Source organism: Drosophila ficusphila, unplaced genomic scaffold, assembly GCF_018152265.1.
Source record: "Drosophila ficusphila isolate 14025-0441.05 unplaced genomic scaffold, ASM1815226v1 contig_414, whole genome shotgun sequence".
NCBI classification, from domain to species: Eukaryota; Metazoa; Arthropoda; class Insecta; order Diptera; family Drosophilidae; genus Drosophila; species Drosophila ficusphila.
The window spans coordinates 4,661,534-4,934,719 of NW_025064328.1; the positions used below are offsets into that span (position 1 = coordinate 4,661,534).

The 273,186-nt window shown below is 44.3% G+C and overlaps 29 protein-coding genes and 1 long non-coding RNA gene across 36 annotated transcripts; 16 read left to right on the top strand and 14 right to left on the bottom strand.

Moving 5' to 3' along the window:
- Positions 1 to 220: 220 nt before the first annotated feature.
- LOC108087615 (selenoprotein BthD) lies at positions 221 to 1,030 on the bottom strand. Its single transcript, XM_017185057.2, has one exon. It carries the CDS (start codon positions 953 to 955, stop codon positions 518 to 520), a length of 438 nt encoding a protein of 145 aa, XP_017040546.1. The 5' UTR covers positions 956 to 1,030; the 3' UTR covers positions 221 to 517.
- A 1,667-nt stretch (positions 1,031 to 2,697) lies between these two features.
- Positions 2,698 to 17,792, top strand: LOC108087754 (D-beta-hydroxybutyrate dehydrogenase, mitochondrial). Its single transcript, XM_017185282.2, has 7 exons — positions 2,698 to 2,957; positions 5,038 to 5,283; positions 15,837 to 16,043; positions 16,127 to 16,280; positions 16,380 to 16,636; positions 17,071 to 17,172; positions 17,286 to 17,792. The coding sequence occupies exons 1-7, from the start codon at positions 2,934 to 2,936 to the stop codon at positions 17,460 to 17,462; spliced, it is 1,167 nt and encodes a 388-aa protein (XP_017040771.1). The 5' UTR covers positions 2,698 to 2,933; the 3' UTR covers positions 17,463 to 17,792.
- Positions 17,793 to 19,623: 1,831 nt separating this feature from the next.
- LOC108087610 lies at positions 19,624 to 28,437 on the bottom strand. Of its 2 annotated transcripts, none has more exons than XM_017185049.2 (4): positions 28,331 to 28,437; positions 27,232 to 27,647; positions 20,842 to 21,051; positions 19,624 to 20,735 (listed from the first exon to the last, which is right to left on the bottom strand). In XM_017185049.2, exons 2-4 carry the CDS (start codon positions 27,574 to 27,576, stop codon positions 20,511 to 20,513), a joined length of 780 nt encoding a protein of 259 aa, XP_017040538.1. In that variant the 5' UTR covers positions 27,577 to 27,647; positions 28,331 to 28,437; the 3' UTR covers positions 19,624 to 20,510. The 2 variants fall into 2 exon arrangements, with proteins under 2 accessions (XP_017040538.1, XP_017040537.1); XM_017185048.2 differs by having other exon boundaries at positions 27,232 to 27,650.
- A 1,719-nt stretch (positions 28,438 to 30,156) lies between these two features.
- LOC108087633 lies at positions 30,157 to 30,679 on the bottom strand. The gene has a single exon (XM_017185090.1). The coding sequence runs from the start codon at positions 30,651 to 30,653 to the stop codon at positions 30,387 to 30,389; it is 267 nt and encodes an 88-aa protein (XP_017040579.1). The 5' UTR covers positions 30,654 to 30,679; the 3' UTR covers positions 30,157 to 30,386.
- Positions 30,680 to 33,080: 2,401 nt separating this feature from the next.
- LOC108087744 (DNA fragmentation factor subunit alpha) lies at positions 33,081 to 39,521 on the bottom strand. Its single transcript, XM_017185266.2, has 4 exons — positions 39,245 to 39,521; positions 35,550 to 35,765; positions 34,933 to 35,210; positions 33,081 to 34,628 (listed from the first exon to the last, which is right to left on the bottom strand). The coding sequence occupies exons 1-4, from the start codon at positions 39,287 to 39,289 to the stop codon at positions 34,253 to 34,255; spliced, it is 915 nt and encodes a 304-aa protein (XP_017040755.1). The 5' UTR covers positions 39,290 to 39,521; the 3' UTR covers positions 33,081 to 34,252.
- A 2,048-nt stretch (positions 39,522 to 41,569) lies between these two features.
- On the bottom strand, positions 41,570 to 45,196 carry LOC108087729 (DNA-directed RNA polymerase III subunit RPC2). The gene is made up of 2 exons (XM_017185249.1): positions 44,241 to 45,196; positions 41,570 to 44,187 (listed from the first exon to the last, which is right to left on the bottom strand). The coding sequence occupies exons 1-2, from the start codon at positions 45,121 to 45,123 to the stop codon at positions 41,657 to 41,659; spliced, it is 3,414 nt and encodes a 1,137-aa protein (XP_017040738.1). The 5' UTR covers positions 45,124 to 45,196; the 3' UTR covers positions 41,570 to 41,656.
- A 219-nt stretch (positions 45,197 to 45,415) lies between these two features.
- LOC108087757 (GTP-binding protein 128up) lies at positions 45,416 to 46,943 on the bottom strand. Its single transcript, XM_017185287.2, has 4 exons — positions 46,773 to 46,943; positions 46,545 to 46,665; positions 45,652 to 46,492; positions 45,416 to 45,591 (listed from the first exon to the last, which is right to left on the bottom strand). Exons 1-4 carry the CDS (start codon positions 46,812 to 46,814, stop codon positions 45,489 to 45,491), a joined length of 1,107 nt encoding a protein of 368 aa, XP_017040776.1. The 5' UTR covers positions 46,815 to 46,943; the 3' UTR covers positions 45,416 to 45,488.
- A 219-nt stretch (positions 46,944 to 47,162) lies between these two features.
- LOC108087604 lies at positions 47,163 to 48,033 on the top strand (the record flags this gene model as incomplete). Its single annotated transcript, XM_017185043.1, has 3 exons — positions 47,163 to 47,598; positions 47,695 to 47,823; positions 47,879 to 48,033. Coding segments are annotated over 3 exons (720 nt in total), but the record flags the coding sequence as incomplete, so codon positions are not given.
- Positions 48,003 to 50,249, bottom strand: LOC108087755 (ADP-ribosylation factor-like protein 6-interacting protein 6). Of its 2 annotated transcripts, none has more exons than XM_017185283.2 (3): positions 49,760 to 50,249; positions 48,562 to 48,784; positions 48,003 to 48,498 (listed from the first exon to the last, which is right to left on the bottom strand). In XM_017185283.2, the coding sequence occupies exons 1-3, from the start codon at positions 50,055 to 50,057 to the stop codon at positions 48,396 to 48,398; spliced, it is 624 nt and encodes a 207-aa protein (XP_017040772.1). In that variant the 5' UTR covers positions 50,058 to 50,249; the 3' UTR covers positions 48,003 to 48,395. The 2 variants fall into 2 exon arrangements, with proteins under 2 accessions (XP_017040772.1, XP_017040773.1); XM_017185284.2 differs by lacking the exon at positions 49,760 to 50,249 and adding an exon at positions 49,303 to 49,494.
- A 233-nt stretch (positions 50,250 to 50,482) lies between these two features.
- On the bottom strand, positions 50,483 to 56,131 carry LOC108087720 (sister chromatid cohesion protein PDS5 homolog B). Its single transcript, XM_017185240.2, is given in 15 exon segments — positions 50,483 to 51,266; positions 51,325 to 51,615; positions 51,679 to 51,944; positions 52,003 to 52,082; positions 52,140 to 52,276; positions 52,330 to 53,175; positions 53,240 to 53,333; positions 53,394 to 53,657; positions 53,715 to 54,154; positions 54,156 to 54,457; positions 54,518 to 54,686; positions 54,746 to 54,953; positions 55,020 to 55,405; positions 55,470 to 55,573; positions 55,886 to 56,131. Coding segments are annotated over 14 exon segments (3,657 nt in total). The 5' UTR covers positions 55,551 to 55,573; positions 55,886 to 56,131; the 3' UTR covers positions 50,483 to 51,173.
- A 1,121-nt stretch (positions 56,132 to 57,252) lies between these two features.
- Positions 57,253 to 59,344, top strand: LOC108087756 (metallophosphoesterase 1). Of its 2 annotated transcripts, none has more exons than XM_017185286.2 (5): positions 57,253 to 57,702; positions 57,775 to 57,884; positions 57,943 to 58,205; positions 58,300 to 58,780; positions 58,841 to 59,344. In XM_017185286.2, exons 1-5 carry the CDS (start codon positions 57,677 to 57,679, stop codon positions 59,026 to 59,028), a joined length of 1,068 nt encoding a protein of 355 aa, XP_017040775.1. In that variant the 5' UTR covers positions 57,253 to 57,676; the 3' UTR covers positions 59,029 to 59,344. The 2 variants fall into 2 exon arrangements, with proteins under 2 accessions (XP_017040775.1, XP_017040774.1); XM_017185285.2 differs by having other exon boundaries at positions 57,254 to 57,702; positions 57,769 to 57,884.
- A 270-nt stretch (positions 59,345 to 59,614) lies between these two features.
- Positions 59,615 to 61,888, top strand: LOC108087609 (tyrosine-protein kinase-like otk). The gene is made up of 3 exons (XM_017185047.1): positions 59,615 to 60,112; positions 60,189 to 60,682; positions 60,885 to 61,888. The coding sequence occupies exons 1-3, from the start codon at positions 60,043 to 60,045 to the stop codon at positions 61,617 to 61,619; spliced, it is 1,299 nt and encodes a 432-aa protein (XP_017040536.1). The 5' UTR covers positions 59,615 to 60,042; the 3' UTR covers positions 61,620 to 61,888.
- Positions 61,889 to 65,426: 3,538 nt separating this feature from the next.
- Positions 65,427 to 85,380, top strand: LOC108087727 (tyrosine-protein kinase-like otk). The gene is made up of 7 exons (XM_017185248.2): positions 65,427 to 66,386; positions 70,940 to 71,074; positions 71,152 to 71,313; positions 80,336 to 81,225; positions 82,337 to 83,769; positions 83,929 to 84,265; positions 84,649 to 85,380. Exons 1-7 carry the CDS (start codon positions 66,335 to 66,337, stop codon positions 84,739 to 84,741), a joined length of 3,102 nt encoding a protein of 1,033 aa, XP_017040737.1. The 5' UTR covers positions 65,427 to 66,334; the 3' UTR covers positions 84,742 to 85,380.
- Positions 85,381 to 92,419: 7,039 nt separating this feature from the next.
- On the top strand, positions 92,420 to 94,281 carry LOC108087607 (cytochrome P450 9b2-like). Its single transcript, XM_017185046.2, has 4 exons — positions 92,420 to 92,628; positions 92,686 to 93,193; positions 93,253 to 93,889; positions 93,958 to 94,281. Exons 1-4 carry the CDS (start codon positions 92,423 to 92,425, stop codon positions 94,122 to 94,124), a joined length of 1,518 nt encoding a protein of 505 aa, XP_017040535.1. The 5' UTR covers positions 92,420 to 92,422; the 3' UTR covers positions 94,125 to 94,281.
- Positions 94,282 to 97,739: 3,458 nt separating this feature from the next.
- LOC108087742 (glycerol kinase) lies at positions 97,740 to 100,093 on the bottom strand. Its single transcript, XM_017185264.1, has 4 exons — positions 99,876 to 100,093; positions 99,693 to 99,821; positions 98,271 to 99,636; positions 97,740 to 98,168 (listed from the first exon to the last, which is right to left on the bottom strand). Exons 1-4 carry the CDS (start codon positions 99,951 to 99,953, stop codon positions 97,951 to 97,953), a joined length of 1,791 nt encoding a protein of 596 aa, XP_017040753.1. The 5' UTR covers positions 99,954 to 100,093; the 3' UTR covers positions 97,740 to 97,950.
- A 188-nt stretch (positions 100,094 to 100,281) lies between these two features.
- Positions 100,282 to 102,063, top strand: LOC108087724 (presenilins-associated rhomboid-like protein, mitochondrial). The gene is made up of 6 exons (XM_017185245.2): positions 100,282 to 100,478; positions 100,542 to 100,734; positions 100,796 to 101,090; positions 101,288 to 101,508; positions 101,562 to 101,761; positions 101,817 to 102,063. Exons 1-6 carry the CDS (start codon positions 100,432 to 100,434, stop codon positions 101,905 to 101,907), a joined length of 1,047 nt encoding a protein of 348 aa, XP_017040734.1. The 5' UTR covers positions 100,282 to 100,431; the 3' UTR covers positions 101,908 to 102,063.
- On the bottom strand, positions 102,057 to 102,996 carry LOC108087725 (RNA-binding protein 48). The gene is made up of 3 exons (XM_017185246.2): positions 102,584 to 102,996; positions 102,378 to 102,522; positions 102,057 to 102,317 (listed from the first exon to the last, which is right to left on the bottom strand). The coding sequence occupies exons 1-3, from the start codon at positions 102,674 to 102,676 to the stop codon at positions 102,064 to 102,066; spliced, it is 492 nt and encodes a 163-aa protein (XP_017040735.1). The 5' UTR covers positions 102,677 to 102,996; the 3' UTR covers positions 102,057 to 102,063.
- Positions 102,997 to 103,428: 432 nt separating this feature from the next.
- LOC108087723 (ribonucleoside-diphosphate reductase subunit M2) lies at positions 103,429 to 105,803 on the top strand. The gene is made up of 3 exons (XM_017185244.2): positions 103,429 to 103,648; positions 103,793 to 104,041; positions 104,639 to 105,803. Exons 1-3 carry the CDS (start codon positions 103,598 to 103,600, stop codon positions 105,518 to 105,520), a joined length of 1,182 nt encoding a protein of 393 aa, XP_017040733.1. The 5' UTR covers positions 103,429 to 103,597; the 3' UTR covers positions 105,521 to 105,803.
- A 177-nt stretch (positions 105,804 to 105,980) lies between these two features.
- On the top strand, positions 105,981 to 108,478 carry LOC108087733 (beta-1,3-galactosyltransferase 1). Its single transcript, XM_017185254.1, has 2 exons — positions 105,981 to 106,500; positions 106,568 to 108,478. The coding sequence occupies exons 1-2, from the start codon at positions 106,212 to 106,214 to the stop codon at positions 107,677 to 107,679; spliced, it is 1,401 nt and encodes a 466-aa protein (XP_017040743.1). The 5' UTR covers positions 105,981 to 106,211; the 3' UTR covers positions 107,680 to 108,478.
- Positions 108,479 to 108,508: 30 nt separating this feature from the next.
- Positions 108,509 to 109,977, top strand: LOC108087734 (beta-1,3-galactosyltransferase 1). Its single transcript, XM_017185255.2, has 2 exons — positions 108,509 to 108,737; positions 108,801 to 109,977. The coding sequence occupies exons 1-2, from the start codon at positions 108,509 to 108,511 to the stop codon at positions 109,901 to 109,903; spliced, it is 1,332 nt and encodes a 443-aa protein (XP_017040744.1). The 3' UTR covers positions 109,904 to 109,977.
- Positions 109,978 to 111,589: 1,612 nt separating this feature from the next.
- LOC108087625 (glycerol-3-phosphate dehydrogenase, mitochondrial) lies at positions 111,590 to 116,961 on the top strand. 3 transcript variants are annotated; one of them, XM_017185082.2, is made up of 8 exons: positions 111,590 to 111,677; positions 113,664 to 113,815; positions 113,883 to 114,039; positions 114,104 to 114,213; positions 114,280 to 114,392; positions 114,732 to 115,591; positions 115,799 to 116,502; positions 116,698 to 116,961. In XM_017185082.2, exons 2-8 carry the CDS (start codon positions 113,714 to 113,716, stop codon positions 116,830 to 116,832), a joined length of 2,181 nt encoding a protein of 726 aa, XP_017040571.1. In that variant the 5' UTR covers positions 111,590 to 111,677; positions 113,664 to 113,713; the 3' UTR covers positions 116,833 to 116,961. The 3 variants fall into 3 exon arrangements, with proteins under 3 accessions (XP_017040571.1, XP_017040569.1, XP_017040570.1); XM_017185080.2 differs by lacking the exon at positions 111,590 to 111,677 and adding an exon at positions 112,412 to 112,576; XM_017185081.2 differs by lacking the exon at positions 111,590 to 111,677 and adding an exon at positions 112,598 to 112,814.
- A 29-nt stretch (positions 116,962 to 116,990) lies between these two features.
- Positions 116,991 to 119,995, bottom strand: LOC108087626. The gene is made up of 5 exons (XM_017185083.2): positions 119,585 to 119,995; positions 118,565 to 118,678; positions 117,884 to 118,500; positions 117,614 to 117,824; positions 116,991 to 117,552 (listed from the first exon to the last, which is right to left on the bottom strand). The coding sequence occupies exons 1-5, from the start codon at positions 119,754 to 119,756 to the stop codon at positions 116,996 to 116,998; spliced, it is 1,671 nt and encodes a 556-aa protein (XP_017040572.1). The 5' UTR covers positions 119,757 to 119,995; the 3' UTR covers positions 116,991 to 116,995.
- Positions 119,996 to 122,143: 2,148 nt separating this feature from the next.
- LOC108087631 (protein N-terminal glutamine amidohydrolase) lies at positions 122,144 to 127,935 on the bottom strand. Its single transcript, XM_017185088.1, has 5 exons — positions 126,795 to 127,935; positions 123,637 to 123,790; positions 123,285 to 123,433; positions 123,098 to 123,222; positions 122,144 to 123,039 (listed from the first exon to the last, which is right to left on the bottom strand). The coding sequence occupies exons 1-5, from the start codon at positions 126,851 to 126,853 to the stop codon at positions 122,909 to 122,911; spliced, it is 618 nt and encodes a 205-aa protein (XP_017040577.1). The 5' UTR covers positions 126,854 to 127,935; the 3' UTR covers positions 122,144 to 122,908.
- A 1,186-nt stretch (positions 127,936 to 129,121) lies between these two features.
- Positions 129,122 to 132,556, top strand: LOC108087627 (solute carrier family 2, facilitated glucose transporter member 8). 2 transcript variants are annotated; one of them, XM_017185084.1, is made up of 4 exons: positions 129,122 to 129,314; positions 130,277 to 130,734; positions 130,820 to 131,128; positions 131,430 to 132,556. In XM_017185084.1, the coding sequence occupies exons 2-4, from the start codon at positions 130,287 to 130,289 to the stop codon at positions 132,224 to 132,226; spliced, it is 1,554 nt and encodes a 517-aa protein (XP_017040573.1). In that variant the 5' UTR covers positions 129,122 to 129,314; positions 130,277 to 130,286; the 3' UTR covers positions 132,227 to 132,556. The 2 variants fall into 2 exon arrangements, with proteins under 2 accessions (XP_017040573.1, XP_017040574.1); XM_017185085.2 differs by lacking the exon at positions 129,122 to 129,314 and adding an exon at positions 129,741 to 130,213.
- Positions 132,557 to 141,909: 9,353 nt separating this feature from the next.
- Positions 141,910 to 150,622, top strand: LOC108087630 (paired box pox-neuro protein). The gene is made up of 5 exons (XM_017185087.2): positions 141,910 to 142,296; positions 145,546 to 146,119; positions 146,774 to 146,914; positions 146,982 to 147,061; positions 149,306 to 150,622. The coding sequence occupies exons 2-5, from the start codon at positions 146,107 to 146,109 to the stop codon at positions 150,356 to 150,358; spliced, it is 1,287 nt and encodes a 428-aa protein (XP_017040576.2). The 5' UTR covers positions 141,910 to 142,296; positions 145,546 to 146,106; the 3' UTR covers positions 150,359 to 150,622.
- Positions 150,623 to 156,511: 5,889 nt separating this feature from the next.
- On the top strand, positions 156,512 to 158,884 carry LOC108087629 (duodenase-1). The gene is made up of 7 exons (XM_017185086.2): positions 156,512 to 157,025; positions 157,085 to 157,130; positions 157,188 to 157,351; positions 157,594 to 158,103; positions 158,164 to 158,212; positions 158,271 to 158,398; positions 158,459 to 158,884. Exons 1-7 carry the CDS (start codon positions 156,836 to 156,838, stop codon positions 158,818 to 158,820), a joined length of 1,449 nt encoding a protein of 482 aa, XP_017040575.1. The 5' UTR covers positions 156,512 to 156,835; the 3' UTR covers positions 158,821 to 158,884.
- A 4,060-nt stretch (positions 158,885 to 162,944) lies between these two features.
- On the top strand, positions 162,945 to 218,407 carry LOC108087623 (PDZ and LIM domain protein Zasp). Its single transcript, XM_017185068.2, is given in 17 exon segments — positions 162,945 to 163,155; positions 175,362 to 175,500; positions 196,589 to 196,740; positions 196,812 to 196,968; positions 198,160 to 198,293; positions 198,951 to 199,045; positions 200,746 to 201,142; positions 201,832 to 202,026; positions 203,096 to 203,198; positions 204,883 to 206,028; positions 206,748 to 206,910; positions 211,395 to 212,606; positions 212,609 to 215,676; positions 215,679 to 215,812; positions 217,079 to 217,262; positions 217,326 to 217,565; positions 217,633 to 218,407. Coding segments are annotated over 16 exon segments (7,569 nt in total). The 5' UTR covers positions 162,945 to 163,155; positions 175,362 to 175,389; the 3' UTR covers positions 217,711 to 218,407.
- LOC108087632 lies at positions 183,781 to 186,272 on the bottom strand. The gene is made up of 2 exons (XR_001771183.2): positions 184,550 to 186,272; positions 183,781 to 184,484 (listed from the first exon to the last, which is right to left on the bottom strand). It is a non-coding gene; the product is annotated as an uncharacterized LOC108087632 (long non-coding RNA).
- A 490-nt stretch (positions 218,408 to 218,897) lies between the features above and the next one.
- LOC108087664 lies at positions 218,898 to 255,196 on the bottom strand. Its single transcript, XM_017185153.2, is given in 9 exon segments — positions 218,898 to 220,238; positions 222,536 to 222,628; positions 223,267 to 223,495; positions 225,204 to 225,388; positions 244,880 to 245,270; positions 245,273 to 246,884; positions 249,321 to 249,789; positions 249,791 to 250,204; positions 254,664 to 255,196. Coding segments are annotated over 8 exon segments (3,819 nt in total). The 5' UTR covers positions 250,129 to 250,204; positions 254,664 to 255,196; the 3' UTR covers positions 218,898 to 219,736.
- Positions 255,197 to 269,939: 14,743 nt separating this feature from the next.
- Positions 269,940 to 270,974, top strand: LOC108087603 (clotting factor G beta subunit). The gene is made up of 4 exons (XM_017185042.1): positions 269,940 to 270,165; positions 270,221 to 270,266; positions 270,325 to 270,479; positions 270,535 to 270,974. The coding sequence occupies exons 1-4, from the start codon at positions 269,940 to 269,942 to the stop codon at positions 270,972 to 270,974; spliced, it is 867 nt and encodes a 288-aa protein (XP_017040531.1).
- Positions 270,975 to 273,186: the final 2,212 nt, after the last annotated feature.

Genomic DNA, 273,186 nt, shown 5'->3' on the forward strand with positions numbered 1-273,186 from the left:
TTGGATTATTCTTTTTCGATTGTGTGCATCGGAATTCTGTTCGGGACATTTGTTGTGTCAACACCGAGTGAACGAGATAGTGACACCCACAACATCCCCCGATTCCGTGGCTTTGATTTCTCTGGCAGACAATAGGACGTCGCTAATGTCCCCGGGGTCCACTGAACATACTATATATATACAAACTCATATAGATAATATATATACAAACTGCTGAAACTGCTGATGAGCGAGTATTGTATTTAGTTAATTATTCCGGTCGATTTAAGCGTTTTACTTGTGAAAAGAGCTGTCAAATTGTGATGTTGGGACGTCAGTTGGGGCAAAATAACAATGAGAGCAATATTCCGCGCACAAAAGCCAACGAAGCCAAAGAAGAATCGCACTAATCGCCGAGTGATTTCCGTGGGCGGATGACGTCTTAAAGTCGCTCCAACAGGTCTCTCCGGCTGATTGTTTACTTTTCCCGCCATTGTTATGGTAAATACACTTCTTTGATAATTTCGAGATTGTGCGTTCACATCTCGTCCTTGTCCTCGTCCGCGTCCTCATCGTCGGTCACGCCCACCGCCTTGTCGGGATAGAACTTCTTGAGTATCCTGTTCACATCCGGAACGATCTGTTCGTAGTCCGTCGGGAATTTGTCCCGCCGCGGAGGACCCCGCTCCAATCCCGACCACAAAAGGTGGACGGAGGTGCGGGCATTCTGCGAGAACCCGATCTCAAAAGCTCCATCCCTGGGAACCTGGTGTCCGTACCTGTTCTTCACCAGCTGGAACTTCCGTTCGGGAATCCGCTGCTGCAGGAAGGACACACATTCATCCGCCTTCGTCTGGAAAATGGGACACTCGTAGGTGTGCTCTATGTAGATCATGGACCGCTCCTTGCTGAAGTGCTCCTCGTCGGCCCAGTCCACCTCCTTTTTCTTCTTCGGCGCCTTTGACTTTGGTGGCATTTTCACTTACCTAACTGCCTAATAATTTTTTAAGAATTTTTAAAACAACCAAAATCTCTCATAACCAAAGCCTACTGAGCATTGTTGAATTCATAATTGTTTTGATTGATTGCTTTTGGGGAATTTTATGATTTTCTGGCCAAGTACCGCGAACCATAAATCTTATTTCGTATTTTCAAAGTGCGCAGCACTCTGTCCAGAATATTTTTACTTTCCCTATTTTTAAAATGCATGACAAACCGAGAGAGCCAACAACTTTTGGGGACACGCACACGAAAATAAAACAACCGTGCAACAACTGCTTGGTTGTTAATTTGGCTACATTGACTGACAACGCAGCCGCCTTAAAAAAATAAAAAAAAATGTAAAGAAAATCGAATAGATGCACAAGCAACTGCCTCCATTGGCTCCGGTGGTAAATATTTTTCATTATACTTATATATAGACTGGGGTATACACATATATCTATGTAGCAAAGCTCCAATATAGACGTCAATTTATGGCACTGTCTATATTCATGCAGAAACGGCTACTCAACAAATTCTATGCATAACAATAATATATTGTTGGACACAAACATGCATAAACAATAAAATGAAAACACAAAAAAGTCAAGTATTTAAAGCGAATAAATTATACTAGCGAAGGGATTTAATTTCGACGAACTTGTATCCTATATTTAAAGGAATTTCTAGATGAGCCAGATAATATTATATGTTTGATTAATTTTTGTTTACCTTGTCTTATCTATATATCTTTCTTTAATTAACTCAAGCTAAAACATTTAATTGACCCATTTTAAAACCCAAATAAACGCTCGTTAGCTTAATTTGTATTTTTAATTTGCTTCGTTTAAATTTTTATTTTGGAACGTAAACATCGCTGCATCGCTTTTTTATTTGCTCCTTGCCAGCGAGATTGCAAATGGGCATTCAGTTGGTTTTATTTCGCCATTTCTCGCGGCTAAGGTTGAATGGTTTTTCTTTTTTTTTTTTCTTTTTGCCCAGCTGCCCACACACATGCCACAGCATTTTCCCCAACCGCCTCTCGGTTGCCCATGCTTTATTTATGCAATTTTCCAATTTCCCCGCATCGGCTCACAAATAGCCGAGAAATGAAAGCATACAAAATGCAGCACGAGCTTGGCATTTTAATAAAAAGTCCAAATGCAATTTGCAAATTAACAATAACGGATATGTAAACAACCATACAATGACGTCACAGGGGGACAGCCCCAAAAAACAAAAACAAAAAACCAAAAAATAGAAAATAAAATCCAAAATCAGGGAGCGGGGTTAAAAATGCGGCGTTTGCCTTACATATTTATGCGCATAAACTTTGTATTTAAAGTTCGTACGTTTTAAAGCAATATTCAAATGTGGCAGCAAGTATATTTCACCCACAGAACTCAACAAAAGTATCTATAGTATATATATTCGAGTGCCTGATTTTTGGGGCTTGTGTTGTGGAAAAATAATCATCGATGCTGCGGCGTCAGTTGGGCAGCGCCAAGAGCAACAAATTTAAATATATTTATTTATCTAAATAGCCGAATATGTATCTCGCACACGCATGTCTGCACATACTTCGGATATATTTTTAAAAAATCAAAACGACATTTTCACTGCAGCATTTTGAAATACAACAGACGTTGACGTCGACGTCGACGGCGACTGCGACGTCGCTGTCGGCAGAGATTGGCGAGCGAAGATTTTCGGCGGCGGCACTCGATCGTACCGCTTAGTGTTACGTCGTGTTTCAGAGCGCCCAGGCCACGGGCCCCAAAAACCGTATCGCCAACGGAACAATCAGAATAAATCGAATAAATATAAGCAATAACTGGGAATACTATATATTATACGTATTGATAAATTCCCCCCTTTGGGAAAGTGAGTGTGTGTGATTCGATCGATCGGTAATCCTTTTTGTTCGGAGCCCTTTTCTCTCTGCAGAATAGAAAAGAAAAACAGCATCCGTCATGCAGGTCTTCGATAACAATATGGTAAGTGAAATCTACCCTCCGGCCGAAAGCCATTTGTGTACGGTGTGTTTACCCAAGCCAAATTTATTGTCGCAGCGCTGTGTATACCTAGCCACACTTAGCCCAGTTAGCTTAACCCAGAAATGCCAATACACAAATTCCAGCGCACAGTTTTCCCGGCACAGCCACGCCCATTTTGGCCGCAGCCAAAGGGTCCTCTTTAATGGAGGATACAAAAGAAATAGAAGGGAATGGAAGGAAATAGAAGGGAAGAGGGGAAAGGCGGGAAAGGGGAGGGGAGTGGCAGTCAGGAAGTCATGCAGTGTTCAGAACGGGCCGCCAAATTAATTACAAAAATTCACTTAATGGCCGCGATCCAAGTGGGTCAACGTACGTATGAGCCACTAGAAATTGCATACTTCTCACCAAAGTGCTTCGCAACAGACTTGTCAAAACGCAACTGTCTGCTTGCCATTAAATGCAACTTAAATGATTTCAGCTTCACCTTCAATATAATCTGATTTCCAAAATAGAAAGCTATTATGGAAATTCCAGAGCCGCATTTGCCATAAAAGTGAATTCCTCCCCAGAGCGAAATACATCTTTGCCAGATTTTTTGCAATGCCAGAACTTTCCATTCCATTTGATTCGACCGCATCGTCTAAAAATACATAACCATATCGTTATTAATAATAAAAATAAGCTTGGAGACAAACCAAAGCAAACCGAAGCAGTCCAATAAGTATTCGCCGGATACCGATTTCTTGGCAGCTGAGCGACCCCATAAAGTTCATAAATCGTGGGGCGCAGCCACATAAATACAAGTACGTATTTGAACCGGCAAAACGCATATATATACTATATGGTAGATCGGTTCGGAATTGTCGCAGGCGGACTCTCGGGCATATGTAAGCCTTACAGAATGCGGCATTAGTCACAGAACTTATCGGTGGTGGGCCAACCGAATAAACGAATAAACGAATCCCAAAATCGGTGGCAAGGTCGCCGGATGACGAAAGCAATTCGAAATGACATCGTTGATTTCTGTTTGATACTCCACGCCGCAAAAGGTGGTAAAAATAGATCCGGCGATTTTACAATTTGAGATTGAGGGGAAAGCCAAACGAAATAGTTGAAGAAACCAAAATGGAATTGGTTTATTTCCAGGCCGAATAAATCAATTGGCTTCTGTATTTATGCAGATGCCACCATTTGATTATTTCGCACTGTCGTTGATTTATGGCCATTGGCCAAAAGGGGTGGCGGTTGTGGCAGCCACTTTCCCCCATTCACCCTTTCTTTTTACCCCCCATTTTCCAGCCATTTCCCCGCAGTGGCTTTTCCTCCTTTTCGAGAGTATTGTGCACGTCATGTGTAATTGCTATACGTCAATGTCAATGTGTGGGTTAGGTTCGGTTCTGTTTCTGATAAATGCAAGCATATGTAAGTTCTTGTGGACGCTCCGGATCCTGTGGTTGCAATTGGTTAGCAGCTCTAATGAAATAGCCGATGATGTATTGTTGGCAAATATGTGCCTCTGTCCGTCAGTTTCATTAGCCATTGAGCATTGGCAATATTGGCCAGAGTCCTCATGTGGAAATATTATCGATTTCAAAGAGGAAAAATGCCCAAAATGTCTGAAATGTTCAGCAAACGGAAGTCAATAGTCAAAAATCGAACAGAAATCTATTCCTCAAAAGACTTTAAACAGCCTTCGTTGATTGGCAGTTGAGGAAATCTTTCTGTTAAGTGTTTGGCTAACAAATTACCTAATTAAAAGGGAAAACATTCAGTGAACGAGGTGAAAACTGCGAAGGCAAGCTGGGAGAATATCATATCTCCCTTGAAACAAAAACAATAGCTGTGTGCAACATTTTGCATTTTCGCCTTGTTTATCGATCAAAACACAAAAACAAACAAACGCGCCGCAATTGTTTAAATATTTGCCAAACAAACCAATCTCTTTTTGCTTCGCTGTGTGTGGGGTTGGCTATTTATAGTTCGAAAATGAAATGCTAATTCGGCGAAACGGAATGAATAATTAAAACGAGATATATATGATTTATTGTGACTACTAATTCCCATCTTTTTCCTCCAATAGCGACGTGCCTCACGACGTGCATCCCTGCGGCGCGGTTCGATTTCGGCTTTGCCGCAGAAGTCGCACGAGATTCCCTGGGACATCTTCGAGCGGCTCTTCATGCCCTTCCTCTTCTGCCAGGGGGCGGCCATCGTGACCTCGCAGCTGCTCCACATCCTGGACATCTCCAGCATCTCGACCTTCGCCGTGTTCGTCTGGTTCGCACTGGCCACCGTGGGAGCCGTTCTCTTCTACCACTTCGTCAAGGTGAGTTCCCTACTCCTTTCTCCACATTCCTCTCCACTCCAGACACTCTAATCCTGGGGAACAAACCGCAGAAGGATTCCGGAGTCCGGGTTCCGAGTTCGGTTTCGGTTTCAGAGCCCCCGTGGCTTTGGCTTTAAGACATGTCTGCGGGTCAGGTCCTTCCGCTTTTGGTCGCTCCGAGTGCCAAGCCAAACCAAAACCGCAAGTGACGACGGAGGGTCTCAGATACGCAGATACTTGGATACTCAGATACTAGGCAAAACAAATCAGTGGCACTAAAAATAGTCAGTCGGGCAAACAGTCGGGGAAACATAAAGAGGGGGTTTAGGGGGGTTTAGAGGGTTAAGGGGTTAAGGGAAAGGAAGAGAGTCCTGTGGCAGGCACGTCGTCAACTTATGCTCAACCAGACCGGAGGAAACCCTTGGCTGTGGATTTGGATTTGGCTTCGGCTTCGGATTTGCCTGCCTGCCTGCCAGCCTTTGGTTTGGTGTTTCAGGGCTTACTGCCTGGCAGCCAGCCGGGAAAAGCCGGGAAAATGAAAATGAAAACAAATAAATAAGCAGTTGGGTAAGAGGGGAAAGCCAAGCCAAACCAAAGCAAAACTTGCTGAAAGAAAAGGGTTTGGTAATGAATATAAATTCGCAAGTAGGAAAAATGCCGAGTCCTGATTCACTTGAGACCAACCAAAAATTGCTAAGATACGGCTGTAGAATGGGTGGGCCATCTAGTAAATTGTAAGTCATTTCAATATCCCTTCAAAGTTTCTTCAAATTTAAGGGTTCTCGGAAAGGGCAAGCCATTTAAATTATGACTTTAAAAGAGACTGACACGTCTGCTTAACTTCGTAGATTAACTTTAATAACCTGGTTAAATTTAAGGGATTTTAAGGGAAGAGTTAGCTACAATAAAAAACTATTACTTTGATATTAAATATATTCGGACCTGTTCCAATATATTAAATTTAAATAACTACAACATTAAACTATTACTTTGATGTTATAGATTTCATACCTAATTTGTCTTCCAACTTGTATGCATTAAACAGAGCGAAATGTTTTCCTTGAAACGAACAACTTTTGATAAAGTTCTAATACTTCTGCTAGTAGAACCTAATCCATCTAACACTAATACTTAGACATCCTCTTTATTAAGCCTAATTGCTTGCCTTGATTCAATTCAAACTATTAAAGGCCTAGAGGCTCCATTTCAACATCCGTTTAGTTCGCGCCTTGTTCGACTTGTTCGACTAAACTTCTAAGAAGCTCATACGCAGAAGTCCACCCGAGGGCATGTGTGTCATGATCAGGACAATTTGCCTTTATCTCCTGCCATTGAGTGCGTAAATTGCCACATGGCGTATACGCAACGACTCGAAATCGAAATGGAACAGCTATCTCTCGATTTCACACCATTTGCCGTCGATGCACATTAATGATTGTGGCGCCGACACAGTCAGCAGATAATTCAGATTCGGATTCGGATTCAGATTCAGATTTGCATGCACTTTAATTAGCCATCCTTGGCCGACGAGAGGTGGGCCTCCGAATTGACATTGGCCATTTGCTGCCTGGCAATTACACGAGGACGAGGATGAGAGTCCCGTGCGAGATCCTGTGGCCGCCATCCGTGGCACGTAGCCGTCGTCCTGTTCCCGTTCATATTGCGTCCGGATGGGTTGGCATTGTCCTGGCAATTTCAGGCTGCTTGTGGCGCACTCAATGCGATGTGCAACCCGACATTAAGGTAATAAGCACGACGGCAGGATAATTAACAGCAACACCAGATGCAGTCGGAGTAAATGGTGGGGAAGTCGAGAGGACACCACCACCACCACCACTGCAGTGGTGGCAGGACTCAGCTGTCTCCTTCTACCAAGGTTCTGTCAAGGACAATTGGTGGGAAAAATGTATGTCGATGAGCAAGGAAATAGCAGTTGGTTACCTAATGTAAAAATCGTATAACTTTTAATTACCATTAAAAATATATTACAATTCTTTTTGAAAAACCAAGAACATACTTCTTTTAGTTCTCAATGGAACCTATAAACAATCATAGCTAATTTCTTAAATGCTTTCCCACTTTCCACAGATTATAATTTTAATTACAATTAAAAATATGTTACAATCCTTTTAGAAACCCAAGAACATACTTCTATCAGTTCCTATTGGAACCTATAAACAATCATAGTTAATTTCTTAAAACAAAGCCAAATGCTTTCCCACTTTCCATGGATTATTTATATAACAAGAGCGTCCTTGCCGAAGAAGTTTCGAATCTATTTTTGGCCACGGCAACAGGACTTGAGTTAAGCCATAGAAAATGGCAGCGACACGGAATGTCCTTGCCTTTGATAAGCTTTTTGGCCGGCTTTTGGGCCAGGCCTCAGCTATTAACCCGATTCTTGTTGTCCGCCGTCGTTCGGCATCGGCGTTTCCATTTACATGTGCGGAGTAGATAAAGTTATTGGCAAGATGCGTGGGGATCTATGGACACACTCGGTTATGGCCAACCGTGGCTACTTGTCCTTGCACATCACGTTGTGCATTTCATTTTTATGGCACGACCGTCGAATTAAATTACTCGCACGCACACAATTCCCAGAGATTCGGGGGGTGGGGAATCGCAGGACGAAGGACGAAACACGCAGGACGAGGGGATTGGCAACTGTTGACGCGACAGCACAAATTGGGTGCAATGAAATGTAAATGCGCAGCTAATGAAATGCTCACCGATGCCGCCCATTCCACATGCCACGCCCCCTTTTCCCCCCTGTGGCATAAATCCCTTATTATTCTGTCATCCAAATTGCAGCTGTTCGAGAGGCAACTGCAACTGCATTGCCGACTGCAGACTATTTTGGGTTAGTTTCAACACATACGGGTGTTCCGTTCGCAACGCAAATTACACTCAGCTTAATATGCATAATTAAGTCCACAGCCCGCATTTCCCCCCATCGCTATCACCACCGCCACTCGATTTTCCCCCACCCCCATTTTCGCCCTGGGGAGTCGGGGAAATTTCCTCGGGCGACGAGCAACAGTTTCCCGGAACAAGACACGAGATGTGGCCGATGGAAATGGAAATGGCAGAGGAAAAGGCGATGGCGATGGCAAAGGCGAAGGCAATGGAAGTGGAAATGGGTGCGGGGCTTGTCAGCTGCCAGAAACAGTGTAAATAATTGAATTAATAGCTTCGTGTGAGCCACGCTAATGAGCAGTTGCTCCACACACCAGCCACGCCCACTGCGGTACGCCCCCTTTCTCATTACCCGTTTCGCCGCTTTCGAATGTAACTGAATGTGTAAGATCTTGAACTCTCCGCCGGAAAAATCCCAGCCAGGTGGAGCCAGAGATGATCCACTCGGTTTTCGGTTGCAAAGGAATCGTCGGAGTCATGATCCAGACACTCCTGCGAAAAACTGTTGAAGTTTACCAGGCATTAAGAACACTGAGAGAAAAATAATATGTGCAAAAGGTCCCTTGAAAAGGTGGAATACTCTGCATGTATATTAAAACCTTATTTGCAACCTGAAGCTCAGTAAAAAAAATATTTCCCAGGTTTACAACTTCAATTTACTACAACCTTTGCAAAGAATGCAATAAAGTTGTCTATAAAGACTTTACTACAAATTTCATTATGTGAAAAAAATGCGATGCAAAATATTCTGGAACTATTTCAAAGAACTCTAAAATAATATTTTTATTTTGGGAATTTAAATTATTATTATGCTGTAGGTTTATTTATTCGGAATTTGGTTCTTAGGTAAAGAAAGTCCCTGATTTCTTTAGAAATTTGTTCGTACTTTTTTCTCAGTGTGTTGAGAGCAGCTGGCAGGCGAGTAGTTTCCCGTGCATTCGCTACAATGTCCTGGTTCCCTGTCCTGGTGCACTGTTTATTACCCAGTAAACCATGTACTTAGTTCCCCCGGGCTTTTTGCTCGAAAGCGACGGCTTCCTCAGTTCCCGACTGCAGCACACTTTGTCGCAGTTACAGCTCCATAAAACTTTGGCCGTAGACAAATTTTACGCTGATTTGTGTGTTGTGCACACAGAAAAAAATATCAGAATGAACGAAAGAATGAATTGTTTTGTCAACGGGAGCGACTGCAGTCGCAATTAGGAGATGGCGATGGCGGTGATGATGATGATGATGATGGAGTTTGGATCTGGAAAGTGGGAGCTGGTATTTGGTAGCTGGGATCCCTGTTCCACAGAGGGATATATATAAGGAGAACCCCCTTCCCCTCCCCCAATTTCTCTCTCTTTCTCTCTCTCTCTTTGAACAGCCCATAAAAACTCATTATGTGCGAAGTTTCGTTCGCTTGTTTTTGCCCATTTGAACCGCGCGAGCTGCGTTGTCCTTTGTATCCAGCAGATACCAGATACATATACTCGCGTCCGTTTTCCGTTTCGGTTTTTATGGTGTCGCGCGTGGCCTGTTGATTCACACACGCACACCACGACACACTCTCGCACACACACACACAGGCATAAATACACTGAGGACATTCAGAAATGGCAATGGCGTGCCCGGCCTGACAATGGCTGCGAAACGAAGGACACGCCAGATGGGCAGATGGGTCAGATGGGCAGATGGAACTGTGACATGGGACTTGGAACTCGGGACTCCGGACCCGAGGACTGAGGACTGTTCTACGCGCATTGCGTTTCTTAGAATTGCACGCCATTAAATCGCCTTGACAACTTTCTCCCTCACTCCCCCTCTCTTTTGATGGCCCTCCCCTTTTGGCCATTTTATTCTTCGCTGGCCGTGCTGCGCACTTTAGTTAAATTAAAAACCAATTGCAGACGAGGCAGCCGTGCATCCAGCGCGCATCGCACATCATGCCAAAGGCAGCCAAAGGTCAGAGGTCGCCGAAAGGGAACGGCGAATGGCGGTCGAAGCTGCCGCATGATTGGCAGCCATTTCCCAATAACCTTACTTTATTTACCAGTTCCTAACACATGAAGTTAGGCCAGCATATTCGTTTCCATTAGGCGGAATTTATTACCATCATAATTACCCTGCTGTTTTAATTTACCTATAATGTGTTTTGTATTTTGATGATTTTGTATAATTTCAAGGCCTCACAAATATTTTCCAGCTATGAAATTTGCTTTAACTCTTTTGTTTTGTTGTATAAACTATGAAAGTTAGTGTTACGTTGAAGGAAAAACTTTCAGTTTGTAAAACTTTCAGTGTGTGATTAGGGTTAATAAAACTGGATGCGTTTCGAATATTTTTAGCGTCTGATTAGGGTTTATTACAGCACACGTGTTATCTTCACCTGTTTATACACGATTTCAGCTTTGTGAATGGCCAGAAAACACAATACCCAAGCCCATCCCTCGTGCAATCTCTGCCTCCTCCTGGAGTTCCTGTAGACCAGCCTTGTGTTACACTATATTTTAATTAACATCCATTGCCAGGGGCATCATTTTTCGACCGGATACAATGGGAATTTAAATACAGATAAATTTCCATCCGGGAAATGGAGTGAGAGTGAGGAGGTGGGAGAGGTGGGGGGGTGTGTGTGGCCTAATCCTTCGTTTAAACACCCGCCCAGAGATGTTGGCTAACAGGCTGAGCTGCCATTATGGCTGGCTTGGCACAAAGTCAAAGCTTTGCGTGTTGTCTGTTCCACACACACTCGCACTCAGAACTCAGAGCTCAGGATCCAGGACCTCCACACACACACACACACATACTCACTCACACTCGCAAACAATGGGAGAAACAAGCTGCAAATTGGCCTAGGTCTTCGCTGGTACAACGCGTGGTATGCGCAATGCGAAAAGCCTTTAATGCTGACGTTGTCGTCTGCGGATGGCGTGAAGTTGGTAGAGGTCCTGCCAGCCACACGCCACCAGGACACTCCGTGCGTGCCACAGTATGAGTATGTGTGTGTGTAGGAGTGTGTGTGTGTGTTTGCACAGGAAAGCAAAACACAGAAATGGTTTTTAACTTTCCGGTTAATTAATTTATTACAGCTTAATACGTTCAATGACTTTTGGCGGCCGCCTCTCGCGTTCCGTTTGTCTTGGCTGTCATTTATATTTACCCAGCACCAGCACCTCCCCCTCCCCTACCCCCTTTCTACCACCCCCTATGTTTTTTAGTTAATTTATATTTCTGTGGGAGACCACTCTCCCTTTTGGCCGTGTTTTATTCGCTGTCTATTTTTAGCCACTGATTTAATATGCGTGCATGCGTGTGCGTGTGCGTGCCTCTCTTTGTTTCGCATTTCTTTCTTGCTTTCTCCGCTTTTTCGGCCACATTTCGTCGCCCTGCGCTCACAAAGGATCCCCGCAGGATGGGTGGGCATTCTGGCCAAAAAGCGGCGACACAGCGAGGACAATTTGTATGCGGTTTGTTTGCCATTTTTCACTTAAACTCCCGACTGCTGCCACTCCCGCTCCTGCGATGCTGCACCATTTCGCTTATGTAGATTTATTTGGGGGCCTCTCGAGCGGTCAAGCGTGCCCCGTTTTCTTGAGAGGTTTATGTGTCTGCAAGGACATCGCATCGCAGGACTTCTGGGTGGGGGGAATAAAAATGAGATAGTAAAACCAGACTCAGGCTCCGATAAGCGAGCGTTAGCCCGACAATCGAACGGGTTCAATGGTTTGCCCCAGCAAGGAATTAAATCTGTTTACTCCGATACTCATTTTATTTATGGCGAACACTAATTGCGGACCAGGAAGTACAATAAAAAAAGCTGCTTTATTATTTCACTTCCTGGATATTTATTCAGTTTATGACTGCCCAGTCAAAGTTTTCCAATTACAAGTGAGCAGTGGGCAAGGGAAATGGGAAATGCGAAAGAAATATTAACCAACCGAAAGCAAAGCTAAAAATACACACAAAAAGAGTTAAAGCAGTTGAGGAAGGTATTTTTAATCGGACAACCCAAGGAGGTTTAGTTAAGCCTTTCAAATCCAATTCACATTTTGCCTATAACCTATTGCCATATAACCTTTCTTGATTCGCTTCCGGTCAGCATAATATAGTCACAACACTCACTCAGTTCATTCGGCAACCCACGTTTCCGCATTATCCTCGAAATAGGAAGCGCATTGTATAGCGAGTATAGGAGTATAGCACCCCTGGACAGCCATAAATTTATTCACGCAAATGAGGGCACATGTCGGCAGGTTCATGAGTCTCGGACTCCTCCTTATTGTTGTTTACATTTTACACTCATAACTTTCCAGCTCGCCCACGCAAACACACGTGCCATCCTAGCAAAAAAAAAAACAAGAGAAAGGGAGAGAGGAGAAAGAAAGTGGAGAAAAGCGTTTTCCCAACACTTTCACATTATACGTATTTGATACGGCTGGGAATTCCGCATAATATAGAGTCTATTATCTTTGCGAGCTGCTAACTTGCTGCAGTTTACACATTAACTTCCGCTAAAAGCCCTTTTTTCGCCAGCATAATGCATTATATAAATATTACGCATACGCCGCGGTGTACGCTAGCCGGAGGTAATGAGTCCGCGGCAAGCGGAATCGCGTGCCCCTCGTCCATTTATCAATTTCGTGGTGGCTAAAAGTGCGCGGAAAACGTTTTCGCTCCGTTTTCGGTGGCTTGCAACCGCAGATAGCAGATAGCAGATAGCACCTGCTGCTCAGCTCAGCTCTCTCTTCTATAAATCTTCCACTTTCACTGCCACTGGCCTGCAATTAAAACGCAATAAAGGATGCATTTAAATTGCCAAAGTGCCAGGTGGCGAAGGGAAGGAAGGGGAGTGGGTTAAAGTGCGGTTTGACTACCTCCTTATTGACTTACTCGCTTCCAATGCTCGGCATGCATTTCCGACCCAAGTGCTCAGCTAAACGGAATGTCTGACATGCACCCCACTCCACTGCGTCACTCCACCACTCCAGCACTCCGGCTTGTTTCGCCCCAAAACTTCTGGCCTGCTCTATTTCGGGGTGCATGCAACTTGGGTTCTATTTCGGGATCGCTTTATAAAAACCGCAAGCCATCGGTGTGCTCACGGAGCAGACATGACCGCCCCAGAGAGAGGTGCGATGTCAGGTGGGTTGCTTGCTGGTGGCTGGTGCCTGGTGGCTGGTGGCAAATGGCAGGTGGAAAGTGGCAGGTGGAAAGTGGCAGGTGGCAGGCGGCAACAAGAGGCTTGTGGCAAGAGGCAGGAGGCAGGAGCCATTGCCTCCAAGGGAACGACTGTTTCATGCCTTGCACGTAGTTGCTGCACTGTCGAAATTTCCTCTTTTTTTCTTATTTTGTCGGTCTCGTTGTTTCGCACTTTTGACAAAGCCAGAAAAAAAGAGGTGTTAAGAGACACATCAGAAGTGAAAAAAAGGTTAAAAGTGGGGTGAATGGTCGACAAGCCTGGCAAGTCAACACTTTTTCCGGCAAGCAAAAGAACAAAATCGTTAGAATGGATATTCAGAAATAGAAGTTTGATAGTGTATTCAGGTTTTATAGATTATGATATTGATACTCGATATAAGTTGTAGCAACATTCAGAGAACTTTTACTTATAAATTTGCAAAATGCAAACAAAGGTTCTGAACTACCAATTACTTGTTTTAAATCCAATTTACCAAATAAAAATACTTTTGCTTAACGTATTTACTAGACAATAAATTTAAATATTTATACATTGTATCACATTTAATGAAGAAAGACAGATACACAACTTTTAATTGAAGAAAGCCCTTATTAAAAGGTCAAAAGTAAGGCAAGTAATTAAACAGGCGGTAATTAAATGTTTGACTTGGAAAAGTTATAACCGCTTTGATGACTTAGAAGTCGAGGAATCCAGCTTCAGCAGCTTCCCCGCCTTCCTTCCCCAATAATTGTTCGTTGGAAACCCAATCCCGGTTTGCTCTATCGGATTTCTTGCGAAAAAAGCAAAAAGCAGCCACAATTCCTGGTTTCCCCCAATGCACTTTAATTGACTCTAAACATTTAGTTGCCTGGCTTTTCCCAGCTTTCTTTTTCCAGCAGCTTTTTGCTGCATTTTAATTGCTCAATTCCGTTAAGTCAGTTGCTGTTTTTAGTTCAAAGTTTAAAGTAATTTATGCTGGACCGCAATAAATTGGGGTGGCAACTAAGAAAGCCAAAGGACGAAGGATGCCGCGTGCATTTTTAGCGCAAAACTTGACCCAAAGTTTGCAGCACTACGCACTATATCTAAAGTAGATTCGCGTAAAAACCAGAGGAGCATAACTTGTCGGAAACTTAGACAGGACTTTCCTTCTTTTTGTGTGGGGGAATTGCGAAGTGGGTGGATTTTGGCCACCAAAAGCTACCGAATGCCAGCCCTCCAAAACGAGTGTTTGTGTTTTTATTAACGCCAAACAACGGCCAACAGATTTCGATAAGCCAAACACTTATGGCCACAATAAAATGCCGGCCAGTCTTAATGGGTGTCAACAGCACGGCCAATAATAATACACCCGTCCTGGCTTTTTTCCACAATTTTACGAGCACTTTATAACAGTTTAATAGCCCGAACAATGAGTGGCCACCCGCCTCCCACCGCCCACCGCCCATTTTCGATCCCGATTGACGCAAAACCGAAGCCACCGAGCACTCGACTCGCGACGAAACTATATTGGTTAATGGCCTGGTGGATGTGGCACTACCACTGGCACTACTTCTACTTCTATGTATATCCTGGCCACAGAATCCAGGATAAGAGGCAAAAGTGACTAGGAGCGCGTGTCTAAAGCGGAAGTCTCAGCGAGCACACGTCTTCCTGCTCGCCCACTTCAACTTTCCATCATCATCAGCGTCTCAAGCCGTGATGAACTTAAACAAATATCTGTGACAGACGGCCAAACATCCATCCAAACTCACACACACTCCCCAGCTCGCCATTCCTGCCACAGAAGGCGTTCCACTCTGGACTTTCGCTTTGAAATCGAAAGCGGACGGTTTCGCGGGATGAGAGCCAACTTTAATAGCTGTTGACAAAGTTGCCCAAACGGCAGCCGTGTTTGTGGGTTTGCTATAAGCCCAGTTTGTGACACGACTTTTGAGTGGCCGGACTTGCGGCCCACAGACGGCATTTCGTCATTTTGTCATTTGGTGGGGCCAAAGGTCAAACTTGTGACAGGCCGCCCTCGATTATGTTAACAGAACTTGATACTTAAGGTTACACACAAAAACGACGGGCCGCTAATTGTCGCTGCCATTATTGAACATTAATTGGCCAAAGAGTTGAACAACCCAAAGGCAATCCGTTCACCTTAGTCTTTTTTACACGGTGAAAATCAGTAGAAAGAAATGTTTGATTTCTTTTCAAGTAGGGGAAAATGAAGATTTAACTTTCAAAGAACTTATAAGAAGAAATTATTTAATTTAAATTTAACTTAAGATCTCCATCGAAAAAGTATCTTAAAATAGTAAATGCTCCTATTATAAAAATATTATAAAAACCCCTTTAAGAAAAGTAACTTTAGCAACAAACTGTTCTGTTGTTATCAGTTTAATTATTAGAGCATTTCATATACAACTGTTACAAACCAAAGCCCAACTAATTGCTCCTTTCTTCGATTATTTTTCTCTATATAAAGGTATCCGCTTCGGGCAAGGGCGTGCTAATCACTGGTTGCGAGGCCCCATTGGCCTGGTACTTGGCCAAGAAACTGGACGACCTGGGCTTCACCGTTTACGCCGGATTCAACACGCCCATCGAGGAGTCGGACGAGGCCAAGATTCTCAAGGAGGAGACCTCGGGCCGCATGAAGCTGCTGCATCTGGACATCACATCGGAGAAAACTGTAAGTTTACATGTGGCAGAGAAGTACCAAGCTCTTAGCCAAGTTCACAACCCGCCTTATCCTCGTTTATCCGTTATCCGCAGATTCTGGAAGCTGCCCGCTATGTGTCGCAGCATTTGCCCCATGGCGCTGAAGGGTTGTGGTCCGTGGTGCACTGTGCCCACTGGATCGCATTGGGTGAACTCGAGTGGATTCCATTTGCCGTGCTGCGCAAGAGCTTGGACCTGAACCTTTTGGGTAAGTAAAGGGGGCGCCACTGTGCACAGGACGAGGGATGCAGTACTTTTGTACCTTAAAATACGTTATTAATCTTTCTTTTTGAAATATTGTTTGTAGGATCTGCCCGCCTCACCCAGATATTCCTGCCTTTGGTGCGCCGTGCCCACGGTCGCGTCGTCTTCCTGACCTCCGGACTGAACCGCGTTCCCTCGCCCGTGAGGGGCATCCAGAACGCCACCCAAGCTGCCGTGGATTGCTTCGCCGCCTGTCTGCGCCAGGAGATGCGCTCCCGCGGAGTGGACGTGTCCGTCGTGGCAGCCGGAGAATTCGCCCCCGGCAATGGCTGGCTGAACGAGACCGAGCTGCGTGACCAGGTGAGAACAGAAGCTAATGGCCACGCTGCACTAATATGCAACATTTAATGGTCGGCACTGAGAGAAAATGTGTTTTACGAGATAGATATTTCAACACATAATTTCCAATATTATTAAATACAACTTAAACTAAGAGATATGTTTGTAAGACTTTGAAAACCATTATCTATAATATACTCATATGAAAGTAAAAGGAAAATTCTTAAACAAATTGTTTCCTTTTCTTGCACAACTTTTGTATTATCATAAAACCTGTGGACAGTAAACCAATATCCCTGCTATTTTCTCTCGGTGAAAGAGCCTTGTCATGCTTTTAGTTCTTTACGATAAAGATAACTATTGCCGAGCGACGGGGACTGCTAAGCAGTTTGCAGAGAACTCATTAACCGCCGTGTTTCCACCATCTTCCCTCCTCTCCTCCATGTTTTCCGCAGGCCAAGCAGATGTGGAACCAGCTTTCCTCGGAGCAGAAGAAGACCTACGGCGAGGATTACTACGAGGCGGCGATGACCTCGGTGGAGAAGTATTCGCGACAGGTGAGCATCCCCCTTCCTCCTTTCTCCTTTCTCCTTTCTCCGCCTTTCTCCCTGGAAACGTGTGTCCGTCGGCTAACGAGTGTTTAATCCCCACATCCTTATTTCCTTCGCAGGCTGCCGATATCCAGCCCACGCTGCGTGTCCTCATCGATGCCGTTACCAGGACCTTCCCGATGGCCCGCTACACCCCGGTGACCTCCGCCGAGAAGCTGCAGATCTTCCTCGCCGAGCACCTGGCTCCCTCCCTCTACGAATCGCTCTACGGCGAACAGAAGAAGTTCGTCTACTGACCAACCAACTGAAGCAAACCCACCCACCAGATCCCCTTTAATCCACGGAAACGGCCCGAAATTGTTATTCGGAAATTGTTATTCATTTATGATTTACCCCGAGAAGTCCCTCCTTCCCCCGCAACCTGCTCCTTGGCGCGCTCGAGAAGGACATCCAGAAAAAGGAACTGTAGCCGGGAGCACTGTTCAAGGAGTTCCGCCAGTCGATGAGCATTTACGTCCTTCCCTCGATTATTCTCATAATTTTCTGCGCGCGCCTGCATAATATTATTTTCTTTAGTTGCTAGAACGAATTGTATAACGATGAATAAAATGAAACGGAAACAATAACCATTTAAGTGCGCCACACTCACTGCACTAAGTGAATTATTAGGAGATGCTTTGCATGGGTATTTGCGGTCTTAAAAATACATTGCATTATATAAATTGCACTTGAACAACTTATATGGCTGTAGTCACAACCAAATGGTGCATTAAAAGTTTAAATTGGCTTTTAAAATGTTTCTAAATTGGCATTAGTAGTTTGCCAACCTAAGTTAACTTAATTATATATGGCAGATGTGTAATCAACTGCCTACCAATCAATGAAGAATTTCCTCCTTTACTTTCCTTTCTTTTTGTGCATATTTATCTTTTACTTGTCTTTGGGCTGCATTTTTTGAATCCTGTTAATTGCTTTTGATTGGCATTGGCCGAGTGGAGTGGCCTAGTGCATTTTATGGTGCGATCTGGGAGACATCCGGATGCATAAGCAAGCCATCTAAGCCCCCTCTCAGTGGCAGACTAAGCTTAAGTGCTGTGCCAGGAGCAGGGGAGTCATGGTTAAGTCGAGTGACAGAGCTGCCATAAAAATAAATTCAATAAATTTTTAATGCGTTTGATTCGAAGCAACAATGACATTTCCGCCGCCGACGGAAGCCAAGGACTTTTCGCGACAGGAGCTCAGGTGTTGGGAGATTCCCACTTCGCCCAATGAGCTCTTCAGCTGTTCAGCTGTTCAGTTGTTCAGGTTTTCAGCTGTTCAGTTGTTCAGGTTTTCAGCTGTTCAGTTGTTCAGGTTTTCAGCTGGAAAGGGACACCACCAAGAAGTGCATAACTGGCGCATAAATCTGCCATGGCTGTTAATGTAAGCCGCAACTGGCGGATATGGCCATACTTACCGCCCCAAAGGAGCTGGCACGTTCGAACTTTTTAGGGGCAAAACAACGAAAAAAATAAAGTTGCATGGGAAATGAGTCGGTTAGCTAAAAATACACACACCTGCCACACATATTTTTCCGCCAGCAGCCAAGGGCAGCCAACTCTGACCAATGCCTTCCGCAAATGGCGATGGCTGGCATTCCGAACCGAAACGAAAACCTTTATCTGTCAGCTTTGCCGGTGTTTTTCTCCCGATTCAATATGTACATACCTATAGGTAGGTAATCGTATTATATTCAGCCATGTGCAACACTTCCTGCGCTTTTGTCGCCAGTCCAGAAATTATCCGTATTAAAAATTTGTCGCATTCTCTGTGCGGAATTCCATGTGCGGAAAGCCAAAAGGTCCATCTGAGGCTTCCGATGTGAGCGATTGTTGTGTGGAAACTGGGTTGCCTTTTCCCCATTTCCCCTTCACTCTATCTCATTTCCATTATGCCGCTCGCATTTAAACTTCGATGCCTGGCAGGGATTCCGTAGCATATTTTATGCTCGCCGTCCGGAACTTTCACATGGAAACAAAACTCGGACTGCCCGGCGGGCGATTGGGAAACTATGTTTCACATAGTAAAATCTTTTTTTAGCCTGGCACATTTTCTCCATCCGAGAGCGAGTTGCTAGCCGAGTATGGAAATTGAAATTCAAAATGACTGGGATGTCGGAGAAGTGCTGGTAAGCCAATAATGAACAAACTAAGGCTCTTCACGTGATTAAAAGAGCTGCTTATCATCAAGGAACTTGTACTGATGAATGAAACTGCTCTTAGTACAGCTTTTCGTAGCTTTAACCTTTAAAACCAACAGATTTATAGCACTTTGTGTGTAAATAGCAGGCATCAGTCATCAATTGGCTTGGCATTTTCCCAAGTACACAAATAAAACAAAGTGCTTTTCCCAAAGTTGTTTACCCTTGAAACTGAAATAGTTTGCCGAGTGCAGAAAATCAAAAAAAGGCATACAAACTTAACACATAAAATCGCATTTTATTGTTTCGATAAAAAGTAGTTTTCACACATTTATCCATTTATTTATTTTTGCTTCTGTTTCTGTTTCGTTTTTTTTTTTTAATTTTTGTTTTTAAGTTACAAATTACAATTTCCAATTGATTCCTGTGGACACAACGTAAATGTAAATTGAATTAAATTCAGGCCTTTAAAACCCTTTGAATAGTGCAGCAAATTGTGCTTATTCATTGATGCAGCGTAAATACAAAAAAGAGAGAGGTTTAAAAACCCTTTTTATTAAATGTATGTGCCTAGGGTGAACGTTTATTCGATTGCTAATTGATTTAATTGAGATTCAATTACAGTAAATTTTTGTTGCTCCCTAATAACCCAAACTGTTTTATTTGGTTTTTATTTTCGGTGTGTGACCTTCACAAGGATACGCTATGGAAAATATACTATATCTATATCTATTCGCCTAGATAAGATCTATTCTGCGATTCGTTGATCGTCCGCTGAGTGAGGTGAGGATAAGGTTTTCTAGAACTGGAGAGTCGGCCTTTGAGGCGCTATTCTCCAGCTTTTTGGCTTAAAGAGGCTATTGGTCTAGGAACAATTAGCGGCTGATAATAGACATTCAGGGTGAGAGTTGCTCTACGACAATGTGGGCTCGAAAAATACACAACTTTCAGATCTATAGAGGGTATATACTTTATAGAGATAAAACCCCACGGTACAACCATCCAAATCGGTCGCTTCAGTGTCAAGTGCCGTCATCAAAACGTTTTCCAAAAATACTCCTTCTCGCCATTATACCATTATACCATTATAAACTCGTACAAATACCGTATATACATTTTCAATTCCCACACTCCAATCTCCAATCTTCGTTGAGAAAAGGACTCTTTAGCAGGATAGTTCCGTGGATCGCCTGGCAGCATCGCTCCTTGCCGAGTACTCGTTGTCCTTGGGCTCACGTCCTGTGATATCCGCCAGCGAATTGGGATCCATGTTCGACAGCTTGTCCAAGTCATCATCGTTCATGTAGTTCGTCTGCAATTTGCTAACCAACTTCCGCAATCGCTCCGCATCCAGCGATGTGCGACGCAGATTGGCATTATAGTCGCTGGGCTGCGTGGCAAATGGAAAACGCAAAATGGGAAATCGCAATGAAAGGAGCGCTCATCAAAGCCCAGGATGAAGGGTTAAAGGGTAGAAGGGTGGAAAAACAACTCACATCGCGCCACTGCTCGCCGGGAAAGACGGCAATCAATTCGGCATTTGGCTCCAGAGTGCTGAAGTACTCCTCGTCGTCGATTTCGGTGCCATCGCAATCCAGGTGTATCGCCGGCTGAGCCCGCTCGAATTTCACCGACACCTTCACCCGCAACTCCGACAGCGTTGTGGCCACGACAGCCTTGCGGATGTTCCGCGTGATGTCCTTGATCTGCAATGGAGGCGCCGGATTACTAGCAACTTTACGCCGAATTCAGGCCCTGAATTGACACGCCGGAAATTGCAATGCTGCGATAGAGAAGGCTTAACTAACACACTGCTAGAAAGCAGGGTGTGCTTTAAAGTTAATTAAAAATTTAAGTTATTTGGGAGTGTTTGAATTCTGAAATCATTTACGTAATTATACCCCTGCAGAAGGTATTGTAATTTAAATAAGAAGTTTGCAACGCAGTAATGGAGACACCTCAGACCCCATAAAGTATATAAATTCATGATTAGCACTATAAACTGAATAGAATTTTCCAAAAAATGGGTTTACTGGGTTTAATTTTCATCAGAATTTGAAGTGGCATACAACTAAACGTTTGTATTCCAAATTTCTTACGAACTGCATAATTTCCAAAAAATGGTTTCAGATTTTAAAGTGAATTTTGCTCGAAATTTGTGTTGACTGCAAGGGTATATAAGCTTCGGCTCGCTGATGCTAGATTTCTTTCTAGTTTTTTCACTTATTCATTAGGGGGGAATTCTTTTAAGATATCAGCAAACAAGAATCTTCTTTAACAACAAGTATTTGCCACTTCCTATGTATATTAGCTACCAATTAGTGCTCGATTATATTCAGAGCGCTAATTAAAATGGCAATGCAAGAACTGATAATTTTTGCTGTCGCCCTCTTTCAAAATGAAAATCCAGTAAAAGTTTTAAATGGTTTGCAGAAAGAAAAACCAATACTGCACATTCAGAATCAATAACTTTACCAATTTTATTGTGGCTTTAAGGTGGAATACCTCAATTATTTGTGGTCCGATCCGAAATAAAAATATGCAATACAATTTTTCCTTTTAATAAAAGTTTATGTAAAAATGTAGTACCACCCCACAACTATTTTCCCTACTTTCAAGGCCAATAATTTCCTCATTGGCCAAAGAATTTGCAGTGTTTCCAGCAAGCTTCTCCTAAATGTTATTACCTTCTTTGGCTTTCTCCTTTCAAGAATTCGCGGCTTGGTTTCAGATTTTATAAGAGCGTTGAGAAAGTTAAGTTAATTTGAGTGGTCTGCTGTGAAGATTTTACAGTAAAAGTAAAACAAAAGAACACATTTACCTTGAATTCGATATAAATGCAATCATTGAGCTTGTTGTTTCTAAAGTTATATTTTTTTTCAAACAACGATGTACATGATAAAGCCAACACCGGAATGTTTACCCAGCAAAAATGTTTGCCGTAGTCAATGCTTTAGCCACACATCTAGTCCATTAAGCTATAACAACACTGCGAAACACAAAAGCCCGGAACATTTATTTGCTTTAATTTGCAGGAGAGCCGCAAGGCGTTGTCAATAAAAACAATATGAAGTTAACGAAGCGCGGCGAGAAAGATAAGGAAAATTCTGGGAAAAAAGACGCAGGTTAATTGTTATGGAGATGTATAGAATTCGAGGGTAAGGTGAAAGTGCCAGCAGCAACAACTAATCAATTTATCATTTGCCATAACAATAAGGCCAACACGAACAAAGGGAAGGTCAAGGCACACACAACTCGGCACAGGCATCCGATTATATTTTTCTACCTTTCTACTACCTTTCTGCTCCTCTGACTGGGCCTCTTTTCGGGCCTAAAAGATTGCTACTAAAATATTTAAAGCATAATGCTGTCGATTCCAAACAGTCGGCCGAGGCCAAGTATGGATGGTTGGATGGATGACTGGATGGATGGATGGATGGCTGGTCAAGCGAAAGGTGAAGGAAGAAAGGAAAACAACGTGAAAATGGTCGAGTGAAAAGGGGGAAGGGAGAGCACGGTCAAAAAGTTGCCAACGCCTCCATTGTGTTTCACTTGGCATTACGTATACGCCCCGCGTTCGTTTGGGAATATTCTGATAAATTGCCAAGGGGTGCGACTCTCGTTTTGACAGATCTTCAGGTGTCGCCGGTTGACAGCCGACTGTCAAGCGGTTTGTGGCCATTTAATCGCAGCCTTCACGCTCGCCAAATCATCTGACACAAAAGAGTCCCTTCCTTCCTTTTCGCTTTTTATAGCCCATCAATCAATCCCCCGACCAGCAGTCTGCTAAACCAATTATGCGATGCTTAGGGAATCCATCAAATGGCCGAAACACCATTACCATTTCACGTCTGGAGAAAGTCTGGCTGGCCAGTCAGCTACAACAATGAAAATTTATCATGCATTTAATGCGAATTTCAATGGCCATTAATGCCGAGTGGCTTGCTGCTTTTCTGCTCGAAAGTTGCCATTTTGGCATTTCGGCATTCTCTGTGTTGCCACGCACTAACTACATTCAATCAGCTCTCCTGCCACGAAGTCTGGGCCATATGCCAATGCCCTGTGGCTTTGTTTGCTCTACGGCACTCTTTCGCTTTCGCCTTTGTTGGCCCATCCAGTTGCTGCTGCCAGAAAGTCATTATAACTTGGCTTTCTTAACCGACCGACTGCTTTCCCCCGTAAAGAATGTAGATTCTCACATCGCTTTTGCGAGTGGCCGCCGTTGAACTCTGACTTTTCGGCCAATCCCTTCAATTGGCTGCCATGGCTGTGAATTAAAGTGGCTTCTCCTGATGCACTTAGTGTCTCGGCCTGATTTGCGGTTCACTTTCGGCCGAGTTGAAGTCCCTGGTTTTCAGAAGCAGACAAATATTTACCCCGCTGCGGTTGCGCCAACGGCGATTTGCCCTCGCATTTTTGTTTGTCTGCGTCCAGCGTCAATATTTTCCCTGTAAATTCATCGTTTGCATAGCAGGAGCTGCGGCAGCAGAAGCAGAAGCTGCGGCAGTAGAGGCAACATCATTAGAGGAGGCGACAAACAAGCCAGGAGCGTGACAAGGACAATGCGCAGGACTCGCAGTGCAGCCATGAATTCATCATGAGACAGCTGAGATGGCTGTTCGCTCGGGAAGCGGTCGTTCAAATAGCACTTAGGACCGGTCAGGATATGCAAATTACGCCAGGATGCTAGCAATTATAGAATACCAAACCAATTCGAGTCCTTCCATTGGGGGGAAAGCCCGAAAGCGGAGCTTGGCTCGGTAATGGAAGCCGCAGCAATTTCGATTGGCCCAAGGTTGCTGGACCCCCAAATTGCTTTGATCTGCCTGCGGTGTCCATTGTCCAGCTCGTTTTCCCTGCCTTCCAGCTCCCAGCTCCCCTTTCCCACTCCACTGCATTTATCGGAGACGCTGGAGCACTAATTTCCCCTGATTGTCATCATAATGTCATGGCAACACATTGTTTTGGGCAGTGAAAGAAATTAGATGAGGATATTGGGTTAGCAGAAAAGGAAATGTTTGTACTTATAAGTTAGTAGCCTCTACCTATATTTTTTAAAATAAAATTTAAGTAAATGTATGAAATACAAAATAAAGAAATTTAGAAAGAAATTGTTAATTACTTTTAGTATATTTTACATACTTTCTTTCAAAGAAACAATTCCTCATAAATAAATTAAGCGAATTCAATTCATATTCTTTAGTATATTTTATATATTTTCTTTCAAAGAAATAAATCCTCATAAATAATCCTCATTAATAACTTAACTTAACTTAAGCGAATTCAATTCTTATTCCAATTCAAACGGTTTTCAACTGACTTCGACTCAACCTATTTCGCTCAGTGTGCTGCTTTGTCCTGCGGAAATCATTAGCATCGCTCATTCATTGGAAGTCTGCGACCCATGATGAGTTGGCGACTGCTTTTAAAATTGTCGACGCATTCCACACTTACACGTCCTTATTAGCTTACTTATTGCAGGGGAGGGGGGTGCAGAGGAGTGTTGTTGAGCGGCACGCTTGCCTGGACATGAATAATGCTCGTTTATTTGGCTTGATGCGCAACGTAGCGTATACGCAATGTCTCAGTCTCAGTGGGCGAAATGTTTCTCCGAAATGTTTGCTCTTCACTTCTCCTTGTTTGTTTGTTTGTTTTGTTTGTTTTGCTGGTACCTTCCGTGCGGCGTGTCTGCTGGTAATTTAATTTCCGTCCCGCACCTTGTCAGCCTTCCTGTTCATCTCTCTCCATTTGGTTGGCTCAGACTTTATTTTGAGCCATTTGCATTCCCCAAAAAAGAGAAGAAAAAATAGAAATACCCATGCGAAGGTGGACGCAATGGCTCTGACATGAAAAGCGCATTTACGTGTTAACCGAACGGACGGAAAGGAGCAGAGTGGATTTCCATCCAATGAGATTTGTTTTACTGCGACTTAATTTCCTGCTAGCACCAGAGATATGCTGGGCTACCACAGAATTCTTTTGGGGCCAAGCAGAATGAATAAGAATTCCAGCAGTGTGACATAAACAAAATTCAGTTAAAAACTGTCTCTTGCATAAATTGTACTTGAAAGTCCTGAATTTCCTTTAAAATCTGTACTAAGATAACTTTTTAAGAAAAGCAAAATAAACAAATTATGGAAATTATGCCAAAGTTGTTATAACCTCTTTTACTTTAAATACCAATTGCTTTCACTTATTTTGCTCAATTAGCGAAAGGGTTATAATCCACTTGGCTGCGAAGTTCACATCAAAGGATTTCCCAAGCAGCACACCAACTTTTTATGAAAGCCTACTTAAAAACCAATCAATTTGCTCTCAAATAAATCTCAAGCCGAATCATGGAGATCTTCTAACCCTGCTGCATAAATCCACTTCGTGTGCCGGCATATTAATAGCTCAAGGATTATCACCTCTCATGTTAATTCCCACTCGCATTCAGTTTGTTGAGCAATTAGTCAATGAGATAAAATCTCCAGGCATTCCAGTGTTTTTAATCACAGGCTTAGCGCAGTCCCTCGAGCACTCGATAGCAAAAGAGGATGGGAGGGCTCTTCATCAGAAGACGGACAAGATGAGGGCTTATTAATTAGCTAAGATGCGCATGAATTACTCATACGTCACGTGGCCCGCAAGCAGCCATCATCGTGAGAGTTCGCTGCCACTGACAAATGACATCGCGTTGCGGCCACGTCGAGCTGCCAATTAATTGCCTTCGCCTGGCGAATTTACAGCCACTTGACGATGGCTCGCTGGGCTTATCCGCCGCTCAGTCGGCCAGATGCCGATCTCTCCTCTTGGCCAGTTTATGTATATTGTTATGGCGGTGGCTTTAATGCCGTTAGCACACAATAAATCGATTAGGGTTGCCGAGGCGCCTCGTTAACGTTATCGCCGTGCACAGATGTGGGCGAGACGGCTTAGATGTGGGCGTGGCAAGTTCAAGGAGGAAGGAAGGGGAAGGGGGAGGGGGGAGAAGAATTGGCTGGCTGGTTGGCTCGCAATGATATACTAGCCACTTTGGCGCCCGCATGCGGATGCTACTATTTTATCCAGCCGAACAGTTTGAACATTTTAATTAAATTTCAATTGTTGAACGGTTACACGGAAAAAAAAGAAAGGGTTGTCACATATGATCGCAAGTGACTGGAGAACTTAATCAAATCAGTAAACGTTTATATTACAATACTAAGTATAAATAATTTGATTTTCAAGAAATAAATTTCCTCCTAATCATAAAATATATAATAAAAGTTTCAAAATATTCTTTGACAATTTCTTTGCGTAACTCGAAAATCTAATAAAACTTGGCTTGGGAAGAACTATTAGTGACCTTTGTCCTTTTTTTCCTGGGCTCTAAATTGGCTTCGGCTACGGCTACGCAATCTTTATAGTCAAATAGTGTTTGGCGCGGAGAAAAATAGGAAATGGAAAGGGCGAGTGAAGGAAACAGCTCTGTTTTCCCGGAATTTTTGTTCCAGCAGCGCGCCAACAACGGATTGAAAATGAAAAGTTGGCCAATGCTTAAAGGGCGAATAAAGCACTGGCAGCAACACTTCAGTGGCAGAGTAGCAGTGGCGATGTCGATGATGCCACTCAACGCCGAAGGCTTTGAAGTGGCCGTTCCACCGTCGGTTGGCTGGAACCCTTCACTTGGCTCCTCCTGACCGTCAAACTTTTTCCACCTCCACTTAATTCTTTTTCCACCCCATCCCGTCCCCCTTTTTTCTTTTTTTCCGTTTTTTTTGTATTACCAACAAGCGTAACAAAAGCGCCGCAGTAATCACTTAACGAAATGCTGGCCGAGTTAACAGAGGGAACAGGTAGCAGGTAGCAGGTAGCGTGGCTAAATGCCACAAAGGATGTGCGAGTGTGCGGAGGATACCCACCTTAAAGGGCTTGCTGTTGTCCAACTGGGCGAAGTCCTCGTCGGCGGTGGTGGGCGATGGAGTGGGCGTGGTGCTGCTGTGCGGCGATAGAGCCAATTCCAAGGTGATGCTATCCGCCGCATCGTCCACGTCCGCATCCAACTCGATGTCCTCGCCATCCGCCTCCATTTCGGCGGTGCGTGTTAGAGTTCGTTGACGCGGCGGTGGAGCCACTATCCTGGTCTCGGGATCACCACCTGCAGGATTTTCACCTCCTAAAGGATTGCTTCCTGCAGATCCTGACACCTCTGTATCCTTTTGCGGCATTTCAGCCTGCTTTGTTTCGTCCGCATTCATTTCTGTCATTTATTGCACTCTCTCGTCTCGAAAGTTTGCACGTCCTGTCTGGACTCCTTGGACTCCTCGTTCTCCTCGTTCTGCTGAAGTTGAAAAGCATGGTCGAGTGATTTATGACAAGCAAAACAAATTCGAACGATAATTGAAATATTCTGTATGCGAGTGTTTTTGAAGCCACTGAAGCAAACATAATAAAACTGGAGGAATTTGTGTTATTGTTATTTCAGATGTGTGTTTGCATTGAACAAAGCGTTCATAGCGAAACTGAAGTTTGGCATTTGCTTTGGCTTTGCTTTAAAAAAGTTTTTCAATTGGCAAAACGACCGCAAAAAGAAATCGCTTTTGACCAAAATGGAGCCAGACAACTTTATTGCTTTGTTCTCAAAGCCAAACATGAACTTTAAACTGTTGTAAAGTTTTTCCTATTTTGTTGGCATTTTTACGTTTAATGATTTTTGATTTTTTGTTTTCTACCACTACTAGAGTTTTTCCATAGTTTTTAGTCTGTAATTTCATTTAAATTTGTGTTGTTTCAGCTGGAAATTAATTTCACTGTTTGAACTTTTTCTCACTTTCTGGTGCTAGCTAATGGTTCTTGTTTCATTTATATTTGTTATTTCATGTACAGTTCGTTAACTAATTGAATTGCTTTTTCACTGTTATTATTGTTTACATCTCTTCAGTAATTAAGACTGTAATTTGTATTTTAATGTAGCACCAAAACCACACATAACTTTAACGCAACCATTTCACTCCTCATTACCTTTCACCTTAATTTTAAAGAATCAAACTCTTTACATTTTTCGAAGATATAGACGCGATTTGGATTAAGATCGCGCGCCGCTGCTCCACAGCAGCCAAGTGCAACAAAAGCCGGCCGAACTTGGAATAAATTGCCAGACGTCTGTGCGTGCTGTATTTAAACAAGTGCGGAGGACTCAGGACTCGTTGAATTTGCCGACAGCTTCGGCCAGCGCAAAAACACACAGTGCAAAGTCAGAAGGTCCTGCAAACACACCAGGCAAAGTCTAACCTTCGTGGAGCTTTGGCCGTGAGAGCAGGATGCCCCAAAAGAGAGAGCATTCTGTTAAGATGCTGTTAGCCAGGCCAAGCTGGGCGTGCCGGGCTTAAACCAAAAAAAGGGTTTGAGGCCGAAAAAAAATAAAGAAATAAAGAAAAAAAACTTTGGTCTGGGATCGGGACTCTATGACCTGTGAAGTGGGAAAAGTTTACTGGAGCAGCTGCAAATAGTTCTACTTAGCCGGAACCACAACAACACCAAAAAACACAAAAAAAACCGAGCAGGACAAACAACATTGTAGATGCAAGGCGTGCTGGCAAATATAAATAAATTTCAGCCTGAACTTTCGGCGTAAGGGCAAAGTTTAAAAATGCAATAAAAATAAAGTTGGCAATTTTGGGGGCCGGGAACTCCGGCGGGCAGCTGAAAAATGTCACTTCGGCATAATGAGACTACTGGCTGCATAATTAAAATGCCGAGCAAACGTCCATGGGCCAAAAGTTTCAACAAAGGTGCATTGCTTTTGAGGGCGAGACAAAAGCCCTAGATTTATTGGCATTTGCATCATCATTTGGGGAGGGTTAAGATTGGGCGACTTTTGCGGAAATTGAATGCTTAAAATGCATGGAAATCCCCGCCTGCATTCTGATCGAATTTGTTTGCTTTTGGGGGACAGAGAACAAACCGCACAAACCGAATTTATAACTGAGCTGGGCTTACAAAGCAGAAATATTGCGCATACGCCATGGGAGCCAAGGTTAATTTGATTGCCGGGTCGCGGAAATCCAGCATTTGACATCGATAAAACTCTGATTGTCACAGCAGTCACGTGATGGACCATTATATATCTTTCGTTAACGCTTTTAAAAGCCTTGCCATTCAATACTACCTGGGATGCATATTTGAGTCGAAAAAGAGTGGCATTTGCGGGCATATTTCGCACGCTCAACTGTTTATTCGCCCTTCTGGGCAATCATTTCCGCCCTCCATTTTCCATTTCCCATTTTCCCATTTACCGCCAGCGGCCGGGGCAAATAATTTATGGGCCGTGGTTCGCTAATTGTGCATTGGAGCGCGGCGCGAACAACTTTTCGCATATGCAGCATCGGGGCAGCAAACCAGCAACGCCATCAATTTAAATGCATAGACGGCTGTTGCAAATTGAAATTTATGCGTCTGGGCGGCAAAGGGAGGAGGCTGGCTGGCAGACTCCCTTCATCATCAGCTGCCACGTTTAATTGCGATGCACGATGCAGGCGGCAGGATGCAGGATGCACGAGGAGGAGGAGGAGGAGGAGGAGCGACCTTCGCAGTCTGGCCAGCAGTTAGATTAATTAACTCACATGTCGTCGCAAAGGTCACGCTCGTCGCATGTGGCGATGATTAATGGTCGCTGATCCTGATCCGCCGGACCTTTCCTACTCCAGTTTGGCCATGGATTTGTGGCCCTCTTTTTTTCGTTGGCAAAAACTCGTCAAAACACACGAGCGATGCGGGTAAATGGCAAATATTTGCGCCTGCTGTCAGCAGTCAAAACGAAATTAAACGGAGAAAAAATTGCATTTCAATGCGGGGCGACAAAAAATGGGAAACATTTTAATTAAATTAAAATAAATGCGATGGGAAATATAATGAAAGAAAAGCCTGCTGGTATGTAACAAGCAATTACATTCCCTTTTAATGGCACACTTAATTATTTTGTATGGCGAATGGGCCTTCATTTCCACCTACAGCCAGTTGGCATTAATTGCTTTAATGGCCAACAAACCTGTGCGTATTTGTGCCCACACTTTATGGCTCAATGAAGCTGGTGGGCCTTAAACATGCAGTACAGTGTACAATCGAATGGCCGCTGGACCTTCCGACATTCTCCTAGTGAATCCAGAAGGAATCCCTTTCCCTGGAGGCAACAGCGAATGCACGGCGAGCTCCAAGGATGCGCCATGTCCTTTTGCAGCTGCCGTAAACTGGTTGTCATCTCCTGCTGATCCTGCGGAAGGTCATTCGCCCAAACGGCCAGCTGCGAGAGCAACTGCATCACGATAAACAAAACAGTTAATTTCATATTTGTGTTTGCCAAACTTGCTCAGATTTTTATTACTGACAGCTGGCTCGTTGGCTACACTCAAACTAAAATAGTACATAAACAAATAAATAACTGCTAAAAGAATGTAATGCTAGAAAACAGAAAGGTTATGTATTTTCCTACCAGTAAGTTAGCATCACTATGTTCTCCCATTAAATATACAATTTTAACTTGAATTATTAATGAACTTTTTCTGTCTTTATTTCAATTTAAATTTTTGTACTCAAATAAAAATGAATATTGAAATTGATTTTGCTTTAATACTCGAATCCCACATAACCAATATTGGACGTAAATTGGATTAATTAATAAACGAAATATTCAATTTAGGTTGGCCTTTCCGCCAAGCTCAAACACATATAAAGCCATTGAATTACAAATTCATATACAAACATATTCCATTTGAATACACCAAAGGCTTCTTCTGTGGCACCCAAATTAAATTACAGTCAATAATTACGAACTGATGGTGATTTCTTCTTTTTTTTGGGTGTAGGAACATACTGCGCATATCCGCCGACGTAATGACTTCCGGGTGGCAAAAGCAAACATCCAAATGGGGCAATCTAAGCACCAGTTTGCGGCTGCCAGCGGCTCTAACTGCACAATTATGGACCGCCCCCTGGCCGCCCACAAAGTCGCTGATTTGCCCCGCCCTCGCTTTATATGGGCGAAAAGTGCCACGGGGCGCATTAGTAATGCCCATTGCGGCATCTATTACACAGTGCCTTGTTTATGTGCAGCACACACCCACCCACCCACACACACACACACACTCACACACACATATGTGCTCAAATAAAAATCAACAGCCAGAGGCGAGTGCTCAGCTTTCCTCCCCTCCCCTCATCTCTGCTCTCCTAAGGACTTCCTGGCCCCTCGGTACCCTATCCTTGACATTTATTTGGCCAAAATGTGTTTGTAAAACAAAAAAAAAAAAAAAGAGGAAAGTGGAAAAAGGCAAGCAGCAGAAATTGTAGAGAATTATGTCCTCGTTGGGGAGAAAAGCGACTCGTTAGTTGAGTCGAGAAAGACTTCATTCGATATGTTGTTTACCCAGCCACGCCCCCCTCACCGTCGCCGCCTTTTTGTCGTGAGACGTTTGACATTTCTGCTTAGTGGATTGAATTAGTATGTGTGGGTGGGTGCTTGTATTTGTGTTCGTGTGTGCATGCAACAAGCTCCTAGGATAAAGCAATAATGATGAGCTAAATAAAGTGGCGAAATCTGATTTGATTTCCACTAAAGCAAATCCACTGTCAATGGGTTGGCAAATCTAGAAAATAGGAAACAAATATGGAAAAATAAAAGATAAATTAAGTTTGATTCATTTGAAATTCTTGCTTAAATCAAAACCAGAGGTTAACTTAAAACTAGAGAAAAGATTTAACACAAAAAGCATGCAAAACTTTTCCGGATACCATAAGTTCTTTCGACATTTCTTTGCCGAAAAGTTTACTAAATAGGCAACCAAAAGCGTTGGCAACCATTACATGTTAAACATTTCCTTGACAACCCAACAAGTAAACAAGTTTGTTTTGATTTCAAATAAAAAGTAACAGGAAGTCTGTAAAATCCCATTTAAATAGAACTTCGATTGGTTTTTGGTTGCGTTCCAACAGCCTCCCATCCACACTTACCCTGTAATGTAAAAGAAAAACCGCAAAAGAAAAGCGAACTCAAGTGCGTGTGACAATTTTCTTATCCAGTCACGCCCACCGCAAAAGCCAGTGAACATCAAAAGCAGTCAAAAGCAGGCGACCGGCGGTTTTAAGTTACAATTTTAATATTTTTGTGCGCTTTCCGCACGATGATTTCTGGCTTTCCCTGGCTTTTCCTTTTTTAACGCCCCCTCAAACAAACGAACACACACAAAAAAGGGCGCAATTCGCCGAGAGGACAAATTAAAAACGCAGCCAAGGAATGAAGGGAGTCAAAAGGTTTTTCCTGCGTTAATAAGGGGAATTAAGTGTGTGGCATGGGGACGTGGGGCAAATTCAATTCATCAAAAGCCAGGGCCACGCCCACAAAAAAAAATGGGAAAAAAGGGGGCGAATACCGAATAGCAGTGCTGTCGTCACGAATTTGGGTCACCCGGGAGCTTTGAACTGTGTTACTAGGCCAGTGCAATCAGCTAGCCAGGACCTGCAAACGTCATAGCGTTGTGACGTCACGAAGGAAGTTGAATTCAGGCGAAGAGAATGGCGTCGAGTAATGCAATTAGACGGCAGGACTCGCTCTCTGCTGCTGCTGCTGCTGCTGCTGGAAGGTTCAGGAAACTCGCTCTTTTGCCAGCGGAAGAGCAGGATGCACTCCTTACGCCCTGTTGCACACGCTTTTGTACATCGCGCATACGCCCCGTTTCGCCAACTAGCCAGCCCAGCCAGCCAGGATAGTTCAATCAACTCTGCTTTAATATTCATTTATTTATTACTTGGTTTGTCGTGTATATAGTTTGCCTCGGGGTTTCTGCCTCTGTTTCTGTTTTCGATTTGTATCTGCTGTATGCGCGTTTCACTATATTTAATAATTGTTTTTTTCGGTTTGCATTTGGTTTTCGGTTTCGCTTTCGTTTTCGCTTTGGTTGGCGTAAACGGCTCTCCTTATTGCTTATTCGAATTGTAGACAGTTACCAACTTTAATTGGGCAATTGCAATTTGCGTTATTGTGTTCCTTTATTGTTTAACTTGCTAACAATGTTTGCTGTCGCTTAAATTCATTTCGGCTATAGATTCGAGGGGTGGGCGGGGGGATTTAGGAGGAAAGTGGGGATCCGTCCCGAACCGCTCAAACCACGAAAAAACCTATTACACATAAATACAGTCAGTCTCAATTGGCCTTTAACGAATGACATTCACAATGGCATTGGTCTAAAAACAATTTTTGATGTGCGTTTCGATTTTACCTACTACATTCTCGTAACTAACACAATTTACACGACAAGCAAATCAACAACAGTTTCCTGGGAGTTTGCATTTATACTCTTATCGTATTTATCCAATATCCAACCAATTCGGGCTCATCATTCGCAGTGGGTTCACTCATCTATTTTCGCCTACGCCTGGGGCTCTACCTCAAGAATAATCCTTAACTCGCTAACCTTTGATTAATATTATATTTATCTAGTACGGCTGTTTGTGGCGTGTGTATAATTGGTTAAATACGTTTCCTCTCTCTGATCTCTGATTTCTGATTTCTAACTTCTGACTTCTGAATGTGATTGCTAAAAGACTCCTCGAATCTGTGGGTGAACTCCTCGCCATCGTGTTTAATTCTAGTACGTGTATTGTTCGTTAACTTTCATTTGCTCTTAGATACTATGAAGCATTCTCCGTGACTTTGTTCATCGCTTGATTTTGTCTCTGTTCCGATTCGCTGATTCGCATCGCCATTTGCCTAATTACATGCTACAAATACGATTTATGTTAACCCAATGTTGCAGGACTGATGTCGTCGGTATATCCTCATGGATCTGATTCTGATTCTCATTTTGATTTTGATTCCTACTCCCTTCCTTCCGGAAATCCTCCTTAGTCCTCCGCCGGCAGACTTCACCTCAGGCTGCCCAGAATGGGCAGTCAGATGTCTCCGTTGGCATTCGGATTCCTGGCCGGATTGCCATTGGCATTGGCGTTCGCCTCGTTGGCCGCAACCTCGGCGGCGGAGGAGCCCAGGGTTCCGTTGGCGGCGGAGGAGCACGTGGAGGTGGCCTCGCCCACCGTGATCGTTATCGTCGTGTTCTGATTGTCGCACTGCACCACCTCGATGGTGCGGGTGTTGCTGGTGGTGGTGGTGCTCATCTGTCCGCTCTCCGCCTCGTTCAGCTGGCGTCCAATCTCCCGGTCGATGGCCTCCGCGTCCTCGGGATAGCGTTCCGAGCAGAAGATGGCGCCGGCCTTAAGCAGCTTCAGCAAGTTCAAGCGATCCTCGGCATTCCGCTTGGCGCAAAGGGGTCTAATATAGAAAAGAGTCAACATTAGTCAAGGGGTTATAATAACATGCATAAAAAGAATTATCTAATCAAAAAAATATTATCTTATAATAATAATATAGTATACGAATTATAACATAAGGCGTTTGATATTTTTGTTATTCAATTAATTGAAAATAAATATTTCACTGATTGTTTAAATAATGTACAAGTGTCGCTGGTATTCTTTAAATTATTTTGAAATTTCTATTAGCTTTTTACCCTTGAAGTTTATGACTTAAATGACTTTCAACTCTTGAAAGAATTTTTGAACCCCTTTTAGCTCACCTTCCCGCATCCTTGAGCTGCTCCATAAACTCCTTGCCCGTGATGTCCACCAGCGAATTGGGATCCATGTTGGAGAGCGAGTCCAGGTCGGCGTCGTTCATCACGGACACGTTGCAGAGGTTGTTCTGCAGCTGACCCACCAGCTGGCGGATGCGGGCCGACTCCGAGTTGTTGGCATCGGTGGTGTCGCCTCCCTCGCCTCCGGCGGCAGGATCCCCGCCGGTTCCGGTTCCTCCGTCGGTGGCATGCGGAGTGGTTATGGTCACGTAATGCGTGGGCTATAAACGGAGTGCAGATAGCATTTAATTTAATCTCTCCGGCTTTGGTTACTTGGTCACGAGGCGCACTCGTGGCACCCCAGGAATAATGCAATTAGTCATTATGGCAGATAAAAGGAGGGACAAATAAAATGAATTATCCAATTAAGTGGTGCTCACTTGGAGAAAGCAGTTACTTTATATAACGAATCAATTAGAAATACTAGTTTTTGAGGGTTTAAGTAAGTTTTAATAAAAGAAATAATGCTTGGGGGTATAGAAATTAAGTTAAACTATCTTTAAGCTACATTAAATCTTTTTCTTAATAAAGTAGGATATTTTTTTTCCAAGTGCACTCACATCTATCCAGTGTTCACCAGGGAAGACGGCCACCAGTTCCGTGTTCTCGTCGAGGGTGCGGAAGTACTCCTCGTCGTCGATCTCCGTGCCATCGGAGTCCAGGTGGATGGTGGGCAGGTGGTCGCACTTCTCGAACTTCTCGGCCACCTTGCTGCGAATCTCCTCCAGACTGGAGGCGCAGACAGCCTTCTTAATGTTGCGTGTTACGTCCTTGACCTGGCCGTAAAAAAAAAAAATAAGCGGAGAAAGGGAATAATAAACCATTACACGTTTACAATTACGGAAACAGGAGCAGTAACAGTTACACACGGCCCCGCTCATCAAATGAATAATAAATTAATGTCAGAGGCGGAACAACTGTGTCCGTATAAAATATTCACATCGTCGGCACCCAAAATAAAAAAGGGAAAAACACTGAGATGGGAAAAGTTATAAATTTACTTCAAGGGGTGAACCCTTTTCCTTGAGCGAGTAACGTGAACCGAATGGGGAAAGGAAAATAGAGGAACTTTCAGGCCCATTTTATTTAAGTTTCCATTATTTCCACTTCATTATTTGACTTATTTTTCAAACAATTTTAATTTACATTGCTTTTCAAGTAATTCAATTAAGCACTCTTTAGAAATTTCTTTAGACAAAGGCGCAGCTACATAAGTTTTGCTAAATAAATAACAAATAAACAAAATTTCAAGGCTGTTTGCTTTCCATTGTCGGAAAAATCTGGTAAATAAATAAATGGAATATTTGCGCTCATGTCATGTCCTGCTGTCAAACGCCCATTTACTCTAATTGAGATTTATGGACGGAATTTTTTATCCAGCAGGAGAGACCTCTCTTTCAACTATTTTATAACCCACGAGCCGACTTTGTGGAAATTTCATATGCGATTTGTGAGCTCACATGTGTGCTCACTTTTGCCTCAAGAACTCAAACGCAGTTTGACATGCACTCATCCGACTGCGTCGCAAATATTTGGCGCTATTCCCCCAGACCCCGATTCCTTGCTATATCCATATACATACCATATATTTTTGTGTGACAAGTTATGCCTGTCAGCATTTTTCGCTGCATGCTCCTGCGCGAATGCCATAAGTGAGTGCCGTTCGCTGTGTGCAAGGACGAAGTCTTTGCCAGGCTCCATTAAACTTGCATGCGATGTTAAACGATGTCTCAGCACCAGAAAAAAAATACTACTACGTAGCAGCTATAACAACTATACTCGCAAAAATGATTTGATATTGCTACGAAAGTAATTACTTTAAAGCTGGTGAGCAAAGAGTGTTTGGAATACTGCAAACTAAATGCCTGGAAAAACTTGCAAATATTGCATGGTATTTCCGTCCATGCTCAGCACTAAGGTTAAACGAAACATAAATTAGACCTGGCCAGAAAGGGGGAGCAGACTCTGCTAAAAGCCAGGAGACGGATGTTAAAAAGAGGAACCGGCACGACTGCATGCCGGCCAGAATTTATAGCCCCGAATTGCCGAGTGCCAAGTGCCATGCAACTCCTCGAGCTCCTTCATAAATAATTGAATGCACCGTGACTAAATGAAATTGTACTCGAGCCTGCAACTCGAACGTTTTATTTCACTCGTTTCCAGCCTCTTCGGACAGCTCAGAGGTCGTTTTTAAATTATCTCATAAATGCTTAAAGCCCGTCAACTTTTGCGCCGCGCCAGCACCAAATATAAATCATATAATATCATGCTGGAAGGAAAAGTTTGCAACAATGAAAACTTCCGCGAACTACTGAAGCATCAGACAAGTGGGAGCATCGAAAACAAAGGTCTAGTTTTTCTTTCGAAACTTGTCAAAAGTTTTAGTTGATCGCATTAGTGGATTTTCCCAAGAAGCATCCTGTCGTTTTTTCAGCCAGCTGCGATTCAATTAGCAGTTCATTTAATTACCCCGAAAAGGATACAAAACTGAAATCTCTTCCGAACAATTTCTGCTCAACTAAAAACAAAACACGGCAGCTTATTAGAGTAGAAAACTTTGCCAACAGAAATTTTTTTAAGTTTTGTTTGCTGACATTACTAGAAATAGGGGTTTAATGCCTTACTTTAATTTGATTTAAGCAGCTTCAAAGGATACGGAAACCTTTTAAATCAAAACTAATTCAAGCTGCTTAGCCATCAGGACCCCAGTGTCCTGTTCCAAACAAACGTGCAACGACCTTAGCCGTCTGCCTCTGCCACCATTCAGAATCAGCCGAAGGATACGTGCCAGGGACTCCGTTCATCTGCAACTTAGACCTCGCAGGATCCACAAGTCGCAGGACTTTTAAATATTTGATGGGCGTAGGCCGCAGATTTCCGAGTCGCTGGGGAAATTAGGCGACAACTTTAAATTGCTTTCCAGCACAGCCCTGGTATTATGTAAATTGTTTATTAAATTATTAACAAAATGCTTGGCGGGCTGTGGATGTGGGCGTGGGCGTGGTCGTGGGCGGGAAGTGGGCGTGTCTGTTGGCTAATTACAGCGACATGTCGGGATGTAAACTTTCTCATTTTTAATGGCATTTTCATGGCTGTCAAGGTATTTGACAGCTTTTAAGCCGATTTGAGTTTGGTGGTTTCTGAATTAATTATTGTAATAAAGCGCAGACATTTTAATGGATTTCTCAGGCATTCGCGAGGATAATTCCAGAAATAATTTACTGAAGTTGTTTTTCGTGTTCCACAGACAACTTCAATGGTTTGCGCAAAAGTGACTCAAATCCTAAATTCCATGACCCATAACATTTCCAATTTTAGTCCGATCATCCTTGGTAAAACTGCACTCAAAATTTTCCATTTTCCGATGGTCTAAATTTTGACCCCTGTTCATGTCAGATTTTTCCAAGTTTTATTGGTTTTCAGCATAGTGACCCAAAACTGGACTTCCAGAACCCATAACTTTGTCAATTTTAATCCGATTCCAAAGTGGCATACCTCCAAAAGTTTGTAATCGCATCCTTGATACAACTGCTTACAAGATTTTTCATTTTCCAATGGTCGAAATTTTGACCCGTGTTCATGTCAGGTTTTAATGTGTTTTCAATGGTTTTCGATAAAATGACTTAAATCCTGACTTTTCCAATTTTAGTCCTATTGAAAAGTGACATTCCTCTAAACGATTGAAATGGTATTGTTTTGGTATCTATTGAGTTGCCAACTGCATGTTCTGTTAGTGTTTTTTTTTTCAACCCTAAGCATGTTTATAAATCTTTAGTATCCTCCCAATCCTTTAAACAGCTTTATTCATGTTTAAGCGGCAGATAAACAAATTAGTCCGGAAACAAAGGCCCAGCAGAAAAGCAAAACAAATGCCAAAGGCAAACAATCCCCAATACTCGTATGAAATATGAAGAAAAACCAAAACTTGTAAAATAAAGGCAGGAAATTCAAAAGCAGAAAACATAAATATAAAAAATTAAAACAAAGTTCATGTTTTTGCACATCACTCTCTTCACAGGGAGCTTTTCTCTCTTAGAACCATTCTCTTTTCATTCGCTCAGAGCTCAACTTGAAGTTCAACCCAGTTTCCAAAAAAAAAAAAAACAAAAAAAAAACGAACGCAAGCACGCGGCCAACAACAACAAAAGCTTCAACAACAACGCCCAAAAAGGGCATGGCAGGAAAATAATGCATGCTTTAAATCTCATTGTTTGTCTGTGGCCTCTATGCCATTTTAATTACAATGTAAACTCACTTTGAAAGGCTTTTTAGAGTCGCCTGAATTCGCTGCACTCTCCATGGCTCTTTGTTTGTTTCAACTAAATAATTAATTCACTCTAGCTATGCACTTAATCTGCAGACTCAACTGCTCAACATTAATGACTTTTTAGGATTATTTTCCCTTTTGCTTGGTAATTACACTGTCTCACTTGCACTTAAAATTTAAACAAACAAACTTGAAATTCCTGCACTTGAGATGGGCACCAAATGTATTTCCTTGGCTCCGCAGCGGAGCTTTCGATGCGGAGAGCGCCGGTTTTGAAATGAGCGTGAGCTGCCGTGGAGCATTTGCTTTTATATGCACCCCCAACATTCTCAACCTCCCCTCTTTCAAGACTGTAAGCCACACTGTTATCCTAACAGTTAAGTGTGGAATGTTCTCTTACCTGATAAATTCAAGTTATTTATGACTTATGTCCAGCAGAATCTATACATTATGTATTTACATTTTTTTGAAATGTTTACTTGATACTAAGAATATTGTACTTAATAAGTCTTTCTAACTACGATATATATTCATTGATTTGAAATAATAAATTATAAGCCCTCAGCCAAAACACTTACTAAAGTAATAAAGGACAGCTTATCTCCATAAATAAACATAGAGCTTACAAAAGAGCATATGAACATAAAACTGCACCCCCTTTGCTGACTATGTAGCTAACATTTTCCTGTGGCAAAGGCTCTAGAAAACACCAAGAGTTCGCTAGAACAATACTGGCTGCAAACTTTACTGCCCCTTAATGAAAAAATGTGAAGGCGAGCCTTGCACTAATCCGCATTTCAATCGCAAGGTGCATTAGATTTCAATAGGTCCGTCGGCCAGAGGGAATGATATCCGGTGTTGTCAATCCGGAGTCCCCTTCCCCCGTTGGAAGCCTCCCAAAAGAGCAGTTAGACAACGCTTAACTTTCTGCTCAAGTGGCCAACACCCATTTAAATCTATATACATCTATTGCTATGCACACATCAACGAACCGCCCAGATAAAGAAGAGCAAAAAGCAAACTTTTGACAAATGGCCAAAATACATAAAGGCAAGCCAAAGCCGGAAGGTGGCCCCAGATTGAGTTGAGCTGTGTTTATGCACAGCGAGAAAATTATACTTCCATACCAACTTGTAAATATGCGAAAGGGTTAGGTGATGGATAAAATTTAAAATTATGAGATTTAACTTAACCATCATCTTAGTTATTCCATCCTATCAATCCAACTATTATATATAAAATGTGTCCCCATGAACTTTTTATAAGTTATTATTCTCTGTGTAGAACGGAACTAAATAGCCCCGAATAGAGGTGGCCGTACAAGTAGTGGGGATCGGTGGTGGGGTGCGAGGGGCAACCTTAAATTGTCATCCTTGTGCGCGCCATCGGTTCCTCCGCTGCTCCGCTGCTCTGCTGCTCCTTCTGCTGCTGGCAGCCTGCCCCGTTTGCTGTCATTGCACTGCATACGGCAACTGCGGATCCTGCGGAACAAAGGAGCAGCGGGAGGAGGCACTGGCACTGGTACTGGGGCTGAATGGAGGTGGCTGGGTCTATTTAAAGCTCGGGTCACTCGAAAGGACGCACAAGGACATTGGCTCGTGCGGGTGGCGGATGGCGGATGGCTGTGTGGCAAACAGTTCGCAGGTCACGTGCCTGCACCGCGGTGCATTGACCACGAAGACGTTGACACATCGCTCGCAATCTGGGTTGAGGCTTCACTCGAAGCCAGGTGACAGGTAATTGCCTCACGGGGCAGCAGCCAATAGGCAATACCGAGGAAACCAATAAATCAACGCCTGGCAATATCGTTCACTTGGCTTAACCCGTAGTCTGTTGAAGGAGCAATTAAACATCAAGTTGTTCAATTTTTATAAAAATACATAAATCAGGTTCTGATTTAATTGACAAAAAAAAAGGATTACAAGGGTTCACATCAAACAACAATTTTAATTCTCAACATCTTGCTTGCTTATTAAGCATTTTTTTCCAACACAATCATTGTAAATTAAAGCTAAGCTCCTGCCAAACAAAAAGCAGACAAAACTAATTATCCTTTGCGCCTTAAAAAAGGGATAACAGCACTGATTTAACGCGGCTAAGTCCCCTTTAGTTGCAGCTTAAAAGGTCCTGTAAGCGCACAGAACTCTGCTACATAAAAGCAACGCCTTTTACAGGACCTCGTTAAAATTCAAGAGGACTTTCTTCCGCTGACTTCGTTTGAACCTCTTCACTTTGACATTTGCTGTTTGCTCGCGGCAACCTTTTAAATATCTACGAGTATCCGTCGAATGCGAAGGGCAACATGGTGAAAGGTAAGCTAAATAAACAATTTTAATCGATTTACAGAAAAGAACTACATATTTAAAAATATTTTATTTCTCTTCAATCGAATCAATCTCGTTAATAGTTCTCTAAAATCATCTTGGGCACCACATTCATGCTGGTCAACTCCTGGAAGAGCAGCTTGCAGGCATACGGCATGGATATCTTGGAGACATGAGCCGACGACTGGCAGAAGTGGCACCAGGAGCAGTAGGCCAACCTTCCGCAGGTCCTGCAGACATCCACCTCAAAGGCATCCGACGAGATCATCAGACGCTCCATGATTAACATACTGGCTCCGTAGGAAATGAGGCAATCCCGCTCCATTTCACCCAGACGAAGGCCTCCCTCGCGACTCCTGCCCTGCGTCGGCTGACGGGTGAGCACCGCCTTGGGTCCTCGCGCTCTGGCGTGCATCTTGTCCTGCACCATGTGCTTCAGTTTCTGGTAGTACACGGGTCCCGAGTAGATGTACGCCTCCAAAGGAGTTCCAGTGATGCCCGAGTAGAAAAAGTCCTTGCCCACATAGTTGAATCCATGGCGCTCCAGCTCCGCCTGGATGTCCTCCACTTTGGAGCCCCCGAAAGCAGTTCCGTAGTGAAACTTGCCCTCCAAGAGACCAGCCTTGCCGCCCAGCAGCTCCAGGGTTTTGCCCACCGTCATCCGGGAGGGGAAACCATGGGGGTTCATAATCATATCCGGGCAGATGCCAAAGTCATTGAACGGCATGTCCTCCTGTTCGACAATCAATCCAGTCACACCTTTTTGTCCGTGCCGCGAGCTGAACTTGTCCCCGATCTCGGGAATGCGAGTCTGGCGCAGCAGGATCTTGATGAGAAAGTCCTCTTCCGCATTGGCGGAGACCATAACGCGCTCTATGTAACTGGGCTCGGGTCCTTTGTAGCTGATGGGCACTGCGGTGTACGGAACTTGCGGAGATTGACCCTGCAGGGGGTTCATCGAGGTCACCGCCGGCATCTCCTTGTTGATCATGATCTGCTTGTTCTGAACCTGCTCGCCAGGAGCCACAATGCCATCGGTGTCCAGGACGTCGTGCTTAAAGATCACCTTGTTGGTAAGAGCATCCTTTACGGGTCCCATGATTCTGTCGAAGGTCTGATTCGCATAACGCTTAACTGTGCATTTGGAGTTCTTGTAGACCAGGCAGCGTCCATAGCCGCGATCTATTGAAGCCTTGTTCAGGATAAGGGCATCTTCGATATCGTAACCAGAGTAACTCATCACAGCCACCGTGGCATTCTGACCAGCTGGCAGCTTGTCAAAGTTGGTCAGCTCAATGGTCTTTGACTTCACCATTGGCGCGTGTGGATACACCAGATTGTACATCAGCGAGTCAATGCGGTTCTTCTGGTTGTAGCCAATCATTCCCATGGCCTGCTTACCCATAGCGCACTGATAGGTGTTCCTGGGACTCTGGTTGTGATGCGGATAGGGCACCAAGCCCGCACAAACTCCTAGCAAGGTAAACGGTTCGATTTCGAGGTGGGTGGTGCGCTCCTCAATTTGATCTTCGTTCCAGGCAATAAACGAATCGTTCTCTTCGTTCACATCTAGATACTCGATTAGTCCATCCAAGAGAAAGTCGTCGAACTTGCGAATTCCACGGTTCAGCTCGTCCAGATGATGTTGCTTTACCAGCGGTCGGCGATTCTCCACGATGACGTAGGGGCGGCACAAACGACCACCGTCCGTGTGGATGTAGATGCATCGCTGGGTGTAGGAAGTGTGCACCGAGACATAGCTGCCCATTCGACCCTTCCTGCGCATGTAGCGGAGGTTCCGCACCAGGTGCTTGTGGTTCAGGGTGAGTCCCAGGACATTACCATTGATGAAGACCAGAAAGACGTTCGGATTGTTGATGGGATTGCCGCTCACTTCCCGAATATCCTCGACGCCAGCGTTAAAGGCCACAATCATCACCGGTCGCTCCTCCACCTCGGTGGTAATGTGCGTCATCAAGGCAAGATTTTTGACCAGACCACAAGCTTCACCCTCAGGAGTGTCAGATGGACACAGCATGCCCCACTGACTTGGCTGCAGGGATCGCGGACCGGACACTTTACGAGTCTTCTCAAACTGCGAGTTCACACGCGTCATCATTCCCAGAGCGGATATGTAACTCAGGCGGGACAGCACCTGGGTGACACCAGCTCGTTCCATTTTAAATCGCTTGATGGTCCAGTTTCCAGAACTTATAGCAGATTCCAATCCAGCGGTGATTTGTGCCGCCCTCATGTGCTTAACCACATCGAACTGCGCTGCCTTCACTTTGGGTATGTTCTTGTCCGCTATGGTTTTCAGCTCCCAGTTCATGCGCTTGAACAGATCCTCGAACATCATGGAGAGCAGGGAGCCAGCCAGCTCCAGTCGCTTGTTGCCATAGTAATCTCGATCGTCAAAGAGCGTTTTGTCCAGCTCGGCGGCCATGACACGGCGCACCATCATGGACACGTAGATGGCCTTCATTTGGAAGTTGAAGTTGTCGACGGGCACGTGAGCCAGGATGGTTGTCAAGAGTAGTTCGCGTGCTTCCTCTGAAGGAGTTTTCGTGGTGGCACTCTGAAAGCGTTTCACTACCAACTTGGAGCCTATAAAATAATAGATTAATATAGGATTAACTTAATAGAGTAGCCAAACATACCCATGTACTCCAAAGCTCTTTGCTGAGTGTAGACCTTCAAGTTATACGCATCCAACAAGGATGCACCGAACCTATTTTGCGACTTGGTGTCGATGCCGATTAGTGACTGAATCTCCTGATCAGAAACCACTCCCAGGGCTTTGAAGATCACCACAATGGGTATGTCGTCCGTCATGGAATTGTGCTTTAAGTAGTACTTTCCATGTTTGCTCAAAACCAATGTGCGGGACTTCTTCTCATGCGTGGAGGAGGTCACCTGGCACTGTACCACTCCATTAAAATCCTCTGTAAGCATCTTGTTCCACGACAACTGCTCCTGAATGAGGATGACCTTCTCTTGGCCGCGGACCACAAAGTAGCCACCAGGATCCAGAGGGCACTCGTTGAGTTTTGACAACTCGAATTCAGATTTGCCGGTAAGCGCGCAATTGGAGCAGCGCAACATGAGGGGCATCCTGCCAATGAGCAGGTTGTTCCGCTTGATTCGCTGGGTGCCACGCGTGTACTCGATGTCCACGGTGATGGGAGCGGAGTAGGTGGTGTCCCTCAGGCGACATTCGTGGGGAGTGGTTGCCTTGGTTATATTGAAGCCCTCATCGATGTCAGGTTTGCCCACCCGAACGTCCAGGTACTTCAGATAGAACAGGGGATCGGCTCCACTTGTCACCAACTCGTTGGCCTTCACAATCTTCTTGATGTCAACGTTGATGAAGTGATTGAAGGAGTCGATGTGCTGCTTCACAAGTCCCTTCACTTGCAGAAATGCCGGCACCAGTTTCCACTTCTCCGACAGCGGCTTAATGGGCATTGACCAGTCCTTGCTGTCACCGGGTTCCCAGGCGGTGGCATTCACATTGTGATCCTCCATCTTCAGCTCCACCATTCGGCTTAATTAATATTTAAATTTAATTTAAAACGAAACTAAACAAAACAGCGTGCACTTTGGGCTAGTGCTGGAAAACGTATTTCGAACTTAACAGCACTGTTAATGCAACAGTTAGCCTGATAGTGTTGGCAATTTAGCTTTTTTTGACGTATTAAGCGGGCAAAAATATTACCCCAACTAATAGTTGTAGTCTTCTTTTAGTGGACACTTAGTTACTTTGTTTAAAAATATGTAACAATCCATTTTTTAATCCGCAAATTTAAAAAGAGCAATGAAATTCAAACAGAACTAAAGCACATTCGTTTTTTATTTCCAATAAAAAATGCCATCAAATAATCAAAGTGTTTTCGTTGCCACAGAGTCTAAACCTTCTTCACAATCTGGACGACATCCTCGTCGTTGAGAACATGCTCGATGCCCACTTTCTGGGGTTGATGCTTCACGGATGAACCCCAGACCAGCGCACTAAAAAGAAGTATAAATTTAGAAATCAAACGTAGTTAAAAGAGTAGCATGCCAACGTACTATTTAAACTCCTTTGCGATGGAGCGATGCAACTTGTTGCAAAAGTCCTCAATGCTGGTGCGCTCGTTGTGGAGCACCACGGGTGAATTGTAGTCGGGCAGCTGGCCCTTGGGCTTCGTGTAGATTCGCTGCAGCCGCAGGTATTCCCACATCAGCTCCAGCAGATCGTCAAAGTTCCAGTGGTGGTGCGCCGAAATGGGCACGCAGTGCGGGATCTTGTAGATTACGTCCAGCTCCTCAATGGAGATCTGATCGATCTTATTCAGCAGATAGATGCAGGGTATGTAGATGCGGTTGCCCTCGATCACGTCGATTAGGTCGTCACTAGTGGCATCGTATCTCAGCGTAATGTCGGCATTGTGGATCTTGTACTCCGATAAAATCGTTTTCACCAGATCCGCGTCCAATTCGGATTGCGGAACCATGCAGTTCAGGTTGATGCCGCCCTTGTCCTTCCGCTTGTAGTAGATATTTGGCGGTTTCTTGTTAAGCCGGATGCCAAAGCCCTCCAACTCGTGCTCCAGCAGTTTTTTGTGACCCAGCGGTTTCAGGCAATCCAGCACCATGAAGATTAGGTTACAGGTTCGTGCGACGGCGATCACCTGACGACCACGACCTTTGCCATCCTTGGCGCCCTCAATGATTCCGGGCAAATCGAGCAGCTGGATCTTGGCGCCCTTGTACTTAATGCATCCCGGCACAGTTGTCAACGTTGTGAACTCGTAGGCCGCCACCTCGGAATAAACTCCAGCTAAATTGGACAGTAAAGTGGATTTACCCACGGATGGGAAACCCACAAAGCCCACCCGGGCATCTCCTGTCTTGGCCACCTCAAAGCCAGCTGAAAAAGAGATTTATCAGAGACTTGATGGGAGTAAAATAATAAAACGTACCCTCGCCGGTTCCGCCGCCGCCTCCTTTGGGGGAAATCAGCTCGCGTCGCAGCTTGGCCAGCTTAGCCTTCAGGAGACCCAAATGCGCCGAGGTGGCCTTATTCTTCTGGGTGCGGGCCATCTACAGAATAACCAAGAAATCCGGTGATTTATGGGTATCCAGGGGGGAAATGAAGGGGTAAGACAGGTTAGTTTCCGTAAGATTGGCTGCTGTTCTGGCGACCTCACCTCCGACTCGATGGCCGCGATTTTCTCCAAAATTGTGCTCATGGCTGGCTGGCAGTTAAACGCGGTTCACTTGGCTCAGGACCAGTTATCAACAAATATGCATGTAAAAATAAAAATATAAAACTCTCGCGTGGACAGCAGGAGCGAAAGTGTTGCAAAGGAACGAAGAGCATTCCAGCGTTAACAACACTAAGTTATTTAGTATATTTATGGTATCTCTTTGCATGGATGAATGTTTTGGTACAATTTAAAGTACATAAACTTAAGGGTCACACTGATTGGAACAAAGCCGTTACTTTTCGTATTTGAAGAAAATGTTTTCTAAAGGTAAAATAAAAAAAGAGGACCTCTAACTAAATAATAAGTAAATAAATTATTTTTAATTTAATTTTCGTCCGCCTAGGCAAGCCCCGCACGCCCCTGGTCAACAGCCAGGCCAAGTTTAGGAACCAACTGTCCAGCAATGCCTCGCAGTTAAATTTCAGCTTTCCAACGGCAGCTCAACTTATGCGCAAAAATAGTAGTAGCCAATTGCGGCAAACTAAATTAACAGTCTGTGAGAAGGACAACAAACTAAAGTACGATGGATTTGTCGAGGAAGTGCCCAAAATCCGGCCTAAACACGAATTTGTCTACGTTCCAACTCCACAAACCCTGGACAAATCTATTCGCAACGTTTCAGTCAAAAAGGAAGAACCAAAAGGGTTTCCAAGCTCTCCAATGTCCAAGCCAGGACGAAACCTAATTAGCTTAGTTGGTCGTGTAGACTTCTGTCTTAAGACCCATAAAACGTATCCGGACATTAACGCCTTATGGAATGTTTACGGTGAAGTAGAACTCTTATATCAAACGACTTAAAAATAGTTTTTAAAAATATATAATTAGTTTTAAAAAAGTAAGATTCTAATTTAAAAAATTTCAGGTCAACTGTTGCGCATTATTGTAGGAAAACGAGAAGAGCACACTTTGCTTGTGCGAAACGAAGGTTCAGGACCCATTCTGCAGGGAATTTATTACGACTTCGAAGGGATTTTAAAAACCTTTAGTCCAGGCATGCTGAATATAGCACTAATTACAATTTTAAACCAATATTGATTTATTTGCAGGCTGCTTTGTTCATCTTGTGGGACGTTTCATCGGCGACAATCGGTTGCAAACATTCGCAATCACCCAGGTAACCAATATAAACTGGCAGCAACAATTTATGCGCATTGAAAATGTGACGACATATACTCTGATGCAAAACAATGTGCATAAGTAATTTTTATTTTAGTAAGTTTTCCATATACAGTTCTCTCGCGATTTATAGGCCAGGCTGTAATATTTACTATATTAGGTATGAATATACGAACTTCAGTTTTTGAATCCAAGCCTATAATCAACATCGAAATGTTTCACTTTGTACTTTTGTAGTTACGAAATAATGAATAATTTATAAATTTTGTTAGTAAGCAACTTATGAATGTTGTACTTAGGAACTAAGTTAGCTTCAAAATGCTCCACTGATAATTCTCTCCAGGAGCGTTGTACATTTACAAGGACTACAATAAATACAAATTCAAAATGAGTGGATTAAATCTAATACTGGTGAACTTATTTGACTATGTGGAAGGAATTGGGATTCTACGAGAACAGATCACAGTACATAAAGACAGTGACCAGAAATCCGCAGAAGAGGGCACACAAGTAGCCCAAATGCAGCGAGGCAGCCTTCTCCTCGCGGAAACTACATATTAAAGAAAATCAATGTTAATAGGGCACAATGAAAGGTCAGTTGTCTAGAGCTTACCGCTTCTTGGAACGCGGCGAGAAGGGCGAGGGCGGATTGACGCCGGGCACTGCGCTGTCCAAGTACACGATTCCGTAGGCGAACCCGGCCACCAGAAGGCCACACAGCAGGGGACTCAGCCTGGAGCCCAGCTGGTGACTGGTGGCCCACTCCAAGGTCTCGTTCCAGCGACTCTGCATCTGGTGGCTCAACACCTGAATGGAATCGCCGCTAATGTATGGCACTGCGAAGAGAACACAGAAAAGTCATTAGTATCTCAGTTTGAGTGTCGTTATATTGATTTCCGTGTTATCAGTCTTGGCCCGATAAACACGTCAAAAATAGGGTTTATACATAGGGTGGGTCCAATTTATCAACTACAATTTTAATCTATGAGGAAATCTAAGCATTTCCCCATTAAGTCTATTGGAATGTGCCAATAAGATGCTTAAAATAAATACATATGCAAGATGTATAGTGCGAGTAAAAATAAATGCATTCAGCCCGTTCAATTAAGCAAATAAATACCAAGGCCGATCCTTTATGGATTTCTTTTTATAGATTTTGTGTGCTATTATAATTAATTGAACCAAAAATTTATTCCTTATAATTTGTAAAGAATACAAGGTTTGAAGTTATTGACATCATTAAATCATTTTGTATCCGAGCCACCCTAATGCATAACCTGCAGTAAAAGAACGGCTAGATTGCTGAACCGTCAGAGAAGCAAAATTCGTTATTTTTCTAGCGGTATTGCCTTACTTTTATATGTATTTATGTATGTATTTGTCGCGTGAAGAAAAGCCCACCGCTAAATACCGTTATGCTGAACAAAGACGAACACTTAATCACCGTAGGGCAAACAATTAACTAACTAATCACTCTTTGCTTAAAAGACGAAGCGACTAATCACTCTCAGCCAATTTTAAGGTGAACGCGTATGTATGCAAATGAGAAAACTAAATGCGCAACAAACAGTTTGCCTTCTCTGTATATACGTTTATTTATTTTTTTCCTATTTTGGGGGGCTGTTGCAGGGGGAGCAAACACCGCTATGAGATCACACGAACTTCAACTATTTATAAACGAAAATATATAAACAAAGCGAGTAAAGACGACGTCACCGCCAACAATTGCAACCTTGAATTTCCACCCCCGCACTCAAGGGGGATAAACAAATAAATAGAAATCCGATAAAACCACAGTATAACCCACTTACTGGTTAATATGACGCTTTTGTAGCCAATAATTAGAAATCCAAAGAGAAGGGCCACTTTTTTTAACCGCGGATCAAAGGCGGTCACCACGCCCACTCGCCCCTTTTCTGTGGGTTCAGGAACGCCCACGTAGTGCTGGAGTTTTGGATGCGAAGTCTTTGGCGTAGAGGAATATATCCGTGCGTTCGGCTCCCCAGTATTTAAGCTTCTAACAGCGACTGAAAAAATCCCATTGGTTTTGTTTTTCTGCTGCTGCCGAACCGTGACGTCACATTCATCACCCATTGGTTCCACCTGCATTATGGTGCTTTTGCCGGTGTTTGTTAGCTTCGAATTAGCGTTTATTGTTTGGAAAGCCGCGGGGAACACGATTCACTTTACATTTACAGCGACAATTGTTGATTTAATTCACAAAACTACAATAACAACAACAAATACGTCACACCCCCGAAAAAAAAACCAAAAACAAAAAAATGCAATTGGAACTAGCGATGGACAAAGAATCAAACGTTGCACATTAAACTATCGCTTAGCCTATCGATAGTTCATTGTTGATCGGCGAATTCAGACTTGGTTTAACCCTTACCTTATCAAACGTAACTGTCTTGAACAAGAACTACAAGATACGAAAAAGTTTTTCAGTTCAGATACTTTCTGAAGAGTTTAAGTTGATTAAGGTTTAGCCTTCTGAAAGAGAAACTAAATGGTGATAAAATGCTTCGATCGACATTTAAATAATAATCATATGTTTATTTGTAGTTGAAAAACAGTAATAATAGTTAAATATACAGTTTTTAAAGTTAAATGTGTTTAATTTTCTTGTATCTTTGTTATCTTTTTAATCCAATTCTTACAACATTTGTAGTTTTCTGTTTCAATACATTTACAATGCATTCTTGTCGATTATTATGAATGATGTATTTTATATTAACTAAAATTTAACTGCGATCATAGAAAAGTTAAGTTTAATTTCTTAATAAGGCTCTGTTTACGTTTTCATTTCTTTACTCCGTATTTCAACTAATCCGCGATCCTTTAATTATTCGATACACAATGAGGTCTACAACTAAAGGTAATCAATGCATCTGACAAATTAAAAGATGTTTAACACGTTAAAAATGATAAATAATTACTTTCACAGAAATGTGGGTAACAAATTTGACGACACTGTCCGATTTTTGTTTTTTGGTCTGTCTCACAATTGAATATTTTACAGATCGGTATGCAATAATGAATAACTGAAACTCCGGGTGTTGATGTGTGATCGGCTTGGTGTAGGTATTAGGTAGTGACGGTTTAACAACTATCGTAGTTCCTCCTACGTCTTAAATATTTAGTTAACTTAGGCGCCTAGTCTAATCGTAACTAAACTAACAAGTATGCGCTCGACCCAGCTTCTTACTGCGCCTCCGTATCTTACGATTTGGCTGAGGCGGCTCCCGCGCGCGTTCTTTTGGCCATGGGCTCTGTGGTGTCAGCCGCTCTGATGTTGTCAAACAAATTATTCTCCTGGAAGAAGTAATAAGTATAAGCCTCATATTTATTATATTACGAGTCTTCAACTCACCTGCGGATTCTCATCATCCAGGATCGACGGTTCCGCCGGTCTCTTTGAAGGTGCTGCCGCTCGGGACGTCGTCATTGCCGTTGTGGCTGCTTTGCTCGTGGACTTGACTCCCAGCGTATACACGTCCAGCGGTATATAGACCTCGTTGTTTTGGAAATTCGCAACGGCGGGCTGTTTGTAATACATTTCTGGCAGGGCCAGCGGCATGGAAAATGTACTCGTGTTGGCATCAAATGGACTGAATTTGGAGTCGATAATGTACATGGCGAGATCGCAGAGCGCCCACATTTTCTGATTACCGAAACGAACGAAAGTTTTAGAAAGAGTAAACGAGGCAACGATAAAGAGGCTTACATAGTTATCGCGCTTGTCCGAGCCCTGACTGAACTCTCGGTGCTTTATCAGCTGCAACAGTTGCTTGTAGAAGCTGTGGACAAACGATTCCCGTTTGGCCATCAACGGCTCCAGTACGAAACGCAAGCACTTCTCCATTTTGCGCAGCTGGACGTAGTCCTCGTGGTTCGTGAAGCGAGGATCGTGGACCAGCACGGGAATCGCAAAGGCCAGCATATAGTCAGGTAGAAGGTGCACCGATTGTGACTCCGTTGAGCTGTCGGGAGCTGAAAGACAATCATTAACAAATTAAATTAAAAACAAAAAAAGAATTATAAAATTTACATGTCATAGCCACAGTCTTAAGATATTCCCGACGTCTGTTTACATCCGACTCTGCATAGTGACGCACCAGGTCTTGTAATCTGTTGAAAAACAAGGTAATCATTCTGCGTAGGCCTACCATTGACTAAGCAACTCACTTTCTGTCAGATTCTAGACCAGCCAGCACATAGAATCCCATGAAGTCCAGGGGCAGGCAATTTCTGGGCAGGCTTCTGCTCAATCCCTTGTGTAGTTTTCGAGCAAAGATTTCTCGTACCTCGGGCACCGGATCAACCTGTTGGAAATGCATAGTTGGGATGTCTTTGAATAATAAGTCTCCATACTCACCATCAGCTGGGAGAGTTGCAAGTACTGCTCGGCACTGTATTGATCGCCAACGCCTTTTTGTTCGCACACCTTGAGCATGGCGCATGCAGCGCCCAGTCGCAGCCAGGATTTCTCGGCCCCGCACAGGCGGTTCTGACCGAGGAGATCGCCCCGCTGGTTAACGAACGCGGCCAGCATGCGGAATGTCTTCTGGGCGGCGTGCTCATCGGTGCGGAGACCCAAAAGCCAGCGGGCCATAGCTTTAAGGGCATCCAGCTTGCACAGCGTATCCAGCGGCAGATCCTCCTGGGCACACCACTCGCTCTCCTCGGGAAGATCGCAGTCCCGCTGCGCTGGAACCTCCTGGATGAGTAGCTCCTTGACTATGCGACGCGCAATCATGTTCTTAATGGGCGTGAGAAAGGCCTGCGGCATGTTGTAGGCGATATGTCCCAAGGTCACGATTTTGGTGCGCTGGTGCTCGCAGTTGGGCGTCATTTTCAGACGGAGTGTCTCGATGATTTCGTTGAATATGGGATGCACTGTCTGCGTAGTGGTGGAAGCGCTTCCGGCCCCGCCAGCTGCTCCATCGGTGGCCGCCGACGACTGGCTGTTCACGAAAATACAACGCACCGCGTGCTTCGCCTGTTTGGGAGTTCCGATCAGAGCGAAGTCCTTGCACACCGGAGCAAGCTCGTCGAGAATGCCCGGATTGGGGTCATCGATCAGTGGCTGATAGCGTCCCAGATGGGTGAGGCTCTTCAGAACTAGCGGAGCAACATAATCCTGCTCGTAGCCCAGCAGAGAAATCAAATGACGCAGCGACGTGTCGGTGAAAAAGTGAGCCGAAAAGACGTAGGAGAGCATCTGCAAGGGAATGGGAAAACTCAAACATCGTTCATGTCATGATTTTGCTTATCCAAAAACTCACGCTTAACAGCTTAAGTCCGCGCTCGCCCGCTTCATGACGCGAGATGCCAATCTCCTCGCACATGGGGCTTCCTTCAATGCACTGCTCAATGAGACTGAACAGAAAGACAAGAGGTGTTAATCTGGGATTAGGAAGGCCCTGGCTGGCGGCTTACCCAATAAGCACGCCAATGGATTCTTTGTCCACCATCACGGATGCCACGCGCTCGATTAGCATCTTGACGGTGTTGTAGTACAGATTCGAATGGACGTGGGCGCCCAGCTTTTTTAGCAAGACCCCCATGGTGTCGGCGCACTCCCGGCAGCTAACGTCTCGCTTGAGCACAATGTTGATGCAGCGCAAAAGCTGAGCATCCTTGCGCAGGTTGTTGCTGAACTGGGTGAGGTATTCTGCCGCTTTCAGGGGATCCGGCAGCAATCTGCAACGACACAGTTTTGGTTACCATTTCTTGGGGAAGTTTTCTTACGAAACTCACTTGGTAATGTTGGCCTGCTTGGCACTCAGCTGGCTGAGAACACGCGGCGTAAATTCCTTTGAGTGGTGAAGCTTAATCCAGTCGCTGACTGTGTTGCGGGTTTTCATTTGGTTTTTCTGCAACTCCACGAAGGCCTTGGTGGCGTTGGCATCCAAATCGCCTAACAGGTGGTACAGTTTCTTCATACGCTCCTCGGGAGCCAGTTTGTAGGGAACAAGGCAGGTGATAAGTAGGCGTTCCACAAGGAGGCGGTCTTCTAAGCCCACTTTGTAGTATCCGTGCAGTATCTTGTTTTTGATCCAGTCCACTCTTACTTTGAGCCCGGTACTCAGTTCGTTGGGCTCGCATATCGCTCGTTTGTAGATGTATGCCAGACCGTTCATAGCGTCTCTACGAATCTTGTACTTCTTATCCAGCGTTCGTTCCCGAACGATCTCCAAAAAGTTCGGGCGCTTCGAGCACCATGGTGAAATCGCGCTTGGCAGTCTCCACAATGGCCATCACCACTTCGTGGCGCACAACTTCGTCCGGATCGTGGTTTCTCAGCCGCAACTTCTCGGTGATGTCGGCTTGCAGACTCGGATGATTGAGCAGAAAGTGCATGGACGACTGGACGCACTTGATGCGAACTGGCTCGGTGATGTCGCAAAAGCGACCGAAAAAGATTTTCAATAGGCTCTGGTACTTCTTCGACATCTGCGAGTCCTTTTCGGAGAACATGCGGGCCAGTAGAGTTGTTGCCTCTGCGGGAAAAATACGTTCATCAATATGTGAAAAACAGAAGATAGTGTTGAATTACTGACTCAGCCTTTCAGCATCGTCGGTGGACAGCAGCTTGTTCTCCAGTTGGGGCAGCACAGAGCACAAAAGGTCCGGGTTGATGCGATTAAGCTCATATATGATATCGTAGATTTTGTTTGTAATGGACAGTTTTGTGTTTGGCTTATCCATAACCAAAGCACGGTTGAAGAACTATTGATAAGAGATTGTTTAACAGAAAATTGGAAATCAAAAGTTAAACGAACTATTACCATTTTGATGGTGGACTCCAAAGCATCTCCTGTTTTGGTCAGAAGTTGTTCGGTGAGTTGGCAGGCAAACTTGTTGTTCGATTTGTACGGCTCCACAATGTTAATAAGTATAAGGTCCAGCAATTCCACCGAAAGATTATCGGCTTCTGTGATTAAAGGACTCAGCACGTCCAGAAAAAAGTTAGTAACTTTTGCGCTGTGCTGTTCACTAATGGAATATAATAAAGATTATTTATTAGGATGTCTGTAAAGTCAAATGACTAGTTCAACTCACTTGACAATTTTAAAGATAGTGCTGAACAACTCCTGGAATATCTCCTGGCAGTCCTCCAGTTCAAAACACATATTAAAAGACTTGACAAAGGCCAGATTCTCCAGAAGATAAAAGTACCGTTTGAAGGAGGGATCCCTTGGATCCTTCAGTCCATGCAGTTGCTTGATGAAAAACTTAAATATAGTTTTGATTTGATCTTGCTCTTTGTAGGGCGCCTCTGGCGCATAAACTCGCAGGACATCTGCCACGCAGCAGGCGATCAAGAGTTGGACATCGCGGGAGGAGTGCTGCATGAAAAAGTCATCCAGCAGATGGAGGGCCAAGGGGATGTACTGCTGATAGAGATTGTCGTCCTGGTCCATGGTCTGCAGCACATTAGCGAGGGTCTGTGGGCAGACATAAGGCATTATACATGAAAGGGATTTTATGATGGGGTAGCGAATTACTCACCTTGAGGCGCCTTATAAGCTCATCCGTGCCCAGATCCTCGACCAGCGGTCTACAGCCAGTGGGATACACGATGTCCGCCATCCTCACCAGCTAAGGGAAGTTACCTGCAAGCCAGGATTCAAGGATTCAATGGCAGGTGCAACAACGCCGCGTAATAACAACAAATAAACGCGACCCTCAAAATAACATTGAAAATTCGGAGGGTGGCATCACGCACACACAAGCACGTAGCCCCACAAACACGGACACACGCACACTGGCACCCACGCACACACTCACTGGCAAATATTGTGCAGTGTTTTTTTCTTTTAGCAAACAAATAGCAAAGAGCTCGCGAATTTCTCCGCATGCAATCTGCAGTTACTCAATGTTTTATGCTAATCAACGGCGCAGTTTTCTGGTATTTGCAATCTTACTTTTCACAACGGGCAGGCGGCGGCACAATTTTTGGCAATTTTGCAAGCCGCTGGTTATGATTCTAGTCTTAACGAACGGCTCCTGGAAATCACTGCACTTAGTAAACGACTGTGGTGGGTATATTTATACACATGTTCAACCGTTTGCTTTGTTTGGCGGCGCCGATGTTGTTAAAAACGGAGAAAACTGTGGAGCATTTATGCGGAGTGGCACGCCATTAATCCACGAACGGAGCCTTGCCAGAGTTTGAGCGAAAGTGTGGCCAGTTGTTCCTCCGATTATTTCTCGATTGCAGTGCAGCTGATGCACGTGACCAGTGATGCCAAAATTTTTTCGAAAAAAAAGGACAGATTGAGAAAAAAAAACGGGAAAAATAGAATGAAAATATTATAAAAAGGATAAAAAAAAAAGGACAAAAAGTTTTTTTTACAGTAATTTTATTTTTTATTATTAAAATAATAGTTTTAAGGCATCTTTCATTATTTTTCCTTCGTCATTATTGCTGTCCTCATAAGTAGGCATGGAGCCAATTAATTGGAGAGACTTTTCAGGCAAGTTATAATTATGACAACATAATTTATGACGACGCAATCCAAATCTCAAGAAAGAACACATGTACATACATGTATTTATAAGCGGTAAGCTTTTGAAAATATATGTATGTATATTTACCTGTTTGCCAAAATGGCATTTAATGAATCTACCTCCAAACGGTACCTAATTTTGGTTTTCACCAAGTTTACTTGGCTAAAAACTCTCTACCTCAGCATTGTAATGAAAGCAGACTGAGAGGTCCTCATAGGGGTTGTTGTCTGCAGAATCCCGATACCTCTTCCCTTCTGACCAAAATGTTGAAATATTTTCAATATCTTCCCAATTTATTAGGTGAATATTGGAATATTGTGAAATTATTTTGCTTTTAATCTTAGAATTTATTGAAAATATATTTAAAATAGGCAGAATTTACCCTTTTTGAAAGTAAATAATATTAGATTTTATAAAAGGACAGATTTCCGGATGAAGAATCTAAAAAAGGACAGATTTCAGGTATGCGGATGATTTTCAATTTTTTCCGGATGAAGGGTTAAAAACAGGACAGATCTGTCCGGAAAAAGGACAAATTGGCATCACTGCACGTGACGTGTTGTTGTGGTCAGAGATGAGAGGAAGCCATGTTTTCTATCGAGTTAAGAAAAATATCCGCATTAGTAAGTCAATTTAAATATATTTTGTTTCTTTTCTTCAGGTCTTCTAATCTAAATGATAAAATGGTTTGGTAAAAATGCAGTTGTTAATTGTTTTACAACTATAGCCACGCTGTCATCTCTAGATTGGTTTGTTGTGCTTGGCAAACAGCTGTGGCGTTGCCACATAACCACACTGAATGCAAAAGGGCAAACATTAGATAAAGATAATTGCACAATTATTGGCACCTGCAGCCGGCAAACGCTGTAACGGAATTTCGCGCGTTCAAAAGCCGATGGCGCGCATGGCAAAAACGCCGGAGGAGAAAGATGAAGAGCTGCTGACTTTTCATGTTTTGTTTTCTAATCCAATTAAGCGTGTGCCCTGAATTTGGTGATGACCCGCCGGTTCTGGCCAGTTGACCACCGCCCGTTGCAGCAGCTCCACATTCCCGAAACTATGAGCAGACTTACGTAAATATTGCATGGTCAGTGCATATTTAATTATAGATTATGCGTATACGCAATGTAAAGCACTCGCATTTCTCTGAGGACAACCGAAAGTATTAATTAAGCAATTAAGTCGATGTGGAATATCAAGGAATCATGGCTTCTCTGCGCGTAGTTAATAGGTGAGTCAAAACAGTAACATCAACAGTAAAAGCAATCCATGTAATCCCCTTTGTAACCCTCGAAAGAAACAGACTAGTGTGCCGCGGCTTTGTGGCCCTTACTTTGCTGCTAGTCTTCTTCAATGAGTTCATAGTCTACTATATGGCTCAGTCCAGTTGGCAGCCAATCGATTGCAAGCTAGGTAAGCTGTACCCCAGTTTATGGACATAATATACCCACTAACCTGATTCTCCATTTAGACAATTGCACGCGCCTGCTGCTTATTGCTGATCCCCAGATTCTGGGAAACTCCTACGATCGCTCCTCGCACAGTCCTTTGGCCAGGTACGATTCGGATAGATATCTAGCCAAGACCTTCGAGCGAGCCCTAGCCTTCACGCAGCCCCACATCATCGTCTTTCTGGGCGATCTGCTTGACGAGGGCAACATAGCAACAGCCCAAGAGTATAAGCAATATGTGCAGCGATTTAGGCGCATATACCAGAACAAGAAGTTCAAAAAGGTAAGGGAATCTTTTCAAAGAGCCAAAAATATCAATATTTGTAGGACTTATGTTTAAAACCTGACAGTTTTCCATGATCTCTGCCTTTTTTCAGCGAGTCCATGTGCCGGGAGACAACGACATTGGCGGCGAGAATGGCGACTACATATCCAACTCGAACCAAAGGCGGTTCGAGAATGAATTCATGAGTGAGGACCTCTTCGACTATGACAATCACTTGCGTTTCTTTAAGATCAACCGCATGCTGCTGGACTTTACCAATCCGGATAGGGATAACAATGCCGATCGGCTAAGGATTGGCGTCTCGCACGCTCCTTTGCTGATTGGCGGCGGACCCTTGCTGAGGGCCATTATCAGCGACTTGGACCCACATATCATTTTCTCGGGGCACTGGCACGAATCGAGAATATTTATTTACCCCTCCACCAAGGTGATAAACTTTTATGAGAACGCTGTAAGGCACTTCGATCTGAAGGCCTTGAAGGAGCAGGAGCATAGCTATTTGGAGATAATGGTTCCCACCTCCTCGTACCGCATGGGAAAGTCTAAAATCGGCTTGGGCTATGCGGTTTTAGGTGAGTACTTAGTACGTTAAAAAAGTTTTTGTTAGATCTAACTCTAAATCTGACTTTTAGAAAACTACAACCTAAGCTACACAGTTTTGTGGCAGCCAAATCGCTTCATCCTGCTCTTCACCTACGTCTTCTGGGGACTATTTGTCGTCTGCGGTGCCGTCGTCTTCAAAATGATGACCCGCTGCCCATTCCGCGTGGCCAAAAGGCAGACGCTCTACAATCGCGTCTCGACCATACCTCAATTTTAGACTGCACTCCCAATTCCTCACGGACAATAAGCCCAAGATTCTCTGTAATTGCTCGAATGTACCAGTCAAAATGAGATTGAAATTGTATTTATAAACAAGTAGATCATAATCTGATAGTATTGTTTTGTAAGCTTTACAATTGATTGTACATTACCTAACCTAAAACGAATTTTTAGTTCAAATTAGGAAGTAAAAGTATCCCGTGTCCTCCATATCTATTTTCAAATTGCGCATAACATTTTTGTTGGCTTTTGAATTGTATTTATCTTAGCAATGCAAAATGTGTTGTTCAAATAAAATCAGGATGTAAACCAAAGTTGAATGTTCATTACTGCAAGTTTCTCAACTGCTACCTTTTTCAGCATTGCCCTTTTAAAAGGTAGTAGGTTTGTTTTTAGTAGTAGATCCAGCAGAGACGCTCTTTAGGAACAGTTAACGGACTGGCGGACCCGATGAGACAACCTTATACTTATTCCACCATGGTTTTTAGTAGTAGATCCAGCAGAGTCGCTCTCGTCCATGGTAGAATCAGTGCAAGGTTCATTTAACGTACTGACGGATCCGACAAGACTACCCCATATTTATTCTACCATGGTGCGAACTGTGCGCCGGCTGGCAGCGTTAAATTAGCCCTGTGCGGCGTCAAATGAGTTCTGAAACCGAACGCGGAAGGTTGTGCCCTCAGAAAAGATACAATTTGTGGGTTCCCCGAAATCGAGTCGCTCGAAAGATCCCCGGGCTCTGCGTCTCCGGCAGGATAATAAAGCGTGACGCGTGTGCGTAACATAAAAATAACCATAAAGCAAATGCTCTCCACTCCGGGTGGAATAAATGAAGTGAGGTAAAGTGAAGTGAAGCAAGGGAAAGCCAGAAACAGAAACCGACGAAGGCAAACGGCGGAATTCCTTCAAAAAATCGGCAAATAAACAAGAAGAAAAGAGAAGCACACACCGGTTTTGTGCGAAAGAAGCGAAGGAAGTACGAAGTGAAATCAAAAGAATTCTTCGCTTCGAAATGGGGCTGAACGGAAGACGATTGTTCAGCTGCGGCCTGGGATTCTTCTGCCTGATCTTGTGCTCTTACGGTGAGTTGTTAAATCTTCTGGCTGACTCATCTTTTCTCATTTTCATAACTCCTCCACTCCTCCATCTGAACCACAGCCGCACCCTTATCTTTTGAGGATGTGAGCATCGCAAGTGGTCTCCAATCCGCGATAACCATCAAGGAACAGAGTCCTTTGCAACTGCCCTGCGACTACCAACTGCCGGATGAGTATCTCCAGAAGAACAGCGTCGTTCTGCGCTGGCGGAAGGACAACAAAACGCTCCGCCAAGTGGAGCTGGGCAGGACGAGCGGCACCACCAGCGAGCCCCAGTTGGAAACCATGTTGCGCGAGGATTCGCGAGTGGCTTTGAGCAGGGACAGTGGTTCCCTGCAGTTCACCAGTGTTCTGGCCAGTGATGCCGGCCAGTATCAGTGTCAGCTGGTCATCGAGGGTTCCGTGGCAGCCAGTTCCTCCAATGGAGTGGTCACTGTTATAGAACAACTCAAGTTCATGCCGCAACCCACGTCAAAGAACTTGGAGCTGGGAACTCTCAGTAAAGTTCACTGCAAGGCGCAAGGAACACCAGCTCCACAAGTTAAATGGATGCGGGTTAGTAGTCATTTATAAGAATAATGCTAATCCCTTAATTTAAAAATTCAATAAGAGATTTAATTAAATCCAATACTTGAATACTATGATAATACCAAATTTCAAATCTACAACAAAATAGTTTTAGTGCAAACCAGAACATCCTTTATTTTCCACCGTTATTATAAACCCCTAATTAAATACTTAAATCCTATCCTTCCAGGAAACCCAGCTACCTCTACCTGCGAATGTGACCGACCAGAATGGCACGCTGATCTTCAACCAGGTCAGCAACGAGCAGCGAGGTCAGTACACCTGCATCGCCTCCAACAGCCAGGGTCAAATCAGTGCCACCGTGTCCATCAACGTTGTGGTGGCCCCCAAGTTCAGTGTTCCTCCCGAAGGACCCATTGAGGTGTTGGAAAGCGGGACAGCCGTAATCCACTGCCAGGCAATAGGGGAACCAAAACCCACAATTCGCTGGGACAAGGATCTCACTTACTTGAATGAGAACAATACGGATGCGGATCGCTTTTCGGTGATGGAGAATGGAACGCTGGAGATCCGGAATGTGCGACCGGAGGACGAGGGTCGGTATGGCTGCACCATTGGCAGCAGTGCGGGATTGAAGCGAGAAGATGTACTGCTGGTGGTGAAGTCCAGTAAATCTGCCTCAAACTCGATAATCACCAGGATAATCATAGTGATCATCTGTCTGGCCTTCCTGTACTTTGTGCTGGTGCTGGGCCTGAAGGTCTGGTACCGCTATCGCCGTCACCTGGGCAAGGTCCAGTTGGAGGACGGGCATGCCAATGGACCCACCGATGGCCAGGAGCACGATCACCAGGAGAACGAGCCCTGCCTGACGGAGGCCAACTCCAGCAAGAATCTGAAGAGCAAGCTGAGGGAGAGCACCATCCTGGAGCAGGAGTCGCAGGTGGCCGATGATATTGTGTGAGGAGGAGGAGCAGCACTTGCCCTCCGGACACCCTTGTCTGCCACTTTCCATGATCTCGGTCACGTGCCCCTCGAGTGTTACTCCGTTTTGTTGTTGAGAATCAAAAAGGAACTTGTGAAATCCAACGGAAATCTATTTGTATTTATATTTATCTAGTTTATGTAACTATATGTATTTATGCATGTGTGTGTCTGTGTGTATATATCCCATGTACAGTTATTTTTTAGTAGAATAAATATTTTATGGCTCTCATAGAGCCCCATTTTATAGCGCAATCGTTTCAATCTCCTGTTTTCTATTTTTTCTGTTTTTTTTTTTTTGCGGCAGGGCGGGCTCGTAAAATTCCTACGCTCCACCATCATAAATTCGTAGCCCACTTGGCACTTGGCCGTAAAGCCCATGGAGCCCGGATGAGTGTTCCACAGCTTTTTATGCGCTTTTTATGACGAAGGCAGCTCGCATCGGATGACGAAAAACTCCGCTGCAAAAGAAGGGCAACCCCCGATAAAAAGGTCGTAAAATAGCTCGACATTCTGGCGTTTCTTCGCAGGCAGGGTTGATTTCCTTAAATGAATACAATGAAATTACCTCTGTTTTTTGTTGTGTTATAAAAATGCTTATTAATTTTTTAGATCTGAAAATCAAAAACCCAGGATATAATAGGAGAAAGATCTTAAATATTTAACCTGTCGTAATAGGGAACTTTTTCCTTTCAACTATGATGACTTTAATGGTATGTTGTACTTCTTCCTCCTGCATGTTCATAGTTCATCTGCTGTGGGCATCATCAAGTGAATTCCCCACAATTGCCGACGACAATTTCTTTCCAATTGCCAGCGTCTGCACTTAATCGCTTCATTTCCATTTCCATTTCCATTTCCACTGCCATTTCCACTGGCATATTCAAGCCCGTTCAGGGCTTCAATCGCAATTGCCCGTGCGTTTTATGCATATTTTATGGTTTTTTATAGCGCTCGAATAAACAGTGCACATCAAAGGCGAGGGCAATGGTAATAATATCCAAAGGCAACCACACATGCGCAGGTTACTCCATGCCAGGCACCAGATAAAAAAGTAAGCGGCAAGTGCAATTAAACGACTCCAACCACCCACCCCCCACCACCCCCTTTTCCCTACCCCCCTTCCCCTGCATTTCCACCAACCCATACGAACGGTATGATATGTTATATGGTATGCTATGGATATGGTATCCTATGCAGCACCCCAACCTCTATCTCTCTCTCTCTCTCTCTCATTCTTTCTTTCTATATATATGTATATATACGATTTGCCTTTGATCTGCGGCGGCGACGACGACATCGACATGCATTAAAAACTTGTTGTTGGGGGCCCTTCCGCTGATGTTTTCCCTCTACTTCGATTTTCCCTCGCTTTCCTTTTTTTGGGCACTTTTTCGCCTTATTTGTTTATAGTAAGTGCGCACGGGGCTGCTGGCTTGTGGCTCTGCCCAAAAACACCTTCAAACGCTGTACTATGTATGTTTATTTTGTTTAGTCTACGCAAAGGCCGCGTTACTAAAATTTATTTTAATGCCTTCAAATGTTTGATGTTTGCTAGCGGAGCATTCGGATCTCGATTCTAGCCGGAATCCGTTGCAACTTTGGGATGCTCCATAAAATTATACGATTGTGAGGCGTTGAGTTACGGTAAGCAGTTCGAAATAATAACTTAAACATCTATGAAAAGCGATCTGAATGGATAACTGGAAGTCCCTACAAGATGAAAGGATTTCTGGTTAGTCGGAAAAATCTTACTTTCTGGGGAAGAATATCTGAATGTATTTGACTTCCTTATTTGAGATTTTTGCCTAATTAAGCTATGGAATCCCGACCAAAGAGATATCTGCGCCTTATCCAATTAACATATTACCCTTTTGCAACCCTTTTGAAAAACAAACTTCAATACAATATTATTAACACACCATTTGCAGCTTTGGTTCGTCCGATCGTTTACACCCCAAAATCAAGAGGGCGAAAAAAAAAACAAGAACCAAAAATGAAACAAGGGGCATAATAAAACATAAGCCCTACATTCAGGCAGGGCATGGCATAAATCTCCAACTTTATGACATCAATAACTGTCGTTCGTCCAAAGTCAGCCAGTGAGCATTGGGAAATGGGAAATGTTAAATGGAAAGTAGAAAAGCGCACTGGAGGTCCCAACTTTGGATGGTCCCTTTCCCTTCTGGGCATGGCCAGCATTTGATAACCGCACACACGCATTTCCACGCCGATATAATCACAAAGGGCCGGGTCTGTTAATCAGGGGGCGGGGAACAGGGGATGAGGGGGGAAAAAGGGGGTGGGCACCACCCCTCTCGGTTATATAGTTTATACAAATGGCAACGGCAGTTTACGACTGTTGGGTGTCAGTCAACGCCGGCTAAAGGATCTGCTGCAATTGTTTCTGCGGCTCCTGGGTTGGTTTTCCATTTCATTTTTCCATTGTGCGGGGTTGAAAGGCCTCGTAAAAAAACAAGCGGAAAACTATAAAATGGAAACACACACAGCGCCGCCACTCGCTCATAATCGCACAGTAGCTGTGGACTGTCTTAGATGCACAGAAAGAAATGTGATCTGCTAGATTAGATTTATTTAAATTTTAAAGCATGCACTTAATAGGATAATATAATTATATTTAATAATTATACATATAAGTTAATACCCATACCATTTTTAAGTTATTTTACTTAAAGAAGTAATGAATTAAATATAATGTGTTGTAATTATAATTAAAGTGTGAAACCATACATTTTCCCACCATTTAATTTAAATAAATAATTCATTTTATTTTCCCCTCCTGAATCTTTTAATTGGTTTATTATTCTTTAAGTGTGTAAACTTGGTAGTGTAAGTGTCTTGCAGTTTCCCCAAGCCACGCGGTAATACTGCTCGTAAAAACAGCGAGCCACCAATGGATTTCCTTCCCTTCCCGCTCGACCACCCCATTTTAGCCGATTCTTGGTTTGGTCATTAAGACGCATTATTGTTTGGATTTAAAATCGGGGGAAGCGGCGGATGATGAGACAGCGGGCGGTTTGCATAGTAACTCTCTGTTGATTGCCGGCAACTGATAGCTTTATTTTGCATTACTGAATTATAGTTTCGGGGGGAGTTCATTAATTAAATTTAAGAAGATATTCTGCGTCAGCGAGTTTAAAAATGATTTGATTGTATTAAATTGTTGTTCTTTATAAGTTGATTTAATTCGTAAACAATTTATAAGCTTAACAGAGTTAAGTACACTTTTAAGGGACGTACAATTTATAATTCAAAAGAAAGGCAGCTCATTTGTATTGCATTGTTTAAAATAAATTAATATATTCTCTTCAGGAGACTAAACTACCTAAAAAAGAAAACTATTTAATATGAACATGACTTTTACAACAACTAAATTGATTCAAATTGCTTGGATACATAAACCAATTTAGTCTTTCAAACTTTGGCGCCCACTTTCAGCACGGCAACACTGTTGAGCAGCACAGAATACCTCCAGAGAGAGAGGGCCCATTTGCTCCCAGTACTTCTGGCATGGAGACCACAAAAAGCCGGTTTTCACCATGGTGAAGTAAGTACTTCAGTCCGTTAACGTTCGTATCCACCACCATCGTATTCTTAAGTTTACATGGCAGCGGCAGAGCCTGGTTTGTTGGCCAGAAGGGTGAAGATTCTGAACGTTAGCGGACTTAGCCCGAATGATTTGGCAGCCGAGGAGACAATCTTGTACCTATTCTACCATGGGTTCCCACCAACAACTTCGAACAGCCGGCTTCAGTAAAGACTTCGAGCGCGTGCAGTTCGGTTCGATTTGGTTTGATTCCTTGGACATAAAGCGATAGCCCGCTACGTTCCATTCGATACGTTCTGAGTTTTCCGAGTTTCCCCCGACCAGAAATCACCCACCGAAAGCCGGTTCGGGATGCGCTGCCAAGGATGCAGCTGATGCGGCCAGGCTATTGTATCTTTGGGATACAAATTAAGTTGATTTGTTGCGCTCGCGTTCTCTTGGGTAATTGAACCCCGGGTTCCTTGTGCCGCGGTCTTCGAGCATTTCACCGGGATTGCATTTTGTGTATCTAGATACCTTTGTCGGTATCCGTCGCTTGTCAATCTGCTCGCTGATAAAAAGCAAACGCAGCGCGACCACGAAACATAAACCACCAACAACAACGACAACGACAAAACGACAACGGGAAAATAAAAGTAACAACTGCGAACAGGGCAAGTGGCGTATCTTTTTTGTGTGGCCTATCTCCTCCGCTCGGTGTTCGGTGATAAATGCATTTCATGCGTTCCAACTATGTAAATAGCAATTTAATTTGAGTGTCCACAGTAAACATCGAAAAAAAAAAACCGCCCTGGACTCCGAGGTACTCCCAAGTACCACCCCCGTAAAACCCCCACCCATCGGAAAACCCCCAGTAAGCTGCCCTGGAAAAAGGGCAGTCGTCGTCGGATTCATTGGATTCGTCGTCTGCGGCATCCAAATATTGAATATTTACAAATGCGTTGAGTGCACTTTCGAGTGGCCGGCACTTACAGCGACTCTTCGTTCGGTGAATGTGTGCGAGTGTATTCATCGGATTGCCAGCCCCATAAAACTCCGATCCGATTCCGATCCGATACGCGAGTGTTCATATTTTGGTGTCGCTAATTGAGAGTCGAGGTGTTGAAGTGAGTGCAGGATATACGCAAATGGCTGCCAGGATGATCTCAATTTACTGCCTGGCCATCGCTTTGATGATGGGTAAGTGCTCCTCTATTGGATTATGTGGGTTAAGTGAAGGGTTCTTACTTCTTTTGGGGGGATGACAAAATTGAAACATCGTGGAATCTGGCAAACAAATGAATCTTGTTTGCTCAAGGGGCTTGGAATTCATATTTATTTGCTTGGTTTGATGTCGGCAATTGCAAATTGCTTTTGCAACTGGATCGCTGGCAACTTCAAAGGAATCCCAACATTTGTATTGCGTTGAATATTCGCCATTGCGTCTTAAACGAAAGACCACCCATAACGTGGACTCCATTAACCCCAGGGCTCTCTCAGTCAGAAAGAACTACTCCTATTTCCTTATTCTGCGAGGGCTATTTTGTGTTGCGAAGAAAAACCAAACACCCAACGAGCCTTTGTCTCTGGCAATTGAATTTGAAAGGCAAGCGGAGTGCAAAATGACTCAATTAAAAGTCAGCCAGGAGCAGAACTAATTTGGAATAGGAGAAGCAAACCAGCGGGAGAGGAAGCCGCTTGGAAAATTATGGGACTCAGTGGTAAGGACACGACCGAGTTCAAAATTAAGTCGTTTGGGCAATCATCAACAGTCAGAAGAGAAGAGCAACTAATGTGAGAAGGATACGCAGGGTAAAAAATAAGGGTATCAACTTCATAATAGATTCGAGATGTTTGGTATCATGAATTATGTATTTAACAGATACTAATGTATTCAAATCCATACCATTATTTATTTACAAAATATGTATGGCTCACAAATTAATAGACTAATAATCAGTTATCAGCAACACAATTTAAAGTAGGAAAGCACTTAGGCCTAACAAGATACTTCATCTTGGTAAATGGTTCCTCAATCAGCACGTATTTCTCTCAGTGCCAGCACACACACACTTGAAGTAAACGGACTTCGCTGGCAAGGATCAGGATAACCACTTGAAGTGAGACAAGCGACGCCGAAATTTCGGCTAATCAAATATAGTTTACGGCAGGGATTACGAGTGGGATAAGGATCGAGTGTGTGGAGGGGGGATCTCGGGTCTCAAGAGGGACACGATTATGCAAACGGAGGTCCCTAAATACGCATGTAAGCGAGTATAGTATGTGTGTCTGTCTGTTTGTTTGTGTGTGTGAGACAGGACAGAGTTGAAAACTGCTGACTGTTAAGTAGCACAAAGGCAAACAGCCGCTAACAAAAGCCAGCCGGCAGACGACGAGGGATTCGGGTTGAGGGGATTTGGATTCGCATATTTCAAAATCTGTGCAACGCTACAGAGGTCCATTATTTGTATGGCAAATAATGTGGCTGTCAGTGTGTGTGTGTGTGTGCGAGTTCCTTTTGTGTGGCAGTCATAATTTGTTATTCAAGCATGCAAAATGCTGCATGCAACATGCCAGGCCAGAAGCAAAAGCAAAAGCAAAAGCATCGCATCCCACATTAAGGGCAGCTGTGGCAACTACAAAACTCCCCTTCAACAACCTTTTCCACCCCGCCCCCTGCCCTCTGCCCCTCTGTCCGCCTGTCTGCGTCCTTCGGCAGCCTTAAAGACCTCAAGGCGAAAGTCCTGGGAGGGGAACCCTCCTGGAAATTGTGCGCACCAGTCTTGTATTTGCTTAGAAGCCATGCAATTTCTGTCTGAATTATACCAATTATATTTGATCTCCGCTTAAGAGAAATTTAATTTCCAAAAAACCCAAAAATATTTTACCTTTAAAGAAGTCTCTGGATGAAATTTGAATTATAAAAGAGCTTTATTCATCTCTGTATTTTATTTAAGCCACAAGGAAAATGGTCAAGGGAAACCCAACCGTAGTTAAAAGGAAAAATCCCAGAATAAAGCCAGAGAGTGATTAGCCTTGCTGTAACCTCCAAATTGAATTCCAACTCCATCAGAGAATCCAGCCCATTACGGTCTCTTTTCACCCCTGGAGAAAACCCTAGATCAAACGTTTGACGGGTAATTGTCAGACACATTTCCACTTTTCATTCAGTGCCTGTCTGTCTGTTGACTTGCAGTTTTCCGGCACCGGCACCGGTTTTCCCAGACAAATGCCACACATTCCAGAATGACAGTTCACTTCTTACTCCCCCTGTTTTCCCCCCCTTTCTCCTCCCTCGAACGCAATAACGAAATCAAATCAAAACGCCACCCATGGGGCAAGTTCAAGTGGCTGCCACAGTGGGTTGCCTGATTATTACAACAATATTTCGCATTCATTGTGCTTAATCGACAAATGTTGCCGCACAATTTGTGGCCGTCGAAGTTGGATTTGTATCCGTATCTGCGTGGCACCAGAATCCGAATCGGAATCTGAATCTGAATCTGAATCTCAAGATGCTGATGAGCAGGAGGCCCCAGCAGTTGGTACTCGTAATACTTCTGGCTGCTGACTTGCTGATTTCGGTTATTCGAGCCAAACAAACGAACTAATTATCACACACACACATGCAAACAGGGGGTGAAAGGGAGAAATGGGTGATACACTGAGAAAGTTTTGCTTAAAAATTACAACAAATTTTTTTAAGGAACTCTTTTAATCAATCAACTAGTAGGGGACATATTAACCGGAAATAGTTCAATCTTCAAGTTTAATTTTTAATGGATTTCCGAAAATGTTATGTTATAAATATGTAGGTAATGTTATTAAAATTGTAAAATTACCAAAAGATTTATTGCTTATTTAAATTTTCAGTTACACTCATAATCGTCAATAGTTTCTCCTTAAACCAAATTTACACTTATTAATTAGATCTTAAAAAATATTGCTAATGTGAATTAAAAATTAGAGGGGTTTAATCTTATTTATTTCCTTACCCTTGGCTGATTTATTTCCGCTCAGTGTTTATTTGCAGACAGATCGAGATGGGCAGTTGGGACCGGGACTGCCCGCTGCTCCGTGGCTCTGTCGCTGATGTTTGCAGCATCAACACTTTTTCAGTTTGCTGCTCCGTCTCCACCAGTGCTTCCCCTCATTCCCCCCATCCTCCCCATCGTTTTATCGAACCCCTCACGCATTTTCGTGCCCACATCAGCGCAATCAGCGAGTTGAGGAGCGGGACGCATATTTCTTTAATCGACGCCCAGTAACTGACTTTGTTCCCCCACCTCGAACTCGTTTTCCGCACGGCAAATTAAATCGATTCAGGGGGGCTGTGTGGGATCGAAGGGAGGAGGAAGAAGGGATTCCAGATCCAGAGGAGGGCATCCCGGTATCCCAGTGCCTGCCCAACTGGCTTTCAGGTTGGCCTTCGCTCCCTTCGTTGTAGTCGCCTTGTATCATAACACGTCGGCTGGCGATGTGACTGGCATATGAAACCCGGGGAGACCCTCCTCCCCCGAATCGCCTGTAATGATGTTGTTGGCCCGCTTATTGATTCCGAGTCGTGGTCGTGGCCCAAAGGAACTCTCCTTCGCAGGAACCCCACAATCTGAGGTGTTGTCTCAAATTGCTCCAATTAGTGGCCAAATATAATGGTGGCCGTTTTGTAGTTCTTGTTCTTGTCCATGTTCCTGCTGCCTCAATCGTATAATCAAAAATAATTGCCTTTGAATTGCTTTTCGATTCGAGTTGCGGTTCGAAGGGATCTCGTCTACTTGACTCACTTGACTTTTTAGCCTCCTATGGCGCCACTTGTGGTCTTATTTAAACAACTTTAATGGGATAAAGTCTTTTTGAATCGGTTATCCGAATTTCTTGACGGCTCATTAGGCAATCGTCATTAAAACGCAAACATATCTGCCACACCTGACTATTCAATTGCATTTTAAGTGCAGCAAATTGCATTTGCGGCTGTTGATTTAATATAATAACCAAATTGCATTGCCAAACAAAAAAAAAGCGGGAAACCCACAAATTAAATGAATGAAAACATATTTTCTCTCTGAACAACGTTTTTTTTGGTCCCGGTTTTTATGGCCGCCTTTCTCTGGGCTTTTAATTATGTTGGCACAAAACTCTGAATACGTTTTTGTTTATTTTATTTTCCATGCACATATTGTAATTTTGTTTGCGGACACGCAACTTCGGTCGGCAGTAATATAGGGCTTTCCCCTATCCGGTTTTTTGATATCCTTTTTTGAAAATAATATATTAAATTGAATATTTTAGGACTTATGCAGAGCGAACTAGTTGCTCCCAAAACCAGTTTAATTTTAATTAATTAAAAGGACTTCCAACAGAAAGTTAATAAACCCTAAATATATAAGGGTATTTTAAAGGGCTTTTTTCCACTTTTTGAGTATTTTGTTGCTGGTGTTTTTGTGCCTTTGCCCTTGCAAAGCGCTCAACAAAATTACATTTGCGTTAAACACTGTAATTTAAGCAGCTTAAGAGCATTTAATTTGTTAAAACCACCTTAATTAAACGAAATTATGCTTGATGCACTTTTTTGTTTAATTATGTTAAATTGTTCGAAAAGGTATAATTGCGATGAGCTTAGGCTGCAGAATTGAACTTTAAAGGGTAATTCCAAAGCTGCAACTTCTCACCCTGTAATCAGTGTAACGAGTATCTCAAATGAGATAAAATTCGCTAATTTCGCTAATTTGGTGTATCTACTTTTGCAATTACAGCTCCCGTTTTTGCCGGCTCGTCGCGCTTCCTTCGATTGCCACAAAGCCAGTCGGTGGTGGAGAACGAGTCCGCGGACTTCGAGTGCGAATCCACGGATCCCTACAGCGAACTGCACTACGACTGGTTGCATAATGGTGGGCATCACGATTTCCATATCCCATGGACGTGCATTAAGTATTCGTTTCTCCCGTTTTCTTGGCAACCATTCCAGGTCATCGGATTGCGTATGACAAGCGTGTCTATCAAATCGGCTCCAATTTGCATATCGAGGCGGTGCAGCGAGCGGAGGATGTCGGCGACTATGTTTGCATCGCGACAAATTTGGCCAGCGGCGCCAGGGAGGCGTCTCCGCCCGCCAAATTGAGCGTGATATGTGAGTAGTTATCCCCGATTTCCACCGAGTACCATATACCATATATACATATATATACAGGGTGCGCCATCTCGAGCTTCGGTATTGAATAACTTTCGAAAAAAACAAAAATTCATGGAAAATGTTTTATGTTTATTTAGATTGATCCTTTACAATTCATTTGAGTTAGTTTTTGAAGGGTCTAGAAAATTTCTGGTTTCAGCAGGACGGGGCCCTATGTCACACAGCAAACGAAACCATCGAGTTTTGCAGCGAAATTCCCTGGATGCGTTGTGTCAAAAAGAGGCGATATCGACTGGCCGGCGCGTTCGCCGGGCTTGACCCCGCCGGATTTCTTTTTGTGGGTATACATAAGCAAGCCCTAGACCATCACAGAGCTCAAGGAGAGTATTCGCACCGAAATGGCCAATATATCGGCCGATTGCTCAAGAAAGTAATGGAAAATGCTCGAAAAAGGACACTTTTTGCCATCAAGAACAAAGGAAGTCACTTAGTCGATATTGTGTTCAAAAACTAACTCAAATGAATTGTAAAGGATCAATCTAAATAAACGTAAAACATTTTCCATGAATTTTTGTTTTTTTCCAAAGTTATTCAATATTTTCATACCGAAGCTCGAGATGGCGCACCCTGTACCATATCCATTTCCATTCCCGCCAGTCGCACAATTGCTCGCAATAAGCAAATTGACTGATGGTTAAGGGCGACTGCAAATCTGACTTTGCTTGGGTAAATTAACAAAGCGAAATTGAATTGCTCGAGAAGTACACAGAAGTCTTTGGTTTACAAGGAATTATTTATCTGTTACTTAAAGATTCGATAGTTTACTTATTTATATTTACCCAAAAAAAGAAAATAGTGCAGATTATTTAGTTGGAAACAATCTATGAACTCTAAAGCTTTTATTTAGGAATGCTTTATCTCATATAGAACACAATATAGTACTCCATCCAAACTCTATTTAGTTTCTCTGCGTGTAATTGCTAGGCATAGGGCAAATTCATTTGATTAATGCTGCATTTAATGGCATTCCGTACCCCCTCCCCGGGCACCACCCCCGATCCAGCCCATTTTTAGAATGGGGCAAACCACAAGACAACAAGAAAAGGTAAAGAGGCATAAAAACACAACCGAAGCGAACGAGCGAAGCGCTGCACAACAAACCGATGAAAGATAAAAACCGAAAGTTTTGATGTACATGCGTCAGATCCCATGCTAACCGAACCCCCTTCTCCCCTCCCCCCTCCACGCCCCTTTTGTAGTAGCCCCTCCCTCCGCCCTGAAGCCCCTTTCCCCAAAAACTACAGGAAGTGCAGTGCAGTGCACAGAATGCAGTCCCATGCAGCAGAGCGTAAAAAGAATACCCCGATGAAGAAGAACCACACGGAGAAAAGCTAATCGATTCTTTAACTGATCAACTGATAAACCCACTTTAGTTTGCAAGGATAATGGTTCCAATAAAACTATTTTCTATCATAAGAATACTTTTTTTTTTATCAATAAAAAGAGTCTATATGATGATGAGTTATTATACTTACCAAATATCTTCCAGTTGAAACTGAAAAGCAAACCCTTCTGAAGTTTTGATTTTTAATGGAACGATATATTTACTGATTATTGAAATAATCTTTAAGAATATATGATCTATGGTTTGATAAGACTCATATAATAACATTAACTTGTTCCTCTATTATCCTAAACTAATTTAAAATCTTTTTTCAAATTCGTTTGAATAATAAGCTATAATTTTCGCTCAGTGCATGGGTGATTCCCTTCAAGTAGCAAGTGCAGTTGCAGTTCTTGGCCTCATGTTGCGGCAGCGGCGTCACGTGATTGATGTTCATTTAGTTGCATTTGCCTTTAGGCAGAAAAATGCATAAATTTAACAAACAACTCTGCAGCGCTCCCCAATCTTTCCCCTCCCCCTTCCCTTTCCCCTCCCCCTCCTCCTCCCCCTCCCCCTTTAATTCCCTTCCCTTTGCATGTAAACAAAATGCGGGTTTTTATGCACAATCTGGAGTGCATGTGTTTGGGGGCTTCCTATATAGCAGATATATCTGTTGGCTGCTATCTGCATCGGCATCGGCATCTGCATTCGTATTTGTATTTGTATCTGTAAATGTATCTGTAGCTGGCCTGTCAGCACGGCCACGGCATCCGAGTTGTGATCAAAGCCACCCAACAGCAATGGGCGGCTATTTATACACCAGCCTCATCTCAAGTGTTTTTAGCTAATTAATTAACTAATTAATTTGTAGTTTCGGGAGTTGATTTTAATTGCCACAGCTCCCCCCAAAAAACAGCTGCTGTTTAAAAGCTCGTGGATGGGGGGGAATATATATCTTTCGGGGCGGTGGGGTTGTGTCTTGGCGCCAGCTGAAGCTAAGTGGGTTATGTGATTACAACCCCCTGCCCAACTTGCATCAATCTCATAATTCTCGAGCGGCAGACAAAAACTATTAAAATATGCATGGGGCCAAGGATGAAGATGCTGTTGTCTGCTCCCAGCTCTGAGATTATAAACGTTTTTATTCAGGAGCCGTCGTTATTGTCTCCCGACTGCATTGTCTCAGCCGGGGTTTCCCCGTCTCCATTTTCTAACGAAAATAAGTGTTCAATTAAGCGCGAGAAAAAGTGACATCTTTGCATGCAAAATTTAACAAATTTGCGATGGAGGGTAAGTGACAGAAAGGCTGTAGAAGTAAGGGAAAAATTGGGGATTTATTATGTCATTAAAAGGAAGAAAGCAAATCTATCAAATTTGTAATGATTAGTAAAAAAAACATGAAAAGATGTAAGCTATTAAAATTTATCAGACTTTGAAGTACCTCTGATTGTTGGTATATTGATTCTATAACAAACTGCATCATTAGTTAATTTTTTTATTTTTTTTACCGATTTTTTTTTTTTAATTTGCATGATCCTTTCCAAATTTCCAAAAAATGGGTTTGCTGAAATTTGACCAAAATTCACTAGTTCTATGTCCATAACTTATCTAATTTAAATCAGATTTTGAATTGGCATTCCATAGTATCAATACAGTATATTTAACAAATGTAAATCATTGTAAGGAAAGGTTTAGACAAAGAAAATACGAACTGTTAATTAAAACAAAGTACGCTTCAGCGAATGCAAATAAAAGCAAATCTTTAAGATGCTCGCAATCTCAACGGCCAAGTCGGGAAAATCCCTTTTGCAGGATCATAAAAACGGGAAGACAAACGCTGACAGGGCCGGGAAACTAACCGATGACTACGAGGAATTAAGCAGACAGCGAAGAAATTAAACAGACAGCGGAGCGGCAATAAAACCAAAACCCAGAATCAAGTCACGGCCAAAACGAGGAGGAAGACAGCAGTGTCAGACCGAAAAACCAGACGACTGGCTTCTGAAAGGACGAACTGGGTGATGGAGAGGGGTAAGGGGAAGACATTCCAAACATTTTCTCAGCGAAAGGGGTTGTTGGACTCTCAGGACTCAGAGCCAGGATACACAGACTAACCATTGAACAGCTGAGCGGAGCTGTTGGCTAAAAGCAAAGGGAAATGTGCTGGTTCGTTCGTTCGTATGGTGAAATGTACGGGGGAAATGAAATGCAACATTAACACGAAACATAAACATAAAATGAGAAATGGCAGCAGCAACATCAGCAGCAACAATGGCAACCGAACAGCCAGCAAAGTCATAAAAACCAAACAAAATGCAAAGACACACCAAGGACATAAAGGGTGAGGGGCGTTGAGGGGGTTGAGGGGAGGAGTTGAGGGGGTGGCAGGACGAAAAGCAACCCCCAAATCGGCCAGACCAGGCACCCCCATCGCACATATATAGAAGACTCCTGCCGCCCGATGTATCTGTGCTCTAGACACACAAGTTCAAGTTGACTGCAGTTGGCAAGTTGGGTTTTTATTTTACGAACATCCCGGGGGTGGAACGGGATTCCCGGGGATCCGTGCTCGCGCGCGGGGGGGAAACCGGATAATTTTCATTTTGTGAATGCCGGAAAAACGCATAAAATTTTACGAGCCGAGCTCGGAGAACATTAAAGGGGACGACGACAGACAGACCGAAAAACAGACACGAGCTTCGAAACAGTAAATGTAGCCAACTTTTTGGCGCGCTAGCTTGCTGTCCTCTCTTTTCCGTCTATTTGGCTCTACACAGAAAGGAAAGTGACATTTTCTATATAAAAGAAGGTTCTAATTAATAAATAATATGGTTTTCCAAAGTCTTAGCAGATTTTCTAAGAATTTACCCAAGTACTTTCTATATCTTCTATGATTATTAATGCCTAAGAAAGAAAGTCAAACATTTCTACAGATTTCGTTTCCTTATTCATATTTTCCCTGTGTACCTCTTTTCATCAGCTCTTTTTCTAACTCTAGGACTTTCTTTATTTTCCTTTTTGGCATTTATTTTACTTTTAGCTTTTTTTCTGTTGTTACACGAGTTGATCATTAGCAACTTTTGGGGAAGCATTAGAGGCCAGCAGCAGCAGCAGCAACAGGAGCGCAGTTCGGGAAATCCCCCGCAAAAGGGGGTGATGCCCTTGCAAGAGGGCAAAGGTCACAGTGACTTAAGCCCCCGTTTCAGCAAGCCACTGGTGAGAAAAAGCAAAGAGAGAATCCCCAGCACAGACGACGTGCGATAATCGAATGTTTAACGTTTTAATTTGAAAAGCGTTTGGGGTGCTGAGACAGCGACTGGCCAACTTTAATTAAAGATTCTGCGATAACGCAACGGAGGAGCCATCGAATGTGCTCCCGTCTGTCGTTGCCATAAATTTTCCATAAACGACTGGCCGGCCGGCCACAGAGGAAAATGGGTAGGAAAAATCGGAAATCTGAAATGCGAAATCTGAAATTCATTGATACTGAAATGCGCTGATGAAAAGCACTCATCGATTTGTATCTGCGGCAAACGATCTGGGAAATAGTTCGTTTGTGGAGTACTTATTATCTGCACACAGTTTTGATACACACAATATTCGACCTCTCGCATCTGCGCCAATTTGTGAAATGGGTCAATAACTTGTAAGCCGCTTTGTGCCCAGCCAATTGAAGTGGAATGAAATGGAGTGGAGTGGTCAACTGGCCAACTGGAAGTGCAGAAGGGCTGCATAAGTCCATTAACGTTTACAATTACTGGCCGACTACTTCAGAAACTCGGAAAGTCACTTGTACGGTCTCCCATTTCCCGGTGGCCACTTGGTTTCGTGACAGTTCTGAAAACATTTCCACTCGAGCCAGCGATTCAGAACTCGGCCCGCCCAAATAATCTATTTTTGATTATCAATTAATTGTATTTTCATAAAAGTGAGCGATAAACGGAGTGCAGCATATGCAGCTCCCTCCTAAAAAGAAAAATACATAGCTATCTTATCGAGGGTCTCACGTTTGACGAAATAAGACGCAGTCGGCACACTTATTCCGCCTTTGGGGTCTTGGCTTTTATATTTTGAAGAGGGGGTTGGTTGAAAGGTTCTCGATAACGACTCGATCTGCTCTCCAACTCCCCGGGCAACTGTCAATTCCGATATCTATAATTCTGCCCGCCTTTCGACATTTACTTCCACTTTGTTTACCCAAGGCGTCTCTATTTTTTTATGGGTCTCCTCCACCCACTCCCTTTCCTCCCGAAACTCCTCGGCATTCCGGCAATTGTTTACAGCGATTGTGGTTTATGCTCCAGCCAGCGAAAACTTTAACAAATTTATTTTGTTTCGGAGTCGTGTTGGTTTACTTCGTTTTATTTCCACGTTTCCCAGTGCTGTTGCCCTGTGTTTACCTCGACTTGCACGTTCAACGTGTGAATGACGACCGCCTTCCGACCCCGCCTGTAATTTTTAAAGCCACCCCTCCACCCCCTTCCCTTTCTGGGCACTCCCTCCCACGCCCACTGGGTTGGCATCCCAAAGGTGTCAAAAGATCCGCAGACTCTGACGATGCATGCATCAGCCTAATGAGACGCTCGTTAATTAGCGAGACGCGGCTGGCTCGTAATTTGAGTAACAGTTAGGCCACGTTTTCTTACCTGCCGCTAGTAAGCCAACATATGGTGGGACTGCAGAGGTAGCACTGCCCAAGATCACTGAGGAATCTCTAAGCTAGTGGTGCCTAAGATTATAGAAGAATGCCTTCAAATTAGTAGTTGCAGAGATAGAGATTCATGGGCGGTAGCACAATGAAGCGATTCAAACAAAGCTATACTTTGTAAGCTACTCCAGATTTTGTCTTTTATGGCAGCGGAAACTAGTACAAGTTAAGATGGTGTAAGATGATAACAAGAATGCATTTTTTATGAATTTAGAAATATGTTAAAATGAGTTCACTTACATAAAAGATTTTTTATGATTTCCCTAATAAGAATAAAACATAACGACTTTGTTTCCTACTTATAAAACAACAGGTATTCAAATTCTTTAAATATTTGAAACGTAAGTCTATTGAAAGCTGTTTAAAAGTGTAGAACTTAAGTATCTGCATTTGTAACCATCAAATAAAATATCTAACATGCCATATTTACCCCATTTTACGACAAAGCCGAGTGTCGATTGCCACACTTGGCTGTGGAATGCCTGCCCATCAGATACTTACATGTTTGCCCCTCGAGTTGCCCAACTTGAATGGCCAGCCCACTTTACCTGCTGCTCAGTTCCCCCAGATGTTTGGCCATCCATTAGATACTTTCGCTCGCAGGCCGTCTAAGTGCCAATTAGTTCGCTCTACTGTCATTTTAGTCGTAACATATACCAAAAGTTTGTGCCACAGGCCAACCGAAACCAACGAATCCATTGGATCCATCGGTGCTCCATCGTCGTCGTCGTCGTTGTCGGAATGACGGACGTGCCCCGAGAAGAGCAAATACACAAACACATTTCAAACTTTTGACACTTCCCCAACGGAGACGAAGATACGGCTCTGTTTATTGAGTTGTTGCTGTCGGTTCTGTGTTTTTTTTCCTTCTTCTCGGTTTTTTTTTTTGGCTTGCCTGCCACCAAATAAGTGTCTACAAATATTTAGAGGCATTTTTTGTTCACTGACTCCGCGAGACGCAAACAAAGTCGGTGCCCAAACAAGATTTATGTGCATATGTAAATTTTCTCTAACGCGGCCAGCAAACCGCAGCCAGAACTGGCAAACATTCAGATAGGCAGGCGGAGAGGAAAAATATCCATAAAACATACATCAACCATTTGCCTAGTCCGCTCCTTCGGGCCGCAGATAAAAAATGTTTTATGAAAATTATGGCACCATCTTCGAAGGCTGCGAGGAAATGTGGGAAATACGTATACGTTTACGAAAAACCCAGGCAAATAACGAATCTGGGGGAAAAAAAAAACAATTTGAATAAATTATTTGGGAGGATTTCAAATTAGAACTTTAAGGCGAAACATCGCTCGGCATCCGACAATTATCACTCTGCATACAAAAGTATCTCATTCACATCAACACAATGGACGGCAGATACACGATTGCAGCTGAAAGATACGAAGGAAGTCCGGTAGACAAAAGCCACACACTGAAAAGAAACCTCAATGTTTGGAATTTCAGAAGTTATAAGATCAGATTGAAAGATTCCTTTATAAAGAAAGCATCTGTTAAAAAGATACATTATGTTGAGAATATCTTAAGCCGTGCAATACTATAAAACTTTTATTCTTTATATGTAGGAGTTAAACGATTTTAAAATATTAAATTCATGATAGCAATAGAGATTAGTAACTTTCATTATATCCAATAAATTTATTTACCAATTCACACTAATCATTATATGATTGGATTAATATCTTTTGAATAACTAAAGCAAGGAAATCCTGTTATGTACGAATTAATTTTTTTAACTGTGCAGCGATTGTGAATGCTAGCGTGTCTGCAACATGACCGGCCACGCCCCTTTTGCCTCTGGCTTGCACTAAAACATAAATTAAACCCTATGCCATAGAACAGAGTTTAGAGAGCACTGCGAACATTCTTCGCTTGCTCTGCAGTTTTCTTTTCTTTTTCCCCCACGTTTTTTATGCGCTTTTCTTTTCCGCCACAAAAACTCTTTTCTCATGCGGCAATTGTTGGCAAGTACCGTTCCATTCCGTTCCGTCTGGCCAGGAAAAGTGGAAAGCCCGCCGGGCAGGAGGATCGGCATGGAGGGATGGGGCATGTGAGCATTTACATATGGGGGGCAGCCAGGTGGTGTGGAGGTTCAAGAGGGGGTGCAGAGGAGTCCTCCGCTGACTGACAGTTCAATTTATGCTTCCTCGGCACCTTAAATGGGCTGCCAGGCTTTGGCGATAAAGACAAAGATTGCAGCGTCGTGTTCGGCGCTGAACTGACGATAAAATGCACTTAATGCCGCGCGAAATACTCGCAAGGCAAATATAATACAACCGAGGGCCCAGAGAAGCGGAGAGCAGAAAAGCAGAAAATCTGAAATCATCAGCAAGAAACTCGCGCGGAGCGAATTCGCAGAGCCAAGAAAACGCATTAAGGCTAAATGTATCTTCCGGATATATTATGCATATTTATGGAATGCCAGCCTATTCGGTTTCACCGCGGCCGATCAATAACTTTAAGGGGCGTCTCACTAACATCGCGAGTCCCGCTGGCCGAACTCCTGCAGCAACCCTCGGCCAGCGTCTTGCCTTAATTCAATTAGTTTATTGCCCACACTCGTTTTACAGCCTGCATCGCCGCATCTGCTGCCTCCTTTTACATAGAGAGAAAAGATGTGCAAAAAAAAAGTTTTAAATTTAATAATAAAAATGCATTCATTTAATTATTTATTGTAAATATCTTTTCTCAGAATTTAAATAAAAGAAGTGTTGAATTCAATCATCTAAATTTTACAATAAAAATGAATTAATTTAAATATTAATTGTAAATATCTTTAAAGAAGTGTTAAATTAAATCATCTATATATTCTTTTACATCAAATTGAAATATTAATATTAAATATAAAACCATAAAAATAAGGATTTTGAAGAATTCTAAGACTTACCCTTTGCATTCCATTTCCCCCTTTTCAGATCTGGAATCTGCCAGCGTGCAGCTGTTGGGCAATAATCGCAATGAGCTGCTGCTGAAGTGCCACGTGGAAGGAGCCTCCGGGGACCTGCAGCCACTGGAGATCGAATGGTATCGCAACAGCGCCAAGTTGAGCAGCTGGAGGAACGTCCAGTTGGATCAGCATCGCCTGATAGTCCGCCAACCAGGATCCGAGGACGACGGTCTGTACCGCTGTACCGCTTCGAATGCAGCGGGTCGAGTGATGAGCAAGCAGGGCTACGTCTACCAGTCGAATGTGAAGTGCCTGCCCAGATTGCCGAGGAGAAAGAACCAGAAGATGCTGGAGTCCTGGGACAAGCAGACCTTCCTCTGCCGCGGAAAGCGAGGAGGATCTGGAGGGTTAGAATCCCTTCCCGCTGCTCCAGAAGATCTTCGTATTGTTCAGGGACCCTCCGAGCATGTGGTCATCAAGGAAGGAGAACCCACTGCCTTGACCTGTCTCTACGAACTTCCCGATGAACTGCAAAACCAACGAATTCAACTTCGCTGGCGGAAAGATGGCAAACTGCTGCGGCAAGTGGAACTCGGCGATTCGCTGCCCATTCCAGGACACTCCTCTGATTCTGGGAAGGATGCTCTGCTGAGAGAGGACGCCAGACTGGTGCTCCACAAGCAGAATGGCACCCTGAGCTTCTCCAGCATCATTGCCAGCGATGCGGGTCAGTACCAGTGTCAGCTGCAACTGGAGGCCCATGCTCCGGTCAACTCTTCTCCTGGAGTCCTCGAGGTCATCGAACAGCTGAAGTTTGTGCCACAGCCCACGTCCAAGAATCTCGAGTTGGATGCAGTGGTGGCCAAGGTGCACTGCAAGGCACAGGGAACTCCAACGCCACAAGTTCAGTGGATAAGGGTGAGTAATCAAGGGGGTCTTTGGGTATAAAACCTAGAGAAGATTCAGTTTACTGGTATAAAAATATGCTAATAATATTAATGTCAACATTATTATTAATTTTATTTATATTCCTACATATAACTATTAGATCCCTTAACTTAGTAGCCTGGTATTAAAATTAAGCATTTATAAAATCAGTTACTTTGGGAATGTATACCTCTAAAGAACTATTAGTGAACTGAGTATCTTCTTCCCTTGATAACTCAAACTTTTAGTCCTAAAATCTTCTATTGCTTGTCCAAAAAAACCTACTATTGACATCCGATTACTCGGTTATTGCCAAGGTACTTCGTTCTCCATTCCGACAGCTCTCAAATTTGAATGTTAGACAGTGCAGACCCCTTAATTCCCACTCCACTGGGGTGTTGGCCACATGTCACTGACAAATTGAAAAACGCGCAATGCGCCGCTGGGCAAACTTTTCCTTCCAAACAAACCGTTTCATATGCAAAACGCTATTGAGTCTATCTGGCCTAAGCACCCTTCTGCTTTTCCCCCCTCCCCTCCCCTTGGAAAACCCACTCCAATGGGCAGACATTGAGCGTTTTGTGTTGCCAGCTGTTTGCCATCGCCAACCAATTTCGGCAACTGTTTGTCTATTTGGAAGCACGGGGGCCAAAAAAGAGGATCGAACCCTTTCAAAAGAAGTTTTTCATTTGGCCGAAAAACAAACCTGGCTCAAACCTGTTCAAAGTGTTGTGTGTGCCCTTTTTTGGTTGCTTTTCTGCATTTTTGATGAAAACGCATGGCACACACGTTGGCAAATTGGTTGGTAATGGTCGCCCGTCTGCTTCCATTTCTCGCAGACACTGGGCTAAAATATTGTTTTCAGCTTGATATTAACGGATTCAAATTGAGTATTACATTTGCATGTCCCTTTGATATTCAGATTGATAAATTGGGAATGACAAGCAAATCTCTAGTGGTTGAAAATCAAGTTTGGGGTGTTCTTTAAATATGCAGGGAGGCATTGTAATATATTCATATGCCAATCAATCAAATTCAATAAGATCTTTTAGACAGATTTCTGTTTACTGATAAAACATTGTATTTATTATTTCCTGTGCAGGATGGTTCTAATACCTCTTTACCCGACCAAGTGGAAATGGACGCCAATGGAACGCTGATTTTCAGGAATGTGAACTCGGAGCATCGGGGCAACTACACCTGCTTGGCCAGCAACACCCAAGGTCAGATCAATGCCACGGTGGCCATCAATGTGGTGGTCACTCCCAAGTTCAGTGTGCCGCCAGTGGGTCCAATTGAGACCTCCGAACAGGGAACCGTGGTGATGCACTGCCAGGCGATCGGTGACCCCAAACCGACGATTCAGTGGGACAAGGACCTCAAGTATCTCAGTGAGAACAACACGGATCGGGAGAGGTTCAGGTTCCTGGAGAACGGCACCCTGGAGATCCGGAATGTCCAGGTGGAGGATGAGGGCAGCTATGGTTGCACCATTGGAAACAGTGCGGGATTAAAGCGAGAAGATGTCCAATTGTTGGTTAAATCAAATGGAGATGGCTTTGCTCCCGAGGAATCCGGTGGAGATGGCTTCCTGGTCACCCGAGCTGTTCTGATCACCATGACTGTGGCTCTGGCCTACATAGTTCTGGTTGTGGGTCTGATGTTGTGGTGTCGCTATCGTCGACAGGCCAGAAAAGCCCGACTGAACGAACTAAGTACCAAAGAAGCTGGTGGAGATCAACCGGATGCCGCGGCAAATGGCAAAGGATCGGAGCAGGAACCCTGCCTCTCCAAGCAGCACAATGGTCACAGCAAGTCGAGGTCCAAGTCCAGTGGAGATGCCCAGAAATCCGATGACACCGCCTGCAGTCAGCAGTCGAGAGCCTCCAAGAAATCAGCTCATATTTACGAGCAACTGGCTCTGCCAAGATCCGGACTCAGCGAACTCATTCAGATTGGACGCGGTGAATTCGGGGATGTATTTGTGGGAAAACTAAAGGCCACCCTGGTGACCTCACCCACGGACAAGGATGCGGATACGGAGAAGCAGCACAGCAATAGTGAAAATGGAAGTGGAGGCAGTGGAAGTGGCAGCACCACATTGAGTACTTTGAATGAGAAGCGCCGCTCCAAGACCTCCATGGATGACATCGAGGAGATCAAGGAGGAGGAGCAGGAGCAGCCGGACCAAACAGGACTCGAGCAGTTGGTCCTGGTAAAGGCCCTCAACAAAGTGAAGGATGAACAGGCCTGCCAGGAGTTCCGTCGGCAATTGGATCTCCTGCGCGGCATTTCCCACAAGGGAGTGGTGCGTCTATTCGGCCTCTGTCGCGAAAAGGATCCGCACTACATGGTGCTGGAGTACACCGATTGGGGCGACCTCAAGCAGTTCCTGCTGGCCACCGCCGGAAAAGTGAACACAGCCACCGCAGGCAGCTCCTCGCCTCCACCTTTAACCACCAGCCAGGTTTTGGCCGTGGCCTACCAAATCGCCAGGGGAATGGACGCCATCTACAGAGCTCGGTTTACCCATAGGTAAGTTTCTTATTTTTGTTAACTTTTTTCCTACATTTATTTTGAGAATTCTTTATCTATAGAAACTTTGTAGCATACTTTTGAGCACCTTTTTAAGAGGTTTCAAATCTCTAGATATTCTAACAAAGTTTCTTTCCTTCTTTCTTCATTTTCTTACAGGGATCTGGCCACTAGGAACTGCGTGATCTCGAGTGAGTTTATCGTGAAGGTCTCCTATCCGGCTCTCTGCAAGGACAAGTACAGTCGGGAGTACCACAAGCACCGAAACTCACTGCTCCCTGTTCGCTGGTTGGCACCCGAGTGCATCCTGGAGGACGAGTACACCACAAAGAGCGACATCTTCGCCTACGGAGTGGTGGTGTGGGAGCTCTTCAACCAGGCCACCAAGCTGCCCCACGAGGAACTGACCAACGAGCAGGTGGTGCAGCGATCGCAGGCCGGAACCTTGGAGTGGTCGGTGGCCGAGGCGACTCCTGACAGTCTCCGTGAAATACTGGTAAGAATTATATATCCCTCTTACCTCAGATTTATACAAATTTGATTTTTATTAACAATACATATATCAAAAATTATGGTTAAAGAAGAAGTATCTCTTCTCTTATAGTAAAAACTCCATATTAAATAAGGAAGACTTTCAATTAAAATTAATTATAGAGAAAACGTTTTCTTATTCAATTTCTTAAGCTAAAGAGGTTTCTTCACCCATAATATAATAACACAGTAAAGTTAACAACATGTTAAAATAACAAGTTATATATATTGATTGTATTTTTTTGACCTTTTGCCTTTCGTTAAGTGTAGCCAGTAACTAATAACGACCCACTCCCTGCCTTTCCAAGACATGAAAACTAATTCCCCCATTTATCTCGACCATTTCAGTTGTCCTGCTGGGTGTCCAATCCCAAGGAGCGGCCCTCGTTCAGCCAACTGGGAGCTGCTCTCAGCAAGGCGATGCAGAGTGCCGAGAAATGAGGCCAGACTGAGCGAGCAAATGCCAAAAAGTAATTCGTAGTATTGTCCTTAGTGTCTGCCCGAGTATTCTCCCCGCTAGTTTAGACTTAAGACTTAAGTTTCGAAGGATGTCTGCGTATGGGCGCCTGTTCAACATGCGTACTTAACCGATGGCTACATTTTGACAGTAACTGTACAAACAGAATATACTATATATTTGAATTTGAATGGGGATATCTTCGAGAATAGTATTTGCGTGGTGCTGCATATGAGGATGCAGCTAAAATGTAAATAGAAACTGCCACAATCAAGCATTTATACCAGTTGAAGCATTTCTAGGATTAGAGCATTTTAACCTTCATCTGCATTTTATAATCCACTCTTAAGCTAAATTAGTACGTATAAATACACACACAAAGCATCACACACACACACACAACGAGCGATTTCGGTGTTTTCAAACATTGAATTACTAAGCCAAATTTTAAGTTTAGCATCGAATAAAATAGAAACACACCCACATATTTTATCATACGCCTAGTTATATACATTTAAGTGCATAAGGAAAACCAGCCGAAACAAATTTATGACTAGCCATTTAAGCTTTGATGCATGTTTACAAAACATTTAAATAAGCCCGAATAAATAAATTTAACCAAAAAGCAAAAATGCAAAGTCTCAGCTTCATTTCAAAAAGGGCCAATGCGAACCCTCGTTGGACTCGACTACGATTTTTTACAGGCATTTCATTTGGCATGGCAAATTTGTTGAGGGTCCTTCGGGCCCAAGCGGACTTGGCTCATTCACACTTCACTTGATTTGAAAAATGAGCGCCTATTGAATGGCGGATTGGGCCGACTTGCCTCCACGTCTTTTCCCAAAACGATTGACAAACAAACATGGCAATAAACCGTAAAGTTGCCCCAGCTTATTGGGGCTTAAAGTCGAACCTCCCCTTCCCCATTCCCTTCTTGCTCCTCTGATTTTACTCCACCGGAAGTTCCAGCGCCTACGTAGCCAAAAAGTTTCGTCGTGCGAAAACTTTGGCCAGGACCAACCAAATCCAAGCGATATTTGCATTTGAATCGGCAGCAAAAACAACACCGCTACATCCTACAATGAGTTGCCATTTTCCTAGGCTAGTGGATAGGCTGCTTAGCCTTTCCGGGCACGTACAAATATCTGCCTGTCATGAATATCAAATGCCTACGAAAAAGGTTGATTGAACAGTTGCCAGCAGGAAGTGTGGCAGGAAAAGCGGAAGAGTATAGGGAAGCTGGCAGAGGGTTGAATACCCTCTAAAAATGGGCTCTTCATTTATCATCTACCCAATGCGAACTTTAAAACATTTCTTCGTTCACAATGTATCAGCTTTCCCCCAAAGAGGCACTCTTTAAATTAAAAGCCGCCTTTGATATCTGATAAAAGCATTAGCGTGGCAAATAAAAGCCACATCTCTCCACTTTGCCAGCATAACTCAAAGGCTCAACTGCATTTGCAGTTGGCAAATATAAATCTGCCTAAAATAAAATATTCGGATTGCCGCACATGGCGTATGCGCAATATTTGCAATGTTTGTAATGGAACGACAGCTGTGCAACAAAAGCCTAAGCTCGAACAGAGAACAGAAACATAAAAATGCCATTTCACATGGCTTTCAATTTATTAATATTTTATACGGGCCACTGGCAGAAAGGGAATAAATAGAGAAGACCAAAATGGTGGGCGGACGAAAAGGGGAGGGGAGGGAAAATAGCTTTGGCAATTCAGGCGTAAAATGTGCATTACTCATACGCCGCATGGGCCAATGGTGGAATGACCTACGCCACTTTGTTCTGCCTTTTACCTGGGCGCGCGCATAAATTGCACATTACATTACGCATACGCACCGATGGCCAGGCCTGACACACAAATAAATTACGCATTACGCAGTTTCGGCTACTGTTTTCATTCCCGACGGCAAAAGCCATCAAGTGACTCGAAAGCCAGCAGATTGATGGTGCAACTCGCTGCCGAGTTGCCTCATTATGGAGTCCCCGAAAACATATTTTCGCATTCATCACAAGGCAAAAGTTTTCGCAGCCGCGAAAGTAAAAAAAAGGGGAACTTCCTGGCTTCCCGGCACTTTGGCATCCTGGCTTCCTGGCTTCCTGGCATCGTGGCACATAATTGAGGCACATCGCAGACTCGTTTATAACGCAGTCATCTCCATAGCAATCGTAGGGCTGCGTGTGTTGCAGAATTTTATGGATTCTCCCGCCTGTTTATGGCATTTCCATTTGTGAAATTTCTGCACAATTAGTGAGAGGGAAACTTTGAATTGTGTTTTTGGGGCATGCTGAATGTGAATGTGAGACAACTCAAAGGGAAGCCACCAATTACACGGGCAAGCCCACTTACTTGATTACTTCCAGCAGTAACTTTAATGCGTCTTAATTTGGAGAGTATGTAGATGCATGGAGAGATCTCTTCCTTTTGTACTCGAACTCCTTTTAGCAAGAGAATTATGCAGTAGCTATACCGCAAACCACCTTCTTCCTGGCAGCCTGAATAAAGTTTTTACAAACTCATAATTTGCCATGCTGAAATACCGAATAGTTGACTTACTTGCAAAGAAAACTTCACCAAAGTTTTAAAATATGGGCAAATTATTTGAGTGACAGAAGATAATTGGGATTATACATGATATTAAAGTGAATCGAAGATTCAAGCTTTATCTTAAAATTATTTAGACTGCAAAAATATAATTAAAACAGGACAGGAAAAAACTAAAATGAAAATGTTTAATACAATTGTATTTCCCCTCTTCTTCTATTTTTATTTTAGAAATTTCCTGAAAAGGTTAATCGGATGTGGCCCAACTAATTAGGGATAAACGAGGGTTAGTCGTCCTGCCACTTCCGGCCAAGAGTGATTTGCTCGTGTCAATCTGTGAGCAGGGAGCCCCCGAAGTCAGACCAACACTCTGCTTTATTTGGACAAACCGTAGCGGAGCAGAGACGACATTGAAACACTAAACACCCACCGCCCACCACCCACCAACACACAACCAACCGCCCACCTGAAGGGGTGTCTAAAAGGGGTGGAACATGCATTAAACAAACAGCTGAGCCTTTTGTGTTGACTCATTAACGCACAAGTCGAGGGAGGGTGAAAGGGGAGGGCATCGGGGATCGGGGAGGAGAAAGTAAGCAGCGACAGCGAAACGACAGAAATGAAACATCAGGCTGAAGTTACCCCCTCTTCAGCTCAGTGTAATAAATACCCCAAAGTCATAAAAAGCAAGCAGCAACAAAAACAATGCAAAATATAGTATAGAGATGTCAGTGAAATTGAATATCCTTGAATATACGTGAAATTGAATGTGCAAATATTTAGTTAAATAAATATTCTTTTTTATTCTTTTTTATTTTGAAAGAATTTTAATATCAAATGGTTTAAGTTTTCAGGATTCCATCAAATAAAACATTTTTAAACGAGTCATGCATGTATGTATTTTATGTATGTATTGGTTTAAATATTTTATTATAATTATTTGCAATGAACAAGCCTTTATTAATCTAAAGCTGAGATTTAAAATATTAATAAAACTATATTAAGTATAAATTCAACTAAAATTATTTAAGATGGTAAGAAATCTGCTAAAATGCTACAATATCTTTCCAGAGATTCAGTGTTTTTTCGATGGACTGTCAACCGTCTGAACTTTCATCTCTAGGCCAAACAAAGTGCCACCCCTTGGCCACGTCTGGCAGGCGACACGACACTCGACTTGGCTTGAATGCCGTGGGACACCGAGGACAGACCCGGAGTCAGAGAGCCGGATCCGTGGACGGGAGGAGCCGGCTTGTTGTGGAGTAACAATTTTCATTTTCAACGCCCAGTGTTGGGCGCAAAAAACGCATAAAATTTTACGAGCGCAGCTAAGCGAGTGGGGAGACTAGGGGAAAATCCGGGAAAACCCAGGGAAAACCAACAGCACCGAGGAAGGGAAAGGAAAGGAAAGGAATGGGACAAGGGCAATAGGAGTTCCGGGTGGGGTTACGACTCCCTCGGCAAAAGTTTAGCTTTCGTGTTGGCCATAAAATGCCTGACAGGGCTTAGGAATGCAGTTGATTTGGAATGGAATGGAATGGAGTTCGTCGAGAGAGAGTCTTACGCCTCAATGGAGTTGGCATCAGGAGTCCATTGGGGGGATTTTGCGGCTGATGCTTCAGTTTCCCAAGCGGTGAAAAGGGTTGGGTTGCCTTGGGTCGGGTTTTCCGGGAGCCTTGTGCTCAGGTGATGTTCAACATCGCTTATTGAGTCGCTTTGCGTTAAGTTTCGAAATCTCCTTTTTATGGCCATAACGGTTAAGCGGCATTAGCTCCAACTTCTCCTGTTTTTGGCCAAAACGAGATTGCAGCATTGTGTGAATTAGCGGTAAATGAGCAAGGTTACTCGGCTGAGACAAGGAAAATGTGGCTGGGGGAGGGGGAGTGGGAGGGGAAAACTCAAGCAAAACTGAAGACAAACTTTTCTTTTCCACGGGGCATTTAAGTTCAATGAGGTGGGCGGGGTATCAACATATAAAACAGGTAATGGGACGTTGGGTAACTGCAAACTGTGAAATGGGAAATCTTCGGGGAGTTGGGATGGGTAGGAAAACTTTGTATAAAAGAAAGATTATCTGCAATGGATACTATTCAAACATAAAGAAATAACAAATCAAGGTCAGTCATCTCGTAAAGAAATATAAGTTGTAGCTTGAATTTAGAAACCTTCCCCAATAAATGTGAAAAGTAATGAAGAATGCTTAAAAGATATTTCATTTATTTAATGCAATATTTCCAATTTGTGTATATGATTTAATCCGGATATACTAATTTCCCTAAGAAATCTCATTTGTACATTAAAGAACACAATTGGAGCAAGTCCTTTCTTTTCTTTCGCTTATTCATATTGTTTGATTAGCCGCAAATCCTTTTTCACAGTCTAACGCTCCTCCATATTTGGCCTCGGCATTAAGCGGGCTTTTGTCCTTTGGCCTTTAGACCCGAGCAAATATGCTGAAGAGAGTGGAGAGTGGAAAACTTTAACTACACACCCACAGACAGACACAGGAAAGTCGGAGAAAGTCTAGCAGAAGGGCAAACAAAAGTAACTGAAAAATTTAGCGCTATGTCAACACATTCCAACAGGCAGAAAGGAAAGTCCTTCTGCCAGGCTGCCTACCCATTTTTCGAGAAACGAGCAGCCATCCCAACAAAAGGACAATGCAACTCAAGTGTTGAACCCGAAAAAAAGCGAAAAAAAAGCGAAAAGGAAGCTCACATGTGCTCAAAGAAATGCCAAGTGCTTGTACTGCTCAATGGGCCAAGGGGAGATTTTAATAAGTAGCCTTAACTTGTAGTCGTAGTACCCCACTTTCCCCCGCTTTCTCCTGCAAAACGAAGGACTTTTGCAAACTATCTCCCCCGCTGCTGGGAAACTTTACATGTACGCTCGCCACCGCATACAAATTATTTTGGCCAAAAGTTCCAGACCGACTGAAAAGTATTTTAAAAACTTTCGCAAGCCCACTCCATTAGGCGGCGATTGTCTTGTGTGAGCTGAGCAAGCTGCTGGCTTTCTCTTTTGATTTCTTTAAATTTAAATATATTTAAATATTAAGACCAACCCAGCAGTCTCCTGATATTTTTCCAGCTTACTTGTCGAGATATGTCGAGACGTTCTCGTGGGCTCGTGGAGCACCAAAGCCACATTGGAGGAGGCGGAAAGAGAAGAGGGATGAGGAGGTGCAACTGGGATCCGGAGCAGCCTTCACTCAGCCAACAAAAACAGAACGGAGCAGCTGAGATGGCAGCCGAGGAGCAGCCAAGGAGCAGGGATTCTGTATGAGTGTGTGTGGTTTTGTGAGAGGAGGGAGTTCCGCGTCTGTCTGTCGCCCATTTTCAAGTTGCATAATTTTGTTTTTCTTTCACAGCGAGCCAGCTCATTTCTCGCGTCCTCCAAGGGGCACAAAACCAGGCAAACTCCATCCCCATGCCACGTTGGGTGTGCACATTCTTGGCTGCATTCATACTTTTTTCACACCCTTTAGGAATATTTCGTGCATGGCATATCCTCGCTGGCAACTCGAGAGGCTGTGTTCTAGGAGGAGAGTCCTAGCCAGGAGCCAGGAGCCAGGAGCAGCTCCTGTTGCCATTTGCCCTGAATGAAACTCGTTTCTGTTCTCATTTTGCCCATTCAGCGTGCTGTGCACCTGCTTTTTTTTAAAGCAATTTAAATTAACAGCAATGACGATGATGACGATGTCGAGGACGACGAGCAGAAAGTCCTGCAGGAGGAACAGGAACAGTGAGTGAATGCGACTCCGCGTGTGTTTGTTTATGCCTCACGGCCTCCAGGAGGTGGGTGTCCTGGGGACATATGTACGAGTGTATGAGTATATGAGTATGTATTTGTGTGCGTCCCCAACATGCAATTGGAATGCAATTTGTTATGGGAAGTTAAGTCTCCACTTGTCAGTTAAGTTTACGCTTGGCTGTTTGCCCGTTGTCGTCGTCCTCGCTTGCCATGCAGTTATGGCCCCGGATCATGGCACTTGGTATCCCGCTCCCACTCCAGCTCCTCCTCCTTCTTCTCCTTATTCTCCTCCTGCTCATTCTACTCCTTTTGCAGCCCTCCCTGTCTGCGCCTGTCCTTGTTGGGCAGTTAAAAAATAATTAAACTCTTTAAATATTTAAATTAATTTGTGCTGTGCCATGCAGTTCTGTACAAGGAAAATAAACCGAAATTCCGCACTTAATTGGCAGGGACAGTGCGACTGCTGCTGACGGGGCGAATGAGTGATATTCGGAATGGGAGTTGGGGTTATTCGAGGATTCCTCTTTAGAAGCTTATCCTTCCTAGTCCCTAGCTTAAAGCCTGCAAGCTAAAATCAAGAAAGGCGCTGGAAATATCTAACTATCAGTTCTGTATTAAATCTCTATCTCTATCTATCTATCTATTTCTATCTCAAAAATAAATATTATTTAGTCCATAAGTCCATAAGTCCATAACTTTTCTAATTTTCATCTGATTTCACAGTGGCATACCTCTAAAATTTTACAAATTTCCAAAAAATGGGTTTGCTGAAAATTTACCAAAATGCACTAATTATAAGCAAATAAATCTCTTAATTTTAAGCAGATTTTGAAGTGGCACACCTCTAAGAGTTGGTTATTTAATTATGTAACAAACTGCATGAATAAAAATTTATTCGGCTTGCTTCTTTTCTTGTTTATATTGATAGAAATACAAACCAATTGATAATTTGATGATACAAAACTGAAAAGTATGTTTACCTGTTTGTTGCTATGGCCAAAATAAGCTTCAAAGCAAGAAGCTTTTGTTTGCTGAGAAAGTTCAGATCTTTTTACCAGAATTATGAAATTCTGTCTTCGGATTCCCCAAAGAGAGGCATAAAAAGCTCCGATCACAAGTTGTGAAACCCCAAAGCACTCGAGAAAAGCTACCTCGATTTACACCAGCACATTAGTTTGTGTTGCACTTGATTGGTGATAACTCCGTCCAAATTTACATTTGATAAGATTTCTAATAGATATTTATATATTATCGATTACGTCGGGTATAAAAAGGCTCGCCGGTCAGCCGTGTAGTTCAGTTCTAATTAGACTATCAGCCAGCAAGTGCTACAACCTACCTCAACTTATTAATCATGGCTTACCTTGAAATATTTCTGGCCATTGTGGGCATCGCTCTGCTCATCTACAAGTGGTCAATCGGAACCTTCAAGACCTTTGAAAAACGCAAACTGCCCTACGAGAAACCCTGCCCATTCTTTGGAAACATGGCACAATCTGGTCTTCAACGCACCTCGATGCACAAGGAGCTCACTGAATTTTACCTGCGAACGCGCCATCAGTAAGTTTATTCTGTTTATAAATCGATTTCAGTAAGCTTTATTGTTTGCAACTCCAGCAAAGTGGTGGGCTTTTACAACCTACGGAAGCCGATGGTTCAGATCAACGACCCCGAGTTGATTAAGAAGATCTGCGTCAAAGACTTCGACTACTTCCCCAATCACCAACTCTTGATCACCACCAATGAACGTCTTTTGAACGATATGGTCAACTCCATGAAGGATCAGCGTTGGAAGCGGATGAGGAATACCTTGACTCCAGTTTTTACAGCTGCTAAAATGCGCAATATGTTCGTTTTGATGAACGACATTTTCGGGGAGTGCATGCAGCACTTGGACAAACTATCCGGAAATCCCTCTGATGGAAAAGCATTCGAAGTGGACATGAAGGTGCTGTTCCACAAGCTAACCAGCGATGTGATCGCCACCACTGCTTTTGGCCTCAAAGTGAACTCCTTCGAGAACCCAAAGAACGAGTTCTATTCGGTGGGTTCGACCCTTATCTTCTCCACAGCCCTTCAGTTCTTCAAGTTCACGCTGTCTGCTATGATGCCAAAGGTTTTTACTGTAAGTATTACCTTTATCAAACCCCTTATCAGACCCACTTAACAATGTAATTTCCCTAGATGCTGGATATGAAAATCTTTGATGGCAAGAAAGTTGATTACTTTGTGAGTCTGGTGGTGGATGCCATGAAGTTGCGGGAAGAGCAGGGAATCACTAGACCCGACATGATCCAACTGATGATGGAGGCTAAGAAAGAATCTCAAAATAACTGGACGGACGACGAGATTGTGGCCCAGTGCTTCATCTTCTTCTTCGCAGCCTTGGACAACAATACGAACCTTATCAGCATTACAGCTTATGAACTTCTAAACAATCCAGAAATTCAGGAGCGGTTGTACCAGGAGATCCTGCAAACCAAAGAGGCTTTGAACGGTGGTTCCTTGACTTACGATGCAGTGCAGGGGATGACCTACATGAATATGGTGATCTCGGAAACCCTCAGAAAGTGGACCTTATCCCCCTCCATTGATCGAGTTTGCTCCAAGGCCTACACCCTCACCGATGAGGATGGAACCAAGCTGTTCGACTTTAAGCCAGGTGATCTGGTCACCATTCCCATAGCTGGTCTCCATAGGGATGATAGGTACTTCCCCGAACCCAGGAAATTCGATCCCGAACGTTTCAGCGAGGAACGATTGAGTGAAATTGTGCCATTTACTTATATGCCATTTGGAGCTGGACCCCGAAGTTGTATTGGTGAGGAGATCTACTGAATTTAGTTGTTGAACCTATAAATAATATAATACAATGATTATCCTCTACAGCCAATAGATTTGCCCAGATGCAGGCGAAGGGATTGTTGTTCCACCTTCTTCTGAACTACAAAGTCGAAGCTTCTCCTCGGACCATGAAGGATATGTGGCAGGAGGCAAGGAGCTTCAGCCTGACACCAAAGACAGGATTCTACATGCAATTGGTGCCACGCCAATGAATTTGTAACCGAAAAGACTGAATTTGTGATAAACCACAAAATATGGAACGTTTAAAAAGCTGCGCGAATATGACAAAACGAATATGAGTATTAATTTGATTGCCTCTGTGTTATAAATAATCTAAGGAAATAACTTAAGAATATATATGACATAGAAAAAAGTGCTTACAAGTGATATTGTGGAAAGGGCTGGGGTAATTTAAGGATTTGTTTTTATAAACGTATCCTAGCTTATCAGTCTTTTGAGTTGAAACACATTCTATTTTAACTGAGTTAACTAAAACATAAAAGGGATTTTTCGATCTTTTGGTAAAGTTTTAGCAAGATAGCTTTAAAACTGAGAGACTAGTTTTCATAGACTAGTTTACACAGACAGAGGTATTTCAATGCAGATCGTGATGCTGATAAGAATACATATATATACTTTATGGGGTCTGAAGTGGCTCCTTCACTGTATATTATAATGTATAGCACCCTCTCCCAAGGATATGTTTGAGCAGTCAACGAACTACAGCTTAACAACCGAACATGGATTTTTCATTCGATTGGTGTCACGCCAATAGATGATTTTTAAACGAAAAGACTGAATATGTGATGGACCCCACCAAATGGAAGGAATTGAAAAAGGAGTTGCGAATGTGACAAACAAATGTCAGTATTAATTTGTTATACTTGTATGTGATATCTTACCTGAGATAATTGCTTAAGAATAAATATGAACAAGAGGATAACCAAGTTTATAAGAAAGAGTTACTGACCAATATTTGGGATTTTTTCTGCTGTGCAGCAAGTACTAAAAACAAGGACCGGCTAACAAACTGCTGGTAAGTAAACACCACCAAAACAATGCCCAGAATCATCCGAACGCAGAGCACGCAACTTTTGACTACTGGCGCCAGTTTGGTAGCCCCACCCACCGCCTGTAGTTGCCGGCTTTATAGCCGTTTACTTTGACATATCGCAGCCGACTTAACCAAGCAGCCCGGCCAGCAGGCCAACTAATGGAGCTGAAGGCTTACCAACGCCCGGAGTTCTGGTATTCTGGTACTGAACGTACTGAAATTGTAGCTTTTCCGCGTTGTGTGGGAGGAGCGCCTGGAATTATGCTACACATAAGCGGGGTCGAAATGGACTCGGGGAAAATCAGACGATTTACATGCAGGCAAAATGTTGATTAGAAAATTAATTAAGGTTTTTACGATGGCACCGAGAACAACCGGGCGCTTCTGAGCCCGGTTCTCCGCTGGAAAACTTTCGCTTCGCCGAATTTACGACATTTTTATGACGGCCTGCCATGCGAGGGGGTTTCTCGGCTGGCTGGGTGGTTGGATCGTAAAAAAAGTGCGTAAAAACTTTCTGTCAGCGGCAGGAGCTCCGCTTCCAGCTCCGGCTGATAAAGCAGCCTGCTGTCAGGACATTCAATGCTCCGCCAGCTCCTTGCTCCTTCCTGGGCGCTTATGCAGATGGGCTCCAGCCGTAAAGTTACTCGCCAATTTCTTTGTCCAATAAATAAATTGTGCGCCCAATGTGTGAAGCCTTTCGGTTCGCTTTCAGCTCCTTCGGGGGGCGTCAACAGGCCCACAACTTATTTTTGAGGTTTGGGAGGTGAACGAACCCAGGCAGGCAAACAAATTCAACCGCATATTATTAGTCATCAGCTTGGGATTCGAGAAAAAGTAGTTTTATTAAAAGAAAAGGTTCCATTTTTATTTTTAAATTTTATTTTATTATTTTACAACCTTTACTTATTGTTCTTAAACCAAATTATGGATTCTAATAGTAACGACTACTATTTAGTTAAATTTTATTTAAAAGCTTTTCTGTTCCCACTTTTATATCGCAGTGTGGAGCTCGTTTAAGCTTCGAAGCTTGATTGGTGCCACCAAGGATCTACCCAGTTATATAGATCCCAGTCGCCCGCCTCCTTGGAAATCCTTGAGCAACCCCCGTTGAATGCAACAAACGACGAGGGGAGGATTTGCCTGCTTGGGCCACTGCCACTGCACAATGGCAAGAGGACTTGACGAAATCATTACTTCGCCCCGACATTTATTGATGCCATAAAGTTGAAGATTTATGCGTTGTGGCAGTCGCACAAAGCAGCCAAAAAGCACCCACCCAGGAGCATTGCACCCGAAACGGGGGAAAACGGGGGAAAACCACCCGGGAAGGACAAGGACATTGATACCGAGGACTCCCCCTTCTGACCAGGAACATCGTACTGGCTACGTGGGCACGTCAAATGCTTCGTATTTTGGCATATTGCAGCACAGTGGGACGCGGAGGAACAAACCATTTGCCATGGGAATCGGAGGGGGTGTGCTCTCCTTATCTAACCCACACACACACACAACAGCGTGTTAATTTATTTAAATTGACTACGTGCAGAGTTTACTCGTGTCTTGGGGTCCTGCCACGCCCCCTCGCCCTCATGCCTTCCGTCTTCTTCGGGAATCGTGGGGGAAACTGTCTCACTGTTTGCACAAATTTCACATTTTACTGCGCTTCGTGAACGTTTTTGTCTTCAAATGCAAACCAATTCTGCAGACTGCGAACAGGAATATACGACTGAGATTCATGGCATGGCCATAACCGACAAATCGAATGAGCTATAGCGGTTAGGAAGGATTAGTATTAGTTTCATTTATTTTAACTTTCAACTCAAAAGTGATACATTGAAATTAATACTACTTGCCTAACGGCGGCAGTTGTTAAGTTTTCATACTGCTACAAATTCTATTGATTTATAGTATAACATTCAGGTATTTAATAAAAGTATAGTATAATATTTTCAAAACAAATTCGTTGCTATAATTCATTTCTTAACTTAGTAGTGCTTCATAAAATAGAGATTTCAAGAACAACATAATATTTAAATGAAAGTGAAATGGAGCTTTAATCCCTGCTTTAGTATCATAATTGGTATAGATTAAATTCAATTATTATTTTAATAGTATACTTGACATTCCTTATCAAATTAATAAGTTATAACCATTTTTCAACAGCGCACAATGGCAAATCATTAGCCTTTCTCATTGCTCCGTAGGGCATTTGGCAAACGCTCGCGCATAAAAACTCATTTGAAAGAGTGCCTTGCCAGCGCGACTCCCTTCGCCGGACGAGAACGCAGCGCTGCGGAGACAACAGCCGAGGGTGCTCCTCCAGCGTTGCCATCGCGCTCCTTCTCCAGTTTCAGTTCCGGACGAGGCGCGTTCAAGTGCACATTGGCTGCAGGCTGGAATGCACGGGCACAGCTGCTCCTTCAACAATTCGCGTGTCAACAATAAGCGCAATAACTTAAGCTGCATTCAATGGGGCGAGCTGCAGCCGGGGGCAGGTGATGAATGCTCCTCTTCGTGGAGGCGACCAGCCAGCTAATTAACTGGCAAATGGATTTCAGCCGGCGAACACTGGCCACTTGTCCTCCGCTTTCTCCACTTGTAAAACACAGTCTCAACAGTTTGCTTTCGCATTCTCCTGGTTTACTGCGATCAACTTTCTATGGCGCATGCAGGATGTGGACTTTTTGTGCTCATCCCTCCAACATCTTTAACAATGGTCTTTGGGTTACGAAAGAATAACGCACCGCTTAAACTAAAAGTTCAACAAACAGAATAAGCTTAAACATGTATATGTAGAGTGGAGTATACAAGTGAATCACAATTTTTTTTATCTACAACTCAGGAAAAAACTATAAGGATTGTATATACATATCAAAGCAACTATAAAAGATTACATGCTAAACTAAACAATAAATTTTAATGCACACTGATAAAGGTGTTCAGTTGACTAGATAGAACCCTGCTGCTTTCGAACTCGACTGCTACTATATTAGAGGATTGTTCTTTAAATAGTTGGCCAGCAGAAGCAGGGCAAACGACGAGGTCAGGAAGACACTCCCGGGTATAGAACGGCGAACTGGCAAATTGGGATCAAGTTCTCTTTGGGCAAACAGCTCGACATCGGCCTCGTAGGTTTCGTAGTTGTTCCAGTGCAGGCATCTCTTAACCGCATAATCCCACCGCTTGTAAAGCAGTTCTCGACCTAAAAAGGAATAGGATTTGTATTAAAATAGAAAGTATTTTTTAAGGAAAGATTAGCTAAGATTTAAGGCACACATTTTACAGCTTCTCCTTAATTACTTACGATTCTTTGTGGTTGTCGGCGAAAAAACATCCGTGGGAGGGGAGTACATTTTCATGGCGTATTGCAGGGACACCACTTTCATGGTCACGCCTGCGGCTATCATTACGCCCAAACCTGCTGGTGAGGTAGTCTGGGGCCGCTCCAGCATGTAGCCAATTATGTCCGCGATGAACTGCACCAGATGCGAGTTCTCGGCGAAGTCGCCGCCAAACGTGAGCACAGGCTGCATGCAGGAGCGGTCCCAGTTGGGCGTGTCCCTCTTGAAGGCCTCCAGGATCTCGAAGATTTGAAATCCGGTGGCCTCGTAAGCCGCTTGCGTGATGTTCTCCGCCGTGGTTTGGCTGGTCAGTCCCAGGATAATGCCCCTGGCATCGTGTCGCCAGTAGGGTGCATACATGCCATGAAAGGCTGGCACGAACGTGATCTCCGACCGCTTGGCCGCCAGTCCACACTCGGCATTCAGCATGGACGACGAACAGGAGGAGGAGATCATTGAGTTCTCGCCGATAAACGTGTTCAGCGACTCCACCACATTGTCGTTGGAATTTATCTCAGTATTGATCTGCAGTTTCTCACGCAGCCAGGTAACCGTGGATCCTGCATTGGAGATGGCTCCCTCCAGCGTGTAATTGGTAGCCGCGCTTGCGCCCAGCTTGTGCGCTATGCCCGTTATCAGTCCGTTGGTCGAGTCCAGTTTCTCTTTGGCCGTGTTGAGCAGCACGAAGCAGCTGTCGTCCAGGGTGCACACGTTCTGACCAGCCTTCACGCAGAGCTGGCCCAGCAAACTGGCCGGCTGCTCCCCCATCATGCCCGCTATGGGAATGCCCAGCAGCGGACCCTCCAGCACGTAGCCGAATATCTCGGAATTGGAACGTATGCGAGGCAGTATGTTTATAGGCAGTTTGAAGAACTGGCAGAGCTTGGGATCCCACTGCTGAGTGGATAGGTTCATGAGCGAGGTGTAGTGCGCGTTGGTGATGTCCGTGGAGTGAACGCCCGTCTCCACGCCGCCGGTGAGGTTCCACAGCAGCCAAGAGTCCAGGGTTCCAAAGAGGACCTTATTCTCCTCGAGGGCAGTGGCCACGGAAGGAACGTGATCCTTCAGCCAACGGATCTTCAGAGCACTGAAGCAGCTGCTCAGGGGCAAGCCGCTGCGGTACCGCACGTAGTCCACATTGTGCCGGACATTGTGGAGTAGGCTTTTGAGGATCGAAGTGCTTCTGCAATCGGACCAGCCGATGGCATTGTAAAGCGGCTGGCCCGTCTGCTTGTTCCACAACACGGAAGTGCCCCTCTGATTTACGATGCCCATGGCGATGATGTCATGCGGATTGATTTCCAGTATCACTAGATTCTTGTAGGCAGTCTGTAAAATTGACTTGATTAGTGGCCGGGTGATGATATAACCCCTCAAACAGGCACCTCAATACACTCCTGCGTATTTCTCCATATTTCGACCGGGTCGTACTCCATCCAGCCCGCCTGGTGGACAATCTGGCGCAGCTTAAGCTCATGATAGGCCAGTACCTCCGCGTTTTTAGTTGAGTAAATCTATCAAAATAGAATCTGAGTCAGCGAGCGTTTTCGGCATTTTGACCTTCTCACCAGAAAGCGGCAATGCGTGCTGCTCACACAGGCGACGCCGATCAGTGCTCCGAATCTTCCGTACCGCCCGTTGGACATCTTGGGCCCGGCCAGTGGCCTCGCACACGTGCTACTTGGTGTTTAAGCGCGTTGGTCGAGGAAAATGACCAAAGCCGTGTTTTGTTGTTGTCGCCGTTTTGGAACGCCAATATTGTCAGTGGAGAGTGTGACCGTGGGTGGGTGGGAGTGAAATACCAGCTGATAAGCGTTCAATGGGGCGGGTCAAGATAGCGTCGATGAGCTTGTTTTGAAATGCTGGAGTGGTATACAACATATTCATTTATTTTTAAACTTTCTGGCTGAAATGTAAACGATTTAAATAAAATGGTGATGTTAAACAAAAACATTACAAGTTGTAGGACAAAATTATCCCTATTTTATTGTTTCCCTTGCATAAGCCATTTTTGGCTTTCCAACTCTGGTCACATGTTAAATTTTCCGGGCCCTTCTCTCCACGAAGCAAAATAGAAACAAATTTCGTATTTTTCATGCTAAATTGGCCCAGACCCGTACTACGATGCTCATGAGTAGGGCGCTTTGCCGGAGTTGGTTGCCCCAGGTGGCGTAAGTAAGCGTATGGCCTTCAAGTTCCGAATTAGAAATAAAGCCAACACTATAAACTTGCAGCCACAGATGTCATGCCAATGTGTCAATCCTGCGAATTAATCCTGGTCATCCGGCGGCCAGGTCATGGCGGCAATTCCACAGTAACCGGAAGCAGAGCAGCAACCTGAAACCGACCACCGGAGAGCCCCTCGCTGCGGAGCAAAACACGGTGCCGATAAACAATGTGATCAAGGCGGTAGCCTTTACGGGAGCAGTAAGATTTGGATCTGATCGGCACTTCAAAAGAGTCTATATATTTTTGTGCTCACTCCTAGTTTACGGTGGGCTGCTTTGCGGGCGCCACAATCCTGGAGTACGAAAACACACGCAGCCTCATCCTGGAAAAGGCGCGGCAGGCGAGATTTGGCTGGTGGCAAAGTCGTTCCCTAGCGGATCGGGATTACTGGACACAACTGAAGCAGGACATCCGACGGCACTGGGACGCGCTGACGCCCGGCGACAAGATGTTTGCCCCCATCTTCCTCTGCAATATCCTGGCATTCGCCATGTGGCGAGTGCCCGCCCTGAGATCCACCATGATGACTTACTTCACCTCCAATCCAGCGGCGAGTAAGTGCAGAAATAGTATAGCAATATAATATAATACAAACATATATAGACATATAATTATATATAACATAGTATTCAGCCAAAAAAAAAACATAAAAAATTATTGCGATCTTAAAAAACAATAACAATAGTTAGTAACGAATAACATCTGCATTTCCATAAATCTTTCCTTGCCTATTTTGATTCTCTTTCCGCAGGAGTCGTTTGCTGGCCCATGTTCCTCTCCACCTTCAGCCACTACTCCGCCATGCACATATTCGCCAATATGTATGTGATGCACAGTTTTGCCAACGCGGCGGTGCTCTCGCTGGGCAAAGAACAGTTCCTGGCCGTCTACCTCAGTGCCGGCGTCTTCTCCAGCTTAATGAGTGTGCTATACAAAGCGGGGACGAGTCAGGCGGGGATGTCTTTGGGTGCGGTAAGGAAACGCCATCTCGTGAAGTAAACATAAATTAAAAGCTCTGTATTTAGTCTGGAGCCATTATGACACTGCTGGCCTACGTGTGCACCCAGTACCCGGATACTCAGCTTAGTATTCTGTTCCTGCCCGCGTTGACATTCTCCGCCGGAGCCGGCATCAAAGTGCTGATGGGCATCGACTTTGCCGGCGTTGTTCTGGGCTGGAAGTTCTTCGATCATGCGGCGCATTTGGGAGGCGCCATGTTTGGCATGTAAGGTGGCTTGTCCTCTCTTATTTTCTCCTTTTAATTCATCTGTAATCTGTAGATTTTGGGCCACTTATGGAGCACAAATATGGGCGAAGCGCATTGGCTTGTTGAATTACTACCATGACCTGCGCCGAACGAAGCAGAAATAGTACTGGAGGTTGGTCTGTGGCCAAGTGAACCCACGGGGAGTTGAGCTTTCGAAGTGGTAGCAACTAACACTCTGATGTAACGATAATAATGACATCGTTCTGCCTTATGACTTCGTTGCCATGAATTAAGTTGAATAAAGCGTTAACATCCTGTAATCATCTTGCTTCACGGTTTCTTTTTTGCACTTGAGGTTCGTCCTTTTGGTTCCGCTGGATGCGAAGGATTACTTCTTGTTTGCGTTGCAGGAGTTTCTCCCGTAGTTCATCGAGCGATTCCCTCTCCGGAGCATAGGAGATATGTAGTATACCGCCGTAGAATTGGCGGGCATCAAGCATCTTTTTGGCTCTTCTAGCCACTTCTAAACGTTCAAATTTTACGGCAAATACATCCGTAAAGGCCTCTAGCTCCACTGTAGCAAATTGAAATTGTAAACAGGATATATTGGATTTTTTTTTTTAATTTTACCCACTTTTTGTGGCCATCTCTGAAGTTATACAAATGCAGGATAGCAGCTTGCCAAACCCTTGTAGTTTAGTTTTAAGATTGGTTTGGAGATTTATTTTGGGAACACCAAAGATCAGTAAATGCCGGGATTCACTGGCAACTGTGTAAACCTTTAAAAAATATACATTTTATTAAATAAGCAACTAATTCTCAACTAAGTCACTTTCCCACCTTTACGGCTTTTAATTCCCTACCCTGACGGTACGGTAATCTTGTTGTGCAATATTCCAGACGTTTGTGGTGTTCTGAAGACGAGGCTTCCATAGCTTAGCTTAATAAAAACTCTTTCTTCCTTTACGAAAATTTATTTACAATTTTCTTTTGCCGGTTATTTATTACATTTGCCTATCGATAACAGTTGCAAAAGCAACAGTCAGCTGATCTGTTATTACTCTGTTAATAACACGAAGGGCCGCACCTGTTGCATTAAGGTATTTCACGATAGTTACATATATAGTGACTGAATTCAAAGCGATTTAACAATAATAAAAATGATCTTTCTGATACATATATAGTACACATAGATTTACTTTTTCGATACAAACAAAAGGGCTTTATTGTTTTAACTCAAAACTTTTGAGTGACTTTTTATCAGCTGTTGAATTTCTAAAACAGCTAAGGGTTGTCGGATGACTAAAAGTTATGTCAAATGAAAATATCGTATACCGAATATTTTTTTTTAATTTATTAACATTATTAAAAATAAATATGTTAATATCTGAGATAAGAACTAAAATCTTTGATCGACAAAATAAATGTAACAGTTAATTTAAAGTTGAAAAGAACTTCACTTGTGGTGCAATGATTTTCTATTCCATTTTTGTATTTAGCAGCAACTCCAGAAATGGAATTAAATCTACAAGATTCTAACTACATTTAAGTAAACAAGGTTTTATAATGTGTTCTTTATATCCTGATTTCAAAAAAGACTACACAATACTTGCAGCCGTCGACAACCCCGAAAATTTGTAGAAAATTTTCCACCACCAAAAATGGCGGTAAATCGAAACATTGCCGCCCGGCATAAATACCTCGGAAGCAGCCTTTCTCAGATCATTTGCCACTGAAAATTCGAACCCTACGTTAAAGATACAAATTCCGGAATCTATTACAATTTCATCATAAACACCACTGAGGAAAAAAAAACAACCCCTTAGGACTAATCCAATCACAAACAAATCTCAAATGGCATCTAAGGAAAACATTGCGGACAACATGGAGAAGTTCTCACTGAAGGTAAGTGACACGCTTCTTATGACCAAAAGTTCACAGCTAAACATAGACGTAATACGTAATTCCCAGGCGGCAAAATAGTACTATGCAGCAAATAAGTAATTTATGTTTTGGTTGCACTTTTTTCGTTTTTTTTCGTGTAAACAGAGCCCAAGCAAGAAAATTCTGACGGAGAGCGCCAACAACGTTCGCAAGATGTCCATTGGCCACGAGGCAAACGGCCAGTTGGTCAAGGAATTCTCTACAGAGAACGGAGTAGGAAAATCGGCCAATTCCCTTACGGAAAAGTCGGTTACTCCTTTTGATCCTTCTTTAGAGCCCCTCTTGCGCGAGAATCCCCGACGCTTCGTCATCTTTCCCATCCAATACCATGATATCTGGCAGATGTACAAGAAGGTATGTATACATACAGTTTACCATATGTATTTCATAAGTTTTCCTATGTTGGTGGTGAAAATCCGATTTTCGGGCGGCAAAAACTGTGAAAAGGCGGGTGTTTTGAGATAAAGCGCGCCAAAAGCCGGTCACGTAGTCGACGTGTTTGATTGCATGAATCAACTCTCATGATAGCTAACTCATAAACCCCAGCAACCCCCACTCCCGAAAACCCGACCCTTCCTCTCCTCTGATTCACTGCAACATGGTTTATTTACCCAACGACGATCCACGCTGTCGTTTTGGCGGGAACGTGTAACAGAGATAACGAATACGTACAGAAAATAAAACCACTTGTAAAAATATGTGTGTACCTCGGCTTCAATTGTTTTTGTAAGCCAATTACAATTTGCTTTAACTAACTCGTGACCGGAATTTTATGAATTTAAATTCAATCTGGGGTTTCCTGTAATTACATGTAATTAAAAAAAGGTATTGGATAACTATTCCCGCTTAATTTTATTTCAATTTCACCAGCTTTTCAGTTTCTTGTTAAAAAGTACAGATATGTATATTTTATGTCAATTGCGCTATATATTTCCCCTTTACTATTCCCAGGCTGAGGCCTCTTTCTGGACCGTGGAGGAGGTGGACCTGTCCAAGGACCTGACCGACTGGCACCGCTTGAAGGACGACGAGCGCCACTTTATTTCGCACGTGTTGGCCTTCTTCGCAGCCTCCGATGGCATTGTCAATGAGAATCTGGTGGAGCGCTTCAGCCAGGAGGTGCAGATCACAGAGGCCCGCTGCTTCTACGGCTTCCAGATCGCCATGGAGAACGTGCACTCGGAGATGTACAGTGTGCTGATCGACACATACATCCGCGATCCGCACCAGCGAGAGTACCTGTTCAACGCCATCGAAACGATGCCGGCGGTGAAGCGCAAGGCTGACTGGGCCATGTCCTGGATCTCCTCCAAGTCAGCCAACTTCGGGGAGCGCATCATCGCCTTTGCCGCCGTGGAAGGCATCTTCTTCAGCGGCAGCTTCGCCTCCATTTTCTGGCTGAAGAAGCGAGGCCTGATGCCGGGACTGACCTTCTCCAACGAGCTGATCTCAAGGGACGAGGGTCTGCATTGCGATTTCGCAGTGCTGATGTTCCAGCACCTTGTGCAGCGACCCAAGCGAGAGCGCATCATTGAAATCATTCGCGATGCGGTGGCCATTGAGCAGGAGTTCCTCACCGATGCCCTGCCAGTGAACCTTATCGGCATGAATTGCGATCTGATGTCGCAGTATATCGAGTTCGTGGCCGACCGTTTGCTGGTGGAGTTGGGCGTTGGAAAGATCTACAACACCAAGAACCCCTTTAACTTCATGGAGATGATTTCGCTGGACGGCAAGACAAACTTTTTCGAGAAGAAGGTTGGCGAATACCAGCGCATGGGAGTGGCCTCAAACCGCCTGGACAACGTCTTCACCCTGGACGCCGATTTCTAGGGCTGGTCCCAGGTCATTATTGTCACAATTTAAACATCTTATGGGCTGGCTACTCATCCTTTACAATTTAATCTGACGGAGCTTACGTGTAGTCCCCGTTTTAATATAACCTAGGCTAAGCACAATCACTGACTTTTAGCACATTAATTTTCATTTTTCGGACCTCCTCCAAGCGCTAAATCGCTGGATAATTTTGACGTACTAGGAGCGTACCTTTCTCGAATTCATTGTACATAACACATTTTCAATAAAATTATACATAGACAAGTATTAAGCACAACAATTATTAGTGGTTTTAATTTTTTGGAGAAATATTCAGTTTCAGGAACAGCCATTATTTGATAGTGTTTTTCATAAATGAGATGAAAATAATTTTTAAATATTTAAAAACTGAAGGTATAGTTATCGGAGGCTGGCGATGGCAGCTCATTTATCGATAGTCACGAGGTCCCTACTATTTTCGTAATCAGCTGACAAAGAAATTCGCTTTTTATCTGTTTTGATTGGACTTCAATTAAATTGACTTAGCTCTTCTAAAAGCACTTAAATGTGAATCACAAGTACCGAATTGTTCCAGCCCTTATCTACCATCCTTATCGACTATATACTGAACCCAAAAAAAGAGCCAACATGAAAAGTGCCCCATGAAATGCGGACCAACCCCAGAACAGAAAACTAAACCGGCAGCCAAATGAGCAGCGCATGGAATCCAGCAAACGGCGAGGAGCAGTGTTCGCTCCTTTCGGCGGACAGTTCCGCCAGTTCGGGAGCAGCTGCCTCCGGATCCGACGAAGAGTCAGTGTCCGCCAGCGGAGCACCACGGAGCAAAGCCAAACTGAGGAAGATGCAGCGCAGGACTCGTATGCCGTTGCCCAGGATGCTGAGACGCCTCGGCTGCTACACGCTGAGCGCGATCTTCATATTCCTGCTTCTTTTGGTATACCTGCCACTCATGTACTTGGATGTGCACAAGCGTAGTGGTGGGACAATATATTTCTAAAAATATCCTCTCTTTGTCAAATTCTAATACTTTGTTTGCTTTCTCAGCTGGACTGCCCGACTGGACTCTGGAGACCTCCCGCAGCACAGCCGACTACCTGGATCCCGTGCACGACACAGCTCTCATTGTTCCCCGGGATTTTTGTCGCAACAAGACCTTCCTGGTAATCGCTGTTTGTACAGGGCTCGACAACTTTGTCCAGCGACAGACTATCCGCGAGACCTGGGGCAACACCACCGAGTTCAACTACCCAGCATTTGCCAAGCTCCATGGTCACTTAAAGGGCCACTATCTGCCGCCACTCCCAGAGCGTCTGAAGCGGTACGAAGATTACCTGCATGGCGAGGGCGAATCGCTTACCGCCTCAGTGCGAATTGTATTCATAGTGGGTCGCCAGCGGGAAGATGCCCTTGTAGGCAACGAGACCCTCAGTCGGATTCACACCGAAGCGGAGCAGTACAATGACATCATTCAGGAGAACTTTGTGGACAGCTACAACAATCTAACGCTGAAGTCTGTGATGGCTCTGAAACACATCAGTCGAAGCTGCTCAAACAGCTCGGCCTTCTTCCTTAAGTGCGACGACGACACATTTGTGAATGTGCCCAATCTGCTGCACTTTCTGCTCGGCGGCACTATTCCACTGTACAACGACACGCTGGACTACCATGATAGATCCAACTATTTGGCCACTGCTCAGCACAGTCGAATGAACGCCAGCAGGGAGGTGATGTATGGACACCAGTTCTGCAACGTGGCACCCGTGAGCGACGTGAGCAGCAAGTGGTACATGCCCTCGTATATGTTCCAGCCGGAGAAGTATCCCAAGTACCTATCCGGCGCCGGCTATCTGCTGTCTATTGATGTGGTGCAGCGACTGTTTGAAGCCTCGTTAAACACTACGTTGGTCTACCTGGAGGACGTGTACATCACTGGGCTGTGTGCCCAGCGGGCAAGAATTAGACCCCACCACCATCCGCTTTTCAGCTTCACCCACTCGAAGCAGCTGTGTTCCTTTAAGGGGACCATAGCTCAGCACCAGATGAAGGACGACAGCATGGTGGAGGCCTGGATTCACGTGATCGACTACTCCATTAAGTGCCCGCCACCAGGACGCTACTTTAACCAAACGCGACTGCGAAAGCGACCGATCTGTTAAACAGCGGGTGTGGCCACGATGTCTTTCACCTCTCCCTGCTCTCTGGGCAAAAGGAAAGGCCCAATTTAAACTACATCGATAGAGATTTTTGACTTTTAGTTCCTGAAGTTACTTGTAAACCTGCTTCGGATATAGAACGTAATCAGGCAAAGGTGATATATAACCACTCATACTGTTTGCATCTGAAATTTTTTTTAGCCAAGTATGCTCATGGTATTTCTACCAAATTCTCTCGTATTCCTTAAAAAAGAAAAACAAAACGTTTGCAAAACTCATTTAGTGTTAATATGTATACGTAAAAAGATATTTAAATTTGTCAAGGCTGGCACCCCAAAACTCCATATCAACGTTAAAAATAATGCACACACACAGTATCGTAAATGTATATTTGGAACACTACAGCTTCCCAAGAATTGAAGAGTTAATAATAACCATTAGACTTTATCATAAAAGTGTAAGTATTTATTTTCATACATGAGATCTGATATCACATACGTATATATATATATAACCCTTTGGTTCAAATTAGTTACTAAATCGCACACTTCATACGTTCATTTGTTGTTCTCCTATTCGTTTTCATTTTAAAGCTTCCTTGAGTTTAAATAATTGCACACAAAAACTGCAAGTTAGTCTGATTTCACGCACAAAAAGTGTAAGCTTCATAACTATATAACTTGTAATAATTTTGTAAACGTGTGATAGAAAAGACAGAAAAAATATTTATTGCATAAGATTGCCAAATATCTAGTTGTGTTTTTGTTCGAAAAAAGCTGAATAAAATTCTAAAAAGCATAAACCAAGTGTTTTTCATTTGCATTCTGATTAAATGTATGGCTGGCTTTTCATGGGTTGTCAACTAGGAGCATTTTTTATTGAAAAAATGAATATTAGGTCCTTAAGGATACCTTTCAAGCTATGGCAACAAGTTCGTATACATTTACCAAGAGTTTGGCGGGTGCTTATCAAAATATTTAAGAAGATTTTGGTTATAAGCATTGCGCTGTACTTGGTTTATAAGATACTAACCTTCAAGGAGGATCCCATAAGGCGGAATGGTAAGCTAATGTATGATAACGAAGCTTGGTCTTGAATCTTAATATTGTATATGTATTTGGCAGCTTCTCTTCCTGGTTGGGGACGCGATACGCCCAGAAGTATATCTGATTATTTGGATCCAAACCAGGATACTGCGATTATTGTTCCGCGAGGTTTTTGCCAGAGCAAGGCCTTTTTGACAATCGCAGTCTGCTCATTCGTTCACCACTTCGATCGGCGACGCGCCATTCGAATGCTTTGGGGCAACTCCACCGACTTTAACTACTCGTCCTTTGTGAAGCTCCATGGCCACCTCAAGGGGAAATACCTGGAAGTCCTGCCAGAGCGTGTGAAGCTCTATGCCGAGTATCTGAGTGGAGAGGGTGCCTCCTTGAAGGCGTCCGTACGGATTGTTTTCATTCTGGGCCGCCGAAACCTAGCTTCTCTGTGGGAGAATGAGGCGGTCGCCAGGGAGGCGGAAAAGTATAATGATATCATCCAGGAGAACTTCATGGACACCTACAACAACCTGACCATCAAGGCGATTATGGCTCTGAAGCACATCAGCCAAAGCTGCGTGAACACGACTGCCTTCTACTTGAAGTGCGACGACGACACCTTCGTGAATGTGCCCAATCTGCTGCACTTCCTGCTCGGAGGAACGGTTCCGGTGAACAACGTCACTGCTTATTACCATTATCGGGACACGTACATGGCCACATGGAGGCGGACCCGATTGACGGAGATTAAGGATGTGATGTACGGACGCCAGTTCTGCAACGTGCATCCGATCACCAACAAGTTGAACAAATGGTACATGCCATCGTACATGTTTCGTGGTAAAGTGTATCCCCCATACTTGTGCGGATCCGGCTACCTGACGTCCATCGATGTGGTGCCGCGTCTGTACAAAGCCTCGCTGGGCACGAAGATGGTGCTCCTGGAGGACTTGTTCGTCACCGGATTATGTGCGGAAAAGGCCGGAATTAAGCGGAATAACCATCCGCTCTTCAGGTCCAGCTATCCGTATCCGCCGGAGGAAGAGTGCACCTTCAAAGGATGCTTCACCGTTCACCGCGCCAAGGACTACTTGATGTGGGAGGGCTGGTACCAGGTCATTAACTACAGCAGCAAGTGTGAGCCACCATCAAAGGCCATTACTCTGCCCAAAACACACAGGTGTTAAAAATGAATATATTGCTTTACCTTTCTAAAATAGCAGCCATAAAAAAGTATTAAATGCAAGTGCATAATTTGGCAGTTGAGAGTGTTTAATCTGATTTGTGTACTTGAGTCCGAAGTTTCGAACAGCAATACCTCATAACTTAATCGAATCGCATTATAGCCCAGCCAATCTAATCTATTAAAAGTGTGTTTTGATCAATTTGTCGGTTTGTCTGCGGCAATAGTGACGAGGCAGATGAACTTCAAAGCAGACAGGTAAACAATTAATATGATTAGAGTCTATTAGCGATTAGTACCCATCGAGCTGAATGAATGAGATAGTCACTACGCACTTTGATAATTTATCAATGATAACATTGTGGATAGGTAATCATGATGCTATTAAATTCTATATTCAATAACTCCTTCGTATATTATAAACAGCACTTGCAATAGAGCATATTGAAGTCGTCTATTTGCGGTTTAATGCTGATTATGCTGGATATTTTGGGGGTCAGGCAGTGGCACCTTCATTGGAGGGCAAGTCCCCGGTGCCGGTAACGAACCCTATCTGGTTGATTTGCTGTTCTGGTCGCGGCAAAGTCAAATTACCCCGCCCTCCGTCGCGTCCACTGATAAAGTTCACGTGCTAGCAAACAACGCGTCGTTGCCGACATCGGCAGATAGAGATACGACTGGCGACGTCGACGAGCTTTTAAACACATATATTATAAAGCATGCACTGAGAAAAAATGTGTAAAATCTATTAAAAAATAATATTCGATTTAAATTAAACAAAAAATCTTTACTATAGTAAAGAAATCAATAATAAGTCAGAAAAGTAATCATAATACTTCGGAACGTCTTATTTTGGTTCTATTCACTTTTGCAAAAGATACAATCCTGTTAAAGATATTTAATATCTATTTCCATTGGTTAGCATTGAAATATTTTTTTTCCTGTGTTGGAATGCGTCTCCGACGTCGTCTTGTTGCCATTTGTACAAATATTGGTACTCCAGCGTGGGCGGAGCGCTCTCCACGCAGTGGGAGCGTGCAAGGTGTTCCGCCGGACAATCCGTTGGATACTTTGTATCAGTTACAGGCGGCGTGATAACTGCGCTTTCGGCACAATTAGCCCAGACGTTTAATTTTGGTAAGGGAATGCCAAGGTCGTTTGTAGGTCTGTACTGTGTTTCTGTTCTGTTTTGTGTGTTGTGTTGGTTGGTTCGAACCGGCGGATTGGCGGGTCTCGTCGCGTATAAATAGCCATGGAAAGTTCTTGCCGGATTGCGCAAGTGAACTGACCTACCTAACCCAAGCCAGCCATCTCGTGTACGGTGACGTAGATCCGAACCGCGAATCGCACAGACGTCCGTACTTGAGTCTCCTGCTCCGGCTGCTCCGTCTGCTCTCTGTCTGGGCTAATGGCCCCTCATCTCCGAAACGGATATCCATTTAACCATTTGCTTCGATGGGGGCTCTCGTATCCATGATTCATTCATAACGCGGTGCCCTCGAAATGCGTAAAGCACTTGTGAAATGCTGCCTCTTATCGGCGCAGAGTGATTCGGTTCCTGATTCGATTCCGATTGCGAGGCGCCGTGGAAATTCACGGAAGAGCAGAACGGTTGCCCCGCGATCCAATCGCTATCACCCGCCACATAATTGAATAATCTGCCGTGCGAAGAGCGCGAAACAATAAAAATATCTGATACGCTGCCTGTGCGCCGCCAGTTACAGAATAAATCCGCTCCGAGCACAACGTGGGCGCATCTGGCAGGTGCCAAAATCGAGGTAGAACCGAGAAAAAGTGCGAGTGGTTCGTACATATAGTATACTATATAGAGATCTCTTTAGATCGGGAGGTTTGCTATTCTCTCGGCTAAATCGTTTGAGACAAAGAATTTATAGAGAACTGATGTTTCTTTATCGCCGTTCAAGTATCTGTGTTACATTTCCCTAATTAAACAATACATGCGCGAATTAAAATGTGATTTGAAATTATTTTTATTTTTTCGATGGAAAATTTCTGGCCTTGTCGGTATTCTTGCATAATTTAATGTGAATGCCCAATACTTTAAAACAAATGAACGGATTATAAGTGATATAAGTGGTTGCTACAAATTTATTTATATAAAGTGATATAAAACAGCGAATACTGAAACTAGAAATACATTGAGAGATATTAAGTAAATAAAGACATCAATTGTTTTATAACAATTTGAAAGATAAAGATATTAAACCCTTGAAAAAAGGGGAATAACCCATCAAAGGATATTGCCGTGACACTTGGAAACTGAATAAAAGCGATTTCGCTGGCATCTCTTACAAAAACACGACTAAATGCCGCAGCACGAGTATCTGGCGAATACCTGGCATCTTGAAATCTGCCAAATTGGCTAATTAACCGGGCCGAAAGAGGGTTGCCGGCGCAAGGGGGCGTGGCCCAACAGCTGATTGCACCGAGCACGAGCCACGAACTGCACTGCAAAAGTTTTGTCGAGCGGCGGAAAAAAGCTGCAGGCAGTGCAGTTTTCGCAGAGCGACGGCGACTGGCGAATCAAACGGACGGAGCAAGCGGAGGATACGGATACTCGCTTCCAGTTCTCAAGCTCAGCAGTTCCAGGCAGCCACACGAATCCGGAATTGGAACCGGAGTCCCCGGATAGAACGAACGGCCAGAAGAGCGCTAGGTGAGCTCAATAACCGATTTGCCTTGGCCGAGTGCGGATGCGAAAAGCGCGAAGTCGACGGGAAAGTGACTCAAACTCTGATGTAATCATTTTCACATGCTATTACGCCCGCTAAAAACGTTCCGTTCGCATTCGCATTCGCATACTCATTCTCGGTCGTCGGAAATCGGGCGATTTCGGTTTTTTTTTCTGTTTCACCCTCTCGGATTCAGTCTGTTGCTGGCCTGGAAGCCAAAAGGTAAACATAGTCACCACTCGAATCGGTTTGAATTGGTTCGAATCGGATGGGGTGTTGATGGGTTCGAGAGCCCCCAAAAGTACGTCCTCGCTTGAACTCTGTTTTGGACCCAGTGTTCCGGGTCCCCACATTCGCATGGAATCCGTTTCTTTATCTGGTCATCTGAGTATTGATTTAACACTCATTCGGAATCCGATGGATGGCAATGGAATGGAACACTCGCCGCACTTCCAATGAGAAGAGAGCAAAATGTTGGAAGAAAGCTCTGCGACAAAGCTTCGGTCAGCTGTGAATGAGCGCGCCAGAGAGCTTTATGTGTTTTTAATGCGCGATTTTATGGTGTTTGTGATATCATCAGATTCTTATTTATCTGACAGATATACATATGTATATAAAACAAGTTTTAAGTTTGAGATTCTAAATCATTTGTGTCACGGCAGCGGGATTAGTGTTCAGCAAAAACATAGTCATAGTGAAATCAAATGACAACCTATAGAACAGAAGGAATGCAGCGGATTGTTGTTCCAAAAAAATAAAGTGATATTGGTGTCAAAACTTATAATTCAATTTCTCTAAATATATTTTTGTGAAGTTATTAAATAAGAAAGTGTGTTAAGGACAATAAAACAACACTTCCTATTCGGTTGCTATTATGAAATGTGTATCTAAAAAGTAACAATTTAAAATATAACGAATATTTTTCACTAATAAAATATAAAGACAGAAAAGGTGCAGTTCGGACAATAATTATAACCCAACAAGATAATATTCAAATTTCCATTTGTGGAACTCAACATGAACTGTTTTTGTTGCATACTTATGAGCTGTTTCCCGGCATCCCTTTTCCAGCCCAATCAAATACTCGATCGTTTCATTAGCTTCGTGAGAGATCCTTCGAGATGACCTCGCGAATGTTCAAGTTCGGCGTCACAGCCGCCAGTGCCTGTGTGGGATCCGTTCTGGCCTCATACACCCTGGACCGCTGGAACTCACCTCATGTGGTACGAATTGCCTGATATCCCATATAATATAGGGAGGTATTTATAATAAACCTTCCTGTATCCTTAGGTAAACAATGCTCAGACCCTTCCGCCGAAGAGGAAGCGCACTCTGCCTCCACGAGCGGATCAAATTAAGTCCCTGATGAGCGGCGAGGAGTTCGACGTGCTGATCATCGGCGGAGGAGCCACTGGAGCTGGATGTGCTCTGGATTCGGTCACGAGAGGTAAGTTGGAAATGATCCTTTTAAAAACTAGAAATTCTTAAAAAAGAGCTCTCCCCTTAAACAGGTTTGAAGACCGCTCTGGTGGAGCTGGACGACTTTGCCAGCGGCACCTCTTCGCGTTCCACCAAGCTCATCCACGGCGGAGTGCGATATCTGCAGAAGGCCATCCTGGGCGTAAGTTTGCCATCTCCTCCAGACCATCCTCCATTGTAGAGTGCTAATTGTCATCTGTAATCCCAGCTAGACCTTGAGCAGTACCGCATGGTCAAGGAGGCGCTCGCGGAACGCGCCACCATGCTCGAATCGGCGCCCCACTTGACCCACCCTCTGCCCATCATGCTGCCAGTCTACACGTAAATTGAAGAAATCCTTTAAGAGAGGTGTCACAGAAAGCTATTTAGTGAATTAAAGATTACCTTAAACAGTACATTTTTCATTATTTATAAAATTTGTTCGAAAATGTAGTTAGTAAAGTTTTGTGATTAATTGGTATTATTAATCTTCATCATTTAGTCATCATATTTGTTTAACTATCATGATATATCTATTTTTTTTTATTTCATTGGATATCAATATTATAGGGACACTATATATTTAAATTGTAGTTCAAGTACTGTAACAGCTAGAAACTCTGTGACACTTCTCCTTACCTTCTTTAAACTCCTCTTACTAATGGTTTCCCCCTTCCGCAGATGGTGGCAGGTTCCCTACTACTGGGTGGGCATCAAGGCGTACGATCTGGTGGCCGGTGACCGCAACGTGAAGAGCTCCTACTACCTGTCCAAGAAGGACGCCCTCGAGCTCTTCCCTATGCTCAAGAAGGACAAGCTGTGCGGAGCGATCGTCTACTACGACGGTCAGCAGGACGATGCCAGGATGTGTCTGGCGGTGGCGCTGACCGCTGCCCGTCATGGAGCCACCGTGTGCAACCACGTGGAGGTGAAGGAGCTGCTCAAGAAGGACGACGGCACCGGGAAGCAGGTGCTGTGCGGCGCCAAGGTCAAGGACCATATCTCCGGCAAGGAGTTCACCGTGAAGGCCAAGTGCATCGTGAACGCCGCCGGTCCGTTCACGGACTCCATTCGCAAGATGGACAACCCGACGGTGAAGAGCATCTGCTGCCCCAGCTCCGGTGTCCACATCGTGCTGCCCGGCTACTACAGCCCCGACCAGATGGGCCTGCTGGATCCCTCGACCTCCGACGGACGCGTTATCTTCTTCCTGCCCTGGCAGCGCCAGACGATCGCCGGCACCACCGACCTGCCCTGCGAGATCACCCACAACCCCACGCCCACCGAGGACGAGATCCAGTTCATCCTCAGCGAGATCAAGAACTACCTGAACGCCGACGTGGAGGTGCGTCGCGGCGACGTCCTCTCCGCCTGGAGCGGCATCCGCCCGCTGGTCTCCGACCCCAACAAGGACGACACCCAGTCGCTGGCCCGCAACCACATCGTCCACGTCAGCCCCTCCAATCTCATCACCATCGCCGGCGGCAAGTGGACCACCTACAGGGCCATGGCCGAGCACACCATCGATGCGGCGATCAAAGGTGAGTCTGGGTATCCCTGGGGTCTTGATCTTCAAGGGGTTTCAAGTGAAACCTTTTGACACCAATGGTATCAATAAACGTTCGCTGATTATAGATCGAATTGATGATAGATCGAATTAATTTAAATTCAATTATGAAAGCTAGCTTTAAATCCTTTTTGGTAATTCAGTGACTAAAGAGCACTTAACCTTTCGATTCCCTTTACAGCCTGCAACTTGAAGCCTGAGCGTCCCGAGGCGGTGACCGCCTACCTGAAGATCGAGGGCGGTCAGGGCTGGACCCCCACGATGTACATCCGACTGGTGCAGGACTTCGGGCTCGAGTGCGAGGTGGCCCAGCACCTGGCCAAGTCGTACGGCGACCGGGCGTTCGCCGTCTCGAAGATGGCCTCGCTGACCGGCAAGCGGTGGCCCATCATCGGCAACCGCATCCACCCGGAGTTCCCCTACATCGACGCCGAGATCCGCTACGGAGTGCGCGAGTACGCCTGCACCGCGGTGGACATGATCGCACGTCGCCTGCGACTGGCCTTCCTCAATGTGCAGGCGGCCCAGGAGGCCCTGCCCGTAATCGTGGACATCATGGGCGAGGAGCTACAGTGGTCCAAGGACGAGAAGGAGCGCCAGATCAAGGCGGCCACCGAGTTCCTGGCCAACGAGATGGGCCACTCGGTGAACCGCACCTCCAAGGAGCGCATCCCGATCAAGCTGTCCAAGGAGGAGATCCAGACGTACATCAAGCGCTTCCAGCTGATCGACAAGGACAAGAAGGGCTACGTCTCCATCAACGACATCCGGCGGGCACTCAAGAGCTTCGGCGATGGCGACGTCTCCGGCGAGCAGTTGCACGAGATCCTGCGCGAGATCGACACAAACATGAACGGCCAGGTGGAGCTGGACGAGTACCTTCAGGTAAGCTAAACGATTTAGGGAAATCTTATGGAAGTTTCATATACCATTAACTATTGATTAAAAGCTTATTAATTTTTATAAAACCAATGTATTTAATAGTAAAACTTATTTAGATTCCCAAGAGAATCTCAAGATGACCTGTATAAACTTAAGATACTTTCTAAAATATGATTTCTAACCATTTTGCAATTGCAGATGATGTCGGCCATCAAGACGGGCGACGTGGCCTACTCAAGATTCGCGCGCATGGCGGAGCTGGAGGAGCAGAAGCACGAGGCGGCCAACCTGAAGCAGAAGATCAGCGTGGACCGATCCGGAGGAGGCCTGTAAGGGCACAAGCGACTTAACAACGACGACCACATCACCCGGCCATCGGAGGCAAGGACTAGACTTAAGATCGAACGGTTAAGATCAAAACTTATTTTCATTTTGCTGTTAATAAATCCCCTTCAACTCACAGATCACCGCCGCTCCAGCTTTCACTATCTTGAAACTAGTTTACCAAGCAACTGGACTGCTCCTTTTTCTCGCTCGATGGAGGCTCAGTTTTCGAGTCGGTGGTCTTTGGCTTCGCTCCATTTTCATTCGGATTGCGATTCATGGCAGGCTGCTCCTTCTTCGTTGCCTGGTTAGGCTGAACCCCTTTGGGCGCCTTTTGCTCGTTCGGTTTTGGATTTGGTTTGACTGGAGCAGGAGTCACCTTCTCCTTGGTTCCGATAAGAACATCCAAGGGCTTCTTCTGCTCACTGGTTTTTGGGTTTGGTTTAACTGGAGCAGGAGTCACCTTCTCCTTGGTTCCGTTAAGAACCTCCACGGACTTCTTCTGCTCACTGGGTTTTAAATTTGGTTTGAGTGAAGCCGAGTCCGTTTTCAAGTGCTCCTTTGAAGTGGAATTGGATTTGGTAGAAGCAGGATCCAACTTCCGTTTGGGCTTAGCTTCCGCTTGGGTAGTTACAACCTTCTTCTGACTTTCCTGAACTGGTTGGGGATTGGTCTTCTTGCCCTGACCATTGGGAGCTTTGTTTTCTGGCCCTTTCTCCTTGCCGTTGCCTATAGAGATAAGGTTTCGTTTATTAAAGTTTCGATTTGGCAATATATTTGCTTTTCTCACTGAAGGAGCAATGCACATTGTTTTTTATGTCGCCGGTGAGATTGGCATCGGCTCGAAGGCAAATGTATTGGAACTTGACCACGCAGTTCACCATGTCCTGTCGCTGGCTGTCGGTCAGATGGGCGATCATGTCCAGCTTGGGATCCCAGAAGAAGAGCAGCTTGCCCTTCTTCGAGGACAAGGATAGGTTATTACGCAACTTGTCCAGCGTCTGAAAAGATGGATAAGGATAATGTTAGGGAACGAGTCATTATTAAATAGATTGATCACCTCGGTCATTATATCTTTGACCGGTTTATTCCAGTAACTGCCGTCCTGCTTGGCCACTTCCCACAGGAAAATCGTCTTGATGAAGTAGCTCTTCAGGTTGCCCATGTTGTTCTTGGTGTTTCGGTGCTGCTTCAGCAGCCGGATGGCGTTCTTCAGGTGGTTCTTGTCATGGAGCAGCCTCCGCTCGGCATCGTAGTACGAGCCTCGGAAGGAGGGGTTCTCGTTTTTGGCTGGCTTCATCGGCTTGGGAACGGCGTCCCAGAAGGGAGTGCCACCGAAGTGTTTCCTCTGCTCCGGGGCCAAAACGCACTGTGCCGCCGAAAGTTTGATGGCCGGCACGAAGTCCACGGAGTACTCATACCGACCCTTAACGAAGATCGTGTGGGCGGGTCCGCACTTCTTGTACTGAAGGGGCGAGACCTCGCCGCCCACTTCGATCTGGTTGCCCATCTTGTTGAGCGTTTGGGTCATCACGCCCTGCAAGAAGCTCTGCAGCTTGTCCTCCAGCAGCTGATTCTTGCGGTTCACGATCTTCTTGAGGAGATCGAAGACCGCCTTGTTGTGCTCTTGATTGCAGATGGTCTCCAGCACCTTGGTCATGTCTAAGATCACGTTGCCTGCCCAAAACAGATTAAAACCCTTCAGCGATTGGTGCTCTGAGTATTTCAGCGATGTCCTTACCCCTGAAGCTGGAGTCGGCCGTCACGATGATCCTGTCGTTCTCGGGAAACACCAGGTGAATCACCAGATCGAACTCGTCGGGCATCGACACCTTTAAGTTATCGCCATAGCCGCCTGGAACAGAGAAATGTTTAACAGGTTAATGGTTGATAACTTGTTAAATGAATGACAGCTATTTACGATACGATATAGATTAGATCAGCGGAAGCAAGCGATGACCCTTTTCAAGAAACCTGGACCCAACTAATATAAATTACGTTTAATGGTTGATAAGATATAATTAAACGATTTGTTACCCAGGAGAAAGAAATTACATAAATGATTATTTAGACTTTGCAAGTATTGGTTGTTGTAAAGCAATGGACAAATCTACTACCGATAATTTATTTTAAAATAGTCAAGCAAAAATTGTTGGCTGGAGAGAAACTTCCAGACTTTTTCACTCAGTAGTTGCATGAAGTAAGGGCATATTGTACTTGTGCTCATGTATGCAACAGGAAGTTGTAAGGCACGTTTGGTACCGAAAAATATTATTTTTGATGTAGCCTCCATTACAGAAGGGACAGATTTCTGAGAACCTTAAAAAAGAAATATTTTTGCGGAAGCAAGTAACAGTTTTCCTTTCTTAATCAGATAAATATTTATGGGTTTGGGAAAAACATTACAGGGTTATAAAATTGCAAAAAAAAAAAAAATGGGCAATTAATTATTTTGATTAAAGTTTAGTGCTCCAACCAACAGGAATATTAGTTTTAGATCGTATATGGAGCGGATTTTTCGTTATCAGATAGGGTATATCACTTTCGGCGATCGTGAATCTTACTTTCCGGTTGGAAATCTCGTTTTACTTTATTTTCTTATCGCGGCAAGTAGTGACGACACAAACCAATTTGCAGTAGTTGCACTGAATGTTTGAAATGAGCTAAGACTGATTTGTTACCATTGCAGTCTGGAGTTTTCGCTTGCAGACACTGCCTCGTAAGAACACGTTGCATCTGGAGAACTGAGAATGCCACCTACCGCCCAGTGTGAATCCATTGAGCAGCTTGCCCAGAACCCCCGATGCCTTAAACTCGGTGTATATCTTGTTCCTCAGTGCATTGTAGTGGTCCGTGTACTCCTTGCGGTGTGAATCGAAGTTAACGTAGCTGCCGTTCGCCTGGTTCAGGTTATCTTCCAGATTCCTCGCCATATCGCTGATGTTACTCTACCGAATCGCTACCGTCGCCGAACGCCGCCGAATTGTATCTGAATGGTCAACAGAGACGGATTGTGTTGGGAACCTCTCAACTGCGCTTTCTACATTCTCTCTACACTCAATCGGTGTTCGGATTTCGGATTCCGCGAGAGAAGTATCTTCGCCGGCGCACACTGGGCCACAACGTTGATTTTGCCGACAAAAACTGTAATTTCTGACCCTGGAAAAACTAAAAAGTGACATTTTATGAAAGGCTTTCTTAACAGGTTGTGCTACTCGACGAATTAAAAATGAAAAATTAAACATATTTATATATGAATTAACCAAAGCAAATCAAATAAGTAATAACTAGCCCTAGTATACAAAAATTAAATTTAAAATCATTACTTAAGATTTATGAAAGTTTAAATGTTCGAAAGAAAATAACGTATCAAAAGTATCACTGCAAAAAACAAACAATTAACTCATACCATGAGCGTTGATATGCCTTTAAAATAATAAATGTTTGAAATATGTCCACATTTGAGTGAATATGCTGTGTTTATCCTTCAGCATGTTTATTTTTTTAATTCTGGGAATCACCCGCATGCTGTAAGCATCGGGTTCTTGGGATTCCCCACTTTACACAATCTTGGAATCTCCTGGCGAATTCTGAAAAAGAAATATAATATCTGAAAACACTGGGTTGTTTAAAATGCAATTTCAAGAATATTTTATTGATCGGTATTTTTAATTTAAGTGGTATTCATATTGATTTCCATTAGCGCGTCACAATTGCAGAATTGAGAGAACAATCATAATTCATTGATCCATAAATTGAATGTTATTACATTTGCGTCTTGTCTCGTTCGACATTGGTTTTTTGCTCACTTGCGTTTATTTTAATGCACGTATAAATACTAGGGAGTTGCAAAAATATTGTACAATAACAATCAAAAAGTACGATCGATAGTTGGTACGTTGGTTAATTGGTAGATAAAAAGATTAACAAAGGCGTAGGCCAATAAAGCATGGAATCTGTGGTAAATCTTAGACCTCAACTAATGTGTGGGTGGTATTGGGTATTGGGGAGGGAATTTTTCGGAGAGACAACCCATGGAATTGAAACCACTTGCAGCTAGCGGGGTTCAAAGCGGATTTCGGATGGAGGAGGAGGATGTTAGCCGGCTCTTTTCGGAAGTTAAGTTTCCTTTGGTACAGATACATCTGAATCTTCGTCGACTGGGATTCTCATCGTTTGCGTTTATGCTCAGTTGCGATTCGTTTCAGTTAAATACAATATACTTATGTAAAAAAGAGTAAAAAGACGCGCAGATCTCGCACTGGCGCCAAAACTTAATGATTAGCTTACAGCTAGGTATATATAATATATATGTATATATATATCTGCCCGTTAAGTATCTATGTACTGGCGCGAGATGCCCAATATTGTTAATATGCCGTGTTATCGGGTTGGAGTAGAAAATTGGAAGAGAAAAAGAGTGGCGCATATGCTAGGTTACACGATATAAGTATGCTCTATCTAGGTGAGTGACTATTTATAATTGATTTTTACACACTTAATTGCAATCGCTTGCTTTGTGTTCGATTCAGCGATAAGCGATAAATGCCGATGATCCTTTAGTGGACACCGACCGATAAATACAACTCAAAGGTAATCGTATAAATATATGTATAGGTATCTATCTAAACGCAGATACATTGAGAACATCGAGAAACGTTTCGTGTTTTGTATAATTAAGAGTTTAGGTTTAACTTTGAGACTTTTGCACAGCATTTAATTTTATACATTCTCGTTTATGTTCTATATATTCATATTTCTATATGGTATTCCCCGTACAAGTACAAATCGAGTAAAAACCTCTCTATACAAATCCAAAACCAATGTAAACCAGTGAATCAAAAATAAATGCGAGTTTCGTTAACTAATCCGAGTGTAAAAGGTTGGAAGCCGGACAACAAACAATCGAAAGAAGGCTAGAAGGACACTCTAGGGACAGGATAGATAGGGCATTTCTCATTTTTTTTGGAAGGGGCTGCAGCTACCGTAGAGCGTATAATGAATCAGTCTTTGCGCGTCACAAGTCGTCAATCGAACGGGGAAACGATACGATAAATATATCGAAATCAACGCTAAGCGGGGTTCGGATTATCGGATAAGGAGCGGGGGAGGGGAAGTCGGGATTACTAATGCGACTGAGGATCCTCGGGCATACAAACCGTACAAAAACTAGCTATGTAGATACAAACATACAATACACATTATCAGTATAATCATCGCTTCGATTCGATTAGCTTCGATTTGGTTATCCTTTGTATACAAAGTAGATAATATTCGAATTACAATAATAATTGCGGTACGGGTAAGTAATTAGTTTAAATACGGTAAAACAAGTTAACAAGCTTTAATGCAAATATTCCGCCTCGAATCTGAACTCGAATATTTCGAGATCGATTTCGCTTAGAGTTAGTTCAGAGTAGAGTGTAGGTTAGATTTAGGTGTGGGTTAGCTTTGAGCCTAGCCAAAAATTGAATTACAGAATCGAGAGCGTAGCGTAGTATGCAAAGTGGTAGTAGATCCATATCCATATCCATATGTATATCGGCGCAACGGGTACCCAATCAAATATTGGATATCCGCCAGCCGGCTTGTTTACTCGTAATTGGTGCTTTTCCGTTTCGCTTAGGTTTAGAGTTACATAAAGTACTTTCGGAGGAGAGTAACGAATAAAAAATCCTCATCGTCCCTGCCCTCGGCTATCATATATGTGTGGTTGCTTTTATCGAATACAATACGTACAATAAAAAAATGTATAATTAGATTTATAATTTCTTTAGAATCGAAGTCCAATGCAAATGAACGCCAAGAGCTGCGTTGCGCAAGCGTTCTAACCTTATTCTGCACTTGATTTTCTGTTAACCTGAATACAAAAATACATTATCATAAATATATTTATATGTTCGCGTGTATATGTATGTATGTATATGTATGCAATTGGTAATTAACTGTCTGGTAACGACAACGACAAAACGATTTCGATACGGATTTGTATTTGCAATTGGATGTGGTTGTGTTGCAGGATGCGCTCCTCATCAGTGGGATGTCGCGCCATGAGATTCTGGATTCTGTATCCTGTATCCATCCTCTACTTGTTGTTCTGCGCCATCACGTGCGGTGACTTGTAGAAATTCTGCACGAACTCCGAGAGGCTGTAGACCGCTCCCGGACCTTTTCCTGCGCTCATGCAGATGAAGTCCCCCAGACAGTGCATGTTAGCTGTTTTTAAATCAGGATATGAGTTTAAAAGCTTCTAATAGAATTTTTAAATACTTACTATTCGAGAGAATGGGAGGATACGAGGGAGGTGGCTTGATCCAACTGCCATCCGGTCGACGCATGTGACGCCGGTCCGAGGAGAACTCAATGAGATATGTGTCTGCGGGTATGACTCTGAAGAATCTATTGTGAAGATTGTAAGTCAGTTAGTCAAAGAGCAATGAAAAACCCTCTCTGAAACCCACCTGTGGTGCTCCGGTCGCAGGGCCAGATCGGAGCGGAACGTCTCCGTCACGTACTTGTGAAAATATGTGGGGAAGGGCAGCGTGGTGTCCAGATCGAACACCAAACAGCGATTCAGCGAGGGATTGTGCATGAAGAAGACGTGGTAGTCCTGAAGATAAAGGGTTGGATGAATTTTAAAAATAAATGTTAGTAGAAGCTTTGAGGGGAAACCAAAGATTAATCAAAGATTAACTTTATTTCAATCAACATGTTTACTATTCACTTAACAGCTTATAGTTCGTTTAATATTTTGAAATCTGAACAGCAGCTCGTTCGTTTTATAATCAGTGCCTTAGTGCACTATCAACTTACCCATATCACAACTTGATCATCGCCGCGTCCGGCCTTCTGGCGCCAAAGGGGCACCGTGCGTCCCTCATTGGAGACGAAGACAGCGTAGCACTTGGACAGCTCCTCCGGCCGCGTTCGCTTCACCTGCTCGCAGAGCTTCCACACGTTCTCCTCGCTGGAATAAGAATTAGATACATTTATCAGAAGCATGGTTAAGCAATCAATAGATGCACTGCCCCGAGAAACAGATTAAGTTCGAGTCAAAGTCCGAGTTTCGGTGCGGGGCTAATCCCTGCACGAAATGTCAAGTGGCTCAACCTGTTTCTAACCTTTATCAGCAACAGGCCGCCACTTTGGCATTATAATAATCGATTTTGCTTAGCACGCGTCTGGCTTTTGGGCCGTGCTCCTTGCCAGTTTGCTGTTTATGGGGCTCTTTCGAATAAATTCCAATCAATTCGGCTGCCACACATTGTTGCTCGCATGTCGGATGGGCGGCCGCTTCGCAGGTGCATGTGAGTGGGGCATTAAACTAGGTGGCACAACAAAGGCGGCCATATCAACAGTAACAGGTATAACAAGGACTCGCAGGGGGTGGGGCGGTGGATTGGAGGAGGAAGGGCAGGTGGCACAACCCACTCAAGTGGCGCGGTCAAAAGTCGCGACTGAAAGTGGCTCGCGGCGATATCGTGAGCTGGCGTTATTAATGCCGCCGGGCAGAGATTGCTTTAAAGGGGCAAAAAGGTGGGGGTTGTGTGGGTGGTGGTTGGTTCAACACAAGACCCAGTTTGAGTGGGTTCTCCAAAAGATGCACAGAGAGAAAAAATAAAAAATTTGTTTATGCATAGAAAAGATCACACGTTGTGATGATTAACTTTATAATGCTAAATTTAGAGCTTAAAATAAAAACCATTTAATGTTAAAAACAAGTTTAGTTGCAACTGGATTTTTTTCATATAACAATTCAGAGTTGTGAATAAAGATTGGATCAATAAAGAAGATAAGATCCATATGTATTATAAACCAATTTATCATTATTTGAATATATGCAAAGATAGTTGATACAATTCTTTTTCAGTGCAGGCAGCAAAATGCCAGAAGGCAGTGTCTTGAATTCGCGAGCCGCTGCAACACGCGACCCACAGATGGCGCTGCTGTGGTGTGTATGCCGAGGAAAGCGAGAAAGGCGAGGAAAATGAGAGCGGAGGAGAGCTTCCAGAGTTTTCCTGGAAGGAGAGATGAATCTGAATCTGAGTGCAAATGTGAGTGCGCGAGCAGTTGCGAATTAATCAATGAACATGTCCTGCGGGAGCAGGGGGCGTTGGGTGTTAAACAGGGGGAGGTGGGCGGTGAGTGGGTGGGTGGTGGTATGAGGTCAGAGAACGCGACGACATTTTATCTGGCCATGTAAATGGGTGTGCGTGTGTAAAAACTTTTTTATGTTCTGCGCCTCTTACTTTATATTTTTTGTTCGCCCGCTTTTTTTTGTATTTGCGAGTGTGTGATTGCGAGTGCTAGTGTGTGTGTGGGTGTGCGGATGTGTGTGTGTGTGTGGGCGGCAGAACATAAAACTCATATCATGCGGCAGGATAAACAAGTCCCCGCCGCCGAAAAGTCCGTGGGGGACCGCCTGCCAAGTTGCCATTACTTTGCGCTCGTCGCCGCCATTGCCGCCATTTTTGCAATTAGCATTTTAAATATTGCACCAACACAGCGACAAGCCACATCCTATCCAACGTGTGGTAGTGTGTATTTTGTTTAATTTTTGCTTTGGTTTTCGACGGCTTTTTGTTGTTGGTCGGACGGACGGACGGACGGACGGTCGGTTGGTCGTTTGTTTTATAGTCGAAACGCGCCTCTCGCATGTGGCCATAAAAACGGAGCGAAACCCGTCGACATCCTTTCGAATGTCCTACCCCACACTAACCCATACACTCAAACCCACACAGAAGGAGGACGAACACACACACACAAGCACACACAGACAAGTGCAGGATACACGAACACAGCGGCACGCTTTTCTTGTTGGCAGACATGACCGTTTGACCTAATTTCTGGAGCTGCGCAGCGCCAAACGGCGCCGCATCAGGATTCTGAGAAGCAGGATTTCGAGCTCGGGACGCCTAAACGGAGGAGCAGAAGGTGGGGGGGAGGGGGAGAGGCGGAGGATGGAGGATCCAAAAGGATGCGGCTGGGAAGCACAGGACTCACAGGAGTGAGTGAGTAATGAGCGAATTTGAATGCAAAGCGAGGCACATCGAGCGCCTGGGATAATGAAAATCATCCGAAAACAGCGTCGGCGGCGGCGGCACAGGACGAAGGCGAAGGACGCAGGACATGGCTCCGTTGAGTGGCGAATGTTGTTGCCAAAAGAGATAACGCACAAAAATAAAATATACATAATTAAAAGAAGAGCCGCTCGGCAGTTGGGACTGGCCAAGCATGAGATAATCATTCACAGAAGTGTGAAAGGCAGCGGGAATCATGTGCATCTGGGGAATAGGCCGCTTAATCCCCGAAACAGTGGTCACTCGGTAAAGTAAACTAGGAGATTAATAGTTTTTTCTAGAAAATTTGCTATCTATATAATCCCTATTTAAGGATTATAATGAAGATACCCCAGCTTTACACTCTGCTGTTAATCTTTTGTAAGTACATGCCACAAAAAGTTCACAAAAATATCAAGTCCTAAGATAATTAAATTTAATGTTTAAAATGATGTTAAATTTTAATTTTATTTAATACACCATATATGGAATTAAAAATGTCTCATCCACCAAATTTAATTTGGGTTTAGGTAAGTAATCTCTAAAAACCAGAGACCAGAAACAAATTTTACATAAAATATTGGCGATAAACTCTGCCTTAAAAATCTTTTAAAAAATCTTCTAACATAGCCAGTGACCACTGTGCTCCGTTCATTAGGCTCAGCGGTATTCTCCGCAGCTTTCGACTTCCCCTGGGAGGTATCCTACATATCAGAGCCATTAGCTGCGTTGCCGCCGTGTTGATATTCAGGTGCTGAAGGTTGGGTGAATGATTTCGCCTGCCTAATGAAAAAGTTTCCCATCTCCCCAGTTGTTGTTATTGTTGTTGTTGTTTGTCGTTAGCTGTTGCTTTTGTTCCTGCCCGAGGGATTTATCTCCACTATATATATGTGTTTACATTTATTTACTCACCAGTAACAGGACACATAGGAGCAGTCCGCTATCTTGGGGAACAGAAAGTCCGTGGTCATCTTGATGCGCTTCGGGATCTGCGGCTCTGTTGCTTCTATTGTGTTAAAATCCTTGGCTATCCTCGGGTATCCTTGGGTATCCTTTGGCTGGGAGCTGTGTGTGGGTGCAGGACTGCAGGATGGATTGCCGGGGGGCCAGGGGCTAATTGTCACTGGGGACTGGGAGTTTGCACGAGACACCAGACGAGCGATATATAATCACTGCATTATGCGCCGCTGACTGGACAAAAGCAGGGTGTGTGTATCTGTATCGGTATCGGTATCTGTATCTGTATCTATGTCCTTGCGGTGGCATCGGTGGCATCGGAGGATGCTTCCCTGGCTAATCCCGATCTCTATTTTGACTTAGATGCTGATGGCGATCCTGTTCCTGGTACTCCATCTACTCCTCCGCTGGTGAGAGGAGGTGCTTGTGCTCCCTCTGTTTTTATATTTTTGTTATTTTCCCTGTCTTTTTCCTGCTTCCAGGATGCTGCTGCTCACTCACACTGCGGCACAAATTCAGACACACACATACACATGCACTGGCTCTCTCGCGAAGGAGCCGATTTCTCGGTTTTCGTTTCGGTTTCGATTTTTGCGAATTAAATTATGCTAAGGATGCTGGAACTCTGGAGCTTCCACCTCTTGTTGCTGCTGCTGCTGCTGCTGGATTTTCGCCTGTTTTGGGAACGCACACCTGCCCGAAAACAAACGCGCTCATTCCCCGCTGATTTACCGTTTTTCTTCTTATTTCTCTTTGCCTTGCAGGGAGTGGGGAAAAGGGGGGATGGAGGGGGCGGACTGACCAGGTGACAGAGCCTGGGGCAACACACTCAGCAAACCATGCAGCTTTGAATTAGGAATGCCAGGTTTTGTTCGCCTAACGGGTTCACAGGTTCACGGGATGACAGGCAAACAAAAAAGTGTCCTGGAGAATCGCGAGGAATGCAGGCGGTGTGTGTTTTTGGGGGCCCTCTCTATCCGCTTTTCCTTTTCCCGTCCACGCTCTGGTGGTGGCTTTTCCGCTTTTTTTTTTTATCTCGGCGCACTCCGCTCCGTGTTGTGTACGCGTTCCCGAATTCGCACAGTGTGACCCACGTGGAGCAGTCGAGAATTCTCCAAAAGTTCTGGCGACAGCGGGAAAAACGGTAAAAGTTCAGTTACACACTGAACTGAGAGCAAAAGCGCGCCATTTTTAAATAGGGTAATTCATGTTAAAAGCATTTTTAGTGTTTGTTACTACATAAATTAATATACAAATTAAGCTAAATTTAAATAAGTATGTTCCACACAAAAAGCTTCAACATTGGAAAACAAATGTCAAATTAGAATTTAATATAAGAATGATAAATAAGGAGTAGAACATTCCAACAAGGTTTTTATCGTACTAGAAATTAAGCAATCCAATAAGAAAACGATAACATGGGCAGCACTGGAAAAGCGCTGAGCATTGCTGACTGACAAAACATCACTGCTACGGCCGCCTTTGCTCACTGACATTAGGTATGGCTTATAACACGCAACGGCTTTTCAAATTACTTTGTTTCTAACGAGCACTTATTACCCGCTTACTCCTCCGTTAATCAGCGCTATCTAATCACTCGTGACTGCTAATGGCCAATTGACAGCACGCAGTTTTGGCAAAGCCAATTAGTAAAACCCCGCCGGCGGTGTCTCTTTTTTTTACAGCACTCGACAAATATTGCGGCAGGCAAGGCGAAATACCTTTCGTTCGATAAGATAAATCTGCGCAGTCTGTTGAGCCATTGTAAATGCCTCACGAGTGGATTTCCTCCACGCCCAGAGTAAATCGGCGAAGCTGATAAGCGACTATATAAACGGCAGGTTCAGTTAAACCAAGCGAATCGGTGAAGAATGCCTCATTGGGAACTCATGGGATGTGCAAATTGTTCTTAATATTGCGTAGCCAAAGAACTGATAAGGCAGCTTGGCAACTGATTTGGGATATAGGGGGTATTTATGGGGATAGGGAGTGTTACCCCAAATCCATCGGCAACGCTTTATTGATTAAGAATCCCAAAGTGATCTGCGTTCATCGCTTTATCAGCGATCACAGCGATCAAAACGATCATGACACACAAAACGCAAATCTATCGGCGGGATGACGCGACTTCTATGCCTATATGTTATGGTTGCAGGCAGTATCAGGCGGCTTTATCACGAGAGAGAGAGAGAGAGAGGGAGAGAAGTAGAGGAGAGAGAGAGCTCCCCATCCGTAATCCGTATAGTTTGGGGAGTCCGACGTGGCAAGCGGCCTTTCAGTTAGCTCCAGCACTCAACCGTCGACGGGTTCGCTCCGCTCGGTAGCATTTCGTTTCGAGATCTAGAGATTTAGAGATCCCCGCTTCCAGTCACGACCTTTTGTGGCAGAACCTGTTTACCCGCCTCGTGGATTTTTGGGCAGCAGGTTCTCGAATCCGGTGAAAATCTTCATCCGCGCAGAAGAACAGAAACAGAAGTAAGTGACACCGCATCGAATTGCCTGGCAAGCGGTTTAATTGAATGTTAATTGGCATCGATTGATCAAAGCAACGCGACCAGCTTGCAATCCACAAACGAAACGATCGCCTGGAAACTGGGAAACTGGGAAGTCAGCTGTGGCCCAGTCCCACTTTTATTTCCGAGTGGACATCCAGCGAAGAGGGTCAACACTCGCGCACTTCTTATCGCTTAAGATTATGTGCCAGTATTAGCAGGCTGTCGATGGCAAGGCCATCCTATAGTCACCATTATAAAACTAATAAACAAGAAAACAGCTGAGAATATTCAGAATACTAAACCGAAGATAGAAATACCTTACACAGTTTTAATCCGGTTAATTTCAAATAAGGAAACAAGTTTATTAGTTTATTGCATGGTGTAAATGTAATACTAGATATGATACTTTATAGGCTTATTAAGTTCTGTTTTTGGAAAGTAAATACATTTATTAATGTAATTTGATATAAACAAACAACAAACAGTTCGAAAAACTCACAATTAGGTTTGTTACTTCAGTTTGTGGGTGGCACAACCATATCATTTCATGATTTATACTCCGAATAATAACTGCTTTACTTAAATCATGTTTCTCATAATTATCTTGGTCACAGCTAGACAAAATAGTCGTTCCCTAATCTATTGTCTAGTTATAAAGCAGTTGAGCTGGGTAAATACACAAACCCTATACTTTATGGCAGACCTGTAAAACTTAAGCCTTGTGCTTAAAATGACGAGCAACAGATGAGTAATCAAAAATGATGAATTGTTTGTTTGCCTTTCTGGGGACTCTGGCATTTCGGGGCTAATTTTGCATAACCCTTTGGCAACAGCATTTCAGTTAGGGCCGGTTATCTGAGCAGGAAGTGTTTGCTTGCCGTGAGAAAGCCATGTGTTCAAAAATCAGAGCAGACTCATTAAAAAGTACTCCCTCTCTTTCAGATAAGCCAAAATGGATAAAGAGCAGCGGAAACTGCAGCAAAATGGCAACGAACCTAGGATCGTTTCGGGATTGAATCATCCTCTGAAGACTCCTCCACCTGGAGAACAAACGAGGGCAGTGCGACGACAGTTGGTGGCCGTCATCCTGGCCAATGTGGGTGTCATCTCAACGGGATTGACCTTGGCTCTGCCCACTGCTACTTTGCACCAACTCAAGAGCACCACGGAACCCGTGCACCTTAATGATTCCCAGGCAACCTGGTTCGCCTCGGTCAACGCTCTATCAGCTCCTCTGGGTGGACTACTCTCGGGTTGCCTGCTCGACAGGATCGGCAGGAAGAGGTCCTTGATCCTGCTCAATGTGATCACTGTTCTGGCCTGGATTCTCCTAGCCACGCCAAGTCAAAGCGACTCAAACCACTTCTTTTGGCAGCTCATCGTCGCGAGATTTATTCTGGGTGAGTTTTATTACCTTTCCATTTGAATGGTAGTAATATATTTAATTATTACACTATTATTATAATTATATCATTATTTTCCTAGGTATTGGAATGGGTTTGGCCAGCGCTCCTCCAGGAGTTTATGCAGCCGAGATCAGTGTGCCTAAGACGCGGGGCAGCCTCATTCTGGGCACCTCCATTTCGGTGGCCGGTGGCATAACGATTCTCTACGCGATCGGCTACTTCATTCGCGATGACTTCCGGCTGATTTCCTTGATCTGCTGTGGCTACCAGCTGGTCGCCTTGCTCTGTGTTCTGCCACTCCCAGAAAGCCATTGCTGGTTGCTATCCAAAAAGCGAGTCACGGAGGCCAAGAGATCTCTCAACTACTTTCGCGGATTCGATAAGTCGGGTAAATTTCCAAAATGATTTCATAAAACCTAAAGTAACCTTCTTTAAAGGTGGAAAGAAAGGAATATCTAGATCTTTATAATAGTTCCATAACAAATGTGCCATTTGTTTATGGCTGCAAACAAATCAAAGTCAAGTGGCAATCAAGTTATGATAACCTATTTGATGACTTTGCCACAGGCTTATCTTTTCGCATTTAAAATTGAAAACGCTCGAGTGCGAATGGATCGAATGACAGATTTAGATTGATTATTCCGATTAAACATGTATATAGACTGATGATACCACTGTTTTTCCTACAGATGAAATCACACATCCCCAAGTGCTGGAGGAGTTCCAACTGCTGCACAAATCGCTGCAACAACGCGATGCCGAGGTGAAGGAGTCTCTCCTTTGGAGTCTCAAGCATCCGGAGGTGCGGAAGCCACTGGGCATCCTGATGACCCTGTTCGCCTTCCAGCAGCTGACCGGCATCTTCGTGGTCATCGTGTTCGCAGTTCAGATCTCCGAGGAGGCTGGCATCAAAGTGGATCCCTTCGTGTGCGCCGTGCTGATTGGTTTGGCCCGCCTGGTTACCACTTGTCCCATGGGCTACATCCTGGAGCTCTGGGGTCGGCGGAGGGCGGGAATGATCTCCGCAACGGGCATGGCCATCTGCATGTTCCTCTTGGCCGGACAGAGCCAAGTGGAGTTCCTGAGAACGGTTCCCTATCTTCCAGTGGTGGCCATCGTGGGCTTCATTGTGCTGAGCACCTTGGGTCTCTACACCCTGCCCTTCTTCATGATCTCCGAGCTGTTCCCCCAAAGGGTTAGGGGTCCTGCCTCGGGAGTCACGGTTGCCGTGGGCATGTTCATCTCCTTCCTGGTCCTGAAAACCTATCCCGGTGTGAAGAACTCCATTGGACTGGCGAACTGCTTCATCTTCTTCGGGGTAATGGCTTTGCTGGCCCTGCTCTTCATTTACTGGGCTCTTCCGGAGACAAGACGACGCACTCTCCTGGAGATCGAGGAGCAGTTCCGAACGGGGAAGAGCAGTAGACCCCGAAACCCAGTCGATGTGGAAATGAAGGAGGTGTTCGTACGCAAGCCGGAGGAGTAATCTAATTTGATATAGAGTTACCTTAGGTAGAACATAGAGTGCCTAGTACTGTGATAGATAATAACTACGGAAATAAAACAAGGTTGACAAAAGATAACAAAACTTCTTTTAGGAATTCATTATATGTATCATATATGTTTACTTGCACTGCCAATCTAATTGAAATAGAAAGTAACTGAAAATCAAGTTTATAATGTTGACCTGTTGTACAATTATCTACATTTAAGTACTTGAGGAATAGTTAGACTCTCTTTTAAGGTAAAATAAATCCAAAACAAATTCACAGTATATAAATTTAACAATTTACTAGTAAAGAGTTTCGTTACCAGACTTTGTTTACTTTGAGCAAGCGAAGGGGATTCAAGTAGATTAATTCACTCACTGATAAGAGTCTGGTAAATTCCTACCTGCTCGGAAACACGTTCCTACTTGGGCACCCTGATATTCCCACGCACCTGCTCTCTGGTGAGGCAGTGATATAAATTAGTGGCACGCACACCTATTTCACCTCGATCTAACCCCTCAATCATTCACGGAACTCAATCAGAATGTGGCTCCTCAAACGCTCTCTTTGAAAGTCAAGTTCGTGGCCAACGTCATTCGTTTCACGATCGAGGAGAACGAGAATGAATATGCCTATTAAAGTGAGACTGCAGGGAATAACACTCAGCCTAAGCGACACTAATTTGCATATTGAAACTATGCAGTAAGCAAACTAATGTAGGTGTGCCGATTTACACAGAACTAATGTAATATTTATTAGTTTATCTGTAGGGACTGAGCATTACATAAGTGTTTCTATATTTTCTTACTGCAAGCAAGCGAAATCCAAAAAAATATCTTACATAATAGCTTAACCGTTATTACGAATATAAACAGTTTTCATTTAACTAAGTAGAAATGTAACTAAACAGTTTTTACAGAATACCTAATATGAAAATATAAGAACAATTTAGACACGTTTTCTTCAAGTATACATTGATCTTTCTTTGAAAGCTGGTTAACATTATTAAAGATTTTTGCAACTTGTAAAGACTAAAACTCAAGTCTTTCGAAGTGTGTGGTCGAATTAAAATACTTTGTTCAATATTCATTGACTGGCATTCAATGGAAGCGTAGCAGCCGGCAATTAGGTGCAGAGCTGCTTTACGGTAATGTTAATGGTAATGGTAATGTCGATAATGTCCGACCGCTGGCGAACAGCTTGTTTCAAGCCCGGGTCGAAAACGTGGCCCCACTCTTTGGCCGCGGGCTTTAAAAAATGAAGGAAAAATCTGTTCTGCTTTGGTCGTTAACGAGCAGCAGTTTCGGCAGATTCTGCAAGATGCAAGATGCGTATGCGTGTGCCTCAAAAGCCTCAAAACTTCCTGCGAGGAACGCGTTAAAAGCGCATTCAGCAATACCTCCACTTACCCCTCATTCGATTCACATAGCAGCACTTAGAGAAAAAGAGTGTCAGATGATAAATAAGTGCAATGGTAAAGTAATAAATACTGGTAATAGAAATTATGACTACTTGTAAAGATTTTGTAGACTGATGATATATTTATAAAAAAAAGAGATCAATCAACACTCAATATTTTGTAGTTGGTTTAAATAATCTTCAGACTATAAAATGTTGGTGAATAATAAACCAATTCATTTCTAAATACTCATTGTTTTAAATATTTTATAGTAGGATTACAAACTTTTTAGTTTTTCTTTGTGCATCAGGTGGTTAGCTCGAGGCGTCAAGGCGTACGTTTATGTAATTATAATAAGTTTTCAATTTGATGGCTTAATAATGTGGTGGGCAGCGGGCCCCAGTTGGGCAGCTCCCTCTCCATTTGGAGCACCTTCGGGGATCGGGGATCGGGGATTGGGGAGCTCCTGGTCCAGATCGAGTTGCGTCCGCCGCCAGTCGGAGCTGCCCCGTCATTAGGCGACAAGCGTTTAGGCCAACTCAGAAGCGGAGACGCGGAGCAGCCGAAAAACGGACAAATTGTTTCGGGGCGATTAAGTCAACAAGACGGCGCTAACATCATGAACATCATGAACATCGAACATTCAACATCGAACATCGAAGGTTGAATGAACTGATGCTGGACGGGATAATGCCGAAAATTGATGAGCCGCAAATGTGCGAACATTAAAGTTTCCGCTGGCGATGCGCGCACTGCATCCTTCTCCAGCAGATTCCCTTCCCCAACTCCTCTTCCTTTTTTCTGCTCCTGGTAATAGTAATCCGAGCCAACACCTGCCGTGAATTTCGCACTTGGATGCATCAATTACCGCAGATCCGATGGAGATGTCAACAGCCGCAGAAGGACAGTTAAATGGCACGTAACGATTGCTTTGCCAACAAGAAAACCAAACAATCGATGGGGTAATATTCTATGAACAAGCTGACATATGGATCGTTGTTAAACAATAGCAATCTGTGCGGTTTTTCGGGTCTTCATGGATGATTCAATGGGAGTGGGGGTAACTACTGTCTATTCAACGATGTGTAAACCGCATCGGGGTGGGATGATCATCCTCATCCTTGACGATCATCCCATTGCTATATGCTATCCCCTCTCCGGTTTTCGGATCTGTCATCATTATCCTCACAGACTCAGCACGACGCGTGTTCGGGGTGCTGACTTTACCTCACTTCGCTTTGTTTTGATTCGAATTTGATTATGTTTATATGGCAATAAATTAGAAAATCAACACCACAACTATGACTATAACCGCTTTGCAGCGCTTTGTTCGCGCTGACAATGCATCGAGTCCATTAAACGGGTAATTTATGATCTGCTCCTTTAGGGTCCTGGGTGGTTCCCTCGATCTACCCCTTACAATAAAGTTAACCAACATACCGACCAACCTACCTTACTTACAACCTCCCCCGCGTAAATGACATTGTTAAAACGCCCCAAGTGCAGGCCGCAATTTGTTGCCGCACTTAATGTAGTTATAATTTTTAACAGCGCGCACTTTATCCAGGATCCAAATGCGAGCATTAGGGTTTAACCCTTCTCCCGATCGCCGGAGCTGATTGCACACCTCAAGGATCCAGCTCGTCGGCAATTACAAGTGCGCCAAAAGGGGATCGAGGGTTCGATTTGGGCCTCAATGCAGCTGCAACTTGGTAAGCAAGACCTAAGGAACTTACCCCAAAGTTAGCAGACTCTAAAATACCTGGCAATCTTTCGACAGTTTCTGGGGGAATATTTGCTTTTAAGAGCTATGAGCTTAGAGGTAATCCCTCTATTAAGAATACAAATAATATTTATACCTCTTTATGGGTGAAAGCTTTTCTTCCGCTATAGAAAATTAAACGAATGTTTTACAAGCGAACATTAAATTATTATTTGTGTGGATGGAAGCGCTGAAGTTTGGCAATCAGTATTCTGTTAGTTACAATAAAAACCGGTCAGTGTTATGTAAATGCATTGAAACCATAAAAAATTGATTACTAGATGGGGATCACATCCCTCGAGAAACATAATATACCCCTTTGAGCATCCGTTACCTGGTATAAAATATGTACACACTCCTCAAAAAGCGATCAACGCACATCGATCAGCGAGGCGGAGGCAAAAACCAGAAGTGATTTTCGGCAGCATTACAAATTCGGCACTTGCTGGGAGGAAAAAGACCCTTTTTGAGCAGAACCTGTGTTTACCTTCGATCCGATAATCGCAGTGGCAGCAGGACCAAAAGCAAAAGAACCCGGGAGGTTTGGCCGCACTTTATAAAAGTGTCTGCAAAGGTGTGCAGCCTGCCACATTAGCGGCATCGATTCGGGCCTGTCCGCACACCTCGAGAATTGGCTGAGATGCCTGAGATGGGATGTGATCTCACCTAGACAACAAGACAACTGCCCAGATGCACTGGCAGAAAAATCAGCATAAAATATAGTGAACTTATCCATGATAATTTACAATAATATCATTAGAAACAGTTTAAGGGAAATTTTAAGATTTCTTTCAGAGCCCAGAACTATTATTAAGTTTATATATTAGAACACCTACTTAATCTTCGAATATCTATATCAAATATATACTTTTTTATCTGTGTAGCTATAGCCTGCCCCAACTCCAAAACAAATCGAAGAGGAGCGATGAGATGAATTCAGGAATGCCGCAAGATTTACGAACGAATGGGCGGTGGGAGTTTCCACCTCAACTGCTGCCCGTTGTAAGTACTTTGGCGAGACTTTAATTTTTCAATTAGTCGAGCTACCGTATTTGACTTTTGCTCCTCAAACCAACCAACCAACAAGCCAGTAAACCAGCCAGTCGGCCAGTCAGCCAAGTCAGCCAGATAGCAAGACGACCATCGCCAAAGGGGCCAACGAACTGGATGATCATTCCTGGGCTTTGCTTTTGGTTGCGGGATTGGAATTGGGATTGCGAGTGGATCTCACAGCCTGGGATTGGGACTGGGTAATGGGTAATGGGGACTGCGACTGCGACTGGGACTGCAGATCGTAAAAATATTGCATTTAGCAGGCAGAGCGGCGGACGCAAACGCAAACGCTTTCCGCGTTTTACGATTACGATGCAGATGCAGCAGAAGTAGCAGCAGCAGCGGATTCGAAGTGCCAAAGTTTTATGGTTACTTTAACACTTTTGCTGGCCGGGTACTTGGGATATGGGAACTGGCACTGAGGAACCCACCAACCTACCAACAGAGGAGGAAGCTCGGTGGCCTAGACAAGCGTATAATTGATTTGGATTCTATGATATGTGCTGGCCGATTTCCAGAGGCGTTGCGAGCCATAAAAACCATAATTACAGTCACACACAAGTGGCAGAGGTGAGATCAAGGAGTTGCTGGCCAGCCAGGATTGGTTTCGCCTCAGCGATCTGTGATGCTTATTACTTTAAAAATTATATATATTTATAGATGTATTATAAAATAATATATTATTATAACCTAGCTAGCTACTCTCATTGCTATTGAAACCTCTTAAACCAAACAATTGTTTAATAACTTTTATCTTACATCTTAAAATCTAGATATTAGAGTTCCTTGACTTCAAGGAAAGCTTCCAGTTCAATAATTCTTCAAAAGCTAACTCAATTAACTGTAAATTGGGGCACCCTGTTCCCTTATCGATTATAGTGGCCAATCTATAATCTGTTTGTCCTTTGGCACATCCTATCATTAGCCTGTCAGCGGTTCGAGCTTCGCTGTTTGCCTTTGTCTCCTTCGTGTTTATTGTGTTTGATCAAATAATTTCTGTTTTTATGGCACCATAAATGTCCTGTTCGCCGGCGGAGTCCTTAAAGTGCCACGTCTCATCTTGTTTTTTCAATTTGGCCATAATTATGTCAGACATTTAATTTATCGCAAACGAAGGAAGCAAAGGACTCTTCTTGCACGCAAACTTTCTGGGACAGGACTCACCCTTGAGTGGCTTTCTTCTTTTTTCCAGGGAGACGAGCACTCTCTCCTCTCCTTTTTTCCGGGCGGCCATTTTGGGAGTGTGTCAGGGTTCAGTGGAGCGCACAGGACTCGCAGGACCCGCAGGAGCCGTCTCTTAATGTGAGAAAATGTTACAATTCCGTCGCCGCCAGCAAAGTCCTGTCAGAGGTCCTCCCGTAATTGCTCATTTTGCTTATCGGCCCGCCCAATCCGAGGCCTCTGCAGGTGTGGAATGTCCTGCTCCGCACAAAGGATCAATAAAACCCTGCAAACTCTATAAAAATTTCGATTTGTGGAAATTGCGTTTTTATTAATTGGCCCCGACATCATGTCAGTCGAGTTATTTGAGTGTCCTAGTTAGATATTTTTATGGCACTCGAAAATCGCGTGCCCTTTGTCCACCTACAAGTCCTTTTAAAAGGGAGGAGGAGGAACGAATAGTTGTGCAACTCCTGGAAAAGGTACACGATCCTTAGATCATTTTATCTTATCGTCGTCGTTTGTCGGCAACTGTTTACGAAATTGCCCAATTGTTCTGGCCGTTTTCGAGCCACGCGCGTTCCTAAAGCAAGGTGCAACAGGATCGCAATCGAGAATTGAGAGTCGAGAATCCTGATGAAGAAGGAGGCGAGGCTGCAATGCAACCTGCAACCTGGCTGCCTGACTGCATCCATCATCGCGTGGCAGCAATGCTCATGATTTGAGGCACATGCGTAACCTGCGCCAATTTGGCGACCCACACACAGCACACACTCGAAATCGCCTTTGTCCTTAATATATTTTCCTCCTTTTTGTCCCTTTTTTTTTCCTCGGACAATTTTCGGGACTTGGCTTGCATCTGCTGATTGCAAGGAACGGGGGCCCCGAAGCAAAACCCTCAATTAGGCCGCCCCTGCAATTAGAAAATATATTCCATACCAGGCTCCTCTTTTTTTTAACGGAGGCTTGCAAAAAACAAAAAATATAAGCCAGCGGTAGATAATTTGCTGCGGGTTTTTATTTTTTTGGGGCAACTAATTTGTGATTAGATGGGCGCCCACGCCAAAAAGAGTCGCTGTTTTTGCTCGATTCCCAGGCGCATTCCTGCGGACACCGCTCATTAATGACCATGAAATCTAGACTCTGCCCCGGGTTATTTCCGCAGACTGACCTCCAGGCACGAGCCGCCCAAAAAGAGGAGCTCCCCTAAATCGGGAGCAGCTTCTGTTTGCTGCGTTTTTTTACTGGGGCAGTCGCCTAATGAGTTGTGGCACGCATCCTGGAATGCATTGCCTCTGGCTTACTGAGTTTGTTATAATTTGATTAGCAAAAAGTTGATGTGGGTGTCTATCGTCTGCCCATCCCCCTTCTCCCTTTCAAGAACCCAAATCACAAACTCCGATCCGAGGTGGATTCCATTTCAATTACAATATAAGCGAGTGTAAGTTCTGCGATTGCGATCGCATTTTGGGCGCGTGGTAAGCCAAGTCAATCGGAAGAAGTTAAGCCGATTGCACCGCCCCTTTTCATTACGGCTCGTTCTTTGTGCCGCCGGAGGTGCACCACCCCACCCCGGACACCCGCCTCATAAAACCGGAGCAAGCCCACTTCCGTTGCTCATTTGAGTGCCCTTTTTTGGGAAGGGTATGTTGAAAAGGTCATTGGGTTTGCAGCTCACAAAGCAAAAGGCGAGAAAGAAATGTAACTAAAATTTGAGTATCATTTTTTATAAAATTTGAGAATATAAAGAGATTAAATTTAATGATGAGCAGCGAAAATAAATACTTTTGTCACACTAATTATTTAACTAATTTAATTCTTTAAACTTGAAAAGATTTTATTTCAAATATTTAATTGTGTTAATCTGTTATTAAAAGTTCATTGAAACAGTTTGATCAACATCAGATCGCCATGGGAAGTTCTATTTTATGGTAAGCTTATACTTTTTCAATTAAATAAATGAATGTTTCCAAAAGGGTATTCCCAATTCGATACTTTCCCCTTTTTTTTTTTTCACTGCCCTGCTAAACGCACTTCCCACACAGATTTGTGTGTGTGCGCCTTAATTGGGGCGTATTTGGCCTTTTTGGGCTCGGGTTTGGGCAGGGGTTTGGGTAATTGGTGCCACTTGAAGGGCTTTCGGTCGCATAATCGCCTTGTCAGATAGAGCAAGACACACGTTGAAGGACCTTCGCAGAGGGTGGGCGTTGAACAAGCTCGCTGGGCGTTGGGCGTGGCGAGATGGGTGGGCCAAAGCACCGAAGGACCAAAGGACTCTATACCAAAAGAGACAGCGAAGAGGTGAGTGTGTGTGTGTTTGTGTGTGTGTGTTGATGCCACCACGCACCGTTGACTCGCTTGATCTTATTATGCCGCGCTTGGCTGCCTGGGAAAAGTCAGAGGCAGCTGGCAAATGGCAAATGGCAAATGGCTGATGGTTACTGGTTACTGAATACTGAATACTGGTAACTGGTAGCTGGCTGCCGGTTACCCGGCCTTTGTGACAGTTTTATCTCTGGCCAGCAGAAGTTTGAGCCAAGCCTCCGCCTCCTCCTTCGCCATTTCATCTCATCCTCTTCCCTTTTGGGCCATGGAAAATCCTCGCTGAATGGGCCTAAGAAATTTGCATGTTTTCGCACAGGTTTTTGTGGTTTTTGGTGGCAAGTGGATTTGCCTGCGCCACGCGGCTACAAAAAGGGTTAGCTTTAGTCTTTAGCCTTGAAAGAGGAGTTCCTTTACCCAGTAAGTTGCATGGATTTTTTAGTCATGGAAACTAATTTCCCTTTGAAGTGTACTGCCTTTCCAATGGATCAATATTTCCACTCCCCCGCCGCTTTTCCCTTCAGAAATCACAAACAATGTGACAGTTTTATCTTTCAGCGCCAGTCGCCGTCGCAGTGGAAATTCATTTTCAGTTTCGATTGTGAATGCCGAGCGACAATTGTCGAATTCAATTAACGCCTGCGGCACCACCGAGCGTTACTTAACGCCACCGCCCAAACCACCCAAGCCACCCAAAGCAACCAACCACCCACCAAGCAAAACCACCTCCTTTTCTCCACTCTCGAATCTCCTGGGAGTTTGTTCAGTGGGCGGGCAAGGACGAACCGTAGCTGTGGCTGTTTCGCCAGGGTAACGGCTATGCAGTGTCACAATGCGGATGTGGATGGATCCGTGGAGTGGGAATGCTTTCGCTGCTCTGTCCATTAGATTGCAGGAGGAGTGCTTCAGGGGAAGGGGAAGGGGAAGGGGAAGGAGGAAGGGGCAGATGGAGAGCGTGAGCGTTTGCGTGCTGCGTTGCCTCCGCCGATTGGCCGGAACGCGGCTGCAACGGCAACGGCAAAAAGCAACGGCAACGGCTGCGGAAACCGCTACGGATGAGGCTACGCTCTGCCGCAACGCTCTCTGCCCGAAACTCATCGACCATCGACTACCCCTAAAGCGTTTTTCCAAGCGGAGGCGGGCTGCACGGACGTCATGCATACGCACTGTGGGACAAAAGCGTAAAGGAAGGATCTTAATTGAATTTTATATTATATTATCCCGCAATAATAACTGATAAGATAGTACAGAGCATCCAATCTTGTCTAACCAGGAAGTTTCTGAAAACAAATTTCATAACTAAATTATTAATCTGCATTTTGTGTATATTAATGTGTTTAATTTATAAGAGATTTCTGAGGAAAAAGACGTCATAGCTTCTGTGAGTTATAATTAGATGACTGGGAATTTACCAATACATACTAGATAACCTTAAACTTAAACTTTAATGTTAGGTGTATGTATGTATTATCTATTTTAGCGAAGTAACGAAAAAACGGTAAGCCATACAAAATAACCTTTTTTTTCATAGATGCATTAACGTTTTGCAAGCATTTAATAACCGGTCAACCGTGGACCTGACCCACTAACCTCTGCGAACCACTGTGCCCGTGTCGCTTTCGCTCCCAGAGGACGTGTCACCTGGCCCCCTCTCTTCGCTTCCCCTCTCCACTCCTTCGCACTCCAGCCAATGGCAGTTGAGCAACCGAACAGCGGGCAACGCATGCGCAGTGAAGCGGCCCTCCGATTGGTCGACTTGGATTGGCGGTGGGCCAAATGGGGCTGGAACTGCGTCGAACGCCGCAGCCGTGAAAAACCGGTTAGACCAGAAAAACGGTGTATCGGCGAGTCCGTGAACGAGTGTGTCGATGTGTGCGGAGCGGCTTTCGCATGTGTGTGAGTGAGCGGCGGGTTGGCGGTGTCGCTTTGGACCGCTCTGCCCGACGGCGCCTCAGTTGAATTCGTTGGCTGATGGACCGCGGGCGAGGCACGAAGCCAACTCCACTACCACTGCCACTACCATTGCCACTTCCACACGAGAATTACCTGCCACTTCCACCAAATTTATCGTATCGATGCGCCGGCCCGCGATTCGCGTGCAGTTAGTCGAATTTTTGACGGTCGAGTGACAAGGTGCGTCGCGTCGCAAACTCCCAACAAATAACTCCCTAAAAAACATAATATAAAAAAAGTACCGAAGAAGATACTTTAGCCGTCGCGCCTCTGAACTGAATAATCAATCGTATCCGCGGGATAAGCCCACTGTGCGAAAAGTGTTGTGCCCAAGTGCTCAAAGGATCGGATCCAGTTGTTGCCAATCTTGTGGATAGTCGGCGCTCACTGGCCGAATCCAGTGCCTAAAGATTGAGGTGAGAACCCTTTTGGATCCCAGATTCAAAGAAGCTTTTATCCGTGAGATTTATTAAGTCTCCTCGTGTGAAATCTCAAATTGGCTGCAAGAACTAGTGACATTTTATTTTAAAAACAACAAGGGAAACAAAACAACGGAATATTAAAAGATAGATAGATTTTTTATATACATAGTAATCCTATTTCTAAAGACATATCTGGTCTTACAACATATCAAATAACAAATATTAACTATCTCGTCTTTAAAAGAGAAAAAATTAGCAATTTAAATTGCTTACATTTTATAAATCAAATGAATTCGAACTAATGCCTCTTCAGAAACTTCATACATTTAAATGACTGATTTTTAACCCAACGCTTTGTTAAATCATTGCAAAATGCCTTTAGCCTATATCTACTCCGATTTTCCGGCAGATGTGTTATCTATTTCAAGACTAGATAAGCTAAAATGCTAAATTGCACTCGCTGCACTTGAACTTGGCCAAACGACACACACTTTGGCTTTTGGGTGCAGAATATTTCAATCAGCATTATCCACCGAAACCGCTGTATGGTTTCAACACTTGACAAAAGCCAACGACGATGACTTATCGGCGACTTAATTAAGACCTCGCCGCATCGATCGACCGACCTGCCCATAATGACCACCATAAACGATCGTAATCAATTTGTTTGCGCATAATTTGCTTTCTCAACAACTAAATCATTAAATCGAGTCGCTGCCGAGCAGGTTGCGGCATTTTCTGAAAGGCTTTAATAACGATATTTGCTTATCGTGTTCGATACATCGGTCTCAGGTCTAAAGTCCCCTCCCCCTCCCCATTCCCCTTCCCCTACTCCACCCCTTTATTTTACCATATAGCCGATCGGTCGGCTTATTTCTTAATGAACGACGATCTGATCTAACGGATCGGAACGGAACGAGGCGATCTCCATTCAAGCGGCGGCGTTAGTTTCGGCCCAGATGAGTTCGACCAATATTCATATTGTGAATGGAGTGAATGAAGATGCCACCGGATGGCCCCTCGAATTTGCAATGCAAAACTTCGGCCAATTGAACTTCCGCCGGAGCGAGTTATAAGTCACAATAAATCGAATCGATCGAATCGATCGTTTTGCAGATCGGCAGTGTTATTTTAGTTTTCCCACGAGTCTGCGGCGAGCGACAAAAGTCAAAAATCGTATGCTAATTAATTCTTTGTCATGCCGTCTTTTCTGGCTGCCATTATGGCTCATTGATTTTTTTTTTTTTTGGGAGCTTTCTAAGCCAACGAGCCGCCGGACAACTTACTTAAGCGTGGTCCAGAAAGACCAAGGCAGCCTAATCATATTCAAATGGTGAAGCGTACGTTTTATTATAATTTTTTTATTTTAATTAGCGGCTGTTAATGCCCCGGTTCGATCTGGCCGATCGTTTCGTCCGGCAATCGATCGCCATATATCCATCCGCGGGGGGTAACCAAAAACAAAAAACCCAAGAAAAAATAAAGGGGAGAGGGTCCACGATCCGCTTTTAAATCCAAAACAGAAGCTCGGCCAACCTGTCGGTTCCACTTTCGGTAATCGCACGAATTTAAATTATTGTATGTTTAACTAATTTCTATCGGTCTTTATGTCTGTTCCGCTTGACATGTGCACCGAGCTAATTGAGACTTACGAGTGGAACTCGGAGGAGAAATCGGTAGCAGTTGAGGGAGATATATACATATTGTCTGCCCCAAAAAACCTGAAAGCCCGAGATTAGCCACAACTCTATATATAACTCGCAATTAAGCCCAAAGATCATTTTAAAAATAAAACTTGTTGACGCTCTGGAAAAAGCTTTGCTTCACGTTTACATTTTATAAGTTTCGGTTTAGGGTTTAGGGGAATTTTTTACACTTCGGTTTAAGTACCACATTTTGGAGATTTTTTTTATCAATTTAAACTGGAAAATAACGAGATTTTTTAAAATGGCTTTAATCTTATATACTATATGCTGTAGAATTCATGTGTTATTATATGTAATCCTTAATTTTTGAGGAATGGATAAAACCTATGAAGTTCCAAAACCAGCTCGATCCCAGCTAATTTCTAGGGGTTAACTCTTGGCCGGAACCATTTAGTTGTGACTGCTCACGGGTTTGGATTGGGCCAAAAGCAATCCAGCGAAATGGTCGAGCAGCACGCCAGCGGGGAAATTAACCCTTTCATTGCGGCCAAATTGAATTCGAGCGGAATGTCTATTTCACTTTCGACAAAGCCGATGGAATGGAATCCTTATCGCACTCTCGGCCAAAACTTGGCCCCGGGCCAACTGCGAACTTTATGGCCTTAACGGCCAGCACGAGTTTCCCGTTCGCGGTGAGTGGTAACCCGAAAAAAAAAAAAAAAAAAAAAACCGAGACTGAAACTCAGACTCAGACTAAAACTGAAGAGAGCCGAAAAAAACCTAATGAACAACTTAATTTCAAGTTCTTTTCCCGTTCTGTTCGGTTTTTTTTTTTTTGTCGAAGGGGGAGTGTGTGGTGCGTGCGGTGGTTCGGTGGCTTAACACGCGCATTTCGGTGGTTTTACGAGCTGAAAAGTGGGGAAAAGGACTCCGGGCTCGGCAATTAAATCTAATGTGAATTCCATAATAACATGGCCATGACAAAGTGTGGACCCTCGACGGCCACTGGCAGTTACAGTTTTTGATTTATACGGTTCTTCAGCGCGTTTTCATGCCTCCTGACAACCCAGCGACAGGCCCAAATCCTGCCAAAACCAAAAACCAAAAAAAACAAGGCTAAAAAGGGAGTTGTTAATAGGGAAAACAGGAAGCGGAAACCACCGGCGGCCAGTCGGTGGTGCTGAAAGCCCATTTGCATATCTCTCGGCACTCGGTTGCATATTTAACGAAATGAGCAATTGGCCAAAATTCATTTTAATTGTTGGTCCTGGCATTTGCATACTTCATATACTTCATATACCCTATACTCTATAGTTAGGTTTCTTCGGAGAGTTGGGTTTCTCTGGCCGAAATGGTTGGGGTGGGGAAACCTTTTCGATAATGGGCCAGCAGTTCACGCTGCGCCGGGAATGTGCCTGATAAGCAGCTAATTTGAGATACTCCCTGGTAACTGCTCACTGGCAACTGGCAACTGCTAACTGGTCAGTGGTAACTGGTCACTGGACATGGCCATTGAGCACATAAACCACTGCACATTAAACTCTCGCAGCCGCGTAGTTTTATAAAATAATTAAGTTTTATGTATTTTCCTTACTAGATTTTCACTGCTGAGCTCGGTTCGGTTCGCTTTTGGGTTTTGGATTTTGGATCGGATCGGATCGGTTCTGGACGGGCCTGGAGACGCCGTCCGAATTCGTGGAAGCCGTAAAAAGTCATCGGGGAGTGGGCCGCCAGCCATCCAGTCACCCAGCCATCCAGCATCAGTTCGAGCATCAGAATCAGCCGTTGGGAGAGTCTCAAAAGCGAGCATCCTAATAGCCCGGCGACCACGACGACATCCATCAAATCGTTTTTATGACGTTCTTGCTTGAAATTTGATTAAAATTCAGCGATTAACTAAGCAGTCGCGGCAGTCGGCAGCAACGGGACGAAAGACAAACTACAAAAAACAAAATACAAAAAACGAGAGAAACAAACAAGCAACAAGCAACAGCAAATAAACCAAACCAAAATACTTTACGGAGGCTAAAAGACAGCGAGCGACTACCGATCGAATCGGAATAGGAATCGGATCGTATCGCATCGAATTGAATCACTTTCGGACTGGATTGGATTGGTTTGGCTTGGATTGAATTGAATTGTTGATCACATTTCAGCCATGCCGCATACAGGTGAGTCCCGCTAATGAACTCTGGGGGGAAATTAAACGAAAGCGCCAGATGCGATCACTGCATTCCCCATCCCTATCCCCTCCCCCATTTCCCTCTCCACTTTTCTACCCAAGATTTCCTATTCAGCCACGGTTATTACTGGCGCACTTTTGCCGCCTGCGTTTACGATCGCCAGTTGGCCGGGAAAAGTCGGAGAGGCGGGAAGAGATTAGCCAAGTCAATAGGGCGGCTATTTTGCCAAACTACGGCTATTTGGCCCAGACGCGTGTGCAAATTGTAAATCTTCCCGGTTTTGTTTGTTCGCTTTACTGAGAAGCTTAGGAGCTTAGGTTTATTGCCTTAAAAGTTTAGTATTTGCTTGGTAAATCTTTACTCTGAAAGTAAAAATAATTAAACTGAAACTAGAGATTTTGAGTACTGTACGGATAGGTAAAAAACATATGGAAATCATTTTCTTGGAGCTATGAATATTTAAACGTACATATGTTAATCCTGAAGGAGGAGGTTAATGAAGGAGGAAACAGATTTTAAGAATTCAGCTCCAGGATCTATATATTTCTCCTTAACTTTATTAGCTTAACTCTGGCCAAAGTTTTCGATTAAAAAATGTACTAAGTTTTAAATATATATTTATTTTACCTATCATATTTCTAGGACAAGCTGGTGTCAACCAACTGGGAGGAGTGTTTGTGAATGGACGTCCTTTGCCGGATTGTGTACGTCGGCGAATCGTGGATTTGGCTTTATGCGGAGTGCGGCCCTGTGATATATCCCGCCAGCTCTTGGTTTCCCATGGTAAGTCCACTAAAGTCTTCAGACTCAACTTGTAATTGTAACCTCATCTTTGGTTATCCTCCGACAGGCTGCGTATCCAAAATCCTGACGCGCTTCTACGAAACGGGATCCATTCGACCTGGTTCCATTGGCGGCAGCAAGACCAAGGTAAGTGGGCTCCTAAAAGGCACTCCCAAATGGGATGGGGGATGGTAACCAGATCTGGGGGACGGGAAAACCACATGTGGTCCGCTGTGGTGCATGAAATCAACAAACGATTATATAAAAATCAAACGCACAGCAGTAAATCCATAAAGTATCACAGATACACGGAAACAGATAGTCCAGATAAGCATTGTAACCGGCAGCTAGTTTACATGTTCGCCCACTTCGATGACAGCTTTTATGGTCGTGTGGGAGTGGCAGGTGGGCGGTGGGAGGAGAAAGGAGTAGGAGGTGGGATATAGGAGGTGGAATACAGGAGGAGGTTGAAGGGGGAGGGAGACGTGGGCGTTCGAGTGGAGAGACCGCAGCAAATCAATCTCGCCTGGCCGAGGATGATAAACTGGGAAGTGGGCTACCAACCTGGCTGGCTGGCTGGCATCGGAATCGGGATCACCTGTGCGGTTCGCACGCCCAATCAAGTGTGGCTGCTACCGTTTAAGCCTCTGCTCGCTTCACGGCCCCAAAAAGGTGACGACAATGCCACGATTGCGAAGGGTTGTGCAATCAGCCACGCGATAACACCGAATCACGACCCAAACACACCATAGTTAACGCACAGGAACAGTTACTCCACTCAGAGATATATATTTTAAACTGGGTTAATTATTAGGATTTTAGCGCATATTAACTATAGGAATTATAATACAGGCATTAGTTGTTTTAAGTCTCTTTGAATTTAAAATCAAAATATATTAGTATGTACCTATATGATACAAATTGCTATTAGGATCATTTTTTACAAAAACGAAAACAATTTCGCATAATTTGGTTAGGAGCCGACTTCTATGTTAAACTGGAGACATTCAAAATTATTACAAATTAATTAACATAAATTTATTTAAATTACCCTAAAAGTTTCATAGTGTTTTTCATTCATTTTTCTTCTTCAGGGATATATTTTTATTTTTCGACCCTCGAAAGCACCCTTTCCACTTCGATTCCCCCCTCGACTATTCAAACAATTGCTCAGGTGCGATGTTTGCCGACGGAACAGAACGCCTAATTAACGGTAGTTGCAACGCCCACCAAGTGCACCGTGTACCCGGTAGCTGCCCACCCCACCGATTACCCACCCGCTTACATGGTGATTCAATAAGCGCTCTGCACTCGCTCGAACAAAACGCGCATTTAACACCTACGCTGGGTCAATAAAGAACTTGCCCCCGCCCACTTTTGCCCCCCCTACCACAATATATACATATATATTGGGTAAAAAGGGGGAAAGGGAGGGGGAAAGAGGGGAAGGAGGGGCAAGGACAACGGTTACAAAGAGTGAGCGCGCGTGTAGATTTCCGATAAGATCTGGCATGCAAGCTTACTGCTCTGACCCCTCGAATCCCCCTGCCCCTTCCGCCCATGGCTATGTCCATTCCCATCGATAAACCCCCTTAAGCGTATTTATGAATTTTTAATGAATTGCCGCGTCACACGTGAAATTTGGGCGCCAGCCTGAAAAGTAGGAAGGTCCTTAGAAATTCTCGGACAAATTAACATATGCAAAAGCAGGACTATACATACATACATGCTATACATACACATTACACCTTTGTGGCTCCGATGCAAATCTCCGCGAGAACATGACAGCTCAAAAGGGGGCGTGGCTTTACATTTTTGCAATTGTTGCAAGTGCGCTTTGGTTTAGTTTGCTGCACAATTGAATTTCACGGTAATTAATCGTGGGTCAACTAAAAGGGGAAACCAGAGACACCTGACCATATGAGGGTTAAATGTAGGCAGCTAAGGGTTACGTTACCACTTTATCAAGCAATATCTGTGAAAGATTCGGTTGTCACGCAAAGGTTTTTAGTTTCATGGTAAACGTTTTTATGTTTCAAGAAATAAAACAGTTATTTTAGTTTAGCTTAAGGGATTTTTAAATGGGTCATATGCATGTTCTTGAAACATTGTGTTATAAATCCCTTTACATTAATTACGTTCATTGCCGTACTAAAGATAAACTAATGAACAAATTATAACATTAAATTCATTCTGAAATTTTTGGATTGCTTGAAATTGTAAAAAGGAATTACTTTCTAATCTTTTTATGGATCTTATAAAAATTCTTGTTTGGGAACTTTCGAATACTTCGATTATACTTTTCATATAACAAGTATATTTTAACTTTTTTAAAGTTCTCTATAGTTCTTCGAATATTTGTTAATTTTACCCCATTGTTTTTCTTTCCAGCAAGTGGCCACGCCCACCGTGGTGAAGAAGATCATCCGTCTGAAGGAGGAGAACAGCGGGATGTTCGCGTGGGAGATCCGCGAGCAGCTGCAGCAGCAGCGGGTCTGCGACCCCAGCTCCGTGCCCTCGATCAGCTCCATCAACCGGATTCTGCGGAACAGTGGTCTCTGGACGGACGAGATGACCTCCAGTCAGCAGAACGCAGCAGCGGCGGCGGCGGCAGCAGCGGCTCACCAAGCGGCCGGCGGCCCACCGAATGGCTACGGACCCCAGGCCCCGCGCCCTCCGCCTGCACCGCAGGTTTCCGTGGCCCCGCCCACTCCCTCGGCCACGCCCACCGTAGGAGGACGTTACGCCAAGCCGCCGGCGCTGATGATGAGTTCCGTGGGCGAGATGCCCATCAAGCCCGCTCCCAAAATGCCGCCCACTTTGGGCCACGGCCACAATCACGGCCTGAACCCCAGTGTTTCTGGCCTGGATCTGAGCTACTCCGCGCTGCACAAGCACTGGCTGTGGAACCCCTCGCTGCTCTACTACACCCAGGCGCACATCCAGGCGCAGGCGGCGGCTTCTGGTGGCCAGTTCCTTCCCTATGCCGGTGGCTATCTGCCCCACGCGATGGCTGCCGCCGCAGCATCCTCCACCTCCGGATTGGGTGGCTTCACTAAGTCGGAGAGCTCCATCGATTTGTCGACTCCAGGAGCAGCGGGCGATGCCCTCAGCGACTGCGACTCCGGCAAGTCCTCTCCAGCGGCGCTCTCACTTACAGCAGGTGGGGGAAATGGATCGGGATCGGCTCCAGAGGCTTCGCCAGGATCGGCTCTTAGCCACAGTCGGAAGAGGAATCCCTACTCCATCGAGGAGCTGCTCAAGAAGCCGGAAAAGCGACTCCGACTCAGCAGCAATAGGCTGGAGTGCTTGGAGTCCAGTTCCTGCGAAAGTAGCCAAGACAGTCCGGCTCCACCGGCACTGGAAATCCCCGAGGACGAGGATCCCGCCGAGGGCGAGGAGGAGCAGGAGGAGGAGGACTGCAGCGTGGAGGTGGTCAACTGAATTCCCCTGAATATTCCTATCTCTCCAATGTCCCAGTTTTGATCTGTGTATATATAGCATTTTAGTTTAATCCTAAACTCCCCTGAAACCAGAACCCAATGAAACTAAAGATGAACCGTTCTTATTTAAACGATCTAACTATTTTTCATTCCTAAACTGGATCTCTACTAGCGAGTTTTTAAAATGTAATTGTACTATTTTACGGTTCACAATAAGTTGCTTTGGATATGGTGATCAGGGGTGATAATTATAATTAAATATTTAAATAAAACAACCCAAGTATTTATGCTGAATATATAAAGAGATTTGTAATTGGGAATTGGGAAAGTTGGAGATCATTTACTTAAATGTAAAGTATTTTTAGGTTCAACAATTGTATTGATTGCATTTCTTGGTAAGAGTTTATTGTAATTTGTAGAAGGTTTTCATTTAGATTATCGATGTTAAAAGAGGGTTTAATGCAATGCCAAATATTTTAAGCCTAAGCAACTGATAAAATGTGGTGAAATTTTCTGCCTGTAAGCTCGTGTAATTCGCTGCGAGATACCTATTTAAATGATGATAAATGAAGTGTTTTCCAACGGCGCGCCGGTGGTCGTCTTCTTCGGCGGCTTCTTCCTCTTAATTAACTTGCGCGCCAATGAAGTGTCAACAAGTGTGTTGGCACTTGCCACCGATGAGGGGGAACGAGGAGGTGTTGAGGTGTGTGGTGTGGCGAAATTACAGGATGTCTGACACGACCATAACTATCGATCGCCGGCGGCTTCGAAGGGGTCCCCAGAAAGAGGCGACAATGGTTGCCAACTGCGAATGCGAATGCTGCAGCGAGTGCAACTGCAACTGCCACTGCAACTGCTGAAGCAACTGCGAAGTGCGAAAATGGCATTGGAATCGGTGGCATGGTGGTATTGTGGCATGGTGTGGCGGCAGGCAATGTGAGCGGAATTTTAAAGCAGGTGCCTGGGGAGCACAGGACACCGCCATTCCCGGCGAAGGTGTGAAGTGGCCAGAAACTTTCCCAAGACCGCGGCCACCTCACCGCCGCAGCTACTCTGAATATGCCAACAATAAATCAGTGGCTAAAAATAATTGCCGCGACAATTGCGCGCGGTTAAATTATGCAAAGCGAGCAAAAAGCATTGGATGCGAGTAAAAACCTAAAAGCCGCTGCCATAATTGTATCACGTGCATCCTGGCCAAAGCCCTGCCACCAGATCACAGCTCCCATCTTCAAGCTCCCAGCTCTCAGATCTCAGCTCCATAGCTCCACTTCATAAACAATGCTAAAAGGCGTTGAGGATGCGCGCAAGGAAACTGACGGCGAGGAATGCAGAGTCGGCGGAATACGCCGCGAAATCGGCACAAGAAGCCTCCTGATCATGGCCAGATTGGAATGCCCTGGCATGACTATGACTGACAGCCACCGGGAGCAGCTCACAAAAACTGCACACTGAGAGAAAATCAATCAGCTCAGTTCAATATTAATATCTTTAGCAAATTAAAGAAACCCTTAAACCTTTAAAACCAATATGTAACAAACTATTCACTCGCATATCATTAAAATTGTTAGGAATTTATTAATGTTGTTGATAAAAACTCTATTAAAATTTTAACAAATATAAAATATATTAAATATTTGCTTCGTAAGTCAAAGATAAGTATTGCAAACAGAGTACATTTTTTCTCTGTGCAACAAAGGAAAGACGAAGGGCTCTGGATCGGCGATGATGATGATCGCTGATCGTAGCGACGATCCCGCTCGGGCGACACTTTTAGGCCAGGCCAGGATTGGAATCAGAATCGGGAATTGGAATCGGAATCGGGATCGGCATCGGGATCTCGGGATCGGCCGCGACAGAATATTTTTATACGCTCGCGCTCGAAATATCAATGAGGTTTGCAGCAGGCAGATAGACGCGTTTTTGCTTGGCGCATTTGGCGCGGCAAAAAACGCGCGCGCCGCTCGCGTTTGGATTTCGCGCTCGCTTTTGGCCTTTTTTGCTGGCCAGCTCGCTGTTCGCTCCTCTTGTTAGCCAGCAAGCTGGTGGAGCAGGAGGAGCTGAAGCCCCAGAAGCCGGAGAAGAGCTGGCATGGATTGTTGCAATGTTTCGTCGCGCTGCTTGCGTTTGATTTGTGTTTTTGGTTTTTGCCCCAGCTCGCTTTTGCGTTTTCGGCATAAATCAAAATCCAGTTGGGGCATTGGAAATTGGACGAGGATGAGGATGAGGACGAAGACGAGGACGAGGACGCTTATGCGGAATGGGACACAAGATGTCGTCGTGGACGTTGCCGATGCGAGGCCCTTCCGCGCGACAGATATTATGGCAGAAAATTTATTTTATGGCGGTAATGGTGTTATGTTTTACGCGATTAGCAGATCCAAATGTTTGACATTGCGGCGACATCGGGCTGGGAATGGAATCGCAACGCGGATTTGACCATCTGAAAGGTTGGCAGTGGAATTGGTATTGTTATTGGCAATGGTCACTGTGATCGCTGACAGCAGCATGCACCGTAATTAATGGCGTTCAATTACGGCTAAGCTGTTTGGATTATGGAGATGGAAATGGAAAGCTGGATGGAGTACCTCTGCCAATCAATTTAATATTAATTGAGTTTAAGTATACGTTTTATATTTGGTCATTAATCCATTACAGGATAAACTACCTAAGGAAATTATTTTCTGCTTTTAAATCAGTGTTTTTACTTTTACAACATGTATGGAAAACATTTTGAACCATTTAAGTGCTTATGTTTTAATAACATCTTATAAACGGACTTATCATTAATTAAACTGAATAGGCCCATTTAAAATTGATTTACCAATAATTTACGTATTTCTAATGAAGGGTCATATATCATCATTATTACATGTTAAGTTAATCTAATGATTTCCACTGAAGCTGTGTGAAAGGTTGGATAAAACTGTCACCAGGTTTTATTAATCCCCGTCTTCCGTTAAACTTGACTTCCTCCACCTGTTTCCACCTGGAAATTGGGGGTCCAGAGCTTCCGCTTTCTAGGCCAGAACCTCTAGCCCAAAGAGGCAGCCAAAAAAAGAGACGTGACCCAACGTCACTCGGGGTTTTCTCCGTTTTTCTGTCCTGGTGCCTTTGGCATTTGGCTTCTTCTGCCTGGCGTTGGGACATCGCATCGTCTGGGTTTTTTTTTAGTGCCGCACTGCCTTGTTAAGTGAAGCAATTTTTTATGGTTAATTTCCTAAAGGTGCACTTAAATGCACCTCGGGGTCCGGGGTTGGGTGACTTGGACTCCTCGCAATCGCACCGTCGGTGCTCCTCGGTTCGGGGCCCAAATACAAATCTTGGGCCGCCCTTGCCTCACTGGTTGCCTCACTTGTCAACGCGTCTCGAGATTGATTTCTCTGTTTTGTCTCCGGCAGTGGGCACAATTAAACCGTAAAAAAGCGGCTGCCGGGGAAGGGGTTAATTGGCGGTGGCAACAGAAGCAGTTATGTTCTCATTTAGAACGCTCCCGACAACAGGTTAGGACCCAATGTGAACTAATAAAAGATTGAAACGTTTCGAGACCATTAAATTGTGGGTTTTGAGCGCGTTTCGGATTCGGAATGGGAATAGGAATAGGAATCAGAATCTGAATCGGAATATCCATCGCAGTGGGAATGGGAAATGGAGTTGGAAATAGAAATGGAAATGGAATCGACGTTGGACAGTAGCAACTGTGTGACATTTACATAATTAACATTTATTGTTGCCATTGATTGGGGCCGCAGGGGCGGAAATGGAAATCAAGTGGCCCTGGGTGTGAACCGGACGAATTCGAGAGATCTTTCGCAAACGAGTCGATCGATCGACCGTTGGCCAGGTCGAAGCCAACGAGCCAATGACCCTTCGGTGGTCCAGCGACCGACTGTGCGGCAATAAAAGTCGAGTTAACAACTTACAGGAGCCAAACACGCCACACGTTGATGGATATCTCCGCAGCGACTCCCTGCGCGGTTCTCCTTGAGCAGCGGTTCCACTTTGGCTTCTTTTCAGTCAAAATCTGTCTGTCTTGGCCCACTCGAAAATATTGCTAAGGGACAGGATTTGAAGTAAAGCTGGATTTTAGCGGATGCAAAGGGATACAAAAATCACAATACTCATACAGAATGAAGATAAGGTTGTTACAGTTTGGTATTTCCGGAAATAAAAAATGTAAAAAAAAAAAGACAGCGAATCTTAAGATGCAAAAGGTATAAATACATTAGGGTATAAGCAATTAAGAAAAAGAACGATTTAGAAGAAAGCATATCGGGAAATTAAAATGAAATCAAGGAGTTCTATATTAACACTTTTTACTCAGCTAGAAATTCTATGGTTAAATTATTTTGTTATTCTAAAAAGTTAACTCTGGCGTTAAAGTTAGTTTCGACTTATATTTTTTGGCATGACTGGCTCCGAGGTGCCAACAGCTCTGTCCTGAATCGCAGGTTCCCATTCCCGTTGTCTTACATCCTCGCGAGCTGGGACATCGCACCATCGCCCGCTGGGCCGCCGAAGTGGCTATCTTCCTCAGATAAAAGCGAGCCCCCGGAGGGATAAGTCCCGAATCCGAGTCCGAATCTCAGCTCCTCCTCCGCTGGGCGAAGCAGTTAATTGGGAGCCGGTGTTACGACACTCTTATCGCCGAATGCGCGTCGACCCCAACTGGCGGTCCATTAAAGCTGTTTTCCATGGTTAAGGTTATCCATCGATTGAGTTGGTGAACTGGCAAACTGGGTAAGTGGCTAACTGGTGAGCTGGCAAGCTGGGCAGCTGCGGAGCGGCATCCTAATTGGCAGTGGAGCGGAGAACGGACATTCCATCAAATGCGGATCGGATCGGAAGCGCTGCGAATCGGGCGAAATGCGCATACTTCCGCATTTCGTAGTTCGCCCTCCGCTCCGCCGATTCACCTGCCAGTCAGCCAGCTTGGCGCGTTCTGGCCACATTAGCACGGACAGCCCGCATTATCCTTGGCCGTCATTAGTTGTCGGCTCGGCAATTACGCCACTCAATTGTCTTTGACTTGCACAGGATCTCGGCGCAGGATCAGCAGCACCTTACCCATCCAATTCTGGTTCCTGTTGCCTTCACTCTGCGGTAATGGAATTATAATTATAGCCTTTTCCCTCCGCCGCTGATGTTGTCAGTGGGCACGAGTTGGCCAGAGCTTCTGCTTTAGTTTCGATGTCAAGCTGGGGAACGGTTCTCAGTTTTCAACCTGCAGTTTGGTGACTGTCGCCACATTAAGTGGCCAAATTGTTTGTGTCCGTTATTGCCAAGTCCTCAGGGGCACGTGCCCGGCACTCAGTGTTCATCATCCTTTTAGTCATTTGGAAACGCTTGCAGTAACAAAAGCAAGAGGAAGGAGTATATATTTAAAAACCTATATTTACTTCACCAAAGAAGTTAGTTGTTGTGAAGTTAAAGATGAAGTCAGTGCAAGCTAAGTGGAATTTTGTGCCGTGTTGTTTTTCGTGTAGTTTTATAGCAGCTGTTACTTTAGTAAGTTAATTGATTTTCCAAAAGTTATTCGACGAGAATGTGATACCAGCCATCCAAAATCAGTTGTAATACCATTCATTAATTTACTTTGCTTTCGGAATATATATTGTTTTACTATCAGCTGTGAGTCCGAAACAAACATTCCCGAAGGAGTTGTAAAGTCCTTGCCAAAGGATTCCTTTAAAACATAGCAATAACCAGTTTGGTAGTTTTCGGCTCAGAATATTAAAAACTTCTTTTATCTACACGCACATAAGAAACGTCAAATGTTTTTACATACGTATAAAGCGCCACCTATACAACCTTAACAAAATTGCCGATAGCCACGTAAGGCTGCTACGTAGTCCTTAAGTGATTTAGATTTTAAAATAACCGCACCACTATTACGTCGTGGAGTCATCGATTTGTGCGACATACCGATGACGAGTCTGTGATTAGCTCGGTGTTTCCCAAACTTGTCGGGACCGCGACCCATCTACACAAAAAATTGCAAGATCTACATATATGGCTATTAGTACTTACCAAAAATCTACCCGCGACCCACCAGTGGGTCGCGACCCACACTTAGGGAAAACTGGAGTAGCTTATTTTTTTTTAAATTTTAACTTACGGTTTGTACGGTTAATGGTTATTGGCTTAAAACCAGCACTTGAAAGCCTAAACTGCTAATGTTCGGCTCGCCGAAGCTAGCTTCCTTTCTTGTTTTATTATAAACGAGAAAAATACGATGTCAAACTAATAAATCTTTTAAATTTTTATTTTATGAAAACAATACCGTTATTAAAAGTTGTTGTTGGATTTCATTATCGCAATACATTTTAGTTTGTTTTATAAATATAAATATCCGCTATATAAATATGTATCCGCTTATCGCTGAATTTCTGGTTTCTGGGCTCTCCATGATTAATTTATGTGATTTCTTAGAACGAACAGCCATGTTTAGTACTAAAGCGTTGTTTCGCGTGGAAGGATGGATGGTCTGCTCTCATTTATGTTGACCTTGTTGGTTCTGAGCCACAAGGGACAATCCCAGCTTCTTGACGACAAATGCCATGGAGCGGTGAACTCCAATTCGCGTGCTCCTCTGACCGAAACGCCTTGGATGGCGAGTGTTTATAATAAGACAGATTTTCTTTGCGGAGGAACACTAGTTCACAAACGTTGGTATAAATCCATTTAACAAAGATATTCCCGGAAATAATGTGTCAACCTATTTTAGTCTTCGTCTTGACGGCAGCGCATTGCATAGTTCAAAATCCTGAACTGTAAGTAGAATCCCTTTTATAAACCCAAAACAGAACTGACCCTTTATTCTGGTTTAGATTCGTGCGTTTGGGCCAGACTCAAAAATCTTGTACTTCATTCCAATGCAATAGCGTCGAACAGAACGGAGTTGCCTTGGCTATACCCCATAATGATTTCGATCCTAGGCACTTCACCAACGATATTGCTCTGCTGAGACTGCGAGGAGAAGTCAACTACAATGGTAACTCAATAGATAAGAAATTCGTTCCAAAACAACAACAGATAAAACTAGTTCCGAGTTTTATAAGATTATTATAATAAGATCTATTATTATAAGATCTTTCTGTCTAAATTGTAAAACCATAATGGAATGGTCAAACCTCTAAAGGGTTTTGAAATACTTTCACGCAACTTTAAAAAAAAACCGAGCTTGTTTGTTTGTTTATCATTCCTTTAGTAATCCATATCTTTCCTAACCCGCAGCATACATCCGTCCGATCTGCATAATGCTGGATGATATGGTTGTATCAGCAGGAGTGCCATTCTTTTCTGCCTGGCGTCAAACAAGGAGGGATTTACCAGTTCAAGAACTTCAAGCAGTTAATCTTACCCATTGGAACCAGTACGTGTGCCTTAGAAATGGAAGGAACATACAAGACGGAAATCAGATATGTGCCGGAATACCAGAACAATACTCCTGTATGGGACCTGCTGGTGGTCCGTTGGCGGTCAAACTCCCACTGGCCCAGAAAAGATTGACTGTTCAATTCGGGATAGTGAGAGCCGGGCACGAATTGTGCAACACTGTTGGGGTGTACACCGATGTCACGGCCTACAAAAACTGGATACATAACACTGTGCGTGATTTCGAAATGAAAGGCGATCCTGTCTTGTACGACGAGTGTAATAGCAACTGGACCGACGACGTGATTGTCCGTCTATGGGAGATATCACTGTTGCAGAACTCTGTGAAGGGCGCGCTAATCACAAACCGTAAGTATTAACTGGAATTCCAAAAACTGCGCTAATATGTTGGTTTTCCGAATTCAAAAGGTTTTGTTATGACTGTGGCAAGTGCTTTTCGCTCGGATTCCGCTCTAGTGTAAGTAGTAAGGTTGATAAAAAAATATCATGATTCAATTATTTTATTATGCATTCAGAAAGGTGGAAACAAAATACCAGAAGACTCTTGACGTCGAATCGATCCGCAGGCATCCCAAGTTTGCACCAGGATCGTTGAAAAATAATATTGCTTTGATCAAACTAGCTCAGGAAGTGCCGAACCAAGGTGAGTTCGCCTCAGTATTTATTATCTCATTACTCTCAATAATAAGCCTACTACTTACAGATCTTATGAAACCAATATGCATTGTTCTGAACCCAACGCTTCCACGAAGATTGGCGGCGCTTGCCAATTTGGAGACTCCCAATTTTAGGGGGGTTCAGAAAGTCGATTTAAAAACAGTCGATCGTTCTACTTGCTCGCAAATAATTGGAGGATCTCTGGAATCCAGTCAGTTCTGTGTTGAAAAACCTCGAGGTGTTTACTACGAGACTCCTGGCTTAATCGTGGGAACATTTCAAGATATCGGCGGCGTCGTTAAGTATCTTATTTTTGGCATATTAAGCTTCAATAGAAACAGCGTATTAGTTTTCACAAACATTCAAAGCTACGCTGACTGGATAATAGACACTGTTTATGGCACTTAAAATATATTTTTAGTAATAATGTGATTATGAGAAAATACGACAATAAAATTGATAAGAACCGAAATGTTAAAGTTTAGTCACATTAATCACAAAAGCTGGAAATTATATATACCAGTATTTCCCAAAGTGTGGGTCGCGACCCACTGGTGGGTCGCGGGTAGATTTTTTGTGAGTACTAATTGTCATATAGATCTTGCAATTTTTTGTGTAGGTGGGTCGCGGTCCCGACAAGTTTGGGAAATACTGATATATACAATATATTTCAAACTTTTGCTTTCTGAAAGAATTAATATTTTCCTAACTTTCTACCTACTCCGAAAAACTCGCGCGTACAAACCTTTTATTGCTGTCTGCTAGGTGGCGCTGCTGTAGAGTAAGCCTAATGTAAAAATTTAGCTAATGTAATATACGGCTACACATAGTTACACATTTTTACGTCGATTCAACGTTTGCTGTGGCGCCACTGTGCATCAGTGATTCAAAAAAAAAAAAAAAAAAAAAAGAATAATGATAAGTTTTTTGTTTAACTCATAATAAATACGTGGAAAGACTTTTTGGCGTGGCTTTGAGCGAAGTCAAGTTCACAAAATGTATATATCCATTCATTCGCAATTTATCGGCCAGCTGCTGGTATTTTATGGCTTATTCCCAGCCAAACTATTTATTTACAAACTCATTAAATTGTAACCCCAAGTGTGTCCCGCACTGGATTATTTAGCTGGCACCACATCCTTCCTTTCGTCCGCCGCACATCCTCTACGCAATTACGCGAATGCCGACAGCGCATGCGTGACATTTTCAAGATGACTGCGCGTTGTCGTTTCCTCCGCCTCGATTCCCATTCTAAGTTTGTCTTTGGGTTTTAAGCGCGATCTGTGGACTGATCAAACAAAATAGCTGTCGAATGATTTACGGCCGCTTTCGCGTGCATTAGCCAAACTCATGGGGCCAGCACTTTTGGTTTCTGTTTGTTCTTTTCACCTCCGATCCGAGGGAAAGGGGTCTCCTCTTGGCCCGCTTCTCGCTCTTGGTTAATATCTCTGCAAAAGGGCCCGAAAGCAGGCGTTTCTGCAAGGCGGCAACCGGTTTTTGACCAACTGCGCAGTTTGATCGTTTTTTTTTTTTTTTGGAGGAACTGCATTTGGCTGTATTGCTACTCTCTCATAAAAGGGATAACACGAATTGGCAACATGTTCGCAAACTAAAAACCACGAAATGGAGTGATACATTTAATTGCTTGTTAAAAATACAAGTTATATAAAGAAAAGGTTCTGTTTACTTGCATGCGATTAAATATTTTAAAAAGGGTTCATCCTATATCATACAAATAATCTGGCTATAAGAGTGTCTCAAAACGGATCGTTAACGGTTTTTGTTTTGGCGCTAAAAGGGAAATTCAGTCAGCGGCGGCGAGTGAACTTTTTGCCCGGCCAGAATCGGGGTGTTGTGTTGTTTTGGGTTGTGTAGCCGTCACCCAGATTATCAGGAAACTGGAGGAACCAGTTTCGGTGCGATGTGGCATGCAACCTAAATATAGAATCGCACTGCAACAAAATAAAGCGCGCGGTGTGCTGGATATTAGCCTAACCAAATTATTGATCCCGGCCAGAAATCCGATTCCTTCCTCCGCCCGAAAAGACCAACATCACACGCTGCGGAACTGTTAGCTGAAATTGCGCCTGTTGTTTGTTTATGTTTGCGTTGCTTTTTCGGCTTTTCGGGCCTTATCTTATCAGCAAGTGCCGCACACGAGTGGTTCACACAGATACGCCGGCACACACACACGCACAGATGCATTTGCGCACCTTTTGCTTTTCGCTTACCTGTTGATTGAGCGACAAACAGAGCGGCAGAGAGCGCCGAGTGCCAGTGTGTGAATGAGCGGAGTATCTGTGTGAGGCGGAGCGACTCCAAACAAGCGTCGTCGTATTCGTCTTCGAGATCCCAGACCTCATTCGCTCGAACGCAACGATCGCGCGCGGTTGTCTCGCCCAGCAGAAAGATATATATTTAAAGATATATAACGTATGAACAGAAGAGCTACAGTTCTCAACGCGAAGTACTCGAAAATATCCAGAAACAGAAACAGAAACAAAAACAGAAAAGAAAAAGAAACCGAATCAGAAACAGAAACAACTCTCCCGGTCGCTTTTCATTTTCGCAGAGAGATTTTCAGCGATTCCAACAAGTGCGAGTGAAGTGTAAGTGTCTTGGCCAGTTTCTTGGCTTGTTTGCCTCCTGCCAAAAAGTTTTTTTTTGGTTTGAATCGAGCCGTGAAGAGCCGGTTTCGAGCCACAGGGCTCGCGAGTGATTCACTGGTCCAAAAGTTTGACCGTTGTTGACTCAGCATCCCCGAAAATCGAAGACAGATTCAAGCAATTAACCCCTTAACAAAAAAAAAAAAAGCAAAAGTGTTAACCGCAAGTTATTGTGTAACTAACCGTTGTCACCGTTGTCGTTAAAAGCGAAAAAGATCGTCGAGATGCGGTCTTTAAACTTAATTGCCTCCGTATCTCAATTGTTCGGGATCTAAATCGGCTGGCAGAAAGTCGTAAACAACAAAACCGCTGGAACATCGCTGCTCGATTTAGTGGTTCTCGATTGAATCGCGAACAGCGCCAGATTCTTTAATATTATTTTTACCACTCAACATGATTTAATTAAAAAGCCGAAATTGTTTTTTCGGCCCGAGATAGACGGCGGGCGGCTTTATTATTATTTGCTATTTGTTTACTTGTTTGCCGCTCTTGTTTAACTCGCCTGAGCTTTTTATGCCGTGAGTGATGTGAGTTGTGATGCGTTGTAGACACAAATACGCGCTGGTATAAAACATCCAAATATTATATTATATTATACACATTTATCCGCATAGTCGGCCATGGTTCGTGCATTATTTTTTGTGGATTGTTTGCCTCGATTCGATTCAATTCGTCTCGTTTCATTTCGCTGCTTGATTGAGCACATCAGCGCTGGCAAAAACATATTCGCGTTTATTTTTGTAAGCGCAGCGCTATGGCAACATTTTTAACATATTAATATTTTATGGCTCACTTTTCGTGCACTCGAAATTAAATTTTTGTGGAAATTTCGTTTTACCCGGTGGATTCTTTAAAGGCAACCTTCGATCTCCGAAAATGTTTTGCTTCAAAGGGTATGGGGAATGATTAATGGATTATTTGGAAACCTATAATGGATCGGATGATCATAGCTCCGATGGAGTCACCACCGCTGATTCACGTACTCAGGATCTTTTGTGACCCAAATTGCCCAGACTTTCCGGGCTTGTTGTTGTTTTCATTATTCGGGGTAAACTTATTTGCGATCCAAAGAAAAACAGATCACGGGTAATAGTTCACCAGCAGAAAATGAGTAGCAGCAGCCGAAAGCACCTGCAGTTGTTCATAACTTCAAAGAAATGTGGCAAAAGTGCGTTTCATAATCGTATAAGATATTTTGAAATCTTAGAAATATTAAGGAGAAATTCAAAAAGTATCAAGTAGTAAAGAAAGAGTTTTAAGGGAATTATGATAGTTCCCAAGTTCTGAATTGCTTACTATCAAACCCAAACTATGATTAACATATATACATACATATATGAATACTCAGTTCTTAATAAAAAATATTTCCGTTTTAAAAAATAATTAATTTATTATTTAAAATAAAAAACATTTATTTAATTGTTTGTAAACTACTTAATTATGTGTTGTTATCGGATTACTAAAAGTAAAGCACCGAAACGGACTGCTTGCACATCGGCATTTAGCTGGCTGCGCCGTTAAAAGCTCAAAAACGAAAACAAAATACAAACAATTAGCCAAATAACAAAATACATCCCAAGCCAAGAAGAACAACAAAAACTTTGGCCACAAAAGCCAGACAGACATTGGCAGCCGTCGACGTCGCCGTCTGGCGTTTGGCGTTTGTAGCTTTGCCGCTCGTCGGAATCGGTTGGGAATTGAGAACCAGCCAGTGTCTATATAGCTGCTATATAGCTGGCTGCCCGATGCCGCCTCTCGCACGGCCCAAAAGCAGCGACGCCGACGGCGACGGAAGCAGCGACGCGAGCGATGTGGTTGAAAAGATTTTTGTATTCGAAAAACGGCACAAAATGCACATAAAAATTTTCGGTTTCGGTTTTTGCTTTAGTTGAGAGAAAATCGTCGCTTAGTTAACGTCGCCCAAGAACTAAACTGGCAGTGCACCACAACCGCCACGAATATACGAAACCGATCCAAGTCCAAATCAAAAACTAAAAATCCAAATTAAAACCAAATCGAAACCGAATCGAATCGAATCGAGTAGTTCCAGATAAAGCCACCCGATCGGAATAAATCGGTCAGTACATCAGAGATCACGTGTGAGATCAGCAGAAAGTTGGGTATAAATCAGCTGGTTATACAATAGCCATCAGCCATCAGCCATCGATTCGCCAGGATCGCTGATGAATCAGACCCCGTTTTCATTAATTTAAACCCTGTGTGTGTCGTGTGAATTCTGTGAAGGTTAACAACAAGTAAAATCGTTTACGAAACCAAAGACTCAGCCGAGCATATACAATTGCTAAATAATTTTCTTGGCACGCCGAGTCCAGGGAATTTCTCTTGACGCAGCATATATCACAGTTTTTCTTGTTGGCCAGAAGATAGATAGGCAGAGAGATAGAGATAGGAGGTACGTCGTAGATCTTCGGCTCGTTTGAAATTGAATAAAATTATATAGTCAAAAAGCGAGAAAATTTTTAGAAACTTTTCAAGGTGAGTTTATTTTTAGCGCCTAGAAATGGCTGCGCGGATTGGATTTGTTTCCGAATATTCTCGCTCAGTCAGTCAGTCAGCGCCAGCGGCCATCCGCCATCCGCCAGATACAATATCTGCCAGATACACAGATACACAAATTGCGAAAGTGCTGCGGATGTGGCAGGCACCTCCTGCGCCTCCTTCCCATGCTCCTCAAATTGCTGCGGTTTGGCGCCATCGTTTCTGAGACAATTTCTGAAGCGTTCTTAGCGATATACACTCTATATACATTTTGGCGACAGCATAAAGCATCGCATATTAATGAAGCCAGCTCTCTAGGTCGACTGAACGAAAAAAAAAAATTTGAAGTAGAAAACTGTGTTGGCAATTGCGATTTTCGTGCCTGCTCTTCGGTTTTCCTTTTCGCCTGATCTATTTTCAGCCAGCAGTCAGCAGTCCCTCTCTTTCTCTCTCCCTCTCTCTTTATCTCTGACATCACGTATACGCAGTGGTTGCTCTCCATTTCCATTTGCCGTTTCCAATTCATGAAAGACCACCAGCAGTTCTCCTGTGATGTAATTTGGCCCTGACCAGAACTTGTTGATATTTTAGCACAGTTTTTTGCCGATTATCCAATGTGTTTTTGTATGTTTGCCTGGGTTCAGTGACCCCTGATCCATTAATCACCCACTAATCTTATCTTCCACTCATGTTTTCGGTTGGTCACCTCACCAATAATAGCTGTAAGGCAATCGGGACTTCTGCCGAATCCATCTTACAGCGCTTCGAAGTGCTAGTGAATCAATGTCCGATAAGATAGTATTTCTATAAACTTGAATGAGCTAATGGTCAGTGCCGCTGCCCACTTTTCCGATGAATGAAATGTCTTTGTTTACCCTGAGTTCTATCAGTCCAGGGCGGAATTAATTACCCAGCGGATGTTTGAGGAGGAGGAATACACAGTAAACAACTGAATCATGTTGGAAAGGGAATTAAAAATTATTTAGATGTAAAAGAAAGCAAACTGGGTTAGCTGAATAGATATCTAGATATGTACATACCTACTATAAAATAGGTAGAATTTTATTAAAGAGCAAACTCTTACTTTTTCCTACAAATTTATCTCTCTGCCTTGGAAATACTTCAAGTTTTTCCTTTGGCCGGGAATCGTAAATTAAGGCCGTCGCGGAAATGTTGCTGAGCTCATTAGAATGGCACTTCGCGCTCACATCCTACTCCGTTCCTGGGTGCGTGACAATATTTCATGGCTTGACTTCACTTGACTCGGATTCGTGCACATACTCTTGCGTAGTGCAACAATCGGGGGAATCGGATGGGAAATAGGGGAGACATGCTCTAAAAATCTCAAACAGCTTTGCGTATATTTTAATTAGTGCGCTCTCGCATTGGCAGTATGCTTTTTGCATTTTGCAGCTTGCAACTTGCAGTTGGCTGTGTTTGCCGTTTCACGTTCTCCCGCCACAAAATCATTTCTCAAGAATTTAACCTTCGTGAACTGTCATGGTAGATTTCATTCTCTTTCCCATTGCTGAGGCGAGCACTTTTCTTCAGGGTTCGTATGTCACTCACAGCAAATGAGACAGCAGAACAACGCGAAACGCCACCGAAGATAATTCTTCAAGAATATTTTTACAGACTTTGATGGGGTGCTCCCCCTGAGAAAAACAAGTTGGGGCGTAGACGCTTTTGAGATGTGACCTCTTTATGACTGATCTTGAACTGTATACGTGTCTATATGTTGGGTAATTGACCAGCATATTTGATAGATAATGTGTACTATAAAGAATAAGTTCATTTGTTTAAAAGACGTACTGGACTGAGTACCTCTCAGTAACTTGCATCACCTGCTTATTATTTTATTTGCTGTATTTCGTGCGTAAATATTCCAAGAAATCTCTTCGATCTGCAACCCTGACCTTAACTTCTGCCAACAAGTTTACCACTTTCGGTGGCACACTTTCGCAGAGATATGAAATCGCAAGTGAAGGAGGAGACAACGAGATTACACAATATTCGAGCGGCAATTTGACTAAAAGTAATCACGTATCTGACGCCTCGCAATTACACAACCGCAGTGCGTTCAAAATAAACACCCACAGACGCGAAATCTTCGACGAAGAAGTGCAGACTCAACTCGAGCGGAGCTCCCCCATTTGCCCCACTTGTCCCCCCTTTTCTGGCCTCCGATTGGAGCCGGTGGAGCCACTGGCACTGCTCTTTCTGCACCACAAACGTGACTGGCAAACAATTTTTGGTTTCATCGCCTCGGCAAAAGCCACAAAAACCCATCGAGATATTGCGATTGAGTCGGCAGTACGGGTTGGGGGGTTAAGTGCGGGAAACCCGCATCAAACCATTCCGGAGTTTTGTTTATGAATTTAACGAACGGAAAATATTTATTTTGGCCATGCACGGCGTTACGTTGAACAAATTATAAAATCTCGTGCGGCGCGCGCTCATAAATCACAAGAGCATTTACGTGCATCTCTTTTTTGGAATCGAGATCGAGATCGAGAATTAATTGCCCGACATTTGTGCGAGCGCTTAAACGGGCGATTGGGAATTTAAGTAAAATAAAAGATAAAAAGCGACATTCCGAGCGTTTTCCTTGGACAAGATATTTCAAAACGCTAACCTTCCGCCCACCGAGAAATGTTTATTCGAGCGGTATTTCTGCGCCAAGTCTATTTTCGATCGACAGCCCCTGCAGAAGACGTCAATGCCAAAGTCAAAAAAATATGAGAAAATGTGATTGGCGAAAGCGAAATCGAATTCAAAGGAAGCGGAGGGCGTTATCTCAATGAAAATTACTTTGCCTTAACCCCTGGCTGACCAATGTAGCTCCAATTACCCCACAAAAGCCAGACGACGCTCGTCGCTAACCGAAATAGTTTCCTCGGCATTTTCGTGCGGGGGAAACAACAAACAAACAACACAAAAAAATATGTAGTATTTTTATATATATTTTTAAAAAGAATCCGTCTGTGACAGTTGCCTCTGTCCATTACGAAGGCTGACAAATTGTTTGTTGAAGCGGTCTGAAATGCAAATGCTAAGCATTTTATTTAGCCTTTGATTAATACGTATCCAACAGATACTTGCACGTTCGGCAATGGGTAAGATGTTTTAACAAATTCATCCCAGTGTTCGCACAATGTTCTCTTCGGAGCCCACGAGCCCGGCACTTTGTCAGCCCTAATTGCAGCACTTTGTAAACTGTCACAGGAAAGGCAGACGAACTTTGGGGAGGGGAGTTAGTGGAAGCTGCAACAAGTGGCACTCCTCCTGGAGGAGTCCCCGTTTTTGATGGAGAATTATTGCCGAACGTCCTTTGTGCCGACTTTATCTGCCACTTTCAATCGGCCGCCTGTCATTAGCCCCACTGACTAGGGCATAATATACTCGTATATCCCACATCCAATCAACCGAAAAGGGGCAAATTTGCATTTCACAATTGCATTTCGGTTAATCGCATTTTGTTAACCCATTCGAGCCCACCAATTATGCACAAAGGTAATTACAAACAAGAAAAAACAGGGGGGACAGACGTGAAAATAGTTTTCAATTAATTGCATTTTGTTCATTAATGTTAAATCAAATGGCAAATCCATATGCTGTCCGTCTGTTTCGGTTTCGGTCCGATAATCTTGTTGACTGCATAATGAGTTCGGTCGGTTGGACAGATTGGAATTGATGGCCAGAATGGGATGTCTAGAAAAAAAGGACTATAGAAATACATCGACATTAGAGGGTCCTTCTTTTCTTTTCGGGAACTGCCATTAGGCAGCCTCTATTTTTGGACAGGGACCAAATTAAATTACCACACAAACAGCAGCAGATTGACAAGCCTATTAAATTGTCATTATATATGCCACACAATTTGTAGACTTTTTTGGGGCAGGGGGCAACAACTGATTGAGGGGCTTTGTTCTATGCACTTTGTGCGGCTAATTAAATAAATGCGTTGATAATTACGCTTTATTAGCTCAGAACAACTAATATGGCATTAACTATTCCACTGACAGATTTAAAATTGTATTATTATTCATGCGTTTTTTCACAGCGCGTTCGATTTTTTTATTGCAAATTTGTTCAGTCGACAAAGCCGAGAGTGTTTTGTGCAGTTTAATTTATGGGATTTGGTTTTTTGATTGTTTTCTATTATATTTAATTACATTTTGTGCGGGCAAATAATGCCATATTTTTGCAAAATCTATGGTTGCGTTTTCATGCCATTAATAAACCGATTTTAAATCCGTTTACTTATCGTTATCGAACTCGCGAAAAAATAGAGCGAGCTTCCCGTAAATGTATCTGTATCTGACCTCAGCTTTAAATGCCGGTTTTTGGACACACAGTTTAATAAATATTTACCTGCCACATTCTGCTTTTGTCGATGTTGATTTACTCGAAATTCCTGCGATCCCCTGAAAATAGATGACCGTATGGAAATTGCATTTTTGGCATACTGAATCCGCCGACGAACTATCTCTGATTAAAATTTGCATTCGCATTAAATTTCACATTGCTCATAGAAAATATGCGCGAAATATTAATCAATTTTGCGCACAGTCATAGCACAATTATAATTCCCATATACAAGCAATCAAAATGCCGCATAAACTGCCCTCCGAACCTCGGGAATTCTATATGTGTGTATCTGTAGAACTTACATATTTATTTGTGAAAATTTATGCAATTACAGGCAAATATTTGAATTTGCCAATTGAGAAAAAATGTCGATAAAAGTCGCGCAGAATTTTTCACAAATAAATTGAGTATGTATGTATATACATATGTATATATATAATGAAATAAAAGTGGCAGTCTTTGCAGTTTTTGGATTATTAGTGAAATGCCAAAAGGGATTCGTTTGTGGCAATGAACTTATGGTCATCTAAAAAATGCAGTGACTTTAATCTGATATGTTGTTTTTTCAAGTGGGAGAGTTTTCCATGGCTTGCGGAAAAATTGCCACATTCAATGTCACTTGCATTTTTCCCTCTCTCCGCTTTTCACTCTCTCTCGCACTTGAAAAGCAAAGAAAATAATCAGAAAAGGAACGGCAAGAATGCATGCAAAGTGTCACTTTTGTCAGCTTTCCTCTCGGTTTTTGTTTTTGCCACTGCGCCTAGTGCAGAAATATTAAAAATATCATACCAGCAGCACACACACACGCAGCACGAGAAGGAAAACTTTTCCCTTGTTGTTTTTCCCCTATTTCTCCTTCATTTTCTCTTCGTTTTTTTATACCCTTGCAGAGCAAAAGGGTATTATAATTTCAGTCAGAAGTTTGCAACGCAGTGAAGGAGACACCTCAGACCCCATAAAGTATATATATTCTTGATCAGCATCACCATCTGAATCGAAATATGTATGTACGTCTGTCCGTCTGTCCGTCTGTCCGTCTGTCCGTCTGTCCGTCTGTCCGTCTGTCCGTTTCCGCGCAAACTAGTCTCTCAGTTTTAAAGCTATCTTGCTGAAACTTTCCCAAAAGGTGTGTAGTTATTGCACGCAGTATATAAGTCGGAACGGGCCGGATCGGCCGACTATATCGGATAGCTCCTATACGAGAGAATGAAATTAAAAATTCTTACTCCGTTGTTTTTGATCAGATCGACTTGAATTCTTCAAGATGGCGTTTTCTAACTGTTTTTGAATTTCGGATTAAATTTAAACAAAATCGGATAACTCTATCATATAGCTGCCATAGGAGAGATCAAAAAATATATATAGAATTAATTGAAATAAATTGATAGCATCGTTGTTTTTTATCCCACGAGCATGATTTTTTGAGTATCAAGTTTTTTAACTAGCCTTGGTTTTTAAAAAAAAATTTCATAAAAATCGGACAACTATATCATATAGCTGCCATAGGAAAGATCGAAAAATCTATATAGAATTAACGGAAATAAAATGATAACATCGTTATTTCTCATCAGAAAATCATGATTTTTGGAATATAGAGTTTTCTAACGACTCTTGAATAGCAAATAAAATTTCATTAAAATCGGACAACTATATCATATAGCGGCCATATGAACAATAGTCAAAAATATGGAAAACTAATAGAAAAGTCGTCGTAGCTTTGATGTTCTTTAGCCTTTGTGTATTCTGTTCGAAATATTTGATGACTGCAAGGGTATATAAGCTTCGGCTTGCCGAAGCTAGCTTCCTTTCTTGTTTTTTTTTCAAAATACTCAAGTGTTTTGATGCACTGACAGTTGCAGACGTGTGTTGGTGTGAGTGTGATTGCGAGTGAAAAACTTTTTTAGCTTTCAGCGCTTGATAAGCGCCGCGAAAAATACAACAACAAGAAAAAAAATATGAAAAATATAGGGGAAAACATGGAAAAGGGAAAAAAAGTCAAGTCGTCGAGCCGTTGAGTTACGCCCATTTAGCACGCGCATTGCATTAGACAGACTGAAGAGCAACAGCGTCGTCATCAGCGGGGGATCGTGGGGTTTCCCCAGGGGTGGGTGGTTCCGGGGGCGGGGGAAACATGTCCTGTTAGCCGCAAGCACGAGCGCACACATGACGTCACGTCACATTGCATCAGAGCAGAAAACATGCATAAACGGTTGGGGGATACCCTGTAAGCCAGGAAAAAGTAAACATAAATCTAAAAGCGAAGTTGGGTAGCTTTCAGAATGGTAAATATTATTGAATTTAAAAATTCAGGAAATTTCGAAATGTAGATCTGTATTTTGTATAATAATTTTTGCAAAGCGTTTAAGCTATCTACCTTAAAAGAAAGGACTTCAAGTTTAAATATATTTTATAGATAAGTTGCAAGGAAAAACGGCACTACAGTTCAGTGAAGTTTCCTAAGATTTTGAATCGTTTCAGAACTATCTTTCTTAAAACAACACACTTGATAATCAAATACATATCATACATTTATTGACAGCAGTTATTTGCATATATTTTAAGTTTCTTATAGTTTTTAAGCCACCTTTATCAAAACAATAGACTTGATGTTACCTCAATCACCGCCTTAATTCCATATGCCCCAGCTTAGCGCTGTCTGAACGGTATTCAAAAATCACTCGCCCCCAGGCAGAATTTCTACGACCCTCAATCCTCAATCCCCTCTTCTGTCCCACTCTCACCCCTTGAAATGCCCCCACCATTTCCCCACCGGCAACTTCAGTTTCACTCAGCAGCAGCCAAAGTTTAGTTTTGGCCAGGCCAACAAAAGCGCGTCTGCGAAAAAGAGTCGAAAAAATACAAAAAGAAAAGAAGAGCTTGAAGAGCCAGCGAGCGGGGGAGCTACAAAAAAAAAAAAGAAAAAAAAAAAAGAAAAGAAAAATAAAGACGAAAAAACGTTGAGCAGTTTGAAGTGTACGTGAAATTTGCATAAATGCGAAATCAACGCGTTCACTACTTGGCGCTGCCCTCCGTTTCGATTCCCCGGCGGAACTGCATAGCACTTTGCCACACATATGGAAATATATATACATATATATATATATATATGTATATATGCTATGCTTGGGATGTGCGGCATGGCATTTGCATGGCTTGTTATTCCCCGACAGCCAAGTCTGCTGACTGCGTTTTTCCACTCCTAATTTCAGGCAACTTCTGCCAGTTAGTGGGTGAATATGTCGCTCCGGCTTCACTTTTGTTTGGCCCAAAGAGCCACCACATCAACATCAACAGCAGCAGCAGAAGCAAAAGAAGCAAAGCAACAAGATCTTTGAAGTAGTTTTCTTGGGCCTCTCGACCACTTGACAGCCGGCAGTCAAATGGTAAATGGGAAATGGAAAAGCTGTTGCTGCTCTGCTCGAGTGGCTTTTAATGAGCTGTTCCCTTATGCAGTTTATTAATGTGTTGAAATGGCCAGCCGAACAACCAAATGCACAGTGTTTGTCTAATACCCGATTTGTTTAGAGACTGCAGCACGTAATTAGTTGGCTCATTACAGATTGAAGCTGTTCCGTTTGATAAACAGATATTCCAGAATAAACACCGCGTGCCAGACTCCATGTTTCGAAAGCGATTCCAATTTCGATTGGAAAGTACACAAGGGGAAATCGCTACTATTTTAATTAGAACTAAACCAAAGTTTAGTGAATTGATATAACAAAACCTTCTCTAAACTACATTCAATTTTTGTTCATTATTTCTGGAGCTATAAAAGTTTTTCTATGATTTAGTAAGTTTATCTCATAACGAATCCTAAAAAAAACTATGAATTCTAGTAGCTTACTCTTTTTAAAAGCTTAGAAAACTTGGTTATGAAGATGAACTATCATTATCTTTCAATCTTCGTTCTCGATCTTAAAAATCATCTTTTGCTCAGTGTACTCTAAAGTAGCGTGCGAAATGGCCAAATCGAATTGTCGACCCCAAAACCACTGTCTCCCCCCTTTCACCCCCTTTTACCCCGTCTATGCTGTACCCACCATGACATCATCAGTGGCAGGCAGCACCATCATCATCATCGCCATCGACTTTGACTGCTGATGGTTCCAGATTGGTTTCGGTTTCGACGTTTTTTTCCCCTGATATTTTTTTCCTTTTGTCTAGTTTCCACTCTCTCTCTGTTATTATTCTGGCTTTTATGGCGGGGGCCAACTGCTAATGATGCTGTGTGCGCCGAAATCAATTCGATTCCTGCTCAATTGCTCCGCTGGTAATGGCAACTCATGAGCTCTTTCGGTGACAGGAAATCGGCTCTCAGTCCGCCCATTTTAGCCGCACAAGAACTTTTATAAAAATTTTCGGATATTTTACAGCTTTTGCATACCGAAAATACCAATCCGCACGCCCTCTGCTCGCTCCGAAAAATGTTGGCAATAAATCTTTGGAATTACCGCATGCAAATTGATTTGTTGCTCTCACCCCGAAATCAAATGCAAACTGCATTTCAAAAGGGGGGCTCAAAGGGGGTTAAGGGGGGTTTAAAGAGGGTTAAGGGGGGATTTTAAAGGGGATCTGTTGGCCGCAGGAGGGGCAAGAGGCGACACATAAATAAATCGCAATTTGCCAATTGTGTGTGTAAAAGTTATTAGCGATAACTCGTTTTTTGACATTGGTCCGTGTAACGGATTTGTAAGCTGCCGGCGAAATCGATGTTTCACTGTACCCGGAAACCGACTACGCCGCTACGTGTCCCCCCAGCTTTTTCGCCCCAATTCCCAATCCCCTCCACTCCCCTCCCCTTCCCGTGGATTTGGTTATTAGTCATAAAGCTGCAATGGGATTGCCAACTGGACAACTTTGTTAATGATACATGGTTGACCAAGTTTGGATTTGCTGCCACTCCGCTCGTTGTTGTTTGTGCGGCGTCAAGTTGATAAGTTGCTGGAGCAACTTGCCTGTTTGAGGATCAAATAATTTGTTTACAAATTGCTTGCATATGGAAAGTTTGCGCCGCAGTTTGCCCAAGGCCGACTTAAAGTCTGAGAAGTGGGTCAAACGGAATGCGGAAAGGGTTTCGCAGCACGACAAGGAGCAGCCTAATCCTGGGGCAAACAAATTTCACCATTTATTAGATGCTCCTCTTGTCGTCGCTGAAGAAGAAAAGGGTTTCGGGATACTGACAGGGAAGTTTGTCAAACAGATAAGTGAAGTCATGAAAGTAGAAATTGAAATGTGACTTTTGGGGAATTCAATCTTTCAAAATGAGTATTAGATTCACAAGATTTAGACATTTATTGAATTCGTTAAATAGTGTTCTAAATCTGAATAATATTTTCTGCAATTTAATCCTAATTAGATGGTCAAGTGCGCATTTGTATCTCACAGTGTGCTAATCGTCGATGACATTTTGTCAGCCACAGAGCATCCTTGTGGCAAGAGCATTTGAGCCAGTAATTAGCCAGAACTCCGAATGGCTCCTTTAGCCCCCAGAACTTCTATATTCCCCTTCTGATTCCCTTTCCCCTTTCTCCATTTCTCTTCCCTTCGAAATCGTTCCTGTTTGCACTTTCGTGTTGTGGCGCTCTTAGCCTTTTTCAGTCTGGCACTTTGAATCCGTGGAAGAGTCGTCCGCCGTCGCCGTCGCCGCCTCCACACCGATCCACTCCGGCATTTATTTAATATTTTAATTAAATTATTCCCGTGCATGTGCAGTTGGTTTTGCCGGGGCGTCTAATGGGCCAACTTCATGGCGTACAAAGTATTTACATGCAAATGCCGTCAACGTGTTACGGCCTGTGCTCTCGGCCCCCGTGGTTCTTGGCGGCAATTCGGGGGCCGGAAAACCTGCAACCTGGAACCAGGAACCTGGACTCGAGATGGAGCCATTACCACCCGCACTTAACGTTAATTAAACTGCTGTGTGTGCTAAAATGTCTCTTTTCCATATGTGTGTATGTGTGTGTTTGGGTGTGTGTGTGCGGATATATCCTTCGTCCCCCCGAAGTTCTCCATATTCTCCGACGGCAGCTGCTGTCGTTTTAATAGCTTAATGTAGTTACTTCCACTTTGAGTGTCTTCTGTGCGAGCGAGAGGGCAGATGCGGTGCGAAAGAGAAAGGGAGAGAGATGGAGAGCACGGGGCAAATGTGTCCTTGCTAATAAAAAACACAACACTCAGCAAAATTGTTATGCAGCAAACTAAATCAACAGTCACCCATGTTCCACGCCCACTTTTCCATTTCCCTCCCTCCCACCGCTGACCCCTTTTCCCAATCCAACCATGAACCCCTCAGCCCACCCCCTTCAACGCACGTACAAATTACAAAACTATGACGGGAAAAAAGTGCGGCAGGACATGGGAATATAGTAAGGACCAAAGGGGGAGGGGGATTTGCGGGGCAGAAGAACGCAAGACGGGAACCCGTGTAAGCCACACTTACAACACGGCTCCATGTGCCGTTTGGGGTGCGCTTACTTACAGCACTCACTGTTCGGAGGACGAAGGGGTGCAGCGGGTCCTTCGCAATCCTGTCCTATTCCAGGACGCCCCTTTCCGGGGTGTGAGTTTCTGTGTGTGCAAAAAAGGCGATATCTAACAAAGTTTAACTCGTTTTATGTCCAACACCCTGTAGAGGAAAAGCAAAAAGGGTTATGATGGGATCCTAATAATTTTAGTTTGATATTTATAAACAGATCTTAATGATTTAAGTTTTGGAAACATCAAATTAAACGTACAGCAAAAGGGGAAAGTTTTAAGCTTCATGAGCTTCGGTTTCCCACAGTTTGTCTAGGATTTGAGAAAATGCTTTAAATACCTTTTATGTTTTGGAATTTGTCCTCAAATGTTTACTTAAATCAACAGAAAGTGTAAAAGGAAATGTGATGTTTGCATGTTTTACACCGTTTTCAATCGCTCTTCTTGCACTTTCAAGGAACAAGGATATCTGTCTAGCCTGTTCTGCCTCCTAACCACTTTCCTGGCTGCCTGCTGCATTCAGTCAGCCGAATATGTTGGCTCAGTTTGGCACACAAAACGACGCAGCAGCTTTTCCGCATGCAGCTGCATCTGGCAACCGGTTGTGGGCGGCTGGAAAAGTGGGCCGGAACTCCCTTTTTAGGAGCAGGGTGACAAGTTAGGAAAGGGGAAGAGGGGAAAGGGGAGAGACATATGATGGCAGGAGCCGTCGGACTGCTGGCAGGATTAGCCTGGACATGCCTGAATAATGTCTTTATTAGTGGCCAAAAAGGAGCAATTCGCAGTTGTCCGTCTGCTTGGGTTTTTCGGTTTCGTGTGTGTCGAGCTTTTCTGTGTTTTGATTTCATTAATTAGTCGCCTACGTGATATCAAGTATACGCCGTGTTATCGTCATTATTACTTACGTATGCCCTCGTTCTATCTGTTTTTTTTTTCCAGCAGCCCCTACAGTCAGCACTAAAAGAAGATGGCCCAACCACAGTTGCTGCAAGTGAAACTGTCACGTTTCGACGCCCAACCCTGGGGATTCCGCCTTCAGGGGGGCACGGACTTCGCCCAGCCCCTTCTGGTGCAAAAGGTAAGTAAAATACCCGTACTACCCCATTTCCCATTTCCCAAAAGGCCAGAACAAACATGTGTGAAAATCAGAAACAATTCGCTTATCTCGCGATTGACAAATGGAATTTGTGTGTTCGGAAACACTCGCCGAAAAACGAAATTAAATTTACGCTGGCAACAAACGCAAAAAAACGAATATTAGTTGGGCAGTTAATTTATTTATGTATTTAAGTGCTCGCTGGCTGTTCTTTTTTTTTGTTTGTTTGTTAAAAATAAATCCGTGGATATAAGTTTCACTTTTTGTGGTCGCTTTTTTGTGCGATTTTTGCGCACGTTACCCAAAACAAATAAAAGCCGTATTTTTCCCAATTTTCAACAAATTTCCTCTTGCCATATTAATGTGAACAGACACACACACACAGACAGTCAGATAGATAAACCCACACAAACAAACAGTCGTCACACAGACAGGAAACCAACTAAAAATTTGTTAAACCTTCATAACAGATCTCGAAACATTTTACATTTGCGGCGACACGCAATAGAGAAATTTGCTAAATCATTTTGACAACTTTATGAGCGCTGCGGCGCGAAAATGTCGAAGGAATAAATGTATACGCCTAGTTTTAGTTTATTGATGTGCAGTCCGATTCGAAACTGTAAGGCTGTAACTAATTAATGGGGAATTAATGGATGTAGCTTCCGCTCAGCTGAAAGTTTGTGACTGAAATTGGTGTAAGGGTTCTTGGTTCAACTGTGCTAATTTCTATCTAATCTAATGGCTGATAGTATCGCAAACAAAAACAGCCTTACCAGCGATAAAGTAAAACATGAGCTAATATTTTAGTTACACATGGGAAAATGAAATTCCTGAGAGTTCAGAGCGAAACGAATCGTGAATCATATATCCATATGGCAGTCAGATCAAGGGCAACTGACGGAACATACTATATAGCGATTTTGTTTATGACTCAAACTAACTCCGATAAGAACAGAACGCTTCTTTGTGTGCGAGTCTAATCAGTAGCGAAAGTCAGTTGAATTCTTATTGCTCTCGTCATAAAGAGAATTGCGTTATTATTGGGGGAGCCAAAAAACCAGTTCAAATATAATCGAATTATTGATTTGCAGCTTGATAATTACCCAACCCCCGATTTCCACCGTTCTTTGTTCTTGCCCCCAAACAAATTGAAAATATTGTTGTTCGTTCAAAAATAACACGAATTCTGGTGCGCTCTTTTTATCTGTTTGCTTTTGGCTTCGAGTGGGCGGCGGAGTGGGCGTGGCCAGCGCTAAATGCGCAATTTCTATTTAAACAGCTGTGGATTTGTGTCAATGCTATGCGGCTTCTCTCTTTTTCGAGCTGCACTGAGCTATTTAAAACAAAAAACAAATAAAACACAATGCGGCAAGTGGGGATTATCATGGAATTGAGCTGTTTCGATTAATTTAAATGGGATAAACTGAAGCACTCCTGCTCCTGCCAATTAGCACCGATGTCCTTGTCACTGCAGCCACTGTTAACATTGTTGTTGTTGGCGAAAAGTGCAACAGGACTGGAATTTAATAGAGGCGAAAAAGTAGACTGTGCGCATTTGTTTGGAATTTATGCGAAAATCACACAGCATGCATAACGCAATTTGCGCAATTTGAAATGGAAATATTTATGGATTACACAACGAAAAACAAAACCAGACAAATCCGAATCGTTTTGCCAGCCACTCGGCGCTCTTTTCAGCCATAAATCCAACCTGGCCAACCGGCGATGAGTTGAGCTGCCTGCCGGCGCTGCGACATCTCCTGGCTGACTTGACTGACTGTCTTTTGCTCTTCGAACACTTCAAGCCCAATTGAATTTGGAATGGCGCACTTAAGCCGCATCCTCCTCCGCAGGATTCTGCGTAAAAACTTTGCTCGTAATGAGCTACACGGGGAGAAAACACGTTGAGCTGCAAACTATCTTTCCACCTGCTAAAGAAAATCTCAGAAAACTATCAAAGTTGAAAGGAGTGAGACAATTAAAATTAATTTCTATTTAAACGTGAATCAGTTTTTAATAAAATTTCATAACAATATGAAATCTTTTGAAACCTTTTTAGATATTACTCTAGTAATCTGTTTTGAATATTACTTTCTCCCTTATATATACTTTACTAAGGTAAAAGGTTTTATATTGAATATACGTAATTCATATTATGTCATAAAACCACAGAAAGGTTTATGATTATATTAAAAACTTCCCGCTTAATGAAAACCTCTCGACGGGATTTTCTCCCTGTACCTCCGTTGAGCTCCTTGGTTGCCAGGACACAAGCTCCGCGGCGGAACTAAACCCCGACGAACTCGAATGAACTCCGGCAAAGGGAGCACCGGCACTCTGGAGAGCTCTCCTACCTTGACAACGAACCATCATCTCAGTCATCGTCAGCATCCAATCATGTCAGCTTCCTGGCTCTTGAGCCACTGCCAAACAAATTGGTCTCCTTTAAATGCTGCCGCAACTCATCAAGATGCAACACATGACATGGCCAGGAATAAATCCCCCTGCCACTTTCCTCGAGTCGAACAACAAAAACCGGTGGTTCCGAGTTGGTTGGCATAAAAATAAGCTACTGAGCTGCTTAAATCGGATTAATTTATGATTTCTCGCTGGGAGTTTTCTGTGTTCAGTTCAGTTTTCCGAACCCCGTCAGTATGAAGTCCTTTTCCTGTTGCTTCCCTTTCGTTGTTGTTGTTCTTGTTGTCCCGTGTCCTCTGTCCTTCGTCCTGTGTGTGTTATAAGCCTTATGCCCACGGATTTTCACCCACTCGCCGGGAAGCCACGCTTATATATTTCATTATCAAGTGCAGGGTTCGGTTTGGGCCACAAAAAGCGTCGCACAAAAGGCCAAAGTCAAATAAAAGCGAAAGCCAAGCAGAGCACAAATAATGGACCAAATAAGTAATACAAGAGCACAAATTTGGTTTACTACAAATTTCTGGCTTTCTGGCCAAAGAGCTCGGTCCACATACCGTATCGCACCAACCAACCAAAAAATAAAAAAAATAGAATTGAAGCTAGATTCAACGAGCCGAAGCCTTTTTACCCTTGCAATCATCACAAATGTCAAACAAAATGCAAAAAACTAGACAACATCGAAATATTCACGATTTTTTTGAAATTTCAAAAGGGGTTGTATCATAAAAATTCAAAAAAAATATAAAATTTAAAATGAGAAAAGTTATGGACTTAGAATCTGAGAATTAGGGTCAATTCGTATTGCTGATCAAGAACATTCGAGTATACTACTCTTTATGAGGTCTGAGGTGTCTCTTTAAATGCGTTGCAAACTCCTGACTGAAGTTATAATACCCTTTGCAAGGGTATAAACAGATAAAGAAAAAAATGGAAGCATCAGTGTCGGCTATTAGCCAACTTAAAGTCTAGACAAACTCGGGAGGGGGGCGTGGCATCGCCGGAACAGTGGAGAGGACAGTGCATAACAAGCTACTGACGGCATCCAAGGCAACCGACGTGGTCGCCAGTCCCGCACACATGATCCTTCAGCATCCAGCATCCAACATCCTTTTTACCGCCGAACTTCGCGTTCTGCTCATGCAAATCCGTTTGGCGTTTTTTTCGATACCCTAGCAAAAGGTATGATTACTTTAACCAAACGTGGGTTCTATTCGGTTAATATATGAAAGTATAATAAATACTTTTAAGAATATATATTTATTTTTCGTTGGAAATAATAAACGTTTAAATTTTCTACTTAATTAAATACTTTTTCCATTTAATGCCACCACAACAACACTCGCTGTAACAAGAAAGCGCATTGAAAACCTCGCTTTCGAGTGTTTCTGCCTCTCCAGATTTTTTCTGGTTTCACTTCGTTTTGGTTCAGTTTCGGCTGAGTTTTTGCTCGTTTTAAGCTTGTTTGTTTGCCTTCCCCGGCTGGCCATTAATTATTTGACTCCTGTCTGGGGGCAGCCTTTGTGCTGGTGGCCGTGTTTGTCTTTGTCTTTGCCCCAAACTCTGAAAATTCCATAATTTGGACCTCGTCCTGCTCCCCCATTTCGAGGTATATTAGTGCATCTTTCAATTTGCGGAACCATTTTCGGTGGCTCCTTTACTCCAGGGTATCGCCTCGCTGTTCTTGCTCCACAATTCCTGGCTCTATGTCTGTTTCTGATTTATGCGAGCCGAATTATAGAAGCAAATTCGGTTTGCTTTGATTTTGGGCTTTTGTGTAATTGAATCTGGCAGAGGAGACACCCTGCTGTGGTCTCCACTCTCGATTGTTGACTCTCGATGGCAGTTTGTAGCTGCTGATTGAACTTGCACTTTTCTCGACCACATGTCAACAGAAGAAGGCGGAAGGGGGGATCGGAGATTGGAGATTGGAGAAGGACATCTCCGGTTGCGGTTGCTCTCAATTCACTCGGACATTTTATTAATTGCACAATGGCCAAGAGCAACTGTTGTTGCTCATTCCGAATAGAGACATGAAAATTGCATTTGTGCACTTTGCAGGAAACTTACAGAGTTGTTGAAATTTGCCTTGCGGTTTGTCGCACTCGAGAACCGCAGAAGGGTGCCTGATAATGGGCCGTATTAGCCTCACCTGATCCAGGGGCTTTTGACTCAATGCACCGGCTAATTCCACACCGATTGCCATTGCAACGTTAATTGAATTAATAAAGAGCGAGCCAGTGGAGTAAACAACGTCTCGACGCAATGCTGATTTCCCGTGATTCATCTCTGTCAGTCGCAAAAAGGCGTAATTGATAAAAGTTAAGCCAGCGAAACAAAAAGGATAACCAGACAGTGATTAAGTGCCTGGCTGCGTCAGCGGCGCATTTGATTGATTATCAATTTCACCGGCCCGCTTTAACAGACCCATGACTACTGACTCCGCACTGGCCAGTCCAGTGGCCAGTGGCCACTGGCCCATGGACATCGGTGCATGCCACTGCACCGCATTGCACTACCAATTTAAGAGTGCTGAAATTTATTGAACGGCCCTCATACCCAGAAGCCAGCCGGGCTGCTCCTCCGGTTAACGTATCCACTTCCGCTCCGGGGAACCGAGTGGCGCTTCCGTTTTGTTTCAACTTCCAGTGGGTGTGAGTTCGTGAGTTAAGCCAACTGAATTAACTTGTCTTCCTTTATTGTAATTTGCAATTTCGATGAGCCACTTGCTTGTAGCCTGTCTTAATGGTCGGAAATCAAGTGCGGTTTCAGCATTGCGTGGCCAGAAGCCATTGGGAATTATAGCATCGCAGAAGATAATTTATTTCATATCCTGGAGTTTTGAATGTATATTCAGATTGTTGAATATTAATCCCATTCTCAAATGACTACAAATAACCATTAATAAGATTATAGAATATTTTTTGATTTATATTAGCGACTTTTCGTGTTCGTGCTTGGAATCCACACATTCACTAAACTCACGTGCTCATCTCTGGTGTGGTCAGGTAGTCGGGACTATCTTTAGTCGCTTTAAGTTCACTTGCACTTCATTGCACAAATTCTCTGGCTGCTGCAGCAAGTTCCATGCCGCAGAGAAGGAGAGGACTCGAAGCCAGAGACCAGAGTCGAAGCACGTCTTATTTAGATTTATCCTGCCTGCTACGCTTCAGTTGAGTTGTCGAATTCGTGCCTGCTGGTGCGCCTTTGTGCGATATCTCTTTCGGGTTGGTGGCTATATCTTTAATATATTATTGAATATTTTGTGGCCTGGTCCGGAAATTGTACTAATGTCTAGCCAGTGCGAGCCACATCCTGCTGATGCCACTGCTTCTGCTGCTGCTGCTTCTGCTGCTGCTTCAGCAGCCTCCACATGCAAAAGTCACATAAATTTCAGCTCCTTGCTGCTGCTGCAGATTCCCCATTCTCCTTGTGGCCTAATCCCTGCGCTCAGCATCGCTTTGCCCAATTGTTGTTCCGACTGCAGAAGAAAAGTATCCCGCATAAGGAAAGTTTGCCGCTGCCTTCATCTTCGTGCTCCTTCTGCTATCTGTTGTCCTTGCTTTTAAGTTGCATGTCAGCGAGCATAAATCCTTCAGTGGAAAATGCTCGCCTCGCTGCATCTGGAGCACACACACACACACACATATATATATCCCCATAACATTTGGCCAGGGATCCCAGATATCCCAGATATCGCAGAGCTGTAAGCGGAGAAATTATTGGCCGGGCTCAGCACGCTGCATTATGTGCGCCATAAATATTTATAACTTCTAAGCGTAAAGAGCGAACGCTTTAAGCGGAATAGATTCTTCTCTGGCTGGAGTGCTGCCCCCCATCCACTTCTTGGGGCTCCGATTAGTCAGCTAATGGTAATGCATGGCGGCCTTTTGTTACCTGCCCAGAAGTGATTCACTTCAGGTAGCCTTTGTCTTTGTTGCCGTCTTCAGTCCTCCGATTGATTTCTGTGAGTCATGAGAACAGTTAAACTCTTGTAACTCAAATTCAGATTTAAGTAGATGCTATCAAAACATAAACATACCTTTCTTAATTAAATTGATTTAGGATTGATTTGTGGACTCAAGAACTCGAGTAATTTTAACTACCATATTATTAATTTGGTTTAAGCTACAAAGACTTATTGACATGAAGTTAAGTATGTTGTTTGTTACGCTCGTTCAGTTCATTTTAGAGGAGTTGGACTGTAAGTGGGCACTCCAGAGTTCCCACTGCATTCTCCGCCTTTATCTCACCGAGTTGCTCTCTGGAGTCTGAGATTTAATTGTTGCTTAGTGGATTTTCGCAGCATCAGCGCTGGATAAGGGCAAGCCAGGCGGAAACGGAAATTGCGCTCTGCGCACACTTATCTCTGGTCCCGGTTCCCCACTTTCCCCTGATCCCTACTCTTCGTGGCTTCTCCTGGATATCTCACTTCCTGTGCGTGTCCGTGTGCTCGCAAAAGGATGTGCCCGGCGCAAATTGCGTGCTGCGGCGTAATCGAAATAAATTATGAGCCGCACTTAGATTGTGGTCGGCTGGCTCCTGGGAGCCGTGGAATTCTGGGATCCGGAATACGAAATCCGGAACGCGGAATCTCAGGGCTTTTAGCGCTCTGGCCGCCATTTGCTTGGCTTTAATTGGCGACCAGCTTAGGTGGCGACAAGCGAAGTTTGTCTGGCAATTAGCGGCAGGTAATGGCTCCCCAACATATGCTATTACCCGGGTTATTATTTAATTCGGATCCGCTTTTGTCCGTTCCTTATGCGTTCCTTATGGCGGCTCCCGTTGGGCATTCGCATTTGGCGTAACGATATGTCATTGATTTGCAGTTAGGAAGATGGAGCTCCGGATCGATGTCATCCCCCTGGCAGCCATTACGCATCAGTGTCCTTCGAAGTTGGTTCTCCATCTTCGTGTGTCGCCGAGCGCCTTGGGGCCATGATATATTATGGCCTGTCGCCTTGTCTTGTTTATTTGCCGCACTTTTCGGGGGGCAGGAAGATGCGGCAAATGGGAAATTTCGTTTTTTTTTATTGTTATGACGCATATCTGCCGGGGAGTCGGTTTTCGTCTATTTTCTGGTGATTTATTAACCATCCAAATTGATTGAATATTTACTAAACGTCTCCGGCAGTGTCGACTAAATGGTTTACAGCTGCGCCGGCTCCATCGATCCCAAATCGAAATCGATTGCTTTGAACTTCGCAGCCAAGAAGGAGGAATAAGTCGGCAAAAAAGTCAATTTTGTTAATCAACACGAACGACTTAATCCAAATTGAATGAACTCGAACCTGGGAGCGCTGCCAAAGCGGATCAGCCGCTACACATCATTCGGGCCAAATGCGAGAAATAAAAGCGGGCGCAAATTTACACATTTTTCGCATTTTTGCACCAGAACCAGCCCATGCCATACCACCCGCTTTTCTCGACCCGATTTTTCCTCTTTTCGCAGCTACGAAACATTTGCCAATAAGTGACTGCGAACCGAACCAAACCGAACTGAGCCAAACCGAACCGAACCGAAACAAATCGGCTCAAGGCTCAGGGCTCACAGAGCTCAGGTGAGAGTCCGCAGGCCTAAAAAAGCGAAAATTGAAAAACGCAGCTGCCAGGGCCATAATAGAGCCCCCAAACAGCCAGAAAAAAATAAAGGGGGAAGGGAGCAATCTCCGGCAACTGAGCGTCACAATACCCTTACAGATTGGGGTTAATTTACGCAGTATTCTATATGAGGCTCTTAAATGGAAAGTCATCTAAAGAATTTGTTTATAGGAAAGCTTTGCGATGAGTGCTTTAAAACCATAAACGCATTAATAATCAACTTTCAAAAAAAAAAAAAAATTATTTTCTGAACACAGTATGATCCTAAATCCATGATAAAGATCAGATTTTCTATTCTAATACATTGAATTTTCTGCTGGCAATTTCTAGTTCAAAGAGATGTAAAAATGCTAATACCCTTTGAAAGGTCTTGGAAATCCGCACAAAGGGACTGAGAGGGAGAGTGAATTGCGTTTTGTGGACGAGTCAGTGTGTGTGTGGGTGGGCGTGGCACTGCCCACAGCCGGCTCAGCCACGCTTGAGGTGATAATGTAATAAGCACTTTTTATGACCCGGCCGGATTTAGACCTAAAATTCCACTCTGCTCGAAATCCGAAGGGCATTGTTCTGTCTGCAAAGTTCGCTAGTTTTTCGACGTCCAACAGGCACATCATCCGGAATGTTGGACCCCCGACTTCGGAATCCTCCTCCTTCGTCCTCGAACCTCATCCTTTCTACTTTTTCTATTTGCCGGCAAGGATTTAGATTTTAGCCTGCAGTTGTTTGAGCTCAGCTGAACATATTGTCTCGCCTTTTTCTATTTTCGTTTCTTTTTTTTTTTGGAAGCAGGCCTCTGTTAATTGGTGGCATTCACAATTTGGCAGAAATGGGAAGCTCCAAATGGACAGGTTGTTAAAGGTGTAAAGTCTAAGGGCAAACGGAAAATATGGAAATTCCACACTCACCGCCTTTGATTTTGATGATATGCTGCAGGATATTTTCCCTACCTGAAGGGAAAATCGAGGAATTCGTTTAGCAAGGCGATGGAATTAATTGTTAATTCTCAAATTACCTGTTATTGAATAAACACAATTATTGATTGATGCAAATCAGTTAATTGCAGGCCTTTGATAATTCAAAGGCTTTGCTGTCCATAAACACTTAATTATTTATTGAAAACTTTCACTTTCACTGAGAATTCTCACATGCCCTTTGACACTTGAACATATTTCACACTTTTCACAGAAAACAAATGCGTAAACTTACTTTTAGAGATGACACTAATCAGTGATGTACTATTGCTTGAATAAAAAAAAGATTTTAATTGTTTAAAATTGATGTGGCTAATTGAAAAGGAAACCAATAAGCGCTTTTGTTCATTATTCAACTAGTTTTTGGCAATTGCATTTTCAATTGAGCTTACCCAACTGCAATTGTCACACACGAAATTAGCTTTTCGATTGGCACGCGATGCCAGTTTCCCCCACCGATGAATTATCGATGACTTGACTAATTAGAGGAAATTTCGAGTTTCGTGTTGGCGAATTGCAGCACTCCCGCAGGCATTAAATTGAACAAAACCGGGAAATGTACATATATATTTCATCGAACAATTCGCCATTAAGAGTACCCATATGGCACAATGTTTTTTTGCGCATTTAAGAGTCTTAAGTGATTAAGCGAGCGCGACGAACATGAAGGGACATGCATCAAACATACTGTCATTAATATAAAAATGAAATTACCTTGTCCAACGCCAGATGCCATTAAAAAAAAAGGGAAAATAAGAAAAGCACTCGGGAAATAAGGACGAGAGCATCATCAAATTGAAAAATGTCAGCGATAGAGATGAGGAAAATGGGAAATCAGAGAACAATGCGGCACAGGACAGGTAGAACGCAAAGGTAAAGGTAAACTGCCACGCCCCAGGGGCGTCCTCTTGTTTATCCTTGCAGTTGTTGCCAATGATGTTGTTGTTGTTCTTCTTCTTGTTGTTGTTGTTAGTGTTGTTGTTATTCTGCTGCGGACGCGGCCCAGTTGCATTGACAATCGACAAATGAGGAAAGATAATGCAGGCATTAATCTTGCTACCAGCAATTTGTCAGAGCTCCTTTTTGCCCCCTCTTTCGACTCGAGATGCCAGTTGCAGTTCCAATTTCTCGATTCCAGGGCTGAACACAAAGGGGCCAATGGGGGTCACCCTATAAGAAGTAAACCAAGTAAAGAGTTAGGAGCATAACTCACTAAACCAATAAATAAATTACTTTGTTGCCTGAGAGCAAGTGGGGTCTACAATGTCAGAACTAATTTATAGACATTGAAATCTCACATAGCCTCTGACCTTAATTCTATCGAAACCCCTCAAAATATTTTAGTTAACCGCCACTGGATTCCGGAGTCCGAGAGTTTGTCCCTGTCCCTTCTAAACGTTGCCTTCATCAATTAATTTACAATTTGCCAGACGTCCGTGTCCGCATTCAGAGACTCCACTTTTCCAGCTCCTCGTCCTCGTTCTCGTTCTCATTCTCGTCTCTGTTATCCTGCGCTGTGTGGTCAGCTTGGCATACTTTTTCTATTCCTCTCGTGGCCCACTAATGGCCATGTCCTTGCATCCCTGTACCCCTTCGTCCTCTCCCTTCCACCGGTTCACCGCCTCCTGCATCCGTAAATTGCATTGCTTCCAACTTGTTGAAAGGCGGAGCGAACTTAAATGCTTTTCAATGTTTTTCCATGCAGTGGTACCCACTTAAGGTCACAGATAGTCCACTGCGAATAACATTTCTATTTTATGTAATAACTACCTTATAAGGTGTTAAAGTATTAAAGATTTTTTTATATACTCGTAATATGGCTTTGCACTTACCCAATACATTATCAAATATATATTAAAAATGCTAATTAAATTATAATATCACCTTACAAGTTTATTTACTGAATGATATTTTTAAGAAAGATTAAATTTTGATTAAATTTAAAAGCCAGAAGGCTTTTACAACTGATTTCTCCAATAATTCATTTTTATTCAAATTTAACTTTTTTTTGTGTGTAAAGGGAACAGTGACGCTGTGCACCCAGTTTAATGGTCACAATTTAGCTTTTAATTAGATCGGCAAATTTGTTTTCGAACCATTTTGCTCGCTCGTGCGACGGAGGGAATTCGAGTTCGATGTCGGAGGAATCCGGGAAAGGACTCCGCCCGCTTTTCGCCCGGAATTAGAGTGCTTACGGTTTTTCATTTTAATTGTTTTTGTGCGGCGAAGACGAGACCCTTTGGGTTTTTGCTGCCGTGTTGCTGATTTATTTATTTCTATTTCATGTTATTTCGCTGGTTGTTCTGCTGTTGCTTCTTCGGTTTCTCATTTTATTTTCCGCCAAACCAAGCGAGCGCAATTGCGGTCGCAGAGCGACTGCCCCCCTTTTCCCGGTTCCCATTTTCCGACCTACCCCTCCCCCTTCCCATCCCCTTTCGCCTCCCCCTCCCCGCGGAAAACCCCTCTGCAGCTGTCTGCGTGCCATGCTCTAGTTTTCTATTTTTGCTTTCCCGGCCGTAATGGCAACCTTAATCACGTAATGATTTTGAGCGAGTGAGCGGCGTGGGTGTCCGAATTGTACGCCACATCCCGCTTTTCATACTCTCCGCCCACCCAGCAACCACCACCCACGGTTTTCCTACAGTTTTCCCCATCCTCATCCTCATCCTGCTCCTTGCTGTTTGCTCATTCATCGCGGCTCTTGTTTTTGTACTCCGCATTTCGCAATTGGCACAAATCTCGGCGCACTCGCCACGCTAATGGCCAAATGCTGTGGCGCTAATTGAAATTACATTTCTTAAAGTTAAATATTTAATTGAGAGCTGCCAAGCCGAGCGGACATCATCAGCAGTCCGGCGAAGGCTCCAAACTTGTTCGAGTGCAAACAAGAGTCTGCAAAATTGGGGAAAATTCGGAGGAGCACTCGGGGTCTTTAGGCATCTCAAACGGCTTTTCGCTCGGAAACTTATTTAATATGAAAAGCCTTTAAAAGTTTTATTGAATACGATTGTTTCAGTTGGGAACGGGACAGCAACCAGAGTCATTAGTTGTTGACCCAATTCCCATTTTCATATTAAATACCTTTGTGTTCCATGTTTGGGTTGCTACATTAAAATTGATCAAAGAAACGGAAACAAGCTTTAATGGCATGTAAGTGGTAATACCCACATTTCAAAATAGGATGCTTTAATTGTCTCATGAACTCATTAATTGGTTCATATGAACAATTAAATAATCATATATGCATTTTTGTAGTATAAAAGTTTAAGCTTTGTTTAAACCAAACATACTTTCCCATTTAACAATTTAAAATGAAAGGGACAGTTTTGCTGATGAAATTTAATTTCATTGAATATTCCTGCAAGTCCCCCTTCTTCGGGAAACATACCTTTCCATTCCGAACCCTGACCTCTTTTCTCCATCCTCCTGGATCGACTTTTCGGCGCCTTTCATGTCAACTCCCCGGTGACAATCGTCGGACCTTTCATCACGGCATCATGTCTGCACTTTGGGAAATAAACTGGGGAGCTCCGGAATCCGGAGGCCAGAGTCCGGAGTCCCGAAAAGAATGACGATGTGGCATGCTTAGAATGCCCGACACGAAAGCGTCGCCAAATCCTAATTGCATTTGTCTGATTGCACCCGTTGCAGCTGCAACTTCTCCGATATCTGCAATGCTGCATTTCGAGAGGCCTATCCCTATAGCTGACTGCTGCTGCAGCTGATGAAGCTGATGAAGATGAGGATGATGATGATGATGATGAGAATGATGATGATGCTGATTCATTAAATTGGTTCCCTGCTCCCCTTTGGGCCTTATGACAGGAACATGTAAATGCCATTTACTGTTTCCATTTCGAATTCGGTCGCTGCTGCCCCGCCATTGTCTTGTCATCGTCATTGTCATTCTGGGATTGGAGTATTGGAGGATGGCTGGCTGTGCGCTGGATTGCTGAGGGAATGCCAGTCTTTTGGCTCAATCGAAATTCCATTTAATGTAATTCGAGTGCCATCATTCATGCCTCGGATAACTGTGTGCCGTGTGGAAATGAGGAGGAGGTAGGAGGATGATTTTTGGTTAGGCTGAGATTACGTTTAACACGATTTCACGGCTGTCAGAAGTGCGTCCAGGATTGATGGATGCCCGGGTATATTGTTGGCATTTCCAGGAACCCCAGAACATCTTCCCCGGCCCGAACTGTATCTTTTGGCCCTATTAAGCCATCAGCCATCAGATTTGTGGCTGTAACATCAAACAGACATTTCCCGCACTTCCTGCTCCGCTCTGCTCGGCCAGGGAGTTTATTTAAAGGCCTGACCCAAATATGCCAGACTGCAGTCCAGTTGCAATCATAGATACCGGCCAGAATACCAAGTACACAGATGCAGAGATGCAGATACTTTGGCAGCTGACTCGCATGCCTCGCATTTCGACACGTCCGTCGGCAATGCGTAAACAATGGTCCAAACCATTGGCCGCCGAGAAATTGGTCGAGATGCGTTGCGTTGCGTGGCGGCAAATGCGAAAACACACACATTTGCCGCCCAGCAGGTAGCAGGTTCATGGGTTGGCTGGTTGGGAAAGTTTCCCAATTTCCCGAATTTCCCTTTCCACGGACACAGTGCTGCGAGTGTGGGCCACACGTCTTGGTTATTTCCCGCAACCAATTTTGGGATTCATTAGAAAATTCCCCGCTCCCGCAGAAAGTATAATTTATGCATGCCAGTGACACAATACACAAAGGGTTCAAGGCAACCGCAGCCACAACCAGCTGAAGAAATAACAAATGAACTGGTGGACTAGGGTTTTCCAAATCGGGATATACCCAGTACTTGTGTGACATTAACTAGAGTTAATAATGGGTGGTTCTAAGTAAAGGTGGAAAGCAAATTTGGTAGTATTTAACCATAATTCAAACAAATGCCACTTTTTATATCTTTTATTACTTAAGTATAAACAAAGGAATTTAATGTGGGGTTGCTATAATTAATCCTTACCCATTACAAACAATATACCCCCTTAATCTCGAATAACGAGGTACCATCAGCAGCAGCAACAAACAACCATCAGCGAGAACGTTGCCGCTGACGACACTAATTAAAAATGTTGGCCAACCCTTCAAATGGCTCATGCGGCGACTGACAAAAGCAGGAGTCTGGTCAAAACCGGGATCTGGAGCTGCGGCCGTTGCTGAAATTGAAAAGCTGGCTAAGCTCCCGGCCGCAGTAAGCTGAAATCCGCTAAATTCCCAAACAGCAACAACAACAACAACAACGACAACAACAACAACCCGTCGCACAAAAACAAACAGTGGGCGATTTCTTGTTGTTGTTGTTGGGGGAAAACAGCGGGTGGTTGGAGGACATTGGGACACCTTTCGACCTTGCGACCCGCGGCCCATTGATGATGTTGTTAATGGAAAAAATCTCAACACCCTTTCGCACACACACAGCTAAATAGGATAGAGATGGAGATATATATGTGGCAGGAGGAGACAGAGCCAGATAGAGTCAAACAATGGCGCGTAATTTTGCGAAATTTACATTCCTTAATTAATCTTGTTTGCGCTGCGGCAGTTGGCAGTTGTGTCTGCCAGCCATGAACCCCCTCCTTTCAACACGGTGGTGCTGGTGGTGTTTGGGGATGGAATCCACCATCCGCCGGTGGATTCGCACTTGCCTCTGGGGGCAACTAACACCGCGCCACGCTAATGACATTCAAGGCACAAGATGTCAGTCAGTCGAGGTGGAGCATTCACATCCTGCTGCTCCGGCCTTATTAACCCATATATATATATACCCATATATATACTCGTATGTGGGGCTGCCTAATGAACCCTTCTCGGCTTCGGAGTTCAGGTTCAGGTTCAGGCTTTGGGTTCAGTTTCTGGCTCCTCTCGCTTTAATCAACAATTTGCATACGCGGGACATGTGACATTTATTGAAATTCTAGTTTAGTTGGGTGCGAGGAGCTCCGACATCAGCTGAGAGCAATTTAAACTCAATTTCCCCGGCTGAGACAGAAGGCGGAGAATGGTGGCCGTAAATTGCTCCGAGAAGATGAGCTGAGATGAGCTTGTGTGAGCAGCGAGCGGATGATTAAATTGGATCCGACATGGGGAGTTTGTTTAAGGAAACTATCTTCGGAGTTAGCTGGGAAAATACGAGCCGAATTGGATCAAACACTTTGTTTCTTGAGTGTCAATTATAGAAAGATTTCATTTGTTAAGTTGGAGAGAGGAGATAAAGTCTTCATTTCACCACCATTATATTTAACCACTTAGCACAAATTCCAAAAGATCATGTGCACAACTGCAGTAAAACACTTTCCTCGAGGGGCCATAAAAAATCGCTGAAATTACAGAGATGTCATGCGTGAGTGGGAACCGTTTAAATTGTATCTCGGACTCGGATTCCGATTCGGATTCGGACTGAAAACCTGTCCCGGGAGCAATCAGCGAATCTATCACAAGCTCGTGCGTGAGCGGACTTTCACCTGGAGCTCCACTAAACCCAACTGCAATTGGCAATTTCTCACTCGTTTTTACCCATTTTGCTGCTGTCACAACTCACAAGTGTCCAGTGCAAATCCAAAAAGCCAAAGCCACAGTCAAAGCCAAAGTCAAAGCCATGTAGCCATAGAGCCAAGCCCCCGAAGGCGATTGTCGTTTCTCGAGAGGTGTTGCCTCAGCTGTCCAGGAAATCCACACACGCCAGCCCACAGATCACCAGATACCAGATACGAAGATACATACTGTTGGAATATTTATTCTTGTTTTTCTCTTCTGTTTGTTTTTTTTTTTTCCTTTTTTTTTGCAAGTCCGGCATTAGCGGCAGATTAATGATCGGCGGTCTGGCTGCGCCCACGCAGCGGATTAGAAAAGTCCCCCTGGGGTGGAAATGGAATTGGAAATGGAGTTGGAATCCGCCTGCCGGCAGTCCAGTGCTCCACATATGGGAATACCCAGCCCCCCCAACCCTCCTCCTCCTCCTTCGTTTGGATGGGATTCATTAGCCGGCAGCTGACTGCCGCAAAATGCGCGGCATTGTGGCAACTTTTTCCCATTGCTCCTCGTTATGAATATGCAACATTTATATAAATTGTCACGTTTATTGCAGTCAGTCTGTGTTTTACTCTCACGCTTCTGCTCCCTTTCCTTCCCATTCATTTTGCTGGTGGATGGCTACATCTGTCATTCTAGCAAATCAGAAAAGGGAGATCTAGTTACAGAATATCATATTGTATATACCCTGAACTAAATTAAATTTAGCAAGCATTTTTAATTCATGTCTGCTTTACCTTAAGTTACCTTCCTTAATTTGGAAACCCATTTGCTATTGTTTTAAGAAACTTATATAAAATTTAAAAATTTACAAGTCTTACCTCTACTCAAATCAGCATTAGTTCTTAATTTATTACTTTAGAGTGGAAAAGTAAAACCTAAAAAATACAATTCCCCATGGGGTTGCAAGCACCCAAAAGTTGCAGAGTATTGCGACCAACTTACAGGACGAACTGATGGTGGAACGCGCTTTTGTTGAACGTTGATTGCAATCATAATTTATAAATGTTGCCGACAGTTTGGCGGGTGCCACGAGATGTTGCAGTTGCTGCCTCCCATATTTCGCCATCAATAAATAAATATTATTTGGCTGTCTGTCTGGCCGTTTGCTCGGTGGGTCAGTTGATGGCTGGAGTTCCGAGGAGCCACGTTCAAAGCCGAGGCCATTAGCAAGTGATTTGGTGACTTTTTCCAATCTAATTGAATGTGGATGGGCCAAAAAGGGAGGGGAAAACGGAAGCCGAGGGCTTTAAGTTGAAGTGTGGCCCAAATGGGAGGCTCAAAGAGGAGGAACACTTTAAACCGCCAGGCAAACGAAGTGCTGGTGAATTGTTCCTTTTGGCCGGCAGTTCTCTGTTTTTCATTCACTCTTTTGGCTCGGTTTAATCGCTGCCAGCTCAGTCTAGTTGCAAACTGTTTGCCCATCGGGATCCCAAAGCCATTCCCCATTCTATAACCCACCAAAACCATAGCAAACCAAACCAAACCATACCATTCCATAGCATCGCATCCCGTTCCCGTTCCCATTCGCGCTGGTCAAGTGTTGTGGTTGCCATTTGTTTGTGCCAGAAAGCCGCATCAGCAGTGGCGGAGTTGCCGGGGACTCCAGTGATTTACTACGACGAGGGGCTTCTGGGGGCGACGTGGCGTATGAGTGATGCGCCATGCATATTCATACACATTGAGATTCATTGTATTTGCGCTGCATTTCCGCAGTATTTTGTATTTTATCTGCTTTGTTCATGTTCGCTCTACTTACGACTTTTCCGCAATTTCTCTTTTTTTTCACTTTTCCCCGACAGAGAGAGAGAGAGAGAGAGAGAGTGTGCGGTTGTCATATTGCCGAGTACATACTGTACCTAGTGCCTCAGCTGGGGCTTTAAGCAGATTTATTTTCAATTAAACAAGCTCATAACTTGGCCGACAACTTGGCCGGCTGAAGTTGGCCGGCTGCTAGGCCTCCTTCTGCTTCACAGCTCCTGCGATTGAGTGTGTGCGTCCTGGCTCTTGGTTCTGGCTTAATTTACGCCACAAATTCAATTTATTTGAGATACACCTAATCCACAAAAGCAAACTTGATTTATCAACATAAATATTTTGCATACAATGTGTGAGCGCTTCCCCGCGCCTTCGCTTTTCCCCAGGAGAATGCATTTTGGTTTCGGTTTTGTTCCATTGTTGTTATTTTGTCTCTAAACTCTCGATCTCTCTGGTAGTTTGTGTGTGTGTGTATCTGTGTGTGTGTGTGCTGAACGAAATTCAATTTTAATGCACTTGAATGGATTTGAGCAGCGCTTAGTTGACTTGATTACGGGCCTTTGGCTCTGGCTTCGCTTCGGTCCACAGAATTTCATTTGCTTTATGGATTTTCCGATTCTGGATGGCCGAAACCATTTTTCCCTCGACAACTCCGGCAACTCAAACACTTCAACAACAACTCAGCAACGAAACGAACGAAACGAGACGAAATTCTTCATACTTTTGTGAAAATGTTTGTCAAGCTGCCAGCGCCAAACCAACATCGCCACGAAAGCCACTTGGCCATATCTGAAAGTATTTGTCATAACGCATATAATTTCAAGAGCTTCTCTCAAGTGGCAGAGGACATACACATGCTATACATATGCAGATGCGGAGGAAAATGCTAAATACATCCCAGGGAAATGCTGATGATAATGCAAATGAAATTATTTTTACAACATTTACTCTTGGCTCTGTCCAGTCGCAGTATAAATCATCATTTGCTCGCTCCTGTTTCCCCATTTTGTTGTTCATCCTCCTGTGAGCACCCACACATACTCACACACACAGACTAACACACATGTAATGTGCCAGGACACCACATTAGTGTCCTGCTCCCTTGGCGACGCATTCAGAAAGGAGTGGGAAACAAGGTTATGAGCTGTGGATGTGCTGCTTCCACATCCTAAAATATGATGCTGTATGGTGTTTGAGAAGAGCAGAGAAAGGTTCTAAATCAGAATGGTTACCCTATATTTTGAGAAGCCCAAAGAAAGGTGACCTTGTTATTGAATAAATTAAACTGGAATTAATAACTGTATCTTTGTATTGAGATACTTTTTTAAGATACTTTTTTACTTTACTTTACTTCATTACCAGTTTTTTTATTACTGGTTACTCATATCTACAGACAGTAACATACCACAACCCAACAAGCTCGACCTGTTTGATCTGGAAACTGTCAGTAAAACTAATAATGCGACTTCGGGGCGGGTCCAAAGCTCCTGGTAATGCCATTTGGGCCTTGTCCATCTCCTCGACCCGCTCATAAGTCATTCGAGAGCGCAAAAACAAATGCTCTGTCAATTGTCGGCCAGCCGCAAATGCTATAAAGCTGACAAATGTCGGGCGGGCGCACAGATAGATATTCCCATGGATTCCTTTTTGGGGAAGGGGGCACAAACACGGATCGCAGGTACTCATAAAACTGTCCAAATGTCAATATCCCAGACCCACGGAGCCGTGCCAGAAAAGAAAAAAAAAAAAAAAAAATATACTTTTCAGGCCGCGTTCGCTTTGATTTCGGTTGCCTGACTGGTTGACTGGCTGACTGATGATGGTTGAACGGGAAAGAGAGGGGGAAAATGAAGGGGAAGGGGAAAAGGAAGGGGATTGGGGAAGGGAATCAGCAGGACGAGAAGGCAGGACTTATTTGTTGCTGTCTGGAAAACACCTTGGCCAAGCAATTTCAATTTTCCCCACACAGCCGACAACAAGAAAATGAACATGTCAACGGCACACGTCGGATATGGACTTGGATTTGGCTTTGGTTTTGGCCCTGGGATTGGTGTGCACTATAAAAAATACTGGAAAAGTAATAAAAAAAAAGAAAATGAAAATCAGAAAGCGAAAACATAATACCGAAAGTTGTATTGTTATGAAAAGGTTGGAAAACCATAATTTTTCTTTAGGGATTAATAATCTTTTAGGTAGATCAAATTTAGTGAATAAGTTTCTTATATCTCTGTGATCTTTCTAAGTATTTCTCCCAGTGCACATTTTTGTGGCTCGGTTAACCTGTCGGCTCTGCTCGGCTGCCCCGATTCGCTGCGCCTCGATTCAATTCGATTCGGTTTTTCTGGGGGGCTTCGACGTTTTTTGGCAACTTTGTAAATATTACAAAATTTAGGTGTCTCGCTTGGTGAGTGCGCCAATGAAATATTTATGCTCACACACACCGAGTCGGTGTATCTGTGTGCGAGTGTCTCTGTTTGTGTTTGTTTTTGCACGAGCGTCGCCCCGTTTTGTGCAAATATAAACCGACCACAGTCGAAAGGGGGTTTCACAGAGAGCGGGTTCAAAAGGGGGTTTCAAAGGGGGTTTCAGAGGGGGGTTTCAGAGGGGGTCGGCGAGGACTGACTGACTGGGCCTGCCAGTTGTCTGATAAACAGACAATTTGCCAAAGTGGATACGTGCACGGCGCGTATAATTTTGGGGCACACCTGAGTCCCCGTTTCGGGCCTCCTCTCCATCTCTCGATCCTCCCCATCCTAAATTTGGCCTAGACCCCCAAAAGGAGCAACAGGAGCAGTTCAACCCCCGATCCCCTCTTTTCCCCTCTCCCCTCCTTCGACGTTCCTCTGTGGCTGTATTTTGCGGTTGTGGACTTTAGCCTGATGAGTGTATCTATGTGCGCCAGGGATTGAGTGTGTGCTTAGTTGGTTAGTTTGGCTGATGAAGCGACATTGACAGGCCAAGTGACTTCCATTCTAAGCGGCTTTAAATTTACCAAAAGAAGTTTGCGTTTAAATGGAGCTGAAAGGCTTTACTTCCTTCCTTTACAGTTGAAAATTATTCAATATAAAAACGGATAGTTATTCTTTGTACTTAACATACTGTAAAACAATTTTATTTATTTATTTCATAAATATTTACTGGCACTTACACAGTTTTCTAACTTTGTTCTGTCAAATAAAACTTGTTAATTAATAGTCACTTGAATCCCGCCGCGCTTGAGTCACTGCCTTTCATTTCAATTTTAATTTCAAGTTTGGAAATTTGAACATTTCTGCCGGCTGTATGCGTCAGTGCCTCCCACACAGCCGCTGGCCATATAGAAGAATCTCCGGCGTAACTTTTACGATTTTAATCGTGCAAATTTATGGCATTTTCCCGCACGATTTCCCCACGGACGCCGAAGCGCCCTAAAACGTATATATAAATTCGTATTCGGAAATAAATAAATGATGGAAACAAACACCCAAAACGCACACAAAGCAACGCCTATAAAACTAAACTTTGGCCAATAGTTGCGGGCCAAAAAACACAGAATATATATATATTAATCTGTATGTATTTGTGTTTGCATATCCGATGTGGAAAATATTCAGGCAAAGTCAGCGGCACCGCGAGTTTGGGACTCATAATTTTTGCAGTTGCAGCATAATAAATTTAAAACCCGCTCAGGCCGAAGGGGATTTTATTTTTTACGTTAAAAGAGGGGAAAGTGAGTTATGATGGTAACTAACTGGGCTTGGTTTTCCCTGATTTTTCCAGGTGAACGCCGGCAGCTTGTCCGAGCAGGCTGGCCTCCAGCCCGGCGATGCGGTGGTCAAGATCAACGACGTGGATGTCTTCAATCTGCGGCACAAGGATGCCCAGGACATTGTGGTGCGCTCCGGCAACAACTTTGTCATCACAGTGCAGCGGTAAGTTACTAAAATCACTTATTGAAGGGGGTGTTATTAAGGAAGTTTATGATTTTTTCTGGATATTTTAGTGGCGGTTCCACCTGGAGGCCGCATGTGACGCCCACTGGCAACGTGCCGCAGCCAAACTCGCCGTATCTGCAGACGGTGACGAAGACCTCTCTGGCTCACAAACAACAGGACAGCCAGCACATCGGCTGTGGCTACAACAACGCGGCCCGTCCCTTCGTAAGTGTACTAATTTGCAATCACGATGAGATGAGGAGAGGAGAGTAGAGTCCTCTTGCCTCCCATCATCCTGCACCACATCATTTATAAAATTCATAAACTGGCAGGCCAAAGTTGGGAATGCGGAAAGTTTTAGTGGCCCAGCTGATGCTGACGTCCTGATGATGACCAATGATGTTGATAGTTAGTTCCAGGACTCCACTCCCCTTTTACCCCGCAAACACTTTTGCGTTTATTTTGTTGTCTGTCTGTGGCTTTTCATATTCATTCATTTCATTTTCGGTCGCTGGGCTAGAAACCCTAGAACCCCAATCCCAATCCAAAACCCAAACCCAAAAGCAAACCCAAAACCCTGTGTATGAGTTGACAACATTTGCATTTATACGATGTCTGTCTGTCTGCCGCTCAGTTTGTTTGTGCGTAGTTTTGAAAAGTGTCAGAATGAGTAATGAATATGAGTGCTAGGATTATTTGCCTGGCAAGAATTAATGTGCAAAAGGTCCCTCACAAATACACATACAAACACACGCATTCGCCCACCCATTTGTGCTATGCCATGCATAGTAATGTCTCATTCGATGTGTTTTGGTGTGTGTGTGTGTGATATGCATACATTTACGTATCTTTTATTGTTATGAATTTGTATAATAATAGCTCCAGCCAATGACAACGAACATGAAATTGATTTGGGATCATTTCATGTGCCGAGTTTCAGGAACAACATTATATTATGGGGAGCAAAAGCGGCTTAATGTGATTTAAGGCTGTGTGGATGGCATAGTTCCCATTGAATTGGGATGTTGGTGAACACCTCTGGCGTTCGAATATAATTTAGTATGCAATTGCCAAAGGAACCGGACATGAAACTCAATTTGGAATTAAAATCCATTCTAGAAAGGCTTAGAAACAGTCAGACTTTAAATATAAAAGAAAGTTATTGATTATTTAAAGAGAGAAATGCTGTGAACTTAAATCAAAAAAATACTCAGGAATGATAGGGCTTCATTTCATTTACTTAAGTATTGTGAGAGGTGCAGAGAAGAGCTGAAAACAATAATTCCCAATTACAATAAGTGCGCGGGGAGTCTTTGCTTTTCCCCCACCATCTCGGCAGAAACTTTGCTCATTTCACACTTTCTCGGTGTGGCACAAGTTCTCATGGATTTACCACTTCTGGCACCTATTTTTCAGTCGAACGGCGGCGATGGCGGCGTGAAGAGCATTGTCAATAAACAATACAACACCCCGGTTGGCATTTACAGCGATGAATCTATTGCGGAAACACTCTCGGCCCAGGCGGAGGTTTTGGCTGGCGGTGTGCTCGGGTAAGTTTTTCCGGGTGGAAAAGTCGGGTGGAGGAAACTCTGGTGAAGGAAAGTCGGGTTGGCAAGGCAAACAAACAACTGTCTGGGCAGCCGCAGCCGTGACAGTGCGAAATATCGAGAAAAGTTTTACTTAAAAATGTGTTTTGCCTCGCTTTGCTTTCCCGCCGAGAAGAAAACCGAAAGAGAAAAATGGGAAATGGGGAAAAGAGGGCGTGCGAATAACCGCAGGCTGGTCGAAACGGTGAGTGCAATTTGGCAAATGATAGCCACCGCTGCAGAACTCTGGGCCAAGTGCTTCGGCCTGTGTGCCAGTTGTCGACTTTTGCCTCGGCCAAAAACGCACGCGTGGGAGAAAGCGAAGAAGGCGCCTTTAGCGCTTAATTTCTTTGGGGGATTTCTCTGGGCAACGCGGCGGATGCGTAACAATCTTGTTGCCGCCACTCACTCACTTAGTGTGGCATACTTTCGGGATGAGCTTGCCACGGCTGGGAAGCATGCTACACTGGCATCCGTTTACTCCTGCGTTTCATTCGTCCTTATTTCGGGGTTTCACTTTGCTGGCTCTTGAATTAAGTTGCCAGACAGCTTGTTCTTCTGTATTTAATATTTGTATGTTAAATATCTTATTTAATTTATATGATTTCTCTCTTTTTAAAGCGTCAACTTCAAGAAGAACGAGAAGGAATACCAGGGCGACCGGTCCGAGGTGCTGAAGTTCCTGCGCGAGGAGGAGACCGGCCAGTCCACTCCAGGTAAATTAGCCAACTTTGAGTTGGCCCGCCTGTTGCTCCTCCTAAATAACGGTGCCAATCCGTTTGCGAGCGATTAAAAAATGGGAAAGGTGGGCAGGGCGGGCAGTCTGCCAGATGTTAGTCAATGTTTTTTTTAAAACGCCCAGCAGGGACCTTGAAATGGGTGCACAATCCAAATGTAACTAAATTGTTTTGTTCTTTTGTCGTTCTCAAATATTAGACCAGAAGGCGAAGGAGATGGACTTTCGTTTCCTCTATGTGAAGACACATTTTTAGGGTCTACACACAGTCATGTATATAAATATATTAACCAACAGTTTCAAAGTCACCTGCACGGACCTTACAATATTATCGTAGATATTATAGTATTATAAAGATAACGAGTTTTATAGTTGATTGATAGGGGGGATCACACAGTTGAGTTATCTCTGTTTTCAGGTCTGATTTTACAAGACCATCTGTTAAGTGTTATAGGAGATTTATTTCTGTTTGATTTGCCAGCTCATTTCTGTCTCCCATTGACTGCTAAAGAATACTTGAAGACACAAACAGCCATTGAAAAACATACTCTCTGTCTATCTTTCCGTCTAACTCGTGTTTGTGTTTAAACTGTTTTTCATACGCACCAAAACCAACAACAACCAACAACAACAACAACTTTCGACAACCTGCTGCAATCACAACAACACTCTAAATCAACACATATATATAAACAGCATTCGGCAACAGCCACTACGAGCATGATGCACCACATCAACAACAGCAACAACAACAGCAACAATACAACCATCAGCAACAATACAACCAACAGCAACACTATCACCAGCAACAACAACATCAGCAACAACAGCAATCGAGCACCACTCGCCATGTCAGCGCCCCCGTGAACTCCCCAAAGCCCCCCAGCACCGGCGGACTCCCCACTGGCCAGAACATTTGCACCGAGTGCGAGCGCCTCATTACGTAAGTGTCGCCTTACTGGAACTCATTTTCAAGTGATAAGGGGTCTTAACTGGTTATGATAGGGTGATAAATAGTAAAGAGATGTCTCACAAAGTCAATGATTATAAGAGATACCTTCAAAACAGTTAAAAGATGATTCCAACATATCGTTTTAAGATTATTCAGTTAATACTTCTTTAAAGTTTTTTAAGATTTTGTCGGAATATATTGAACATAAATCAAAGTTATCTATTTTAAAGTGGCTTATTAGTATACGTTCAATTAAATAAGACATTTGTATTTTTAATGAAGATAGATTTTCTGATTCTCTTTATATAAATTCTAACTGTTCAAAGGGTTAAGTATAATATGAAGTCAGAAAGAATGCTAAATGTATTTTCACAAGGATACAAATACTTTAAAAGGTTTTGTTTTTAGAGACAAAGCAATCTGCTTTACTATTCATCACCTTATCAAGCGAGTGAGCACCCCTCCCCATTGCGTGTGTAAATTGGCATTTGTGTGTGCACATTGACTAACAGCAACAACAGCGATGCTTCTGCATTATTAACTAATTCCCAGCAATTAGTGGGGCGAGTATTCGAGGGGATCCCTTTTCCAGGAGCAGACTCTAGGCAGGTTGTGTCCATGAATTTCCAAATAACTGATTGAGCTTTTCCGCTTTAACGATGATTGTGATTACGATGATGTTCCTGATGATGCTGATGATGCTCCTGATGATGCTGCTGATTATGTAGAGCCACACAGTCCGGCGAACTTCTACTGGACACAAAGCCATGCGATTGGCGGCAACGAGCGGCGGACTCCGCTGCACCATCAATTCGAGCAGCAGGACGAGCGGATTGGGGTGCCATTGCAATCGAACACTTTGGCGCCGTCGGCAACGCACAGGCCCAGTTTGCCAGTGGCCCAGAAGGACAAGGAGGAACTGGCCAGACAGGATCAGAATCAGCAGCAGGAGCAGGCTGATCCGCGCATCATTGTGCTGCCCATCTGCCCGGGTCTCCAGGGACCGGAGTACAAGGCCGAAATGGAGGCGGCTGCCGCGGCTCTGGCCACCGACCAGGATGGACGACCACGTCCATTGGCCGCCAGCGGACATCCGGCCTGCCAGCTGTGCGGCGTGGGCATTGTGTAAGGACTCGTTGTTCCACGTTCCACGTTCGCCGTTCACCGTGCAACATTCGCTGTTCGATGGCCATTCATGCCACATCCCGTTTACCCCTTCCCCAGTGTGTCTGCATTTTAATTCCACCGCTTTTATTCCAACGAACTCGCAGCGACGAAGTCAATTGTTTGAAATTCACGCACTCCCAAACAACACCTGAGCTCCAGCCGCGTACTACTATATATTATATAAAGCCCCCTGATCCAGACCAGATCCAGATGGGAGCCATCATTTGTATTAATTTGTATGCCAATTTAATTGGCTCGCCAGCGCGCAGCTTAACTCGATAATGCATTATAGCTTTTTACATATTTCTCGCATTACCTGCCTGCCAGGGAAACTGTTTCGATGTGTGTACACACAAATGCACAGCGAACTATCATTGGTGATTTGTAATCAAGTGCTGTTCGATCAATCATTGAGTTTAATGTCTGCCAAATCGATTTCGAGGGGCTCTTCAATGGCTTAAATACAACAAATACCTGATTTTAAAAACTCTAATCTAGCTTTTGCCCAGTTAAATACTTTTTAAATGGTAATCCCTCACGATTTAAATAAAAAGGGCATTCCAAACACTTGAAGAGCCCCTCGAACTGTCTCTCTCCATCGTGAAAACCTGTCTGATATTCCCACTTTTCGCCCATCAATTTTCCAGCGGCGTTTTCGTGCGCATCAAGGACAAGAACCTGCACGTGGAGTGCTTCAAGTGTGCCACCTGCGGCACCTCGCTGAAGAACCAGGGCTACTACAACTTCAACAACAAGCTCTACTGCGACATCCACGCCAAACAGGCCGCCATCAACAACCCGCCCTCCGGAACCGAGGGCTATGTTCCCGTCCCCATCAAGCCGTAAGTGATCGCAGTTATCCGGATATTTCCTTTGATTTTTTATTGTCGCATGCCCCCCCTTACACGGCCAATTGGTCAGTGCCGGGTGGAGTGGGGAGTAGGGAGGGGGTTTGGGGCTCAGATGAAAATGAAATATAAATAAATTCAGCGCATTCACTATATGACAAAATACAACTGACACGACGACGACGAAAAATCACCAATGCTAGCCGAAAGTTTACTTATGGAAAATTCAAATACTCTTGAAAAAGATACTTTTACTAAATATTTTGTTAAAAAATATGTGCAATTTACCTCCGACTTATAACATAAGTTTTCTATTCTGATATGTTTTTACCTCTGAATAACATTTGTGCACAAATCATTAACGATTTTAAGTCTTTTGGCTTTAGTGTCTTATTCCGACATTATATTTAAAACATCCTAATGTTTTTTATACAAATCTTTCATAAATTTACCTTTATAAATTTCTGAGTACCTAGAGTATTTAACAATCGATTTCTTATCCCCAAACAATTCAGTTGCCTCGTTTTGTTTCGGTTGGCCACTTTCCACGTTTGGAAATGAAAGAGGCGACACTGATTGCTCTGCTGACGTGTCATCGGCTGTGCCGCAAATTTTTAATAAATGAATTGGCAACACATGTGTGTGCGGCCCATACTTTGCATGCCAACTAAAGCGCTGGCCAACGAACTGGGGATGCACTTACCCGGCCATCGATTTTGTCCACTGGGACTGTAAAATATGAAGGGCGAATCGCTCGAGGGTGTGCGAGATACTGTTGGTGTGTCAAAAATGCATACGACCAGTGACAGTTGCAATTTGCATTCAGTATTCGGTGTTCGGCATTTGGCATTTGCCATTTGGAATTTGTTTGGGGTTTGCCGGCGTGCTGTTTGCTTAATTTAAAACGATGTCGTTGGCCAAAACCAAATTAAAGGTCCTGCACTGGGGGGCAATTAGGCGAATGGCTGGTGACAGGCAATTACCGCCGGCGAATCTGATTTACCAGGCACTTGTCTAAGCCATCTCTTTTATCGTTTTTTGCTTTTTTGTGTTTTGCTTTCAGCAACACCAAGCTGAGTGCCTCCACCATCTCGTCGGCCTTGAATTCGCACGGATACGGTGGCAGCTCGAACGGCTACTCCAATGGAAACTCCACTCCGGCTCCGGTGAGTAAAGTGTGTGGCGTTCCCCGCACCGTCCACGTAAATTGTTAACTGTTCCCTGCCGTGGCTAAAACAATGTCAGACACTCACCGAAACACAGATAGCCTTATAGCTTTATAGATATAGACACAGAACACAGAACGCTCGAAAAACAAGGGCAAGAAAGCTGACGGAGGAGTTCCCCTCACTTTCCACCTTTTGCACCTGCTTTTGTAACATTCAATTTTATCATATTGCCAGCAAGAATGTTTGCTTAAACTCAGCAAAATTCGCCGGAAGCCCGAGCATCCGACATATGCTAAAATGTTAAAAATCATCTGCAGTACAAGAACAAACAAGAGCGTCAGGGAAAAATGCAATATAAAGCAAAAAGTTTTTGCCTGCAGAGAAGTTTAAGCATCTCGGCCAATTTTATAAAAGAAACGCTTCTTGTTTACTATTTTCTTTGCTTGTCTGCTTTACGATATTCCTCAGTTTTCTTGGCCACAAAGCGATCAAATGAAAATGGAAAAGTTTTATGCATTTGCCAGCACAGAGGAAAAATTAAGCTTACAAAAATTTATTTTCAATTTATTAATTTGAATAAGCCTGAATATAAATGGGATACATTTTCTAAAGTTTTACTTTTTGCATTAAATTTTTCTCTGTGTTTGCCCTTTGTTTTTGTGTTTGCCTGTGTTTCTATTTATTTTTCTCTGTGTTTTTGCGTGAGTCCTCTGTTTGCCCTGCATGGAGTTACCATATTGTTTATGTTTATGTTTGTTGGATCGAACGACCTACGGCTGATTGGGTAAGCAGATCAAGGGGGCTTTCATTGAGGAATTGTAGACAGGGACAGTTGGATCAATCCGATCGACAGATTGATTGCACGGGTGTATAAATAGTGCACGCTGCACAGTATATTTTACTATTCTTCTATTTTTCTGAATCTCATTCTGCCGCGGCCAGCGCATTTCGCGAAAATGTGCAATGGCTGCTAAAAGCTAAATATATATGCCAAGCGCTGCTTTTTACTCATTTCGCCTTATGTTTGTATCTTTTTTTTTTTTGCTATTTTGAATTTTTTTTATTTTAGTTTTCTATAAAAAACACACAGCTGCGGCGATTTGGCAGCTTTTCGGCCGCCGTGGCCGCAGTTTCTTTGCGCCCAGTGCTCGGTGCGCATCTCGTTTTCGAAAACCGTGTCCGTGTCCGCGAAGTGTCCGTTAGTGTGTCCGCAGCGAGCGGACACCAGACAAGGCGACCGATCCGTCCACGGAAAGTGTCCAGTAATCAGTTTTTTATTACTCTAAACCTACGATTAACGATCAGCGACCAACGATCGAGCGAATCAAGTGAAACGACTGCTTTTCAGTGATTTAGGCCTAGGAAAAGCCTGCTAGCGAAAAAGTTTGCAAAGGTTGCATAATCACTTGAGTGCCAAGCCCAAGGAATATGGCTTCCTTTTTCAGTTTTTCCCCTGAGGGAGTGTGGCTTTTATTTAGCCCGCCCATTGACCTTGACCTATTAGCCAATTTTAGAACACACACATACACACTTATACACGCACACACGGGGTTTTAGTTCATCAGCCGTAGGTTGTGTGCCACCTGCTTTACTTTGCTCGAGCATTCTCATTAACTGCCTTTTGTATTAACCCCTTGTTGCGCCTGCTCCCCGCCTGCCTGTGTCGCATTAACCCATTTAGCCTGAGTCTGAGAGCAGCCAGGAGTTGCCCCTGCCGCCACCCCCCTCGCCCACCCAGCTGCTGCAGTACGAATCGGAGTCCCCGGAGCAACATGTGTCCCCCAACCAACAGCAACAGCAGCAGCAGTTGCAGCAGCAAAAGCAGGAGCACACGCGCACCCACAGCAGCCTGTCGTCCATCTCCAGCGGATCCTCCTCCTCCGGAGTGGGCGGCAGTGGCAGTGGGAGTGGCAGTGGCAGCGGCAGCGGAATGGGATTGGGAATGGGGAGTGGAGTGAGCCAGCAGAGCCAACAGAGCTACTCATCCACGCTATCGCTCGACCGCTTCGGTTCGCCTTTGCATTCGCGGCAGACATCCGCTTCGTCCACGTCGCTGGAGGTGGGTCCATTGCCACCCGCTCCCCTGCCACCTGCCACTGCCACCGCCGGTCAGGTTGATAATTACACAATGCCCCATGCCCCGCCCTCGCCGCCGCCGCCGCCTCCTCCTTCGCAGAGTCAGTCGGTGACGAATTACAGGCTGCAGGCGCAGAACGAGAATGACATGAATACGCAGAACAAGGGCCCCAATGCGTACAACCAGCTGTTGAAAGAGTACTCCAACAAGCTGCAGCAGCAGCAACACCCCCACAACAGCAACAACAACAACACTACACCCGCACAGAGACACAACAACACGGCCAAGCCCTTTGCAGCTGCAACAGCAACAACACCACAACAGCAACAACTACAGCACACGCAACACCAACAACAGCCGCTTGTGGCAGCGCTAACGGCGACACTTGCTAATCAATTGAAATTTAACCCACATCAGGTTGCAAGCCCCCAAGCAACAGTAGCAACAGCAACAGCAACAGCAATACCATCTGCCACAGCAGCAACTGCAACAGATAGCCTAGCTGCAACAGCAACAACCTCAACAGCAACAGCAGCAACAACAGCAACGGCAGACAATATGTCGGCCTACGTGGCGGATGAGCCATCTTCGATTTATGGCCAGATTAACAGCAGTGCCAATCCGCCACCCCCACAACTTCCACCCGCCAATGCCAGCGGGGGCGATCAGCCCTTCGAGTACGTCACGCTCACCGGCAACGTCATCCGCAGCGTACAAGCCCCCGGAAAGGGGGCGTGCCCCAACTACAAGGTAATCCCACTCCCAATCCTTCCCCCAATTAAACGAAGGTCGAGAACAGCGAAGGCAGGATGTTGCAGGGGACATTTAATCAGAGATTACTTTAAACAACGTTTCAATTGTTAGAGGAAATATGTTTCACATTTGTCTATTTACTTAGTCAAACAATTATTTTTTATTTGTTCTTCTCAAAGTTAAACATTTGTTTAAAGCTTAAAGTAAATTCTTTATTTAATCAAATGGCTATCATTTATTCTTAGCTGAATTGATTCTAATGTAATTTCCTTTAATTACTTTGCACTTGAGGTTGATCTTGAAATTAAATTATTTTGTTAGGTATTTACTTTAACCAAAACTATAAATTTGAATCTATTATAAACAGTTTCTTTGAGAATTCCTTTAGTGTCATAAATCTAGTTAGCCCATTAAAATGTTTGGCTTTATGCCATGCTATCCGATTTTAAGTAATATTTTTTTTGGTTGAAACATCTGCCTTTCGTTGTTCAATTGCCCAATCAACTACAATCAACAACCCAAAAAGTAAGTACTTTTCTGCTCCGCTTGGCTCGCAGCGCAGCTCGCTCAGCTCAAATCTTTGATCTGAGATCAGATCAAAAACTAACTGACTTCTGTTAAGTGTGTTTTCAAGTGTTTTCCGAAGCGAATCGAATCAAACCGAAATCAAAGAACACCAAGCTAATAACCCACTTCCTACTTATTTCCGTTCAAAGGTCAACCAGGGGTATGCTCGTCCCTTCGGTGCCGCCGCTCCCAAGTCGCCGGTGAGCTATCCGCCGCAGCAGCAACAACAATCGCCGCGTCCCGCTCCCGGCAACAACAACATCAACAACAACCCGTACGCCACTTTGCCCCGCAGCAATGTCGGCCAACAAGGTAAGGCTGATGACGACGACTGTCTGTCAGAAGGTGAATGGGTCTAGTCGCTTAAGCCAATCGAGATATATTATATATACTGTACTTGTGCCATATACCAAATACCAAATGCCCTGTTTAGCCCAAAAATTAGTTCCCCTTTTGTTTGTTGGCAAGAAAATCGAATAGAAACGAAATAATTACTGAGTGATAGGCAGTCGATCGATTGTTGTATAGTATTAACCGGATTTCTGTTTTGTAACGATGATGAGTTTTATATACCTATATATATATATATACCTTTTTTGATCGAAATAAATTGCACTTGACTTAACCGTAAAGAAAGAGAAGAAGAACTAACAAATTACCGAAATTATCGAGATGCTTCTTGCGAAATTTACTAAACCATTTTCTGCTCGTTTTACACCCCGCCCATGTGAGCAACTAAATGAAAACTATTTGGCAAATGTGGCTGCATAAAACACTCAGCATAGTTTAAGTTACCCTACACAACAGACACCTTAGATATATAGTGTCTGCTGCCTCTGTATATATATACCGATACCAATTCATCTGTGTGTGTGCTGTGTACATATATGTAGGTCGTAATGTAAGGTACCAACAGCAGCAGCAGCAGCAATATCAGCAGTACAACAATCAGCAGAAGCAGCAGTTTAGGAACTCTTACCCCATGGGATCTAATTATAGCACCCCGAGTCAGTCCCCCTACATCACCTCCACCCCGAGCAGCAGCAACAACAACAAATACAACAGCTACAACAACAACTATAGCACCTACAACAACAATAACAATAATGTGTATCGAGGTAAAACGCTGCCAAAATGCACACAAGTTGCCAATGCCTCGCAGCCGAAGTTTCAGTTGTTCAGTTGCCGTAGATTAATTCACTTGTTGAGTCCGATATCATCCGATAGCTGCTGCTTTAATGAGTTCTGCTATATATCACCCCATATATGCCCACGCCCCCATGCCCAGCCATCTATATAAGCCCCTTTTGGTTCTGAATACGAAACCTCCAACCAACCAAACGAAACCCCAAACCCCTTTTTGCTCCATCGTTAATAATGGAAACATTTTGTTGACAAACTCAATCAATAGGTGGGGAAACATTTTAAAATGTGTTTATCATTATTACGGGCCCAGACGGGAAATTAAAACTGACAATGGCCGATGTAACCACGGGTCGGAAAATGGCGGCGGAGGCGGTGTTATCGCTGCTGGTTTCAATGCCAATGCGATTGCCATCTTCCACTTCCGTGTGCCAGTCGAAAGTGCTGAAAGGCGAACGCAAATGCGAAATCGCAGGGAAAATATTGGGGTGGCACTGAGTGGGTGGTTGGGAAAAACCCATACCCCAACCCAAAACCAAACCAAACCGACCCGAAAAACCAAACCAAACCATACCGAACCGAAATGAAAGCAAACCAAACCGATACGCTGCGTATACGTAACGCATATTCGTTGCCAGTGCAACGAAACGAGAGCCATACATGTTCGCAGAAATAAATGATATAAAATGTATTCGGTTGCCGCTGCAATTCCTGCCTCAGCCTGCGATTCTGTTGCCACTGCGGTGGCAGCTCCACCTCCGCTCCTCAGTCCTTTAGTTCTGCCGGGAAAGGGCTTTAAATGCAGCGCAAATATCCCATTGGGGAAAATGAAGAAGGCCACAGACAGTGGGTGCTAAAAGATAAATCCAAGTAATAACTTAGTGGAGTAAAAATAAATAGAAATTTCAAATGCAATCAATGGAGATTTCTTTTTACTTTTATGATATTCATATAGTTCAAATTTCCTTACAATTTCTCCACATTTATCCAAGGTGCATTTAACTTTCCCACTCACTGTGCCTTTGCGGCTTTAACAAGAACACTTTGGGGCCTCTCGCGGCAATTTCTGGTATTTTTTCTTCACCATCTCCACATACGTATATATGGTATCCCTGCTCCTCCGTGTTTGTCCGTCTGTCTGTTTGTTTGTTTGTTTGTTTATCAATTACCGCACCGCGATGCTGGGCTGTCATAACGGAAATGAATTAACAACAAATATGGCGGCACCAACAATTGCACTCCCAATTTATGGGGCAATTTTTTCCAGTGCTCCCTCTGTTGAGCAATTAAAAATACAATTAGCAGTGGGGAGGCGAACGGAGCGCTTTCTGCTCGCATAAATCTTCATTTCGCCGGGAATCAATCTCCTAATCAAAGCGAAAATCACGCACAACCGCAGCAATCATTTGGGGTTTTTGGTTTTCGGGAAACCTTGGCGGCCCCCCAAAAAAAAAAAGAAAGCGGGTGGCGGCATATGAGCAAATCCAGTTCCAATTTGCTTGCCGCAGAATTCGGAGAGGAGGGGAGAGGAAAAACAGAAGGAAATGTGCTGGCAAACAAATGTTTGCCTTGCACAAATGCCGACACGAACAGCCAGCCTTCCCACACGGAGCGGGAAATGTAAACGAAAGCAGATAAATTACCAGCCATTATTATACGAACAAGCATCCGCCTCAGTTTTCCCCGCACAGTTTTCCCCCCCGCACAGTTTTCCCGGCCAAAGTGGCCGAATATTGAAGCGTGCCAAGGGGCCATATATCATTGGGTTTGGCATTCGTCAGAAGAAGGATTTATTCGTTGCTATTTGTCGGAATCGGAATTGGGATCGGAATAGGGATCGGGCGGAACTATTGTCCCGGGCTCCTCATTAAGCATAATCCCACGAATAACTTTTGTTTTGGTTTCTGCTTCTTTTAGGTTACGGTTACCCCTACACGTATTAGAAATCCAATCCCAATGCCCCGCCCACAACCGCGAATAAAAGGCGTGCAAAGTTGGCGAAATTCTGGAAAACAAACACACACATGTTCTACAATTACCTAAGCATACTATCAAATTTTGATTGGAATACTATGAGTTTTAAGCAATAAACTGCAGATCTATACTTCAAAGAAATGTCCCCAATGATTTTTATAGCAATCATAGTATAAATGCTTATTGCCTAACCGCATTCTGCTTAAAGCGCTCTGAACAGTCAGTCTATATTGGATATATAGTATACTATATATCTGTCTATATAAGTACTAATCAAACTGTGTCCCCGGCTATTCTAAGAATTTCTTTCTTTTGCACAACTTTGCATGCCTTTTGTCTAAGCACAATGGGGGTTCAAACGAGAAAACAGGGCCAAAAATAATAAACATCATGGGAAACTTTTACCAAATGCCCTGGCGGCCTCTTATTATTATGGCCGAAAAGTTTCTGTTTCTGTTTTTGTATTTCTGCTGCCAACATTTTTGATATGACAAAATATTTGCGGCAATAATTTCTGCTCGTTTCGTATCGTTTCGCTGGCTTGTTTGTTTTCCGTTTGTTTCTGCCGCAGAAGCGGTCCTTTGTCCTTTAGTCCTTTAGTCGTCGTGTTGGTCTGTGTGTTTCTGCCATTTTCAATTTCTGCGAAATTACAGCCAATACCGAATTATGCATAATAAAATCCAATGACTACCTGTCGACGCCATTTTTGCTAGCAGTCTCTGGGTTTTCGGGTTGGGGTATCCTTTTTTTTTTTTTTTCTCCTCCTGTTCCGTTATGTTTGAAGGGGGAGGGGGAGGGGGGAAATGCAGACGTGGGCCCATAAAAAATGGAAGTAAATATGCGTGCCTGCTCCGAGTTTCTGTGCGGTGTGTGTGCGAGTGTGCACGCGTGTGTTTATTGTTGTTCGCCATGAAAATGGCTCTGAAAATAAGAAATAAAAAATTTATTCGCCTCGGCAAAGGGGCATAAAAAGTTGCCACGCCCCCTGCCGCCCTCCACACTCCACACTCGACCATTGTTGAATCGCATTTAATATTTTCCCTCTTTATATGGCCAACGATACACCGTTGTTTGTTTGTCTGTCAACAAATTGCAATCGGGGTTTGGGGTTTGAGGGGGGAAAACTTTTCCGATCCACTCATTGCTTCGCTTCGATTGAGTTTCCCGACTTAACCAGAACTTGAGCCACTAGAAGAAGCCCTCGTCGAACCACTCAGTCCATTACCCACACTAAACACAACACCACCACCACAAAAAGCGAACAAAATCAGGATTAAGTTGCTTTAGTTTTCTGCCGCCTTTTTTGCCTTGTAGTTTTTAGCCAAGTTGCGTCTACTGATTATTGTAGTTTGTAAGCGCCTTCGAATCCGCTGCCGCTGTCGCCGTTGCTCCACCACCGAATTACCGAACTACTGATCCACTCAACCACTTGTGCCACTGATCCACTCGAGCCACTGATCCACTTGAGCCACTGATCCACCACCAACAACGCTCTGCCGCTTTCTCAGTGCCAAGGACTAACAAGCGCTTGTCTTTTGTTTCTTTCTGCTCTTATATTTGCCCCCTCCGCCAAATAAAAAACCGAATTAAAACCCAACTAACCCCTTAAATGCACTGCAAAAAAAAAAACACTGCTCCCCCAAAAAAACACTTGACCCTGCTGTTCCGCCGTTAAAAAGGTGGAGAGGTTGCGGAGGAGCTGCAGCCGGAGTTCGAGGAGGAGGACTGCTACGAGGTGGACATCGAGGTGGCCCTGGCCGCCAGTCGCCAGTCGCAGCGGGGCTCCAGTTTCACCTGGCCACCGCCGCAGGACGACAGCCACTTGGCGCCCACCGCCGCTCCCCTGTACATCCCTCCCCCGGAAACGCAGCACGTGGTGGTCGCCAATCCGGTGCAGCAAGTGCCGCCTTTGCCACCCGGAGGCGCCACCACCCGACTGGATCCGCAGCCTCAGGATGCGCAGGCTCCTCCGCCGCAATGGCAGAGCTACTCGGCTCCCCAGTTGACCACCTCGAATGGCCGCCAGTTGGCGGGGGAGCAGGAGTCCAGTTCGGATAGCTACACATCCACCTCGACCACGACGACCACCACTTCGGAGGAGTACCAGCGGATGTACGCCGCCCAGGTGCAGGCCTACCAACTGCAGGAGCAGTCCGGTTCGGAGTTCGACTACCAGGTGGACTATGGCAGCACCCAGGATTCCATCCAGGATTACCCCTCGGGAAGGAGGAGCGCCCAGGAGTGCGTGGACTCGCTGGCGGTGCCGCTGAGCACCTACAAGCTGGTGGACATGGTAAGGGAGGTGACGCCCAGTCCCGTGACCACGCCCACTCAAACTCCCGCTCCCGCCCCCTCCGCGCGTCGCGTGGTCTTCAACGACGAGCCGGAGATCAAGGAGCTGCCTGGTGAGCTGGAGACCATACCGGAAGCCATTGAAAGTGCCGATGATCGCGAGGGTCTGGTGATCGAGCAGCGCTGCCAAATCCTGGAGAGCGAGCGGAAGTTCCAGCCGACGCCGGAGATCAAGATCGAGATTGCCCCTGTGAGACAGATACCGCCCACCAAGATCCCCAATCCCTCGCCCAAGGAGTGGATCAATCCGATGATCCGGGTGCTAACCACAGCGCCGGAGGTGCCCTTCCACCTGGTCGAGTGTCCCTTTCCCCGCCCATGTGGCGATGACTTCGAGGAGGAGGCGGCCAGAGCCGCTCAAGAGGTGGTGGCTCCTCCGCCCGCCAATCCTCCTCCACCAGCTCCTCAACCAGTTGAAGTTCCAGTTCCTGCTCCTGTGGAACCCTTGCCCGCTCCTCTGAGGGAGTCTCCTCCGCGGGGTGCCCGCCTCTCCCAAGCCATGGTCACCGCTCCCGAGTTCGAGCTCAAGTTCGCTCCCCCTCCGATCAGGGTGTCCCTCTGCCGGAGGAGACGGAGCCGTACATGCCACCACCCATCGATACGAAACCCTATCTGCGGGAGGACTACCGCCCCAAGTCGCCGTTTGTGAGTGCGCTGACCACCGCCCCGGAGCGTCCCTTCGAAGGCCACTTCGACAAGGACGTGCCCATCCACATGATCGACCTGCCCACCCCCAAAGAGCACCTGACCATGTCCGATGCCCTGTGTACCGCCCCCGAAAGAGGATACACGCCCCTCAATCCCGAGAATGCCACGCATCGCGTGGACGAGGAGCAGAAGCAGCAGGAACTGAAGAAGCGTGAATTTCAGGTGCTCGACCACGAGGAGGAGCTGGGCATCCGTCCGGAGCCGCCGCAGTCCGTGGAGTACTTCGAGACGCGCAGGGATCAGCCGAGGAAGTCCTCCGCCTTCGCCGCCATGCAAGCATTCCAGCCATCCCGCGAACCGCTCTCCTCGAACTCCGTCTCGAATGCGGGAAGTGTGCAGGACACCCCAAGAGCTTCGATTGTCTCCGCTCTGAAGGAGGAAACGGATCTGGAGTACCAGAAGTACTGCAAGGCGCAGCAGCGGAACCAGAAGCGGCTAGACTTCTACCACAAGAAGGAGGAGGAGCTGTCGGGCATCCAGGGACTGCAGCTGACCCAACTGCAGAGGGAGCTGTCCAACCAGCAGCAGAGCCTCCTGAGCGAACAGCAGTTGCAGCAGGCGAAGTTGCTGCAGTTGCAGCAGTGCGCCCAAAGTCGGGAGTTGCAGCAGCAGATGCAGCAGATCGGACGCAAGTCGCAGCAGCAGCAGCAACACTCCCAACTCTCTGAAACACCCAGAAACCAACAGCAACAACAGCAATCTCAACAACAACAACAGCAAATCCCATCCGTAACCCAACAGCAACATCGACCTTCTCTCACCCAAAACCAAAACCAAAACCTGTTAACCCAGCAAAGTGCTCAGTCTCAGAGTTCCGCTAACTCCTCTTCCACAGTCCCACCTGCCACCGCTTTTGCTCCAGCTCCAGCTCCAGCTCCAGCTCCTGCTCCAATTCAAGCTCCAGTTAGAGCTCCTGCTCCACTGCAAGTTCAACTGCCTGCTTTACCTCAATTACCTGCTCCCAAACAAACACTCGCTGTACATAGCGCCCAATTCGATGCCCACGAACTGATCGAGGAGACCGCCGAGGAGCTCGAGCACTCGGAGGTCCTGTTTCCGCCGCCCTCCCCGCTCAGCCACCTGACCAAGCAGGGCAAAGCCGTACAGTCCGGCCTCCACAAGGCGGACAGCATACCCAAGTACCAGCGCAACTGGACGGTGCTGCCCACCCAGAGTCCCATTCGCACCCCGGAGCCGCAGGAGCTGCGCGAGAACGTCCCGCTGGCCTTCGTGGATGCTCCCAAGGCGCCGGTGGCCACCAGCGAGTGCTCCACTGTACATAGACCCATAGCCCTTAGCCAGGCGGTGGCTCCGCCGACAACTGTGGTTGCTCCCTCCAGGGAAAGGGAACCGGAGAGGGAGCGGCGACCGCAGCTGTCGGTGCCCATCATAGTCGAGGATCGATCGGGTCCAGTAACGATGGCTTTCCAACCGCTAGACGAACTGGTGCGTCCGGATCAGGCCCTCACGCCCACCAGGCCGTACACGCCCTCGCTGACCAACAAGCCGGCTCCGATTGTGCCCTTCTACCAAACCGAGGAGAAGCTCGTCTTCGAGGAGTGCTCGGCCACCCATGCCAGGAACTACAGCGAGCTGACAGCCTCGCCCTTCCCCGATAGAACTCGATCCCCCGCTCCAGGACCACCGCCCAATCCACTGAATGCCATCAGAGCTCCAAGGATGAGGGAACCAGAGGTCAAGTCGAACATCCTATCCGTTTCGGGAGGAGGACAGCGCCTGCCCGCGGGATCCATCACCACTGGCCAGAGTTACCAGGGCCAGTTGCTCGCCCATTCGGAGCAGAGCAGCCAGTCGGCCAGCCAGAGCTTCAGCCAGCAGCCGGAGAGGATCACGGAGCAGCGGGTGGGCAACCTGAGTGTCCAGCAGAGGGAGCAATCCTCCCAGCTGCAGCAGCAGGCTCAGTCGCAATCGCAGAGCCAAACGCGCAGCCAGGTGGGCAACACGCAGATCGAGAGGCGTCGCAAGGTCACCGAGGAGTTCGAGCGCACCCAGAGTGCCAGGACCATTGAGATTCGCACGGGTTCCCAATCCGTCAGCCAGTCAAAGGCACAAACCCAATCAGTAACTCAAAGCCAGGCTCAGCAGCAATCGCAGAATCAAAACCAATCGGATACGGAGCGCAGATCCTCGTACGGCAAAACAGGATTCGTGGCCAGTCAGGCGAAGCGTTTGTCCTGTTTGGAGCAGGAGATCACCAGCCTGACCAGTCAATCGCAGGCTATCAGTGCCCGGGCTTCGGCTCTCGGCGAGGGATGCTTCCCCAACCTCCGATCGCCCACCTTCGACTCGAAGTTCCCCATCAAACCGGCACCCGTTGAATCCACAGTGCCTGGCTATGGAGCTCCAATCTCTTCGGGCAACAAGCTGACAGTTCCACCACCTGGTTTCCTCCAACAGCAGCAGCTGCAGCAGCAGCAACAACAGCAGAGATCTGCCTTCTCCGGTTATCAGGCAACCACCTCTTCAGTACAGCAGAGCTCGTTTGCGAAAGCCACCTCCTCATCGCTCTCATCCTCACAAGCATCAGCATCTCAGTCTCAGTCTCAATCGCAAACTGCTTCGAGATCGTCGCAAAGTCTAACCCAAGCTTCTGCTATTACTACCACCACTAATAACCAGGCCACCACGGCCTTCAGGAGAGGCAGCAATAGCAATGGCAGCCAAACTCAGCCTAATCCGGCCTCGCGGCCATCCATCGCTTCCATCACAGCTCCAGGATCGATCGGTGCTCCACCGCCGAAAGCCATTGCTCCATTGAAAGCTCCGATCGCCCCGAAATCGGTGATCGCTAACGCAGTTAATGCCGCCGCTCCGCCTGCGCCCGCTGTCTTTCCGCCAGACTTGAGTGGTCTGAACTTGAACTCAAGTGTGGATGATTCCCCCCAGGTGCCGGAAACAAGAGCGCCGGAGCCTTCGGAGCCACCTCGGCACCCAAGAGGGGTAGAGGTATCCTGAACAAGGCCGCCGGACCCGGAGTGCGCATCCCCTTGTGCAACAGCTGCAACGTGCAGATCAGGTGAACACGAGAGCATCCCGGAGTTCTGTTGTGTTTTCAGTTTGTGATTGAAGTTCTGAATGTATTACTTTTACCCCTGAGTGAAACTAATCAAAAAAGAAGTGTCAAACACCTGACTTGTTCCCATTTTATCCATTTAATCTATGTTATGTTCAATAATTCTAGTTTTAAGAGTTAATTTGTTTTGTTTAGCTTTCCTCTGAACCCTTACTAATTTACCTGCCAGTAAACCTAACCTCGCTCGCTTTTCATGTTTACCCCGATTTGTTGCAGTACCCGCAGGATTGAATACCGCTGCCAAGGCCACTAATCCGCATGCTAATCCCCAAACCTTTGCCACCTTGCCACGCCCCCATCCCCAGGCAACTGACTCCGCCTCGCAGGAATTGGAAAAGGAGATTCCCCTCCAGGAATCAGATGCCACTTCCATGCTGGCCGAATCCGTGGGAAAGATAAACATGGGCGATAAGACCCATGCATTTATGCAGGAGGCTGGAAAGATCATCACCAATATGCTGGAGGCACGATTGGCCAACAATGGTGGCCAGAATGCCCCACTTTCCCATGCCGGAAGCAACTTGAGTTTGCGCAGCAACAGCAGCTCCAATCTCTCCAAGAGTCCGATGATTGTGCGCAAGCGCCTCGATCTCGATGACTTCAAGAACTTGGATCCCACCCAACCGGTGGCTCTGCAGCCTGTGATTGCGGTGCATCCACAGAAGGATATTCCCACCGAATTGGGCAACCAGAAGGCTCAACCGCAGGTTCCTCGAGTAGAGCAATCAATGCAAATGGAGCTGCCATCCCAGCATCCCATGAGCAAAATCCTAGATCTCTGTGATGGCGGCAAGGCCATCGAAGCACCCGAACCGGTGGCCTTTAGGAACAATTTGAGACGCACTGGAGCCACTCATGCGGCTGATAGAAGATCCTACATTGAACCCAAACAGGCAGTGAACAGTGGAGCTACTGATCTTGTCCAGAATGGCAATCAGAATGGGGAGCCAAGCAAAACCCAGAATGGCTCCACCACCTACAGTGTTTCCGTGAAGGCATTGGGTCCTCACAGCGAGGATCAAACAACGATGTCGGAGGAGAACGAGAGGGCAGTGAGTCAGTTGCTCAAGGAGGGTAAGCGACCAGTGTGCTGTCAGTGCAATAAGGAGATCACCTCGTGAGTAAAGCTTGCTTTCTGTTCAACTAAACTGTTAACTTAACAAATAGTAGTTAAAGTTCTTTAACTAATTTGGTAATTCATTTCCCCAGAGGACCATTCATCACGGCTTTGGGACGCATCTGGTGCCCGGATCACTTCATCTGCGTGAACGGCAACTGCCGTCGTCCTTTGCAGGACATTGGCTTCGTTGAGGAGAAGGGCGATCTGTACTGCGAGTACTGCTTCGAAAAGTACTTGGCGCCCACTTGCAGCAAGTGCGCTGGCAAAATCAAGGTGGGTCTATAATTAAAACCATATAAATACATTCAGTTAATCATTTTTTTTTGTATTTAAAAGGGTGACTGTTTGAATGCCATTGGTAAGCACTTCCATCCGGAGTGCTTCACCTGCGGCCAGTGCGGCAAGATCTTTGGCAACAGGCCCTTCTTCCTGGAGGACGGAAATGCCTACTGCGAGGCAGATTGGAACGAACTGTTCACCACCAAGTGCTTCGCCTGTGGCTTCCCCGTGGAAGCTGGCGATCGGTGGGTGGAGGCCCTGAACCACAACTACCATAGCCAATGCTTCAACTGCACGGTAAGTAGTCCTCTATATTTAATTTAATTTATCATGATTTTTAATGGATTATTCTCTGCTTAAATAGTTCTGCAAACAGAACCTGGAGGGACAGAGCTTCTACAACAAGGGCGGTCGTCCCTTCTGCAAGAATCACGCGCGCTAAATCGCCCATCAGCTGATTTTGTTCGACTTCAGGGATCACGCACACTAACCAACCAACCAACCAACAACAACAACTATCTTTACAATCCTCGGATTACTCGGATATGGAAGCACTATCGAAGCTCCCAAAAACTCGTATCTAAATGCTTATTATTGCAATTGTCAGAGTGAATAATGCGTAACTATTATTATTTCTATTTGTTTTTGAATTGTGCACACAAATGTTATCCTAATTTTAAATGATGAGCGAATCACTCTGAATCAAGAACCGTAGCTGCAAACGACACGAAATCGAATTAGCTAGCAAATTATATATGCCCCCAAAACAACAACTACACACCTAAACAAACACACACAACTATTATTTATTCAAACATCGTATCATAACCGAAAATATACCGATCCCACGCTAAATATGTATGTACTATTGTGGCCAGAGTTAATTTACTTTTACTTAGTTGAGCCTGATAACTGTTGATCAACCCGGAATTAAAAGCTAACAAATCGCGCGAGAGGATTTCCCCGGAACTCGATTGGCAGCCAAATCGGATGAGTTAGGAAAGTCAAACGAGGTTGTTCGCCAGGCAGGCAGTTGCTAACTTTACTTCTAAATTAATGTTGTAAATTATCCATAATTCGATTGTAAATTGTAAATGATCAGCAAGTGAATAAAATTTCGAAATCTTGTTCGCGTTTAATGAGTCTGGTTTTTCTTCTCATGGGGAAAGGGGAACTAATTTACTTCGAATGTGATGTCATAATCGTTGGCAATTCCGGTTTGCTGCGCACACGAATTCCGTTGGATGCCTGAAAGTATGCAACAGTTTTTGTTTTCCACCCACGCACACATACTTACCGCCTCGCTCACTCACACACACGCACACGCACTTCTACAGCAATTTCATGCTTAACCAATTTTTGTTGGTTTCATTTGAGCCTGGAATTTTATTTTCCCTTCGCTTTTTTTTCGTTTTGCTGGGCTTTCGCTGCGAGGTGCGAGTGAGTTTGGGTGTTAATCGCTGGGAACCCAAACCCAAATACCCCGGATTTCCACCCTCCTGGAAAACAAAACTTCACAGGCCTGGCGATGGCAGCAAAATTCACGCTAGATTAAGCAGGATCAGCAGGATACTACGTGGAGGCATGTGCCACGCCCCCGTCCGTGCGAGAAAGAAAAACAATTTGGGGTTTTTGTGGCATTTTTCAACGATTTGTTGGGTTTTATTTCTCATGTTTTTAGTTTACGTCGCCTTGCACATTACGCTAAAGGACTTTAAGTTAGTTCTCGAGTGTGTGTGTCAGTATGTTTGTATGTATGTGTGTATGTGCTTGTGTGAGTGTGTGTATGTGTGTTGTACTCGTGCAGGACACGCGTACAATTAGTCGTAACTTACATATCATTATGGGGTAGGTCTAACTATTCTTGTTTTTTGTGCGAAACGCATTCAGAAATCGAAATCGACATCGAAGTTAAGTATTCAGTTGGATATTCGTGGTTTCCGAAAGTGCGCGCCAAATTTGTCACCGTAGCGTTCCGTTGCGAGTTATGGATATCCCGGGGATAAACATACACCTACATACACTATATACTTAGTTTTTGCTCCTCGATTCTGGCCTGGTTTATAGTTTAGTTGCTAGAAATGCATTCGAAATTTCGTATTTACAGTTTCGATAGTTTAAAGTTTCTCTTTCTCAACATTTTCTCTTTTAGTGTTGTGTTTTGTTTTGTTTTTTTTTTTTTTGGATACTTTAATACTTCAATGGGTAGGCGTATATATATATATCATGTATGTATAATTGCAAGTATCTAGAATTCGTAATAACTACGCTGCGCATCCGCTTAATGCTTACAAAAATAAATTCAACACATTCAAGTACAACAAACATCTTACCAGCTAACGCCGCTTAAAGTTACTGGTTTACAGATAGGGTTACATTACATTCATTTAGGAGCAGCTTGAGTTCCGTACAAATAAATACCTTTGGGTTAACGAGTGTCTGAATGATCGCACTGATCTTCTCGATCGCTACAGATGCGCCAATATATCGATCTGATCGAGGGAACTGGCCTGGCCAGCTCCACTTTGAGTTTGAGTTTGAGTTTGGCTGTTGCTGCTTCCGGGTGACTGGGAAATGGTCACAATGGTCACCAGATCCTTGTTCTTGCTCTTCGCGTGGGTTTCCTCCTTCTTGGCATTGGCTTCCCTTTCGGGTAGGCGATTGGAGGACTCTATCTCCACGATGGCCGAGGTGAGCAATGTGTTCGACTGCAGCGCCGTGTAGTCCGGCAATTGCTCCACCACCGATGGCTCCGGCAGCTGGAGGTCCTCGTTGGCCAGGAGTCTTCCAGAAGGCGCCGTCTCGATGTTCCGCTCACTGCACACCAGACTGGCGGGCGTGGCGTTTCTCGAGCGGTAACTGGGCGGCAAGCTGTACTCCGATCCGCCCATGCTGCTGCTGATGGTTCCTCCAGCTCCTCCGCCGCCGCTTCCTCCTCCCATTCCGGATCGCAGGGTGGTCAGTGGAGCCCTGAAAAGTAAGCGAATCAGAGAGAGACATGAATTATTTACACATGAGCCAAAGTCAATCCGGTTCTGTTTGCCCTTCTCGGGCACAAGAAGATGGCAAATATGTTAACCAAATGCACAAATTTGCATCCATGAGAAGGGCTCTTTTTTAAAGGGAATGTCTATGAGATGTTTCTATACATGGATGCACTGGGAAATATGATTAAAATAATATTATGAGTGTATCTACTACATTTAAATCATAAAAGAAAATAAACTGCTGTTTTAATCCTTCTAATTGATTGTATGAATTCAAACCTAATCCAACCATTATTGTTTTATGATTTTACTTTAGTTTTAATTTGATTTTCTCAGTGCTTCCGAAAGTCGACTGCCATCGGTATGTATGACGTATATGACGACCCTGTCTCTTTTCAAACACACGACTCTATGCCAGCGTGTATTCTCTATATTCCCATCTTTGTCAATTTAAATAACAAAAGGCCGCTGTGGCAATTGTTGCCATGTGCATGGCGATAGGTGAAAAGAAAGGGATTTCAAGGGGAGGTTTTCCAAAGGAGATATTTTTAGGTGAAGACTTGGAAGGGGGAATTGAGGGAGGAACTAAACCCAAATCACAGACAATTCACACTTCAGTCGGCAGAGCACAAAAGTCAACACTCAAACGCTCATCTGCACATAATGGCCTGCCGAGTGTGTTCACCGCCCCCCCCCCCCTTAAAAAAGGGGGCGTGGCATGGCTTTTGATTCCTCAAAATTCGAGAAGGCCGCACAAATTGTATGGAGCAATTTGGAGTATGTAAAATTGCATTTAATTGTTCCGACAAAGATGCCGGGCGAACGGAAACAGGAAAATAAGTCAAGGATCGGTCGAGAAATCGAGCCCATCTCTATATATATATATATATGCTATATATGTTGGCTTTATTGTCTGGGATGCGATGTGCTGTGCATAACAGGCAATTTTCGCAGCACTCTGGCCGGCTCTTTGTTTGTTTAATTGACTTGGGCGGCAGCAAGGACAGTTTTCCGTCCTTGGAAGCCCAGGACATTTTCCCCCTTCCCCCTTTCCCTCCTTCCCCGCTTTTCCCCCCTCTGTCCGTTTTTACAGGCTGCTTGTTATGCGGCTTGGCAGGCTCTTCAGAAGTGCGCGCGTGTGTGTAAATATTTTGCAAAATTTCCCTGAATTCTTTGCCAGGTTTTCCCCCACTAGCGTTCTTTGAATACGCAACTCACACACACACACACACACGCACACACACTCGTAGTAACCCAAGGGCTGCCTTAAAGTATGCTGTGATTTCTTGCCGCACACTTTGCATAAGTTTCGCTTTTTGACATACTTCTCCGACTTCTCTTCCTCTTCCTTCCGCTTCCGCTGGCATTTTCGGCTAACCTAAGTAAGTGTGCGGAAAGCCCCCGAAATCAGCTTTCCCTGTTGCCTTTCCATTTGCATTTGCACACATTATAAATATTCAAGTGCGTGAGTGAAGTAAATTAATTTGACATAAATACGTTACGGTTTCAATGGCAATTTTACTAAAAACGAGCCGCAAATATTATTCAAGTAGGAAGTTCAAGCGGCCTTTTGTCTGTTTTTTCGGTCCGTAATTTGTAGGCCATAAAAATCAACTTTTCTCATTAGCCGAACATTATGCGTTCCGGGCGATAATTATCCCGGCGCCACCCATTTTTCCGGAATGTCCTTGTCATTTAAATTGCCTTTTGTGCGAGACTTGTTTTCCGGAGGGCGAAACGCAATCAGATTGCTCATATATTCTCGGGGAGGATTGCTTTATCTCTTCAATTAGTTGCCGAATCAATTGCCAAATGTTTGCTGCCATCATCAGGCAATCTTTTGAATCGACGAATCATCCCTTCGAAAGTGGGAAAAATCGAATCGAAAAAGCCCTGAAAAACTTTTCACCCCCCGAAAAGCGATGTGTCAATGTTGACACCCATGGAAAACCGCACAAAAGCCAAACCGCCGGAGCAGCTTCACCCCAGGATCCCGGCTCCCAGATCTCGTATATCCCATTCCCGATTCTTCTTGGTAACCGTTCCCCTTCCCCTTCCCCTTCCCCTTCCCCTTCCCCTTCCCCTTCCCCTTCCCCTTCACCTTCACCTCCTCCAATTCCTTGGCAGACTGGAAAACATTTTGCGGTTTGGCAGGCGCCAAACTTTGCAAATAACTCACGAACGGCGGAACGGAACAGTACGGAACGGAAAAGTCGGAGGTTGTGAATGGGCGGAGCGGAGTTTTGTGGGTGGGATTGCGGCGGAAACGGAAGTACTTACCTCAGCAGGCTGCCCGCATGAGATCGATAAGTGGGCGGCGGCGAGTTTCCACGCACCACGCCGTTCTGGCGATCGCGGTCCAATAGCAAAAGTCTGCGGGAGAGAAGCGGAAAGGATTCGGGTGAGTTGCTGTTCGAGTTGTAGTTATTGTTGTAGTGTTGTAGTTGTGGCACGACAGGAAAAAGGCGGCTAGCAAAAGGGTTGGAGTGTGGGAAAGTACGGATGTGGACAATGGCAATAGATACACTGAGAAACGAGGAGAATATGTGAATTCAAAATGAAAAAATTAAAAAATAATAACTTCCTACATTGAAACATTATATTTAGGTTTTATAAATTTGCAATCATTACCCAGGTTTAATTGTATTTGAATTTTAAAATGAGTTTCAATTGGAATATTACTAATCAATGCATTTAAAATTATTAAAAAAAGGTTTAGAACATAATTCTCGATTGAATTCCTTAGGATAATTTTAATGGCTATCTATTTGGTATTTTAGGCCCCTCAAGTTTCTCTCAGTGTAGCTACAAAACGCTCTGCCCACTGCATAATTATGCATAATGCAATTAATTGCGCCAGGACATGCGAGTGGCGGACGAGGCCGCAGGACCGCCGCCAACTGCTGTCCTTGCGTGTAATTTATGCACCAGCAGTCCCGGCAATCGAGTGGAGCAATCCTGCTCCTCCTCCACTCCTCTACTCCTCTTCCTTGCAATGGAATACTACTCACCTCAGCCGGTACTCCTGCATGCTGGCCTGGTAGGAGGGCGGCGGTGGGCGGTGCTGGAACTCCGGATAGAGCAGTCCGTGCGGGGCACCTCCTCCTCTGCTGCAGGGCCGCCGACCGCAGCGGCCGAGGTCAACACTGGTGCCCAGTCCGATGCCAAGGCAACTCTGGCCGCCCGGCGCAGTCATCCGCCAGGCGGCGCCACTCACCGTCACCAAAACGACGCCAACTCCTGGAAACGAAACGAAAGCGATTAGACGTGGACTCGGACTTAATTTCAGAGCTTGAACTCAGGTAACGCCCCCCGGTGAAGTGCCTCCCTCCCTCCCCGATTTCCCATTTAACGGCCGCTTTAATTAGCCCACTCCTAAGTGGGCGAGGCTCGCAATTACCGAAGACCCCGCACCGCCCACTTAAAGCCAAAGCCAAAGCCTAATCATGCCGACCCGACTTTCACTTTTACTCCTGTCGGCCATTCAGTGGAGCATGTCATCATGGCAAATTTGCCAGCTAGGCATACGATTTTATTAGCGAAAATTGTCATGAGCGTTGTGACATCTCCCCACAAAAGCCAAAGACCCCAAAAAGACCTCGCCCATCATCAACTTAATCATGATGATGATGATGATGATGGTGGGACTCTGGTAGTAGCTCCATTATGTGTCCGTATACATAGTTGGAGGAGATTTGCTGACTGGCTGCCTTGATTGCCATTAAATTATGTAAAATGCTGCCACACACACACACACACACCATCGCATACAAACTGTTCGCATGGACTGAAAACTTTTTGGTAATTGCCGCCGAAAATGGCGCAATGTCACGCTTCGCGAGCGCTAAACTAAACGCGCCGGCAATTGATTAGACGTCGCACACACACACACACATAAAACTCAAAACCCAAAACCCAAACTGCGACTTCAGGCTTTATACTATACTGCTATACTTCAGAGTAGAGCTCTGCACTTGGCCCCGCTTTCTGTGCGGTTGCGTAATGAATGATTCATGAGTGGCCCGAAAAGTTGCCAAAAACTGAATCGATGGCGTTTTAATTCAAAAGAGTTTTCCCAAGTGCATTTAATCATTGGAGGGGATGGGGTATCTCTTTTACCTTTCCACCTGTTGATCTGGCCAAATAGAGCGTTCGAGGGGCCAAAGAAATCGCAGACGGAACTAAATGCTCTGGCAATATTGACAGTTGGCTTGTCTGGCTGCAAATTTGTTTGTTCTTCGAACTGGGTCAGCAGATGTACGGAGTATCGCACAAAGCCCGATACTCAGGTACAAAAGTACTCAAACAGACACCGAGGCAACTCCTCTTTCCCCTCCCCCTCTCGTGAAAGAAAAACCCAGCAGCGAACGACGGACAACACCGAATGGCATTTATAATTGTAACAATTGTGAACAAACAGTGGCCTTTTCACCGGCCAGGGGAATACCACCTCCCTCCCAACCATTCCCTTCCTCCATCCAGTGACTTGTGTAAACATCAGCGAACATCAAAAGGCGCTCGTCGCCGACTTTAAAGCCATTTTCCCTGCTCGATTTTTGCCGGATTGCGTAAGCGCCTAGTTTGCCTTCCATTCGGAGAACGCAAATGGGGCAGTTTTGCCATAAAATATACAACAAATCACCCTACAAATAAAGCATTTAAAAACCCATTAAAAATATTTCTAAGCTTGTAAGGAAAACTAATTTTCTTTAATGAATTACTTCGTTCGGTTTATTGTTTGATTTTTCTCTGCTACTTAACTAATTTAAATATTCTAAACTTTTTATTATATATAAACCATGTGAAGATTTTATAAATTACTTCTTTTACGATTCCCATAAATGTTTTTTCTCAGGTTACATATTTTTTCCCCCGAAGAATACCTTCCGCATTTTCCGTAATAAATACTTGGAATAATGTTGGGGAATCTCATAAAAGTCTCACTCACCAATCATTAGCAGGGCGGCCGTGAGGTGGGAGTTTGGCGGTCCGGCGAGCCCTGTGGCGCCCAAGGCCGCTCCGCCCAGCGCGCATGCCACGCCCCCCAAGGCGACGACGGCGATGAGGGCGCGCAGCGGCGGTCCAGCGAACCACTGGCCGCAGCAGCCTTTTCCCGATCTCTCCGAGGGGGATCTGCAAAATGCGAAAGGAAAACAGATTTTCAGTAAGGCAGCTAGAAAATGGCAAACAAAAAGAAGTGAAATGGTTTGGGGAAAAAGGGATGGGGGAAATTCTGGGCAGCGCAGGTGGAAAAGGCGAGGACAACAGATGTTTGGCTGCGCAGCAAATTGGCAAGCGGCAACGTCTCGTGCCAGGTCCTTTTCCTTTATCCTTGGGTTTTCCCCCTTACAAAAGCGCAGCGAGTGCGCAATTGTTGTAATTTGATGATTTATGAGGCAAAAGACCAAAAATTTGCGCACTGCCCGCCGACACGAAACAAGCTGAAAGGATACGGGCAGCAGCCGTCGGGCAGCCCTGTATCCTTGGGCATCCTCGGAATCCTTGGCAGACAAGCAGACGACGTAGAATATTTTTGCGGAGAAGGGACAATTTATGCGACGCAGACACGGCGACAAAGGCGAAAAAGAGGATGTGTGTGCGTAAATTCATTAGGATACGGCCAGCGTTTTCTACGCTCTCTCTCTGGAAAGACGAACCCTTGCCAAACAATTAGAGGCGGAAATATTTATGGTCCTTTTGGGCGGAGAGGTTTGGGGAGCGTCTGGCGCTTTTGTTGTTTGTCTCATCGAAGCCGCTCCACAAAAAGATGATAAATTGTTGGAAAATTACGTGCACAAACATACACATCCGTAAACAAGTTGGCCGACCGGAAATTTATGTTTAATAATTTGATGCTGTTCTCGCTGGCAAAGGATTCTCGTGTATTTCGGATTTACACTTTTATGGCGTGCCCATTAAAAGACAGGCTTTCCCCCGGAAAACGAAGCAAAGTGAGGGTCAGGGGTCAGGGGTCAGGGTCCATGGCCCCGGGGTCTTTGACACCCGTAATGCGGCGGCATGAATGTTTCATCAGTTGTTGTGTCATGATAAATTTGATCTTTTCAGCTCATCATCGCTCGGCTCATCATCACTCGGAAATGAGCGCGCAGAAATGCCAAAAGGTGAACCCAGCCCAAACAATAACTATATGTTCTAAGCATTCCCAGATCTCTACTAATATCACCACGATACGGATTGAGATTCCCAAGAGCGGCATTTCAATCAGGGCCCCATGCGGTGACAAAGTTCAGCTACATCAACTACATGGATGGATCCCCCACTCGCAGAGCTGCAGATTGCCCCCCATCGAGATTGAACGTTGCTAAGCACCAGATGATTGATTAGCTACAAATTAGAGGCGGTCCAAATCGGAGAACCGATGCCCCTTTCCATTAGCATTTGCATTCCCATCTGGGGTCTCGTTGAAACTCATTGCATGTGAGCAAACACTGAAATTGCGCACTTGCTATATGATGGATATAGTATATATAGTATTCGTAACATCACGTTGAAAAAAAGTAATGCAGTTCAGTTCAGTATACATGTAGATACTATCTATAGTAACTTGTTTTTGAAACTGAATAACAAATACTAAAAGGTCTACTAAATCATTGCCAAGTTAACATGGTATTATAGTATTATAATCTATTATTTGTTTTGAATCTAAACTAATTAACAACTAGTAAAAGGTCTACCTAATTTATTGCCAAGTTTATACTATAGTTATATATTTGATCATTACCCTAGAATTTTAATTAACCCTCGAAAAATACATTTTTTTTCCTCTCTGCACCTTTGTCCACACATTTGTGTGTTCGAAGTAGTTCAGGGTCAGTATTGGCTTATAAGTCTAGCGAAGGCTTAGAAGCCAGAATTCGTTGGCTGATGGACATTGAGCCAGCTCAACGCTCATTCAGTCGGTTTGTCAGTCAGTCAGTCGGGCAGTTGTTCAATAAGGCGACTGCATTCAATTACCATTTATTAATTGCAATTTGTAATTGCCAACATTGACACAGTTCCAACGGCTGAGCGCATTTATTTATTTTCGCGCTGGCCGCTTACTTATCGCTGAACTTTCATTTCTGCAGAGAGTTTCCATTTAAACGGCATTTCCGTTTTCGCCTCCCTCCATCCCCCTCCCCCTTCCGCTTTCCCGCCTTCCGGCAGATGTCAGTTTGACATTTGCATGCGAGTGAACAGTTTCCAATTGATTAAGCAATTTGCAGTGCGTCAAAGACAAAGGCAACTTCATTACGATAAGACTCGGCTTGATATACTTTTTTTTTATCGGGCCAACACAACATCCGCCGACAAGTAACAACAAAGTGGATTCATGTTTTTATGGGGCTTTTATGGAGGGACATTAATTCCGCACCCGCACGCCAATTAGAAGGAGAAGGCCTAATCAAAGTTTAATGGAAACTTAATTTCCAGCCAATTCCCCGAGCAGTGCCTTCGTGGGAAATCAAACGAAAGCGGTGGAAAACTAATTAAATGCGAGTGGCAGACAATGAAAGCGAAAATCGTGATGAATTTAATTTACATGAATATTTGATAATTTATTTAATTCATTGGTGCTTTTCTTTTTCGCTCTCGGTTCAGTTTGAGTTTCAGTTTCAGCTTGCAGTTTTCCTTTCTTTTCACCTCGACTTATGTAATTAAATGTGGAAAATGAGGCAATCACCGCGGGCGCGCAGCAAATGAAAATAATTAGCTGGAAAAGCACATTAACATTGGCACATTGGCATACACACACACACACACACACCTATACATAGAGAGCCTTGGCTTTTCAGATTTTTGGCCCACTGACAAAGCGAATTTTTGGGCTGCAGCTGCCGACTGGAGGACGGATTAGGCCACAAAAACCCATTTTCAACTTTCAATCACAAAGTCTGCCCCTCGCCCCGATTTTCCTTGCCGAATGAGGCCATAATTACAGCGCGCTTTTCAACTTTGCCGCAGTTCTGATTTGTAATAGTAACTTTTTTTTTGTTCGCTCATTGTTTTGCGGGCTTTTGTTGTTTTGGCAAGAAGGGTTTTTGGGGCCCTGAACTACGAGCTGTGTTAATTTGGGCCGACATTCGGGGGAATTGCTTGTTCTTCTGACTAAAGTTAGGCGATTCGAGTTGAAAAGATTTTGGGGGGTGCACAGGGAGAAAAAAATAAATACTGGGCATTCAAATTGGTTTCTGTCTCTGGCTTTAAATAACCCAAATAGCTTGTTTTATACAAAGTTACTAAACTAGTTATTAGAGATAAATTCGAAGAATTTATTTAATAAAACTTGATTAATTGGCTTTCGCCAAACTAAAATAAATAGTTGAGAATGCTTCCCCTTTTATGGTTTGATATATTCTGCGTGGGAAGTCTTAAATAAATAATTTCTCCCTCGCCGAGGTGTTCTATTAAATTCCATGACACTTGAAAATCTCAGAGAAAAGGCGGCTGAATAAATGCCCAAACATGCTTCTATTTTTACGGAAAGTGTGTGTGTGGGTTAAAGAGACATAATATGAAAACCAGTAGCAATGGAGACTGAGTTTGAGACTGGGACTCAGAACATGACATTCACCCGGCATTAAAATCGCAGTTGTTTGTTTGCCGCGTATATAAAAATGAAAGCAAACAGCGAGACTCGCAGACGGCAATAAAATATCCAAGCGAAAGAGACAAAGTCACGTTGTGTTGGGTGTATAGTACTCGTGCTATATAATTGTATGTTATATATATGTATATATATACGTAGAGCGGTGTAACGATTTCACACACAGCCGCAGAAACTTCTGACCTACTAAATGCAGAAGACGGAGAGCGAGTCTCTAAACTTGGGCAACGTTTTTCCAGTTAACTGCAAACGCTTTGACGCTTGACTGATGCCGGAGCTCCGAAACTGGCAAACTGGCAAACTGGCAACTCCGGGCCAGCTTTAACTCTGAGCCACATTAAAGTGCCCGGCCAGCCCAGTCTATATATTCTTGGGGGGCGTAACTCGAGCACACGACTTTGATAGCGCCCCAAATCGGAGTATCTGCCAGTTGAGTTGAGTTGTCGGCGGAGCTCTCCAGAGTTGCCAGAGCTGCCGGAGCTGACACGCTCCACTCCCCCGCATTCTTTGGGGCCAAGTGAGCTCTTAATGCGAGTGTAAAAGATTATATGGCAAAGTTGGCGCTGTCCATTGGCTGAAGAAATGCCAGCACTTGGGGAAAATTCAAGGGAGTTTCAGAAAGGAAATTCAGAGAAATTCATATTCATAACTTGATAAATTGTTTTAAATAAGATAGATTATAACTCATACAAAAAAAACTTATAACTTTGTTAAGCTTTCTTAGACTTTTTTAATTAATATTTTTCATTTTATTGAATTTTTCATGAATTATATTTCTGGCCCTCAGATTTTTTTGAGTCACAGATGGTAGCTACAGATAAATGCAATACTGTTTTATTGACAACGGTTTTATGGCAAACAGCGTTTTTATGATCACTTCAATCTGAGAGGCGGGCACAAATTTAGGTGACATTTAAAATTGAATTTCTACTCCAGTTGGAGGCAGCACCTTTCACGGCACCTTAATTTGATATTCGTTGAGATGAGATTTTGGGAAAACCTACGAAAGGCTTTTGTTTCGAGTGCAGCATTGCAGACAAAGTTTTGGCCGGCGTTTATTGCCAATTTTGGGAATGCATAAAGTGCAAGAGCTGCCAGCAATCGACGCCCACGCATGGCTCCCAGTGGGTGGGATCCACCACCTCCTCCCTCTTTTCCTTTTCATCCACCACCCCCTTCTCCTCCTCCTCCTCCTCCCCCTCGTTTTCGGATCCTCCACCTCGCAGAGGGAAAAAAGGAAATCTGGAATATAGGGCAGCATGCCAAGTGTGCGGCCAACTGCAGCCTGTCTGCTGATATATAAAAACATTAGCCACCCACACAGACTGAAAGAGAGACAGAGAAAGGGAGAGAGCGAGAGGGAGGAAAAGAGAGGGGAATGTAAATGGGTTGCTGGCAGGGAACAAGTGCCAAACATCGTGACGACAACGACAACTGGAGTCGCACTGGCATTGCGTCGTCTGAGGCATTTCTAATTTGAGATCCGTTTCTAATTTCTGGCTTTCATGTAGCAGCCAGCAGAGCAGCCAGGCAGCCTGGCAGCCATGGCCGTGGAGCAGCCGCATCCGGGTTGGCAATTACTTTTACATGTTGCCGACGCGACATCGCTGTTGCAGCAGCAACATTGCTGCAAGAACCGCAGCCAATGTGGCGCGCTCTCTCGAAAACATACACATATAGACCGCTTAAGTGGCTGCGTCATTAGTCCACGAGAGCTGATGTTGTTGTTGCTGTTGCTGCTGCTCATGTTGCTGTTGGTGCTGCTGATGTTGCTGTTGCAATGCCAGCATTTCCCGAACCTGGGATCTCGGGTCTGTCATGTATCTGTGTCGCTATATGTACGTACATAAATTAAATTCTTAAATTGCTCGTTAGCTCATCATGAGGTTTGCCCGTTCATTCATCCATTCGCTTGATGTTGCTGCTGTTGCTGCTGTAGCTGCGATATTGCTGCTGTCGCTGGCCTATGATGGGCTACAATAACAATAATCACGACGCCAACAGCAACAGCAACAACAACGTTGTGTGCTGGCCACAATGTAGGTCATCTGCCCCCTTGCTCCAAACTTTTTCACTTTTACACTGCTCCAGCGATTTCCCTCGAAATTCTATGCGCTTTTAATATCGCGCAGTGGCATCTTCAAGTGATTTAATTTAGCACCCAATGGATTTTCTTTGGCGGTCGCTTTTGTCTCACCAACAAAATAAATATAAGAGGGACTCTGTTGGAAAGCCGAGGACAAAATTATGTGCGCCAGTGGGGAGCTATTATATTTATATTTTTATTACCCACCGAGATGCGGGCTCTTCAACTAGCACAATTTCATCACCCATGAGATCTTATCGGGGAGTTGTCATTAATTAGAATACATTAATGCCCCGGCGAGGGGATGACAGACAGTCAGTTGGCTTTGTTCTTCGCCGGATGAATCACTGAACCCGTCGTGACTCAAATTTAACGATACAAAAGTATCTTCAAGATGCTCGAGAAGCCCCAGCGGAATATCTGATTTACGCTGCACAAAAGCTGAGACACTTAAGCATGAAAATAGCTGGCGGTGTTTCACTTTATTAGTTATTGCTCACACACTATTACAAGTTTGTTTAAAAGCGGAGAAAAGGGATTTTGATTTTGGCATGTGTAAGGCATTAAAGACGATTAAGAAACCTCTGGGGAAATTTAAGCAGCAAAATCGCTGGGAATCTGAATTGCCTATTAAACAAGCATTATAATTTGCCGCTTCAATTAGGCGCTTTAATGCGACTCTTTCGATTAAAATAATTCGCAATCAATCGGGGAGGCTGCAGTTGAACCGTTTTGAACTTTGTTTAATGTGAGAATCGATTTCTGGGTTGGGGAATTCATATATGTACATACCATATTTACCTCAAGCAAACAAAAGAATTTCGCAATACTCGCTGGCGATGCTCGGCATGAGGTCAACAACTCATTACGTTGTTTAATAAACATTTCTGGGGCGGTGGCCTCCACATTTCCACCCCTTCCCCCTCCCCCTTTTCTCCCCTTTTTGATTTTAGCTGTACATAAACCTAATTGCTTTGCCGTTTGAAGTGGAAGTTTTATTTGATTATGACACCTGATGACCTCGGGCGCTATTCTGATTTGTAAGGTGTGAAGAATCCGTTTGTCCAGCAGAAGAACACACATTTTAGAGAAGGAGAAAATGGAGTGGAGGGGTTACTTTAAACGGGAAAATAGGGAAAATTGTTCGCATTGCAGCGCGAAAATTGAATTTTGGTTAAGGAAATTCACAAATGCGCGGAGAAAGCCAATAAGTGCAAATGTCTCGGAGTTATGCAAAAACTTTTGCTGGCAAGCGTGAGCAATTTATTGCGGAATCCGCTCCCCAGGAATTCTTTTCTCCCTTGTGCGCGAAGGTCAACCGAAATGGCCAATAAAATGAAATTCCAGAGGAGCGAAGGCCCAAAGCCAATAAAAATGCAACCGATTCCAAATCGTTGACAAATCGAAGCGCCAGAGTAACTTGGGTGTGGGTTTTGCGGATTCTCTGGTTCTGAGCGGGCAGCATTACGGCGGAAAGTTTTGCAGTTTAGGAATGGATTTTCAGTGCTCGAAAAGGAAAATCGTTGCGTGGCGCAGAAGTAAGCGAAGGAAAACTGTAAAACCGTAACTGGATTTCACCATCGCCCCTTCCCCAAAAACCTCTTTTCCGTTCGCAGTGGCTTCCAATTGAGTTTTTCCTTTGTTTTTCTCGGCCATAGCCAATTTGATGCGGCGGATTTCTGGAGTTTGTTTTTACGACGAGCCACTCTGCCATGTAAAGGCGGCATTTTCGTTTTGGCTCCTTTTTGGTTTTTTTTTTTTTTTTTTTTTTCGGCTCGGTCCGGAAATTGCTGCCATCGATAGCTTAGCTATATAGCAGTAGTCGCCCCCGATGCGCTGTCCACCCACTCGAATCGGATCCTTTGGCCTTTGCAGACGACACTTTGGCAATTTATTTCCATTCCTTGGCTGCGATTTGCATAAGCGCCAGTCAGACTCAGCCTCCCTCTTACACAGCGAAAATGTAAAACTCAAAATCAAGTCTAATTCTTGGGGGCAAAAGCTGAGTAACTGAGTTCGAGATTGGATTTTTTCAGTGCTCAAGTATTTAATCGCGATTGTGGTAGCAGCAGAAACTTGAGTTTGTAAAACAAAGTCAGAACAAGAAAGGATTTTGGCAAGCGAACGAAGCACTGCAATCCCAACTTATTTCCTTGTTTTAAACCTTATTTTCTACACTTCCATATAAACTTGTTAAGAACCTGGTTTTTCTTTGTGTACTTTACTTTTTATAACGACAAGGGGGAGCCAAAAAGAAGTCACGAAGGCAGAAACGTAAAGGGAGCAGATTAAGACAAATACAAATCAGTGCATAATTTTTCTATTAAACAATTTCGAGTGGGTGGTGCCGGGTGGCTCCACAAATTCGACTCGGCGGTGGACGTGGACCACCTGGCCCCAAAACTCACGGTTTGCAATGCGAATGCTGATGTTGCTGCCGGGTCACGTGCCGACCATCTATAAGCACGGACTTTTGTCAGAGTTTTGCGGACACCCGAACAACCGAACACCCGGACAATCCGGACAAGCGGACAAACGGACAAACGGACATTACGGACAATCCGGACACGTTTCGCCAGCAGAGCTAGACTTTTCAATTTTGACGCAGTTTATATTCAATTTCGGGCCGCTTTAATTCGATGCCGTTTAGATCAAATGCCGTTGCCATAGTTTCCCTGGTCTATAGCCGCTACCTGTCTCTTTCCCCCATCAATATTTCGATCTCTTTCTGCGGAATATGCAAATTGGTGCTCAGTGCGCGAAAGTCGCGCCAAATGAAAAGCGACACAGCCGATTGAAATGAAATACACGGCAGAAATTAAATGAATACGTGGGACAAATGTGCTCACATTGTTGTTGCTTCTGTTTCTGTTTCTGTTACTTTTGCTTTTGTTGCTGCCATGTCTGCTTTTTATATGTCATACATATTCAATAACAGGCAAAATGCAAATTCGCAAATGTCGAAAATGGAAAGTGATGGCAGAAACGGAAAACAAAAAGCAGCCGAACAATCGAGACGGGCGAGAATGCTGGATGGAGGGGCCAACGGCATGGCTCTTCATTTCCAGAATCATCAGCATTCATATGCCGATGCCTAGGTATATCTACATATGTCCTACTAGACACCCGACATGCCCGGCATTCGGAGTCAATCGCAGGGAAATAGATGTGAATGATTGCTTGCGATGTCAAAAAACAAACAACGAATGATTTATAAGGGAAAGTTGTTAAACTGTTTAGCATAGAGTTTTGAAATAAAACCGATATTCTTAGGAGATTAAACTCGTTTGCACAAAATTTATTTGCTGGATGAGTCAATGAGTAGATTAAAAATATTCATAATTAATCTGGCCAATTTGGAGCTTCAAAAACTGAGTGGGCGACTAAGCAAATCAAAAGCAGAAAATTCGCATTAAATTCTATATAGCAAAATTAGTCAGATATTTTCGCTTGACTGGCGTCGAAATGCAACTGATTAGAAACCACTTGGCATGCACTCGAAGTCAAACGAATGTTTGCCTTATTCTCGAACCCCAGTCATGGCCAAAACAATTTATGATTGAGACTGGAAACCTGAGCAAACACATACAGAAATCGCCTGATTTTACCGGAGCTGTGGCAACATGAACTCTCCACCTGAGAACGATCGTTCAGCTCAATATCAAATAAATTTGAGCCAGTCAGTCGTTGGGGGGGGCAGCCATGCATATTCATAACTCCGCACGAAACAATAAAAATCCGAAGACCGAAATGTGGCCGATGATATCAAATATCAAGTGCTGGCCATAAACAACTTGACCTTGTGCACGTACCCTCGGCTGCAGCAGCGTTTTCCCCCAGCGCTCTGGATGGAAGTAGTTGTTGGCCAAAACCGAAGACCGAGTCGGCGACTCTGGGCCATGCCCAATGCTCATCGATTACCAATTCACGTTCACACGTTCAGTGCGCTTCGTTGGGACCTGGAAAAAAGTCGGTGGAATCATGGTTTCCGTGGACCGTCGAGCTGTGGACTGTTGACTGTGGAAATCCGCCTTGGTCATGCTCATAAATGTGGCTAATTTGCAGCGGAGCTCGGCTTCTAAGACACCTTGCCCCCGGCACGTTGCCGGATTGTTAGCTGTTGGCAGTTAGCTGATTGAAATGCTGCGCTGCCTCGCTTTCGGATTGCTTTCGTTTCGCCCAAAATTGTACCAAAGTCGTGATTCAGCTGAAGCCACTCGCTCTTTTGCTCAACTCTTTTTCAGTAATGTTGTTTTTGTTTCTGGCCAGCGATAACCTGCCGAATTCTGCAGGCACCTTTAAGTATTTTCGGCACGCAACTGGCCCATTACCCTTCGCCATTATCCGCTCTTTTGGCAATTAGTTTTTGATTATTTGAGGACTGAACCGGACTGAAGTGGAAATTGGTCCGCATCGATGATGGCCCATTTGGCATTAAAGGAATCGCGTAACCGACAATGCTTTTCCATAACGGCATTGAAAGTACGCAATATACCAGGCCGGGTTTTTAATCATTTCGGACGGCACATGGGCAGTAAAAATTTAATAGAATTTCCATAACGATGATGTGCCATAATGAGCAGCTGTCAGAGGGAAAAACGCAACCCGAACCGGATTTATCATCGTCACCGGATCGAAATGGACCCAATGCTAACTAATTCGTGCGAACTTAATGAAAACGATTTCTGACAGCCAATCGAATCGAGTGAAATGGGATCATTTGGGCAGAGCATCGCGTAAACACATGGCTCGCCAATTACTCCGGCCCATAATTCTAGGCCGCCATTCAAAACTCGCATTTAGCCGGCCTGCTATGTGTGTTGTATGTTGTGCCCGCTGCTAATGTGCAAACGAACTCAATTACGTAGATAAAATACAGTGCCGGGCAGCAACAAGCGCGGAACAAGACAACACAGCGTTCGGTTCAGTTGAGCTGGGCAAAAGCCATAAAAATGCGCATAAAGCGCAAAACTGATTGAGAGTTATATGGGGACACGCAGCACACACCCATGAGTATCTGCCAGATACTCGCACACACACGGACTCGCATACTGGCAGATACGAGGGCCGAGTATCTTGTATCTCAGAACGGCCAAGGGACATCACGCCACAGCGCATTAAAGGAAATTGACGCGGAAACGAAGCGAATAAAAACTACCCGACGACGACTCGCCGCAGAAAGCAATCTGCACTCGGAGAAACCCGACAGTTGGCCAAGGATCCACATTGCCACTTGCCTTACTTTCTAAAGCAATTATTGCTCAAAATGTTGCTCTAAAATCAAATTACCTTGGCAGTGCATTGACTAGCACACGGAAAAAAAAAAAAGAAGAATTAAAATCTAGATCAAATCTAATTTAAATAAATTTTAAAGAAATATCAGTTACTATGAAAGTCTACAACCTTTCTTATGTTATTTTGTAATGATACACTAATTCAGGAAAATAAATCTATAAGGTCGTCTTAATTTTCCTTTCAAAATCCAATGAATAGATGGTTATATAAATAATACAATGTAGCACATGACAGAAACCCAAATTGATGACCAGCTCAGGGGATATATTTTTGCACCGTGTAGAAAGGGGAGATTGGCGAAGGGTGGTCAGTGTTGTTGTCCGTCCAACAAGCAATTTCCAGCTATCAACACAGCCCTCGCCACACCATGCCACACACCACACCACACCACACACACACACACTCTTTCGCTTGGATAACACACTCCCCTTTCCGCAGAAAGTGCTTACTTCATTACGCATAATTTCCTGAGCCTGCAACATTTTCATTCTCATGTCCATTTGCCATGTCCCTGTTTTATTTTGTTGTATTTTTTTCGCCACCCAAATGACACAGAGAACACAGCAAACTGCGAAGTGGTCAGCTTCTGGACTGAGGCTCTTACTCAGAGTCAGAGTGAGAAAATAGAGACCCCTAGGGGTTGGTTGGTTGGTCGGCCTTATCGAGGGTCTGCCAAATGAACTATGGGGCCACGGCCATGAGATACGATGAGGGTGTCTCGTGTCCAGCCATTCAGCCAGCCAGCCAGTCAGCCAGCCAGCCAGCCACATGTTGTTTCCTTCGGTTCCGATTCGTTTTTATGTGCGGCTGGGCAAAAATTATATGCTGATTGCAGTTTGCCGATAAGCGTAACGAAACCAAACGAAATTATGACCATGCGGGCAGTATCTCTATCTATTTACGTATATCTCCTCTCGCTCCTCTCGTTTCTTCGTTCAGTAAAGAACAAGCGACCCGTTGGTAAATGCGAACTAACCGCAGCTGTGCGAGATTTGCGAAACTTGCATTGTAAAATGCAAAAATTGCATCCACTTCAGGAAAGGGATTTAGCGATGTAGAGAGGAGCGGGAAAAGCGGAAAAGCGAGTGGAGGGAAAACTGCGGCGTGTCTGCGTGTGAAAAGTCGACGCAAGTGTGCGTTTAATAGCTCTGCGGCTTTGGGAGCTCCAAGGAAAGATACTCCCGAAAGGGGTAAGACCCATCTTGGGCTCTTTAACTTGCAAAGTACACACACACACACGTATAGATACACACACATACTAACGCAGACAACAAACTCATGCAGATGAAGCGTTTAGCCGAGGAGAAAGTTTTCTCTGCGTCTTGGCTTTTGTGGCTGAGAGATGAGAGCTCTGCTGCTGCTTTGTTTCACTTCCACTTGCCTATCTTTCTCTACTATTTTTTTTTTTTTAGCTTTTCTTCTTTTTGTATTTTTTGTTGTTTTTTTGGATTTTTTGCCATAGCCCATCGCCCTCTTCTTTTGTTTTCAGCTGTTTGGCTACGCTCTTAGTTATTATAGCAAATTATTTGTTTTGACTTTTAGTTGGGCCGTCAACTTGGAGTAGATGTGGCTGAAACAGTTGCTGCCGCCGCTTTTGCCGCCGTTTTCCCAGCTGCGTCGAATTACCGCCTTTGTCTCGTGCGGTTGCCCCGGCCAACGTTTCCCATTTCTCATGTTTACCATGCGGCTGAGGCGGTGATTTTTCAGCATCTTCCCCATTAGTTTGGCTTATGAAAGTACCAGTGCTCGTGCTCTCTAATTATGATCCCCAACTACGAACCCCCAACTACTACGAACCCCCAACTACTACGTCCCCCCTCACGATTCGGAAACTTCAAGACATTTATAGTTGTCACTGGCAACGAATTTCCAACCCTTTTAGCTGCGAATATCACGCATACGCCGCGTGGGAGGCCAAGACAAATTGTAAGTCTCTGTTTGCCCTTGTACTCCATTCCCCAAGCCCCGTGCCGTAAATACTGCGTGTATGTCTAAGTAATTATGAGAAACGCACACGCAATGGCGGGTTAGGAAAAGCAAGAAGTAACATTAATTATGCATTTTATTTGCTCAAGTGCCGGGGACACAAAAAGGATACAAATACACAAGGATACCCAGCGCCAGCAGCCGCCACACGCGCATTTGTTAAATGTTTTAATTAATTTGCGAAACGCGCTCGTTCGTTGGCTTCTTGTTGTTGTTGTTGTTTTTGTTCGAGCGCAACGAAAATACAAGAATAACAACAATAAGCGTTACAAGCAAATGTTTTTGTGTGTGGCAAGCAGATTTGTGCAGACAACGAACAAATAAGCTTTGGCAACAACTTTGACGGCAACAACAGCCAGCGATACACAGACACACCAACAGCCACGAAACTGCAAAACTCATTGCACTTTAAATTGAAATCAGTGCGAGTTACAGGAGGTCAGAACCCCTCCCCCTCCTCCCTCCTCCCTCCTCCCCTCGAAAACCCCTACAAACTGCTCCCAAATTCGTGGTATCCTGCTGGAAGTCGATTTTTTCGACTGTCCTTTTTTTAGCGCGCGCATTTTGCGGTTGACAGTTGACACAGTACAGTTGGCAGTGGCAATGGCAGGACTTGTATCTGTATCTGCAGTGGGGAAAAGGAGGGGAGAGATTGGAGATATTCTGGGGAGCGGATGTGGAGCGGCCTGCTCCCCGCCTGTCTGCCAATTGGTTTTTGGGTAAACGCTACGCTGTTTAAGCTAAAATGCTGCCATTAAAATGCGCTTTCCCCGCCCAAACTTCCTGTGCTTCCCTCCTCCTTCGCCTCCTCATTACGATTGCGCATTTGGTATATTGGTTTTAAATATTTAAGCGCTGGCATTTGTTGTGAACGTTAATTGAAGCCAAACAGCGCGGTGTCAGAGGGAATCGTAAATGATTGCGGGCCAAGCGATCAGATTCATCCAAATGGAGTTTCTTGCTGAGTGGGAGTTTCTCCGCTTGATAGGCAAATGTGCCCACCTACTGGCCATCGATCAAGAGATCTACGAGTCCACGGATCTCTAAATCTACGCAACCAAACAAGCTGTGAAATCGTTAACTTTCACCCGAAAATCTGTTGGACGGCAAACGGGTTCGCCAAATGTATTACCTCATGGCCCAGTCAGAGGTCCGAAAAGCGACAAAAGAGACTGGCTAATTATCGAAGTGGCCGGCTTAAAAGCCCGAACTTTAATTGCAGCATGTGCCAATATTCCGATTATCCAACCGAATTTGGACAAACGTGAGGGAAATGCGCCCACATATCCGGCCATAATGCGGGTCAAGTGGTCGCTTTTCTGACTCAGCTTTAAAGCCGATTTCGTTGCATTTCCAGCGAATGTGTTTCGCAAAAGTGAACTTAGCTGAACCCCCGAGCGTTCGGGGTTTATACTATACACTCGTATAGTATAGTATATAGTATAACCCCTCACCGAATCAATGCCACACACGCCCAGTTGCCAATCCCATCGAACTCAGTTCATTGCACAAAAGCCCGGCCGCAGCAACAAAATAAAATTATAAAACAGAGAGAGAGAGAGGAGCTTAGCCATAACATAAATTATGGACTTTTGTTTAAAACCGCAGCAGCCGCAGAAAATAAAAACAGGTAGAAAATCCGTTCGGACGACTCGAACTGCCGATACCCAGGTGTTGAATTCGAAGAGAGGGGATATGGATTTACCCTCCTGTCACAGAAACCCACATCACGTGGAAAAGCCTCGGAAGACACGTGTTTCCCTCAACAGTACATTAGCCACTGGATACTACATATATATTAAGCTAGCTTTGCCTTCGAGTATTTGCTTATACCTTATTTATGTGCTTATTTCAAAATGATGCCCATCATGGGAATAATTGTATTGTGCTCGGCCGGCACTCCGAATTTGCATCAAACGCCGCCATTTGTTTGGGCTTTTGTGCGAAACTCAGAATCTGAATTTACAATGAGCTGGCCGGGCTTTGTTCGGCGTTGCCCAAGGCATTGAACTGTAATGGCCAGAACGAGAAAAAACCTCCGAAAAACCGAAAGACCAGCAGGCAAAAAAAAGGGGAAAAAATAAGAGAAAGAGCAGACAGTTTCCCACTGCTCAAGGCCGAGATCATTTATGGCTGTTAAAAACTTATTAAAACAATTTGACCACAGTTAGCAAGAGTTAATTGCAGTGGCACAATTACGAATTACGGCCGAGTCCCCATTAGATTTGGCATTTTGCGGTTTCTCGGCCAGAGTGACCGAAATCGAGCTGAGCAGTCAAAGCGAATCGAATCGAATTGAGTCGAAACGAAACGAATCGAATGCACTCGGGTGACAATTTAATAAGCCAGAAGATTGGCCTGTCTTTCGGCCCTTTTGGCCATCGCCATCGCCCGTCCTCTGAAACTCTCTCTCTATTCCGTTGGCAACTCGTTTGCGACTCGGCCCGTCTATTTTGTGATGTTGCTGCTACCTCTTCTGATGTTGCTGCTGCATTTTGCCGGCTCATTTCAACTTGGCCCGAATGCATTTTCTATACAAACACAGACAGAGCAGCCAGAAGCTGAGGCAAAAGCAGACGGAGCTCGAGCAGACAACCGCAATTCGGTTGGGTATGGCACAGAGCACTGAGAGAAAAAGTTTGACTCTTACAAAAAGATGTCACTTTAGGAGAACAACAATGACTTCTCCAAATAAATAGATTTCGATAGTCACATGAATACTGGAAATAAACTGGTGTTTTATATAGAAAGATTTAATAAATGATAATAAAATTATTTCGAATGTAATTATATGCTCAGAAAATAGTACTTATATCAACTATTAAAATGAAGATTGATACTTGAATTCTATGTTATTTGGTTTCTATATATTGAATGTATTATTTGGCAAGCATAAGGAACTGATTTGGCGAAATGAACTTTGGTAAATATAGCTATTGTTGCATTATTTTGGCTGTGCACTAACTCCATTCCCAATCTTCCCCCTTCACCCGTATCCATTTCGACTGGAGAATGGCAACTTTTTGCCTTATTGGCTTTATTGACTTTTGGTAAGTTCTCTTACCGCTTGACTTCGTTTCGTTTCGATTCGTTTTGCGGCCAGCTTCTTGGCCAAACGACAAAGCCATTTCGACGGGTGTGGTGTGTCGAACGGGACGTCCGGCAGAAGTCCTCGCAAAAGGGTATGCCGGCTGTCGGTTAGCAAACTCGCCTGATTGCTGCCCGTGTTTATTCGCTTATAAAAATAAATAAACCCAGCGCCGCCGCCGAATCAGTGAAAGAGAGAGGGAGTAGGAGAGTGGAGGAAGCAGGACGGCAGGCGAGCAGGAGAGCAGGACAGAAGTTGGCAGTTGCAAGACCGTAAAACTGGAAAGTTGTTTGGTCAGTTCTACCGACAACGGCGGCAACATTTAGTGTCGAGTGCTGGCTCTTGGGCTTTGATTTTCTCGCAGCCGCACACTGCCGAGCTGCGAATGGGAAAATTTATGAAAAATCACTCAATTTCCCAGCTGCGGAAAAGTGTGTCATCCGCCAAATGTTGCAGAATCCCCGCGGCCGAAGATCGCCGAGTGTCTTTCTGGGATCTTCGGTCTGAACTCGGAGTTGCAACTCGATCTTGGCTGGTTTTCCATCGTCGGATGTTTCGTCTTGTTGTTTTTGGCCGAAATCTGGTTTTTTTCTGGCTCTACCTGTCTCGCTCTGCCGCCGTGTTGCTGTCTCTTTCTTTGTTTTGTTTCTGATTCTGTTTCTGTTTCTTTTCCATTTGCATGGCTAAAGTTGAATCATCGATGTCGATATCGAGCTGGCGTATCTGGCAGATACTTTTGCACTTCACCGAGTGCAAATGCTTGTTTTTCGGGGTATTTGGACTCTGGATTTGGCACTCGCCAAGAAAACTGGTTTTCCCCTTCCTCCCGATGAACAGGACCCATTTCAGTGTCAGCTTGGCAAATCCCCCAATCCATCCAGTCAATTAGCAATTAGCCGCAGCGCCATAATTAATAATGGAAGCACGCGTCCCAATGATGTTAACTAAATTGTTTTCGATTTATGTTTCAAGTTCGAGTTCATCTCGGTTATGAGCGAGTACTCGTGCAGCTTTAAGCCAAATTTATGATAAGCTGCTGGCCATTTGGCCCGCGTTAACCTCGAGCCAGAGATACAGATTCAGATGCAGATACAAAAACCGAATGCGAAAGTGAAAGTGGCCGAAAAAAAAAAAAAAAAAAAAAAACGACAGCACTCTGCGATCTCCCTCCTTCTCGTTTGTCTCAAGTGATTTTATTACCGCCTTTCTTGTCTCTCTCTCTCTCTCTCTCTCTCTTTTTTTGTCTCTGTGTGTTAACTTTGGCTTTTGTTTCTGGCTCCAGCGGAGTTTCAAAATAAAATTAAATGCTAAGAAAAACAAAAACAAAAACAGGCGAGCAGGCGAAAAGGAAAAATGATTACAGCGATTTATACGTTGTGCGGGGCAACGTGAGTTCGGCATCACGTTTCCTTTTTATTGCTCTCTGAATTTGTTATTTTTGCTGTTGTCATTTTTCATTTTGGGTCTGGGTTCAGTTCAGCTTTGCTGGCCGTGCTTCTCCCCGAGTTCGGTTATTTAATGATTTAAAGATTATACACGGTCCACCAGGCGACCCTTTTACTCCTGGCCGACGCAAAGTGCTCCTGCTTCCCCCCGAAAGTTGAGTCAGAAAAACTTTCGCTTTTTTTACACCTTTTTTGGGAAGGTAAGTCCAAATAAAAAGCGTTGTGTAAGAGCATGTTAATTTGGGACGAAGGCAGAAGGTGTTAAAATTGCAGATAATGTCTGCGGTTTGTTGTTTGAGCTCTCTCTCTCTCTCTACTTGGGTTTTTAGTATGCGAAGCCCTTACTTTGAGGGATGCTGTTCGCACTCCGCTGGCGGGGATCTCTATTAAGCGACCCAATTATCCCAAAATCGCCGAGTTGAGAAGCTCAGATAAGCGGCTTACGGCGGAATATCTAATTTTGGAGGGTGGTTATGCGACTCACACTGATTCATATATGGCAAATCGGACTGGGTGGCGTTTATCGCCTCACCTTCAAGCGAACAATCCGCTTAATCACCGAACTTTGACTCACGGAAAACTCGAGCTCGTTCTTCATAAATATGCTAATCAGCCGGCGGACACGCCTCCAATTTACCCAAAGAATAGCTAATTCGGGCACTCGCTTTCGGGCTGACACAGTTTTGCAATTATTCAATGGGCAAACACAATTAAAATTGTGAAACACGATTTGCTCTTGACAAAATGTCAAACGTTCACGGTGGGAGTGAAGTGGTTTTTCGAGACGTTTAGCCAAACCATTAGACAGATATCGCGCGCATCCGTCAGATATTCTACGGCTACATTAGCGGGGCTCAGCAGAAACAGCAACACAAACGCAGATATACAGATACAGATACGGATTGCTATTGGGAGATACAAGTTCGAGTACACGCGGCATCGATTATTCGCGAGCTCTCGTAGCAAACTGGTTCTGCCGGTGCCCAACTATAGAAAAGTGTTTCAGTGTTCCAGGCAATACAATAAATGCGTGGGAAAGCGCAACTTAGCCACTCGGATCGCAGAATTATGGCCAGTCAGCCTAGGACAAAGCCAAGCTGCCGCGCTAGATGTGCAATTACAGATAAGCCCGAACTCATTATAATAAAAATGAGTTATTAAAGCCCCCGAAACCAAAGCGCCAAAAACTTTTCGCCGAAAACTAGACGGGAGTAATGGCCAACGGCCCGACGTCTGGTTTGTATTTTTTTTGGCCCGAACTTTAAATTAAAGCCACTCCGTCGTTCACTCCATCCTCTATCCACTTTTCTCGCTTTTTGTTAATTTCTTGGAAGCTGTCAACGTTGAGAATTAATTTTTACACCACGAGCCCTGACCGAGCCGGCCTGGACCTGAATGAACCTCTTTTCCTGGTCTAGAGAATCAAATCATGCAAGAAATTTGTTACTGACATAAAAATTACCATCATTATAATGTCTGGCCCCGTCTAACACGAACACGAACACTCGAAAGCGAAGCAGGAAGAGCGCCGCAAAAGCCAGTATGTGGTAATAGAAAATGTCGAAATGGACACTGGGAAAAAATTCCGCGAATTTAGGTTTGAGAAGGATGCAGAGCCACAATGAGATACATTTCTCCTTAATGAATGAATTAACTACAAACTTGTATTTGCTAATTGCTCTGTGGAAATAATAACTTTCGAACTAATTATTATTTTTTTCTTTTTTTAGAAATATTGTATCATCATGAAGCAGATGAAAAAAATATAGAATTCTCAAAGATAAATTTGAAATAATTTGAATAAATATTTTACGAAGTATCTAATAGTATCTAATATTTTCTAGTAATCTGAAATGACATCTTATAACATCTCTCATGCCTAGCAATGATTTTCCCATTTTCCCGAGTGCACTTTTCAATGGCTTGGGGGAAATGAAACTCGAGACTGGTCGAAGACGACAAGGGAGTGCCCGGTCGAACGTAACGGGTCGGATGAGTGATCGATGCTGTCCGGGAAGAGGTGAGAGTTGCTCTCAGGGATTGGGGACTGGGAACTGGGTACCGGGTACTCCGAACTCCGGACTGAAAGTGGGAGTGGGAGATGAGCGGAACTCACCTGCGCATGATGGGCAGCGGCAGCGTGAAGCGTCCGTCGTTCATGAGCGGCGCTGGCAGCGGACCCGGCAGTGGCACCGTCGAAATCACGGACGTCATCGGTGGCGGCGGCGGTGGCACCGGAGTTGCATGTTGCTGTTGTCCCGCCGCCGCAGCAGCAGCAGCCGCAGCAACTGCTGTCGCGGGCGGTGGAGGGGGCGGTACGGGAACGGCAACGGGAACGGGCAGTGCGCTGTAGGGCGGCGGATAGTGGGCGTGGAGGATGTCCGGCAGAAGAGCACGCGCCAATCCCATGGCGGCGGGATGGGGATGCGGCAGGGGGTGGGGATGGGGAAGGGGATGTGGGTGGTGCAGGTGAGGGGGTGGATGCAACTGTGGCGGAGGAGGAGGGGCGGGTGCCGCCGCTGATGGTGCGGCGGAAATTGTTGTTGTTGCTGCTGCTGCTGTTGTTGTTGCTGCCGTCGTTCCCTTCGCTCCTTGCGACGTTGCTCGCGTGTCCGGATTTGTTGTTGCTGCTGTTGCTGCTGCTGCTGCTGCTGATGCTGCTGCTGCAGATGGGATGATGAACTGGCTGTCAGGTCATCCGTTTGGCATTCCGTTGAGGTGAAGGTGCGTGGGTGGCTGCTGCTAATATTGTTATTGTTGCTGGCATTCACATTGATTATATTCACACTGTTATCCGGCTGCACGTGATTATTATTGCTCGCCGTGGTAGCTGCAACATGTTGCTGCTGCTGCTGCTGATCCCCGCTCGGGGTGCTACCATTATTATTTAGCTTATTTTCAACACTTGCACTGAACACTTTGGCTGCTGGCACACAATTATTAATTTCCACAACGCTATTATTGTTGTTGCTGTTACTGATGTTGCTGCTGATTTTGCTGTTGTTGCTGCTGTTGCTGCTGGGGGTGTAACTGCAGTTGACAACGCACACACCGTTGTTGTTGTTTACAATTGCCGTGGGCGAAGCCACCGAAACGCGATTGCCGTTAGTTGTACCGTTAGTGTTGCTGTTGTTCACTTGGATCGTTAGGCTCGGTTGTCGCTGGCAGGACTTCGAGTTTGAAGTTCCAGTTGTTGTTGCTGGCAGCACCGCAATGTTGCTGATGCTCTTGGCCTCGTCGACAACTTGATTGTCGCCGATGTCGGTGCTGCTGCTGCCGGACACATTGAGAAACACACTGCTGCTGCTGCTGCTACTGCTGTTGCTGGTGTTGTTGCTGCTGCTACTATTGCTAGTTGCGCTACCAGCAACAGTTGCTGCTGCCGCAGTGGCTGGCACATTTAGACGCATCTCGCTGTCGTTGGCGGTGGCTTTGGCGTTGGCGTTGGCGTTTTCGATGTCCAACTGGCTGAGACCCCGCTCGAATCTGCTTTCACTCGCGCGAAATTCGGCATACAGACGCTCGAGTTCTGCCAAACATTTGTTGGGCCGCAGCACGCTGCTGCTGCTGCTGTCGTACAGTGGGCGATAGCTATTGCTATTGCTGTTGCTGCTGCTGCGATTGCTGCTGCCTGCGTAGTAGCAATTCCGGTTGCTCGCGTTCGTTGTTGGCCCGCCGAAAGTTGCCGAGACACTGATCGCCGCTCGCTCGCCGCTGGTGTTGCTGCTGCCGTCGGTGGTGTTGCTCGCGTAGCTCGTGTTGCTGCTGCTGCTGCTCACAGCTCGCTTCGCTGGCGTGTTGCTGGCTCTCAGCGGCTCTCTTCGCTCTCCGGCGGCACAGGAAACAGGTTGACTGACCTGCACTGCCACCGAGCTGGTTTCCTCATGTTTTCCTCCCGATGTTGCCGCTTCAACCGATGATGTTGCTGTTGCTGTTGTTGTTGTTGCAGTTGCACTTTCTGCTGCTGCCGCCTCTTCGTCTCTCTGCTGTTCATTGATAATGCAATTCGCTGCGCTGCTGCCTGGGTTTTCTTCGCTTTGTTGTGATCTCGCATTCGTTGTTGGGCTCTGGGTTTCCGTTGTCTCAACGTTGTTGCCGCTGCTGAATGGAGAAGCGCAATTCTGCGGAAGAAAGAAAGAGAGAGAGTGATGAAAGAGAAGAACGAGTCAGGTTTGCATACATATTGCGAATGACAAGATTTAAGTTTCAAGTCGTAATTAATGCTAATTGCCGGGGGATTACCCGCTGCCAAGCAGTCTCATTTTCCCTCGCATTTTCCCACCCCGAAAAAGGAGGGAAAGTGGGGATCCTTCGGCTGGGGCATAAATGTGCGCTTAATTGAATTAATTAAGCCAACGCATAAACATAAAACCGTCACAAGTAATTGTTGTTGTTGTTGTTGTCGGTGGTGGTGTTGCTGCTGCCTTTGCTGGTGGTTCTGTGATGTTGTGGCTGCTGCTGCCTGCTGCCTGCGATGTGCTGATAAAGCTGTTGCTCCCTATTCCAAACCGAAGAACCCAATCCCAATCCCAATCCCAATCCCTAACCCAATCCCCCTTCGACATGATGTGGGTTAAAAGCCAAGCGGATATATCTTTCCTCTGTTTTATGAGTACTTGTATTTGTGTGTGTGGGATCTAATTGTGTTACGCTGTGTTACTTGCATTAATTACGTCACAGAAATATAATGTGATTTACTGTTAGCAAACCCCCCTCATTGCCCCCCTTCGAATTTATTGTTCTAATGCTGTTCACTCTTGTGCACTGTGATTGCGTTGCTGTCGAGTGCGTTGCAATCACAATCACGGCGGCAACATGGTTTTGGTTGAAGGGGGTTTTTCCGAGGGGTTGGGGTGGAGGGGTACCGAAAAACCGAAACTCATCCCCGGCTAACGGTGCTTGGCAGCGGAAAAGCTCTGCCAACTTCATTACATCTTGCCCATAAACCTCTCGTCATGAGTCAGTCGTCAAAAGCCACGCACATATAGCAAGCAGAGATATATATTCGTATGTGTTGGGAAAAAGGGGAAAATAAGTTGGGAGCAGAGGGTTCAGAATGTGAAGACCAAGTCGTTTTGAGCCATTTGTCATTGCTTATTAAGTTCGGCCAGCCGTGAACAGATTGACAGTGGAAATGGATTAGAAAAATCAGAACTTTAAGATTATGAAGTCTGCGTTCGGTGAAAGCTAATTCTTTAAGTCTGTCATCGAATCGGAATGTATTTTATAACATAATGGAATTATTTGATATTTGAGATTATTTTTTTGTTACTTAATATAAGAAGTATATCCCTTGCGACCTTAAAGCGACCTCCAAAAAAACTCAGGTGCTTCTGTAGATTGCCTGTCGATGCATTTACCTGCTGCATTGGGTAGCTATCGTGTCAGCATTTATTGCTATTGAATTGCGTGGATGTGTCGTGTTTTATGCAATTGATACGACTCCATTTATTTTGATAGTATAATACGTTTTCGAGAAACGAAAGCTGATATTTTTGTTTTCCGCCCGCACCCCCTTGCAGCCGCCTTGCTTTGTGGAAACCATTGTTATGCATTTTACCCCCCTTCCCCCTTCGCAATTGCTGCCCACCGCCTTTGTGCTTTGTTTGTCATTTTTGTGCGGTCAATTTTCCGTTTCGCTGACGCCACATAAACAAATTATGAAGTGTGCACAGAAAACACAGCCACATGCGAGCCCCTATGCCAGAGTACTCGTACTTTATGCCGTTCTTTATGCATATGCATATAAAATTTAATATGTGGAAACAAAGCCCCGCCCCCCTTTGGGTTTTGCCCCTTGCGGTCCAATATTCGATACTGATAGGCAACATATGGCGCTTATCTGCGAGGGATGCTAGCGGCACTTAAGGGCCTAAGTGAAGCATTAGCCCTTATCGGGGTTACCAGTGGATTGGATTGGAGGAGGAGGGGGGATAAAATGCGGGGGTGAGGGGCTGTCAATGGGCCCGATAAGGCGACAGTTCGACTTGGCGCTCCCATTTCGCGCTTCACTCTCACAGTTTCCCATTGGCGGCGCCAAGTATTTTGTGTTGAACCCTTGACATCAAATTTGATGGTGCTCCATTAAGCAGCTGAAAGTATCGAAGGGGAGGAGGAGAGTGGACTTAACGCTCAACCTCGCTGGAAAAAATATTCCATTTTCACCTAGACAAACGAGGGTGCAAGGTGTTCGGCAGAAGGTATTCATAACAATAGGTGAGGAATCTTAAGGGGTTGCTCTTTTATAAGGCAATCTTTATTTTAGATGAAGATTAAAAACACTTTTAATGGGCACTAAATAAAAAAGTGGTTCTTTTTTTTAATGTTATTCTAATATTATTTGAGGCTAGCGGAGATATCAAAAGTGTTGCATCTTATAACCTTTGAAATTAATAAATATAATATTCAATATTTTTATAACCTTGCAGAGGGTATTCCCGATGGTCGAAATTTTGACCCCTGTTCATTTCAGATTTTCCCTTTCTTTCCCTTCTACTTTGAGAGTCTGGCACCTTCATATCTTATGTTTCTACCCCATAATCTTTTAAAAAACCCACCTGCGAAATGTAGTCATCCGTGAAGGAGCGCTTTAGACCCAATCCAGCGGGAACTTTAGCCGTTAGTGGAGCAGCCTTGGACTTGATCACATCTCCGTACCGATCTGGATTCCGATCCCGATCCTCTGCTGCTGCTGCTTTCGTTGGCGATCGTGGCGATCTATCACATGGTTCGAGTTCCTCCTCCCCGCAGGATTTGCTGGTCAACGAGGAGGAGGGCGGTCCGCCCACATTCGAGTTGGAGGCGGTGTACAGTGACTCGTAGGAAGGCGGCTCCTTGATCGAGGTGGCGGCCGAGGAGCACCACTGGGTGAGCGTGCGGGAGGGGCTTCCCTGGTAGGCGGGGAAGGAGTAGCGGTTCCGCCTGCCGCCGCCGGCGGAGAAGCCCACTTTGGCCAGGTGATCGAAGCCGGCGATTGCCGCGTCGAAGGCGCTTAAACTAAACGGGGGAAACGAAGGCACGGGGGGGCAGGAGCACGGCCTCCTGGTGGTGGGCGAAAAGTGGGTGGTGGTGGTGGTGGTGGGAGGCGGTGTGGTGGTGGGGCTGGTTCAAGGCCGAGGCCTCGTAGCTGCTGTGCGACTTGCGCAGCTGCCGATTGAGCCGCTCGTCGTCGTCCTCCTCCTCGGCCTCCTCCTCCGAGGAGCTGGGCAGGGGCGTCCGTTCGTAGGGGGTCCACAGCATCGAGGAGAGCGCCTCCTCCACGTCCGGCGGTCGCTGGCGGTGCGTCCCCGCTGCCCCCGTCCCGCCTCCACCCGATCCACCCGATCCCTGCCCATGGCTGGGTGTGTTCCGTTCCGACAAGGACATGCTGCGGTGCTCTCCAAGCTCAGACGCCTCATCGCTCCGCTGTGCTCCACATCAAGTGGTTACATGCCTGGACACCCTGAAAGCATAAGGGTTTAAATAAGTCAACATAGTTTCCATTTCAGAGGAAATAATATACATTTTATTTATATGTTTGAATTAAATATTTAAGAAAGTTTAAAATAAATACAAATAAAAATGTAAAAATAGAATTTATATTCACTGAATCTCTCTTAGCAAGCCTAGAAACCTTTACTTACATATTTAAGCTTAAATCCTTTAATTAGTTCAATATTTTCCCCTTTAACCTTACAACCATAATCCCTTACAAAAACTATGAGTATCGATTTATTTCTGCATATAAATAACCGGCAAATAACTCATAGCCGGACTTTCAGTTTTATTGCTGATCGAGAAATAAAACCCAGCAATTTTCCCAAAAAAGCCAAGGCATGTAGCAACCTGAATTCAAAATGGAGAATGAAAAACTTTTAACTAAGCAAATGGCTGACAAATTAAACGCTTACAATGCCCCAATTTCGAAGGCAGAAACTTTTCAGCCCGGCTCGGCCTCTTCCAATTTGATAAATTGCGATTAAAGCATTTGAAATCGGTAGAGCAGAGTGGAAAGAGGTTTTCTAAGTGAATATGCCTGCCGGCGGGAGATTGAAGGGTTCGGAAAGCTGAGGGGGAGGGGGGAGGGGATGGAAAAAACCTAAAAATGGAAAACCCCAAAACGAAATAAGCCAGCAGACATGAAAAACAAGCATCCGTTTTGTGGAAAATATATGCACAAAAGTTTGCGATGCAAAGTTTTTGGCAGCGTCGTTCTCTCTCTCGATTTTCCTCTTCTTTTGCCCCAAAGGAGTCAGGGAAAACTTTGCCACACGCAGAAGGATATGGGATGTGGGTAGGAAAAAGGGGAGGGATTGGTAAAAATCGAGTACGTGTGTGCGTGTGTAGGCCGTGGCAAGCCAAGTTTAAACTGGCATCGAGTGGAAGGGAATGGCTTAACTGCCATCCGACTAAACGGGAGACATCGAAACGGAAATGGCTGGCCATCCAGTTGACTGCTGCAATGGCATTGCCACAACACTTGCCACATGGAGAGAAACTACTTGAGAGTATACTTGCTAAAAAGGAATTCTTCAATAAAGAATCTTGCAATAATTGCAGAAGATTTTGGTACAATGGTGCAATAAAAAACTGTAGAGTATTGTAACACAAAATAACGCAAACATATTTCATTTTTGTTTTAAAGGAAGGCAGTTAAAATCGAATAAAATGTATTACATTTATTAACACATCTGTACTGATTTTAATATATTTTTTTTTTAAACAAGTCTGCGTGATAATTTTATTTTAAAGACAGTAATTATTTTTTTTTTTCAGTGACGATTTCCCAGCACCCATCCAAATCGCAGAGGAGCGGGGCAAGTGGAAGGCTCTTGAAGTCGCTTTCCCAGCTCGGCTGGCAAGTTTTATGTGTTGCATATCCCGAGGCGCTTGACTGTTCTAATTTTTTCACTCGGTGGCCCTTGGTCCTCTCTCCACGGAGACCCTTCTTTCTACCGCTCTCTTCATCATCTTCCTCTTCTTCTTCTTGGTCTTTTTTCCAAACCGCTTCTTCTTTTCAGGGTTTCAGTGTGTTTGTGGGGCTTCCACCATTGAATTGGTTTCTTTCTGCCATTCTTTTTTTCGTGTTTTGTGTTATGCTTAAATAAAGATTTGTGTTAGTGTGTTTCATTGTTGCTGTAACTGTTATTATTGTTGTTTCTTTGTTGTTATTGTTGTTATTTTTGTTCTGGTTGTTGTTGTTGCGCACTTTCCTTGTGTTTGTTTGGCAAGTTTATGTGCAGTGGTGGCCTTCATTGTTATCATTCTCAATGGTCGCCATTTCATTGTTGTGTCGAAGGAAGAGGAAGCCCCAGTCCACACTCACACACACACACACAGGCACACAACCAAACACACACACACACACAGAGAGTGAGGCATTCAGGCCGAATTAATACGTATGTGCAACAATTGAGAGTGAGGTTGGTTGTGTGCCAGCGTGTGTAATATGCATGTTACCTACTTTTGTGAGCTTTTAATTAACAACAAGCCCCTGTGCAACAAACAAAGAGAAAGCGAAGGAGAGACGGAACGACCGAGAAAGAAAGAGGCGGAAGAAAGCCTTGAATTCTCAAAGGGGCCTTTGTGGGGATTTGAGAAGTGTTTCTTTCGGCTCGTTAAATATGCAGTCCATATTACATCGTAAATTATGTGGGATTTGCATCGGCTTAAAATTGCCATTGAGCAATTTTCGCCCTCTTTCAAAGCTAATGAGCCCCAATAAATAATTTCAATTCGAACGGAATTCCGAAATCTGAATGAATTTCGTTAGAAATTTTTAAGTTTGTTCGCTTCAAAGCGAGAATCGCCACAAAGGAAATAAGTAAGCAGACAAATATTCAAATATTTACGCAGCGGAAACTCTGCGAAAAGTCTGCGCAAAACGTCGCCCAAATGAGCACTGCACCATTCAATGGGATTATTTACATAAATATTCACAGAGCGACCAAAAGTTGCTGGAATATTTTATTTTTATTTTCATTTTTATTTTTTTTTTGTTTTTTTTTTTGTATTTCTATGTGCCATTTTTATTTGACTAGACGTGCGTCAGTCAATCATGGCCCGGAACTTTTCCCGCGGGGGCGCAAAAGAAAAAGAACTTGGCAGCAGAAGCGTTGCCATCGACAACCGAGGAGCACAGAAGGCAAATTGCTGCCAGTATGTTTGTAATGCAAACAAACTTTATCTAATTAAAGGAACACGTGTTACCCAACGCCCCCCGATTTTGTGCTTCTGTCTAGGGAGCATCTTCGTCTTCGGGGATCGAGTTCTTCTTCAACTCCGTCCGAATATTTCTGGGATGCCAGCAGCTGCTTTACATTGATGACGAGGCACTCGAAATGCTTTTGATGTCTCACTTTGCATTTGCCGATTCGACATGCGAGTGTCTCAATGTGTGTGAATATGGAAATGTGTGTGTGTTTGTGAGTGCGTGTGTGTGCGTAACTTCCGCTTCCTGTGCCCCCAGGATGTCCTATTCCTACGCCTCCTCCTGCAACTCTCTCTCTTCCGGCTGACTGGGTTGCGTCTCTAGTCAGGCGCTGTCGAGTGCCTTTTGAGTTGTTTGTCAATATGTAGACCATTATTCAATCAATATATTGACACACATTTCATTTCCTCTCGGCAAACGCCTGCCATTCTGCCATCCAACCATCCTACCATCCTGTTAGTCCTGCAAGGACCTCCCCTCCCCCCATTTCCCCTCCTTCCCATAATCCGGCCAAGTGCTAATCGCAAACAAAGTAGTTTTTGCTTGAGTTCCATTTCAATTTCTTTTGACGTCTCACCCACTCATTTTGGCCCATTTTTATGGCTCGTGGCTGTTTGGTTTTTCGCTTCGCCTTCGTCGCCTTCATCGACTTCATCGCTTCCTTGCGATTCGATTCGTTTCGGTTTCTATTCGATTCGATTGATTCCTTCGCCAGCTTTGCGTACTTTGACACACTTCCCAGGCTCCTCGGCGATGCCTTTGCCCCCGGGGACTTACATTTCCGCTTAACTATTGTTGGGAAAAGGGAAAGCGGAGACCGTGCTCCTCAAATTGAATTTGAAGCCCGGCTCCCTTTCCCCTTATTTGCACACGAGCCGATGAGGATCTCCCTTTTCGTCGAGCTCTTCCCCATTTTTAATTTAATTCAGCGCCTTTTGCTTTGGCACTTAAAAAGTTTTTCCCAGTGCCCGAAAGTAGGCAACGAGTCCCGACCCGAATCCAAAACAGAACAGAATGAAGCTAAGGTGTCACACTGTGACAAAAATAGTGGTTGTATCACAAGGATATGATTTACCATCATTCACCAAATTTAAGTTACTAAAAAATCTAGTAATAGATAAAGTTTTTTTTATTAATATGAACAACATACTTTGGATTCCTTGACTTTATAAAAAATACTTTCAATGAAGTGAAACATGTTGCAATCTCTATAGCTCTCAAAGAATATTTAAATATCTTTAGTTTATTAGTTTTTGAATAAGCAGATAATAACTAAAAATAACATTTTTGTTTGGATGTATAGTTTTTTTCTCACTACATCAGCATTGAAATGCGCAAACGAATGCGATCGAGTTGCTAAATCACTTAAGCCATTCAAGTTTCGTTTCGATTTTGAAGCGAGACAAGGAACAGGGAAATTCTGATGGGAGATTACTATTGTAGTTGGGGATTTGTTAGGGAAAGCTGCAGTGGCAGTGTAGGAATTGACTTCTGAAGCATGGCCCAATAATCCGCATTGAATGGGGCTCTGGTTTTTTGTTCTTTCGGCAGATAAAATCCGAAGGGCTGTGCGCTGCATAATTAAGTCTGGCAAGTGCAGTATTCAATTAAAGTTTTTCGGACTCCTCGCCGGACCTCAATTAACCAACTATAAACAAGCTGCTAACTTGGCCAAAGCAGTGGAGAGCTGCAGGTGCTCCTCGTCACTTACCATGCAGTTCGCCTTCGCTTTTGGGATCCTCTGAGGGGCGACACACACACACACAGAAACACAAAAAACAGGACCTTAAAGCTGCTTTGACTGGCGGCCGCTCTTCAAAGTTTCAAGGCTCTGGCCAAGTTTTTTGTCCTTCTCCGGTCCTTTTTGTGAAAGGTGTGGGTGGCGGGCGGTAAATTCCTGATGCGCTTAATTATTCTAAAAGCAAGCAGCAACTTTGCCAGCTACAGAAATGAATATTTACACCTGCCCGGATGCAAATGTGGCGCCAATGTCAAAGCCATAGGTAAACAAAACCGAGATGCGTATCATTTAACTTTTTTTACTCGTAGTTTTAACTTTAAGTTTTTTCAAAGTTATTTCACAGTTCATTGAGAGTCCACATTCTTGGCCTGGTCGTAAACTTTTTAACTGTCATGAAACACTTTCCGAACTCGCGGCACTTTCACACTTCTTACGACTTTTGGGAATAATCGCGTTTCAGGCCCGGAAAAACACTTGCAGTGGCAGTGGCTGCTGCGACGGAAAACGCGAACGAACTGACTGGCTGGGAAACTGAACAAAGGCTTTTCAATGCTAACTTGGCTTTGGGGGAAAACCCAACACGCGCTCTCTTCGATTTTTGGTGAGTCTGCGCAGCGTTTTCCCCGCTCTGATAATCTGCACGTGCAGTTGGCTTCCAGGAAAACCCCCTCCCCCTCCCCTCTCTATCCTTCAAAGTGAGTGGAAAATGTTTGTTTACATTTGGCAGGACATCGGAAGGGAGCCAGCCTCAATTGGATGTTGCCTACTTTCTGGCAGTGAAATATGACTTCTGCAATCGAAGCGGAGATGCAATTGCATTTGCCCAGAAAACTGCTGCGGGGCCAGAAAAGTCTGTTCTGTTCAGCAAGTGTTGGTAATCCGGGCTGAAACCGATTCATGCCACATTTTTAGACCAGAAACCAAGGCTCTATCTCTAATGAACTACCTCGCCGGCTGCTGATGGACAAACTTTTTTAATTATCATTAATGAACACGGAGGGCGCAATCATTGGCCAAGTTGCGCTCTGCAATTATTTTAATGTTCAATGAGGTTGCTGCAGCAGTCATCGCCAATGATTTATTACCGCCCCTTCAGCTTTTCCGAAGTCCACAGCTAAAGTCCAAAGTCGAAGGTCCGAGGAGGCGAGTGAGAGTCGCCGGGCATTGGCAATTAGATAGCTGGAAGGAGGGCCGGAGGGTCCATGAAACAGCGTTTATGTTTAATGCGTTATAATGGCCGTTGTAAGTGTACATAAGTTGATATAAAAGTTTTATGGCCCGGGCGTGAGCAGCCTCCGGGAACCCGGATCCCTAGATTCGATATGGAAAAAGGAAAATCGGGGGACGCGCTGTAGTGAAAGCACAATACGAGTGTAGCTGAAACAAAATAAACAAATCGATGAGTTATTCCCAAAGTTAGCGCAATTGAAATTTGGATTTAATTCCACTCTCGGCACTTTGGTTAGAAATAAATTATTGACTTTCAAATTGAATTAGATTACTGCCAGTGAGCCGGATTAAGCTCAAAATTTATGATGTTTTTTTTTTTGTTTCTGGTTTCTGTGTGGGAAAACCACAAAGATGGCCTTTTTGAGGTTGCTCGATCGGGATCGAGCCGGAGTATAAATTATTCAGCCCAGGCCATTTATTGAATTACTCTGATATTGCCGGCCATAAATTATGTATATTCAACAATTTTCCATAATTTATGCGTGCTTCAAAACAATTTAACCCCCTCCTTCCCCTTGGGCACACAACATAAAACACATCGATGGAAATAATTTCAATAGAAAAACCTAAGCGCAGGAGGCGGCCAAACAAACACGCACGAATGCCTCCCCAAAACACGCATACACATACATAGACAACCACACACGCACACCGATAGGCAAACCGCTCACGCACACAGCCACACGCGTACGTGTGTTTAGACAGATATCCGTATCTATAACTGCCTCACAATTGCAGCGCACTTGCCGCAGAAAGACCGATAAAAGAATAAACAAGGAGCACCGTTTCGGTGTGTTTTTAAAAGCCGAATTTATGTTACTCTTTTGTTTATAAAATAGTGGGTTTAAGGATTAAAAAATAAAATTAAACCAATGAATGAATTAAAATATGTATAAAGATAGATATCTTGAATGAAATCATTCTTACCTTTTTACCCTCAGAAATATTCAACCACATACATATTATAAAATGTATTTATTAATTCTTATGTATACCTCAATTAAATATAAAAGAAATAAAGAAGGTTTAATCTGAAGTAAGAGTAGGTGAGTATTTCCTTCAAAGAGTAGTTCCCCCAACCATTTTAACTTCGCTTTTGCAACCCTGCCCTTGCAAGGGATCCAGAGACCCAGACCCCATTTATGACATATGCGCAGGTCGAAGGGCAGGGGGCGGTGTGGAAAGGGCCTGCAGCCGCCAGACGCATCGCCAGGACAACTCCAACCCCCCCTTTGTACCCGCTCCTGCACAATTCAACTCCCTTTCCACCAGCGGCAGTGGCAAAAAATCTTCGTTTTAAGCGATTTCGTTAGCTTCGGGCGGAGTTTTTTCTTTTGATGCTGCATGGAAAATGGCTGTATATGAATCGGAATCCGCAGATCCACGCGTTTCCCCACGACAAGTTGCGGGGGGCGAAAGGGGGAAAGGGGGGTAAAGAGTCAGGGGCATCTAGGTAACCGTAAAATAGATTGAGGGGTCGTGAGGGGGCGGAGTGAAAGGCAAGAATTGCAATAAAACATAAAATTGCTGACTTCAATTCGTTTGCCATTTAGGTTTCGCTTTTCCCTTTTTTCCATGCCCATTTGGGCCATTGTGTGTGTGTGTGTGGACGCATCTGACGCACGTAAGTGTGTGTGTGTGTGTTGGTTCGTGGGTGAAAAATAGGGCGGAAGGGCGTGTGTGGACGGGCGTGTGGCAACCTGCGTTCGCCCCTTTATATATTTTATTAGGTTTTATTTGATTTACACTTGTTTTGTGCTGAAAGCACTTCGCCCTAGAACATGTGAATATGTGTGTGGATGTGTGTGTGTGCGTGGGAGGAAGTGGAGGAAGGAAAAGAGTGAAAGGAAAAGGCGGAGAAACTTCCCATTTTGAATTCGAAATTTTCTACGGCTTGGCAATTTCCATAATAGAATGTTGGAATAAAATTCAAAACACCCTGGGCTTCCAAATAAAAAAGATTTATAGTTCTGATCATTTTTGTATTTTTAAAAATATTTAATATAATATATTGAAATACAATATGTTAAATTTCTCAAAAACATCAACGATAAATATTAAAAGTGAGGACCACCTGAAGAGAAGAATCCTTTCAAGGACTTATTTTACCTTTAGGTCCGAATGGCAATTAACCCTTTGTGTCCAGATCTCGGCAAAGGCGATTTATATGCGTTGCGTTGCGAGGAGTGGGAATCCTTTTCTGCCGCTGCCAGCTAAAGCACAATTAATTAAGCACGCACAGTGGGAGCACAAAGATTTTAATTAAAAATTTTGCTGAAGCTGCACAAGTGTCCTGCGCCTGACCCCGCCCCCCATTCGACCCTCCGCCCCCTTTTCACATCCCATCCTTTGTCGGGCTTTCAGCGTTGCACTTTGTTTCATTATTTCATTACATGCCTGAGCTGCAATTGTAAGGCTTTCAATTTAAGCCGAAAACTGATGAACGGCAATTGGTAATTGCCAATTGACAATTGTCGATTGGCCATATTGCCGGTGGTCCGACCAATGTGGTCGAAACTGCTGCGCCTCTTTGCCACCCACTTTTCGATCAACACCCTTGACACACTGAATGCGGCTAAAAGTCTGCCATTTGCTCTACTTCCCGTGAGATAACCTTTATCAACTTATGGCCAACTATGTGAAAGGCATCGGGCGCAGCGGGAATTTCTAAAGAGCCGCCTTTGGGCCTTAAGGTGTTAATGAGTGCGATAAGATCCAAATTAGAATATTCATAATTCATCGTGTTTGCGGGGCGCCTTCAATGCGAGCTGCTCTTTGCCGGCCATGTTTGCCGAGTGCTCGAGGACACTTTCTCCTGGCGGTCCTTTTCAATCGATTTTGACAGCCTTGTGCACATTAAATACATTCTAGGTATGTCAAGTAAATTTAAAATAAAATTTAAATACTAAATTTAAAAGATTTATATACAAAGTAAATAAAAATGCAATGCTTATTAAGCTATGTATTTATCATCTTTAAAATAGTTTCTTACTTTCTCTGAGTGGCTATTATATATTTATTTAAGCATTCTCCTTACTCAATAAAGCTTAAATTGATTAATAAAATCTATAAGTGAATCGAAGCCACCTGCAGTGCGTATAAACCAACTTTGCTTAACCAACAACAGTGTTTCCTTCCCCGGAAACACTTTTGCCTTCCCCGTGAACACCTGTGTTTGCTTTTAAGCTTAGCGCCAGCAGCCCGAAAGACAAAAACAGCTTCACACGCTCAACTCCTGTCGGTGTCCGTGTCCGGAACCGTTGTCCGTTGTCCGTATTCCGTACTCCGTACTCTGCACTCCGTGTTCCGTGCTCCAACCTCCAAGCAAGCTATATGCTCATGCTCGTGAAGGGGTCCGCCGGTATTAAGGTCAGAAGTATAAAACATGCAAAGCTGCCTGCCTGCCAGCTTCACCTCGAATCCTGGCCAGAGGGCAGAAAACGCAGGCAGTCCATCACAAAAACAAACATCCGGCGAGTGTTAACCGACTCGGGCTACGATTCCAACTACGGCTTCAACCCGGAACAGAAATGGCTGCTGACTCATAGTGAACAGTAATGTGGATTTGCAGAGAGTAACCATTTAATTCCTAACATCAAATACGAGATTCTTACAATGGTTATTTATACCGAATATTGAATATGTAAAAAATTATATTCGATTTTTGAATATCCTGTTTTCTTTTATGATCCACTCTTTTTCTTAAAAGCCACTCGTTTGAAGAACTTTATTGAATACCTGTCTCAATAGCAAACCTTTCTTTGGCATCAGAATTTTGGCTGCGACTGTACTGACTGGAATTTCCCTTATGTTGCGCCCATAAATATGCTACACTTTGGCGTTGGTCCTTCCACTCCTTAACCCTCTGATGGCCCCAACGCCCCTTTCGACCTCCTCACCCTCGGACTTTGATGTTTTCGCTGCGCAGGGAAGCAGTTTAGACGGACATACTCCCTTGTCATTTGCGGTTGCTCTGGTTTCCGGTTAACACGCACACACACTCACACTATCGCACTTGCACACTCACACACACATATACATGCATATGCATACGAAAGTGTTCACGTATGAGTGTGTGTGTGTGTGTGTGAAGTTTGGCTTGTCTGTTTTGATCCCTTGTTAATAATATAAATGATGATTTATGACCCTCCAAGGAGGAACAGCGGAGCCACAGCGATTGTTTGGGATTGTCAGGGGTCAGGGGTCAGGGGGGGTCACTCCTCACGGAGAGGGGGGCTTAGGGGTTTTGGTGGTCAGGGATCCGTGAGAGACAATGGCCTAATGAATTATTGATCAACTTAAAGATGGCTACAACTTTCAGCCTAATTGTCAATTGCCCTCAAAAAAAGTTCAAGCGAACTTCAAGCGATTCTTACGTAGCAGCCATAAAACCAGAGAACTCCGCTTTGGCCAAAACAACATGGCTGGCTCACCCCCTTTTTTCTGGCGGGGAGAAAATATTTAAAGCATTTGCCAGCACATTAAAATCGAATTTTGCATAGCAAAACAACCAAATAATAAAAAATACGAAACCGCACGGAGGGGGAGAACGAAGCTTCGAGGGCATAAAAAAGCCACAGGGCTCGGTTCTGTGACCCACAGCTGAAAACAGTAACAAAAACAACGAAAATTTATGCAAACGAATTAAATTGGCAGGCGGGCTGGCAGGAAGCCAGGAGCGGGCGGAATCCAGGAAGAGGACCAAAAACCGGGACTAGGATCAACGCCCACCCGCTGATTGCGCCCGCCAGAGCATAATGATATAATACATTATTTTTCCGAATTTAAATATTTGCCCAACGTTATACCATTCACCTTCGCAGTGGGGCCGAAAAAACAATCCACTTACGGCCGATAAGCGAGGCCCCTTTGGGCGGCCAACTTTGGCAATTACTCCCCAAAACTTGAGGCGGGGGGTGGGGGATCCAAATCGAAGCCGAGAACTGGGGACCTAATTGGTATGCCCCCAGAGTTCAGATCGTTTACGCAACATTCAACATCCGACGCCGCCTGCTTATGAAATTGAAAATTGCACAGAGCGACGATAATTCATTTCCACGACGCGGAAGAAGCATACTATAGGCTATGGCCATATCATAAGTCAGAGTCAGCCCAGAAGTATAACAACAGACGACGCATGCCAAGCACATATATCATTTTGCCAGTTGAGCGTGAATCGAAATGGCACTGGAACTGAAAATGGAACTCCAGCTAGAGCTGCAGAACGGCTGCCAAATGGGGGGTGCATGCAGCGAAATGAAAATAAACAAGCCAAGAAGTGTTGTTCCGGGGGGAGAAGAAGCCGGCAAAAAGTGGCTGACTTTCGAGCAAAAATGTCACACTGAGGGGAATGCGGAAACATAAGCTAGGAAAAAAATTATTGCGTAAAAGCTATTTTAAATTGCTGAAAAGGCAGCGAGAATAAACAAATATTTGGCATTGGTTCTTTTGTCAAAAATAACATAACGTTACATAAATGCAACGACAGTAAAAACAAATAGTTTATTTTTTACTAACTCATCCATGGAGTAAAAAAGCTATATCAAACATTTATATTTTCAATTTGAAAAGATCTTGTTTAATATTTCCTAATTCAAAAACATTATCTTTATAAAATGTTGATAAATTTCCTCCGCATGCAGAGACATTCGTATTGTTAAATACCTTTGCGTCCTGATATCCCCAGCAACTAAGGGAATGTTTTCCTCGAAATGATTGAGGAAATCCCATCGCCCAGCTACCATACTTCTCCGAATCAGGAACTTACGCAGATCCAAGGAGCAGTCCGTGGCAAGGAGTTCAGCACTGAGTGAATGAATGAGCGAGTGAGTGACGGGAAAGTAGCCCGCTGTGCCGTGCTTCCTGTCCCTTTCGCACGTAGACAGTTTCCTTTGCTTTCCGTTGGCAACTCGGCGGTGTCCTTAGGCCAATGCATTTGAATGTGTTTGTTGGCCAACACAATGGTGTCTGTGCCTGCGTCACTCTGTGTGTGCGTGTCGTCGTTGTCTTGACTTCCCGGGGAATTGTTGCTGCCGTGTTCCCATTTACATGTCCGCCCCCTCCCCCTCCGCCTCCCCCTGGCTGCCCCGCCCATGTCCCGCCATTCCTGTGGCGGGCCCATAACACGGTTATTGCATTAAGCAAAGTTGTAGCCTAGATTTGAACGCCGCACGGCCTTCCCGTGTTCCCAGGACCTTCGCTTTGTTTAAACATTCAGCGTTCATTACTTCTCCTTCGGCAACCCAGCTTTTCCTCCTCCTCTCCTCTCCTCTCTTCATTTTCATTTTTCCACCACCCCCTCGGAAGAACGCCCGCTGCTGCATATTTAATAAAGTTTTCAGTTAATTTTCATCATTCGCATTATTTTCGCGGCACATGCGTGTTAACAATTTATTCCTCGGCGCCAGCCATTCATCTTTTTTTTGGCCTGCAGCCTCCTAAATATTTATGAGCCAGTTTGGAGCTCTTCAGAGCGTTTAATATTTAAGGCCGGCTTTAAAGCGCCTGTCTAAAAGTGCCAATGTCGCTGGTAGTGCGACACACGCGTAATTTGCTGTCGGATAATGCGATAAATATAATTCGATCGTTCGCTTTGATATAATTAAAACTGACAATCTGCCGAGTTCGCGGCTAAAATGCTTTAATGGGAAGCGAGTTGTGGGTGGATGGTCGTTTGTGGATTGTGGGATCGAGGTGATGGAGGCGATGGAGGCGATTGAGGGGGCAATCCCCCGTTGAATAGGAGGCCGTGACACGACAAAGTCATCCAAGTTGACATTAACAAGCGAATGCGGCATTGTTGCTCCCCGAAATACCAAATAGCGAATGCAAACTGCGCGTGGAAGTGGATGTGGCAGTGGAAGTGGAAGTGGGAGTACCGATCCCAATCCCAATCCCAATGAAAACATCCCATTGAACATCGGGCGTCGCCAGTGAAGAGCGGAACGTGTTCGCCGTTCCCCGTTCGCCGTTCGCCGGAAAAAGCGAAAAACGAAAACAATGTCAAACACATCAAAGTCAAGCAGCGATTTCCCAACCCCAAAACGCCCACTCCTATGCAAATGGCAGGCAAATCAACTGAAAAATCACAACAAAAAGTGCCAGAAAAAATCTATATATATATATTTGCATGGAGTTGGGCGGAAAGAATGGAAGGAAAGAACCGAGCGATGGCGAAAAAAAAAGTAAAAGGGAAAATTGTGACGGGGGGGGAAAAAGTGCAGTTTTGGCAAAAATGGAAAACGATGTCAAATGCAAATTGACAGCTTTCAATATCAATTCCAAAACAATCGGCGAACTGCACGCGAGGGAAATGAAATGCCAGCGAGCGAAGTAAAATCAATTTTGCCCATCACAACGGGTAAAGGTTTTCGGCAGAAAGAGGAGAAGACATCTTTCGCCATGTAACACTTCAGCTTTATTCGATTGAAGCCATTCAAATGCAATCAAACGGCTTGACAGGTTAAATTAATTAAACCGGATTTATGTGGATATACTCCTATCAGGAGTGGACACTCCGAAGTTCACTTTGCTGTGGGTTTCGGTTGGGTTTTGAGACCGGGCTGCTTTGTTGCTTTTGATGCGGTTTCCATTCGTCTTAGTCACATTCCTCGGATGCCAAAGGCCAATGGCCAAAAGTCCAATGGACAAGGGAGAAGGGTCCAAAGCCAGGATGCCAAGAAGCATCATCATCATCGCAGTCAAGCCGATGATGTGTGTGGTTTGGCTGCATTTCGCAAATTACCCTTGTGGTGAGCTCCGTCCGTCACTGTTTGTCAATGGAATAAGTATTTAATCGCAAAATGAGTAATTTGCATAAATTAACTTGGCTCAATGTCCGACTTGGACTGCCGACTGCCGACTGCATTTGCATTAGCAGCGATAAGGATGTATCAGCATTTAACTTCCCCCCAAACTCGATTTTCTTCCCCTGGGGAAACTCCGCAACTCGTTATCTCAGTATTCGCAGGAGCGAATTCGAGTTGGGTCGAGAAAATTGCGCAACTTGCTGCATTTCAACGGCAAATTATTAAACCTGCCTGCCAGCCGACAGGCTCTGAGGAAAACGAGCCAAGGAAAAAAGACGGAAAATCGGACCGAGGAAATATAATGCGAAGGGGCATAAATTCAGGGCATAAATTTCAATGCCCCTTGTGCGCATTTTTCTTATCGGCAGGAAATTCCATGTAAGAGTTCGCAGACGAATCGAATCGAGTCGAATCGATCCGAGGGAATGGCAACGTTATGAAAATTATGAGGGGTCCGCAAGGACGAGCCATCGATTTTTTGCCCAAGTTCATGGCGAGGAAAATAATGCGGGCTGCAGGGTAGTGGTGGAGTGCTGGAAAAGTCAGTCGAGCGGTGAGCCGTAGATTTGTAATTACGGGATTAGACCGGCTCATCTTCGATTGGCTCCGCTTCCATGTGCAAACACAGACGACCACGACGACACGTGACCTCTGGCTGGGATCTAATTTGCAATTAGATATGTTTTCCCAACCCACCCATCCACATCCCCACGCCAATTGGCGTCTTTGAAGTGGATGATAAATCCAGTGGGGTGTACAAATTATGACTCCCGCTCTTCGCCGCCGCCTTCGGCCAACAATTTGTTAACAAATCTCGAAAACAAATCATCAAACGCATCAGCTCACGCGATTTAAATGAAGTGGCCGCAGTTTTTAAAGCACTCTGCTTTGGTAAAATAAGAGGGGAGTGGGGAAGGGGGGCTCTGGGTGAGATATTTATGCCCGGAACTCGGAAAACTCAGCTTTCCATCCGAGTGATTTTCCAGAGACGCAGCAGCCAGCCATGACGAATGCGGGAATTTGGGCCGACTCTTCTGCCGCCGCTACTTCTGCTGTGTTTGTGTTGCTGTGTTGTTGTTGGGAAATTCATGAAAAACTTGGCCGCCTTTGAGGGTTCTTGTATTGGGATTTAAGCCAGAGCCAGAGCCTCTGCTCGGCAGTTATTCTTTATAATTGCGCATATGACCCCGATTAATACAGTTCGCTGAGCAATTCGCCAGCCGACTCTGTTGAACTTGGTCGTCTGTTGTCTTGGCCTTGTCTTCATGGCAAGTCGGTTGGTTTTGGCCCAGTGGGGAGAACCGTTCGCCACCGGATTCCAGTGACAATTGATGGCTAAATAAATGGCAATTAACTGACATTGATGTAGCGGACTTTGGAGTGTACAACTACTTTGCGGTAATAAATCAAAGGCATCGCTCTCTATTCATCTTTTTTTTGGGCCGACTCATTTGATAAAAGCCAACTTTGACGCAGGTGTGCATTTGAGCTTTTCGATATTCCCCTAAAGGTTCTAGGTATATATTTTACAGAGGGAATTATTACTTATATTTATTGATAACAAATTGAAAATTTTGATCAAACAAGGGAAATGAGTAATGGAGACTTGAATTAAGAAAAGCTCTTAAAAGTTTTATGCGATACTAAATACTTATCCAACTTTTTTTCCCCATCATTACTTGTGGGCAATTTTTTCTCGGTGTGGCCTTGGCTCCATTTTAATCTGGTAAGTGAATGTGTCAACTTTTTCTCACTTTGTTTGTTTGCCCGGCACCACGCAAACCCCAGGGACACTGGTCGCAACAAAGGCAGCTGGAGAACAACCAACCAACCGACATCCAACAACCGACAACCAACAATGGGTCTCATTTGGGTTGTTTTTCTTGGCTCACGACGTTCTATTATTCATTTCAATTTGCGTGTGTGTGAGTGGGGCGAAGGTCCTTCAAAGGTGCGGGTAGATTTTTCATCAGAGTTCATAGTCCAGCCCACAAAGGTCAGTGAAAGTTTGTTATTCTTTTTCGCCAGCTTGTTTATTAGATTGTACCTACGACCCACTTCCCTTTTCCCATTTGCCATTTGCCACTTGCCCATTTCCCATTTCCCCTCCAGCTGACACATCAAAAACTTGCCAGCGGCTGTTCCTGACAAGTCGATGTGAAGTGGCATCGATTCCCGTCGAGGCCGAGGGGATTTGTCAGGGAGACTGAAACCGAAACTGAAACTGGGGCTGAAACTCATAAACACGACAAAGTTTTTCGCCTTCTTTTGTTCAGAGGGAAGCTGTCGAAGTTGATCCGCAAAAGGGGAGTACATTATGGCCAACTGGCTGCTGATCCAAACCCCCAAATAAGCCAAGCTCATAAAACTTAAATATATTTCAGGGGGTGGGTGAAGGCCTTCAGCTAATGCCTTTCTAATGGTTATCCTGTTGGAGAAACAAAGCAACGAACGAACGGTCCATCAATTGTGGGCAAGTAAATATTTTGTTAACATAGTTGCATAAATCACAGTCAATTTTTCATATCGTGCGATAATTTCAGGCGGCACACACACATGACTCCCTGACTCCCACGGCAAACATTTACTGGCCCCGGTAATGATGGCGTTGGGTAAATAAACTGTCAGTTTGCATGACTGCCGCCATCACTCATACGCCCCCGTGGCTGACTGGCTGAGATTGTTCGCCCACCGAATTGCCACGCTCGTACGCACTTCTGGTAAACATCAGGCAGTCGCAACAACCACAGTAACATTAACAACAGTAACAACAACAACAACAACAACAGCTGATGGTGCCAGACAACAAATGAAGTTTGGCGCTTCCGTTTCCGGTCCCTCCGCTCCCTTCCCCTTTGACCCGGGTCATATGCAATCATAATGAAGACATTTCCGGCTCATTGAACAGCCGAGCAAACGGCTACAACAACTCGCTCTAATGAAGCCATAAGCACTGCACATTGGACGGGCTGATTTGCGGAACGGTTCAGTGCTCATTTAAATATCTCGGGGTTTCTTTTTGGCAATCGGTTGCTTAACAGTCGATTTGATTGCTCATCACTAGGTGGTAATTGGTTGTGGGGTGGCAAAAGGTTTACTGTTCCAAATAAAAGATAAGCATTAAAGGGAAACCTGAAATGCTTTAAGAGGTATAATTTAAATAACCAACCCAAAAGCTTCACTTTGGCTTCTCTAAAATATGTTGTTTTGATCAGGAATAGCTAGAAAGAAATAGGCAATTGAAGCCACAAAAATAAACCAATTTTGTGTGCTCGAACCAAACAACAATTGGCTGGCCATTGTCAGCTCCGCTGATTTCGTATGCAGATTGAAAAGTGTTCGATGCAGACCCGCCGGACTCACTCGTCGGCAATTGTTGCAATTCCTCGGCAGCAGACAATAAATATCTGCGCAGGCTTCCGGAGAAGCACTTTAAAATTGATTCTGCTGAGCTCTCCCCTAAGCGCTCCCAAGTGCAGGCTACCTATTTGGATCCTCCTTCTTCACTTCAGTTTCCTTCCCAGACGTCCATGTCCTGGCCCAAACAAGACACGACAAATTGCCAGGAGAATGCCTTAGGAAAGTGCTACCGAAATGGGAGAAAATGGGGGAAAATGGGCATGAGGCGTCGGAGAAAAAGCCTGGGAAAACTTATGCGCATTGGGCACAAGTCAAATTGCATTTAAAGTGACAAATGTGCCTGGCTTGTAAGTGGGTGGCTTGCAGGGACAGAAATTGACCAAACACGTGCTAAAAATATTTCCTTGGCAAACAAAAACCAAATGCCAGTTAACTTCCCTTCTTCATTCATTTCTGCAGCAAAACAAGGAGCACAGAATGGACCCCCAAAGGAAGCGAAAGCATTTTTCATGCTTTGGTCAACTACGCCCACACGCCCACACTCACATACGCCTGTGGATTTGGGGGCGTGGTCACTGGCAGTGCTGACCCGGCATTAGAATTTATCGCTGTCAGCACTTGGTGGGGCAAAAAAGGAAAGGCGGCGACGAAGTCCTGCTGCTACTGGGTTTTCCTTTATTTTTTTCCGATTTCTTTTCTTTTTTTTTTTGGTTTACAGGGGAAATGGAAAGCGGGGGGGCCAGGAAAAACTGTCGCTCCATGCGGTATCCAAAGTGGGCGGCATCGAAACGTGCCCATCCCCACTGCATGTGACATGTGAGTTGGGGAATTCGCCGGGTAGGAAGAACCGAAGCAAAAAGCCAGAACCTGGGCACCGAGCAGCACCTTGAGGGCTCTTGATTAATGGCATTGTTCGCCTGTCTGTCAGCGAGATCCATTTGGGCCGACATTGATAAGGCGCGGCGGCTTAAAGCCAACTTGGCTCGTAAGTATCCGCATTAAGCACCAATTAGCTGGCGCCCAACGCGGAGCATTCATTCAGACCATTCTGCGGCCCCATAATTTGGCTTATTAACAGTGCGTGCAGCGTGTACTGGCAATTGTTATTGTTATTGCCAACAAAGTTGCACACAATACACAGTCTACAGTACACAGTTAACAGTACACAGTATACACAGTGTGCTGCAGCACAATTTCAATGGCAAAATAGTAATGGCAATGGCAATGGCAACGGGAGCGGATGAAGAGCCAAAATGATGCTGGAAATTAACTCAGAAATCTGTTGTGAGCTCATTGTCAGCAGCCGAAAGTTTTCTCGGGCACGAGAAAAGTTGGCCCAGCAACTTTGCGAATGCAAAAACTTTTCGGCGAGAATTACAATCGTGATAAAAATTATGAAAATATTTGGAGTGCTCAAGTTCTTGAGCGACAACTTGGCGTGGCCACGCTGACTGGCTGCCATTCTGCAAAATGTTCGCAAATCAAATCCAATTAAATAACACAAATGCTCAGGAATAGGAAAATTCTGTTTTTTACCGCACCCTTCCCGCTATTAAATTATTATTACATTTTCAGCGCAAAAAAAAAGGGGGAGAGAGAGAAAAGCTGAAAGAGCAGTCGCCATGCAAAACAGCATTCCACCTGCTCGAATATCGGAGCAATGTTCGATGGAAAAACTTTTGTAATCAAACTATTTGAATTGAACGAGCACACACATACACACACACACACTCATAGGGAATTCGTACAACTATTTTGTATTGGAGAAACTCATAAATCTAAAAGAAAACTATTGCGGCCCAGAGAATTGGGACAGAAAGTGGAACTGCAACTGCCTTTGGGCTGCGAAATCGAGGACTCGAGAAGGGAAACAATACCAAAGTTATTTACTTATTTATGCAGTGTGCATATTGAACTCTCGTTGCCCTCGTCAAAATGCAGCTGTCTTGGCTCCCCCCACTTTTTGCCCCACTTTTCCTGCCCGGAGTCCTGGATGGAAAAGTGGAAGACAGAGCTCAAGGGCCACCGAACGCACTTAGCGGCCAATTAGAAAAGTTCTCGAGGAAATCTCAGGCCGGCAGGAGATGCAACTCGAGATTTTCCGGCCATATCACGCCGTCTGGATGTCTGTCGCAATGTTTAAACGTCTGCTGTAAATATTTGATGCCTAATTGAATCATTCATTCGGCTGCCGTTGCTCATTGCCCCGCCCCCTTACGCCCCTTTCGCCTTTGCCCCGCCCTTTATCCCTTTCCTCCTCGAACGAGTTGATTTGAATAAATTTGAAATTCTGCTGAGTCTGGCTGTGCCAGCATTTAGTCGTCTGTCTGTCAGTCGCCCATCGCAAATTCGTTGGCTCTGCATCTCTGCAGTTGCATTCGAGTTCGCCTTTCGCCAAGGGGGCGTGGTCGGTGCGAGGGAGGGGGCGTGGCATTGACTTGGCGTGGCATACTTTGCGGCGCATTATGCGGCGGAACGAGAGAATTGTGCAAATTAGCGGAGCGCGTTTGCACTTGCTCGGCACTCATCAATATTTGCACTTCAATTAGTGACGATATGACAAACAGTGCTTACATATCCGCGCATTTTCCAGGCGCACATTCCACGTTCGATTCGATTAGCGATGAATGCTACTGAACAGACCGAAAACGCTCCATTCAGAATAATTAACCTATTTTGCAACAAGGAAATTTGTATTGTGTACGATTCTTGGAACGCGGGTTCATAAACAAAATGTTGACTTGCAACATGGGGCTTTCAGTCAATCTCAATCCGAGTTCGTTGATAAGCCGCTGAATTACAGATAATAACCGATGAGCTTTCAGTATACTTGAGTTCTTTGGTTGATATGGCTGGGATCGCTGTACTGCTCGCTGTTTTTAAGATTGTTTTGATCCTCCAAAGATGTATGGCTCAACTCCTAGAACCGAATTGCGGCCTCACTGGAATAACCAACAAAATAATGGGCGGCCAGAATGCTGAACATGGGGCAAATCCTTGGATGGCTTACATTTACAAGATCACAAAACAAAATGCAACTGAGTTTGTATGTGGAGGAACTCTGATTCATAAAGGTAAGTTAAAGTATCTGATATGTGGTAATAATGAGCAATTAAATCTAATTTGCAGAATTTATTTTGACCGCCGCTCACTGCATTTTAAATGACGATATACTGTAAGTTTATTTTTAAAATCAAGAAGTGATGATTTTGCATTTCTTACATTTTCTTCAGTGCCGTGCGTTTGGGAGCATATTTTTCGCAGAGAAGATCAGGTACTTCCAAAGATTTTGCAGTTACCAATGCCTTTCGCAATAAACTATACTCCTACGCGGAACAGAATCACGATATTGGAATGCTAAAGCTGAGTCCAGAGGTGCAGTTTAATGGTACGTTGGATTGATTTTTATTTAAAAACCTCATTTGTAAGTTATTTTCCAACAGCTTTCATCAAACCTGTCTGCATCTTCAGGGATCCCATACAATTTCCCCAAGTGAGCACCTACAAGGCAACTGGTTGGGGGACCACGGAGTTCGAGAAAGTTGCGAGGGTTTTGCAAACATTGGAGGTCAACGACCTGGACGCCACCGAATGTTATAATGCACTTTGGTTCAGGGTAACCGAGAAGCAAATCTGCGCAGGCCATCCTGTTGGAGACACCTGTACAGGTGACTCCGGAGGTCCTTTGGTTCAACAGGTTAATGTCAATGGCATTCAGAGATACGTTCAGTTTGGAATAGTTAGTTTTGGAGGTAGTGAATGCCGAAGTGCGGGAGTTTATACAAGAGTATCTAGCTATATTGACTGGATTCTAAGGGTTGTGAATAATTATGCGACGCACAAGCGAATTAATCTCCAATTTCGAACAAGGACACTAATTTAACTTTTCTAAACTTGTAACGCAAGTAAATAATACAAGAGTTGAAAGTTCCTACAAATATTCTCCACAAACTTAAACGAACTTCTGGAACTTTAGTGGTTAATTTAAGATAAGTGATAAACCATAAGTTAATTAAATACAGAATTTGTTCGTAAAATTTAATAAAGCAATCCATATATATTTTCTCCAAGTGGGTTTAGTAAATTGCAGCTAGAAATTTCTCATAATTCAAATTTTTATTGCCGGCCGGATGGTCGAAACTTTGTCCATTTCCTAAGCGCTGAGCTGCAAAAGTAACAAGTTTTTTGGGCCTTGCTTTTGTCCAGGCTCATTACCGTATTGCGTTCCCCATTCTGAACCAAACCTCCTCCCCCATCCCCTCCCACTTCCCCTCCCCATTTGACCTTCCCGAAAGGCAGGCTGCCACTTGCCACTTGCCGCTGGCTGCTTGTTTGTGCCGCAAATGAACGGAAATGGTGAAACTTTTAATTGAAACCATAAATTTTGCGTGGTTTCTGTGCCCACGGAATTTGTCGTACTCCGCCTCCATTTCGTGTTACCCCGAGGATTCTGGATTCTGGCCACCTTCACCTTGTTGAGAAGTGCAATTAGCGCTGTCCTGGAAGAGGCTTATTCCCTGGCCTGCACTTTTTACCAACCGACCAACCAGCAAGCCAACCAACCAACCTACCAACCAACCATCCAGGTAAGATGCTTAAATTGCCACCGAAACTTTGCAAGAGAAGCAGATCCAGATTCGTTAACTTCGCTTGACACAATCGACGGTGTATTTGTGCACCGGAAATGGCGAATGATTAAAATGGGCGTGCCATAATTTCCGCTTTTCTCCGGCGCACGGCGAACGGGAAATTGTCGAGATGGGAGCTTCTAATTGAAAAGGACGAAGCCACCGAAGAGACGCTCCCGGTTTCCACAACAAGTTGTTGCCACAGACCCTCGTATCATCCACATCCCCAGCCACTTCACCATCGTCATCCATCCAACGTTCGACGGGCACATTTCAAAATTCAATTTCCTGCACTTAAATGGCTTGGCAGTTACTTTGGAGACCAACTTTACCATCAAATATATATTGGTACATTTTGCTATTGAGCCCGCTGATTGATCGCAGATGGGAGCACGTGGCGAGTTTAATTTATTTCGATGTAATTTGAAGCCAATGAGCACATGTGACGGAATTTCATTTCAATTAGTGTTAAGGCTGGTAATTCAAAACTGATTGCTGAAAATATTACAATTGTTTTAATGAAAAATAATCAATTTTAAGGGAATAGAAATACATCAATTTAATTTATTTCCAGGTTATCAAAAATATATGTTAATGCATTCCTTCTATATTCTTCTCTATTAAAAATAGAATTTTAAATCTCTTTAGTGCTGTAAGATAATACAAACCATGTTATAAAAATTTCCATTTGTGGGCTTTAAACAGCAAACTTCAATCAAACGTATGTGTGTTTTTGGACCATCGCGAGAATATTTGGGACTGGCTAACATTTCAAATGTCTGACTCCACAGCCGGAAAAGTTCCCCTCGGTTTCTGTGTGCCACTTTCGATATTGATTTTGTTTGGCATAAATATGCTATGTTTGCTCATTTTTGCTGCCACTGTTGTGGCTGCCACTTCCACTCTGGTTACGTTTTTATTATTTCTCCATCTTTTTTTGCCAGTCGAGCAGCGTGCGGTGCTCCGCCCCTTGTGGCAATATTTTTAATTTGCCAAATGGCACAGTCAGCCAAGTGAAAGCCATACCTATATGTGATACTTCTACACATAGTGGATGTGGGTTTTCTGTGTGTGTGTGTGTGTGTGTGGCTTGTGAAAAAGAGAAACCACAGCAGGAATTTTAATAATTCTAATGCGAGCTCTGCGAGTTGTGCTCGATAGCAGCGGGAAATCGATAGCTCGCCTCCGCCAATCGAATGATTTACGCCGACAATCGGGGCAACCGTTTCCTCCTTTTCCGGATGGTGAATGGAGGAGTATCCTCCTCACGCATCATCGCCTCATTAGCGGGAATCGGCGACGAGGAGCGGCAAACTTTTATGCCACACACACTGGAAATTTAATGCGCAAAATTCATAGCATATTACCAACACTTCATTTCGAGCTAGCCGACTTTGGCCCGGCTGGCTGTGTTTTTGGCAATAAATTCGACGAGAATGGGAAAAATCTGAATGGGCGAGGACAAAC

Coding starts and splice junctions, on each gene's coding strand:
- LOC108087615 (XM_017185057.2), bottom strand. CDS start 955: ATGCCACCAAAGTCAAAGGCGCCGAAGAAGAAAAAGGAGGTGGACTGG.
- LOC108087754 (XM_017185282.2), top strand. CDS start 2,934: ATGCAGGTCTTCGATAACAATATG. Junction 5,284..15,836: donor TCTTCTACCACTTCGTCAAG/GTGAGTTCCCTA, acceptor CTCTATATAAAG/GTATCCGCTTCGGGCAAGGG. Junction 16,044..16,126: donor ACATCACATCGGAGAAAACT/GTAAGTTTACAT, acceptor CGTTATCCGCAG/ATTCTGGAAGCTGCCCGCTA.
- LOC108087610 (XM_017185049.2), bottom strand. CDS start 27,576: ATGACAGAAATGAATGCGGACGAAACAAAGCAGGCTGAAATGCCGCAA. Junction 21,052..27,231: donor ACAACAGCAAGCCCTTTAAG/GTGGGTATCCTC, acceptor CCTCCATTGCAG/ATCAAGGACATCACGCGGAA. Junction 20,736..20,841: donor CCGGCGAGCAGTGGCGCGAT/GTGAGTTGTTTT, acceptor TTTGCCACGCAG/CCCAGCGACTATAATGCCAA.
- LOC108087633 (XM_017185090.1), bottom strand. CDS start 30,653: ATGAAATTAACTGTTTTGTTTATCGTGATGCAGTTGCTCTCGCAGCTG.
- LOC108087744 (XM_017185266.2), bottom strand. CDS start 39,289: ATGGAGAGTGCAGCGAATTCAGGCGACTCTAAAAAGCCTTTCAAA. Junction 35,766..39,244: donor ACTCTAAAAAGCCTTTCAAA/GTGAGTTTACAT, acceptor TTTTACGGCCAG/GTCAAGGACGTAACACGCAA. Junction 34,629..34,932: donor CAGCTCAAGGATGCGGGAAG/GTGAGCTAAAAG, acceptor TTTCTATATTAG/ACCCCTTTGCGCCAAGCGGA.
- LOC108087729 (XM_017185249.1), bottom strand. CDS start 45,123: ATGGTGGAGCTGAAGATGGAGGATCACAATGTGAATGCCACCGCCTGG. Junction 44,188..44,240: donor AAGAGCTTTGGAGTACATGG/GTATGTTTGGCT, acceptor ATTATTTTATAG/GCTCCAAGTTGGTAGTGAAA.
- LOC108087757 (XM_017185287.2), bottom strand. CDS start 46,814: ATGAGCACAATTTTGGAGAAAATCGCGGCCATCGAGTCGGAG. Junction 46,666..46,772: donor TCGCGGCCATCGAGTCGGAG/GTGAGGTCGCCA, acceptor GTTATTCTGTAG/ATGGCCCGCACCCAGAAGAA. Junction 45,592..45,651: donor ATCGCAAAGGAGTTTAAATA/GTACGTTGGCAT, acceptor ACTTCTTTTTAG/TGCGCTGGTCTGGGGTTCAT.
- LOC108087755 (XM_017185283.2), bottom strand. CDS start 50,057: ATGCAGGTGGAACCAATGGGTGATGAATGTGACGTCACGGTTCGGCAG. Junction 48,785..49,759: donor CAAAAGCGTCATATTAACCA/GTAAGTGGGTTA, acceptor TTCTCTTCGCAG/TGCCATACATTAGCGGCGAT. Junction 48,499..48,561: donor TCGCCGCGTTCCAAGAAGCG/GTAAGCTCTAGA, acceptor TTTAATATGTAG/TTTCCGCGAGGAGAAGGCTG.
- LOC108087756 (XM_017185285.2), top strand. CDS start 57,677: ATGGCTTCTCTGCGCGTAGTTAATAG. Junction 58,206..58,299: donor AGAACAAGAAGTTCAAAAAG/GTAAGGGAATCT, acceptor GCCTTTTTTCAG/CGAGTCCATGTGCCGGGAGA. Junction 58,781..58,840: donor CTTGGGCTATGCGGTTTTAG/GTGAGTACTTAG, acceptor TCTGACTTTTAG/AAAACTACAACCTAAGCTAC.
- LOC108087609 (XM_017185047.1), top strand. CDS start 60,043: ATGGGGCTGAACGGAAGACGATTGTTCAGCTGCGGCCTGGGATTCTTC. Junction 60,113..60,188: donor CCTGATCTTGTGCTCTTACG/GTGAGTTGTTAA, acceptor TCTGAACCACAG/CCGCACCCTTATCTTTTGAG. Junction 60,683..60,884: donor CACAAGTTAAATGGATGCGG/GTTAGTAGTCAT, acceptor CTATCCTTCCAG/GAAACCCAGCTACCTCTACC.
- LOC108087727 (XM_017185248.2), top strand. CDS start 66,335: ATGGCTGCCAGGATGATCTCAATTTACTGCCTGGCCATCGCTTTGATG. Junction 71,075..71,151: donor CTACGACTGGTTGCATAATG/GTGGGCATCACG, acceptor CAACCATTCCAG/GTCATCGGATTGCGTATGAC. Junction 84,266..84,648: donor ACAGTCTCCGTGAAATACTG/GTAAGAATTATA, acceptor CGACCATTTCAG/TTGTCCTGCTGGGTGTCCAA.
- LOC108087607 (XM_017185046.2), top strand. CDS start 92,423: ATGGCTTACCTTGAAATATTTCTGGCCATTGTGGGCATCGCTCTGCTC. Junction 93,194..93,252: donor TGATGCCAAAGGTTTTTACT/GTAAGTATTACC, acceptor TAATTTCCCTAG/ATGCTGGATATGAAAATCTT. Junction 93,890..93,957: donor TGGACCCCGAAGTTGTATTG/GTGAGGAGATCT, acceptor TATCCTCTACAG/CCAATAGATTTGCCCAGATG.
- LOC108087742 (XM_017185264.1), bottom strand. CDS start 99,953: ATGTCCAACGGGCGGTACGGAAGATTCGGAGCACTGATCGGCGTCGCC. Junction 99,637..99,692: donor ATACGCAGGAGTGTATTGAG/GTGCCTGTTTGA, acceptor TCAATTTTACAG/ACTGCCTACAAGAATCTAGT. Junction 98,169..98,270: donor GCCGACAACCACAAAGAATC/GTAAGTAATTAA, acceptor ATTCCTTTTTAG/GTCGAGAACTGCTTTACAAG.
- LOC108087724 (XM_017185245.2), top strand. CDS start 100,432: ATGCTCATGAGTAGGGCGCTTTGCCGGAGTTGGTTGCCCCAGGTGGC. Junction 100,479..100,541: donor AGTTGGTTGCCCCAGGTGGC/GTAAGTAAGCGT, acceptor ATAAACTTGCAG/CCACAGATGTCATGCCAATG. Junction 100,735..100,795: donor CGGTAGCCTTTACGGGAGCA/GTAAGATTTGGA, acceptor GCTCACTCCTAG/TTTACGGTGGGCTGCTTTGC.
- LOC108087725 (XM_017185246.2), bottom strand. CDS start 102,676: ATGGAAGCCTCGTCTTCAGAACACCACAAACGTCTGGAATATTGCACA. Junction 102,523..102,583: donor GGGAATTAAAAGCCGTAAAG/GTGGGAAAGTGA, acceptor TATTTTTTAAAG/GTTTACACAGTTGCCAGTGA. Junction 102,318..102,377: donor TTCAGAGATGGCCACAAAAA/GTGGGTAAAATT, acceptor AATTTGCTACAG/TGGAGCTAGAGGCCTTTACG.
- LOC108087723 (XM_017185244.2), top strand. CDS start 103,598: ATGGCATCTAAGGAAAACATTGCGGACAACATGGAGAAGTTCTCACTG. Junction 103,649..103,792: donor TGGAGAAGTTCTCACTGAAG/GTAAGTGACACG, acceptor TCGTGTAAACAG/AGCCCAAGCAAGAAAATTCT. Junction 104,042..104,638: donor TCTGGCAGATGTACAAGAAG/GTATGTATACAT, acceptor TACTATTCCCAG/GCTGAGGCCTCTTTCTGGAC.
- LOC108087733 (XM_017185254.1), top strand. CDS start 106,212: ATGAGCAGCGCATGGAATCCAGCAAACGGCGAGGAGCAGTGTTCGCTC. Junction 106,501..106,567: donor GGATGTGCACAAGCGTAGTG/GTGGGACAATAT, acceptor TTGCTTTCTCAG/CTGGACTGCCCGACTGGACT.
- LOC108087734 (XM_017185255.2), top strand. CDS start 108,509: ATGTATGGCTGGCTTTTCATGGGTTGTCAACTAGGAGCATTTTTTATT. Junction 108,738..108,800: donor GGATCCCATAAGGCGGAATG/GTAAGCTAATGT, acceptor TGTATTTGGCAG/CTTCTCTTCCTGGTTGGGGA.
- LOC108087625 (XM_017185082.2), top strand. CDS start 113,714: ATGACCTCGCGAATGTTCAAGTTCGGCGTCACAGCCGCCAGTGCCTGT. Junction 114,040..114,103: donor TCTGGATTCGGTCACGAGAG/GTAAGTTGGAAA, acceptor CCCCTTAAACAG/GTTTGAAGACCGCTCTGGTG. Junction 115,592..115,798: donor CATCGATGCGGCGATCAAAG/GTGAGTCTGGGT, acceptor TTCCCTTTACAG/CCTGCAACTTGAAGCCTGAG.
- LOC108087626 (XM_017185083.2), bottom strand. CDS start 119,756: ATGGCGAGGAATCTGGAAGATAACCTGAACCAGGCGAACGGCAGCTAC. Junction 118,501..118,564: donor GGCCGACTCCAGCTTCAGGG/GTAAGGACATCG, acceptor TGTTTTGGGCAG/GCAACGTGATCTTAGACATG. Junction 117,553..117,613: donor CAATGTGCATTGCTCCTTCA/GTGAGAAAAGCA, acceptor TTATCTCTATAG/GCAACGGCAAGGAGAAAGGG.
- LOC108087631 (XM_017185088.1), bottom strand. CDS start 126,853: ATGACCACGGACTTTCTGTTCCCCAAGATAGCGGACTGCTCCTATGTG. Junction 123,791..126,794: donor TCCTATGTGTCCTGTTACTG/GTGAGTAAATAA, acceptor TTCTTATTCCAG/CGAGGAGAACGTGTGGAAGC. Junction 123,434..123,636: donor ATGATCAAGTTGTGATATGG/GTAAGTTGATAG, acceptor CTTTATCTTCAG/GACTACCACGTCTTCTTCAT.
- LOC108087627 (XM_017185084.1), top strand. CDS start 130,287: ATGGATAAAGAGCAGCGGAAACTGCAGCAAAATGGCAACGAACCTAGG. Junction 130,735..130,819: donor CGTCGCGAGATTTATTCTGG/GTGAGTTTTATT, acceptor TTATTTTCCTAG/GTATTGGAATGGGTTTGGCC. Junction 131,129..131,429: donor TCGCGGATTCGATAAGTCGG/GTAAATTTCCAA, acceptor TTTTTCCTACAG/ATGAAATCACACATCCCCAA.
- LOC108087630 (XM_017185087.2), top strand. Junction 146,915..146,981: donor CCAGCTCTTGGTTTCCCATG/GTAAGTCCACTA, acceptor ATCCTCCGACAG/GCTGCGTATCCAAAATCCTG. Junction 147,062..149,305: donor TTGGCGGCAGCAAGACCAAG/GTAAGTGGGCTC, acceptor TTTTCTTTCCAG/CAAGTGGCCACGCCCACCGT.
- LOC108087629 (XM_017185086.2), top strand. CDS start 156,836: ATGGATGGTCTGCTCTCATTTATGTTGACCTTGTTGGTTCTGAGCCAC. Junction 158,104..158,163: donor GGGCGCGCTAATCACAAACC/GTAAGTATTAAC, acceptor CGAATTCAAAAG/GTTTTGTTATGACTGTGGCA. Junction 158,213..158,270: donor CGCTCGGATTCCGCTCTAGT/GTAAGTAGTAAG, acceptor TTATGCATTCAG/AAAGGTGGAAACAAAATACC.
- LOC108087603 (XM_017185042.1), top strand. CDS start 269,940: ATGGCTGGGATCGCTGTACTGCTCGCTGTTTTTAAGATTGTTTTGATC. Junction 270,267..270,324: donor ATTTTAAATGACGATATACT/GTAAGTTTATTT, acceptor CATTTTCTTCAG/TGCCGTGCGTTTGGGAGCAT. Junction 270,480..270,534: donor TCCAGAGGTGCAGTTTAATG/GTACGTTGGATT, acceptor ATTTTCCAACAG/CTTTCATCAAACCTGTCTGC.